The 288,358-nt window shown below is 37.5% G+C and overlaps 4 protein-coding genes, 2 long non-coding RNA genes and 1 other non-coding gene across 32 annotated transcripts in view, besides 8 other annotated features; 1 reads left to right on the forward strand and 6 right to left on the reverse strand.

Moving 5' to 3' along the window:
* Window positions 1-22,823: 22,823 nt before the first annotated feature.
* LOC105373823 (uncharacterized) lies at window positions 22,824-24,081 on the reverse strand. Its single transcript, XR_923747.3, has 2 exons — window positions 23,792-24,081; window positions 22,824-22,963 (listed from the first exon to the last, which is right to left on the reverse strand). It is a non-coding gene; the product is annotated as an uncharacterized LOC105373823 (long non-coding RNA).
* Window positions 23,623-23,842: an enhancer, noted in NCBI's record as "active region_16910". NCBI's record gives its function as "activates an Ori minimal core promoter by ATAC-STARR-seq in GM12878 lymphoblastoid cells {active_cell/tissue: GM12878}" and the evidence as "EXISTENCE:reporter gene assay evidence [ECO:0000049][PMID:35858748]".
* Window positions 23,863-23,912: an enhancer, noted in NCBI's record as "active region_16911". NCBI's record gives its function as "activates an Ori minimal core promoter by ATAC-STARR-seq in GM12878 lymphoblastoid cells {active_cell/tissue: GM12878}" and the evidence as "EXISTENCE:reporter gene assay evidence [ECO:0000049][PMID:35858748]".
* Window positions 23,897-24,434: an enhancer, noted in NCBI's record as "H3K27ac hESC enhancer chr2:197504225-197504762 (GRCh37/hg19 assembly coordinates)". NCBI's record gives its function as "activates a minimal SCP1, AML or CMV promoter by ChIP-STARR-seq in naive H9 embryonic stem cells {active_cell/tissue: H9 hESC(naive)}" and the evidence as "EXISTENCE:reporter gene assay evidence [ECO:0000049][PMID:30033119]".
* Window positions 24,111-117,202, forward strand: CCDC150 (coiled-coil domain containing 150). Of its 15 annotated transcripts, NM_001080539.2 has the most exons (28): window positions 24,111-24,174; window positions 30,737-30,900; window positions 41,029-41,249; window positions 41,354-41,532; window positions 43,188-43,256; window positions 49,963-50,079; window positions 51,115-51,244; window positions 54,229-54,272; window positions 56,741-56,833; window positions 58,637-58,744; window positions 60,539-60,663; window positions 60,950-61,127; window positions 61,689-61,757; window positions 79,442-79,555; window positions 85,505-85,576; window positions 96,541-96,648; window positions 97,073-97,135; window positions 102,899-103,027; window positions 103,893-104,062; window positions 104,971-105,064; window positions 105,918-106,087; window positions 110,369-110,495; window positions 113,589-113,783; window positions 114,189-114,257; window positions 114,353-114,514; window positions 115,255-115,341; window positions 116,429-116,548; window positions 116,842-117,197. In NM_001080539.2, the coding sequence occupies exons 1-28, from the start codon at window positions 24,163-24,165 to the stop codon at window positions 116,956-116,958; spliced, it is 3,306 nt and encodes a 1,101-aa protein (NP_001074008.1). In that variant the 5' UTR covers window positions 24,111-24,162; the 3' UTR covers window positions 116,959-117,197. The 15 variants fall into 15 exon arrangements, with proteins under 15 accessions (NP_001074008.1, XP_006712501.1, XP_016859352.1 ...); XM_006712438.4 differs by lacking the exon at window positions 97,073-97,135 and having other exon boundaries at window positions 116,842-117,202; XM_017003863.2 differs by lacking the exons at window positions 97,073-97,135; window positions 113,589-113,783 and having other exon boundaries at window positions 116,842-117,202.
* Window positions 24,435-24,972: an enhancer, noted in NCBI's record as "H3K27ac hESC enhancer chr2:197504763-197505300 (GRCh37/hg19 assembly coordinates)". NCBI's record gives its function as "activates a minimal SCP1, AML or CMV promoter by ChIP-STARR-seq in naive H9 embryonic stem cells {active_cell/tissue: H9 hESC(naive)}" and the evidence as "EXISTENCE:reporter gene assay evidence [ECO:0000049][PMID:30033119]".
* Window positions 37,188-37,836: an enhancer, noted in NCBI's record as "OCT4-NANOG-H3K27ac hESC enhancer chr2:197517516-197518164 (GRCh37/hg19 assembly coordinates)". NCBI's record gives its function as "activates a minimal SCP1, AML or CMV promoter by ChIP-STARR-seq in primed H9 embryonic stem cells {active_cell/tissue: H9 hESC(primed)}" and the evidence as "EXISTENCE:reporter gene assay evidence [ECO:0000049][PMID:30033119]".
* LOC124900529 (small Cajal body-specific RNA 16) lies at window positions 70,542-70,726 on the reverse strand. The gene has a single exon (XR_007088722.1).
* LOC100130452 (uncharacterized) lies at window positions 85,030-97,408 on the reverse strand. The gene is made up of 4 exons (NR_034036.1): window positions 97,272-97,408; window positions 97,127-97,190; window positions 94,943-95,040; window positions 85,030-85,237 (listed from the first exon to the last, which is right to left on the reverse strand). It is a non-coding gene; the product is annotated as an uncharacterized LOC100130452 (long non-coding RNA).
* Window positions 110,343-110,392: an enhancer, noted in NCBI's record as "active region_16912". NCBI's record gives its function as "activates an Ori minimal core promoter by ATAC-STARR-seq in GM12878 lymphoblastoid cells {active_cell/tissue: GM12878}" and the evidence as "EXISTENCE:reporter gene assay evidence [ECO:0000049][PMID:35858748]".
* Window positions 147,431-184,079, reverse strand: GTF3C3 (general transcription factor IIIC subunit 3). Of its 3 annotated transcripts, NM_012086.5 has the most exons (18): window positions 183,906-184,079; window positions 182,193-182,304; window positions 177,352-177,548; window positions 175,733-175,856; window positions 174,275-174,466; window positions 173,600-173,765; window positions 169,837-169,984; window positions 169,253-169,325; window positions 164,955-165,058; window positions 163,292-163,463; window positions 160,823-161,025; window positions 160,406-160,507; window positions 159,512-159,647; window positions 157,312-157,549; window positions 156,144-156,334; window positions 154,311-154,435; window positions 150,961-151,113; window positions 147,431-149,081 (listed from the first exon to the last, which is right to left on the reverse strand). In NM_012086.5, the coding sequence occupies exons 1-18, from the start codon at window positions 184,005-184,007 to the stop codon at window positions 148,959-148,961; spliced, it is 2,661 nt and encodes an 886-aa protein (NP_036218.1). In that variant the 5' UTR covers window positions 184,008-184,079; the 3' UTR covers window positions 147,431-148,958. The 3 variants fall into 3 exon arrangements, with proteins under 3 accessions (NP_036218.1, XP_005247022.1, NP_001193703.1); XM_005246965.5 differs by lacking the exons at window positions 169,253-169,325; window positions 169,837-169,984; window positions 173,600-173,765; ... (3 more) ...; window positions 182,193-182,304; window positions 183,906-184,079 and adding an exon at window positions 169,164-169,252; NM_001206774.2 differs by lacking the exons at window positions 147,431-149,081; window positions 150,961-151,113; window positions 154,311-154,435; ... (4 more) ...; window positions 160,823-161,025; window positions 163,292-163,463 and having other exon boundaries at window positions 164,478-165,058.
* Window positions 184,048-184,097: an enhancer, noted in NCBI's record as "active region_16913". NCBI's record gives its function as "activates an Ori minimal core promoter by ATAC-STARR-seq in GM12878 lymphoblastoid cells {active_cell/tissue: GM12878}" and the evidence as "EXISTENCE:reporter gene assay evidence [ECO:0000049][PMID:35858748]".
* Window positions 184,158-184,217: an enhancer, noted in NCBI's record as "active region_16914". NCBI's record gives its function as "activates an Ori minimal core promoter by ATAC-STARR-seq in GM12878 lymphoblastoid cells {active_cell/tissue: GM12878}" and the evidence as "EXISTENCE:reporter gene assay evidence [ECO:0000049][PMID:35858748]".
* Window positions 188,813-216,535, reverse strand: C2orf66 (chromosome 2 open reading frame 66). Of its 3 annotated transcripts, none has more exons than XM_047444338.1 (4): window positions 215,752-216,535; window positions 193,610-193,744; window positions 191,820-192,018; window positions 188,813-189,804 (listed from the first exon to the last, which is right to left on the reverse strand). In XM_047444338.1, the coding sequence occupies exons 2-3, from the start codon at window positions 193,730-193,732 to the stop codon at window positions 191,839-191,841; spliced, it is 303 nt and encodes a 100-aa protein (XP_047300294.1). In that variant the 5' UTR covers window positions 193,733-193,744; window positions 215,752-216,535; the 3' UTR covers window positions 188,813-189,804; window positions 191,820-191,838. The 3 variants fall into 3 exon arrangements, with proteins under 3 accessions (XP_047300294.1, XP_047300293.1, NP_998773.2); XM_047444337.1 differs by having other exon boundaries at window positions 203,208-216,535; NM_213608.3 differs by lacking the exon at window positions 215,752-216,535 and having other exon boundaries at window positions 193,610-193,751.
* PGAP1 (post-GPI attachment to proteins inositol deacylase 1) overlaps window positions 217,400-288,358 on the reverse strand; it is a 93,704-nt gene continuing 22,745 nt past the window's right edge. For 4 of the 8 annotated variants that reach the window (NM_024989.4, NM_001321099.2, XM_017004993.2 and 1 more), the window contains 23 exons: window positions 286,981-287,138; window positions 282,713-282,765; window positions 281,527-281,593; window positions 277,536-277,641; window positions 276,742-276,797; window positions 275,224-275,307; window positions 270,230-270,276; window positions 269,820-269,871; window positions 264,472-264,549; window positions 260,142-260,217; window positions 258,081-258,154; window positions 257,924-257,975; window positions 257,356-257,422; window positions 256,837-256,945; window positions 255,337-255,375; window positions 249,383-249,476; window positions 232,343-232,433; window positions 231,399-231,596; window positions 230,278-230,413; window positions 228,920-228,970; window positions 228,284-228,471; window positions 227,117-227,221; window positions 217,400-225,768 (listed from right to left, as the gene is read on the reverse strand). In NM_024989.4, the coding sequence (NP_079265.2) occupies window positions 225,630-225,768; window positions 227,117-227,221; window positions 228,284-228,471; window positions 228,920-228,970; window positions 230,278-230,413; window positions 231,399-231,596; window positions 232,343-232,433; window positions 249,383-249,476; window positions 255,337-255,375; window positions 256,837-256,945; window positions 257,356-257,422; window positions 257,924-257,975; window positions 258,081-258,154; window positions 260,142-260,217; window positions 264,472-264,549; window positions 269,820-269,871; window positions 270,230-270,276; window positions 275,224-275,307; window positions 276,742-276,797; window positions 277,536-277,641; window positions 281,527-281,593; window positions 282,713-282,765; window positions 286,981-287,138 (2,120 nt within the window). In that variant the 3' untranslated portion in view covers window positions 217,400-225,629. Of the gene's footprint in view, window positions 225,769-227,116; window positions 227,222-228,283; window positions 228,472-228,919; window positions 228,971-230,277; window positions 230,414-231,398; window positions 231,597-232,342; window positions 232,434-249,382; window positions 249,477-255,336; window positions 255,376-256,836; window positions 256,946-257,355; window positions 257,423-257,923; window positions 257,976-258,080; window positions 258,155-260,141; window positions 262,033-264,471; window positions 264,550-269,819; window positions 269,872-270,229; window positions 270,277-275,223; window positions 275,308-276,741; window positions 276,798-277,535; window positions 277,642-281,526; window positions 281,594-282,712; window positions 282,766-286,980; window positions 287,139-288,358 lie in introns of those variants that run through there. The other 4 variants (NM_001321100.2, XR_007082522.1, XR_001738960.2 and 1 more) reach the window with 4 other exon arrangements.

Consider the following 288,358-nt stretch of genomic DNA (forward strand, 5'->3'; position numbering starts at 1 on the left):
CAGAAGTATACTTTGAAGATATTTTCTTCCAATCTGTGGATTGTGTCTTTACTTTGTTGATTTTTTTTTTTTTTGCTGTGCAGAAGCATTTTAGCTTGATATAATCCTATTTGTCCATTTTTGCTTTGATTGCCTATGCTTTTAAGGTCTTATACAAAAAAAATTTGCCTAGACCAATGTACTGGAGCATTTCTCCAATGTTTTTTCCTGGTAGTTTCCTAGTTTCAGGCCTTAGATTTAAGCCTTTAATCCATTTTTATTGATTTCTGGATATGGCAAGAAACAGTGATCTAGTTTCATTCTTCTTCATATGGAATATTCAGTTTTCCCAGCACCATTTATTGCATCATTTGTTGAAGACACTGTTCTTTCCCCATTGTATGTTCTTGATGTCTTTTTTGTAAATGAGTTGGCTATAAATGTTTGGATTTATTTCTGCGTTCTCTATTTTGTTCCATGATCTATGTGTCTGTTCTTATGCCAGTGTCAAGCTGATTTGGCTACTATAGCTTTGCCTCTAATTTTAATTCCTTCATTTAAGTGTAATATAGGGAAACAAGAGACAATCCAGAGGGGAGGGAACAAAATAAAGGATTTTAAAAGGGAATAAGTGTAGAGAAAACAGAAGTGGATCTTGTTTCACTCTGAAAATGAGAAGGCCAAGGAATAAATTGGCTGTCCTCCAGTTTAGAGAAAGTATAGTTCATCTACATCTGCACAGATGCCTGTATTATTCTCACTATATACACTCTCCCTGGGCAATCTCATCTACTTCTACTGCTTCACCTATCGGTTGTGGATCTACAAGTGGATTCTGAACTTACAGCTCCATCTCTAAGCCTCTTTTTTGGTCCTGGACCCACATATCCCACTGGATATCTGTATTTGAATGTTACAAGAAACTCAAAATGTCCAAACTTAACTCATCTTTCCCCTTGAGGTAGACAGATTCTAAGGTAGCCCCTTGATCCCTGCCTCACTGTGTTCACACCTCGGTGTCGTCCCCCCTCCTTTGAGTGTGGCCAGGACCTGTGACTTGCTTCTAACCAGTAGAATATGGCAAAGGTAGTGGATGTCACTCCTGTGGTCATACTATGTTATACAACATTCCATTTTACCAGCAGAATCACTTTAGAGACTCTCTCTGCTGACTTAATAACATAAGTAGTCATGTTGGGAGAGCCCAGGTGGCAAGAAACTGTGACCAATCTTCAGAAACTGCACATGGCCTCAAGGAACTAAAGTAAGAAGCAGGGACCCTCAGTTCTACAACCACAGGACATGAACTCTGCCAACAACCAATGAGAATTCAACTTGGCCGACACTTTGATTCAACCTTGTAAGATGCTAAGCAGAGGACCCAGCTCAGTCATGCCCAGATCCCTGACCACCCCCCAAAAAAACCTGTGAGGTAACAAATGTGCTGTTTAAACTGCTAAGTTTGTGAAAATGTATTACACAGCAACAGACAACAAATATACCCCCAAATCTCATCCTCTTCCTCTTTTCTTTGTCTCCTTAAATGGCTCCATACTCTACCCTGTTGACCAAGTCATTCTGAATTCTTCCCTCTTCACTACTACATTTAATCAGTCTCTGTGGACCATCATTTCTGTCTCCTGAATAGCTTCCTCATTCAGCAATTCCCAAACTAGATACCATAGACTTCAAATAGGTGTTCTACACATACACACACAAAAATTCAGTGTCAATTAAGTACGCCATATGAAAATTCAGGCCTTTAGAATTATTTGCCTGCCATATCACTGCCTTAGCCTTTTAATTTGTCTCTCTGCCTCTATCCTTTACTATTTCCAATTCAATCTCATAGGACTACCAAATTTATCTCTCTAAAGCACAAATCTAACCATTTCATTCTGTAAGTAAATGACATCAGTAGCTTACTGACAAAATTCAGACAGCTTCAAGACAAAGTTCAGACTCCTTATCATAACTTCGATCTAAGTAGTGCCTACTTTCATTCCTCAGCATTTCTGCTCTAGTCACACTGCACTTTCAGTTTCCCACATGGACCTTGCTTTCTCACTACCAAACACACTTGCACAGGTTGTTCCTCCCACCTGGGGCTCCCTTTCTGCCCTTGTTCAACTGGATAACTCCTGTTCATCGCTTTTCACTTAACTCTGACACCATTTCCTCCAGAAAACTTTCTCAGACCCCTATCCAAATAAGATGCCCCTCCTGAGCCTACTCGACTTTCTTCCATCACAGGAGGTGGCTTACTTGTTTGGATTTCAGTCTTTCTTACAAGACAGCGAGGCCCTTGTCTTCTGGAACTTTGCCTTATTAATTTGCTACCCCACAGTTAGCATAGTGTCTGATCCAAGCAATAAGTGGTCAGTTAATGAATTAAGTCAGCTCACACCTCATATAGAGTTTGGCAGAAAATGCAGTTATTAACTGCACAGGGAGAAGGCAGAGACTGTTGCAGGAGCAAGATGTAAAATAGGAAAGCAGCCTTTCCTCTGCCCCCAGCTCAGGACCAAGCTCCCATTTCTAGGGCATGTTTTTCAAATGTGCTTCTTCTTTCTAGAAAAAGCTGGTGGGAGGTTGAACATGGTTTTTTGAGCTTGAGTCTTGACTCAATACAGGCCTAAGATCTCCTAAGCATTGGTGGAAATAGTAGAAAGTTGAGGATAGGGCTCAGTGACATCTCAGAGCTGCAATCAGTCTTTGTGTGTTAGAAGGAAGGCACTGCCATCGTGGCTAACATGGTGAAACCCCGTCTCTACTAAAAATACAAAAAAAATTAGCCAGGCGTGGTGGCGGGCGCCTGCAGTCCCAGCTACTCGGGAGGCTGAGGCAGGAGAATGGCGTGAACCCGGGAGGCGGAGCTTGCAGTGAGCCGAGATGGCGCCACTGCACTCCAGCCTGGGCGACAGAGCAAGACTCCGTCTCAAAAAAAAAAAAAAAAAAAAAAAGAAAAAAAAAAGGAAGGCACTGAGAATTGAATGCAGCTCTGATGTGGGTTATAGTTTTAATTTGAAAAAACTCAAATAAAACATTTAATTGCACAAAAGAAAACCAGAACCCATATAAGACAGTGTAGATATTGGAGTTCTTAGTGATTGGGTTTTTCCAATACCTGAATCTGAGAAAGGACTTGGGTGCAGATTGATTATTTAGGAGGTGATCCCAGGCAGCTGAAATAAGTGGGTGGAGAAAGTAAAACAGAGAAGGGAAAAGAGCCAACAAAGAGTGCCTCACTGAGCTGTGGGCAACTGGAGTTGGTTAAGGGTTGGCCCGGGAGCAACTGCCGCCTCCTCCTATGCTCTTCCCTGAACTTTTCAGCTGAATCTGCTTGGGTTGGGCTGAGTGGCCTTCTGTTTTTCAAAGAAAGCCTTGAAGCAGAAAGGCAGAGAGATGCCACTGCCCACATTTGAGGTCGAATGTGGCACTGTGCTTGGAATTGTCCGCCATAGCTGTGCTGGAATCACCTGGGCTAAGAGTGTTGTTTGGGACACCCAAGTGTCTGTTGTGAATTCTAAGAAGCTAAACTGCATTTGTGATCATGAATTTTTTTCTATGCTATAGCCAGAGCTGAATATCTGCAAACCATGTCCTCTTCGGAGAAATGTTTTCTGTAAGTAGATTTAAACTGCCTTGTGCCTGCAAATGTTGCTGGGTTTTGTTGAGATTATTGTGTTCTCATTTGAACAGTTATTACAGATAAGGCCCTGTAATCCTCAAAACTGCAGGAAGCATGTTCAGACACTTTATTCATCTCACACGGGAGAAGAAGTCATAAAAGGAACCAGGCTGGGTTTAGCAAAGCTCACCTTGGACTGAATTGCTGCTGTCAAGGATATGATATTATTGAAAATATAACAACACAGGTTTGAGAAATGTTTAAGAAATGTTTTTTGTCTCTTTGCTATTTGGAAGTGGGACATTTAAGATTGTAATCCTACTGCTATGGGTGTGCATCTCCTGTATTGATATTGGATGCTGTGCTCTGAGGTGTCATGTTGAGGAGGATATGTGAGCTGTTATGAAGGGCATGGTTATTTTCACTGCCAATCATCTTGGGAAGAGGAGGATCCTAAATCAGATGAGAAGGGATTTTTTTCACCATCCTAGACCTGGGCTCCAAGAACATACATGAAGCTACTCATAAGGGGTAAAGGAAACTGTCATCTGCCACAGGGAAATATGTGGTAACCAGGCAAAAGAGCATCCCTATGGATGAACCATGGTTACAAAAAGAACCATACCTGGTAGCCAGTTGTCTCCTGTGCTTCCATCTGCCCTGAGACTCATTAAGTTTTGTTAGAGTGGAGAACCTAGCTTCAGCTCAGTTTTGAGGTTGGGAGTCTATCTGTGTTTGATGTAGAGTACTCTATCTTAAAACTGAAGTAAACACAGTGTGCCCAGAAGAACAAGGATGGTCAATGGTGTTACATGCTACAGAAAGTTCAGAAAGAATGAAGACAAGAATTTTTAAAGCCACCAGGACCCTGCAAGATGGAGGTCAACAGTACCATCCCCGATGGCCACTGCAGGGAAAGTACTGAAGATCACCATCCAATTACAGTGCCTAAAAATAGACAGATAAAAGAAGTGGAAACAGTTTAGAAAATTATTTATATTGCAAATTAAAGGAAATCTTGAGTTTTTCTTAGTTATTATTTGAACTATTACACCTTTATATTGCAAATAAAGAAACTAAGTCTCAGATTGTGACTTCCCAAAGTCACACAGCTAGAAAGTTGACAGAGCCAGATTGTTTTTCCCTCTAGTTCAGTTATTTTCCCCACTCATTTTCAGGCTGGTGGCTTGATAACCAGTGTCAAATAATTGTTTTTGTTTTATTTTTATGTGCTCTTTTCTACCCACTCCCTCCTCCCCCAACAAATGGCTGTCTGGGCATATCTATACACAGAAGATCAAAAGCCAGGGGAATATTCTAAATAGAAGATAATAATTAAAGATGTAAGGTGGGCATGGTGGTATGTATCTGTAGCCCTAACTACGTGGGAGGTTGAGGCAGGAGGATCACCGGAGCCCTGGAGTTGAAGGCTGCGGTGAGCTAAGATCACTCCACTGCCCTCCAGCCTTGGCAACAGAATGAGAACCTATTGCAAAAATAAAATAAAATAAAATAATAAGGAGGCAAAATTCTCCCAGTCAGTCATTTATTGAAGCTATTACCCAGAGCCAATAACATGTGAGAAAGTGTTTTCTGGGCCTTCTGGGAGAGAAAATCATGTACTTTTCACAAAAGTTATTAGCGCTGTCTCCCTCCCTGGACCTACTGGAGGCATTGAAGGAAGAGGAGGGTGATGAGGTGAGGATGGTTTAAAACCAGAGTTTGAAGACAACACTGTGGGAGGCAAAAAAGGGTTAGCAGACATACAAAGACAACAGAATCCTTGGAAATAGATATTTACTTTGAGTCCTTACATTTTTATAGCTGTCTATCTCACACGAATTAATAACCACAAAACACAATATGGTAGAAATCGGGCATAGATGGAGAGAGGGGAGAGCTAGCAATCCAAGTTTAGGCCTGACACACCCAGCAGTGTGTCTAAATGTTCATGATGACAACATCAGAAACAACAGATTATGGAGTCCAGGAGAAGATGTTTATATGTGACCAGAAGTAAACTGACTGATTAGGTAAATTGTAGAGGCAATCATGATTCAATGTCCTAAAGAATCTAGGAGGTGAAGTGACCAACACCACTGGGCTGTTCCCAATATGTATTTCCCCTTTCTTTCTTGGTAACAGAAGCTGATTTTGGGCACACTGTCACTAACGTACCTCCATTTTCTGTCCTGTCTCACAGCTACATGTGGCTATGTGGTTATATTCTGATAAGTGGAATCTATTCAACTTTCAGGAAATATCTTTAGGAAAGAGATAGGTTCTTATTTATTCCTTCTTTTTTGCATTCTCGAATACAGACATGATGGGTAGAGCCTGAGGAGCCATCTTGGACCCTGAGGTTGAAATAACTTGTTAAGGATGGCAAACAACAAGATAGAAAATGCCCAGGGCCCTGGCACTGCAGAGCATCTGCCAGCCCTGAACTATCTACCTCCAGATTTCATTTATGTAGAGAAATGCAATTTGTTTATTTAGGGGATGATCCCAGGCAGCTGAAATAAGGGGGCAGAGAAAGTGAAACAGAGAAGGGAGAAGATCCAACAAAGAGTGCCTCACTGAGTTTTCCCCCTCTCATCATAAACACACACCTCAAGTTATCATTATTTTGCATTTACTGTCACTCAAAGCAAAATCTAATATTAAATGATGCAGCAGGTAAGCCGGACAAGTGAGTGCAGACATGCTGATAGAAGAGGAGACAGATTATGGTGTTAGAAATGGTATGATAAATTGGTAATCTCAATGGAAATTTGGGGATATGTGTTGACGTTGTCATTGCTATGGCCTTGCTGGGTCTCATCAGTGAAAGGACCAACTATGGCGAAGACTTCTTCTCTTTGGCTGATCAGCACCCTTCTCTCCTTTGGAAAATTTGTTACTTTTTCCACGTGTTTCTAGTGTAACTGCAACTACATTACCTTCTCCCTAGTCAAGGGGGACTGCAAGTAACTCAGGTGGTTCTGGCTTATAATTATGTTCTTTCCCATTTATTCAGATGATTGTTTCAATGGTTGGGCAGTTGACCGGAGCCAAAGTCCTCCTCTGAGGTTGTCCTAAATGGCTCCAAAGGGTAAAGCCCCATTTAACTCTGGGGACACAGGGCTGAAGAGAGGTGAAAGTTGTTAGCAGGGCTTGGTCCTTCTGGAGATTCTAGAGGAGAATTTGGCTCCTTACGTTTTATAGATTCTAGAGACATCTACATTATTTGGCTCCTTGCCCCTTCCTCTATCTTCAAAGCCAGCAGTACAACACCTCCAAATTTCTCTCTCTCTCTCCATCTCCCTGACCTCTGCTTCCATCATCACATCTCCTTCTATGATTCTGACACTCCTGCCTCCCTCTTTCTGTTTCTTTCTGCTATAAAGACCCTTTAATTATATTTGGACATGGTAACGGAGGATAATCTCTGCATCTCAAGATTTTTATTTTAATGAGCAAATCCCCTTTGGCCATGAAAAACACATATTCACAGATTCTGAGGATTAGGATATGGATATCTTTGGGGAGCCATTAGTCTTTCTACCACCCTAACCCCACCTCTGGTCTTGCAAAAAATTATTTTCTTATTTTCTTCTTGTCACTTGCAAACAAGAGTCCTGGCCTCATTTACCATTCAACTTCTTGCATTAAATCTAACAGAATAAATACTTTGAGTATACTTACATTTTCTGATAGGCTGTAAACCTCTTTACTCAGGTCAACTTGGTTTTATCATAGGAATTGATCCACCTACTCTATTCTAGTAAAGAACCTCAGGAGTCAACGGAATTGTTGGTCCTTGTAAATCCACCATGATATTGCCTTTTGCATATGCTTAATCCCAAGAAGACCATGATTTTAGAGCTAAATTATTGCCAAATAGTGATATAAGGATTATCAAGACATTGTTTAGGATGTGCTTATTTTCTGGAAATTTCAACCCCTTAATTATTGGCAGGAGTCAAAACCTTATGTAAATAAAAACTCTGGACAATACACAAAAAGTAGCTACCTCAAGATGCTGGAAAACAATAGCAGGTGGATTGTGGAAAGGAGTCAAAGCTTAGTGAATGACTCGTACTGGGTAAGTTTTCCTTCTCTGCCCCTCTTCTCTCTGCTGGTGTTGATTTAAGAGCAACTCTAATTGTGTGTAAGCTGTGCATCAGCATGGGTAGCTGTAATTATGAGAGAAATCCCATCCTTCTAACCAGAGGACTGGAAGGAGGGGCCCTCAGGAGTTGTAGAGAAGGAGGAAGATATCATAGAGAAGGGAACTGGAGAAGAAAATCCCTTATTCTGAGTATAAACCAACACATGTTCCAAGCTCACCCCGAGCTGAGCATACATGAAAAAGATGTAAAGCAGTATAGTGAAGTCTTTGAAAACTAAAATGACATTGGAACCATTTCCCACAGAGATTGAAATAGAGCTTGAGGTATGATCTAACTGGGTTGATTGTCTGTTAAAACAATAAGTAATCCACATTCTAGAGGAATATAACAGGCCCTGAAGTCATTAAATAATATTCAAAATGTCCAGGATACAATCCAAAATTACTCAACATACAAAGAACCAGGAAAATGTGACCAATTATCAAGGGACAGGACAATCAACAGATGCAAAACCTGAGCTAACTCAGATCAGGAGCAAGCTTTTTCTGTAAACAGCTGGATGGAAGGAATATTTTAGGGCATGGGGGCCAAATGGTTTCCATCACAATAACTCAACTCTGTCATTTAGGACAAAAAAGTCACAGACAATATGTAAATAAATAAGCATGGCTATGTTCCAAAAAAATTATATTTATGGAAACCAAAATTTGATTTTCATGTAATTTTTAGTTTCATGAAATATTAGTCTTTCTTTGATTTCCCCCCAAACCATTTAAAACTGAAAACAAAACAATTCTTTGCTCGTGGGCCATGCATAAACAGGCAGCAGTTTGGATTTGGCACATAGGCTGTAGTTTGCCAACTCCTGATCTAGATGTTGGAAACATCATACAAAGACTCCAAAGCAGCTATTATAAACATACTCCACAAGGTAAAGGTAAACACTCTCTAAATGAATTGAAAGACAGACATTCTCAACTAAGAAATAGAAACTATTAAAAAGAAAGAAATGGAATTTTTAAAACAGAAAAATACCATATTTGAAATAACTATCAAGAAACTCAGAAAATCTTCAAATACTCTTAGGAATGCTCTGTTTCTGATGATACCCAATAGAATTAAGATGTACCCCACAATTCTAAGGGTGATTATGAGGAATAAAGTAGATCATTTTTTAAGCAGAATGAAGTTTTGCAGGGGCAGAAGCTCAAATTTAAAACTTCTAGATATTAGATTTGTTACTTTATTATTTCATGTGCTGGGAAAAGGGAATGGAAAATGTATCATCAACTAGAAAATACATGGAAAAGAAAAATATTGCTGTCAGTCATTTTCTTTTATTATTTGTTTGTTTGTTCTGTTTATATTCGTTTTTTCATCACAAAAGTAATACATATATGGTTGGGCGCGGTGGCTCACGCCGGTATTCCCAACACTTTGGGAGGCCGAGGCAGGTGGATCACAAGGTCTGGAGATCGAGACCATCCTGGCTAACGTGGTGAAACCCCATCGCTACTAAAAATACAAAAAAATTAGCCAGGCGTGGTGGTGGGTGCCTGTAGTTCCATCTACTTGGGAGGCTGAGGCAGGAGAATGGTGTGAACCCAGGAGGCAGAGCTTGCTGTGAGCAGAGATTGCACCACTGCACTCTGGCCTGGGTGACAGAGCAAGACTCCATCTCAAAAAAAAAAAAAAAAAGTAATACATATATATGAAAAATTTTTCCAATAATACAAAAGTACATAAAAGTATAAAATCGAAGTTATTTCTTCATCTCCCAACTCTAATACTGAGAGATAAATGCTGTTAACAGTTTGTGTATTTATCTCTTTACTATGCATATAAAATAAATATGTGTATGTGCATTTTTTAAAATAAAAAAGGATCATATTATAGATATTTTAAACTTGTTTCTTTCATTCAGTGATGTATTGTGAATATTTTCCATTTTAGAACATTCATATATACTCATTCTTTCTGACAGCTGTTTAGTATGGATATACTATTATTACTTAACCACTTTCCTGTTAATGAGTATGGTAGATTGAATTATTCATTCTAATTCTTCAGTATTCTATAGTATATCAAACACCCTTGCCATGGGTGGCCTCAATGTGATTTTCTCTGCCTTGACTTTGGGCTCAGTTATGCTGCTTGTTTCAGCCATTAGGATGTTATTATGTGACACAAGCAGAGGCTTGAAATGTGTCTGTGCAGTTACGTTTGTCATCTTATTCTTCTGTCATGGCCAAGAAAAGCATGCCCCAGGTAGTGAGGTCCCATTTGCCTGGGCCCCGGAAAGGGACACATGGAGCAGAGCTGTCCCAGGTAACTTGTAGGTAGTATATGAGAATAAATGTTTATTTGTGTGTGACACTGAGTTTTAGAGTGGTTTCGTTAGGCAGTATTACTGAGGCAATATAAGAATTACAGAATGTTCTATAAGAATGTAATACAGGGCATTATAGAATGTTCATTTAGGTTGGTTCTAATTTTTTTGTTGTTATAAACAATTTTGTAATTAATACCCATCTTTTTAAAGATATCTTGTGTCCAGACACAGTGGCTCATGCCTGTAGTTTTAGCGACTCAGGAGGTTGAGGTGGGAGGATCGCTTGAGCCTGGAAAGTTAGGCTGCAGTGAGCTGTGATTGCACCACTGCACTGCAGCCTGGGTGACAGAGCAAAACCCCATCTCAAAAAAAAAAAAAAAAAAAAAAAGGAAAAAGAAAGAAAATAACTTGTAACTCTAAGCCAGATAAGTTCCCAGAACTATAATTGCTAGATGAGAGCTTAGTATTTTTGAAGCCACACAATATTGATAGTAATAAATATTAATAACATTACTATTTGTTGAGCATTTCCTATATTCTAGATTCTATTTATTTATTTTTTTGAGACGGAGTCTCACTCTGTTGCCCAGGCTGGAGTGCAGTGGTGTGATCTTGGCTCACTGCAACCTCTGCCTCCTGGGTTCAAGTGATTCTCCTGCCTTAGCCTCCTGAGTCATTGGGACTACAGGCACGCACCACCACACCCGGCTAATTTTTGTATTTTTTTAGTAGAGACAGGGTTTCACTATATTGGCCAGGCTGGCCTTGAACTCCTGACCTCAGGTGATCCGCCCACCTCAGCCTCCCAAAGTGCTGGAATTATAGGCATGAGCCACCATGCCCAGCCATATTCTAGACTCTTAGTCTTTTATGTGTCAAGAACTGTAAAGGGTCTGAGAGTTGACCTTACTTGCAAACTAAGAAGTTATCTTGCCACAGTTTCATGGATGCTGGCAGAGACCTGAAACTCCTAGGTCAGAGATAAAGGACTTTGTTATTCATGACACAGCAAGCAGCATGATCATCAGCATGTTTGCATTAGTTGCTCTTGACCCAAAGTACCAGAGGGACATCACATATCAGTCCAGATGGGTACTTGTACATGTAGCAGGTTGTGTTTCAGTAGGTGATCTCTGAGTTTAGGGAATCCAAATTTTTTATAATTGGTGGTAAGCAAGACTGCTCTTTGCTTCAGAGGAAGACATTATTTCCATTTTCCACTGCTGTTCGCTATGCAAATATTCTTGAAAAGATAGTCTGAAATAAAGGGCATTCAGTGCCTTTTCTAATAAGTCATGTAGAAATGGGAAAGACCTATAGACAATTGTCTCCTAATGGTATTTATTAACTTAATACTCTCTACTTTACAAATATGGAAACTAAAACACAGAGAGTGTAAGGAACTTACCCAAGATCACACAGCAAATGAATAGTAGAGCCAGGCATATTGGTTAATTTTTTCATTATCATTTAAACCAGTAGCCTTTTTGAATTTATTAAGCTGTTCCATTTATATAAGAAAAAAATTGTGTTTTGGTAGCACTGTAGCTAGAAGGAATGTTTTCCATGAACAGTTATTTAAAGAAGTTGGGATGCTTTCCAGGAAGAGAATGTTTGGGGATAGAAAATGAAAGCAGCCAAGCTGTCAAAAGTCTTGAAAGACAATATGCACTTCAGGGCTAATGTAGAAACTTGATTTTTTTGTCAATATGTTTGATTGATGTACTACCTCAAGAAGTCTTCTCTACTGATCGTTATGAGGAAGCAACAAAGAAACCAACGTGAATATGGATCTTTCTATTTGTTGAGGGCCAGAGGAGAAACAATTCTACTGCTTTGTAATATAATTATATCAAAGAAGGTTTTATGAAGATTTAGCCTTTTACCATCGGATAATTGTCTCACTAAGATATCCAAGTGATACCTTGAGCTCAATTTTAATGATTTTAGTGGAATATATATTTTTGTATTCTGTAAGGGGTTACCACTATTGTAACAATAAGGTGTCATCTGTATCTGAATATAATTAATATCTAGAAAGGAATCAGAGAGACTTTCCAATAAAGGAAAAAAATCCCGAGAAATAAGATTTATAAACCAATTGTTTTGAATTCAATGTTTTGGTAAAACATTATTTTGATTTCCACTTTTGTCACCCACTGAATTTTCCTACATCTTTGATGAGACATTTTGTTGTTGTAATAATGACTTTTAGAGACAGGTCTCACTCTGTCACCCAGGCTGGAGTGCAATGGCATGATCATAGCTCACTGTGCCCTCAAACTCTTGGCCTCAAGCGATCCTCCCTCCTCAGCCTCCCAAAGCTCTGGGATTATAGGCATGAGCCACTAGGCTGGCTGTCTTTTGTTTTTTGAAGGGCTGGATTAATCATGAGCATTCTTATTCTTTTCAGGAATACAGTCAGCCCTCCATATCCATGGGTTCGCCCTCCATATCCATGTGTTCCCCATCCATGGATTCAACCAACCATGGATCAAAAATATTAGGAGAAAAAAAACTTGCAAAAAGTTCCACAAAGCCCAGTGCAGTGGCTCATGCCTGTAATCCCAGCACTTTGGGAAGCCAAGGTGGGTGGATCGCTTGAGCTCAGGAGTTCGAGGCCAGCCTGGGCAATATGGTGAAACCCTGTTTCTAAAAATTAGCCAGACATAGTGGTGTGCGCCTGTAGTCCTAGCTACTTGAGAGGCTGAGGTGGGAAGATTGCTTGAGCCCAGGAGGTTGTTGAGGCTGCAGGGACCCATGACTGAGCCACTGCAGTAGAGAGAGATCCTGTCTCAAAAAAAAAAAAAAAAAGTTCCATAAAAACAAAACTTGAATTTGTGGAGCACCACCTACTACATTGAATCCACATAAATGAGGTGATGTGTAGGCATAGTACTAGGTATTAAAAACAACCTAAAGATAATTTAAAGTATAGGAAAGGATTGCATAGGTTACATGCAAATACTGTGCCATTTTATGTAGGGGATTTGAGCATTCCCAGATTTTCTTATCTACAGGGTCCTGGAATGAATCCCCCCATGGATACCAAGAAACAAATGTACTTATCTGAATGTATTACTTGGATTTAATTTATCAAATCAGTTCTTTAGGACATATATGTATGTACACATGTTTTTCATATGTTTTTTAAGAAAGACATAATTTTCCCACAAATCTACAGAAAGAATAGTGTTATATAGTTCATTCCAGAAATAAAACAACTCCATTCTATTCATCTGATTTATTGGCTTCTGGAATTCAAAGACATACTAAATATCCAAAATGCAGCTGGGTCTCAGGAACAAATGAACCGAAGTTATGACTGCAGTTATAACACCACTCAGACATTGAATTCTAAATAACCATATTATATATTTTATTTCCAATCAGTTTTCCTATTATTGTATAGGTTTTCTTGTGCAAAAATTGTGTGGAAGAGGCACTAGCTGTGCTGGGGACATACATTTAGAACATATATGAAAATGACAATTCTCACAGTCACCATGTAGATGGAGCAGATTTTGAGGAGAAGGATCGGACATAGGGAGACCCTCAATGACAACCTCTACAGAAAATCTGTAGTCTCCTTTTCTTTCATCCTGCTTTTTTACAGCAAGTTGCAGTTTACTCTTTCTTTGTATGCATGATGCCTCAAATGAATTGGAAAATAGGCAGAGAAGGATATAAATAATAAAAACAAAATAACAAAATCTGTGTTGATAATACTTTATGTTACCAAACCCAAAGGTTAGGAATGCAGAACAAATCAATCATTCAGTTCTGCTACATATGTTATAGACTTTCAGATGTGGATGTATAATGATTACCTCAATTTTCTTCAATGAAGCCCAGGTAATCACAATGCTAACAGATTGATTGATTCATTCATTTATTCAACAAACTTACATTGAGATCTTATTACATGTGAGAAACTATGCCAGATATTTGAATAATGCATTTATTTTATTTTTAAATAGGTTATACATTCAAATGATTAACACAGATGCAAAAATCCTCAATAAAATACTAGCAAACAAAAGTCAACAGCACACTAAAAGGATCATATGCCATAGTCAAGTAGATTTGTTCCTGCTGTGCAAGGATGGTTTAACATACACAAATGTATCAATGTGACATAACACATTAACAGAATGAAGGATAAAAACCATATATGATCATCTCAATAGATGCAGAAAAAACATTTGACAAAATTGAACATCCTTTTATAACAAAAACTCTCACCAATTAGCTATAGCAAAAACATCCCTTAACATAATAAAGGCCATGTATGACAAGCCTACAGCTAACATCATACTCAAAACTGAAAAGTTGAAAGTTTTTCCTCTAAGATTACAAAGAAGACAAGAATGCCCCTTCTCACCACTTCTATTCAACAAAGTGTTGCAAGTTCTAGCCAAAGCAGTTAGGAAAGAAAAATAAATAAAAGGCATCTAAATCAGAAAGAAAAATGTGAAATTGCTTCTGTTTTCAGATGGTATGATCTTATATATGTAGAAAATTCTAAAGACTTCATTAAACAAATGATAAGGCTAATAAATTCGGTAAATTGTGAGATACAAAATCAGCCTACAAAAATCAGTTATGTTTTTCTACACTAACAGTGAACTATCTGAAAAAGAAACTAAGAAAATGATCCATTTTACAATAGCATAAAAAATAAAATAATTAGGAATCAATTTAACCAAGGAGGTGAAAGATCTATACAACAAAAACTCTAAAATATTGATGTAAGAAATTGAAGAAGACACAAAGAAATAGATATCCTGTGTTCATCTATTGGAAGAGTTAACATTATTAAAATGTCCATACTGCCCAATGTGATCTCTAGATTCAATGTAATCTCTACTAAAATTACAGCGGCATTTTTCACAGAAATAGAAAAAAAAAAACAACAATCCTAAAATTTATATGAAACCACAAAAGACCCCAAACAGAGAAAACCATCTTGAATAAGAAGAACAAAGCTGAAGACATCTTTCAAACTATGTTGCAAAGCTGTAGTAATCAAAACAGTATGGTACTGGCATTAAAAACAAACACATAGACCAGTGGAAGAGAATAGACAGCCAAGAAATAAACCCATACATATTTGGTCTACTAATTTTCAACAAAGGTGACAAGAATACGCAAAGGGAAAAAAATAGATTCTTCAATAAATGGTTCTGGTAAACTGGATATCCACATGCAGAAAGAAAGAAAGAAAAGCAAACAAATAGATAAATAATTAAATTGAACTCTTCTCTTATGCCATACACAAAAATCAATTTAAAAGGGATTAATGACCGAAACATAAGACCTGAAACTATAAAAGTCCTAGAAAAAAACATAAAGGAAAACTTCACAACATTGATCTCAGCAATAGTTTTTCAGATTTGATACCAAAAGGACAGGCAACAAAAACAGAAATGAGCAATGTACAGTAATAAAACTAAATGTACCTACTGTACAGTATCAAACTGAAAAGTTTTTGCATAACAAAGAAAACAACCAACAAAATTAAAAGGCAGCTTATGAACTGGTGGCAAATATTTGTAAACCACATATCCAACAATGAGTTGATATTCAAAATATGTAAGGAACTCATAAAACTCGATAGCAAAAAAAAAAAAAAACCCTAAATAACCCAATTTAAAAATGGGCAAAGGACCTGAATAGACACTTTCCCCTAAGAAGACATACAATGTCCAACAACTATATGAAAAGATGCTCAACCTCACTAATCATCAAAAAAATGCAAATTAAACTGAGATATCCCCTCACACTGAGCTATCACCTCACACTTGTTAGGATGGTTATTACCAAAACGTCAAAAGATAACAAGTGTTGGCAAGGATGTGGAGAAAAGGGAACTTTTAGACATTTTTTGTGAGAATGTAAATTGGTACAGTTGTTATGGAAAACAGCATAGAAGTTTCTCAACTAAATTAAAAATAGAATCACCATGTGATCCAGAAATCTCACTTCTGGGTATGTATCTAAAGAAATTGAAATCAGTATGTCAAAGAGGTATCTGCACTCCCATGTTCATTGCAGCATTATTCACAACAGCCAAGATGTGGAAACAACCTAAGTGTCTGTCAACAGATGAATGGATAAAGAAAATGTGGTATACATATATAATGGAATATTATCAAGCCTTAAAAACTAAGTAAATCTTGCCATTTTCAACAACGTGAATTAAACTTGGAGACATTATGCTAAGTGACAGAAACCAAACACAGAAAGACAAAACTGCATGATCTAATGTATATGTGGAATTTAAAGAAAATGGAACTCACAGAGCAGAGAATAGAATGGTTGTTACCAGAGACTGTGGAGAAGGGGACAAAAGAAGATATTGGGGATACAAACCTTCAGCCATAAGGTAAATAAGTACTGGAGACCCAATGTACAGCATGATGGTATATGAGTCCATTCTCACATTGCTATAAGAAACCACATGAGACTGGGTAATTTATGAAGAAAAGAGGTTTAATTGATTCACAGTTCCACAGGCTGTACAGGAAGCATGGCTGGGGAGACCTCAGGAAACTTACAATCATGGCAGAAGTTGAAGGGGAAGCAGGCACATCTTCACCTGGCAGAGCAGGAGAGACAGCAAAGGGAAAGGTGCCATACACTTTGAACAACCAGATGTCCTAAGAACTGTATCATGAGGCAGCATTAAGGGGATAGTCTAAACCATTAGAAACCACCCGCATGATCCAATCACCTCCCACCAGGCTCCACCTCCAACACTGGGGACTACAGTTCAACATGAGATTTGTGTGGGGACACAGAGCCAAACCATATCAGATAGCTGTAGTTAATAATAATGTACACTTGAAAGTTGCTAAAAGAGTAGATCTCAAGTATTGTCATTAAAAAAATAAAAGGTAGGCCGGGTGCAGTGGCTCACATCTGTAATCCCAGCACTTTGGGAGGCTGAGGCGGGCGGATCACGAGGTCAGGAGATGGAGAACATCCTGGCTAACAGGGTGAAACTCCATCTCTACTAAAAATACAAAAAAAAATTAGCTGGGCGTGGTGGCAGGCCCCTGTAGTCCCAGCTACTCGGGAGGCTGAGGCAGGAGAATGGCGTGAACCTGGGATGTGGAGCTTTCAGTGAGCCAAGATGGCGCCACTGCACTCCAGCCTGAGCGACAGAGCGAGACTCCGTCTCAAAATAAATAAATAAATAAATTAAATAAAATAAAGGTAATTATGTTAGATGATTGATATGTTAATTAGTTTGATTGTGGTAATCATTTCACTATGTATACATATATCATACATATAGCAAAACATCATGTTGTATATTTAAAATATATCCAATTTTTATTTGTCAACCATGTCTCAATAAAGCTGGGGAAAAACTCCAAGTGATTTTAAATCAAAGTAATCCTAAAAGGTATACACTGTAAAGTTTTATTCCCACAAAGGTTCCCATCTGCTTCTCTTCTCCCCGTCACATATCCTATAGGCGGAGTGATCATACATTGTGGTTTCCCAAGAACATTTCCAGTTTATGCCTTTTTTCTTGGTTTAATTATTAATAGTGCCCCCATTTACTCTCAAAAGTTTAACTAATAAACATGAGAGGAAAAAAATCAATGAACTTGAAAACAAAAGTAATAGAAAAAAATTAATGAAACCAAAACAGATTCTTCTAAAACATCAATAAAATTGATAAACTTCTAGCCAGACTGACAAAGAAAAAAAGGGAGAAGACAAAAATTACCAATATTGGAAATAAAAGAGGGGCTATCATGACAGACCCCCACAGAAATTAAAATGATAAAACGAATACAGGAAGTCCTCAAAGTGTGTCATTTCATTCAACTTTGATGAGGTTAACAAAAAAATTGATTAATGGCACACTGCGTAGAGTTTGCATGTCCTCCCCGTGTCTGCGGGTTTTCTCTGGTTACTGCAGTTTCCTCCCAAATCCCAAAGATGTGCATGTGACGTAAACTGCTGAGCTAAATGGTCCCCGTGTAACTGATTGTGTATGTGTGTGCATGTTTGTGTGTGTGTGTGTGTGTGCCCTGAGATAGGGTGGCATCCTGCCTCGGGCTGGTTCCTGCCCTGTGTCCTGAGCTGCGGGGATAGACTCTGGCCACCCACAACCCTGAACTAGGATAACTGGGTAAAAGCTCTGGCCACCCACAACCTTGAACTGGGATAACTGGGTAAATAATTATCCTACTTGTTTTTATTAATCTTTTTTTTTTTTTTCTGAGACCGCGTCTCACTCTATCGTCCAGACTGGAGTGTAGTGGCTCAATCTTGGCTCACTGCAACCTCCGCCTACCAGGTTCAAGCAGTTCTCATGCTTCAGCCTCCCCAGTCGCTGGGACTTCAGGCACGTGCCACCACGCCCGGCATTTTTGTATTTTCAATAGAGACGGGGTTTCACCATGTTGGCCAGGCTGGTCTTGGACTCCTGACCTCGGGTGATCCACCCACCTTGACCTCCCAAAGTGCTGGGATTACAGGCGTGAGCCACCGTGCCTGGCCTATTAATCTGTCTTAAATGTATGTATAGCTCTCATTTATTTCAATATTTAATATTAGAAGTGTTTTGGTCTTTATTTAGAAATTTGGTGATGTTTTTGTGACCAGAAGTATGTCATAGGCACCTAACTGTCATTTATATCAATTAGGCTATAATAAAAGTGGTTTCCTTAAACTTTCAATTAAGGTTGCCATTTCCAAGAACGTACTGAGGATGTTAAGGACTTACTGTCCTAAAAACAACTGTATGCCCATAAATCCAACAACTTAGATAAAACAGACCAATTATTAAAATACACAAGCTACCTACACTCACTAAAAAAAAAAAAAAAAAATAGTTCTACAACTATTAAATAAATTGAATTTGTGGTTAAAAACTTTTCAAAAAAGAAAATTCCCTGCCCATATATTTTACTGCAAAATTCTAGAAAACATTTAAGGAAGAAACAATAACAATTCTATACAATCTTTTTCTGAATTTATAAGAGAAGGAAACACTTCCCCATGCATCTTATGAAGCTAGCATTACCCTAATAGCAAAACCAGTATAATGAAAGAAAAATAAAGACCAGGCCAGGTGCGGTGGCTCATGCCTATAATCCCAGCACTTTGGGAGGCTGAGGCGGGCAGATCACTTGAGGCCCAGAGTTTGAAACAAGACTGGCCAACATGGTGAAACCCTTTCTCTTCTAAAAATACAAAAATTAGCTAGGTGTGGTGGTGAGTGCCTGTAGTCCAAGCTACTTGGGAGGCTGAGGCCCAGTAATTGCTTGAGTCTAGGAGGTAGAGGTTGCAGTGAGCTGAGAGCACACCATTGCACTCCAGCCTGGGTGACAGAGTGAGACTCTGTTTCCAAAAAAAAGAAAAAGAAAGACCAATATCCCCCACAAACACAGACACAAGAATACTCAACAAATTATTATTAAATTGGGTCTAGAAATATATAAAAAAGGAAAATACAGAATGATTAAGTGGGATTTATCCAAAGAATGCAAGATTGTTTCAATGTGGGAAAACTCAACCAATGTAATTTACCAGATTACCAAACTAAAGAAAAAAACCATGATTATCTAAATGGCATTTGACAAATTCAAATTTCTTTCCAAAAAAACTCTCAGCAGACTAGAAATGAAAGGAAATTGCCTGGATATGATTAAGGACAACTGTAAAAACCGATGACTAACATCATACTTAATGGGAACAAGATAAGGACATCCTTCTTTCACCACTGCTATTCAATATCATAGTAAAAGTTTTAGCCAGTGCAACAAGGCAAGAAAAACAAAGTCATTCAGATTGAAAGGGAAAGAAAAAACTCTATTTGCAGATGTCAGAATTGTTTATGTAAAAAAATCCCAAATAACACACGAAAAAAATTCTAAAGCTAGTCCTAAAACTAGTAAGAGAGTTTAGCAAGGTCATAGGATAAGAGCTCAAAATACAAAAGTCAATTATATTTCTATGTACTAGCAACAAACAATGGATTTGAAATTTAAAAAAAAAACTAGTAACAAAAAGTGGAAAACTTAAACACAAATCTAAAAAAAATATAGTATCTATATATTGAAAACTATAAGATACTAATTAAAGAAACCAAAGAAGACCTTAGATATGTGGAGAGATACATTATCTTGGTTTGGATGAAAAATTATATGGTCACACTATCTACACAGGTAATAAAAGGTACTTTTATTTCTTTTGTATATTCCCAGTGCTTATTTATACAAATATAAAATTCTTATCCCCCCTGGCATTACACAATACCTCACTTGTTCAACTTAAAATATATCCTATAGAATTTTCCATATAAGTACATAGACATTTTCCTCATAAAAAAATTTTTATTGTGAAAATAATTTTAGACACACAGAAAATTTGTAAGAATGGCATAGTAAATACTCACATACCACCACCTGGATTTCCTTATTTTCTTTGATAAACATGGTATTTGATTGTGTGAAGTTAATTCATATATTTCTCATTGAATAGTTAGATGCTGAAAATTCTGTCTTACCCCACTGCTGTCAGATGGGGTGGAGAATGGTAGGAGATGGAGTCTAACCAAAATGCATAAGCTTTGAAGCGAGATAGAGCCAACTCCAAATAACCATTCTGTCACTTATTGGCTGTATGGCCTTTAGGCAAGTTACTTAACTTCCCCCGGTGTCAGTTACTTCATAAGTAAAATGAGAATATAACTACTACACCAAAGGTTACAGTCAGAATCATGTGGTGATATGATAAAGTACAAAAGAGTACTTTAATCTTAGGAAAGGTAAAATAGAGCTGCAGCAGTGTCATCATAGCCTTGACCTTATTCATAAGTTTGGTTAATGGAACAAGGTGAAAATCTACCTGACTATAAAATTTAGTTGGTGGAGCTAAGTGACAGAGACCGTATAAGAAGCACTGTTATCCTTGGCCATTTCAATTAATAGAATTATCTTCTCAGCCGTGGCCGGGCGCGGTGGCTCACGCCTGTAATCCCAGCACTTTGGGAGACGCGAAGTGGGCGGATCACGAGGTCCAGAGATCGAGACCATCCTGGCTAACGTGATGAAACCCCGTCTCTACTAAAAATACAAAAAAATTAGTGGGGCGTGGTGGCGGGCACCTGTGGTCCCAGCTGAGGCAGGAGAATGGTGTGAACCCAGGAGGCAGAGCTTGCAGTGAGCAGAGATCAAGCCACTGCACTCCAGCCTGGGCGACAGAGTGAGACTCCGTCTCAAAAAAAAAAAAGAATTATCTTCTCAGCCTTGGGCTGATTCACCAGTTCATTAAAAAGCCAAAGACTCTTTCAAATCCTAATCTCTATACCCAGAGCCAATACTTTACCAAAATATCTGGATTGCCCACATAAGGTGAGGAGCCAGTTAGTGAATTTGCCATTTTTATTCTTTTATTTTACCAACAAGATATGAAAACTTTGGGTGTTCTGTTTGCATTTCTTTGTCCACGGAATACATTTCCAACTCCAAGGGGAAGTAGTTGCAGGGAACTTTACTGCCATTCGTGTAACTACAATGTCAAATCATCTGCAGCGTATATTCTATTTGGAGGCCTTTTCCTGGCTTACAAGTAGAGAGTGAAACACAGCCTCTATTAGTAGAGCCGTTTCAAAATTTATTCATTCACTCACCTAACAAAAACTTTCCAAACCCCTACTGTGTGCCGGGCATTGTACTTGGTGTTGAAAAGAAAAAAACAAATTCCTGTCCTTAAGTAGCTTACAGCTCAAATAAGGGGAAATAAGATACATTGACAATTATGAAGTGCTTTGGGAGAGAATAGAATGGCTTCACAGAAGAGGCTAAGTTTCTGTTGAGCTGGTGAGACTGACAAGAGGAAGGCCGTGCGCAGCAGAGTGAGCATAACCTGCAAGCACAAAGACATTCTATGGTAGCAGGCTTGACTTCAGAGTTCCACTGGGGCACTAGGTGCAGAGTAGGCTGGAGGGTTTGGCTGAAGCTATTACCAGTTTGGTCTTCATCCTGCTCAATGGAAAACTTTTCGTTCAATGGGGGAACGATTAAATGTTTTTAAGCAAAGACCTGAGATAATCAGATTTACTTTTTTAAAAGATCTGGTAGCCATATGAAGGATACTTTGGAAGGGGTAATAGGAAAACCAGTTAGGAGGTTATCGCAGTGAAACAGAATGTGGTCTTCATGGAATATCTAGGATTTCCGTGAATGAAATGATCTTGTTTGATAAATGGGGTAATGTCTGAGAACTATTTATCAACTGAAAATCAAGAGGGAAATCAGCAAGAAAATCGGTATGTTTGGCATTATTTCAATCAAAATCCTGGCAGAATTTTTGTAGGTATCAACAAGTTGATTCAAAAAATTTGGGAGAAAGGTAAAGGAACTAGAAAGTTAAAGGAACAGCCAAAACAAATTTGAAAAAGGACAAAGTTGGAGGACTATACTCCCTGATTTCAAGTTTATTGAAGACTTCAGGTCCTTTTCTCTAACTCTGTAATTGCTTAAGTTCTTATACGGTTTGCCAGACAGTGAATAAGGGAAAACAAATGAAAAACACGAATTTAATCAGTTTGGTTCCCTGACTGCTGCTTAATATGGAGATTTGAGGAGAAGGTGAAAACTCTCATTACACAAAAACACGTGGATACATGTATCACTCATCTCTTAATTCCACTGATAAACCAGAGGTCATTGCAAGATAAAACATACATAATGAAAATAATTGGCTGTTTGCACTGACGCTTTAAAATACATTTTCATTTCCTATTAAAAGCTTTATTTGGTCCCTTTCTCTGAATAATGTATGCAGTGCTCATTTCTCTTCACCGGATCGGCTCAAAGCTTGATGAATATGGCTGTGGTTTGATGGGCAGTCTCTGCATCTCACATTGAGGCTCCGCTATGAAAAGAATTAGAATAGCAAGATCAATTGTCAGGCTAAGTAAATGAGCTCTCATCTCGGATCTGATTGCTTATATGAGAGGGCTGAAGTGATTCTTGGCTGCACTCTCAGGGAGAAGAGAGAAATGCATTTTAATTGCCCTGGCAGGGATAACAGGTGTTCTGTCCAGCTACCAAAACGCAAAGCCGCGTCTTTGCACTATAGAAGGCTTTCCCTTAAGTGAGAATACATATTCTTAAAGCAAAACAACTCAGAAACGCTGGTGTGGTGATGCACGCCTGTAATCCCAGGACTTTGGGAGGCCGAGGTGGGCGGATGGCTCGAGCCCAAAGAGACCAGCCTGAGCAATATGGTGATGACCCCGCCTCCACGAAAAAATACAAAAATTAGCCAGACGTGGTGGCGCGCGCCTGTGGTCCCAGATACTGGGGAGGCTGAGATGGGAGGATCGCTTGAGCTCGGGAGGTCGAGGCTGCAGTGAGTCGAGATCGCACCACCGTAATCCACCCTTGGCGACAGAGGAAGACCCTATCTCAAAAAAGCAAACCACCAAAAAAACCAGGGACAGCTCAATGCTCTTTTCCGTTTCATAGCTACTTACACTCAGATTTACAAATACCTATTAACTTGTAGACAGGGCAAGAAATAATTTATGCTGAAGAGACGAAAGACCTGAAAACAGATTTCTGTGTTTTACTCTCCATGTGGCCATCATGGACGAGGACGAAGAGGGACTTGATTTTTCCTTTAACGAGAAGAATGTTTAAGCTCTGAATTTTTAACCAATTTTTATGCTCGTTACTCTGCTGTAGGGTATGTATTTACCAAGATTAGCAGAACACCGCGAGTTCACCAGGCGGAGACAAGTCACTGTGAAGTGGGCAGCACAGGACCCCCCGGAGGGCAGGCGCCGGAAACTACATATCCCGGCGTGCCCCGCTCGCGAGCACAGTGGAGCCTGCCGCCATTCGGTTCACGGCGCTACGCATTCCCTGAGCGCCGCCGGATGCCGGCCTGGGTCCCGCCCAGGGCTGAGGGCCCTCCTGGGCCGGGAAAACTACAGTTCCCGACATGCCCTGCCACGGGTGCGCCTGCGTACCGGAGCTACTGCGCCGGGGAGCGGGTTGGTTTAAAATGCTGTGTTAGTTCCACGGAAACCCGCTCGCCTGCTGCAGTACGGAGCCTCAGGCGGACAGATGGACTGTAAGGTGAGGCTGCCGGGCCCCGGGCTGGTGAGGGGTGGTCGGAGGCTCGCGAGGCTTCGGCTCAGATAAGGACAGTCACCACTCCCTGGCGCCCTCTCCCTGTCCTGACGGAGTCCAGTCTCACTCCCTGGACCTCAGGGCCCTGATTTAAGGCGCTTTGGCGTTGGCTGCCGGTGAAAGCCATTTAGGAGCGAAGTTTGCATTGGCCTGGCTCCAGCTGAGGGATGGGAGATAGCCACCGAAGCCTCCAGATAAGCCCAATACCACCTTTATTTATGTGTTAAGTTGGAGTTTAATAGGTTCCTGGGAAGGCTATTTCGGCGTTAATGTTTGATTTTTGCCACCAGTTAATCCTCCCTGGCTTGCTTACCAGAATATAGGTGTCAGGAATTTGCACTTGTTCTTTACGGTTTCCGCAGTACCTGGCGCTCTTGCTAGAACGGAATAGACATTCGTTAAATTCCTGTCGAAGTATTCTCCTGTTTATTTACCACCTATAATTTCCCAGGCACTGTATTAGGCTCTAAAGATAGAAAAATGTCTATTTTTAACCCCACTTTAGAGAAGTTCGTATTAGTCCGTCTTAAATGCCCCCCAACACATGCTTCTAATTTGTTAATCTTGGCGTGCTCAGGACTAGGTCCTTTAATCCTTTGTGTTCTCTGTTATCCCGCCTTATGGTTTTCTTGAGCTCTTCAGAAATTAGTCTCCAGTCCACACCTCACCCCCAAACTTCAGATCCACAAATTCAATAATGTATTTGGTATCTTTCATGTTTTAAATTTGACATTTTAAAAACTACTCTTTATCTTTTCCACAAAACGGATTCTTCCTTAATAAGTTTGCATTGTCTCAGTGATAGCACCATCCAGGCCAAAAACCCTGTAGTAATCTTGGCTTCTTCCTTTCCCTCATATCTCATATCTAATGCATCAGCAAAAGCTATCTTTCAAGTATATCTAACCACTAACCACTTCTTACAGTAGGAATACCGCTGCTGTCACCTTGGTTCTGGCCAGCAGCATCTCTACTTCTGCTTTTGTTCTTCCACCATTTGGAGTGGGAGGGAGTCAAAATGATCCAGTTAAAAGGAAAGTTGGATAGCATTCCTCAGCTATAGACCTCCAGTGACTCTGAGAATCACTGACAGCAAAAGCCAGACTTCTACAATGGCCTTCAAGGCTCTGTGTATTCTGTTTTTTGTTTTTTTGAAACGGAGTCTCGCTCTGTCGCCCAGGCTGGAGTGCAGCAGTCTCAGCTCACTGCAAGCTCCGCCTCCTGGGTTCACACCATTCTCCTGCCTCAGCCATCCGAGTAGCTGAAACTACAGGAGCACGCCACCACGCCCGGCTAATTTTTTTTTTATTTTTATTTTTGTATTTTTAGTGAGACGGGGTTTCGCCGTGTTAGCCAGGATGGTCTCGATCTCCTGACCTCTTGATCTGCCCGCCTCGGCCTTCCAAAGTGCTGGGATTACAGGCGTGAGCCACCGCGCCCAGCCGTATTCTGGTTTTATTATTACCGTCTGACCTCATCTCTCAATGTTCTCTGTGTTACTCCTTCCTCTCCAGCCAAACCCACCTCTTTATTATGTGCGGACTCATCAGACCTTCTAACTTCAGGCCTTTGCACTTGCTGTTTCCGTCTTCTGGGCCTTTCTGCCCTCTGATATCTATATAACAGGTCTTTGCTCAAATGTTATGAGGCCTTCTTTGACCACCCTGTTTAAAATGAAAATCTGCCCTGTAGCCTCCATACCATGTTCTTTCCTATTTCATTTTCCTCCTTTGCACTTATCACCAATAAACAAACTATGTATTTTACTTAGTGTCTGTCTTCTTCAGCTGGAATATAAGCTCCACGAAGGCAGGGAGTTTTGTTCGTACTGTTCTACCCAACCCCTGCCCCCCGCCTCATTGCCTATAACAGTGTGTGGCTCATGGTAAATGTTCAGGAAATATTTGTTAGATGTGTGAGTGAATGAAGACAGTGTTACCATATTATTTTCTAGTGGTTGTGATAAACAACATTGACTCCCTGGACTGTTATTTTGGAACCAACAGCATGTACTTGTATACGCTTTTGCCAGTGTACACCTATTGCCAGGTGTAGGAATGGAGCCTGTGTCCACAGAAGCATGTGTTCTCTTTTCAAAGTCATCTGGTTTTTACTAGTATATTACTTGTGACATTGGTCTTTTTCTTGCCATGCTTTCCATAAGGTTACCTGCCTAGAAGCTCTTTGGAAATATTCTCCCTAAACATCAAGACAGAATTCTGTTAGTTTGATAATAATATATGCATAGAAATTAGTTATGAATGAACTTTTTTAAAAATAAAAGTTTATATCTCAGTATTTTTATTATTGTTACTATCAAGCGTTAGGACTTAGGTTCAAGGCAGCAATCAATATTTGCTCCTTTTCAAACACAACAAAGCACAGATATGTTAAAGCTGTTGTCTCTTTGCTAGAATGTCAGCCATTAGAGGTAGATTGTTTTCATGTAAGACTGTGCTTCTTAGACTATGAGCCATAGAACTATGACTTATGAGGATCTGCCAAGTGGCCATTGGAGAGTGTGCGTGTATTTATGTATGTAGGGGTGTGGGTGGCATTTCTGCTACCACTGCTTTGGGCCTACCAGATGGGGAGGACAGGCAAGGGTATGAGCAACTGCAGTGAAAATGAGAATCTCTCTCTAACTTTAAGCCCCAACTTGGTAGATTAATTTACTGGATTGAAAGTTCTTATCTCATACTTTAACAGCCTCCCAGATACTCGGGGACTCTGCCTGGTGGCTTTAAGGCTGTCCTCTTGCTACTCAGCCATTACCGCCCCCTCCCTTGCTTCCAAGGACTCTCCTGACCTTGGCATTGTTTGGTTTTTGTTTTTGTTTTCCCATGGCGGGAAGTGGAGGTGGTGGTTGGGAGGGAAGGTTTTTAACTAACCCTGAGACTTGTTTTCATTTTTTATTTTTTTTTAGAGACAAGGTCTTGCTTTGTCACCCAGGCTGGGGTGCAGTGGCACAATCATAGCTCACTGCAGCCTCTACCTCCTGGGCTCAAGTGATCCTCCTGCGTCAGCCTCCCAAGTAGCTAGGGCTACAGGCACAGGCCACCATGCCCAGCTCATTTTTAAAAATTTTTGGAAGAGAATAGGGTCCTGCCATGTGGGCCAGGCTGGTCTGGAACTCCTGGCCTCAAGTGATCCTCCCACATAGGCCTTTCAAAAATGCTGGGACTACAGGCATGAGCCACTGTGCCTGGCCATGAGATCTGTTTTTAGTAAATCCCCAAAGGCTAGATTGGCTTATTTAATTTTTGTTTCAGCAACTTTGATGACCTGAACAGGATTCTCAGCGATTGACTAAGAGGATATTTTAAGGACAACACCATGTATTTCACTCAAAAGCTTTGTGCCCTGCCAACCATCAATCAGTGTCCGAGTCACCTCAATCTCCCCCTTCTTAGGGTGAATTTTCTATAAACCTCCTTCCCCTCAGAGGCTGGGCCAAGTTGGTTGCTCCTTTTTGAAAGTATATTTTCTCTATGGAAGCCTGAGAAGCTTCAGTGTAGAGCAGGGTCGGGTGGCACTCAGTGTGGATGCAAACCAAATTCCTACCGCGACATGTTGGACCTTCTTTTTTTTAAAACAAGTGAAGCAATTTAAATGATTTGCTGTTTTGTTTTCATGGCTGAATGTACACATGTCCTGGAGAGCCAATGTAAGCATTTAATACAGATCATAGGTTCCTTAGGGAAATATCAACAAAACTAAACATTTGAACAATTACATGAAAAAATTTTAGTTGGGAATCTGCATCCTATTCAAAATATGTGGGGGAGCTTCTCCATTTCCATTTTTTTCCAAAGACAGACTTTTGCAATATGAGTATTAGTATTATGTGCTTGGCTTCTGATATAAATGAACATAGACAAGACTCTATATTATAACCAGCTACCTGGGTCTAATAAATTGCCACAGAAATTGTTCTCCCTTCCCCTCTCCAGCACTGCTTGTCATTTTTACTTCTTCCTTCTACTTGTTTTTCCACCAGCTAATGCCTGGGCCTACTATATGTAGAAGAAAGTGACTAAAACAAACAAAAAAAAGTTTTTTATCTCACATAAGCAGAGTTTGAAGATTACTGGTTTTGCCCAAGTGTCAACATAGTCTGAGGTTCTCTGTCTTTTCCTTGTGTTTATCAGACACTGGTGATCCTTGGCTCTTCGTTTATATTTGAGAGTGAGCTGCTGCATACCTGACTGATGGAACGCTCTGGGAATTGTAAGGGGGTAGGAAAAGACAGGTGCCATCATTACTCTTTTTTTAATCTAGAAAAACAAAAGTCTGCCTAGGAGCCCTTTTGCAAACTTCTGCCCAAAGTCTCTTTGGCCAGAATATATCACATGAGTGTGCCTGCTGAGGCGAGGCTGGGGTCATGAGCTTTTCTGCTTCTTTTGGAGAGAGGACAAAGGAGCTGTGTCTGCGCACACCCTATTAGCCACCCTTTCCCTAGGTTTTCTCCCCATCTTTGGCATGATTTATCTCTAGGTCAGTAGCTGGACAGCAGGTGACAGAAAATAGAATGGAGGTGTTTCTCCATTGTTACCCCTCCATTTTTTCCCCACCCAGTGCTGTTGGTGGCTCCACCAACTGCAGCCCTGGTTTATGGCAGCTGATCCAGCCCGACGGGCTTACTCAGAGGCTCTTTCGTTTACTACTTGAGGAATACTATACTGGCTCATGTGGTAACATTACCAGGAGTCTCCACATCAGTTTTTTTTTTCCCAGAAATGTAGAGGAGCCCCACTTCGAATATTTTGCGTGTCCAGAGACTGCATCAATATCTGCATGTCTTTGTCTTTCCTTCAGGAATGAACTGAAAAAAATGAAAGTTAATTAATAGAAGGGAGCTTCTTTCACCCCATGTCCTTAAGCTGACTTAACAACAAATCTAAAGAATGCAAAAAGCTTGTGTCAAAAAAAGTTTCACAGTAGGGCATGAAAGAAAAATTCTGGTCAGAAACACCATAGTAAGAGTAAAAAGAAAAATAGGCTGGGCGTGATGGCTCATGCCTGTAATGCCAGCACTTTGGGAGACTGAGGCTGGCAGATCACTTGAGGTCAGGAGTTTGAGACCAGCCTGGCCAACATGGTGAAACCCCGTCTCTACTAAAAATACAAAAAAAAAAAAAATTAGCCGGGCATGGTGGCACATAACTGTAATCTCAGCTACCCGAGAGGCTGAGGTGGGAGGATTGCTTGAACTTAGGAGGTGGAGGTTGCAGTGAGCCAAGATCGCTCCATTTCAGTCCAGCTTAGGTGACAGAGCAAGACTCTGCCTCGAAAAAGAAAAAAATAGGCCATTTTCTGGAACCTGTGGGAAGAAGATACAAAGTGAATTGGAGAGCTATTTCAGGATGAAGAAACATCCTCAGCGGGTATAGCAAGCTCAGCCCCACCATGATTCTTGCTCCCTTAAATCCTGCCACCAGTCCTCCCACTTCATGAATTCTTGCCCTGGGTCCCAGGACCACCTTCAGCAACTTGAACATGAGGTGGACCCCCCTTTCACTTCCAGGAAGGTAAGGGTCAGGGAGATACCTGATGACATAGGAAGTGGGTACAAAGGTGTATTCCTGATATCCCAAGTTGGACCCTTGTGAACACATTCCCATACGAACACTATCGCTAGAAATGGCTAAGGCTTACAGCATGATTAGTAGAGAAATGTCTGCAGAGAACGGAGTTGCAGGACAATGTTTTTAAAGTTTTCACCAATTACCTTGTCATTGAACGTGATTCATTTACACGTTGTGACCACATATAAGCTAATTCTGCTTCTGTCACTAATATCTTGAAAGTATTCTCACTATTCTTATTTATTTTCATTGCGTTTTGGGGGAGGAGTCTGTGGAAAGTTGATGTCAATAGCTGTAGAAAGGTCTTTGCTCTTGCCTGAAGTTAAGGTTGCATGTTATTTTTTAAAATGCTGCTTCAATGCAGGATACATAGTTGGTAAGTCATTTATTTTATGGCAACTGTACAGAGGTCCAAGTATAGAATGTTTTTCAAGAAGGTTGAATGGTAATAATGTTATGATGAAAATGGCTAGTAATAAAAGCCATTCCCTCAGCAAGTCATAGGTCCTTGTGTGTGACTAATAGTGGCAAATAGAATAGACTAAATTATGATGAAATAAAGTACTCAACAATCTTAATGGCTTACAACAACATAGGTTTATTGTATGTCATGACATCCACACTGTATATCATGAATGGGTTGTGGGTCTGTTTGATGTCATTGTCACCGTGGGATCCTAGTGCCTGGAGAAAGTCCTACCTGGGATGTTGCTCATCTCATAGGGGAGGGAAAAGAGAGAGATGGTGAAGAACAAGCTGGCTCTTATAACTTCCACCTACATTTAATTGGCCAAAGCAGAACACATCACCATTCCTGAGTTCAACAGGACAGTGATGCCTAATCCTGGCACAGGAATGGCAGTGACTATTTTTGAACAATAATAGGACCTACCACACTAAGATTGTGACTGTATTCTTAGGTACATATGGAAACTACAGTGTCCAGACCGGTCCTTTCTCCAACCCACATCAACGCTACAGCTTCTGAAACATTCACAGTACTTCAGCAAAGGATGAGAATAGTTGAGGAACAGACCAGTTCACTGAGGGATGACCTAATAATGTTGGATTTTGGTGAAAAAAGGTAACAAAAATGAACTACATCTCTGTAGGTTGAAGAATTTTGCTTCACTGCTTATTAAGTCACAGTAGTTTGGCAGATGAGATGGATATTTGCAAAAGAACTGAGAAATAATTTTCATTTGAGCATCACTTAGAAAACATTTGCAAAATGAAGAGTTGTCGTTCTGTGATAGAGCTAGAGCTACTATCACTTTTTTCCTAAACAGATATTTAAAATGTGTTAATTAGGTATACAAACTTTGGTATTCTGTTCACTTGATTAAAAACAAACATGTAATTTTTCATGTAATAAAAAAAGATTTGTTCTCATTTTAAAATAAAAAGAGACATATTAAGGTTAAAAGCTAAAATGTTGCTTCATGCCATTAATTTGGTCATTTTCTTCTCCCATATTTATTATAAATTAAAAGGGGTTTTTGAAGTCTTTAAAAATTTTATAATTTAGAATGAGATACTAAAAAACAATTTTTTTCCCCTAGTGCTTCTAAAGAAGTTATTAAAAGTTGGATTATCAATGGCCTGCAGAATCTGTGGGCTTAAGCAGCCAATTGAGAATTTACTGGTGTGATTTTTTAAAAATTACATATATATTTCCTGAGTGTCTCTCAGGAAAGATATCAAAATTAGTATAGTTGGTATAATACCCATGGAATAAATAACCCTTTAGCAGTTAAAGATTAAATTTGGTTCAAATGTTGAGCATGTTGGTAACACAATAGGAATATTTATTATGACTTTAAAAATTTTCTAAAAACATGAATATATTGCCTCCATGCTGACTTTAATAATTAGTTCACTATAATAGAATTAACATTTAACATTTTTATGCATATAAAATATGCATATAAACATATATGCATACATATTTTATATGCATGTATATATTATGTACCTAATTATCACACTTTAAATATTTAACATATTTTATCACTTGTTTCTACATAACAAGAAAAGGTTTATGAAAAATCCATATTAAAATAAACAACAATTAAAAAGTCAGTGGTCCTCACTTATCACACATTGGCCTCATCTTTACCTAATAACAAGAAATATATTTAAAATTGGAGTGGTTAATAAATGCTTGTTAACTAGTCTATTCTTTTTCCTTTTTTTATATTTTATTTTTAATTGACAAATAATTGTATATATTTATGGGGTAAATGTGACGCTATGATGCATGCATACATTGTAGAATTATTGTATCAGGCTAATTAACATATCCGTCACCTCACATACTTATTTCCTTGTGGCAAAAAGATTTAAAATTAGTCTTTTAAGAATTTTGAAATATACAATACGTTATTATTAATTATAGTCAAGGTACTTTGCAGTGGATGGCTAGAACTTATACCTCTTCTTAAACTGGAGCTTTGTACTCTGACGAACAATCTCTTCTTTCCCTGTCCACCTCCTCACCTTTACCCAGCCTTTGTTAACTACTGTTCTACATTCCACTTCTATGAGTTTGACTTTTTAAGATTTACATATAAGTAAAATCATGCTATTTGTTTTTCCATGCCTGGCTTATTTCCCTATTGATGGGCATTTAGGTTGTTTCTATATCTTGGCTATTGTGAATAGTGCTACAGTGAACACAGGAGTGCATATATCCCTTTAACATACTGATTTCAATTCCTTGGGATATGTACCCAGAAGTGGGATTGCTGGATCCTATGGCAGTTCTACTTTTAGTGTTTTGCAGAACCTCCATGCTGTTCTCCAAAATGGCTATACTAATTTGCATTCCCATCAACTATGTACGGGGGTTCCCTTTTCTCAATACCCTTGCCAGCTTGTTATCTTTCATCTTTTTGATAGTAGCCATTCTAACAGGTGTGAGGTTTTCTCACCGTGGTTTTAATTTGTATTTCCCTGATGATTTGTGATGTTGAGTATTTTTTTAATGTATCAAGTTGGCCATTTGTATGTCTTCATTTGAGGAATGTCTATTCCGGTTTTTGTCCATGTTTAAAAAATAAGGTTGTTTTCTTGTTATTGAGTAGTTTGAGTTTCTTGTATATTTTGAATATTAGTCCTTTATCAGATGTATGATTTGCAAATATCTTTTGCCAGTCTGTGAGTTGTCTCTTCATTCTGTTGATTGTTTTGATTGCTGTGCAGAAGACTTTTAGTTTGATGCATTTCTATTTGTCTATTTTTGCTTTTGTTGCCTGTGCTTTGGGAGTCATATCCAAGAAATCATTGCTGAGACCAATGTCAAAGAGGTTTTCCCTCGTGTTTTCTTCTAGTAGTTTTAGTTTCAGGTCTTATGTTTTACATCTGTCTTTAATCCATTCTGAGTTGATTCTAGTATATGGGGTGAAATAAGGGCCCAATTTCATTCTTCTGTATGTGGATAGTCAGTTTTCCTAATACTTGGTTAAAGAGACTGTCCTTTCCCCATTGTGTATTCTTGGCACCTTTGTGGAAAATCAATTGACCATAAATGCATGGGTTTATTTCTGGGCTATCTATTCTATTTCATTGGACAATGTGTCTTTTTGTGCTGCTACTATGCTCTCTTTATTACTATAGCTTTGTAATATATTTGAAATTAGCTAATGCAATGCCTCCACCTTTGTTATTTTTGCTCAAGATTGATTTGGCTATTTTGGGGGTCTTTTGTGGTTCCATATGAATTTTCAGGTTTTTCTATTTCTATGAAGAATGACATTGGGATTTTAATAGGGATTGCCCTGAATCTGTAGATGGCTTTGGGTAGTATAGACATTTTAACAGTATTAATTCTTCTAATCCATAAACCTGGGATATCTTTCAGTTTACAGTCATGTGGCACATAAGGACATTTCAGTCAGTGACAGAGTGTATATTAGTGGTGGTCCCATAAGATTGTAATGGAGCTGAAAAATTCCTATCATCTGGTGATGTCATAGCTATGGTAATGTTGCAGTGCAAGGCATCACTTTTTCTATGTTTAGATATACAAATACCATTGTTTTACAGTTGCCCGCAGTATGCAATATGGTAACATGGTATACCGGTTTATAGCCCAGGAGATATAGCCTAGGTACGGAGAGGGCTATACCATCTATGTTTGTGTAAATATACTCTATGATGTTCGTACAGTGACAAAATCACCTAACAACACATATCTCAGAATGTATCCCTGTCATTACATAACTCATTACTGTATTTGTGTCATCCTCAATTTGTTTCATCAGCCTTTTAGAGTTTTTATTGTACAGATCTTTCACCTCCTTGGTTAAACTTATTCCTGAGTCCTTTTTTGGTGCTATTGTAAATGGGATTATTTTCTTAATTTCTTTTTCAGATAGTTCATTGTTAGTGAATAGAAATGCTACTGATTTTTGTATGTTGATTTTGTATCCTGCAACTTTACTGAATTCATTTATTGTAATCGTTTTTTGGTAGAGTCTTTAGGGTTTTCTGTACATGAGATTTTGTATGTCTTCAACAAAAAGAGACAATTTCACTTCCTCCTTTCCTGTTTGGATTTCTTTTATTTCTTTTTCTTTTCTAATTGCTTTGGCTAGGACTTACAACAGTACATTGAATAGAATTGGTGAGAGTGGGCATCCTTATTTCAGTCCTGATCAGAAGCTTTCAGCTTCTCACCGTTGAGCATGATGTTAGCTGTAGGCTTATCATATATGGCGTTTATTATGTTGAGGTACGTTCCTTCTATACCTGATTTGTTGAGAGTTTTTATTATGAAACATTGTTGAATTTTGTTAAATGCTTTCTCTACATCTATTGAGATGATTATATAATTTTTATCCTTCATTCTGTTAATACAGTGGATCACATTTATTGATTTGTGCGTGTTGAACTGTTGTTGCATCTCAAGGATGAATCTCACTTGATCATGGTGAATGATCCTTTTACTGTACTGTGGAAGATGGTTTGCTAGTGTTTTGTTTGTTTTTGAGACTGAGTCTTGCTCTGTCTCCCAGGTTGGAGTGCAGTGGCGTAATCTTGGCTCACTGCAGCCTCTGCCTCCCGGGTTCAAGTGATTCTCCTGCCGCAGCCTCCTGAGGATCTGGGATTACAGGCAAGTGCCACCACGCCTGGCTAATTTTTGTATTTTCAATAAAGACAGGGTTTCACCATGTTGGTCAGGCTGATCTCAAACTCCTGACCTCGTGATCTGCGTGCCTCGGCCTCCCAAAGTGCTGGGATTACAGGCATGAGCCACCATACCAGCTGCTAGTGTTTTTATTGATAATTTTTGCATCTGTGTTCAGGAATATTGAACTGTAATTTTCTTTTCTTTTAGTGTGTTTGTCTGCCTTTAATTTCAGGGTAATGCTGGCCTTGTAAAACGAATTTGATGTATTCCCTCCTCTTCAATTTTTGACAGTTTGAAAAGAATGGGTATTCTGCATTAAATGTTTGGTTGAAATTCACAGTGATGCCATCTGGTACTGGGTTTTTATTTGATAGGAGGAAACTTTTTGTTTATTACTGATTCAATCTTCTTACTCTTTATTGGCCTATTCAGATTTTCAGTTTCTTCATTATTCAGTCTTGGTAGGTTACATATTTCTAGGAATTTGTCCATTTCTTCTAGGTTATCCAATGTGTTCTCATTTTGCTGTGTGGTTATTCTGAGGATTACAAAAAACACAGTAGGCTATTTTAAGGTGATAACAATTTAATTTTTACTGCATGGCTGAACTCCACACTTTTACTCTCCCTGCTCCCACTATTTATGTTCTTAATGTGATAAATTACATGTTTTTATAATGTGTATCCCTTAGCAAATTATTGTAGCTATAGTTGTTTTTATTAGTTTCGTCTTTTAACCTGTATACTAGAGATATAATTGATTAATAACCTGCTATTACAGCATTAGAGTGATTTGAATTTGACAGTACTTTTATTAGTGATTTTTATGCTTTCTGATATTTTCTTTTATTAATTAGTATCCTTTACCTTCAGCTTGAAGAACTTTCTTTAGTTTTTCTTGTAAAGTAGTGGCAATAAACTCTTTCACCTTTTGTTTGTCTGAGAAAGTCTTCATTGCCTCTTTGTTTTTGAAAGATAGCATTGCTGAGATAGTATTCTTGGTTGACAGTTTTATTTTTCTTTTGGGATTTTGACTATATATTCTACTTTCTTCTTGCCTACTAGGTTTCTGTTGAAAACTTCATCGATAGTCTAGTATGGGTTCTCTTTTATGTAACAAGCTACTTTTCCCTTGATGCTTTTAAAACTCTTTGTCTTTAACTTTTGACAATTTGATGATAATGTGTCTGTGTTAGTCCATTGTGCATTGCTATAAAGGAATACTTGAGACTGGGTAATTTATAAAGAAAAGAGATATATTTGGTTCATAGTTCTGCAGGCTGTAAAAACATGGTGCCAGCAACTACTCGACTTCTGTTGAGGCCTCAGGACGCTTACAATCATGGTGGAAGGCAAAGGGGGAGTAGGTGAGTCACATGGTGAGAGAGGGAGCAAGAGAGAGGAGGAGGTACCAGGCCCCTTTAAACAACCAGTGTGAACTAACAGAGTGAGAACTCACTCATTACCATGGGGAGGGCACCAAGCCGTTCATGAGGGATCTGCCCCTATGACCTAACAGCTCCCACCAGGCCTTACCTCCAACAATGGAGATCACATTTCAACATGAAATTTGGAGGGGACAAACATCCAAACTATATCATTCCACCCTTGGACCCCAAATCTTGTTCTTCTCGCACTGCAAAATATAATTATCACTTCTCAATAGTACACTAAAGGCTTATTCCAGCGTTAATTCAGAAGTCCCAAGTCTCAATTCCAAAGTCTCATCTGAGACTCAAGGCAAGTTCTTTCTACCTGTGAACCTGTAAGACAAAAAGAAAGTTATTTACTTCCAAGATACAATGTGGTACAAACATTGGGTAAATATTCCCATTCCTAAAGGAAGAAATTGGCTAAAAGAAAGGAGCAATGGGTCCCACACTTTAAAGCTCCAAAACAATCTTTGACTCTCTGTCCCATATCCTGGGCACACTGGTATGCCAGATGGGCCCCCAAGGCTTTGAACAGCTCTGTCCCTCTGGCTTTGCATGTTGCAGCCTCCATGGCTGCTCTCAAGGGCTGGAGTTGAGTGCCTGTGGCTTTTATAGGCTCAGGGTGAAAGCTGCCAGTGGCTGTGTCCTTCTGGGGTCTGGAGAGTGGGTTCATTCCCACAGCTCCCCTGAGCAGTGCCTCCAGGTGGACTGTTTGTGGGGACTCCAGTCCCACATTTCCCTTCAGTGCTGCCCTAGCAGAAGCCTGTTGCAGGAGGAGAGCCTTTGCAGAGAGCTTCTGCATGGGTACCCAGGCTTTCTCATGCATCCTCTGAAATCCAGGTGGAAGCTGCCAGGCCTCCTTCATTCTTGCATTCTGCATGCCTGCAAGCTTAGCACCACATGGAAACTACAAAGGCTTATGGCCTATGTCCTCTGAAGCAGTGACCTGAGCTGTATCTGGGGCCCTTTGAGCCATGGTGAGAGCTAAAGCAGCCAGGATGTGGGGAGCATTCCTGAGGTGGTGCAGGGTGGTGACACCAAGTCCCCAAAACCATTCTTTCATCCTAGGCCTCTGGGCCTGTGATAAGAGGGGCTGCTTCAAATATTTCTGAAATGCCTTCAGAGCCTTTTTCCCATTGCGTTGGCTATTAGCATTTGGCTTCCTTTTAGTCATGCTAATCTCTCTAGCAAATGGTTGCTCCACAGGCCACTTGAATTCCTTTCCTGAAAATGTTCTTTCATTCTCTACCACATGGCTAGGCTGTAAATTTTCCAAATTTTTATACTGTACTTCTCTTTTCAATATACGTTTCAACCTTAAGTCATTTCTTTGCTCCTATATCTTATTGTAGACTGTTAAGAGCAGCTACATCACTTCTGGAACATTTTACTGCTTACAGATTTCTTCTGCTGGATACCCTAGGACATCACTCTTAAATCCAGATTTCCACAGATCCTTAAGGGCACGGACACAGTGCAGCCAAGTTCTTTGCTAGGGTGTCACGTGAGTGACCTTTACTCTTATTTTCCAATAACTTCCTCATTTTCATCTGAGACCTCATCAGCCTGTCCTCTGTCTATATTTCTGTCATCTAAGACCTCATCAGTATGTCCTCTGTCTATATTTCTGTCAGCATTTTCATCACAAGCACTTAAGTCTCTAAGAAGTTCCACTTTCCCTCGTTTTCCTGTTTTCTTCTGAGCCCTCCAAACTCTTCCAATCTCTGCCCATTACCCAGTTCCAAAGCTGCTTTTACATTTTCAATTACCTTTTTAGCAATGCCTCACTCTTTGTTACCAACATTCTGTGTTGCTTATTTTGTGTTGCTTATAAGGGAATACTTGAGGCTGGGTAATTTATAAAGAAAAGACAAATATTTGGCTCATAGTTTTCTGCAGGCTAAAAAGCATGGCACCAGCATCGGTTTACCTTCTGATGAGGGCCTCAGGAAGCTTACAATCCTGGTGGAAGGCAAAGGGGGAGCAGGTGAAGAAGAAGAAGTGAGAGAGGAAGTGAGAGAAAGAGGAGGAGATGCCAGGCTCCTTTAGATAGCCAGCTCTTGTGTGAACAAAAAGTGAGAACTCACTCATTGCCAAGACATTCATGAGTGAGCTGCCCCATGACCCAAACAGCTCCCACCAGGCCTTACCTCCAACAATGGGTGTCACATTTCAACATGAGACTTGGAGGGAACAAACATCCACACTATGTAAGTGTCTAAGTATGGGACTATGGAACTCTTGAGTTCATCTTATTTGTTGTCCTTTGGGTTTCTTGGATCTGGATTTCTATGTCCTTCCCCAGGCTTGGGAAGTTTTTTTTTTATTATTATTATTTCTTTGAATATGTTTTCTGTTCCTTTCACTTTTCTTTCTGCAATTTTGATGATGGCATATTGTTCTGTTGATGGTATCTCATAAGTTCCATAAGCTATCTTCACTCCTTTTCATTTTTTTTTTCTTTCTGCTCCTCACATTGGATGATTTTCAGTTACCTGTCATCAGGTTTACTTATTCACTTCCACTTCATATAGTCTGCCATTGAACCCCTCTATTGAATTTTTTCATTTCTCTTATTGTATTCTTTGGCTATATGATTTTTTAGGTACTTTTTTATACTTTCTTACTCTCTTTTGTTGAAATTCTGTTTGTTCTTGCATTATTCTCCTGACCTTGGGAGCATCTTTATGACCATTATTTTGAATTCCCTCTTGGAAAAACCATATATCTCCATTTCAGTAGGATCAGTTTCTTGAGATTTATCTTATTCTTTTATTTGGAACATATTTTCCTATTTCTTCATTTTTCTTTTAACTCGCCGTGTTGGTTTCTGTACATTAAGACAGTAACCTCTCCCAGTCTTGTCAAACTGGCCCTCATGTAGGAGATCTTACCAATTCGTACAGCCAGAAATTATAATGTATCTCTCAAATCTCTGTGTACAATCTGATATCTCTGTTTTTGGTGGCCCCAGAAGGTTAAGATGTGCCAAGTCTTGTTAGTACCATGAGAGCAGTAAGACAGTAGCCACGCTCTCTAGATGCAGCTGAAAATATTAGGGTGTTAGATGCATGTTCCAGTTCCTTCTATCCTCAGGGTGAAGCTGAGAGCAGGTATTTATCCCTTACTGCGCTAAAGCAGGCATTATTTATCTGCACTAAGGCAGGCATTTATCTCTCTCTACTCTAAGCCAGGGAGAAGCTCTGTGGCAAATACCTATACTACTGTCATTCAGACTACATCCTCTGAGGGTATGGCCACTGGGAGTGGGCCCGTTTTATATCTACCTCTTTGTTTTCTGTGGTCTAGAGAGACTTGGAAATGCAGAGCCAAATCAGCTCCCAGAGCTGGGTGGCTAAGGAGGTAGTCCTTATATGAGAGCTGTAGAAGTTATGTCACTAGATAAGTGGACAAACTACTTTTAGGAAGCTTCTGTAGACTTGGAGTTATCGCTGGGGCAAGCTAGGGGAGAAGTCTTGGCAAGTACCAAGCTCTCATTTAGGCTGCCAGAGGTGTATTGTTTGGCTGCCCCATTAACTCCCTGATGCAAGTTAGTTAGAAGCCAGACCATCGAGTATTCACTGGAAGAATGTACAAAGAAATCCTTTTTAGTGAAAAATAGAACTGTGTGTTTCAGCACTTTCTCTGCACTGCTTCCAAGAGGTGTAGTCCCTGGAACTGCTTGCACTCCTGTTTAAAACCACCTCTTAGGATTGTGATCTGGGGAGATTCTTATATGAGACTCTTGTATTCCTAATCCTTTCTATTCCTAGAGCTAGGAGGTTTAAGATGCAGTCCCTCAAGTAGAAGTTATAAAAGTTGGGGTGCTTGATGCATGGAAAAACTTTTTCCAGGAGGAATTGGTAGACTGGAGTTATTGATGGAGTGAGCCAGGGGAATAGGCTTGGGGGCTGCCAAGCTCCCGTTCAGGCTGCCAAAGGTTATGTTTGTCAGCCCAGTTAATTCCCTGATGCAGGCTTGTATGAAGCTCAACTGGTAACAGCAGCAGTTGACAGAGTACATTGGCAACCCCTTCCAGGCAGAAACTGGGAGCTTTGAGTTGTAGGCCCTTCTCTACCCTGATCCTGGGGTATGAAGCCTCTGTAAGTGCTTACACACCCATATATAATCACCTCTTTGTTCTGTGGTCTGGGGAGACTTGTGTATGCCTCTAATCCCTTCTGCTTCTAGAGGCAGGTGAATTAAAAGCCACACTGTGGGGAATCTTAGAGTTAGGGTGGTAAATATGAGGTCCAAACCCTTCTCTCCTCAGGGAGAGGATAGGTGTTGGGGATACCTTCTTAATTGGATGGCACAGTGCCTGGGGTGGGGTTTGGACCTGAGTGTGCCTCAGCTTTTCCTACCTAGTCAATGTGGATATTTTCTCAGTTGCCGGATACAGAAAAGTCTCTCAACTTGTTTCTGACTTTCTCTCAGAGGGAATTGATCTGTGTGTCAATTAATCAATTCTCAGAGGGAATTGATTAGTGTGTCCCTATGTGGAGGGAGAGTCAGAAGCCTGCCATGTTGGTGATGTCACTCTCCAATTATTATTCTTATTGGAAATGTTACATTGACTCAGTTTTTGGGATTACCATAGTAGAAATTGCATTGCATAATATTGTTATATTGGGATCTTTGTCCAGAGGCTATTTGGAAGCTCCAGACTGTTTAGAAGACCTGGACAGCCAGAAAGTCATTAGTCCTATCCAAAATGAAGCAATTTGTGCAGGAAAAACAGATATTTTATGGAAGAACTGTGAGTTTCTGGTAAATCGAATGTGCCGTCTTGAAAGCCTCATGCAGTCCTTGAAGATGAACATCTTTCGGCTGCAAACTGAAAAGGATTTGAATCCTCAGAAAACAGGTATAGAGATAAGAATCATCAGAAATGTGGTCCTGTATAGGTGCTTGATTTTCTTTACTGACCTTCTTTCTGCTGCTTGATGCCCCTCCTGTGCGGTCTGGTAGCTTTTCTGAAAGATCGACTGAATGCAATACAGGAAGAGCATTCTAAGGACCTGAAGCTGTTGCATCTCGAAGTTATGAATTTGCGCCAGCAACTGAGAGCTGTAAAAGAGGAAGAAGACAAGGCACAAGATGAGGTGCAAAGGTTGACTGCCACTCTGAAGATTGCCTCGCAGACAAAGGTTTGAGTCTAAGAGTTCTGAAGTATAAACACACTGTTATGTGTTAGCTGGAGGAGGTAACAGACCTATGACGCGACTTTTAAAAATAGGTGATGTTGATATGAGGATTCTTGGCATTTGACATTTGGCATGTTGATTTGAGGATTCTTGGCCTATGACATTTGCACTGATAACCTAAACCACTGTGTGCTATCTGTGATTGATTATTTGTACAACCCTTACCCCATACAAGTGATGGTGTGGGTCCAGAGGTATGAGATAGAGCCTGTGCTCTTCAGGAACTCATATGCTAGTTGGGAGAACAAGCTACAGCATGAGAAATTAAATAAGGAAAAAATAAGAGTATAGGAAATGTTACAGAATAGGATAGGACAAAAAGTGAATATTGCCGAGTAAGGGCTTTGTGTTCAGACATGTTTGAGAGGGTGAGGATGCTCTATCTAGAATAGATTAGGCAGGCTTCAGGGAAGGGATAGGACCTTTAGAAGCAAGGTGTAGGGGTGAAGACATTTCAAGGAGCACACGCAGAGGCAGCAAAGAATAAGGACTACTTGGAAAAGAAACTAACAATGTTGTTCTCCCTTCATGTCTAGGCAATGTAATGGATGTTCAATGTGTTATTTTGTTTAATCTTTGCAAAATCTTGTGAAGTAGGATATTATTATCCCCATTTTTTAACAATGATAGTACTGGGTCCCTGGGATAAATCAGTTGTCCAAGATCAGACATACCTGTTGTCTTGTTGTTACCCGGGTTTGAACCTGGATCTTTCTACTCGGTACAGCTAGGAGAAATATATAAACTAGCCTTACAAGAGTGAGGATTTGTTTGTGGGAAATAAGTTGGATATTAGCTAGCAATGACATTATAGAGTATCTGAAAATCAGAAATAATTAGTAGTTGGGGTTGATCCTGTGGGGAGCGATTGAGATTTTTGATATGGAAGTGACATAATGAAAACGGGAAAACAACTTTAGCAGTATTATAGGGTATTGAAAATAGGGAGAGAAATTGGAGGCAGGGAAACCAATTAGGAATCCATTGCATTATTTGAGGCATGAGCCAAATTAGGTCTGATCTAGGGTTGTGGCATTTTGAAAGGAAAGAGGAATGTTCTGTAAAAAAAAGGTATGCTCGAATATGGTACTGGGAGGGACTAAAGGCAGTAAAGAAGGCAAAGATGGCTCTGAGGTTTTACATCTGAGATTGTGGTGCCATTTATCTTAATAAGAAAGAGAATAAGTAGGGAAAGCTGTGTTTTTCATCCTCAACTTGTAAGCACGAATAATATTTGAAGCTGGAAAAATAGAGTTCTTTAAAAAATTAAGAATATACCGTGTAAGTAAAATGTCTGTCAATTACCAGATTGACCTCTAATTATTGAATTTTATATAGGAGGTGGGTGCGATTAATCACTGTTTATGATATAAAAGAGGAAATTATAGAAATCATGTATCAAAGTAATAAAATAACTTTCCTGTTAAGTAACTCCTGGTAATAATTACTTCAGACTTATAACAAGGAGTATTTATAACCATATTAAAAATAGCATTTATAGGTTGCCAGAAAAAAACCTGATTTGATCTGATATACCTATAGACAATTTCTTCCTGTCATTTCAGATTATTTAGAATCTTTTCTCCTTCTACTTTTAGAAGAATGCAGCCATTATTGAAGAGGAACTGAAGACCACAAAACGTAAAATGAACCTTAAAATTCAAGAGGTAAGACAAAAAGATGGAGGGTGGAGGAGGTGTTGGAATTGCAGAGGGGAAATCAAGAAAGCAGAGAGAATGAAAAGAAACCTTTGAAGAAGAAAATATGTGACTATGTAGTAGGAAGACTTTAAAAATATGCCACATTGAATTCAAGTGAAAGTGCCTGCCCTTACATGACATTAAGACTTCCTTTTACCTCAATACTGGCATAAAACTAGAAATAAAAAATAAATGCTTTGTGAACCAGGAAGGAATAGTTACCACTCGTGGCTGCCCGTACACCATAGTTAAGTGGACACTTTCTTGCAAAGTCCTTTTAATCTAAAGTTGTATTTAAAATAAAAAGCTATTAATAAGTCTGTTCATCTAATTTTACCTTAAACTTTCATTTCAGCTTGTTTTAGTAGATAGCAGATTGGGAAATATGAAGTAGGTGGCTGCTAAAAGCTGTTGGACTAAAAATTTGCAACTGAAAACAGTGGAAGAATCAGTAGAATTACTAACTCAATATACTCTGGCAGTGGCCTGAAACCTCAATATTCCCTGACATAATAGTATTAATAATTGATGTTAGTTCAAATCTAATGGGTCAAATTATATTTAAAAGATTCTGTTAATACAAAATAGAGAAGTAGACATACTTTTTAGGAAAATTCTTATGCAAAACTATTTTTAAGGTTATAAATTTTAGTGCTTAGGTGGTAAGCATAGGTATTTGGAAAATTGTCTTATACTGAGTACTTTATTTGCCAGTAATTACTGATAAAAGCTTGATGCTCATAGTTAGAATGTATTCAGTTTATTTCTAAGATATTGTACTAGACTATTTTTAGGGCAGTTTTAGGTTTACAGAAAAATTATGCAGAAAACACAGAGTCCTGTATACCCCTCTCTCCACTCCTGCAGTTTCACTATTATTAATATCTTGCATTAGTATGATACTTTTGTAACATTTGATGAGCCAATATTGAGCCATCATTTAGTGAAATATGTTAAGATTCACTATTCATCATGCTGTAAAGTGCTATGGGTTTGACAAATGCATAATGCCATGTATTTATCATTACAGGATCACACAGAATAGTTGCCCTGCCCTAAAAATGCCCTGTGTTCCACCTACCCATCCTTCCTCATGTCTTCCCCTGAGCCCCTGACAACCACTGATCTTTTTATTGTCTCTCTAGTCCTGTTATTGTTGGAATCATAGAGTATGTATGTAGTCTTTTTTGTACTGGCTTCTTTTATGCATATGCGCTTAAAGTTCCTTCATGTTTTTTCATGGCTCAGTAACTCATTTCTTTATATAGCTGAACAATATTCTATTGTATGTACCACAATTTGTTTATCCATTCACCTATTGAAGGACATATTGGTTGCTTCCAATTTTTGGCAATTATGAATAAAGCTGCTATAAACATTGTGTGCAGGTTCTTACATAGACATACGTTTCCAACTCATTTGGGTAAATGTAATACCTAGGAGTGCAATTGCTGGTTCATCTGGTAAGCCTATGTTTAGCTTTGTATGAAGCTGCCAACCTGTCTTGCAGAATGACTGTATCGTTTGCATGCCCATCAGCAAGGAATAAGAGTTATGGTTGCTGCATATCCTCACCGGCATTTGGTCTTGTCAGTGTTTTGAATTTTTGCCATTCCAATGGGTATGTAGTGGCATCCTGTTTTGATTTGCAATCCCTAATGATATAATGACACTGAGAATCTTCTCATGTGTTTATTTGCCATCTGTATATCTCCTTTGGTGAGTTATCTGTTAGACTTTTACCCCATTTTGTAACTGGGTTATTTCTTATTGTTATGTTTTAAGACTTCTTTGTATATTTTGGATACCAGTCCTTTATCAAAGATGTGTTATGCAATTATTTTCCCCTGCTCTATAGCTTATCTTTTTATGCTCTTAGCTGTCTTTCACAGAGAAGGAACTTTTAATGAAGTCCAATATATCAATTTTTTTCTTTCATGGATTGTACTGTTAGAATTGTATCTAAAAAGTCGACAAACCCAAGTCACTAAGATTTTCTCTTGTATCATCTTCTAAGAGATTTTATAGGTTTTCATTTTACATTTAGGTCTTTGATCTATTTTGAGCTAATTTTCATGAAAGGTATGAGATCTGTATCCAGATGAATTTCTTCTTGGCATGTGGATGTCCAGTGTTTCCAGCACCATTTGTTGAAAAGACAATCCTTTCTCCTTTGGATTGCCATTTAACATTATTTTTTACTGGGGAAGTCTTATTCTTAATTCTTGGTTCTATGATAAAGTCTTGAATTTTGATTAAGCTCTGTCAAAGACTTGCAGAAGTACTATGCTAGTCAAACATGGGCATTCTGAGGGTATGTGAAATAGAAAGGGTGTATTAGTTTGCTGGGCTGCCATAACAAAATCCTAAAGACTTGGTGGTATAAACAGAAATTTATTTGTTGAAGTTCTGGAGGCTTGAAGTCCAAGATCAAGTTGTTAGCAGATTTGGTTTCTTCTGAGGCCTTTCTCCTTGGCTTGCAGGTGTCCGCCTTCTAACTGGGTCCTCACATGCTCTTTTATTTGTGTGTACCCATCCCTGGTGTCTCTGTGTGTCCAAATCTCTTCTAATCAGGATATGGTCAGATTGCATTAGGGTCCACCCCAATGGCTTCATTTTAATTTAATCACCTGTTGAAAGGCCCTGTCTCCAAATAGAGTCTCATTGTGAGGTAGCAGATGTTGGGCTTCAACATAAGAATTTTGGAAGACACAATTCAGCCTATGACAGAGGGTTATATACAGATAGGAGAAGTGTGGTATTTATCTTCCTAAGAGATAATAAATATATATAAAATAGATACAAAATCTGGATGTGATAAACATTAAATAGATTAACTTATTGCCCTTAATAGTACTTCAGAAACAAATACTTCATTAGTAAATGATTCTCTTTGTAATGTACTTTTGTACGGCACATTGTAGGTATATCACGTATAAAAGAGGAAAATGTCTCTTTTTAAAAGTGGCCGTTCTTTAAAAAGGTGGCCAGCTGAATGCTTTCAAGCCTACATAATGGGGGTGATTAAAACAATTTAAAAGAGTGAAATATTTAATTCTGAATGAACTAGAGATTGAATCACATTTGACAGTAATGCAACTAAAATTTAAATGAGTTGATGTCCTGGGTATTTTGAAACTTTCAAGGAATAAATTATATCTTGAACAAATTATAGTACCTAATTTGATATAAAGTTTAGGAAAGTATATTAAGCTACTCTATATGATAAAGTAATTATAATCTGATACTAAAATCTGAAAAAATATAACCACAAATAAAATGGCTCATTCTTACATAAGATTGTAATATTTAACTTATCATTGGATAAGTAAGCAATTTCTAAGCTTAAAAAGAATAAAATTATAAAATGGTCAATAGATTTGACCACATAAGAATACTTCTATATATAAAAAGCAAAACTAATAAAGCAGCAGTCCCTAACCTTTTTGGCACTAGGGACCAGTTTCTTGGAAGACAGTTTTTCCATGGGGTTGTGGGGGTTGAGGGGAATGGTTTTGGGATGAAACTGTTCCACCTCAAATCATCAGGCATTAGTTAGATTCTCATAAGAAGCGTGCAACCTAGATCCCTTGCATGCACAGTTCACAATAGGGTTCACAGTCCTATGAGAATCTAATGCTGCCACTAATCTGACAGGAGGCGGAGCCCAGGTGGTAGAGCTGGTACACCCACTGCCCACCTGCTGCTGGGTGGCCTGGTTCCTAACAAGCCATGGAGTAGTACCAGTCTGTGGCCCCAGGGGTTGGCGACCCCTGTAATAAGGTATTATAACACAAATAGGCAAAGTGTTAATAGTTTTCCCTTTTAAAGAATTTAACAGCCTGGGCAACATGGCAAAACCCCATTTCTGGAAAAAAAAAGAAAAAAGAAAAAAAGCCAGGCACAGTGGTGTACACCTGTGGTCCCAGCTACTTAGGAGGCTGAGGTGGGAGGATCACTTGAGCCTGGGAGGTCGAGGCTGCAGCGATCATGCCACTGCACTCCAGCCTGGGCCACAGAGTGAGATCCTGTCTCCAAAACCCACCCACAAAAACTTAAAACTGCCAGGCATGGTGGCTCATACCTGTAATCTCAGCACTTTAGGAGGCTGAGGCAGGAGGATTGCCTGAGCCCAGGAGTTTGAGACCAGCCTTGGTAACAAAGTGAGACCCTGGCTCAACAACAAATTTTTTAAATTAGCTGGGCATGGTGGCACACTCCTTTAGTACCAGGTACTCAGGAGGCTGAGGCGGGAGGATCACTTGAGTTGGGGGAGGTCAAGACTGCAGTGAGCCATGGTTGCACCATTGCACTCAGCCTGGCTGACACAGTGAGACCCAGTCTCAAAAACAAAAACAAAAACAGTAAAATTGTCTAAAAGTGCCCAAAAAACAATGGACAAAAGATAAGTATGACAGTTTATTACATAAATATATATAAAGAGTTGATAACTATATTAGAAGATATTTAATCTCACAGTAACCAAAGAAATCCAAAATTATTAAGATGTTAGTTTTCATTTATTGGATCAGAAGAGATTTAAGAAAATTTTAATACATAGTACTGATGAGATTTATTCAAATACTATTGATAAGAAGGTAATAATTGGAAAATTATGAAGGTAATAATTGAAAAAAGAATCTTATAGGAATTTATCTTAATGAAATAATCAGAAATGTAAGGAAAGATCTACTCACAAGTATGTTCAGGAGAGCAGTATTTACAGTAGTGAAAAATTGGAAAAACCCTCATGTCAAAGATCAAGGATATGATTTAAAAAGTTATGCATTTCCAAAATGAGCAATCTTGTAACAGTCATATCCCAACACATTTTTTACCTCTTTTAACCTTTAAAAAATGTTTTAAAAATTATAAAATATATTATCCATAGAGAAAAAAATGTGTACAATTTAGAAAACAGGTATAGTATACTCTTAATGTCATCTACGCTGGGGTTTTAAAATAGGATTTCTTTCAGTTTCACATCACTTCTTAAAAGGAATAGCATTCTCTGCAATTCCCATTTCAATTGGAAAGGATCTCTTTACCTAATAATAAAAGAGACTCTTATTAATGGAAAGGATCTCTTTACCTAATAATAAAAGAGACTCTTAACCTTCTTTATATTTTATGTGATTCTTTTTATAGTCACTTATTGACAGAAATAAGGTCAGTGTGCCTCCAAAACAGGGAAGAAAAAAAAAAAGTGTGTTTTTCTACTCTCACATACCTCGCAGCAGAACACTTCTGACACCTGAAGACACACCAAGAAATTCTGTTCTTCAGTGGACACCAGTTGAGTGTCCTGTAATTCAATTCAGTCCTGACACTGACACTATCTACCTGAAGACAGGTGAGGACTCAGTCTCACAAGATTGCCCCCCACTTTAGATGCCAATTGCAAGCCCCAAGTTGTCCTTCTGACTGACTTGCAAAAAATCGATGTTCCCATGATGCCCCTCTGCAAGTTGAAATAATTTGCTGGAACAGCTCAGAGAATTCAGAGAAACGCTTCACTTGCATTTACCCATTTGTTATAGAGGATATTACAAAAGATACAGTTGAGCAGCCAGATGGAAGCGATGCATAGAGCAAGGCATGTGGGAAGGGACGCAGGCCCTTTCTGGGGCTAACCACCTTCCAAGCACCTCCATGTGTTCAGCTGTCCAGAAGCACTCTGAACCCAGTTCTTTTGAATTTTTATGGCGGCCTCATTACATAGGCATGATTGATTAAATCATTGGCCATTGATGATCAACTTACCTTTCAGCCCTTCTCCCCTCGTTAGAGGTTGAGAGGAGGGGCTAGAAGTCCCAGTCCTCTAGTCATGCCTTGATCTTTCTGGGGACCAGCCCCCATCCACAGCTACCTACCTTCCCCCACCCCCCAGCCAATCAGTCATTAGCACACAAAAGACACTCTTATGAGGTGATTCCAAGTTTTTTATGAGCTGTGTGCCAGGAACGAGGGTCAGAAATGAAATATATATTTCTTATTATATCACAATAGCACAGTACCCAAATTCTTTGAGTGTCGGTTTGGTCTGCTACTTAATGGTTACTTCATTATTTGTTTAGACCTCTAAATTCCAGAATAGAATGAAAACAGTTTTCAGAGCGATGTGTATAATACTGCAGGATAAAAAATATGTAGATAAATCAAAATACAGGAAAATAAGAGTTGAAAATAAAGTCAGAAAATATAGAAATACAGAAAATACACACTAAGGTAAGATACTAGTGTTTTTCAAACTTTTTTTGACAATCCATTGTTGGACATATATTTTACACTGCAACACACATACATATACACAAACATTTCCCAAAGCAGCACTTACCCTTACTACTTGCATGCACTCTGATATTTTCTTTCTACTCTTTTATTTTTTCCTTTTTCTGAGTGCTTCTTTCAATTTACTAATGGATTTTGACCTCCAGTTTAGAAAACAGACCTAAATTATAGGAGGATGGGTGCAATAAGTTTGATCTACATTCCTTAGGAGGTAATCCTAGGCAATCTAGGGAGAAACAAAAGCTTGTTTCTGAGTAGTCATAAATGAATTAAGACTGTTTGGGGGTGAGATGGCATGTCTGATAAACTTCTCAGGTAACTTTGATCTTTGTTAAACTAGTATGATCAATTGGTCTTGCCTAACTGCAGTGTTGCTTTGTAGCTAAGGAGACAACTGGCTCAGGAGAAGTACCTTAGGGAATCTTTAGAGAAATCAGCATCAGCCATGCTCCTCAAAATACAAGAAATGGGATCAACAGTGGAGGTAGAACGAAAACAGGTAGAAAGATTTCTTCTCCTTATGTGGTTTGGGAAATGAAACCAAACAAAAACTGATATTTTACCTATAAACTTAAAATTTTACTAATTGCCTCTAGATTTATTAAAATATTTACTTTTTGTTAGCAATATGTTAACAATCTTACTACAGTTTTTTTTAAGTTAGTGCAAAATAAGAAAGACCCTAATGTCATTATTCAACACTCTTAATTTATGAATCAGAGAGCTAAGGACTAGAGAGGTTAATTTACCTCAGGCTTTATAGAGGTGAACTCTTAGCTCCTAAGAGAAAGATAAAGTATTTTTCCCTTATACCATACAATCTCTGTTATAGACATTGATTTTGGAAGGCATTGCCCTGGTCTCATGCTGTATATGTCTGACATGGATAGAAAATAAAGTCTAAAGCGATCTAACACTGGAAGCATATCAATAAGTAAAACAATCAGGACTATATTTACACTGCTGTTTTCAATTATCATTATTTATTTTAACATGATATTTTGCCTTCATATTTGTTATTTGAAGTACCTACAAATAATTTAGAATACTTTAAATTCTAACCAAGTCAGTTCATATTTTCATATTTTAATATAATTGGATGACATAATCTTTATTATTTTAACCAATGGAAAAAGTTTCCCTTCATAACTGAATTATAACAAGGATTCTACTTTAGGAATTGCAAATGATCCTTTGTTGCTGTAACTTGCAATGCCAATATGGTAGCCATTAGCCACATATGGCTATTCAAATTAGTTAAATAAAAGATTTATTTTTTCACACTAGCCATATTCAAGTGCTCAGTAGCCACTTGTGGCTAGTGGATTATTGCATTGGAGAGTGCACAGAAGGTTCTATTGGATGGCACTGCTCCAAGACCGCATTCTGTTGAGATTTTAACTGTAACATAGACTAACTTCTTGTTGCTTCTCAGTGACATTAAGGTTGGAATGTTGCCTTATACATGTGCTATAAGGCAGCTTATTTGAAATCTTTATCTCACAGAAAAAGAGTTTTTCTTATACAATTTCAGGTGCACATTTTGCAGCAAAACTGCATTGCTCTACGTGATTCTATACAGAGCGCTCAAGAACTACTGGCCCAGGAACAAAAAAAAAAAGAAGAGTTGGAGATTGCTACTTCACAGCTCAAATCTGATCTAAGTATGAAAATAGATGCTAGAAATCACCCTCTTGTTAGTTTTTGGAGATTTCATGGAAAAACTCTTAAGATCCCAAATTCTTAAAGTGGCCAGTGTTATTGGTATTTCCCACAGTGCTGTATGTAAAACATTGCAGATTTCCCTTCTACCTGCAGTACTGAGATACAGAAGGATTGTTGTTAATAATATATTTGACCCTGTTAATTGTAAACTATTCCTTATTTGTTTTTTTCCAGCTTGTTTGTGGACCTGGGAATATTTGGTTTCTAGACATCTGGCTTGAATATTGGGCAAAAAAAGTAAAACAATAGATTGAATATTTGATAATAGAATATTAGTAAGGTAGTAAGGCCATGAATCCTTGATGACTTATGGATTCTGTCAGTTCATCATGTCAGATTCTCCATTCTTCATGTTATCAATCTATTTTGGTTAACCTATATTTGTAGAGATGGATAGTTGTAAGGTACCTTTAAGAGAGCTTAGATTAATCTCCTCTTTTTATAGATGAGTCCTCAAAGATGACAGAGCTAGGAAAGGAAGGAGCCTAGACTTGATCCCAAGGTGTTCGGTCATATTTCTTCTAACCCATCAGCCTTTTATCATACTACTGTTGCTAGTACTTCATTATAAAGCAGTTTCCAGGTAGTCTCAATGACAGAGGTCACAGAGTTACAGGGCAGTGCTTCATGTGATTAATACATCATGGTTTACACTGAACTTTCACATAAACTATTTCATTCAGTACTCAAAGCTATCCTTCCAGAGTTACAAAAGGAAAAAATGGCAAAGTAAGACCTAGACCTGGATCTTCTAACTCCAAGCCGAGTGTACTCTCCAGTTCACCTTCTGTGCTCTATGGCTGCTGTAATGGGGGCAGAGAATACCAAAAAGGAAATGGAAATTATAAAAAATATAGAGCAAGAGTAATCTATTCAATGTTTTGACTTACTGCTTTTAGCAGAAAGTATTCCCTTTTCTTATAGTAGTGAATTACTGTGTGAAGTTCTCACCGACAATGCCCCTGGATAATTTTCTGTCTTTCTGTAATTGTGTGCCTACAAAAATACATGTATATTTTATGGTGCTGCCACATTGTCTCATTTGAGCACTGCAACAACCTGTCAGAAAGATAAGAAAATACACACATTCTATAGAAGATACAAAAGGGGTTGAGCGTGGTGGCTCAGCCTGTAATCCCAGCACTTGGGGAGGCCCAGGCAGGCGGATCATGAGGTCAGGAGATTGAGACCATCCTGGCTAACACGGTGAAACCCCATCTCTACTGAAAATACAAAAAATTAGCCAAGTGTGGTGGCACGCGCCTGTAGTCCCAGCTACTTGGGAGGCTGAAACAGAGAATCGCTTGAACCCAGGAGGCTGAGGTTGCAGTGAGCCGAGATCGTGCCATTGCACTCCAGCCTGGGCGACAGAGCAAAACTCCATCTAAAAAAAAAAAAAAAAAAAAAAAAGAAGATATAAAAGGATCCACACTGACTGTACCCAAAGACCCACAGCAAGTAGAATAGCTGGGCCTAAAACAGGTATCTATTATATTAGTTGGCCCTCTGAATTTTTATGTTACTTTCTTGTTGGATTAATGCTTTATTTTTGAATTTTGTAAAGAGTTTGTGCAACACCATTAAAAAATGAAGATTAAAACAACAATAATTCAAACTGACATGAGGAAAAGGAAGCCTGTCTGAATGCCAGCTAGGTGCATAATATTGAATTATAGACTTGACATATATGCAATTTTATTACTTTAAGGTACAAGTAGTTGTTTGAGCTACATTAATAAAAGGAATGCCTTTAAATATTTGCTTCAATGAATTAAAACATGTAATTGTTTATCAACAATAAGCATTTATATACAGATTTATAGTACTTAAGATGAATAAATTGTTCTTCAAAGTAAGATAAACACTCCCCTTTCATTCTTAACTTTGGTTAGTAGAATTTTCCCGAAGTCATATAGTTCATCTTTTTTACCCTTCATGTATTTTAAATTCGAGTTTATTCTGATGAATTGTGGATTCATGTGTTCAAAAAGTACAGTTTTTCTAAGGTATATCCTATATAAAATATCAGTTTTTATGTGTTTTATGATTTCTGGCTTTAGAATATTTAAGTGAAACAAGACTGATATGAATTTTTCTGTGAAGGCAAAACATTACTCTCAGATAAGTTTACACTTTTTGGCTACTAGTATATAATACCAAACTGTTCCACAATTTTCTGTCTTTGGTTTTCTTTTCACTGTACATGCTCTGAGTGGTTTCAAATCTTTTTTTCTGTACAAAATCATCCTCCTGAGTTCTAGACCAGTATCTTACTGCCAACTAAATATCTACATTTGGATGCCTTGCAGATATGTCAAAACACATAGAAAACTTGTGTTTCACTCATTCTATCCCCGAAACCTGCTCCATGCTGTGTATTCCCTATTTAGCTGAAGAGTCCACTGTTTACCCTGCTGCCCAAGTCTGAATGCCAGATGTTCTCCTTGTCTCATCTGTTGTTTTACCCCACCAGTAAGCCATCAAGTCCAAAAGTGCTCTCTGTTTACTGTTTCACAGATCTGTTTTTCCTCTGTGTCTCTGTTGTCATGACCAGAGTCGGTCCTCATCGTCATTACTTTATTGAATTGTCATTTACTCATATGTCAGTTACTTTAACAGCTACTAAATTCATCTCCTTGCCTTTATTGTACCTTTGTTACAGTGATCTTTCTAACAAAAATCTTTTGATCATGCCCCTCCTCAGCTTAAAATCCTTCAGAGACCTCATTTACCATTGCAAATGACTGTGGACTAGTTTCTTGGTAATTCCATAACAGTTTCTAGTCTATAAAAATATTATAGAAATAGTTGGGTTCTCCTTATCTCTACAAAAAATAGACATAAAATATTTAAAGCTTCTCACTATGTGATTTTAATGTAGCAAGTTACTATTATCATAGTTATGTGGAATTTTTGTTTTTAGCTTCTAGAGATGACCTCATTTCCAAGTTGGTTGAAGAAAATAAGGTGAGTTTTGAAGTTGTGGAGTACAGAGGTGGTCTTTCCTCTCTTCACTAAGTCCTATTTCCTCTTCCATGTTGGCTTACAGTGCTTCTTACTCTCATCAAAGTTTTATTTAAAAAGTTTCATGTAAATGAGTAGTATATTTAGGATAATAGTATTAGGAACTAAGAAATCATTTCATGAAGGTTATTAGAGTTTGAAAAATGTAATTTGGCAAAAATAAGACTTATTTGTGTTTTTTGCCTATTGTAAACTAATTGTTATAAAATAAACTTAATGAAATGTAAGAAATATAACTACTTTTTGGTGTTGGTGGTTGCACAACAGTATGAATGTGTTTAATGACACTACACACTTACAGTGATTTGAATGATAAATTTTGTCATGTATATTTTGCCATAATTTTTAAAATTAAAAACATAATGATTTTATATCTTACTACATTTGTAAGTCTGTTGATGTGTCGATTCTACTTCTTTTGGATGCTATCTCATCCTGTGTTATATGTTGTCTGTTTTTCTTGAGATGCTTCTCCTGGGAAAATAGAAGGGTAGTTCTTCCTCTGTAGGAAGAAGATTTATACTTTGTCCTTCCCCATTCTGCTAAGTACCTTTTAGGGAAAGCCCCACCTACAATGCACATCTGTATCACTTCTCTCATCTCAAAGAAAACTAGCTTTTTTTTTTTTTTTCTATAACCACAGAACAAAGGTGTTTTCTTCTGCTCCACTCTCAGGTCCTTGTTTTTGAAAATATCTTCACTTATAACTTTAAAAGATCCTTGAATGTGTTCCTTTGAAGTCATAAGATCTTACTGCTAATAGGAAAAAATGTGTATGTATAATAATATAACAAATATTTAATCTTAGGGAGTAGAACTGTGATATAAAGATACTAGGTATATTTAGGCTATGGTTTTAGGCAAATTCTAACTGGAATCTCAATATAAGAATGGATTTAATAAACAGTTTTCAAAAAATAGGCTTTATTTTTAAGAGCAGTTTTAAGTTCACAACAAAATTGAACAGAAGATAAAGAGATTTCCCAAATACCTTCTGCCCCTATTCATGCATAGCCTTCCTCATTAGCCGTTTGATGGATGTCCATTTAAAAAATGGATGCACCATTTTACATCCCCCACCAGAGTGGTACCATATTACAGTTGATGAACCTATATTGACACATTATCACCCAGAGTCCATAGTTTACATTAGGGTTCACTCTTGGTGTTGTGCATTCTATGGATTTAAAGAAATGTATAATGACATATATCTACCATTATAGTAGATATGTTTTATAGTATCATTCAGAGTAGTTTCATTGCTCTAAAAATCTTCTGTGCTTTGCCTATTCATCCCTCCCTCCCCTTCTAATCCCTGGCAATCATTGATCTTTTTACTGTCTCCATAGATTTGCCTTTTCCAGAATGCCATATAGTTGGAATCATATAGTCTATAGCCTTTCAGACTGGCTTCTTTCACTTAGTAATAAGTATTTATGTTTCCTCCATGTCTTTTCATGGCTTGATAGCACATTTTTCTTTCTTTTCTCTCTCTTTTTTTTTTTTTTTTTTTTGAGACGGAGTCTCACTCTGTCACTCAGGCTGGAGTGCATTGGCACTATCAGCTCACTGCAACCTCCACCTCCTGGGTTCAAGCGATTCTCCTGTCTCAGCCTCCCGAGTAGTTGGGATTACAAGTGCCCTCCACCACGCCTGGCTAATTTTTGTATTTTTTAGTAGAGATGGGGTTTCAGCATGTTAGCCAGCTGGTCTCAAACTCCTGACCTCAGGTGATCTGCCTGCCTCAGCCTCCCAAAGTGCTGGGATTACAGGGATGAGCCATCGTGCCTGGCTGAAAGCTCATTTATTTTTAGTGCTGAATAATATTCCTTTGTCTGGATATACCACAAGTTATCCATTAACTTACTCATGGACATCTTGATTGCTCCAACCTTTGGCAATTATGATTAAAGCTGCTATAAGTATCTGTGTGCAGGTTTTTTGTCTGGGCATAGGTATTCAGCTCCTTTGGGTAAATCCCAAGGAGCATGATTACTGGATCATATGGTAAGAATATGTTTAGTTTTGTAAGAAATCACCAAACTGTCTTCCAAAGTAGCTGTACCATTTTACATTCCCACCAGCAGTGAATGAGAGTCCCTGTTGCTCCACATCCTTGACACCAGTTGGTGTTGTCAGTGTTCTAGATTTTGGCCATTGTAATAGGTGTGTAGTGGTATCTCATTATTGTTTTAAATAAACAGTTTTGATAAATAGTTTTGAAATAAACAGAAGTTTAGGAGTTGAAGATACCAAGATTTTTATACATTCTTTATAAGACATTTATAAAGTTCCAGTGTATGTCATTGGAACTTGAACTTGTACTGGCCGAAATACAAAACAGTTATTTTTATAGGGGTGCACATAGTATCTCTTATATGTGAAAAAGAGAGTAATTTTTTTTCTTATAGAACCTGCAGATATCTTTCAACAAGGAACATGAAGAAAATGCATATTTGAGGTCCGAAATAATGTCTCTTCATGAAGCATCAGAAAAAGCACAAGTAAATGCTCATGATTTTGTTAGTTTTTAGATGTTATTTAATTTTGTTCAATTAAATAACCAAGAAACAAAATTAGTCTTGATTATATAAATTCATACCATCTCCATCACCCAACTTTTCATTTCCATAAGATTTATTTCATCTTTGAAACATTATCAAATTAACTACGTTTCTCATTTCGCTCTCCAAATTCCTATGATATATAAGTATACAAGATGTACCACTATAATTATGCACTAGTTTACACTTTGCCTTTGCTTGCTTTCTAATTTGCTCATTAAATATATGTATTTCCCCCTCCAAAGTGAACTTCTGAATAATTCCATGGCAAGGGCTATGTCTTATACTTTCTTTGTATCTTCTATAGTAAATAATTATACAGTAGGAACCTAACAAATGCTTGCTGGATTTTGAAGTTAGATGTAATCATTTCTGGGATGGTGATTCCCAAATTTAGCTGATGTTTTATATATATGTGCATCTGCAACAAAAAGTCACCAGATATGCAGTCAAATTGGAGTTACTTATCACAGAGCCAAAAGAAGTGTTTATCATTTAAAATAACTTTTCTCTTGGTACAATTTGATTGTCTCAATATTAGGATCATAGTGTTGCTGGGCTCTGTGTATAATAAAAATAATGAAGTATAAAATGAATGTGTTTTTAAATATAATAACATCAACTACTATTACTCTTTCTATACTAATAGTAGGTAACATTTTTACTGAGCCCCTTCTACATTCCAGGCACAATTCCAGGCACCTTATATTAGTAACAAATTGTAATCCTCACAATAGCCCTATGAAATGGAAACTTATTCACATTTTAAAGATAAGGAAGCTGATGTACAGAGAAGTTCAGGAACATAGATAATAGGTGGCAGAGTTGGAATTTGAACTCAGGTAACCTGGCTCCAAAGAAAAGTAGCTATTTCTTTTCAAGGAGCAAGGGTTCTCTGTTTCGTCCCCAGGTATTCTTTGATGAATAGCTTGTACATCTGCATCTGGTGTGACTTTAAGCCCCTGAATTTGTTTCTAACTACTGTACTGCCTGCCCATACCACTTGTGATGTTTGCCAGATAATCTTTTATTTATCTTTTCTTTTACTCCATTTTATTTTTTGTGTGTTTTCTTCCTAGTGCTCTTTCAAAGTTGCTTGTTCTTGAAGAACTTGTTTAAAACATAAGATCTTTGCCAAATCTACCTTGCAAAAATAACTGATAATTGAGATAAATGTTTCTCTCAATAATACAAATTTCAAATTATGAAAAGAGAATTATTAACTACCTACATATATGATATATCTGTGTAGCTCAAACAATTTTTGTTTTATTTTGAAAGATTAATCTCGTGATGGTAAAATCATCTATATTTTGCTTTTATGAATATTGTCAGCTGGTGGTGAAGGAGCTTAGGTATTTTGTGTTACCAGCTAAATAATTCTGAATGCTCATGGATTTCTATAATATTGGCTAGGTACTGACATTGTAAATTCCATTTTGCAGATGTCTTGCTCTAATGAACCAGTGTTCAAATTTGTGAAGAACAGAAGATCAGTAAAATGCCATATGCTTCAGTTGCTCTACCAAATCAACAAATCTCTTAATTTAGAATTATTTATGGTGTAGACTTTTAATATTTGGAAGTATTTTTTAAACTAATGACATGTGAATTGAGGATAGGTTAAATAGATTAGTTTCATATATACAGTGAGATACTATGCAATCATTAAAAATAATAATACATAAGTAAAAATAATTCTTTATTGGAGAGACCAATGACTTGCTGTGTGTGTTTTCTTAGGTTTTGAATGACCAATTGACTAAAAAGTGTTCAGAGTTGAGCTGCATGCTTCAGACTGTTACTATGGAAAAAGCCAGAATCATTGCTGACCATCAGGCCATTCTGCAGGTATTCGTTTAACATGAAAGCCAACCAGAAAGCCAGCCTGGTTGATAGATCAGGAAATGTTTATGGCCAACTGGAGAAATAAAATATTTTAACAATAAATTTCAAAAAATCTACTGAATTATCTTAATTCTATTAGTGCTTTTCAATTTTCATCAGAGGGGTGATTTGGCCTTACACTCAGGGCTTTTCATGATTTCTTCTCAAATATCATCACTTGAGGAAAAATAATTATTTGTCCCATTGTTTATAGAATCATGGAGAACACGTATGACTAACCTTAAAGTACTTAACCTTTTCCTCAAACACCTTGCCGATTTCTCCTTTTGCTTATGCCATTTTCTCTGCTGAGAATGCTTTTTACTTCATCTTCAATATCTGAAATTCTGTTTATTCTTTAAGAGTCACTTTCATCAGGCAGCTTGATCATCCCAACAGGAAGGGATAAGTTTTCCCTTTCAACTTCTATTCCTGGGACACTAAACAGACCACCATAGTAATAGATCACTTTCTCTTTTTGTAAGCATACTTACTATATATACTAAGCATTGTGCTAAGGATTTTACACATATTACCTCCTTTAATTGTAGCAGCCATTATGTAAAAGGATATTTATTATCCTCATTTTACAGATAAGAAAATGAGGGTTAGAGAAGTTCACTTGCCCAAATTCACCTAACTAGTAAGAGGTAGAGTTGTGTTTTAACCTAGGGTGACTCCAGAGTCAATGTATATAATCATTATGCTGCATCCCTATTCTGCATTCTCTAGTAGTAATTTATGTGCTGGTTCATTTCCTGGATTACACTGTGAGCTCTCTAGAGGCAAGGACATTACCTTATATATCTTTATTTCTCATAGTGCTAAGCATGCTTTGCACATAACATATACTCAATAAATACTTAGTTTTTAACTCTGTGCAAGTATAATGCTATATCTAGATAGGATTATAGTGGTGAACAAGACAAAATTCCTACTTTCATGGACTTATAATTCAGTGGACTGAATATATAGTGAAATATTTATTACAAATATTTCAAAATTTTGGAATATAACAATTGGGATCCCATTTTACCAGTGTGAAGACTTGCTTTGCAATCAAATATTGTTAAAATAGAAGTTTTTTAAAAAGTATTTATAAAACTAATTGTTGATATGTACTGTATTTGCAAAAACTTTATGGATTATGTGTAGGGGTATATGGTACATAAAAATGTCATGTTTTGATAATTCCAAAATGGTGAGCCAAAGAAAATAAACTATGTAAAACAGTTATAGTGCTTCTGCTGTAACATTATCTGAGTGCAATTTAAGATAGTCTTAAAAGAATTCACAGCAAACTGTTAAACATGATAATCCTTAGAATGTGGGATTATTTGGAGGGGAAGTGCAGATAGAGAGGAAAGGATCTTTTCACTTTATATACATTTATATTGTTTTACTTTTAAAAATAAAGTACCATATTGAAATTTTAAAATACCAAAATTACTTGTAATATAATTTTCTATATTTAAAAATTTGTTGGTATTAGGAGTTTTATAATTTTTCAGCAGGCTGGGTAAATAATGCATCTTGACTATTGGCTAGTAGAGCTATAAAATGATAGAACTAGTCAACTCAGAGGAGGACAAAGAGAAACTGGGCATTGAAATAAATTGTTTTAAAAAGAGGTTTTATTTATGTAAATGAAACTTGTTTTTTTAAGTTAGTTCAGTGTTTTTGATCAGTTACTCCAAATGACACCCTATCAAAAGACTTTGTGGAGCTTCAACTTCTAATATTGCTTTTAACACTCAGGTAGAGCAGAAAATGATGACGCAGACATTTCAAGAACAAAACTTATTGCTGGATGCAGCCCATGCCAGTATCACAAATGAACTACAGACTGTTCAGAATGAGAAAACCCAACTCCAGGCACATCTGTAAGTAAATTATGGGCAACTTCTTATACATCTTTTGTTCTTGCATGTGTGTTTCTTATCATGTGTCCGTCTCAGTCTTATCGTCAATGAAAACATTTGATTCTGCATTTTTTGGGCCAGCCACAGAGCTAAAATAAAGACTCTGCCCTCAAGAAACTAGTTTTGTTAGAACATTTTGGTAACTACTCTCAGTCAGGAAATATGTTCTATAAGAACATTTAATTGCTCTTTCTGTTAAATTAGAACTCTAATTTAGCTTTCATATGTTCTTGATCTCTTCCTGCAGGGATCATTTAATCCTTGAGCATAACCAGTGTATCCAGAAAGCACAGGATGCTGAAAAGAGAACAGCTGTGCAAAAAGAGCTGCTAGAATCAACTATTGCAAGATTGCGAGGTGAATTGGAAGCATCAATGCAAGAGAAGAAGTCTCTGCTAGAGGAGAAAGAAAGATTTCAGAGGGAGGTAGGTAGAAGCAAATTTACATTATCTTCTCATTGTGGTGTGATGATGTTTTAAAATTGCATTCTAAATGCAAAAGACAAGAAAAGAAATAAAACCCAGATGCAGTTTGTCTGAGTTGCCCAGTAAAGAATCTTTAGGTGGCTAACCTATGCCTTTTAGCATGTGAAGTAGTCTGTGCCAAATAGAACAGTATATACTTATCCGGCGTTAGTGAATGTTAACTAGTAATTCACACATCCTGGTGTTAGTTAAGGGGTCAGATTTTAAAAATTGATTTCCCCTGAAGGAGTGGGACAGCGAAGGTTAAGGGGGAACAGCCCTGTCTTCCTACTTAGGAAGGAACCAGCAGAGTCTGACATGCAGACGTGTCTTTCTAATTTCAGGGCTATTTGTGAAGTCTGCTCTGCCTCAGAGACTCCCTGATTGGCCCCTTTTCTGAGAGGATGTGCTATCTCTGCAGTGTAGGTATTAATTGACATGCAGGATATGTGTGCTATAGTGGAGCCTGTCAGCTGCTATAAAATTGACCTATTCCTTTTTTTTCCCATCCTCCTTGGGCAGGTTAATAAAACAGAAAAAGAAATAGTGCAAGAAAGATGCAATTTGGAAAAGGAATTAGCTAAAAACAAGGTATTCTTCATTTTACTTACTGATATTTCACTATATTTCCTTCTGTATTGCTGACTACCGTATCAGCTTATCTTAATGAGGAGATGGCTGATGAATACCAAGCTGCAGGGAAAGGAGAGCTATGAAGCTGGATGCCACTCAGAGCACACCAGTCACTGCAGCAGAAGGTTGTTTCTGGGGAACATTTTCTTGTTGAGCATCTGATGTTTGCCAGTGAGTCATCACTGCCTCTGGCCCTAGTGTTAACTGAGGATTCTAGCCAAGAAGTCACCTGAGAGTTAGCTAATGGGCCTGTGAGAGGCAAAGAGATGATTGCTGACTAGGCTGTTTTTAAATAAAAAACTAACGGCTGGGTGAGGTGGCTTGCGCCTGTAATCCCAGCACTTTGGGAGGCCAAGGCAGGTGGATCATTTGAGGTCAGGAGTTCGAGACCAGCTCGACCTACATAGTGAAACCCCATCTCTACTAAAATACAAAAATTAGCTGGGCATGGTGGTGGGCGCCTGTAATCCCAGCTACTCGGGAGGCTGAGGCAGGAGAATCGCCTGAACCCAGGAGGCAGAGGTTGCAGTGAGCAGAGATTGCACCACTGCACTCCATCCTGGGCGACAGAGCAAGACTCCCTGTCAAAAAGAAAAAAAAAATACAAAAAACTAAGGCTGCCTAAGTACCTATCAGCACCTGCCACTGTATCTTCGAGGTACCATTTTCTGGGTTCTAAAACAGTAGAATGTCCAGAGAAACAAATGAAATCCTTATTAAAATTAAACAAGAACCAATCTTTAAAACATTGCTGTTTGCGTTTCAAATTTTGAAGAGAGTAAAGATTATGTATCACTGTCATCTGGAGAATATATCTGGAGCAGCAAGGAGTTATTAGCTTACTTAGACAAGAAATCCAGCAATAGGTATTGGGTATAGTCATCAAACCTTGACTGTTTCTTTGCTTCTGGTTTGCCCAAGTAGCATTTGTATTACCATATATACATGTAAACTTTTAATTTAAGGATTGGAGAGAGGAGAAATGCTAGAGTTTGAGCCTGAGCTCAAATGCAGTTACCACCAAGCTAGCAGGTGCTTTCTCTGGTTCTAGTGATATGAAAATAGTCCACCCTAAAAATCCTCAAATGAGGCTGACTTCCTGTGGCAAGGACTTTGGTGGTATCAATTTGACCTCAACCATGCTTTCTAAAATTGGGAAAATTGGTGACTACTATTAAATTCAGTAATGCTTTTTGCTTAAAAATGTTAGTGAATGAGAGTGGGCGTGGTGGCTCACACCTGTAATCCCAGCACGTTGGGAGGCTGAGGCAGGCAGATCACTTGAGGCCAGGAGTTTGAGACCAGCCTGGCCAACAAGGCAAAACCCTGTCTCTACTAAAAATACAAAAAAAATTAACCAGGTGCGGTGGCGCACACCTGTAATCCCAGCTACTCGGGTGACTGAGGCATGAGAATTGCTTGAACCTCGTAGGTGGAGGTTGCCAAGATTGCACCACTGCATTTCAGCCTGGGTGACAGAGTGAGACTCTGTCTCATAAAAAAGTTAGTGAATGTTACATGGCCAAGGCAAATGCTGTGAATATGTTTGAGATAAAAACATAGCATTATTATTTTGCTTGTCTGATTTCATTCGTCTTAATGTAGACTAAGTGTAAGTTCATGGTGCTGAAAGATACTTGTTCATTAGAGACTTTCTATGAAGCCAAATGATAGTGCTTATAGAGAATCTCATTTTGTGGTATAAATTGATTTTTAAAATATGTGTTCTTTTAACAGTATGCTTTTTTAAAAAGTCAGGTTAATTGTTATAATTTACATACAGTGAAATTCACCCTTTTTTAGTGTATAGTTCTATGAATTTTGACACATAAAATCATGTAACCACCACCACAATCAAAATATAGAACATTTTTGTCACCCTGAGGAAGTTCCCTTGTGCCCTTTTGTAATCAATGCCTTCTTCCACCTCCTTCCCCTGGCAACCACAGATCTGTGTTTTTGTCCCTGTAGTTATAAATTATCCAGAGTGTCATATAAATAGAATCATACAGTATGTAGCATTTTAAATTTAATTTTTTTCATTTAGCATAAGGCATTTGAGATTCATCCATGTTGTGTGTCAGTAATCTGCTCCATTGCCTGGATGTATCAGTTTCTTTATCCATTCACCAACTGAAGGACATTTGGTTTGTTTCCTGATTTTGGCAGTTAATAAAGCCTATATAAATATTCAGATATGCACATATGTATTTCTGTTGGGTAAATATCAAGAGTTGGATTTCTGGTTCCTGTGATAAATGTATGTTTAGCATAATAACAAACTGCTCAGCTGTTTTTCAAACAATCTGTACCATCTTACATTTCTGTTAGTAATTCATGAGTTCCAGTTTCTCTACATTCTCACTAGCACTTGGTTGTCAGTTTTTTAGTTTTATCTATTAGAATTTGTGTGTAGCAGCGTGTCACTGTGGTTGTAATTTGCATTTCTCCAATGACTAATAATATTGAGCTTCTTTTCATGCACTTATTTGCCATTACAAATTGAAGTATCTCATCAAATCTTTTAACCATTTTAAATTCAGTTGTTTTTCTGGAGTTTTCAGAGGTTTTAAAACATATTCTTATAATCTTAAAAATATTTTTACTGTTTGTATATATACAAGTCTTTTGTCAGATATGTGTTTTATAGATCTCTTCTTCCATTTTATGACTTTTTTCATTTTCTTTCAAAGAGCAGAAGTTTTAAATTTTAATGAAGACTAATGATCAATTTAAAAAATTTTGTGGATCATACTTTTTGAATTTTTGCCTAACCTAGGATCACCACAATTTTCATTTTTGTTGTCCTCTAGAAGTCTTATAGTTTTAGGTTTTATAGTAAGTCTGTGATCCATTTCAAGTTAATTTTTATGTATCATGCAAGGTATTGTTCAGGGTTCATTTCATTTTTTTTTCAGGGTCTCACTCTGTCACTCAGGCTGCAGGGCGGTGACACAATCACAGCTCACTGCAGCCTCCACCCCCCCAGGCTCAGGTGATCCTCCCACCCACCTCAGCCTCCTGAGTAGCTGGGACTGCAGATGCATGCCACCACACTCAGCTAATTTTTTTATTTTTTGTAGAGACGGAGTTTTGTTATGTTGCCTGGCCAGTCTCGAACTCCTGGGCTCAAGCAATCTGCCCAGATATCTCAGCCTCCCAAATTGCTGGGATTACAGGCGTGAGCCACCATGCCCAGCCTAGTACCTTTTTAAATTTCTCCATTGGTGGGCTTTCAGGTTGTTTCAACTTTTTGGGTATTAATGATTCTGTGAGCATTCGTATACAATTTTTTTGTGTAAACATATGTTTTCAGTTGTCCGAGGTATAACCTAGGAGTGGAACTACTGGGTCATGTGATTACTCCATGTTTATCATTTTGAGAAACTGCCAAACTCTTTTCCAAAGTGGCTACACCATTTTACAATCCCACCAGCAATGTTTGAGAGTTCCAGTGTCTCCACATCCTTACTAACACTTGTTATTGTTCACATTTTTAAAATACCCATCCTAGTGGGTGTGAAATATCTCACTGTGGTTTTTTAATTGAGGTGAAATTCACATAATATAAAATTAGCCATTTTAAAGTGAACAATTCAGTGGTATTCAGTACATTTGCAGTGTGGTGCCACCACTGCCTCTGTCTAGATTCAAAATATTTTCATCACCCCAAAAGGAAACCCTGTACTAGTTAAGCAGTCACTCCCCATTCCCTCCTTCTCCCAGCCCCTGACAACAACTAGTTGACATTCTGTCTCTATGGATTTACCTATTCTGGATATTTTATATAAATATAATCATACAATATTTGATTTTTTGTGTGTGGCTTCTTTTACTTAGCATGATGCTTTTGGGGTTCTTCAACATTGTAGTATGTATCAGTACTTCATTTTATGGCTGAGTAATGGTGATTGTATGTATGTATGTGCACGCACACACACATACACACACACCAAATTTGTTTATCTGTCCATCTGTCAAAGAACATTTACACTGTTTTTACCTTTTAGCTATTGTGACTAGTGCTGCTGTGAACCTGTATATACATATATTTCAGTACCTCTTTTCAATTCTTTGTGATATATATATCTAACAGTGGAATTTCTGGGTCACATGGTAATTTTATGCTTAACTCTGAGGAATCACCAGTTTTCCACAGCACTAAACCATTTTACATTCTCACCAGCGATGTACAAAAGTTCCAGTTTCTCCACATCCTCACAAACACTTATTTTGTGTTTGATTATAGCCATCCTAATGGGTGTGAAGTGGTACCTCATTGTGGTTTTGATTTGTATTTCCATAGTAACTAATGACGTTAAGCAGCTTCTTGTGTGCTTACTGGCCATTTATATATCTTCTTTGGAGAAATGTCTATTCAGATCCTTTGTCTATTTTTAAAAGGGATTATCTTTTAATTATCAACTTGTATGAGTTTTTTACATATTTTAGATACTACAACCTTATCAGATATGATTTGCAGGTATTTTCTCCCATTCTGTGGGTTGTATTTTTACATTGATAATGTCCTTTGATGCATAAAAGTTTTAAAAATTTTAAGTTTGGTTTATCTGTGTTTCCTTGGATTGTTTGTGTTTGAGTATTATAGTTGAGAAACTCTTGCCTAACTCAAGATCATATAGATTTATACCTATTTTATATTTTAAAATTTTTTTAATAGTTTTATGTATTAATTTAGGTCTTTGATCCACTTTGAGTTTATTTTATATGTGCTATGAGGTAAGGGTTTGACTTCATTATTTTGGCTACAGATATACAATTGTCCGAGTACTGTTCGTTGAAAAGATCATTCATTCTTTCTATGGAATAGTTTTCACTCCCCTGTCAAAAATCAATTAATCATAGATATGTAAGTTTATTTCTAGACTCTTAATTATCTTGCATTGATCTATATGTCTGTCGTTATGCTAATACCACACAGTCTTGATTACTATTGTTTTGTAGGAAGTTTTGACGTCTAAATGTGAATCTTCCAACTTTTTTTTTTGTTGTTATTTTTTAAAGATTGTTTTAGCCATTCTGGGTCATTGCATTTCTATATGAATTTTAGGACCAGACTCTCCATTTCTGTAAAAAAGAACAGCTGGAATTTTGGTAAGGTTTACATTGAATCTGTAGATCAATTTGAAGAGTATTACAATCTCAATAATACAATTTGTTGTATATTTTCTGTATAAAGTATGTCCTCACTTAATGTCATCAGTAGGTTCTTAGGTTTCAATTTCAAGTGAAACGACATACAGCAGGTCCTTGAATAACATCATTTCATTCAGTGTTGTGTTATGATGTTGATAAGAAAAAAATGGATTTTGTTATGCATTATCATTTCACTTGAAGTTGCAGTCTCCAAGAACCTATCAATGACAGTGAGGACTACTGTATAAGATAGTGTCATCACTATAACTATCTCTATAAACTATATCTCTATAAATTATCTCTATTTGTAATAGAGATAGTTATTTTTTGTAGAGATGGAGTTTTGTTCTGTTGCCTGGCTGGTCTCGAACTCCTGGGCTCTCTATTTGCTATGTCTATTTGTAATACAGATAGTTTCACTTCTTCCTTTCCAATTTGGCTGCCTTTTATTTCATTTTCGTATATAATTGCCTGATAGAATCTCCAGTGCAGTATTGAATAGAATTGGTGAGAGCAGACATCTCTGTCTTGTTTCTGATCTTCGGGGGAAAGCTTTTAGTTTGTCACCATTAAGTATGATGTCAACTGTGGGGTTTTTTCAATGCTGTTCATCAGGATTAGAAAATTCCCCTCTATTCTCAGTTTGTTGGGAATTTTTGTCATGAAAATATGTTGAATTTTGTTAAATGCTTTTGCTGTGTCTATTGAGATGATCTTGTGGGTTTTGTTCTTTGTTCTATTACTATGGTGTATTACAGTGATTGACTTGAAATGGAAAACTAAGCTTGCATTCCTTGGATAAATTTTATTTGGTCATGTTGTCCTTTTTATATGTTGTTGCATTAGGCTTGCTAGTATTTTGTTAAGATTTTTTGCATCTATATTCATAAGGGATACTGTTCTGTAGTTTTATTTTCTTGTAATCTTTTTGGTTTTGGTATCAAGATAATATTGGTCTCTTAAAACCATTTGGTAAGTATTCCCTCCATTTCTATTGTTGGGAAGAGTTTGTGAGGGATTGGGGTTAATTCTTCTTTAAATATTTTGTAGCATTTACCAGTGAAGCCATCTGGTTCTGGGCTTTCTTGTATGTAGAAGGTTTTGTTTCTTTGTTTGGTTTATTATTTTTATTCTTATAGGTCTATGCAGATTTTCTACCTTTATTTGAGTCAGTTTCAGTAGTTTGGTTCTTTCTAGGAATTTGTCCATTTCATCTAGGCTATCTAATTTGTTAGCATACTATTTTCAGAGTAGCCCCTTGTCTTTCTTTCTGTAAGGTCAGTAGCAGAGTTCTCTCTCTGACTGCTAATTTTAATAATTTGTGTCTCCTGTATTTTGTTCTTGGTTAGTCCAGCTAAAGGTTTGTCAATTTTGTTGATCTTTCTAGAGAACCAACTTGTGGAAGTTTTTATAGATTTTTCTCTATCTTATTTCTGCGTTAATCTTGTTACCTTCTTTATGTTTGCTTGGGGTTTAATTTGCTTTTCTTTGTCTAGTTTCTAAAAAAAAGCTTAGGTTATTGATTGAGAAATATTTCATTTTTTAAATGTAAGTGCCTATAGGAGTCACTCTGAACCTATTCTGGTTCAGGGGAGTGCCCATAAAAAAATAAAAAATAAGTTTCTGCAGCTATAAATTTCCCTCTCTGCACTGCTTTAGCTGCATATGAGATGTTTTGTTATTTTGTGTTTTCATTTTTGTTTATCTCAAACTGTTCTTTAATTTCCCTTGAGATTTCTTTTTTGACCCATTGGTTGTTTAGAAGTGACATGTTTAGTTTATTCACATATGTGAATTCCCCAAATATTCTTTTATTGATTTCTAATTTTATTCCATTGTGGTTGGAGAACATACTTTGCATGATATCAGTCCTTTCAGATTTATTGAGAGTTGTTTTGTGGTATAACAGGGTTATACCCTGAAGAATGTTCCATGTGCATTTGAGAAAAATGTGTATTTTGCTATTATTGGGAGGATTGTTCTATAGGTGTCCGTTAGGTCTACTTGGTTTATAGTGTTGTTCATGTCTTCTGTTTCCGCATTAATCTTCTGTCCAGTTGTTCTGCTGATTAATGAAAATGGGGTATTGAAGTCTCCAACTATTACTGTTAAATTATTTATTTGTTCCTTCAATACTGTCATTTTTTGCTTCATATACTTGTGGCCTCTGTTAGGTGCATATATATTTATAAATGATACATCTTCTTGATGAGTAAACACTTTTTCAGTGTATAATGCCCTTTATCTCACCAGTTTTTTCTTAATGTCTATTTTGTCTAATATTAGTACAATCATTCTAGCTCTTTTTAGATTACTGTTTAATTTATATGGTATATATTTTTCATCCTTTTGCTTTCAACCCCATTTGGGTATTTGGATCTAAAGTGTATATTTTATAAACAGCATATAGTTGTTTTTTTAAAAACTAATTTTGCCTATCTCTGTGCTTTGTAATTGCAGTGGTTTAATCCATTTGTATTTAATATAATTACTGTTAAGGTAGGATTTATATCTGCCATTTTGCTTTTTTTGTTTCGTTTTTTGCTTTTTGTTCCTCTATTTCTCAATTAGTGCCATCTTTTATGTTAAATATATATTTCTAGTTCACCATTTTAACTCCCTTATCATTTCTTTTATTCTGTATTTTGGTTTATAGGTAACAAAAAGAATTACAAACAAAAATATATACTACCTTTTATATACACCTATGTTGCTACCTTTACTGTTACCTTTTATTTCTTATGTGGATTCCAGATATTGTCTAGTGCCCTTTTATTTTAGCCTAAAGAACTTCCTTTAGTATTTCTTACAGCGTATGCTTTCTAGCTTCACAATCCAAACCCCATCAAAAATGGGGACCTGGAGAAATTACTCCACGTTTTAGGTGAAGTCTGAAGAACCACATTCTCAAGAGTGTGTTTAAACTAGAAGAAAAGCTCTTGTATGAATTATTTCCATTTTTATTTATCTGGGAATGTCTTAATTTCTCTGTTGTTTTTGAGGATAGGTTTGCTGAATTTAGAATTCATGGTTGAATGTTTTTCTTTTTCTTTTCTTTTTTTTTTTTCTGAGACAGTGTCTCGCTCTGTCACCCAGGCTGGAGTGCAGCGGTGCCATCTCGGCTCACTGCAAGCTCCACCTCCCGGGTTCATGCCATTCTCCTGCCTCAGCCTCCCAAGTAGCTGGGACTACAGGCGCCTACCACCACGCCTGGCTAATTTTTTTTGTATTTTTAGTAGAGACGAGGTTTCACCTTGTTATCCAGGGATGGTCTTGATCTCCTGACCTCGTGATCCGCCCGCCTCAGCCACCCAAAGTGCTGGGATTATAGGTGTGAGCCACCGCGCCCAGCCGGTTGAATGTTTTTCTTTCAGCATTTTGAATATGTCATCCCACTGCCTTCTGGCCTCAACTTTCTGATGAGAAATCAGCTGTTAATCTTACTGAGATTATCTTGTACATCAGGAGCCACTCCTCTCTTGATACTTTCAAGATTTTGTGTCTCTTGCTTTCAACAGTTTACTTATGTTTGTTTTGGGGCATGTCTTTTACACTCATTCCCACAGTTGGCAACTGTCCTTTAGCTTGCATTTCTGATATCACATGATCAACAAACTGCTGCTGGAATGCTTACACCTGTTACTGCAAATTCAAAACCCAGGAAAGACTTCTCCTGGGAATTTACTTTATGTCAGGCTTGGGCTGCCTGGTACATGGCTGCACCCACAGCTGGGCAAGTTCAACAACACAGTAGCCTTTCCACAGACTATGATTATTGTAGCTTTATAATAAATCGTGAAATTAGGTAGAGTCCTCCAACGGTGTTATTTTCCTAAAGTGTTTTAGCTATTTTAGTTCATTTGCTTTTTCATGTATGTTTTAGAATGACCTTAATGATGTTTTGTGGGGATTTCAACTGAAATTAGAGTTAACATCTCAGCAATATTGAATCTTCTAATACAGTTAGGTTGTCACTTGATGGAGATACATTCTCAGAAATGCATCTCTGGGCAGTTTTGTTGTCGTGCAATAGAGAGTACTTACACAAACCTCAGTGGTCACACCTAGGTTTTTTTTTTTAACTTTTAAGTTCAGTGTACATGTGCAGGTTTGTTACATAGGTAAATGTGTGTTACGGGGATTTGTTATGCAGATTATTTCATCACCCAGATATTATTATTTTTCCTGATTCTCTCCCTCCACCCACCCTCCACCCTCTGACACACCCAGTACTTGTTGTTCTCCTCTGTGTATCCATATATTCTCATCATTTAGCTCCCACTTATAAGAGAACATGCAACATTTGGTTTTCTGTTCCAGTGTTAGTTTGCTAAGGATAATGGCCCCCAGCTCCATCCATGATCACGAGGACGTGATCTCATTCTTTTTTATGGCTGCATAGTATTCCATGGTGTATATGTACCACATTTGCTTTATCCAGTCTATCATTGATGAGCATTTAGGTTGATTCCATGTATTTGCTGTTGTGAATAGTGCTCCAGTGAACATACACACATGCATGTATCTTTATAATAGAATGATGTATATTCCTTTGGGTATATACCCAGTAATGAGATTGCTGGGTCAAATGGTATTTCTGTCTTCAGGAATTTGAGGAATCGCCACACTGTCTTCCACAATGGTTGAACTAATTTACACTCCCACCAACAGTGTGCAAGTGTTCCTTTTTCTCCACAACCTCACCAGCATCTGTTATTATTTGATTTTTTGACTTTTTAATAGTAGTCATTCTGACTGGTGTGAGATGGTATCTCATTGTGGTTTTGATTTACATTTCTCTGATGTTCAGTGATGTTGAGCTTTCTTCATATGATTCTTGGCCACATTTATGTCTTCTTTTAAGAAGTATCTGTTTATGCTTTTTGCCCACTGTTTAATGAGGTTGTCTTTTTCTTGCAAATTTAAGTTCCTTATAGATGCTGGATATTAGACCTTTGTCAGATGTATAGTCTTTCATTCTGTAGACTGTCTGTTTACTCTGGTGATAGTTTCTTTTGCTATGCAGAAGCTCTTTAGTTTAATTAGATCCCATTTGTCAATTTTTGCTTTCGTTGCGATTGCTTTTGACGTCTTTGTCATGAAATCTTTGCTCGTGCCTATGTTCTGAATAGTATTACCTAGGTTGTCTTCCAGGGTTTTTATAGTTCTGGGTTTTATATTTAAGTCCTTAAGCTATTTTGAGTTAATTTTTGTATATGGCATAGGGAAGGGGTCCAGTTTCCATCTTCTGCATATAGCTAGCCAGTTATCCCAGTCCCATTTATTTAACAGGGAATCCTTTCCCCATTGCTTGTTTTTGTCAGGTTTGTCAAAGGTCAGATAGCTGAAGGTGTGTGGTCTTATTTCTGGGTTCTCTATTCTGTTCCATTGGTCTATGTGTCTGTTCTTGTACCAGTACCATGCATGCTGTTTTGGTTACTGTAGCCCTGTAGCATAATTTGAAGTTGAGTAGCATGGTACCTCCAGCTTTGTTCTTTTTGCTTAGGATTTTCTTAGCTGTTCAGGCTCTTTTTTGGTTCCATATAAATTTTAAAATAGTATTTTCGAGTTCTGTGAAGAATGTCAATGGTAGTTTAATGGGAATAGCATTGAATCTGTAAATTGCTTTGGGCAGTATGGCCATTTTAATGACATGATTCTTCTTATCCATGAGCATGGAATGTTTTTCCATTTGTTAATGTCATCTCTCATTTCTTTGAGCAGTGTTTTGTAGTTCTTGTAGAGACCTTTCACCTACCTAGTAGCTGTATTCCTAGGTATTTTATTCTTTTTGTGGCAACTGTGAATGGGAGTTCATTCATGATTTGGCTGTCAGCTTTACTGTTGTTGATGTATGGGAATGCTAACGATCTTTGCACATTGATTTTGTATCCTGAGACTGCTGAAGTTGCTTATCAGCTTAAGAAGCTTTGGGGCTGAGGCAATAGGGTTTTTGAGATATAGGATCGCATAAATGTCTTCCTTTGAGAAGTGTCTGTTCATGTCCTTCGCCCACTTTTTGATGGGGTTGTTTGTTTTTTTCTTGTAAATTTGTTTGAGTTCACTGTAGATTCTGGATATTAGCCCTTTGTCAGATGAGTAGGTTGCGAAAATTTTCTCCCATTTTGTAGGTTGCCTGTTCACTCTGATGGTAGTTTCTTTTGATGTGCAGAAGCTCTTTAGTTTAATTAGATCCCATTTGTCAATTTTGGCTTTTGTTGCCATTGCTTTTGGTGTTTTAGACATGAAGTCCTTGCCCATGCCTATGTCCTGAATGGTAATGCCTAGGTTTTCTTCTAGGGTTTTTATGGTTTTAGGTCTAACATTTAAGTCTTTAATCCATCTTGAATTAATTTTTGTATAAGGTATAAGGAAGGGATCCAGTTTCAGCTTTCTACATATGGCTAGCCAGTTTTCCCAGCACCATTTATTAAATAGGGAATTCTTTCCCCATTGCTTGTTTTTCTCAGGTTTGTCAAAGATCAGATAGTTGTAGATATGCGGCGTTATTTCTGAGGGCTCTGTTCTGTTCCATTGATCTATATCTGTGTTTTGGTACCAGTACCATGCTGTTTTGGTTACTGTAGCCTTGTAGTATAATTTGAAGTCAGGTAGTGTGATGCCTCCAGCTTTGTTCTTTTGGCTTAGGATTGACTTGGCGATGTGGGCTCTTTTTTGGTTCCATATGAACTTTAAAGTAGTTTTTTCCAATTCTGTGAGGAAAGTCATTGGTAGCTTGATGGGGATGGCATTGAATCTGTAAATTACCTTGGGCAGTATGGCCATTTTCATGATATTGATTCTTCCTACCCATGAGCATGGAATGTTCTTCCATTTGTTTGTATCCTCTTTTATTTCATTGAGCAGTGGTTTGTAGTTCTCCTTGAAGAGGTCCTTCACATCCCTTGTAAGTTGGATTCCTAGGTATTTTATTCTCTTTGAAGCAATTGTGAATGGGAGTTCAGTCATGATTTGGCTCTCTGTTTGTCTGTTATTGGTGTATAAGAATGCTTGTGATTTTTGTACATTGATTTTGTATCCTGAGACTTTTCTGAAGTTGCTTATCAGCTTAAGGAGATTTTGGGCTGAGACAACGGGGTTTTCTAGATATACAATCATGTCATCTGCAAACAGGGACAATTTGACTTCCTCTTTTCCTAATTGAATACCCTTTATTTCCTTCTCCTGCCTAATTGCCCTGGCCAGAACTTCCAACACTATGTTGAATAGGAATGGTGAGAGAGGGCATCCCTGTCTTGTGCCAGTTTTCAAAGGGAATGCTTTCAGTTTTTGCCCATTCAGTATGATATTGGCTGTGGGTTTGTCATAGATAGCTCTTATTATTTTGAGATACATCCCATCAATACCTAATTTATTGAGAGTTTTTAGCATGAAGGGTTGTTGAATTTTGTCAAAGGCCTTTTCTGCCTCTATTGAAATAATCATGTGGTTTTTGTCTTTGGTTCTGTTTATACTATGCAGCCATAAAAAATGATGAGTTCATGTCCTTTGTAGGGACATGGATGAAATTGGAAATCATCATTCTCAGTAAACTATCGCAAGAACAAAAAACCAAACACCGCATATTCTCACTCATAGGTGGGAATTGAACAATGAGAACACATGGACACAGGAAGGGGAACATCACACTCTGGGGACTGTTGTGGGGAGGCGGGAGGGAGGAGGGGGGAGGGATAGCTTTAGGAGATATACCTAATGCTAAATGATGAGTTAATGGGTGCAGCACACCAGCATGGCACATGTATACATATGTAACTAACCTGCACATTGTGCACATGTACCCTAAAACTTAAAGTATAATAATAATAAAATAAAAAACCTACCTAAAACGTTTTAATTGTACATATACTTGAAGTTAATATGTAAATTCATATATGTAATTTAAAATAGGTAAATTCATATAAATACATATACATATAAATTCATTTGCCAGTTTTTCATGGAAAGCTAAGACCTGTGCTTTGGTTCTAGATAAGCTGATAAGAGTTCTGTATGATCTCTCTGGAATAAATCATATCCATAGTGAATATTAAAAAAAAAAAGAGTTACAGGATCATGTCATCTGCAAACAGGGATAGTTTGACTTCCTCTTTTTCTATTTGAATGCCCTTTATTTCTTTCTCTTTCCTGATTGCCTTGGCCAGAACTTCCAATATTGTGTTGCATAGGAGTAGTGAGAGAGGGCATGCTTGTCTTGTGCCAGTTTTCAAGGGAAATGGCTCTACCTTTTGTCAATTCAGTATGATATTGGCTGTGGGTTTGTCATAGATGGCTCTTATTATTTTGTGGTATGTTCCTTCAATACCTAGTTTATTGAGAGTTTTTAACGTGAAGGGATGTTGAATTTTATTGAAGGCCTTTTCTGCATCTATTGAGATAATCATGTGGTTTTTCTCTTTAGTTCTGTTTATGTGATGAATCACATTTATTGATTTGCATATGTTGAACTACCTTGCATCCCAGGGATGTAGCCTACTTGATCATGGCAGATAAGCTTTTCGATATGCTGCTGGATTCAGTTTGCCAGTATTTCACTGAGGATTTTTGCATCAATGTTCATCAAGGATATTGGCCTGAAGTTTTCTTTTTTTGTCATTGTATCTCTGCCAGGTTTTGGTATCAGGATGCTGCTGGCCTCATAGAATAAGTTACAGAGTAGTCACTCCTTTTCAATTTTTTGGAATCATTTCAGTAGAAATGGTACCAGCTCTTCTTTGTACCTGTGATAGAATTCAGCTGTGAATCTGTCTGATGCTGGCTTTTTCTGGTTGCTAGGCTATTTGTTACTGCCTCAATTTCTGAACTCGTTATTAGTCTGTTCAGGGATTCAATTTCTTCTTCCTGGTTAAGTCTTGGGAGGGTGTATATATCTAGGAATTTATCTGTTTCTTCTATATTTTCTAGTTTATGTACATAGAGGTGTTTTTAATATTCTCTGATGGTTGTTTGTATTTCTGTGGGGTCAGTGGTAATATCTCCTTTATCATTTCTGATTGTGTTTATTTGAAACTACTCTCTTTTCTTATTTATTAGTCTAGCTAGAAGTCTATCTATTTTTTTTTTTTTAAAACAGCTCCCGGGCTGGACACGGTGGCTCACGCCTGTAATCCCAGCACTTTGGGAGGCCGAGGCAGGTGGATCACGAGGTCAGGAGTTTGAGATCAGCCTGGCCAAAATGGTGAAACCTCGTCTCTACTAAAAATACAAAAATTAGCCAGGCGTGGTGGCATGGGCCTGTAGTCCCAGCTACTCGGGAGACTGAGGAAGAAGAATTGCTTGAACCTGGGAGTCGGAGGTTGTAGTGAGCTGAGATTGCGCCACTGCACTCCAGCCTGGGCAACAGAGCAAGACTCCATCTCAAAAACAAAACAAAAACAGCTCCTGGATTTGTTGATCTCTTGAATGGTTTTTGTGTCTCTATCTCCTTCAGTTCACCTCTGATTTTGATTATTTCTTGTCTTCTGCTAGCTTTGAGATTTGTTTGCTCTTTGTTCTCTAGTTCCTTTAGTTGTGAAGTTAGGTTGTAAACTTGAGATCTAATTTTTTTTTTTTTTTTTTTTTTTTGAGACGGAGTCTCGCTCTGTCGCCCAGGCCGGACTGCGGACTGCAGTGGCGCAATCTCGGCTCACTGCAAGCTCCGCTTCCCGGGTTCACGCCATTCTCCTGCCTCAGCCTCCCCAGTAGCTGGGACTACAGGCGCCCGCCACCGCGCCCGGCTAATTTTTTGTATTTTTAGTAGAGACGGGGTTTCACCTTGTTAGCCAGGATGGTCTCGATCTCCTGACCTCATGATCCACCCGCCTCAGCCTCCCAAAGTGCTGGGATTACAGGCGTGAGCCACCGCGCCCGGCCGAGATCTAATTTTTTGATGTGGGAATTTAGTGCTATACATTTTCCTCTTCATAGTGCCTTAGCAGTGTCCCAGAGATTCAGGTATGTTATCTCTTTTTTCTCATTAGTTTTAAATAACCTATTGAATTTTGCCTTAATTTCATTACTTACCCAGGAGTCATTCAGGAGCAGGTTGTTCAATTTCCATGTAGTTGTGTGGTTTTGAATGGATTTCTTAGTCTTGAATTCTAATTTGATCGTGTTGTGGTCCAAGAGACTGTTATAATTTCCGTTCTTTCACATTTGCTGAGGAGTGTTTTGCTTCCAATTATGTGATCAATTTTAGAGTAAGTGCCAAGTGGCAATGAGAAGAATGTATATTTGTTGTTTTGGGGTGGGGAGATCTGTAAATACCTGTCACTTCCATTTGATCTAGTGCTGAGTTCAGATCCTGAATATCTTTGTTCATTTTGTGTCTCCATGATCTAATATTGTCAGTGGAATGCTAAAATCTCCCACTGTTATTGTGTGGGAGTCTGTCTCTTTGAAGGTCTCTAAGAACTTGCTTTGTGAATCTGGGTGCTCCTGTGTTGGATGCATATATATTTAAGATATAATTCTTGTTGAATTGAACTCTCTACCATTATGTAATGCCCTTCTTTGTCTTTTTTTGTCTTTATTGGTTCAAAGTCTGGTTTTTCAGAAACTAGGATTGCAACCCCTGCTTTTTTCTGTTTTCCATTTGCTTGGTAGATTCTCCTCCATTATTTTGAGCCCCTGACATGTCTAGGTTATATAGTGTAGCTTGTTGCTCCAACCATTGTTGTGTATGTGGTCCGTCATTGACTGAAACATTGTTATGCAACACATGTCGGTAAATGAACATGATTATCTCTCTGTTTTATTTTGGTTTTTTATTTCACTCAGTATTTCATAATTTTCAGCACATCATATCTTAGACATATTTTGTTAGATTTGTACTTAAAGAATTTCATAGTATTAGTACTGTTTTAAATGGCATTTTAATGAAACGTGAATTTCCAATTGTACATTGTTAATATATAGAAATACAATAGATTTGCCCTTATATCCTTCAGCCTTGACACACTCACTTACTCTAGCATCTTTTTTGGAGGTTCTTCGGGATTTCCTTTTTAGACAATCATATGTCTCGAGTAGAGACAGTTTTATTTCTCCTTTTCCAATCTTAATGCCTTTTATTATGTTTTCTTGCCTTATCGCACCAGCTATGGCCTCCTGTATGATGTGGAATAGGAGCGGTGAAAGTGGATACCTTTGCCTTTTCCCAGTTTTAGGGGGAAAGTTTTTCACTATTAATATTGATATTAGCTGTAGGATTTTTATGGATACATTTTTTAATCAACTAGAGGTGGTTCCCTTTCATTTCTGGTTTGCTGAGTTTTTATAATGAATTGATGTTGAATTTTATGAAATTCTTTTACTGCGAGTATTAAGATGGTTATATGGGTTTTCTTCTATAGTCTATTGAAACGGTGTATTATACTGATTTATTTTGAATGTTCAACAAGCTTTGCATTACTGAGTTAAGCTTCACTTATTCCTAATTTATTATCTTTTTATATATTGCTGGGTTCATTTTGCTAATATTTTGTGGAAGATTTTTTTTTTTTTTTTTTTTTGAGATGGAGTTTCGCTCTTGTTACCCAGGCTGGAGTGCAATGGCGTGATCTCAGCTCACCGCAACCTCTGCCTCCCTGGTTCGAGCAGTTCTCCTGCCTCAGCCTCCCAAGTAGCTGGGATTATAGGCATGTGCCACCACGCCTGGCTAATTTTGCATTTTTAGTAGCAATGAGGTTTCTCCATGTTGGTCAGGCTGGTCTCGAACTCTTGACCTCAGGTGATCCACCTGCCTCAGCCTCCCAAAGACCTGGGATTACAGGCGTGAGCCACCGCTCCTGGCTGGAAGATTTTTGCATCTATATTCATAAGCTTGAATTGATTTTAAGTAAATACCAGAAGGACTTTAACTTATAGTAAAGGGGAACTATATAATTTACGATATCCCTTTTGCTGAGGGCAACTAGAAAAACTCAGAAAATGGAAAAGAGAGAAAAAGGGTTCTTTTTAGAAAAAATGTTAGACCCACAAACCACACAGAGAAAAGGGTTCTTAAAAACATTATAGAGTGGCTGGACTCTGTGGCTTATGTCTGTAATCCCGGCACTTTGTGGGGCTGAGGCGGGCAGATCACAAGGTCAGGAGTTCGAGACCAGCCTGAACAACATGATGAAACCCCGTTTCTACTAAAAATACAAAAATTAGCTGGGCATGGTGGTGCGTGCCTGTAATCCTAGCTACTCAGGAGGCTGAGGCAGGAGAATTGCTTGAACCCGGGAGGCAGAGCTTGCAGTGAGCCAAGATCACACAACTGCACTCCAGCCTGGGTGACAGAGTGAGACTACGTCTCAAAAAAGTAAAAAATAAAAAATCATAGAGCTATCAGACTGACTGGTCATATTTCCACATTTAGAGGCAAGGAAACATATGGACAATACTGTCCATTTTACAGTTGTAATTGTCATTTTAAAAATAAGATAATACTTTTTGCATCTGGCGTAAATAGTTTCTTTTTTACTTTTGTTTCTTTAAAGGTAGACATAAATACATTAACTCATAACCTGCAGACTCTTGAAGAAGAGAATAAGCACCTGGCAGATCAAATGGCTTCCCTAGAACTTCAGCAAGTCACTTCTGATTACCATGGGGTGGGTATAAAAAGATCAGTCTAAATAGCAATTAATGACTAATGAGTTCAGAAATAACAACAACCAGAGGTCAGGAGATGGGTTTTCTTTGTGTTTTCATAATTATTAAAAATCTAAGCAGAGATTCTTACAGTATTCAAACAATAGTGATTTGAGAAACCAAGAATTTAAGGGATTTATTAAACATTTGCCTTCACAATCTGTGTTACTGAAAAATACAAATATATCTGATGTTTTAAAATAGTTCCTCTTCCATAAATTATGAGCAAGAAACTTGTATTTTTTTTCTCATCAGACAGTTTCCTCCATTAGGCAATCAGTAATAAGTCTGATTTCTGAAAGCTATTTGACAAGGTCAGTGCATTACAAATAAGTGGTACAGTTCTTAAAATACCTTCTCCAGGTGGGGCGCGGTGGCTCACACCTGTAATCCCAGCACTTTGGGAGGCCGAGGCAGGTGGATCACGAGGAAAGGAGATTGAGACCATCCTGGCTAACACGGTGAAACCCTGTCACTACTAAAAATAGAAAAAATTAGCCGGGCGTGGTGGCGGATGCCTGTAGTTCCAGCTACTCGGGAGGCGGAGCTTGCAGTGAGCCAAGATCAGGCCACTGCACTCCAACCTGGGCGACAGAGCGAGATTCCGTCTCAAAAAAAAAAAAAAAAATCTTCTCCAAGTAAAGGGGATTTGAAGATATGGTCATTCTGTTAAGTAGCTAATAATTTTCTTGTGTGCTTTCGAATACATGAAAAAGTATTACTTACTTGCTTTTAAGCATGCAAATAATCTTTGAAAATTCCTAGAAGACCCCGATGTGACTCTGTTTTAACCTGAGCTAAAGTCTTTCAAACTGTTATAAGCTGCTCATTACTTCAACTATGAAAAATTATACAGACTAAGTCTAAATCTTCTTATATGGTCATGGTTTTCAAGCCAGATTTCCTACTTTTGAGTTTTGGCTGTGACCTCGGGTATGATCCTTAACTTGTCTGAGCCTCAGTTTCTTAATCTGTCAAAATGAGGATAATAATGCTATAACTGTGGATGTTTGAGCTTAAGTAAATTAATACACACAGAACATGTAGCAGATAGCTAACATTTATTGAATTCTTAGTATCTGAACTGTCTCAGAGAAAAAAAAAAAGCCTGTAAGTGCCTATTGGAATGACAAGATCCATTAGCTGTAATCCCTGGTATTATTTCAGACCAACCCTCTCTCTCTGCAGAATTAAAGATTCAGCCATGTCCTTTGCTGGTTGGCCAGCCTCAGCTGGGTTCCTTTGGGAGACCACATTCTCAGTCTGACTGATTCTTTCCTGAATCCATTGCCAGTGAGCAGGCCTAGCCTTACCCTATTAATGACTTTGACAGATCTTGCCAGTGATTTGGTCAGTGTTGATTTTTGCCTGCCTACCATGTCTTGATTACAGGTTCCCAATGATGACTCATAGATAACGCAATTCTAGCTTGCAGCTCTGTCTCCACCCAGAAGCGTCTCTGACCATGCCTGCCTGGAAATGCTTCGGTTGGCTATATGAGTTTGAGGAATGAGCTAGGGATTTCAGGATTTGTTTTTAAATCTTAGCAATATCATTAAATCTATTGTCATTCAATGCTGGCAGTGTATTTTTGTTCTTTGAGAGTAAAAACTTGAAATTCTTTATAAAGAGTACCATCTGGTCTAACCCATTGATTTTTGGAGATACACATGACTGTGTGTTGTGTGTGTAACATCACAAACTTGAATTCAGATAGACCTGGTTTCAACCTCCATTTACTGTGTGACCTGGGCAGGTTCTTAACCTCTCATGGCCTGCAATGCCAAGAGGATCTCTTCTAGTGTAGGTATCCCACAGTATACTCTGCACATCCATATCAGAATAATTACTACATTGATTAGAAATTGGCCTGTTTATGCATCTGCATTCACTCTCTTCTAATGCAGGAACAGTAGTTACTCATCTTTATATTCCCTTGCCTAGCATAATGCCTAATACATAATAGGTGCTTTAAAAACATTGATTGACTAGAATACAAAGAAGGTCATGTCTGTTTTGCCAGGCAGTAAGGATTAATATCATATTGCAATAATAAATATTATTCTCTGCTATTTCTTTCATATTTCCTAATTTCAGGGGTTTTTTTTGTTGTTGTTGTTTTTTGCCATTTTAGCCTGTAGTGATAGTGCAATTTAATTCCATTACCACTGGCAGTCACGCAGGGAACCACAGTGAGAAAAGATCCAAATGTAGGAAGGTTACCATGCCTGAGTTCAGTTTGAATGATTTTCCTCCCCACTTCTCTTTTGGGGTTTAAACATATATTTTAAAATTGTAGCACCAGACAGGAATATAATTCCCTGTACAACTGGGACTTTAATGACTTGAAATTTAAAAATGAACTAAAATGTATTATTTCTTAAAACCAGGATGACATTGTCAGTGTACACTCATGCAGATGTCTAAGTTGGTTTGATTTGCTGGGGCTCATGTCATACTGTTGTTAAATATTTTGAATAAAAAATTCAAAATAATAAAAAACTTTAAAAAATGCTTACAATCTGCTTATAAAGTAGCTTTACCAAGATGCCAGTATCCTACTGGTTTTGTGTATTCTTCTAACAGCTTCTGCTAACTTGTACAGCTCACCTAGATTTAAAAAATGATTTTAGAAATAATTTTGTGGCTTACTGTTGATCTTTGGCAACCTGTCTTTCATATCTTAAGATAATTCTTCCTATTTTTACTTCCTGCTTTTCTAAAGAATGGTATCTTTGTGTTTCTGAGTTAAAATGGATATTCTAATGTTTGGTATCTTTCTCTGTATGATGTTTCTCAAGTGATTCCCCAGTTTCTGTTTTGCTCTGTGTACTAATAATGTTTATAGTATATTACCAAGAGTATTTAAGCAAAAGTTAATTTCAGTTCACTCTTCTGTAACTCAAAACCTGAGATATTCACTCATTTAAGTGGTTTCTAATTTCTTGTCTCCTGTTGATGAAAGTACAGGGCCTATTTAAATCTGTAAACAGTAATTTAAGTAACTGCCTTAACATCCACTTTCCCTTAGCAACTTGGAACAATTATTTTGTGTGTGTGTCATAATATTTAAATAAGTGAGCCTTTGTCAAATATTATCACATTTTGATTTTGCTCAATTTTCGTTTGTACATTAGCATTCTCTTTAGTGGCAAAATAGGAAAATTATTGTTTTAAAAGTATATTTAAAAGATTAATGGAATTTCTTTATGCCTTTGCCTGAAAGAGGGAATTGTATTGATAGGGAAAAAGCTCCATTATTTTTTAAATTTCTGGTCACCTTTTATAGAAGACTCAGATAATTTAAGTTATTCTTTAAAAAAAACTTTCCCCATTTCAAGAAGATAGTTATATTTGAGTGTTTAGCATTTGTTAGAGCTAGCATATTTTAGGTTAACTCTAGTTCTTGGTTTTTTATATGTTCTTACCTATGCTTTACAGCACACTGAGACATCTTAATTTGTAGAAGTTTGAATCGAATTTTAAATAAGCTTTTTTTTAAAATTATACTTTAAGTTTTAGGGTACATGTGCACAACGTGCAAGTTTGTTATATATGTATACATGTGCCACGTTGGTGTGCTGCACCCATTAACTCGTCGTTTAACATTAGGTATATCTCCTAATGCTATCCCTCCCCCCTCTCCCCACCCGGCAACAGGCCCCAGTGTGTGATGTTCCCCTTCCTGTGTCCATGTGTTCTCATTGTTCAATTCTTGTAGCTTTGCTTTTGTGGTATTATTGACCATCCTTACAATTTATTTGCTGCTGAAGACTTGGTCAACATAATCCTAAACTGTAATGTTACATTCATGGAATGATTTTGTATCATAGTTCCCAAAACAGATAACATTTTGGCAAAGAGCACTGTGTTTTCCGCAAAAATTAATCAATGATGAACTAACTTTGTGATAATATATTTATCATCATGAGTTTCCTATTTATTGATAGCAGTCTACATTTTGCTCAGGTTATTTTGAAACCAATACTCTACTGGTCTAAATGCTTTTTAAAACATATTTTCCTTTGCCTTAGTGGGAGCAACACAGTGATTTTAAAAACTTTTAAAAACTGAATTATGAATATGTATAATAATGTATGAAATAAATATTAATTCTGACAGGACAAATACTTGGTCTAATAGTTAATAATCCACCAAAGCCTAATATTGGGTATAAGTTTTTATATTAAAGGTGTATGATTTTACGGTAGGTGGTATACAAGGGCTTTTCCATAGATTTTTATCAAGTGTTGAACGTCAAAAATGAAAATTCTTCTAGCCAAGGCAACTGCTAAGGAGAAAACAATGCTCTAGACTACTGTGCCTTTTTTTTTTTTGAAATGGGGGTCTTGCTCTGTCTTCCAGGCTGGAGTGCAATGGCACCATCACGGCTCAGTGTAGCCTCGACCAGCTGGTTTCAAGCAATTCTCCTGCCTCAACCTCTCAAGTAACTAGGACTACAGGCATGCACCACTATGCCCAGCTAATTTTTTAATTTTTTGTAGAGACAGGGTTTTGCTATGTTGACCAGACTGGTCTTGAATTCCTGGCCTCAAGTGATTCTCCCACCTCAGCCACCTAAAGTGCTGGGATTACAAGTGTGAGCCACTGTGCCCAGCTTAGTGTGCCTTCTCATAGAAAATATCTTGAACAGAGGAAAATATGAGTTACAGATTATAGTAATCTAGTTTGGAATGTGTTTTTGCTTTTATTTAGAAGCAGGTGTGGTAGGTTCACACACTTAAAATAAAGGATATTACAAAGTGGTGACTAAAGAATAGCTGTAATCATGTTGGAGATAGTGAGGAATATCTCTTATGTAAATTAATATATGGGTTTTATCTTATCAGCTTACCTAAAATTGAACATAAAACAAAAGTCTAAAATTCTTTGGCTTAAAATGCCTAAAAGGCACTCTGTTCTGTTATTCACAGAATAAGCAAATATAAACCAGAAATAGTGAATAATGTCAATATGAGATACTTACCAACATTAATAAGACTTTGAACTTAAGATTTACTGCAAATGATCCATAGTGCAGCTAGTTAGCTTATGAGTGATTAAGAGTTTGTGTCTTCAGTCACATTTGCTTTGTGTGCATTATCTCCACATTTGGTTTATGAAGATGATTTTGACATATGGCAATATTTCCTGTTATTAAGATATAACACTGGCATTGATTGTGGAGAGTGAAAAGTCCATGTTCAATCACTTAATGGTGCCCCTCATATAAAGAAAGTACCAATATGGCCCAAAATTTAAATTTTGTACTTATTTTTTTCTGATGTAGTCTGAGAACAACAGGATATGAAAAAATAACTGTCATTATTAAAGGCTGTTTGAATAATGAAAATATGTAATTTCGTGAAATATGAAAGCTTTGGTAACGTTTGCCCCAGATAATACTGTGTTGAGTATTTGATCAAACAATGAGTTTGAGTCTCCAATAAACATTTATTTTGTTTTTGAGATTTTTCTAAACTGCTTTTTACCATGGTAAGTGAGGTGCCTTCTGCTGTCAGTGGTCCTGGTCACTTGCAGCTGCTATTTCCGTAAAGAACTGTGTAATGCTCCACAGACTACCTGCAGTCACTGATACAACCACACCACATCCATGCTGGATCACAACTACAAAGGAATAACTGACATAACAAAAAAAGTTAATATACAAAACCAACAAACTCTGGTACTCTTAAAGCTTCATGCTTTTATTAGCAGTCTCTGTACATGTTGCATATTAGCCCTGTGATCAACTATGTAGGAAAAGACTAAAAGCAGCAGTAGCAAATAAATAGGAATCTTGATCTTATGATGATAGAAATGGTAAGGATGTAAATACTTGTTTAAAAATGAAAATGGTTATTCCTTTCTATGCCTAGAGGTTCTGATGCCTTTGTTTGCCTTATCAGCTTGCCCAACAGAAGGTGGAAAAAATCACTGAAAGTAAAAATAAACTGGCCTATGAAAACGGAAAACTCCAGGTATGAGATTTATTTTCTGATTTTTCTTGTTTGAATTTTAAAAATACCAATTATCAAATTAAATATTGCTAGATTTTGAGAATACCTAGCTCTGTCATTTACTAAGTCTATAGTCTCTGAACATCCTTAAGTTTGTGGCCTCATTAATAGCCAGGTGACTTCTGTTTACATACTGTAGTTGCTGAAACCTAAAATTGTGAAGCCAAAACCCATTCTGTGACTATTTGAAACTTTATTATAATCATTTTATGCATGGTCATTCACTGAGAATGTAGAAAGCCTATACCTCTTTTTGCTGAATTTTTATAACACATTTCTAAAAAGAAATAAATCTGGAAACAGACTCAGAGGCAATTGAGTGAATGTGATGATACTGTTCTTTTGCTGCCTGTGGGTTTTGTCCCTATGGTACCCCAGAGCAGGAAGCCTGCAACTGATATAGGTAAGCCTGACTTAAACTAACTCCAATGGAAACACTGCAATCCAAATCAGTGGTGCTAAGTCTTAGCTACACATTAGAATCACTAGGCAGTTTTTAAAATTCCTCATGCTGGGAAGTGTATGATATCTGCCATTTACTTTGAAATGCAGCATAGAAAAAATAGGTTGATGGATGGATAGAGGAAATGATAAATGGATAGATACGTGATAAGCAAATAAAAGAATATTAATGGTAGAATTTGGATGGGATGGTTGGTGTATGCATGTTCACAGTAAAATTCTTTCCATTTTTCTATATATTTAAAACATTTTATAAAATGTTGGGGGAGGCTGTGCGTGGTGGTTCATACCTGATCCCAACACTTTGGGTGGCTGAGGCAGGAGAATGGCTTGAGGCCAGGAGTTTGAGACTAGCCTGGGCAATATAGCAAGACCCTGACTCTACAAAAATTAAATAAATAAAAATTAGGCAAGTGTGATGGCAAGCGCCTGTAATCCTAGCTACTTGGGAGGCTCAGGTGGGAGCCCCAAGTGGGAGGATCACTTGAGTCCAGGAGTTGGAGGCTATGGTGAGTTATGATCATGCCATTGCATTCCTGCCTGGGTGATAGAGTGAGACCCTGTCTCTAGAAAAAAATGAAGGGGGAAAATTCCCATGACTAGAAAGGCATTCCAGAGCAATTAAATCAAAATCTCAGGGGATAGTTCCTTGACTGAAGTGCTGTGTGTGTGTGTGTGTGTGTGTGTGTGTGTGTGAGATGAGGTCTCACTCTCTCATCCAGGCTGGAGTGCAATGGTGCAATATCTGGGCTTGCTGCAGCCTCTGCCTTCCGGGCTCAAATGTTCCTCCCACCTCAGTCACCCAAGTAGCTGGGATTCAGGTGTGCAGCACCATACCCAGCCAAGTTTTTTCATATTTTTGGTTTTTCCATGGAGATAGGGTTTCTCCATGTAGCCCAGGCTGGTCTCGAACTCCTGAGCTCAAGCAATCTGCCTGCCTTGGCCACCCAAAGTGCTGGGATTACAAGAGACTTCAGTACTTTTTAAAGCTACTCAGATGATTCCAATGTTACAACCATAGTTGAGGCCCACTAGATTAAATAGTATGAAGTGAAGCCCAGTTAGGCTTGGCAACCGTCCTAGTCTGTTTTCTGTTGCTATAACAGAATGTCTGAGACTGAGTAATTTGTAAATTAAAGAAGTTTATTTGGCTCATGATTCTGGAGGCTGGGAAGTCCAGGATCATACACCCTATCTGTGAACACCTCATGCTGACTCATGTCATGGCAGAAAGCAGATGGGAGAGTGGGTGTTTGCAAAGAGACCAAACATAAGAGGCAGCCTCACTTTATAACAACTCAAGAGCGAGAACTTATTCACCCATGTGAGACTGCATTAACCCTTCATGAGAGCAGATCCCTCATTACCCAAATACCTCTTAAAGGTCCCACTACCTCTCAACATTTAATTACATCAGCAGTTAAATTGCAGCATGAGTTTTGGCAGGGTCAAACCACATCCAAACCATAGCAGCAACTATGGAGCTGATTTGATAAGTAATCTCACTAGAAGCTTGCCGAACACATCAGCATTAACCTCATCCTCATCTACTCAAAGGGTTTACCATAGGGTTAGCAGACAGGATAGGGCCCAGAAATAGCAGGCCATCTAAAAGGTAGTCGATAAGCCATGCTTGCGGAACAATACATTACTAGAACAATAAAAAGAACTACAATAAAAAGAATTACTAGAACACCTATTAATATTAATATTTTGCAGAGGTAGTGATGCATTTAAATATTATCTACATTTATGTGACCGTGGAAAGATCTTAATTTTCTTGAGTTTCATCTTAATCATCTATAAAATGATGAGGATAAGCACACCTCTCTTATCTACTTCTCATTGGGAAAAATAGGCTACATTACAGGCTGGGTATATACATCTTTACAGGCATAAAATAACTTTCCCCTTTCTGAAATGAATGATCTTATAAGAGGCTATGACCCATGACTTTAACCTTTTTTTAGTTTTTCCAAGAAAAATGAAATATATTATGAAATATATAAGACAAATCCCAGGCTCTCATGACAGACTTAAAGCCAAATTTTGACTGGGAATGAAATATATTTTATAATTTATGGATGGGTCTGATGTTCTGTCTGACCTTTTAAACCTCAACTATGCAATCTTAGAAATTATCCAGATTCTGTGTAATCATAAAGGAAATACATGCCTGTTTGCTGTTCATATTCCTATAATAAGAGTTTAAGATTTTTGATAGTCTTTGAAGAAACACTTTTTGAACTATTGTGAACTATTGATTCATTGGTGCTTTTATGTCAGGTCTTGGGCTGCCACATTCCAAAAGCACTGACTTCATCAGCTCTAGGGAAAGTGCTCTTGGAGCACATAACTCTTACAAGACAATTTAAAGGAAGAGCTGTATACTAAACATAGTCAAAACAGTAGTCTGCTGTGTGTTCTCAACTGGATTAGAATGGATTAAAAATATACATATGAATTGTATTTGGTAAAAGACTACATTTTCAGAATCAACTTGTTAATGAATGATATAAATACTGGATTTTGTGTGTTAATGTAAACTTTATTGGAAACTGCTGCCTCATGTTCAAACATGGTTTGAACTTCCTTTTCAGTGCTGTACAGTATTCCATTATGTAAATATGCCACAATGTATTTATTCCTCTGTTGATGGATAATCGGCTAGTTCTTAATTGCTTGCAAATAATAACAATGATGATATGATGAATTTTTGTACCTGTCTCCTTATATACAGAAGATTCTCTCAGCTAAATATAAAATTCTTAGGAGTAGAATTACTGGGTTTTAGGATGTGCATATCCTAAGTTTTACTAGATTTTGTTATATTTCCCCTTACTAAAAGTAGTTATGCCAGTTTTAAAATCAGTATTTTTTTAATTATACTTTAAGTTCTAGGGTACATGTGCACAACATGCAGGTTTGTTACATAGATATACATGTGCCATGTTGGTTTGCTGCACCCATTAACTCATCATTTACATTAGGTATATCTCCTAATGCTATCCCTTCCGCTGCTCCCCACCCCACGACAGGCCCCGGGGTGTGATGTTCCCTGCCCTGTGTCCAGGTGTTGATGTTGTTCAATTCCCACCTATGAGTGAGAACATGGGGTGTTTGTTTTTCTGTCCTTGAGATAGTTTGCTGATAATGATGGTTTCCAGCTGCATCCATGTCCCTGCAAAGGACATGAACTCATCATTTTTTTATGGCTGCATAGTATTGAATGGTGTATATGTGCCACATTTTCTTAATCCAGTCTATCATCTATGAACATTTTGGGTTGGTTCCAAGTCTTTGCTATTGTGAATAGTGCCGCAATAAACATACATGTGCATGTGTCTTTATAGTAGCATGATTTATAATCCTTTGGGTATATACCCAGTAATGGGATGGCTGGGTCAAATGGTATTTTCTAGTTCTAGATCCTTGAGGAATCACCACACTGTCTTCCACAATGGTTGAACTAGTTTACACTTCCACCAACAGTGTAAAAGCATTTCTGTTTCTCCACATCCTCTCCAGCATCTGCTGTTTCCTGACTTTTTAGTGATCCCCCTTCTAACTGGTGTGAGATGGTATCTCATTGTGGTTTTGATTTGCATTTCTCTGATGGCCAGTGATGATGAGCATTTTTTCATGTGTCTGTTGGCTGCATAAATGCCTTCTTTTGAAAACTGTCTGTTCATATCCTTCGCCAACTTTTTGATGGGGTTGTTTTCTTGTAAATTTGTTTAAGTTCTTTGTAGATTCAGGATATTAGCTCTTTGTCAGATGGGTAGATTGCAAAAATTTTCTCCCATTCTGTAGGTTGCCTGTTCACTCTCATGGTAGTTAGTTTATTTTGCTATGCAGAAGCTCTTTAGTTTAATTAGATCCCATTTGTCAATTTTGGCTTTTGTTGCCATTGCTTTTGGTGTTTTAGTCATGAAGTCTTTGCCGAGGCCTATGTCCTGAATGGTATTGCTTAGGTTTTCTTCTAGGGTTTTTATGGTTTTAGGTCTAACATTTAAGTCTTTAATCCATCTTGAATTAATTTTTGTATAAGGTGTAAGGAAGGGATCCAGTTTCAGCTTTCTACATATGGCTAGCCAGTTTTCCCAGCACCATTTATTAAATAGGAAATCCTTTCCCCATTTCTTGTTTTTGTCAGATTTGTCAAAGATCAGATGGTTGTAGATGTGTGGTGTTATTTCTGAGGGCTCTGTTCTGTTCCATTGGTCTATATATCTGTTTTGGTGCCAGTACCATGCTGTTTTGGTTACTGCAGCCTTATAGTATAGTTGGAAGTCAGGTAGCATGATGCCTCCAGCTTTGTTCTTTTGGCTTAAGACTGCCTTGGCAATGCGGGCTCCTTTTTGGTTCCATATGAACTTTAAAGTAGTGAAGAAAGTCATTGGTAGCTTGATGGGGATGGCCTTGAATCTATAAATTACCTTGGGCAGTATGGCCATACGGCATTATGGAAGAACAAATATTCTTCCATTTGTTTGTGTCCTCTTTTATTTTGTTGAGCAGTGGTTTGTAGTTCTCCTTGAAGAGGTCCTCCACATCCCTTGTAAGTTGGATTCCTAGGTATTTTATTCTCTTTGAAGCAATTGTGAATGGGAGTTCACTCATGATTTGGCTGTTTGTTATTGGTGTATAGGAATGCTTGTGATTTTTGCACATTGATTTTGTATCCTGAGACTTTTCTGAAGTAGCTTATCAGCTTAAGGAGATTTTGGGCTGAGACAATGGGGTTTTCTAAATATACAGTCATGTCATCTGCAAACAGGGACAATTTGACTTCCTCTTTTCCTAATTGAATACCCTTTATTTCTTTCTCTTGCCTGATTGCCCTGGCTAGAACTTACAATACTATGTTGAATAGGAGTGGTGAGAGAGGGCATCCCTGTCTTGTGCCAGTTTTCAAAGGAAATGCTTTCAGTTTTTGCCCATTCAGTATGATATTGGCTGTCAGTTTTTCATAAATAGCTCTTATTATTTTGAGACAATGTTCCATCAATACCTAGCTTATTGAGAGTTTTTAGCAGGAAGAGTTGTTGAATTTTGTCAAAGGCCTTTTCTGCATCTATTGAGATAATCGTGGTTTTTTCATTGGTTCTGTTTATGTGATGGATTATGTTTATTGGTTTGTGTATGTTGAACCAGTCTTGCATCCCAGAGATGAAGCTGACTTGATTGTGGTGGATAAGCTTTTTGATGTGCTGCTGGATTTGTTTTGCCAGTATTTTATTGAGGATTTTCACATCAATGTTCATCAGGGATATTGGTCTAAAATTCTCTTTTTTTGTTGTGTCTCTGCCAGGCTTTGGTATCAGGATGATGCTGGCCTCATAAAATGTGTTAGGGAGGATTCCCTCTTTTTCTATTGATTGGGATAGTTTCAGAAGGAATGGTATCAGCTCCTCTTTGTACCTCTAGTAGAATTTGCCTGTGAATCCGTCTGGTCCTGGACATTTTTTGGTTGGTAGGCTATTATTGCCTCAATTTCAGAGACTGCTATTGGTCTATTTAGAAGTTCAATTTCTTCCTGGTTTAGTCTTGGGAGAGTGTATGTGTCCAGGAATTTATCCATTTCTTCTAGATTTTCTGGTTTATTTGTGTAGAGGTGTTTATAGTATTCTCTGATGGTAGTTTGTATTTCTGTGGGATAGGTAGTGATATCCCCTTTATCATTTTTTTATTGTGTCTATTTGATTCTTCTCTATTTTTTTCTTTATTAGTCTTGCTAGCAGTCTATCAATTTTGCTGATCTTTTCAAAAAACCGTCTCCTGGATTCCTTGATTTTTTTGAAGGGTTTTTTGTGTCTCTGTCTCCTTCAGTTCTGCTCTGATCTTAGTTATTTCTTGCCTGCTGCTAGCTTTTGAATTTGTTTGCTCTTGCTTCTCTAGTTCTTTTAATTGTGATGTTAGGGTGTTGATTTTAGATCTTTCCTGCTTTCTCTTGTGGGTATTTAGTGCTGTAAATTTCCCTCTACACACTGCTTTAAATGTGTCCCAGAGATTCTGGTACATTGTGTCTTTGCTCTCATTGGTTTCAAAGAACATCTTTATTTCTGCCTTAATTTTGTTATTTACCCAGTAGTCATTCAGGAGCACCAGGTTGTTCAGTTTCCATGTAGTTGTGCGGTTTTGAGTGAGTTTCTTAATGCTAATTTGATTGTACTGTCATCTGAGAGACAGTTTGTTGTGATTTCTGTTCTTTTACATTTGCTGAGGAGTGCTTTACTTCCAACTATATGGTCAATTTTGGAATAAGTGTGATGTGGTGCTGAGAAGAATGTATATTCTGTTGATTTGGGGTGGAGAGTTCTGTAGATGTCTATTAGGTCTGCGTGGTGCAAAGCTGAGTTCAAGTCCTGGATATCCTTGTTAACCTTCTGTCTCATTGATCTGTCGAACATTGACAGTAGGGTGTTAAAGTCTCCCACTATTATTGTGTGGGAGTCTAAGTCTCTTTAAAGGTCTCTAAGAACTTCCTTTATGAATCTGGGTGCTCTTGTATTGGGTGTATATATATTTAGGATAGTTACCTCTTCTTGTTGAATTGATCCCTTTACCGTTATGTAATGGCCTTCTTTGTCTCTTTTGATCTTTGTTGGCTTAAAGTCTGTTTTATCAGAGACTAGGATTGCAACCCCTGCTTTTTCTTGGTTTCCATTTGCTTGGTAGATCTTCCTCCATCCCTTTATTTTGAGTCTATTTGTGTCTCTAAACGTGAGATGGGTCTCCTGAATACAGCACAGTGATGGGTCTTGACTCTTTATCCAATTTGCTAGTCTGTGTCTTTTAATTGGGGCATTTAGTCCATTTACATTTAAGGTTAATATTTTTATGTGTGAATTTGATCCTGTCATCATGATGTTAGCTGGTTATTTTGCCCATTAGTTGATGCAGTTTCTTCATAGCATCAGTGATCTTTGCAATTTGGCATGTTTTTGCAGTGGCTGGTACCGGTTGTTCCTTTCCATGTTTAGTGCTTCCTTCAGGAGCTCTTGTAAGGCAGACCTGGTGGTGACAAAATATCTCAGCATTTGCTTGTCTGTAAAGGTTTTTATTTCTCCTTCACTTATGAAGCTTAATTTAGCTGGATATTAAATTCTGGGTTGAAAATTCTTTTCTTTAAGAATGTTGAATATTGGCCCCCACTCTCTGGCTTGTAGAGTTTCTCTGAGAGATCTGCTCTTAGTCTGATGGGCTTTCCTTTGTGGGTAACCCGACCTTTCTCTCTGGCTGCCGTTAACATTTTTTCCTTCATTTCAACCTTAGTGAATCTGACAATTATGTGTCTTGGGATTGCTCTTCTTGAGGAGTATCTTTGCGGTGTTCTCTGTATATCCTGAATTTGAATGTTGTCCTGTCTTGCTAGGTTGGGGAAGTTCTCCTGGATAATATCCTGAAGAGTGTTTTCCATCTTGGTTCCATGCTCCCTGTCACTTTCAGGTACACCAATCAAACGTAGATTTGGTCATTTTACATAGTCCCATATTTCTTGGAGGCTTTGTTGATTTCTTTTTACTCTTTTTTCTCTAAACTTCTCTTCTCGCTTTATTTCACTGATTTGATCTTCAATCACTGATACCCTTTCTTCCACTTGATCGAATTGGCTATTGAAGCTTGTGTATGCATCACGTAGTTCTCGTGCCATGGTTTTCAGCTCCATCAGGTCATTTATGGTCTTCTCTACACTGTTTTTTCTAGTTAGCCATTCGTCTAATGTTTTTTCAAGGTTTTTAGCTTCCTTGCAATGGGTTCGAACATCCTCCTTTGGCTCGGAGAAATTTGTTATTACCGACCTTCTGAAGTCTACTTCTGTCAGGTAGTCAAAGTCATTCTCTGTCCAGCTTTGTTCCGTTGCTGGTGAGGAGCTGTGATCCTTTGGGGGAGAAGAGGCACTCTGGTTTTTAGAATTTTCAGCTTTTCTGCTCTGGTTTCTCCCCATCTTTGTGCTTTTATCTACCTTTGGTCTTTGACATTGGTGACCTACAGATGGAGTTTTCATGTGGATGCCCTTTTTGTTGATGTTGATGCTATTCCTTTTTGTTTGTTAGTTTTCCTTCTAACAGTCAGGTCCCTCAGCTGCAGGTCTGTTGGAGTTTGTTGGAGGTCCACTCCAGACCCTGTTTGCCTGGGTATCACCACCGGAGGCTGCAGAACAGCAAATATGGCTGCCTGATCCTTCCTCTGGAAGTTTTGTCCTGGTGGGGCACCCGGCTGTATGAGGTGTCAGTTGGCCCCTACTGGGAGGTGTCTCCCAGTTAGACTACATGGGGGTCAGGGACCCACTTGAGGAGGCAGTCTGTCTGTTCTCCGAGCTCAAACACTGTGCTGCGAGAACCACTGCTCTCTTCAGAGCTGTCAGACAGGGACGTTTAAGTCTGCAGAAGTTTCTGCTGCCTTTTGTTCAGCTATGCCCTGCCCCCAGAGGTGGAGTCTACAGAAGCAGGAGGTCTTGCTGAGCTGTGGTGGGCTCTGCCCAGTTCGAGCTTCCCTGACTGCTTTGTTTACCTACTCAAGCCTCAGCAATGGCGGACGCCCCTCCCCATGCCAGGCTGCTGCCTCAGACTTCTGCGTTAGCAGTGAGCAAGGCTCCGTGGGCATAGGACCCGCCAAGCCAGGCGCAGGATATAATCTCCTGGTGTGCTGTTTGCTAAGACTGTTGGAAAAGCACAGTATTTGGGCAGGAGTGTCCTGTTTTTCCAGGTACCATCTGTTACGGCTTCCCTTGGCTAGGAAAGGGAAATCCCCTGACCCCCCTTGCGCTTCCCGGGTGAGGCGATGCCCTGCCCTGCTTTGGCTCACCCTCTGTGGGCTGCACCCACTGTCCAACCAGTCCCAATGAGATGAACCAGGTACCTCTGTGAAAATGCAGAAATCACCCGTCTTCTGTGTCGGGCACGCTGGGAGCTCCAGACCAGAGCTGTTCCTATTTGGTCATCTTGGAATGGAATAGCCTAAAATCAGTATATTTAAGAGGGCATATTAAATAGGTACATTAGAGTTACATGTGTTAACATGGATGAATCTCATAAAACAATACTATATACTGTTTAGGGATACATATAAAGTTATTTTTTAAAGAATAGGAATGATAGATTCAGCAAAATAGTTAACTGTAGGATAGAAGGAGATTTGGTTGGGATAGGCTACACAGAAGCTTTCAATTTTAACGGTAGTTTTTTTTTTTAAGTTCAGTGGTGGATAGATGGGATGATGGCATATATGTCTGAAAGATTTCCAGCATTTTTAAAGTTGTTTTTAAACATATGTCAGTTTGAGTTATTTGGCCTCACTCTAATCTACCATTGGCCCCATCACTTAACCACTAGGATTTCAACATTGTGTTAGCTGCCTGGCCCCTATAAGCAACTGCATTTGTGACCTTAATTTAGAAGTTAGGTAAGTGCTTGGTTTACCTTGTTTTTTACAGTTAATTTCTTGTTGAACTATAGCATATATACTGAAAAGTACACAGGGCACAGCCTGATGAACTTTTTATAAAGTAAATATAGCTATGTGATCAGCACTCAGATCAAGAAACAGAACATCCCTAACACCCAGTACCCTCTTCCAGTAACTGTCACCCACAAGGCTAATTAACCATCCTGATTTCTAACACCCCATTCAAATGTTAACAGTTGCTGAAAATGTCCAGTAGCTAGTGAAAGAGATGTTTGCACTCTACAGATAGGAAACAAGATATTGAGAGATGGAACTGTTGATTTAAATAAAATTTTGGATGAAAATTTTCCTGATTTAGGGGTAGGTTCGGTAACGTTAATTGTTGTGTGTGAATGGTTTGGGGATAAGAGGAAGCAAATATGGAAAAACGTATAATTTGGAGATTTATAAGTATATATTAAATGATTTTGTCCTCCAAAATGATAATTTTCTTTGAAGAGAGACTTGTGAGTATCATCTTTATGAATTAGTTTTAAAATATAATTCAACATATAAGAATTCCATTTATTCAACTTTTATAATATTGTGTCAGTGAAACACAAGACTCTGCCTGTTCTCCACCCCATTCCATTCTTCTGGTCTGATATGTCTGCTTCTTGCACATTGACAGTTCTAATTATACACATTCAAAAGGGTTTTGAATGCCAGGTACCACAATTCAAATATATTAGCCACAAATTTTTGAATTACATTAGCCACAAAATCTCACTGTTATATTCATGAGTCATGTCCATTTGGAGGCCTATAAGCACTAGAAACCAAATGAGTTATCTCAGTACATTTAAATGGCTACAGAGTGTATATCATTTTTTGCATGATTAAACTTAGGATTGCTTTTTGCAAGTTTTAAAGATTCTCTGTAATTTTTTTTTTTTTTTTTTTACAACTCATGACCCTTTTTCCCCCTTCTGGAGTATATAAATATGTGTAAATATATATGTTTAAATGTTTTATTTTTTAAAATTTTTTTTGTATTTTTGTTTTTCCTCTAGATAAAAGTTAAACAGCTAGAAGAACAAGTACAGTCTTTTACTGACACCAGCTTACAGAATGATCATCTACGCAAGATGAATAAGTATTTACAGACTAAATATGCTCAGGTGTGATTAATATCTACAAAAGCGGATTGCTGCTATATTTCGTTTTTAAGAAATTGTTTGATGTCTTTTTCCCCACTTTACCACACAATCCCAGAAAGATAAATATGCTGTCACTTGACTCAGTTTAACAAACTTTTTTTCAAGCACCTAGTACATACAAGGTTCTGCTAAAGCCTCAGAAATTGTAAAGATACCTGAAGCAGGATTGAGACATTCAACTTGCTTATTATAGTTAGGAAATGTACTCCATAAACTTTATTAGAGAATAGAAAGTTATGCTTTTCAGAAAAATAGATTGTATTACTGAACATTCATAGGGAGCATTATTATGAGTAGAAGCAGTGAGAAATGCTTTCATAAAGGCAGTGCTTTTTAAAATTTTGGCAGTTGTGAGGAACAAGTATCTTTGTTTTTTGAATTAAAGGCAAACTCAGAACTCAGTGCCAAGAGGGTACACCTGCAGCAGGCAGATGCTCACCTGAAAGAAGTATTGGTAATGAAAGTGCTTACTTGTCAGCATGGTGGCTCTTGAAGCTAAAAACCTTTCATAGTTCACATAATATTTTAACGAATGAATAGAAAAAGTTAAGCAAGATAACAAAAACATTTAGTGAAGAACATACCCCAGGAAGGTGTTACCAGAAGAAAGTGACTCATTTCAATTATTTACAAATTTAGCACTCATATCATTAGGTTATTTTTTAAATCATTAACTCTTAATAAAAGCATATGTAACTTCTGTGTCTATGATATTTGTGTATCTATACCCCTGGTAACCAAGGAACTAAAATATGTTTTCAAATGGAATACTCATAGAGTTCTAACCACTTGACTCTGCTGATGAGTGATGAGGTCACAGAGTTGTTAAAGGAGGCCTCATTAGATGCGCTCTCTGACAGGGAAGTTGGCATAAGGTCTGTTTCTTTGCTGGGTCATATTTTACAGTGTGATCTCTTCACTCTGAAAGCAGAGAAACACATTTTCAATATATTTTCCATTACGGCTCCTTCTAGAACACTGTGTTGTTTCTCCTAGTAAAGGGGCTATTCCTTGAAAAATAACTCTAGGTTTAGCTGATTTTATTGTTTTTATTAATAATTGACGATGCCTCTAAGAAAAAGGAAATCCCCAGAGAGGACTGCATCTTCAAAATCCCCCGAAATCTCTAGGTCCCATGTAAACAGTATAAAGGAAAGAACGTCATCAGTTGGTTTGCCTAGTGTTATTCCAAACTCTACACGCCGTGTGAGCTTTGCACCTAACCTGCCTTCTATGAAAACATCTCAGGATATTGGAGACTCTAGGATCTCTCTAAAGACTCTTTTGAATGCTATTAAAACCATGGAGGGAAGACTGGAAGGCAAAATAGAGATTCTAGCCTCAAGACCTTTAATAAATGATGAATCACCAAATTTTCTTAAACAGGACTCGGTAAGTGAAGACCACAAATTAAATCTTAAGGAAGTTTTAAATTTATACAAGAATGAAATATTAATCCAGAAATATAATGCTTGAAGATATGACTAACAAGGAAATAAGGTTCTTCACAAATAGAAAAAAGACTAATATAGATTGAAACCATTATCCTAGCCATCACATAATTAGTTTTAGACATAGAACATTTGGCGTAACAGTAACTACTGAGTTTTTTATATAATTTTGATTTTTTAAAAAATTCAAAATTTCTACCTAATCTTAACATTTGAGCTAAAATGCTTGGATAAAGCCTCATTTTCAAATAGAAAATTAATTCAAGAAACCCCAAGAAATTTAACATTGGAAAATATTTTCTTGAGAAAACTTATTAGAGCATTCATCTTTATCTGATATTTAGAAATAGAAAATACTATAGCTTATCTTCTAGAGTGGGCTACTATTACCGGAAGGAGGGCTGTGAGTGTTAGTTGTCCAGGTCCTTGGTGTTTTGAACAAAGAATTGAAAAAATCGCGCAAAGTAATGAAGGAAGCAGCGAAAGCAGGGATTTATTAAAACGATGAAAGAACTCCATAGGGTGTGGAGTTTTCTGGGTTTTAAGTACTCCTTTTGAGGTCCCTATGGCTACCTCTTATCTGGATGAAGGATTTGGCCTGTGGCTAATTAAAGGCTCAGGTGAATTGATGCCCTATGCTGATGAAGGGATGGCCCATGCTTGGCTCCGGGCCAATCCAAGACACTCTCCCTTTCCATCTGAGACATGGTGGAAGCGGGAGGAGTGTAGGGAGAGTAGTAGCCTTTGATCCTTTGCTACTTGCTGGGGAGATGGGGTTTTTCCTTTTGGTGTAGCTTTTGTAAGTTGGTGTTAATTGGACTTAGCTTCCCGGTCGCAAGACCCAGGTGTTTTCCTTTTGATCCAGCTTTGGGAAGTCAGCAAAAATTGGCCTCACTTTTCCTGTCCCCAGACCTTGGTGTTTTTCCTTGATCCAGCTTTAGGAAATCAGCATGAATTGGCCTTAGGTTCCCTGCCTCCAGACCCTATTCTCCTGCCTCACTACTATTTAGATGTCTTCTGTAAACATCTAGTGGCATTTTTGCATTTATATGTGTGTATATACATACTGATATATACATACACTTAAAAAACTGGTAGAATTTTTAAAATGATATTCTTGTATACTTTTCTAGAACAAAATTCAGTAGATTATCAGGACCTGTAAGTTGCCGTCTTTTGCACTTTTCTGGGATCCTTTTCTGTAGAAAAAGTTAAATATTTTAAATGTTACAGGTTCAAGTTTAAGGATGTTTTATAACGTTGAGGTAGATGTGGGGAAAAGACATCCTCCTTTGTTACCGTTGGGATTATGAAACAGTACAACTTCCTATGGAGTTCCTATGCCTTCCTATGGAGGGCAATTTAGCAATATTTATCACAACTTTGACCCTACAATTGTCCTTCTAGGACTTTTTCCTACTGATATACTGGCTTGTACACATGACATGTATACAAGGTCACTTACTGAAGTATTGCTGGCTAATAGCAACAGAGGAAGCAACCAAAATCTTATCAATAAGAGACTGGCTAAATAATAGTTTGTATCCATAGTTTTGCAATACTGCTTCAAGATATATATATATTATTAGGTTTAAACAGTAAAAGTTCAGAAGAGTATATGTAATATTTTACTATTTGGATGTAAAAAGGGTGGGGAGATAAAGAATATATACGTATGTATTCACTTGTATAAGCATAGACTGTCTAAAATGACCCATAATAAACTGGCAACATTATTTTTGAGGAAGGAGACTGGGCAGCTGGGATGTTTTTCACTTAATCTTTTTGTACTTTAAAAATAATGTGAATGTACTACCCATCCAAAATAGTTTGATGAACGTTTTCTTTTCAACAAAACTGAAAGCAGAGAAAGGACAGTCTTTTCAACAAACGGTGCCGGGATAATTGGATATCCATATGCAAAAACAAAATATCTTTGCTCCATACCTCACAAAATGTATAAAAATTAAAATGGATCATAGATCTAAATGTAAACCCTGAAACTGTAAAACTTTTAGAAGAAAACATAGGAAGAAATCTTTATGATCTTGGATTACACAAAGATTTCTTAGATTTGATATCAAAAGCATGATCCATAAAGGGACAAAAATGATAAATTGGAGTTTATCAAAATTGACAACTTATGCTCTTCAGAAACATTAAGGGAATGAAGAGACAAGCTACAGACTGGGAGGAATTATTTGCAAATCACATATCTGATTAAGGCCTTGTTTCCAGAAGGTACTACAAATAATTTTTAAGATTTAAATACTAAGAAGAAAACCTAAGAAAAAGAATAGGCAAAAATTTAAACAGTTTCTTCAGCAAAGTTATGTGGCTGGTAAATAAGTGCTTGAAAAGGGGTTAAGCATCAGTCATTAGGGAAATGCAAATAAAATCACAGTGAGATACTACCACACACCTATTATGGGTACAGCCACTTTAGAAAATAGTTTGGGAATTTCTTTAAAAGCGAAACATACTACCACCATATGACCCAGTCAGTGCACTACTAAGTATTCACCAAAGACAAATGAAAGTATGTCTCCACACAGACTTGTACACAGGTGTTCACATCAGCTGTATTTGTAATAACTTAAAACTGGAAACAACTTAAGTGTCCACCAGGTGAATGGATAACTAAATTGTGATGTCCCTACAATAGAATACTAAGCAACAGAAAGAACTATTGATACATGCAGCAGATTGAATAACTCTCAAAATAATTACACTGAGTGAAAGAAGTTATTCAAAAAAGAGTGCATACAATACAATTCCATATAAAATTCTAGAAAATACAAACTCATATATTGTAACAGAAAACAGATCAGTGGTTACCTGTGAGAATCACCAGAAGTGTGGGAATAGAGAGAGACAGAAGGGGAAGATTACAAAGGAGCTTAAGGAAACTTTTGGAGATGATGGAAATGTTCAATATCTTAATTATTGTTTCAAAGTCTTATACGTATGTGAAAACTTATCAAAATGTACACTTTAAGTATGTGTAGCTTATTGTATATCAGTTATACCTCAGAAAAGCTGTTAAAAAAGAAAAATCATATATTACCTATTCAAAAATGTATTAAATGTTTAAAATAACATTCTTTTTTTTTTTTTTTTTTTTTTTTTTGAGACAGAGAGTCTCGCTGTGTCGCCAGGCTGGAGTACAGTGGCGCCATCTTGGCTTGGCTCACTGCAACCTCTGCCTCCTGGGTTCAAGCGATTCTCGTGCCTCAGCCTCCCAAGTGGCTGGAATTACAGGCGCCCGCCACCACGCCCAGCTAATTTATTTTTTATTTTTATTTTTATTTTATTTTTTTGTATTTTTAGTAGAGACAGGGTTTCACCACGTTGGCTAGGATGGTCTCCATCTCCTGACCTCATGATCCACCTGCCTTGGCCTCCCAAAGTGCTGGGATTACAGGGGTGAGCCACCACGCCCAGCCTAAAGTAACATTCTTGACAGAACTGTAGAAATAGAGAACAAATTACTGTACATCAGTGTAGTATGGGAAAGAAAAGAACAAATTAGTGGTTGCCAGAGGACAGGATGAGTTTTTGGAGGGAAGAGTGAATACAGAGATAGCACAAGGGAATTCTTTTCTGGTGATGGAAATTTTGTGTCTTGACTGTGGCAGTGGCAGTCATGTGAATATGTAAATAGGATAAAATTGCATGGAACTGTGTGCATGCACATATACACATGCATCCACACATAGATGAATGAAGGTTGAAAAAAATGGCAAAAATTGAATAAATTATGTGATCTAGTTAGTCAAGTTAACAATAATGTATGCATGTCAATTTCCTGGTTTTGATGTTGAACTACAGAGATATGAGATGTCAGCAAAAGAAGCAGGATAAAGGGGCGGGGCGTGGTTTCTCGCGCCTGTAACCCCATCACTTTGGGAGGCCGAGGTGAGCAGATCACCTGAGGTTAGGAGTTCGAGACCAGCCTGACAAACATGGTGAAACCCCTTCTCTACTAACTACAAAATTTAGCTTGGTATGATAGTGCACACCTGTAATTCCAGCTACTTGGGGAGGCTGAGTCAGGAGAATCGCTTGATCCCGGAAGGTGGAGGTTGCAGTGAGCCCAGATCATGCCATTGCACTCCAGCCTAGATGACAGAGCGAAATTCAGTCTCAAAAAAAAAAAAGCAGGATGAAGGGTACATCGGACTCTGCACTATTTTTGCAACATCCTGTGAGCCTAAAATTATGAAGTAAAAAGTTTAAAAGGGGTAATATTTAAAATAGTATGATTATCTGAACTGATGGTGTGGCTCTACCAAAACTGTTTCAAGGATATGAGGTTCTAATACTATACTTCTAATTAGGATTCATTCTGCTGTAACACTGTTTTCTTGAATTTTCTTGTATTTCTTTCTAAATACACTATTTAGTATTTATACATCTTTGCTTTTATAATATCAATTTGTGCTTTTTTTAATATTTTCAAAAGGAAGCTAGTCTCATAATAATTTCTCTCCCATTTTACATCTCAGCTTCATAGATAGTCTTATTCTCCCTATTCTTGTGTTTTCATGGAGATTAATGTATTGGATTTGTCTATGTTTATTCACACAGATATTTTTGTTGTAGTTTCCTTTAAAGGAATAAGCAGCTAATAAAGATGGGTTCTATTTATAGTAGTGAATAAATATATTTAAACATTTAAAATTTGGTTTCTAAATTTCTATGTCTTATTCTAATCACTGATTTGTAATGTTATTTATTGTTTCTTTTTTCCTACTTAGGTGAAATCTATTCTTGAAAGAAGTAAAGAGGAGCTGTCCCGAACAGTGAAGTGTCGTAATGCGGCCCTGAAAGAGAGTCAGAAGTTGAAAGAAGACCTCGAGGCTGTGGAGGACAGGGAAAACAAGAAGGCAAGGAATCAGTCCCTTCTGACCGTCTGTCACTGAGAAGAAGCACTTATGAAATCTTTCATGAGCCATATGTTTCGCTTTCTTGCTTCCATTAGAATAAGGATTGATCAGGGGAGGATTTCTTTTTCTGGAGAAAAGATAATTTTAGAATAGTTTAAAATTTTTCCCTTAAAAATACATTATATGTATCTAACTCCCAATGTTTTTTTTTTAACTTTCTGTCTTAAATACTCAAAAGAGAAAGTTCTAATTTTTTCTTTTGAAACACATCTGATCTTGGTAATAATAACCTTTATAGTTATGTTTTATTAATGTGGTGTAAGATTTCTATGATGCTTTCTCCTTAACAGTGTGTGTATGCTTAGTGGGAATAGAGGTCACATCCCAAACTTCTCTTTGTCAGCAAGTGCTGGATTTTGTCTCTCTGAGGAGGGCTGTGAGTTACCTCATTCTTCAGCAGCTTCCACTTTCTCTTACAGTCTTTTTTTCTCAGATAATTCTAATGCGTTTCAGATGTATTATTCTCATCTGACCCCGTCAGAAGACAGCTGAGAGGCCAGCCTGGCGCCACCTCTGGACGCAGGTTGTGCTGAGTCAGGCCTCTCTGGTTAATGTGTATGCTGTAACATGACCACAGTTGGGAAGCTGCAGAGTTCACCAACTTTTCTGGGGATCAGCTTTTCTTTTTCTCAACAATAACTTAAGAAACCACCTAAAAATAAAATATACTTTAATTATTCCCACTAGCATCCTACTGTGTCTGCTTGTCTGCTTTCCATGCTCTTTCCTGGGAGTAATGAGATCCACAAGCAGAAGAGTAACCAGAAAGGATCAAATGTCTTTGTGTTGTTTCATTTTCTGTTAGGTGGGAAACTTTCAGCGACAATTGGCAGAAGCTAAAGAAGACAACTGCAAAGTCACAATCATGTTGGAGAATGTGCTGGCTTCTCACAGTAAGATGCAAGGTGCTCTGGAGAAAGTACAAATAGAGCTTGGGCGGAGGGATTCAGAGATTGCAGGCCTCAAGAAAGAAAGGTACCTGTGGTTTTTTTTCCCTGTCATTGGTATTGCTGGATTGTACTAAGGAGCAGTGTCAAGTCAATAAATGAAGTCACTTTATGTAGCTTCCTTTACAAAAAAAAAAATTGCAAAATGATATGTTGAAAGAATTCCTAAGTTAGAGAAAATTTAGAATTAGAAATAAATATTATTTCCAAAAATTCAAAATGCCCCTATTGTGTAGTGATGTGAAGGAATTTCTAGACTATATATCCTAGAAATTCACTAGCTGTACTGTTGTTTTACCCTTGCTTTCTGCACCATGTAAACCTAATTCTTTCCTTGCTTCTACAGAATAGTAACTGTCAAGATAATTGAAACTAAGTACATACTTTAGTTTGAATTAATTATCCATTTATTACTATCCTGTTTCAAGATTAATAATTATTTTAGGTGAATCATTCTGAGAACCACTTCTAGCCATGTTTTATAAGTAAATTCCTTTATAGAATGTTTCAAAAATTAAATAAAATTTCCTTTTAGGTTAAAGAATAAATGGTCTGAGTTTAATAGGGCATATTGCCTCTATGTTATGAGAGAACAAGTGAGTTTTCTTTTCTCTTTTTTTACATTACATATTGTTTATCTTTTTTACATAGTATGAAAGTATATTGCCTTTGCATTTTTAAAAGGTCAAGGGAATGGTATTAAAAATACTATTCACAATAAATTTATAAGTGGCTGTTATATGTAGATGCAAAAATCTCAACAGCAAGTCAATCTTTGTAAAGGCAATATATTTTGTACTAGTGATATTTACTAGTGATATATAAGTATGATGCTATTTGAGCTTCTTAGAAGAAAAGTGTTCTGTAACTCCCAAATGGTATCATTCCTACACGATTCTTTTCTGTAGTCACTCTTTTTGTGCTTTTTATTTTTAGGGATCTCAATCAACAGAGGGTGCAGAAGCTGGAAGCTGAAGTGGACCAGTGGCAGGCCAGGATGCTTGTCATGGAGGACCAGCACAACAGTGAGGTTGGAGCCAGGCTTTAAAAAATGATAACATTGATATTTTTAGTTTTATTGGGATATTACTGTTTTTGGGAAAATGAAGTGAAACTATCAGGTAAATGTTTTTTTCAATCAAGTCTGAGTTTTGGACAGTGACATATCTACAAATGGGAAATTGACCTGTCTTACAATGAGTCACTTATTGGCAAACCAGTACCACAATAATGACTAAACTCTTTGTCTTATATGGTCTTATATGGTCTACATTTTTATTCATTTATTAATGCACAAAAAATGTCAGAAGTTAATAGGCTTAGAAAATATAGTCTGTCAGAAACACCTGGAGTGATCCCACTATTAATAAGGAGTCACCTACACACACATGTGCTCACAGGTATATATTTACTTACATGCATACATATCTATATGCACATATATAAAATACACATGAATATTTCATAAATAAGGTTTTTTTTCTGTAAGAATCTATAAGAAACAGTGGACAGGTTTTTTTCTTCAAGGGAGTGAGACCAGAAGGTCATAGGATCAGGAAGGGTAATTTAGTTTAAAATTTAAAAAATTAGGATAAATTAAGCTGGGTCTGTTTTCCAAAGTTCTCTGGTGACCAATGGAGCATGGCCTTCCCATTGCCTTCTAAGTGTTTCCTGAGCAATGTCTCTAATGAGTTCTCATTCATATATGTGTGTGCATATATATATATATATTTTCCAGGCAGCTGGAATCTTTGCTTCTGGTTCCAACTAATTATTGTTTCAATGGTACTTGATGATAGAATGTGAGGAGTGATTACACAGTGTTATGGACTTCTTGCATCTGTCCATTACAGTGGAATTGAAAACATGCTTCTCTCTTTCAGATTGAATCTCTACAAAAAGCTCTAGGTGTAGCTAGAGAAGACAACAGGAAACTTGCTATGAGTCTGGAACAAGCTCTCCAGACAAATAATCATCTGCAAACAAAGCTAGATCACATTCAAGAGCAATTGGAAAGCAAAGAACTTGAGCGACAGAATTTGGAAACCTTCAAGTAAGAGCATTATAGTTGCAGTAAAATTAGGGAAGCACCTCTGGAGGAGTAAGTCACATTCCCATAAATGGCTCATTCGCATAAATCAGTTAAACTCTTTTCTCCTACTTTGCCCTAGTACTTCCAGCAGAGCCATGTTAAGAACCAGGCATACCTGAGCACCAGCAGGTAATAGCTGGCTAGAGCATGATCATTTGACTCTCCTTCTCAGCTCTTCCTTCATCCACTATCTAGCTGCTGCTTTACTCAAAGGTTAAATCAAAACTTAAAGAATATTGATTAGAAGGGACGTTCACATGTTTCTATGAAGGCTTTTCTATTAACAGCTTATATGTCCTTTAAAGGCAGATTTAGACAAGAAAAAACATCAGCCTGGGTGGAATGACTCCATCTAAGCAGATGTTAAGCCATTAAATGTTTTCAGTTTTGACCTGAGATTACTTAGATCAGACTTATCCAGTTCAGGTCAAATGACTAAAGTTTTGCCTTAAATTATACCTCGGTAAATATTTAGATAATAATAGCATCCCATGAAAATTTATACTTAAGGGAAATGCAGTGTGCACGTACATCTTTATTCCTTTTTATTTATTTATTTATCTGAGACTGGGTCTCGCCCTGTTGCCCAGGCTGGAGTTCAGTGGTGTGATCATGGCTCACTGCAGCCTCTACTTCCTGGGCTCATGCAGTTCTCCCACCTGAGCCTCCTGAGTAGCTGGAACTACAGGCATGCATCACCACACCTGGCTAATTTTTTTTTTTTTTTAAGAGATAGGGTTTCTCCATGTTGCCCAGGGTGGTCTCAAAACTCCTGGGCTCAAACAATCCACCTGCCTGGCCTCCCAAAGTGCTGGGATTACAGGCATGAGCCACTGTTCTCAGCCTAGATATTTATTATTTTCAATTAGTGAGCATGTTGATACAGGAAAGAGGTACAAGCTAAAGCAGAGATGGTATTTTCCAGATATATGATCTCTGCAAATTTTATATTCAGCTGAAATGTTACTGCCTTAAGACTGTTCCATATTGTGTTTATGTAGTCGTTGGCAGCATCATTTAAAACTCTCCAATGTCAGTTTAGGTAATTATGATTTAGAGAGCTAGTAATTGTTTCAAAGCCTGAAAATTATTTAGGTGACTATAAAATGTAGTCCCTGCCACTACTGCTTAAAACAAGCAAAACCAAAGGAAAAAAAAAATGATTAGGTCATTTACAGGAAAAGGATGAGGTGAGAGTTAGAGGTCTCCTTGCAGCATTTGCTTCAGGATTTACCCTTATGCCACTGCTTATGATAATAGTTTGTATTTTCATCAAAGGTGAATCAACCTTCTTTACTTGAGATCTTTGAACCTCCTGAAATCATATGCAGAACTGTATTTATCAGTGCACATGGTTAGGAAGACAGAGCAGGTTTTGGAGAACTTGCTGGGTTTCAGGTACAGTTACTTAATTTAGACTTAGAAATGCAGGCTTAGTTCTAAGAAGAGGCTACTAGTTGGAATTCATCTCCATAAAGATAAAAGCTAAACGCCGGGTGCGGTGGCTCACACCTGTAATCCCAGTACTTTGGGAGGCCAAGGTGGGCGGATCACGAGGTCAGGAGATCGAGACCATCCTGGCCAACATGGTGAAACCCCATCTCTACTAAAAATACATACCTGGGTGTGGTGGTGTATGCCTGTAGTCCCAGCTACTCGGGAGGCTAAGGCAGGAGAATCGCTTGAACCTGGGAGGCAGAGGTTGCAGTGAGGTTGCAGTGAGATCAGGCCACTGCACTCCAGCCTGGGTGACAGAGCAAGACTCCATCTCAAAAAAATAAAAAGATAAACGCTAAAGCTTTGGTGTGGGTTAGACTGCCATGGGAAAAGTATAGAGAGAGAACCAAGGTCAGAACTTGGAGATGTGTTGCATTTCAGGTAGAAGTTGAACAGAGGCCACAGAAGGATCCAGAGAAGGAGCATTTAGTGGAGGTAAGGAAAGAGTTGGTAGAATGTAGTATCACCAGAGTCAAACACAAGTGAGTCAGATGCTGCAGAGTCAAAGAGACCAGAGAGGAAGCCACTGGGTTTTGCAACAGGTATCTACCAATCATCCTCCAGATGGCCAGTTTCTGTAGATATAGAAGATCACAAAGAGTAAGTGATTGATGAGGAAAGGCAGGCAAAGAGGACAATGGTGAAGATAAAGAAGATCAGATAGCAGCTCAAGAGCATAACATGAAGAAAAGTTATTCTGCTGCTGCCCTGTTTTTAGAATGGGAGGAACTGGACCATGATTAAAGATTATGGAAAAGAACTCAATCGAACTGGAGAAAAGAGAGAGTATAAGAGGAAGGGTTATCTTTAAAGATGAGGTTGGACATTTCTTCCTTTGGGACTAGCGGGAAGCAGAAGCTGAGTGAGTCTTCAGAAGACTGTTAAGGAGGCTGATTGGTAGATGGTCTGCGATTTTCCTTAGAAGAAAAAAGAGCAAGATGAATACATTCTAGAGATCTGCTATATAACATAGGGCTATAATGAACAACAGTATATTGTATGCTTAAAATTTGTTAAGAGGGTAGATCTCATGTTAAATGTTCTTACCTCAGTAAAAAGAAGAAGAAAGTAAGAGTTGAAGTTGAAGTGCTATGTAGGGGCTCAGGGCAGAGGTAGAGACTTGAGAGAAATTTTAAAATTAAAAATTAAAGTTAATACAAAATTTAATTTAAAAATCTAAAATTTAGAATTTAAATTTTTAGAGCTAGATGATGATGATGACAGTAGCTAACATTTGTTACATGCTCATGATATGTTGGGTAATATGCTAAGGACTTCACATGCATTATTTCCTTTAGTACAAACTATTACCCTATGATGGTGGTTACTGTTGTTATTCCCATTTTGAAGATAAGGAAACAAGCAGGGGAAGGTGGTGTACCATACTCAAGGTCAGACATCATCTTACTAGAGCTGGGATTAGATCCAGGCAGCAGCAGGCTGACTCCAAAACTTATAGTCTTAATCATTTTGATATAATCACAATAAATTTAAAGGCAATTTAGAAAGTTTCTTATAATTTTCAAAATACAGCACTGTAAAAATGATGGTTTTCTCTTTCTATATCTCCATGAATTTTTTGCTCATTTTTCAGATTGAGGTGTGGGCATGGGGAGGAGTGTGGGAATATAAGAAATAACCATAATTATATCCAATGACTTCAGGATCTCCATCCCTTTATGCTGTGCCTTGAGGACAGGTGTCAGCAACTTTTTAGATGTGATGTACCAAAGTATATTGATACATTCCTGCCTGGGGTACTGGAGGGACAGTTGCAGTTACCACCTGCAAGTCTCATGTATAGACCAAGCCACTGAATGCTGCCAAGTGGAGAAACTGAATCCATTAGTAGATGTGCTTTTAGAGACACGTGGAGAACATGGATATATTATACAAATAAGAGCAAGAGATGGTCAGGAGGAGAGAGAGGGAAAATGAAGGTGATTTCATGGCAGGGCAGGCTTCTCCTATCCTTTGAGAAAGAACCAATAACTCAAGAGTAATCATACAGTAAGTCATTATCAGCTAGATCAGAGAATGTTAAAGCTGGAATAAGCCTAGTAATTGTTTAAATCCGTTTAGTCCTTTTTGGAGTCACTTATCCTTTTAAAAGTCAGAAGCTACGGACTCAGCTACACTCCCTCACACACACACATTTTGCATATTATTTCAGGCAATTCCAGCATCCTCAGAAGATTAATCATGGGTCTTGAACAAGGAGTTCAAGTTAGGAATGCTGATCTAATTTAAGGCTCTCAGTTTAAAGATAAGGAAACAATATTATTACAAGTTAAAACTTAAGTAGTAAATAGCTGCTAGCAAAAAGACATCATCTTACTAGAGCGGAGATTACAATCCAGGCAGCAGCAGGCTGACTCCAAAACCCATAGTCTTAATCACTTTGCTATAATGTTTTGTTTGAAAAGACAAAGGCAAAAGAAAAGACAAAAGCAAGTATCTCTTAAAGTGTTTCTTCTTCCTCCAGTATTTTTCTTCGATGTGAGTTTTTTACTCGTTTGGTTGGATCTCTTTATGTAGAATTAATGTTTTTTAATGCTACAGGTAAATTCACTTCTTTTTTCTTCTGTTAATGAGCTCCAAATTAGTGAGGTTCACCAGGCTACTGATAGGCTGCTTGTTTATAAATCACACACCTTTTGGAGAGTTGCACACTCCCCTCCAAAACTTTCTTACCTCCTAAAATGATTTCTAAAGGTGACTTATCACCTCTCTTCTTCAAAACAGAGACCGGATGACTGAAGAGTCCAAAGTGGAAGCAGAATTGCATGCTGAACGCATAGAAGCTCTAAGAAAGCAGTTTCAAACCGAGAGAGAAACTACAAAGAAAGTGGCACAACGGGAAGTGGCTGAGGTATAGTCATGAGAAAAGTTTCTCTTTTGGTGAATGCCTCTTAGGATAAGCAGCTCAAGGATTTCAGAGAATGGCTACAGTTGTTCTTTGACTCCTCTCATCCCCCTTTGATCAGCAGGCCAGATGTAATTAAGACCTCTCTGTAAAGCAACACACAAGAAAAAAGTTTCTGACATAATTCTCTGCCCGACAAAGGTGTGCCTTGATGGGAGATTTTCCATCAGAGAGTGATAAGCAAGAGGGATAGAGGAATAAGGAGACTGCCATTTGATAGACAGAAGAGAAATCATCTGTCTTCTCAGTTCATTTAACTGGCATCTATTCTGCATCTACCATTTCCTGAGAGGCACAGAGAAAACAGTAGAAGATATGGTCCATGCCCCAGTGTGTGCCAAATGACCCTTGTTTGGGATCTCCACTCCGGAAATGAGATATATAGGGAAAACATCAGAGAACTTTCTTGGGTAGCAGAGGCTGTGTACAACTTTGAAGGAATTCAAAGTAAGAGAAAGTTTATTTTAGGCCATTTGGTTGATAGAAGAAGAGAGGCTTAATGAGAGTACAGGATTGAGACTAGCAGAAATGGCAGGGCTGGACACCTTATGAAACAGCACAGGCCATGCTTACTTACAAAAATGAACAGGACATGTGAGCAGATGAAAAGTAGCCTTTCTTGATTAGAGCAGAGACTTTGGAAAATGTTAGAGAGAGAGTGTTAGCTTAAATGGGACCACCTGATGGATGGCCTTAGTTATAGAAATGTTGGATGTGTGCTCTTAGGTAGAAACGGAGCACTATGGGTTTCTGAGCAGGGGGTGGTATGATAGAAGCATGAGTTTAGGAAGGTTAATGTAACAGCAGAGGACAGTAGAGGATAATGAAGAGAAACTGGAGGCATGGAGGCTCGAGAAAACTATAACAGTTAATTCGAGTATTAGATGATTAGGGCCAAGCAAAGTAGTTCAGTTGAAAATAGAAAACAATTAAGTCAGAAAGCCCATTTTAATAGAAAAAAAATCAAACAGGCCAGGCGAGGCGGCTCATGCCTGTAATCCCTGCACTTTGGGAGGCTGAGGCAGGTGGATTACCTGAGGTCAGAAGTTTGAGACCAGCCTGGCCAACATGGTGAAACTCCATCTCTACTAAAAATACAAAAATTAGCTGGGTGTGGTGGCAGGCGCCTGTAATCCCAGCTATTCAGGAGGCTGAGGCACAAAAATCGCTTGAACCCGGGAGGCAGAGCTTGCAGTGAGCCGAGATGGTGCCACTGCACTCCAGCCTGGGCGACAGAGTGAGACTCCGTCTCAAAAAAAAAGAAAAAGAAAAAAATTATCAACCAGACATTAAATGTTGTATCCTGGAGAGGGAGGGATTAAAATAATTCCTTGGTTGGCATGGCTGGTCTGTGTTTCACCAAATTTGTTACGTTTAGTAGTTGCAATTGACAGACCATTCACAAAATCAAACTCAAATAATGGTATATAAAACAATTTTGTGAATTGCAAAGCACTATATAAATACAAATGTTATAAAAAGCAAATTCTGCTTTTTATAGAAGAATTAGGGAACATAAAGGTGTGCTAAATGTAGAAATGTACCTTTAGTCGGAGATCATTGTTAAGAATACTTACAGCCGGGCACAGTGGCTCATGCCTGTAATCCCAGCACTTTGGGAGGCTGAGGCAGGGGGATCACGAGGTCAGGAGATCAAGACCATCCTGGCTAACATGGTGAAACCCTGTCTCTACTAAAAATACAAAAAATTATCCAGGCATAGTGGTGGGTGCCTGTAGTCCCAGCTACTCGGGAGGCTGAGGCAGGAGAGTGGCATGAACCTGGGAGGCGGAGCTTGCAGTGAGCTGAGATCGCACCACTGCACTCTAGCCTGGGCTCCAGAGCACGACTCTGTCTCAAAAAAAAAAAAAAAAAAAAAAAGAATACTTACAAAATGAAATCATTTGAAGAAGGATCAGTGACAGTGGAGAACAGTGAGAGAGTGACAGCAGTGAGAAGTTGGCAGCAGCAATGGGCTCAGGGAGCACTGCCTGAGTCAAGTTTGTCTTGAGTATTAAATTGGAAAGCATTTGTAAAGTAATTATCACAGTGCCTGAACATAATACTCAGTACAAAGTAAATGATAGTTGTTAGTGCTTATCCAGTTTTAGAAAGGCTGTGATTGAGGTAACTGGAATATCTAACAGGAAGTTAGTTGGGTAGTAATAAAAGACTGTAGTGTAAAGTTAGGATCTAAAAGAAGGAACTAGTATAGAGAGAAAAGGTACAGATATCCTTGACTTCACTCTTTGCTGTGTTAAATGCTACCATCCATAGAGAATACCACCTTCCTGTCTTCTCCCTTCTCAACTACCTCCTCTTCCTAAAGTTTTCAAGTGGCAATGGTTTAAGGGCATATTAGAAGGCGTGAACGCTGTAAAATTATTTAAGTAACTACTATGCAGTTTTTTTTTCACGAGAGAAGTTTATTAAAATCCTTAAGAACAAAAAGCAAAATTATAAAAATATATGCCATGGCAGTCAGTACCTGACAGATATTTATATAAACTGCCATATAATTCATTTTCATTTCTTCAGACATGAGGTTGCAAGTGACAGAGAAGAGCTTATAGCATGATAATCACAGAGTAATTGTGTGTGCCAGCCTCTACTTCTTTCTTTATATGATCTTATTTAATTTAATTGTTATTTGTATTCTATGAAGTAGGCTATACACACACTGTTCAGATGATGAACCTGAGGCTTAAGGTAGTTAATTGCTCCAGATCACTCAGCTAGTAAGTACTGAAGCTGATATTTGGACAGATGCCTGACTCCAAAGTCATGCTCTTAAAATGCAAATGATGAATATACATTTGCATTCTTTATTCCAAAAAAGATTTTGTTCTTTAGTGATAAAAATCATGAAAACCACTTGGTCTATTGCTCCATAAATCTGCTTAATCAGACATTATTATTGCCTCACTAACTCTCCTTTTTAAAAGAAGATCCAAAGATGATAAAATATAAGGACAAAACTAAGTAAGCTTCTCTTAATGGAAAGTAAAAATGTTTCAATTTTCTCCCTTGTGTTTTAAGCTGAAGAAAGCCCTTGATGAAGCTAACTTCAGATCAGTGGAAGTGTCCCGGACCAACCGAGAGCTGCGACAGAAACTTGCAGAGCTAGAAAAAATACTAGAAAGTAACAAGGAGAAAATAAAGAATCAAAAGACCCAAATTAAGCTCCACTTGTCAGCTAAGGCGAATAATGCTCAGAATATAGAAAGGATGAAGGTTGTATGGGAAACCTCTTCTCACTTCCTGGATACCCTGTGAGGATGTAGTCAGTCAATGGTGTCTAGGGAAGACAGGTTTTAGAACCCTAGCAGCCCCATGTATTCTCTGGGAATTATAGCCAGTTGTCTTTGGGGAGACTTTTTCAGTGGAGTCACTGCTGTGTAAATGTTTGATTTCTCATTTGCTGCCAGTGTCACATTCCGGCTCCCTATCTGTCCCTTCCGTGTTGATTGTACTGGACTTTGCTCTTTTGGGATCAGTGGGCTAGATGGGAAAGAAAGCTCAGCAGGAACTGGTAACTTTGGGTCTCATATTGGATTCTTTCTGTCATCCTATAGGCAAAAAGAGCAAGCCAGTTTTTCCACTGATCATCTTTTTATGTTATTTTCCAATTACTTTTAGCAAATAGAAAAAGAATTGAAGCAAATGGAGCTAATTAAGGATCAATATCAGAAAAAGAACTATGAACAGGTAGATGATTTCCATATACTCTGTGTTTACCTTTCATGCAAAATCTCAAACTTGGAGGGTGTTCACCAAATGTCTCTGTCTTTGTATCCTTCCAGTCTTTGAGTATCCAGAGATTTGTGTGTGAAATGACTAACCTGCAGAAAGAGATGCAGATGTTGGCTAAGAGCCAATATGATGCCTCAGTGCGGAATAAACAGCAAGAGCTGCACCTAGAAGCAGAGCGGAAAATAAGGCAGGAGCTAGAGAATCGGTGCCAGGTAAAAGGTTTCCTAAGATTCATCTTAAAGATGGTCAGCAAATGACATGTGCCAAAGCCCAGTAGTTTTGCACCTAGACTTTCTAGAGTCTACAGAAGACAACACACATTTACAAATTGTTTATCTTAGCTAAGTCCTTAGAATAATAGTATCTAGGAAGAAGGCTGTAGTTTGAATATGGCAAATGTTCTCCATTTTCAGTTTAATAAAAGTAATGTCAATTTTTAAAGAACAGCTAGAGCTTACATATGCAAAGTATCAGTTACTAAGTAAGACTTCTGAACTGAATTTCATAGCCTTTCAGGAACTTTGTACACCTCGTTTCTTCTAGCACAGATACACCTGTTGCTATTACAGGACTCTTAGGTATTCCTAAATGAATAAAAAGCATAACGTCTTATCACTGAAAAGGGACTTCAAGAGATCACTGAGCTCTTGTCTTTCAGTAGGGTTTGTCATGAGAAGTATCTCTCCAGTTCTGAAAAGAGATATTAATCACTGTCCTCAACAGACTCCATAAATAAAAAATCAAAATGTGTAATCATATCCACATATGTAGATATGCAGACTATAGGTTAAGCTGAAAATAACAGTTTTTATCTCATATGTCAGTAGCACCTGAAGTTAGAAGGCACTCCATCCTATTTTCATATTTAGTTGCCCATTTATTATAACAGTGAAGCATTTGGTTTCTTATGGTATGTTGGAAGTTTATAAAAATCTTTGTATCACATTTTCAGGAATTGGAAGAAACTGTCAGACACCTGAAGAAATGTAAAGAGGCAACAGAGAATACGCTGAAAGAAGCCAGTGTGGAATCAGAACAGGTGAGCCAGACCCACGGACATAAAGACTTAGACGTTTCCTTCAACACAGCAACCCTGAAGCAACCCAAGTCAATGTGAAATCCTTCATTAACGTAGTTGTCAGGAATGCAACAGGGAAGAACGAGTAACTTCCTAAGTGTAGTCTCTATTGTAGAGAAGAAGTGATTTTTAGATTAAGAGTCTGTGTCCAGATGACAGATGATATATAACAGAATGCTAAAATATTAAACCTGAAGTCCAAATCTCCCTATTAAATATAAGGAAAGACCAGCATGTGTGTGGATTTTAATGCATTATTATTTGACATGACCCTACTGAAAGTGGATGCTCTTTGTTCAATCAATCAATAACTAAAAAAGTAAAGTAGACCCTATTTAACTAATTGTGAATTTTCTTTCTCTATTCTAAACTTAAATTAGCCTTTTGGGGGGTATTTCAAATCATACTTTTTTTTTTTTTTTTTCCAAGACAGGGTCTCACTCTGTCACCAGGCTGGAGTGCATGGCATAATCTTGGCTCACTGCAATCTCCGCCTCCCAGGCTCAAATGATCCTCCCACTTGAGCCTCCCAAGTAGCCAAGTAGCTGGGCATGGTGGTGCACCATGCCCAGCTAATTTTTGGTAGAGATGAGGTTCCACTGTGTTGCCAGGCTGGTCTCAAACTCCTGGACTCAAGTGATCCACCAGCCTTGGCCTCCCAAAGTGCTGTGATTCCAGGTGTGAACCACCACACCTGGCCCATGAACTACTACATTCTTAAGAGTCTTTTGTGCATTTTTTTCATTTTCAAAGCCATCTTTTACCTTCATTCTTAATTTTCTCCTGGGTCCTCTCTTACATTACTTCACATCCAAGAAACATTAACAAATGCATGAAAAGCAGCAAGTCTGCATGCATTCTTTAACCCCTCACTCAGAAATTACTCGCATGTATAGGATGTTAAGTATATTATGCAAATAGGTTGTGAAGAACAAGCAGTCAGAATTTGGGTCTTTTAATTTCTAAGTAAAAAATCTCTGCAACTAATACACAAAAAAACTTGTAACTCTTTCTTTGTGTCTTTTAATGGTGATATTTATATGTTCAGATAACAGCTAATCTGGAAGAAGCTCATCGCTGGTTTAAGCACAGGTTTGATGGTCTACAACTTGAGCTGACAAAAAACCGGTTGCAGAGGCCTTCTGGGGAAGACAGGTGGCAGGAAAAGGTAAGATTAAGACATGGATGTCTTAAGCAATTTTCTACTTGTTGCTTCTCAGATTTCTAATTACCGAAGTTCTCTCATCATCTCGATACTCTCTCTTTTAATCTTTAGTTTCTTTAGACTAATGCTAGGAAACCAATTAATTTCTTTTTTTTACAAAGTTCCACCTGTCACAAACTTTTTAGATTAGAATCACTTGTCTTCATGAATAGATGACATGTGTAGAGGCAAAACAGGTGCAGATTGCTGCAGTTAGCTCTGAACAGTCAGTGTTAGGTGTGTTTTCTTTCCAACAGGACCAAGATGTAAAACATGATGTCATGTCCAACCAATCTGTTCTGCATCGATGGGAGAGAAAACAGAATCTTAGGCCCATGCCCAAGAAGTATCATTCTGAGGTACAGAGGAAGTGATGTCCTTGACAAGGGAGCTTCTTTATGTGTAGCTACACTCCATGATTCCAAGAGCCCAGCAGCCGGGGCTGGCCTGTTTCTAGAGTCATAAGAACATGAAGTCTTTGATGTGGGCTGAAGATTTTGGACCTGAGTTTATCACTTTATGAACTCTTATATCAGTACAAAACTACCCCTTTTTTTGTCCCTTTTCACATTTTCCACCCAATAAATTTGTGTTAATTTGTTGTATGATAGGAGATGGTGTTGCATAATTCTTGTCTGTTTTTCTAATAAGTATATTTTATGAAAAGGCTTTTAGCAAGTTCTAAATGATATTGCTACTAAACGATATATTTTGTTTCAATGAAATGTGCCACTCTAACATGCAGTAGATAATCCCTGGTAATAGAATTGTGTGAAAAATGGTAAAGACTCCTCTACTGTCTTGTAAATTTATGCACTTCTATGTTGGGTAATTACCAGCATATCTTTTAAAGACTAATATCTCTATTCTCAAATAAGGCATTTCAGAGATTATATTTACAGCTTCCTTGGTCATTAAAAAAGTTATAGAATGCAGCAGTCTGTTCTTCTCAGGGAGACTATGCCTGACCAACATAGCTCTTCCTTACTATAGTTAAGCAATAAGCTCATCTTCATCTTTTTATTTCAGATGTTGAGTGGTGGATTAGGTAATCCAGATTTAACATATGTAAATGGCTGGCATAAGACCTGACTTAATTAATACTCAAGTAATCATAGCTGCTGCTGATATTATCAGGACCTAAATCAAGTAAGCAATCATGAAATTGGAAATAATATCAATTATAAGACTGTCAAAGGTTGATGAGCCTACTACTCAATATCTGATAGAAAAAAACACAGCTGAATTTATCACTTACTATATAGTAAGGGAGAAGTGTTGTTCAGGCATAGTCCTCCTTGAGCAGAGCAGACTGTTAATCTCGTAGGTTTTTTGGGAATATGAAATTCATATTGACACCTATAGGACTGTAGTTACTGGAGTGAGACTGTTGTTCATTGATTCACATTCAGAAGCATGTTAATTGGAGTGGGTCCATTTCTGTTTGTTTGACTTTAGGAATAAAGGACTCTTGCTAGTTTTCAGGCCTGTAAAAGCATGTACAAAAAGGCAAGTTGGCCGGGTGAGGTGGCTCATGCCTGTAATCCCAGCACTTTGGGAGGCCAAGGCAAGCAGATCACTTGAGGCCAGGAGTTCGAGATCAGCCTGGCCAACATGGGGAAACCCTATCTCTATCAAAAATACAAAAGTTAGCCAGGTGTGGTGGTGCACACCTGTAGTCCTAGCTACTTGGGAGGCTGAGGCACAAGAATCGCTTGAACCCAGGAGGTGGAGGTAGTAGTGAGCCAAGATCATGCCACTGCACTCCAGCCTGGGCAACAGAGTGAAACTGTCTCAAAAAAAAAAAAAAAAAAAGAAAGTTGTCACTGAGCTAATGGACAAGTTAAAAACTGGTAGTTAAAAACTAGCCGCTTGTTCTTGTGGCTTCCAAACAATCAATCTCAATCTGTTTTTGGGAGGATGTAAACATTTTATTCTTTGTGCCCCCTTTTGGTCCTCTATCATATGTTAGGACAGTGGCTCTGTAGAAGCATTTGAGACTGAACAATAGACATCAACTATTTTGTTAACCTAGGTACAATATGAAGTGTTAGCACTGGTGCACACACCTCTCTGGTTGGGAAAAGAAAATAATTCATGGCTATTTTATTACCTATAACTACCTTGGTTCTATGGTTTGAATGTGTCCCCTCCAAAATTCATGTTGAAACTTAATTCTTACTGTGGTAGTATTAAGTGGAGGGCCTTTAGGGCCTCTGGGGAAGTGGTATTAAGTGGGGGGCCTTTGGGGCTCTGCCCTCATGAATGGAGTAGTGCCTCATTAAAGGGCTGGAGGGAACTAGCTTGGGCCATTTTGCCCTTCTGCCTTCCACCATGTGAGGACACAGCATTCAGCCCCTCTGGAGGAAACAGCAACAAGGTGCCATCTTAGAAATAGGGAACGGGATCCTCACTTGACATGAAATTTGCAAGCACCTTGATCTTGGACTTCCCAGCCTCCCAAACTGTAAGAAGTAAATGTCTGTTCTTTATAAATTACTCAGTCTCAACTGTTTTGTTATAGCAGCAGAGACAGACTAAGAAGACGCCTGGTTATGAAAAATTTAAGTTGTTTGCTGTGTCTCCAAGGGTTGGGCTGTGTTATTTACTGGGTCAGCTAAAGTGAAAGAACACATTTTTTATGGTCTCCTCAAGTTGTCAAACTCCTATGGGATAGGTCACTATCCATAGGAGTTGATATGGTTTGGCTCTGTGTCCCCACCCAAATCTCATGTTGAATTGTAATTCCCAGTGTTGGAGGAGGAGGGGCCTGGTGGAAGGTGATTGGATTATGGGGGCAGTTTTCTCCCTTGCTGTTCTTGTGATAGTGGGTGACTTCTCACAAGATCTGGTTGTTTAAAAGTGTGTAGAATCTCCCTGTTCACTTGTTCTCTCCTACTGCCATGTGAAGATGTGCTTGCTTCCCCTTTGCCCTTCTGCCATGATTATAAGTTTCCTGAGGCCTCCCCAGCCAATGCCTACTGTACAGCCTGTGGAACTGTGAGTCAATTAAGCCTCTTTATAAATTACCCAGTCTCAGGTAGTTCTGTATAGCAGTGTGAGAATGGACTAACACAGGAGTCTCCCCAAAAAGGGATTTATCCCTTTGGGCTCTTTATAAAGATATATAGTCAATTGAGGGTATTGGGGAATTATAACCTTAAAACAGCCTAACCAGGAGCCCCCCAGAATAATTAACCTTGGTCCAGGGTTGGCACTGAAAACCTCGGTGCTGAATTCCACAAAGGAAAAGGATCCCAGTTACTACACAAGGGAGATGATCAACCTTAATGGATTGTAAATGTATTACCGCTTATGTTGTCATGACAGTCACAGTTATATGCCAAGAATATTTATATCCTCCTTTTCCAGAACAAGGACTTTTTTCTTCACTTATGTATTGTCCTCAAAGGGTATCATTATTGATAAAGTTAATCTAACATACCTTTATGTTATTTTTAGATTGGCTATACTAGATTGGGGGAAAGACATAATTAGATTGATGATCATTTCTAGTAAAGCTTGTATTTGTTATGAGGCATATGATAGCTAAATCACAACTATATAAGCTTAAACCAGTAAAGAGAGGAGTATGACCAACAGAATAACAGACAAAGGTATGTTAAGAGAATGTGACAGAAGAATCTTGTTTGGATGGTCTTAGGCCAAAGCTGCCTGTTTTGTGTGGTTATCTGCTTGTTCTGAGGCTTTTGGGTTGGCAGTCAATTTCTGCAGATCATTTGCTTCTGAAAGCCCTTCACAGAACTTTGGAATCTCTAATGGGTATAACTTTCTGATTCTATTAAGACCTTTTCTGTTTTTCCAGAGGATTGAAGTGATATGAGCAATAAGGGTTCATTTAAAAAGCAAAGCTTGTATAATTCAAATCATGAAAAACCATTCCAGCTTAATGTGTCCCTGTATTATTAGATAGATGTAATATCCTTGGTGGGAAACACAAACTCGAATCCTTTTTTAGCCATTTTAAGTGCTAGCTTTTTGACAAGGGAATGTTTCCATTCATCCAGAAAATAAATATACCATTATTACTGTATATAACACACACAGAATCAAGTAGTTATATACAATCCATTTGGATGTACTCAAAGAGTCTTTTAGGGTATGGTTCTAGTTCATACCCCACCTTTATAATTTTTCCAAATTAATTTCATTACAGATGAAACATTATCTGGCCACATCCTTTGCCATGCTAAAAAAGTTTCTATCAGTGATTAATATTGTGGCAAATTTTTTCGTTCTGTGATAGGTTGTTTTATAGAGGATTTTAGCAAGTGTCTATTTGAAGGTGTTTTTTTTTTTCTCTTATTTTAAGTTCAGGGGTACATGTGCAGAGTGTGCAGGTTTGTTACATAGGTAAACATGTGCCATGGTGGTTTGCTGCACAGATCATCCCATCACCTAGGTATTAAGCCCAGCATCCATGAGCTATTCTTCCTGATGCTGTTTCTCCCCCTACCCTGCCCCCTATAGGTCCCAGTGTGTGTTGTTGCCACTCATGTGTCTATGTGTTCTTATCATTCAGCTCCCACTTATAAGTGAGAACACATGGTGTTTGGTTTTCTGTTTCTGTGTCAGTTTGCAGAGGATAATGGCTTCCAACTTCATGTCCCTGCAAAGGACATGATCTTATTCCTTTTCATGGCTGCATAGTATTCCATGGTATATATGTACCACATTTTCTTTATAGTATAGATTGGCTATACTAGATTGGGAGAAAGACATAATTAGATTGATGATCATTTCTAGTAAAGCTTATATTTGTTATAAGAGGCATATGATAGCTAAATCACAACTATATAAGCTTAAACCAGTAAAGAGAGTTTACTCCTCTCTTTGATGGGCATTTAGGGTTAATTCCATGTATTTGCTATTGTGAATAGTGTTGCAGTGAACATACACGTGCATGAATCTTTATAACAGAATGATTTATATTCCTTTAGGTATGTTTCCAGTAATGGGATTGCTGGGTCAAATGGTATTTCTGCCTCTAGGTCTTTAAGGAATTGCCACACTCTCTTCCACAGTGGTTGAACTATTTACATTCCCACCAACAGTGTAAATGCTTTCCTTTTTCTCCACCACCTTGCCAGCATCTGTTTTTTTTTTGTTTTTGTTTTTTTTTTTTTTTTTTTGACTGTTTCATAATAGCCATTCTGACTGGCATGAGATGATATCTCATTGTGGTTTGGATTTTCATTTCTTTTTTTTTTTTTTTGAGACGGAGTCTCACTCTGTGGCCCAGGCTGGAGTGCAGTGGCACAAACTCGGCTCACTGCAAGCTCCGCCTCCCGGGTTCATGCCATTCTCCTGCCTCAGCCTCCTGAGTAGCTGGGACTACAGGCGCCCACCACCACGCCCGGCTAATTTTTTTGTATTTTTTAGTAGAGATGGGGTTTCACTGTGTTAGCCAGGATGGTCTCGATCTCCTGACCTCATGGTCTGCCCGCCTCGGCCTCCCAATTCATTTCTTTAATGATCAGTGATGTTGACCTTTTTTCATATATTTGTTGGCCACATGTATGTCTTCTTTTGTGAAGTGTCTGTTCATGTCCTTTGCCCACTTTTTAATGAGGTTTTTTTTTCTTGTAAATTTAAGTTCCTTGTAGACTATGGATATTAGACCTTTGTTAGAAAGATTAGACAGCAAAAATTTTCTCCCATTCTGTAGGTTGTCTGTTCACTCTGATGATAGTTTCTTTTTCTGTGCAGAAGCTCTTTGGTTTAATTAGATCCCATTTGTTAATTTTTGCTTTTGTTGCAATTGCTTTTGGTGTTTTTGTTATGAAATCTTTGCCCGTGCCTGTGTCCTAAATGATATTGCCCAGATTTTCTGCTAGCATTTTTATAGTTTTGGGCTTTACATTTTAGTCTTTAATCCATTATGAGTTAATTTTGGTATATGGCTTAAGGAAGGGGTCCAGTTTCCATTTTTTACATATGGCTAGCCAGTTATCCCAGCACCATTTATTGAATAGGGAATCCTTTCCCCCATTGCTTGTTTTTGTCAGGTTTGTCAAAGATCAAATGGTTATAGGTGTGCGGTCTTATTTCTGAGTTCCCTATTCTATTCTGTTGGTCTATGTGTCTGTTCTGGTACCAGTACCATGCTGTTTTGGTTACTGTAACTTTGTAGTATAGGTGGAAGTTAGGTAGTGTGATGGTCCAGCATTGTTGTTGTTGCTTAGGATTGTCTTGGCTATTCAGGCTCTTTTTTGGTCCCATATGAATTTTAAAGTAGTTTTTTCTAATTCTGTGAAGACCATCAATGGTAGTTTAATGAGCATAGCATTGAATCTATAAATTACTTTGGGCAGTATGGCCATTTTCACAATGTTGATTCTTCCTATCCATGAGCATGGAATGTTTTTCCGTTTGTGTCTTCTCTGATTTCTTTGAGCAGTGGTTTGTAGTTCTGCTTGAAGAGGTCCTTCACTTCCCTTGTCAGCAGTATTCCTAGGTATTTTATTCCTTTTATAGCAATTGTGAATGGGAGTTTATTTGTGATTTGGCTCTCTGCCTGCCTGTTGGGGTATAGGAATGCTAGTGATTTTTGCACATTAATTTTGTATCCTGAGACTGCTGATGTTGCTTATCAACTTAAAAAGCTTTTGGGCTGAGACGATGGGGTTTTCTAGATATAGAATCATGTCATCTTCAAAGATAATTTGACTTCCTCTCTTCGTATTTCTTCCTCTTGCCTGATTGCCCTGGCCACAACTTCCAACATTGTGTGGAATGGGGTGGTGAGAGAGGGCATTCCTGTCTTGTGGCAGTTTTCAAGGGGAATTCTTCCAGCTTCTGCCCATTCAGTATGATGTTGGCTGTGGGTTTGTCATAGACGGCTCTTATTATTTCAAGATATGTTCCTTCAATACCTTGTTTATTGAGCATTTTTAACATGAAGGGATGTTGAATTTAATTGAAGGCCTTTTCTGCGTCTATTGAGATAATGTGATTTTTGTCTTTAGTTCTGTTTATGTGGTGAGTCACATTTACTGATTTGCATGTGTTGAACCAACCTTGCATCCCGGGGATGAAGCCAACTTGATCGTGGTAGATAAGCTTTTCGATGTGCTACTGGATTTGGTTTGCCAGTGTTTTCTTCAGGATTTTTGCATTGATGTTCATCAAGGATATTGGCTTGGAGTTTTCTTTTTTTGTTGTATCTCTGCCAGGTTTTGGTTTCAGAATAATGCTGGCCTCATTTGATGAGTTAGGGAGGAGTCCCTCCTTTTCAATTTTCGGGAATCATTTCAGTAGAAATCGTAGCAGCTCTTCTTTGTACCTTTGGTAGAATTCACTGTGAATCTATCTGGTCCTGGGCTTTTTTTGGTTGGTAGGCTATTTATTACTGCCTCAATTTCAGAACTTGTTATTGGTCTGTTCAAGAATTCAATTTCTTCCTGGTTCAATCTTGGGAAGGTGTATATGTCCAGGAATTTATCTGTTTCTTCTAGATTTTCTAGTTTATATGCATAGAAATGTTTATAGTATTCTCTGATGGTTGTTGGTATTTCTGTGGGGTCAGTGGTAATATCCTCCTTACCATTTCTGATTGTATTTATTTGATTCTTCTCTCTTTTCTTCTTTAGTCTAACCAGCAGTCTATTTTTTCAAAAAACCAGCTCCTGGATTAATTGATTTTTTTTTGAAGGGTTTTTCATGTCTCTTTTCTCATTCAGTTCAGCTCTGATCTTAGTTATTTCTTATCTTCTGCTAGCTTTTGGGTTTGTTTGCTCTTGGTTCTCCAGTTCTTTTAGTTGTGATGTTAGGCTATTAACTTGAGATCTTTTTAATTTTTTTGATGTGGACATTTTAGTGCTATAAATTTCCCTCTTAACCTTGCTTTAGCTGAATCCCAGAGATTCTAGTATGTTGTATCTTTGTTCTCATTAGTTTCAAAGAACTTCTTGATTTCTGCCTTAATTTCATTATTTACCCATAGTCATTCAGGAGCAGGTTGTTCAATATCCATATTGTTGTGTGGTTTTAGGGGAATTTCTTAACCTTGAGTTCTAATTTGATTGTGCTGGGGTCAGAGATTTTGTTATGATTTCAGTTCTTTTGCATTTGCTGAGGAGTGTTTTACTTCCAATTATGTGTTCAATTTTAGAGTAAGTACCATGTGGCGATGAGTAGAATGTGTATTCTGTTGGTTTTGGGTGGAGAGTTCTGTAGATATCTTTCAGGTCCATTTGATCCAGAGCTGAGTTCAGGTCTCGAATATCTGTGTTAATTTTGTGTCTCAGTGATCTACTATTGTCAGTGGGGTGTTAAAGTCTCCCACTATTATTTTGTGGGAGTCTAAGTCTCTTTGTAGGTCCCTAGGAACTTGTTTTATGAATCTGGGTGCTCCTGGATTGGGTGCATATATGTTTTGGATAGTTGGCTCTTCTTATTGAATTGAACCCTTTACTATTATATAATGCCCCTCTTTATCTTTTTTGATGTTTGTTGGTTTAAAGTCTGTTTTGTCAGAAACTAGGGTTACGACCCCTGCTGTTTTCCATTTGCTTGGTAAATGTTCCTCTATCCCCTTATTTTGAACCTATGTCTCTTTTCTCATTCAGTTCAGCTCTGATCTTAGTTATTTCTTATCTTCTGCTAGCTTTTGGGTTTGTTTGCTCTTGGTTCTCCAGTTCTTTTAGTTGTGATGTTAGGCTATTAACTTGAGATCTTTTAAATTTTTTTGATGTGGACATTTTGTTTGTTTTTGGTTTTGGTTTTTGGTTTTTTGAGATGGTGTCTTGCTCTGTTGTCCAGGCTAGAGTGCAGTGGTGCCATCTTAGCTCACTGCAACCTCCACCACCTGGCTTCAAGCAATTCTCCTGCCTCAGCCTCCCGAGTAGCTGGGATTACAAGCACCTGCCACCATGCCCAGCTAAGTTTTTTGTATTTTTAGTAGAGATGAGGTTTCACCATATTGGCCAGGCTGGTTTCAAACTCCTGACCTCAACCTATTTGTGTTTTTGAATGTGAGATGGGTCTGTTGAAGACAGCATACTAATGAGTCTTGGCTGATTATCTGGCTTGCCATTCTATGTCTTTAATTGGGGCATTTAGTCCATTTACATTTAAGATTATTATTGTTATGTGTGAATTTGATCCTGTCATCATGATGCTAGCTGGTTATTTTACAGACTTGTTTATGTTGTTGCTTCATAGTGTCACTGGTCTGTGCACTTCAGTGTGCTTTTTTACTGGCTGGTAATGATTCCTTTCCATATTTAATGCTTCCTTATGGAGCTTTTGCAAGACAGGCCTGGTGGTGATGAATTCCCTCAGCATTTGCTTGTCTGAAAAGGATCTTATTTCTCCTTCACTTATAAAGCTTACTTTCGCAGGATATGAAATTCTGAGTTGGAAATTCTAAACCCATTTATGCTGGAGGTTGCAAAATTTTTTGTGAAAAATCAAACCTTGGCAATGACCTTGGCAATGAGCAGTAGGATATAAGTAACTCCAACAAGCTTAGTGTTCCAGTAATGGAACACTAGGCATAAATGGGTTAAGAATGTTTAGTATTGGCCCCCAATCTCTTCTGGCCTGTAAGGCTTCCACTGAGAGGTCTGCTGTTAGTCTGATGGGCTTCCCTTTGTAGGTGACCTGGCCTTTCTCTCTGGCTGCCCTTAACTTTTTTTCCTTCATTTCAACCTTGGAGAATCTGATGATTAGGTGTCTTGGGGTTAATCTCATGAAGTATCTTACTGGGGTCCTCTACAGTTCCCGAATTTGAATGTTGGCCTGTTTTGTTCATTCCCTTTAACGATTTTTGTTTATTCTTGTCTGCCTGTCTCATTTCAGAAAGATAGTCTTCAAGCTCTGAGATTCTTTCCTCCACTTGGTCTGTTCTGCTGTTGATACTTGTGATTGCATTGTGAAGTTCTTCTGTTGTGTTTTTCAGCTCCATCAGGTCAGTTACGCTCCCCTCTAAACTGGCTATTCTGGCTGTCAGCTCTTATATTGTTTTATCATGATTCTTAGCTTCTTTGCATTGTATTAGAACAAGCTCCTTTAGCTCAGCGAACTTTGTTATTGCTCACCTTCTGACGACTACTTCTGTCAATTCAACCATTTCATCCTTAGCCCAGTTCTGTGCCCTTGCTGGAGAGGTGTTGCAGCCATCTGGGGGAGACAAGGCACTCTGGCTTTTTGAGTTTTCAGCGTTTTTGTGTTGATTCTTTCTCATCTTTGTGGGCTTATCTACCTTTGATCTTTGAGGTTGCTGAACTTTGAATTGGGTTTTTGTGGGGTCTTTTGTTGTCATTGTTGTTTTCTGTTCTTTTTTTCTTTTAACAGTCAGTCTACTGTTCCATAGGGCTGCTGTGGTTTGCTGGGGATCCACTCCAGATCCTAGTTGCCTCAGTTTTTCCCATACCTGGAGGTATCACCAATGAAGGCTATGAAATAGCAAAGATGGCAGCCTGTTCCTTCCTCTGGAAGCTTTGTCCCAGGGGGGTACTGACCTGTTGCCAGCTTGAACTGCACCTGTAGGAGGTGTTTGGAGATCCCTTTTGTGAAGAGTCACCCAGTCAAGAGGAACAGGATCACAGACCCACTTCTTAAAGAAGCAATCTGGCTGTTTTTTGGTAGTGCAGCTGTGCTCTGTTGTGGGGGACCCTTCCTCATTCAGACCATCTGGACTCTCCAGAGTCAGCAGACTGGAGCTGCTGAGTCGACTGGAGCTGCTGAGTCGACTGAATTGCAGAGATAGCAGCTGTCCCTGCCCCCAGCAACTCGGTCCTTCTCAGACCAACTTCAGCCTCTCACTGCTGGCTGGCTGGCTGGAATTCCAAGCCAGTGTGTCTTCACTTGTGAGGTGCCATGGAAGTGGGGCCCACAGAACAATGCTGTTTGGCTCCCTGGATTCAGACCCCTTCCTAGGGATATGTACTGACGGATCATCCCCCTTGCCGGGATCCTGGGGCCAGAGTATGCAGAACTCCTGGGTCTCTGTGTGTGCCCAAGTGACTGCTCTGCCAGGACACCACACAGCTCTGTATTGGTCACAAGGCCCTGTTGGCTTAGGGTTACAAGGGGATCTCCTGATCTGCTGGTTGCAGAGATCTATGGATGGTTTCCCAGACGGGATCGCACACTCACTCACTGCTTCCCTTGGCTGGGGGTGGGGTTTCCTTTGGCTCCCTGCTGCTCCTGGGTGAGCCGTCACCCTACCCTGCTTTTCTTCATTCTCCAAGGGTCGAGCTGGTTGCCTAGTCAGTCCCAGTGCAAGAACCTGGATATTTCAGTTGAAGGGGCTGAATTCACTCACTGCCTTCATTCCTTTCCATGAGCGCCGCAGACCGCAGCTGCTTCTAACTGGCTATCTTGCCCCCACCCCCACCCCCTCCCACCCCCCACCCCCACCCCCACTCCATCCTCTGCCATTTGAAGTTTTATCTTGTGCTACGGAGTGGCCATTCTAGTTTCACTAGATCTTATCAAGGATCTTACAAACCAATCATTCTTAGTGTTTCTTTACAGAATTTGGCAGTGGGGAAAATTTAGTGTATTTAAGAGGGATTCCTTGAATTCTTCCATAGATTGGTTATTTGGGGTTTTTCTTTTTGTATAAGGTGTCTTTATGTAAGGACTTTTGTTAGACAGCCTGTTTAGTATGTTGATTTGCTAATGTATTTCTATGATATATTTAAAGTGTTTCTGTGTTATGTTTATAGTGTCTATAATATGATATACTCACTTCCATTGTGGGCTTCTACTTTTATGACAGCAGTAGGTTCAAAGCATTATCAAGGCATCAACTAATTCATGTTTGTTGTTCATTTTTAAAGGATAGTTGAAGCTAAGAAATGTCTTTGTTTCTTTTTTTTTTTTTTGAAAAATTAAGAACTGACTTTAATTCCATCTTAGCAATAACTGATAGTTAAATACATTTAATAACTGAGTATGTTTCTGGGAAGAAAGTCACTGGTAGCTTGATGGGGATGGCATTGAATCTATAAGTTACCTTGGGCAGTATGGCCATTCTCACGATATTGATTCTTCCTATCCATGAGCATGGAATGTTCTTCCATTTGTTTGTGTCCTCTTTTATTTCGTTGAGCAGTGGTTTGTAGTTCTCCTTGAAGAGGTCCTTCACATCCCTTGTAAGTTGGATTCCTAGGTATTTTATTCTCTTTGAAGCAATTGTGAATGGGAGTTCACTATGATTTGGCTCTCTGTCTGTTATTGGTGTATAAGAATGCTTGTGATTTTTGCACATTGATTTTGTATCCTGAGACTTTGCTGAAATTGCTTATCAGCTAAAGGAGATTTTGGGCTGAGACGGTGGGGTTTTCTAGATATACAATCATGTCATCTGCAAACAGGGACAATTTGACTTCCTCTTTTCCTTTTTAAATGTCTTTGTTTCTCTAGCATTTCAAAGGAGTGAATTATTCTAAAAGTATTGTAGATACTAGAACATATATTCATTCTTTATTTTCACAATTTTTCATGCCTTACGAAGGCCACAGTTTAGTCATTGAAACAATTTGGGTCCTGGTAAGGAATTAAATTCCTTAATAGACATTTGTTGACATTATATAAGCAGCCTGATTTGTCCCTTTTTTTAAAAAATATAAGATTCATCAACAAACAATAAGAAGTCAGAATTTGGTATTGAAGTGTGCATATGTTCTGTTCAGGACATGAATACGCACTTGAATTACTGAAACGCTGTAATGAAATTCTCTTCCATTGAGTAAGAAATATAAAATTGCTGTGTTAAGGCTATTAAGCCAGGACTTCTGCTTCTGACCACGATAGGGTTTCAGGGACCAGATTATCCTCCCACCTAAAGCAACCAAAAAACAGACAAATATAGAGACGTTGGTTTTTAAGAACACTGGAAGTCATGCAGTAAGAAACAGTGATCCTTGAGAGAAAGGGAGCAAATGAGGTGAGCCCTAAAACTGCCCCAGTGTATTGAGAAGGAATCAAGGTAGAGCCCAGCAGGTCCCCTGAGTTAAGAGCCAGAGCTGAGATTCCAAAGAGACAGAAGTAGCTAGAGTACCAGGACAGAGACCAGAAAGGAGAGCTGGACAGAGGGGACATATTCAGACATCTGCAGAGGTTCTCTTAGAGTATTCAGAGGCTTTCTTGTCAGCACACACATGTGAGGAAACCATCTAAGGCTGGAGAAAGAATTATCCACAAGGGTTAGCGGTAATGAAACCTGGTACAAAAATATAGTGCCAGTTCCCACCTGCCAGAATTGGAAACCTCATTGGGTAGAGTATACAAAAGGATCTTATCTCAGTGGCAGAGAACTGTTAGCCGTCAGTGTACACTACTGTGGTCTCACCTAATGAATCTTAACCCCAAATGATCTGTTTCCAATTAACTGTGTCCAGGACAAGGCTTAAGAATATTTACAGGAACACTAAAATATATGGCATTCGTCAAGGTAAAATCACAATGTCTGGCATCCAATCCATAACTATCAGGCATGCGAAGAAGCAGGAAAATATGGCCCATAAAGAGAAATCAATCAAAATTGACCCAGTACTAACACAGATGTTAGAATTAGTAAACACAGACATTATCATTATAACTGTATTCTGTATGTTCAAAGTATTATGCCAGTGGATGGTATTATGAGAAAGATACAGTCATATGTTGCTTAATGGCAGGGATATGTTCTGAGAAATGTGTCCTTAGGTAATTTTGTCATTGGGCACATACCACAGTATGTACTCACACAAACTAGATGGTGTAGCCTACTACACACCTAGCTGTATAGCATATTCTATTGCTCTTAGGCTACAAAGCTGTTACTGTACTGAGTACTGTAGGCAGTTGTTATGCAATGGTATTTGTGTATCTAAACATGTAAAAGGTACAGTAGAAATACAGTATTGTATCTAATGGGACCACAGTCATATATGCAGTCTGTCATTGAATGAAATGTCATCATGCAGCACATGTCTGTAGTGACAATAATTCATAATTATGTAATTAGTAGAAAAATGATGAGTGGCTTTTTTTTTTAGCAATACAGATTTATTTACCACATGGTAACAACAGATTTCTTAAAAATCTTAATTAGGATATTGATCCTAATACAAGATTTGTAGATGCTTTGACTAATTTTTTGAGTGAACTCATTGTTCTGAGGAAAGGAGGCTAAGCCATGGCCACTGAATTAAGGGATAGGCAGTGCTTCTTCTAAGTGTGTTCAATTAACACCCCTAGAGCATGGCCTAACATTTTCATGTTTGTACAAAAAGAGATTTATGAAAATCTAGGAAGAATCCATCTGTACTGTAATTGACTTTGCTCCAGTTAATCTGTCTGTGGAGTCTTTTGCCCTTGTACCATAGCTATTTCTCTGGTAGTTGCTTGAGGTATTTAGTGAGATTAGTGGTATATTCTAATGTCAGCTATACTCTGATCATATGTAAGAGCTGGAGTATATATTATGAAATCTATAGGTGTCACAGAGAATATAAGGGTATTGTCCTGACAGTGATCCCAAAGTATCAGCTACAGATTGGGACTTAGTATTGTAATTTCTCATTTTTTTATTGTTTCTAGGAAACCAAAGCAAATAAAGTTCATTTCCCCTCAAGCTTCTATAATCATTATGCATTCTAAAATTCACCTTTTATCTTTTTCTATTATCTATTATCTGTCATAAACAGTTGAGTTTAAGACAAAATCTCTCATAAGTCAGTTTGCCTTTTTGCATTTTGGACAACTTTAAAATTCCTCTCTGAAGGATCCGATGTTCCATAGTGGTGGGATTAATTGTAGAGGACACTAAGATCAACAAGAATGCTATATTGTTCTACTTGGGAGTGTAGAGAAAGGAGAAGGAGTTGTTGTGAACTAATGTCTCCCTTGGAGTGGCATCATTAGGCAGGTTTTGGATAGGTATCCTTCAATTTCTGACCCAGTATTAGACCATTGTTCTTTCAGTGATCCTTTTACTTACACTATCTTCTCGTTTCTTCAATAGTCTTTCCATTCTTAACAGGAGACTTTCTGGTCTAGTTTTATGTCAGAGATCAGTTTTATATAAAGAACCATAAGTCCTATTGATTTCTAGATTGTATACTTTTTAAGGCTACCCAAAAACATTTGTTCACATATTAGATGTTTTCTAAAATAGTTTAATGTTTCAATTTACTTTTTTTCTTATGACACTCTGAAATTTAGATTTAGGCCCATTAATAAAAAGAGAGGATAAGGCTTTCTTTACTTAATCTGTTGGTTCTACCCCAGAATACTATATGAAAGAAGGGCAAAACTGCTAAGACATTTGCCAACTATTTAACATTTGGCATCGCTCTTCTCAAGAGCATTTATTCTGGCTCTTATCTGGTGATCAGTCATGTCATTGAGCAAAAGGGGCTTAAGTTGGCACTATACCATGTGATCCTGTGTTCCCTGCCTTGGACTTCTTTAGACAATAGAGACTTTATAAATCACTTTCTAATTGTAAGCCCTTTTATAAATGGTCAGAAACAATGTACAGTGTAGAGCAGACTAAAATAGACTATGGAATATTTTCTGTTTACCAACCTCAACAGAAAGACAGCTTTGCTTTTTTTTTTTTTTTTTTTTTTTTTGTAGTTCTAATAATATTGAGTCTCATTGGACTGGTCATATGCCTACTGTCAACCAATCACTGTGACTTGAAAGATGGATTATGCACTGATGCTGGGTCTGGGTGCCATGTTCCATCTCTGAAACTGAGGATGGTTTCCCAAAGCAAATCAAGGTGATGTTCTCATAAGAAAGGGTAAATGGTGTTAGGTCAGACCAAAACCACAGATGTCCAACAGTCAAAAGATTGTAAGTAGAGAAAATACACCAAGGTGGTCACTATTGAATTTTATTAATGCTGCAGCCAGAGAGCTCTGAGCTTGTGCTGGGTTATTCTTTTATACTGACACCCCTTTTTCTTTAGAGCATTTATATAAGATACCCACAAGCTGTCAAGTTCTTCCTGAAGTTTTTAAAAACTGATTCTTTAATAACCTAAATATAGGAACCTCCAGGTAGCTAGACAATGGCAGCTGCATAGCTACCTACCTCTCAGTATTTCCTCCACCAGCAATATGCAACAAGACAGGAAAAGTCAGTTCTACATAAAAAACACACCCTCAGCATAATTTGAAGATGGACAATGCCAAATCTTCAAAATATCCAAGTAAAAAGAGAAAAATCACCAAACCCCTCTCCACACTCTGTCATATGAGTATTTCTGCGCAACCCTCACCTCACCACAAAGTAGCAAACAAAGGCAGAGCAAGAAAAACTGTAGGGACTACAGAAAAAGGAAGCTAGTGCGGGGGTCCAAGGTTGATCTGAAACTACCACCACAAAGACTAAATGGACCCTAAGTCTGGAAATACTCAAAAAAAAAAAAAAAGTGTCCAGGCAGATGACAGCATGAACTACAGGGAAGGAACTTTAGGATACATAGGATTTAAAGATGCAGGCATGTTTAAAGGCAAAGGGCATAGCTTCTGAAAAGGCAAAAAGAAAGGGAGAAAGCCCCTTTTGGCAATTGGATTGTTAAAAAGAAAGGAAAAAAAGGAAAGGAAAAGAGGGCTTAGCAAGAAAAAAGAGAAGCATAAAATCAAAGGACTCAGAACCCTTCCCACAATCATCAACACACACACACACACACACACACACACACACACACACACACACACTCTCTCTCTCTCTCTCTCTCACCTGGAAAAACACCTGGACTTTGCACACACCTGGACTTTGCTACATTCACAGAAGAGGACATGACAAACTAGAAATATTGATAAACAGCCCAATACCACAAACAGGAGCAAGAGGAAAGTTCATACAGAGCTACTGCCAGAAATCAAGAAATGAAATTCCCTTATATCAAATTAGGAAAAAATTCCCCAATAAACAATTACAAAGGAGAAGAAACTGAAAGTGAACACTTCAAACAAATATATTCAGACAAACTTTGAGGATATGAAAAAACATTGTGAAACAAATTCAAAAACAGGATGTGGACAGAAGTGGACAGAAATCAGAGATAAAAGCAAGAGTCATTGAAAAAGCCAGGAAAACAACCAAGAAAATGAAAATGACAAAAGAAGAAATAAAAAAGATTAGAGAAAAAGTAATGGAATGGAAAACTGTAATATTTATGTTATTGAGGAAGAAAATTAAGTTAACAGAGGTTATTTTTAAAACTATAATCCAAGAGCACTTTCAAAAATACAAGAAAAAAATCAATCTATAAACTTAAAGTGTTTAACAAGTATTAGGTTGGGGTGCAAAAGTAGTTGCAGTTTTGCAATTAAAAGTAATGGCAGGCTGGCACGGTGGCTCACGCCTGTAATCCCAGCATTTTGGGAGGCCGAGGCGGGTGGATCATCTGAGGTCGGGAGTTTGAGACCAGCCTAACCAATATGGTGAAACCCTGTCTCTACTAAAAATACAAAAAAGTAGCCGGGCGTGGTGGCAGGCACCTGTAGTCCCAGCTACTCAGGAGGCTGAGACAGGAGAACTGCTTGAACCTGGGAGGCGGAGGTTGCAGTGAGCCGAGATCATGCCACTGCACTCCAGCCTGGGTGACAAAGAGGGACTCCGTCTCAAAAAAAAAAAAAAGAAAAATAATGGCAAAAACTGCAATTACTTTTGCACCAACCTAATACTTGGGAAAAATTGAATGATCAACTTTGAGACACATTCTAATAAAAGTATTAAATTTCTTTTTTTTTTTTTTTTTTTTTTTTTTTTGAGACGGAGTCTCGCTCTGTCGCCCAGGTCGGACTGCGGACTGCAGTGGCGCAATCTCGGCTCACTGCAAGCTCCGCTTCCCGGGTTCACGCCATTCTCCTGCCTCAGCCTCCCGAGTAGCTGGGACTACAGGCGCCCGCCACCGCGCCCGGCTAATTTTTTGTATTTTTAGTAGAGACGGGGTTTCACCTTGTTAGCCAGGATGGTCTCGATCTCCTGACCTCATGATCCACCCGCCTCGGCCTCCCAAAGTGCTGGGATTACAGGCGTGAGCCACCGCGCCCGGCCAAAAGTATTAAATTTCAAAGACAAAATATCCTCAAGGTCAGAAGACCAAAAGATCAAAAGAATTTACAAAGGCAAAAGACTGTCAGACATTGAGAAACCAATACAGTTAGCAAGGTGACAAGGAAGTGGTGTGGTTGGCAGGATTCTAAGAGAGGCCCCAGGATTCTGTGCCCACTGGTGAACATGCCTGCATCATCCCTAGACTGTGAAAGTGATGGATTTTACTCCCGTAATTAGATCGTATGTCACAGTTAATTTTAAGAAAGGGAGATTATCCTGGCGGGCCTGACCTAATCACATAATCCCTTTAACAGCAATTTTCTCCAGATGCTTGAAGAAGAGAAAGAGATTTAAAGCACAAGAAGGGTTTCATGTGCCCTTGCTGGCTTGAAGAGGAAGAAGCCACGTATGCAGGTGGCCTCTAGCAGCTGAGAGTGGCCCCTGACTGAAAGTCAGCAAGAAAGCAGAGACCTCAGTCCCAAAACTGCACCCACCTGAAGGAGCTTGGCAGCACATTCCTTCCCTGAAGTTGCTTTAGGGCTTGGAGCCAAGTGGAGATGGAGCTGAATGTTGAGTAGAGTTGACCTGGCTCAGTCTGGGCCACCAGTCCATTTCCTGACAGCCCCTCAGCACTTCTGTACCTTTTCCAGCACCCAAAAAGGGTGCCTTGGGGCAGGTAGAATCTACCACCAATAATAATGATTCCTGTCAAAGGAAACCCAAATAGGATTTCTCTCCCAGCCTAGGTGAGGCTTGTAAGTTTCTGATTTCTACTGCCTTTAATGTAGGTGCCAGCACCTCTTCCCACACCTTTAAAATCACTGCTGCCTCTACTGCTCCGAGGCATTGGAGTAGCTGAACAGAGCTATCCTATGTTGTTTCCTCTGATTCTCTAAAGTCTCAGCTTTGCCTCCTTCCATCAGAATCAAGAATCATCGTTTCTTTTGCCTCTTGAGCTGCCTGAAATGGCCTGCAGATGGCAGCACTCTTGACTCTTCTCCGCCTTCAGGGCTTTTGTAAACAGAAGTAAGTTCTTGACAAGCCCTAGCGGACAGACACCAAGTGAGAAGACTTCTGGCTTCCTGAGGAGACTAGGTTCATTTTTGTTTAAGGGAAAGCCGAAAGCTTGCTATAAAGCTTAGCCAAGCCCACAGGCCATGTACTCTTTTTGTACTTCTAATCCTGAAGTAATCTCAGAGAGCTTTGTAAATCCTTCACAATCCACCTCTGTCTCTTAGCCTCTGAGGCGCCCCCAGCTCCCACTTTCCCTGTTAGCTTTCCACATCCGCTATTTCAGTGGTCCTGTTTGTTCTCTATTTTGTTGGTCAGATGTAGATGGGGCTGGTCTGCTTTCTTCTGGGATCCTCCTAAGAACTCCACTCGACTTCCCTAGATCTTCCTTATTTTTCTAAACACAATCCAACTTTATTTTGAAGTTTCATGTTGGCCATAAAAGGGGAAAAAAATTGATAAACTTGATGATACTAAAATCTAAAACTTGAGTCTTAAAGACACCACAAATAAAGTGAAAAGTGACAAAGGCTTAATACTAGAATAAGAATGCCTATGATTCAATAAGAAATATGATCCAATTTTTTAAAAATTGGCAGAGAATCTCAAAAGCGATCCAGAGAAGAAAGAAAAATCCAAAAGGTTTATAAATATATGAAAAGATAGATTTCAACTTAACCAGTATGCAAATGAAACAATTATTTTTCACATATCTGTTGGGACAAAAATATGAAGTTTGAAGCAAGCGTGGGGAAACAGGTATCCTCACACAACTGATACAGCCATTTGGGAGGGCATCGTGGCAGCATGTACTGTGTTCAAATGCATGTACCCTACAATCCAGGAATTATGGCTATGTACACAAGGAGGCACGCAGTTTTTTTCTTTCTCCCCTGGAGAGGCTAACTTGGTTCCTACAGGTCCTGTGCATCCTAGGAGGAAAACTTTAGGCCTTTCCATGTAAATTATCTGCAAGACAAACAGACCTTTATATTGTTAACATTGACACTTGCAGCAGAACTTCAGTGTGTTAGCGCCTTACCATCTCTTTTCTCTCGGGCTTACCAGAGAGACCCTCTAGGAAAACAATGGGAATAGGAAGAGAAAAGATATTGAGGAGAGGGGGAAAAAACCTATCCTGTTACTTAGCAGCTGAAATTATCAAGATATTTTTGGCCTTTAAAAATTTCCTAGAGTTAATGTGAATTGTTTTTCACTCATTCCAAAGCTGGCTTTAGTCTGCAACTCGAAGGTAAACTTTTTCGTTTCGTGGCACACAGAATACACAGCACTATATGTAAGGTATGCTGAGATGAATGGTAAAGGCTGCTCTGGGATTTGCTGGCTTCCCCAAGGCCTGACAGGTGATCACACTTGCTCCCAGCACAAAGTTGGAGCACTGTCTTTTTTTTTAAAATACTTTAAGTTCTGGGGTACATGTGCAGAACATGCAGGTTTGTTACATAGGTATACATGTGCCATGGTGGTTTGCTGCACCCAGCAACCCATCATCTACATTATGTATTTCTCCTAATACTATCCCTCCCCTAGCCCCCTACTCCACAACAGGCCCAGGTGTGTGATGTTTCCCTCCATGTGTCCATATGTTATCATTGTTCAACTCCCACCTATGAGTGAGAACATGCAGTGTTTGGTTTTCTGTCCCTGTGATAGTTTGCTGAGAATGAAGGTTTCCAGCTTCATCCATGTCCCTGCAAAGGACATGAACTCATTTTTTTACGGCTGCATAGTATTCCATGGTGTATATGTGCCACATTTTCTTTATCCAGTCTATCATTGATGGGCATTTGGGTTGGTTCCAAGTCTTTGCTATTGCGAACAGTGCCACAGTAAACATACGTGTGCATATGTCTTTATAGTAGAATGATTTATAATCCTTTGGGTATCTACCCAGTAATGGGATTGCTGGGTCAAATGGTATTTCTGGTTCTAGATCCTTGAAGGAATCACCACACTGTCTTCCACAATGGTTGAACTAATTTACACTCCTACCAACAGCGTAAAAGTGTTACTATTTCTCCACATCCTCTCCAGCATCTGTTCTTTCCTGACTTTTTATTGATCGCTATTCTAACTGGCATGAGATGGTATCTCATTGTGGTTTTGATTTGCATTTCTCTAATAATGGTGATGATGAGCATTTTTTCATATGTTTGTTGGCTGCATAAATGCCTTCTTTTGAGAAGTGTCTGCTCATATCCTTCACCCAGGTTTTGATAGGGCTCTTTTTTTCTTGTAAATTTGTTTAAGTTCTTTGTAGATATTAGTGCTTTGTCAGATGGGTAGATTGCAAAAATTTTCTCCATTCTGTAGGTTGCCTGTTCACTCTGATGATAGTTTCTCTTGCTGTGCAGAAGCTCTTTAGTTTAATTAGATCCCATTTGTCTATTTTGGCTTTTGTTGCCATTGCTTTTGGTGTTTTAGCATGAAGTGTTTGCCCATGCCTGTGTCCTGAATGGTATTGCCTAGGTTTTCTTCTAGGGTTTTTATGGTTGTATGTCTTATGTTTAAGTCTTTAATCCATCTTCAGTTAATTTTTGTATAAGATGTAAGGATGTAAGGAAGGGATCCAGTTTCAGCTTTCTGCATATGGCTGGCCAGTTTTCCCGAAACCATTATATTAAATAGGGAATCCTCTCCCCATTGCTTGTTTTTGTCATGTTTGTCAAAGATCATATGGTTGTAGATGTGTGATGTTATTTCTGAGGTCTCTGTTCTGTTCCATTGGTCTATATATTTGTTTTGGTACCAGTACCATGCTGTTTTGGTTACTGTAGCCTTGTAGTATAGTTTGAAGTCAGGTAGCATGATGCCTTCAGCTTTGTTCATTTTGCTTAGGATTATCTTGGCAATGTGGGCTCTTTTTTGGTTCCATATGAAATTTAAAGTAGTTGTTTCCAATTCTGTGAAAAGTCAATGGTAGCTTGATGGGGATAGCATTGAATCTGTAAATTACTTTGGGAAGTATGACCATTTTCATGATATTGACTCTTCCTGTCCATGAGCATGGAATGTTTTTCTATTTGTTTGTGTTCTCTCTTATTTCCTTGAGCAGTGGCTGGTAGTTCTCCTTGAAGAGGTCCTTCATATCCCTTATAAGTTGTATTCCTAGGTATTCTATTCTCTTTGTAGCACTTGTGAATGGGAGTTCACTCATGATTTGGCTCTCTGTTTGTCTGTTATTGTGTATAGGAATGCTTGTGATTTTTACACATTGATTTTGAATCCTAAGACTTTGCTGAAGTTGCTTATCAGCTTAAGGAGATTTTGGGCTGAGATGATAGGGTTTTCTAAATATACAATCTTGTCATCTGCAAACAGAGACAATTTGACTTCCTCTTTTCCTAATTGAATATCCTTTATTTCTTTCTCTTGCCTGATTGCCCTGGCCAGAACTTCCAATACTATGTTGAATAGGAGTGGTGAGAGAGGGCATCTTTGTTTTTTGCTGGTTTTCAAATGGAATGCTTCCAGTTTTTGCCAATTCAGCATGATATTGGCTGTGGGTTTTTCATAAATAGCTCTTATTATTTTGAGATATGTTCCATCAATACCTAGTTTATTTAGAGTTTTTAGCATGAAGTGTTGTTGAATTTTGTCAAAGGCCTTTTCTGCATCTATTGAGATAATCATGTTGTGGTTTTTGTCATTGGTTCTGTTTATGTGATGGATTACGTTTATTGAATTGCATATGTTGATCCAGCCTTGCATCCCAGGGATGAAGCCCACTTGATCATGGTGGATAAGCTTTTTGATGTGCTGCTGGATTCGGTTTGCCAGTATTTTATTGAGGATTTTCACATCGATGTTCATCAGGGATATTGGCCTAAAATTTTCTTTTTTTGTTGTGTCTCTGCCAGGTTTTGGTATCAGGATGATGCTGGCCTCATAAAATGAGTTAGGGAAGATTCCCTCTTTTTCTATTGATTGGGACAGTTTCAGAAGGAATGGTACCAGCTCTTCTTTGTACCTCTGGTAGAATTCAGCTGTGAATCTGTCTGGTCCTGGACTTCTTTTTATTGGTAGGCTCTTAATTACTGCCTCAATTTCAGAACTTGTTATTGGTCTATTCAGGGATTCGACATCTTCCTGGTTTAGTCTTGGGAGGGTGTGTGCGTCCAGGAATTTATCCATTTCTTCTAGATTTTCTAGTTTATTTGCATAGGGATGTTTATAGTATTCTCTGATGGTAGTTTGTATTTCTGTGGGATCAGTGGTGATATCCCCTTTACCATTTTTTATTGTGTCTATTTGATTCTTCTCTCTTTTCTTCTTTATTAGTCTGGCTAGTGGTCTATTTTGTTAATCTTTTCAAAAAAACAGCTCCTGGATTCATTGATTTTTTTGAAGGGTTTTTTATGCCTATCTCCTTCAGTTCTGCTCTGATCTTAGTTATTTCTTGTCTTCTGCTAGCTTTTGAATTTGTTTGCTCTCGCTTCTCTAGTTCTTTTAATTGTGATGTTAGGGTGTTGATCTAGATCTTTCCTACTTTCTCTTGTGGACATTTTGTGCTATAAATTTCCCTCTACAGACTGCTTTAAATGTGTCCCAGAGATTCTGCTATGTTGTGTCTTTGTTCTTGTTGGTTTCAAAGAACATCTTTATTTCTGCCTTAATTTTGTTTAATTTACCCAGTAGTCATTCAGGAGCAGCAGGTTGTTCAGTTTCCATGTAGTTGTGCAGTTTTGAGTGAGTTTCTTAATCCTGAGTTCTAATTTGATTGCGCTGTGGTCTGAGAGACTGTTACGATTTCCATTCTTTTGCATTTGCTGAGGAGTGTCTTCCAATTATGTAGTCAATTTTAGAATAAGTGTGATGTGGTGCTGAGAAGAATGTATATTCTGTTGATTTGGAGCGGAGAGTACTGTAGATGTCTATTTAGGTCTGCTTGGTCCAGAGCTGAGTTCAAGTCCTGGATATCCTTGTTAATTTTCTGTCTCGTCAGTCTGTCTAATATTCACAGGGAGGTGTTAAAGTCTCCCACTATTATTATGTGGGAGTCTAAGTCTCTTTATAGGTCTCTAAGAACTTGCTTTATGAATCTGGGTGCTCCTGTATTGGGTACGTATATATTTAGGATAGTTAGCTCTTCTTGTTACATTGATTCCTTTACCATTATGTAATGACCTTCTTTGTCTCTTTTGATCTTTGTTGATTTAAGGTCTATTTTTTCAGAGACTGGGACTGCAACCTCTGCTTTTTTTGCTTTCCATTTGCTTGGTAAATATTCCTCCATCCCTTTATTTTGAGCCTATTTGTGTCTTTGCACATGAGATGGGTCTCCTGAATACAACACACTGATGGGTCTTGACTCTTTATCCAATTTGCCAGTCTGTGTTTTTTAATTGGAGCATTTGGCCTGTTTACATTTAAGGTTAATATTGTTATGTGTGAATTTGATCCTGTCATTATGATGCTAGCTGGTTATTTTGCCTGTTAGTTTATGCAGTTTCTTCATAGTGTCGATGGTCTTTACAATTTGGTATGTTTTTGCAGTGGCTGGTACCGGTTGTTCTTTTCCATATTTAGTGCTTCCTTCAGGAGCTCTTGTAGGGCAGGCCTGGTGGTGACAAAATCTCTCAGCATTTGCTTGTTTGTAAAGGATTTTATTTCTCCTTCGCTTATGAAGCTTAGTTTGGCTGGATATGAAATTCTGGGTTGAAAATTCTTTTCTTTACAAATGCTGAATATTGGCCCCCACTCTTTTCTGGTTTCTGCCGAGAGATCCACTGTTAGTCTGATGGGCTTTCCTTTGTGGGTAACCCGACTTTTCTCTCTGGCTGCCCTTAACATTTTTTCCTTCATTCCAACCTTGGTGAATCTGATAATTATGTGTCTTGGGGTTGTTCTTCTCGAGGAGTATCTTTGTGGTGTTCTCTGTATTTCCTGAATTTGAATGTTGGCCTGCTTTGCTAGGTTGGAGAAGTTCTCCTGGATAATATCCTGCAGAGTGTTTTCCAACTTGGTTCCATTCTCCCCATCACTTTCAGGTACACCAATCAGACGTAGATTTGGTCTTTTCACATAGTCCCATATTTCTTGGAGGCTTTGTTCGTTTCTTTTCACTCTTTTTTCTCTAATCTTGTCTTCTCACTTTATTTCATTGAGTTGATCTTCAATCTCTGATATCTTTTCTTCTGCTTGATCGATTTGGGTATTGATACTTGTGTATGCTTCATGAAGTTCTTGTGCTGTGTTTTTCAGCTCCATCAGGTCATTTATGTTCTTCTCTACACTGGTTATTCTAGGTAGCAATTTGTCTAACCTTTTATCAAGGTTCTTAGCTTCCTTGCATTGGGTTAGAACATGCTCCTTTAGCTCGGAGGAGTTTGTTATTACCCACCTTCTGAAGCCTACTTCTGTCAATTCGTCAAACTCATTCTCCATCCAGTTTTGTTCCCTTGCTGGCGAGGAGTTGTGATCCTTGGAGGAGAGGAGGCATTCTGGTTTTTGGAATTTTCAGCCTTTTTGTGATGGTTTCTCCTCATCTTCATGGATTTATGTACCTTTGGTCTTTGACGTTGGTGACCTTCGGATGGGGTCTCTGAGGGGACGTCCTTTTTGTTAATGTTAATGCTATTCCTTTCTGTTAGTTTTCCTACTAATAGTCCCCTCTGCTGCAGGTCTGCTGGAGTTTGCTAGAGGTCCACTCTAGACCCTGTTTGCCTGGGTATCACCAGCAGGGGCTGCAGAACAGCAAACATTGCTGCCTGTTCCTTCCTCTGGATGCTTAGTCCCAGAGGGGTACACACCAGATGCCAGCCAGAGCTCTCCTGTATGAGGTGTCTGTCAGTCCCTACTGGGCGGTGTCTCCCAGTCAGGATACAGTGGAGTCAGAAACCCACTTGAGGGGGCAGTCTGTCCCTTATCAGAGCTTGAACGCTGTGCTGGGAGATCTGCTGGCTCTCTTCAGAGCTGTCAGGCAGGGACATTTAAGTTTGCTGAAGCTGTGCCCACAGCCACCCCTTCCCCCAGGTGTTCTGTCCCAGGGAGATGGTGGTTTGTATCTATAAGTCCTTGACTGGGGCTGCTTTTTTTTTTTTTTTTTCCAGAGATGCCCTGCCCAGAGAGGAGGAATCTTGTGCTTGGTTTTTTGGCATGGTGGTGCATGCCTGTAATACTAGCTACTTAGGAGGCTGAGGTGGGAGGATGACCTGAGCTAGGGAGGACTAGGTTGCATTGAGCTGTGATTGCACCACTGCATTCCAGCCTGGGCAACAAAGCAAAACCCCATCTCTTAAAAAAAAAAAAAAAAAAAAAAAAAAAAAAAGAGGCTTGGCATCCTTGGAACTAGTTATAACAGAATTGAATACTGCTTGTCCTCTTTTATGCAGTTGCAGGTCACTGGGCCAGAGGTTTCTGTTTATTGGCTTTCTCTTTCTCCTCTACACTTGTCTGAACTCCCTGAATAGAAACACCTGACTGTCTACTAAAATGCCAAGTGGTCCTGCTAACTCTCACTCTTCACATTAGCATACTTACCCTGAACTGCAAACAGGATAAATTTGGGGTATGATCTTCAGGGTTATGATTAGACTTTTCATGCTTCATCTGGTTGCCCTGATACCTGCTAGACTTGTTTAGGTTAAGGCTGAAAAACGGGCAGCAAGAAACACATACTAGGGTCCAGCTGCCCTTCTTTCAATGCTGATGGGAGCCGCACAAACAGAGCTTATGGATCTGATTGCTCAAATGTGGAGGGCGAGACTGAGATTTTTTTCTATTGAAATGTTGAAAGTTAGACAAAACATATTAAGACAATTAAATTTTATGAAATACAGTCCTAAATTTATAGAAATGCACTGCCATCTACTGCATATAAAAAATCATTGCAGGGTATGTTCCTCCCACTGGAATTATTTATAATCAAGCAGTCACACACACTGAAATGTACATGAATTTATAAGATGTGGCAACTGCCACAAAGAACTCATTTAGACTTTTATAACCTTTAATTTTCTTATCTGAAATGTTCTCAGTTTTCCATTTTGTCTCTTTAAATTCTATTTTCATATTTTCATTGAATTAATTCTTGCAATTACATTTTAAATCTTATAATGTTCTCATTCTTTGAATTCCTTCCTTTTAATAGCATCCTCTTATTTCATGTGTATGGTATTGTCTTATCTGGGGATATGAACTGCGTTTTGTTTTTCTACTTCCTGCACCAATTCTGTTCCCTTTGCGTTCCTTCCTCCCCTCCCATTGCTTATATGGATCTCTCCCAGTCCTGAAGCGTTCCTCAGTAGTCTGATGATCGTGAGCTGTCCACTAATGCTGCTAGCAAGGTGCCAGCAAGCTGACAGCAGTGCGAGGGATTTGTTCACAGGCAGGCTTCTCTGGCCAGGATGGGCTGTTTCATTGAGAACCCTCAAACTGCCAGTATATATATGAGCATTTTTTTCTTGGACAGGATTTCTCAGAAAGGAACCCTTTAACTTCCTGCTTAAAGGATGTTAAATAGATGCCAGTTTTCTAGGAGCTTAGGAGGAGAAGGCAGCTGGGCATCTCGCTGCTCAGTGTGTAGACGTCCACTTAATCCTCTGCTTTCAGTATAACACTCTGGCCTTCATCTCTGCCTGGTATTCCCGAATCCAGAGGTCCTGATTCCACAACTCCAGAAAATAAGACCACCAGTGTTCCATGCGGGAGTGGGACAGTTTCCATAGGTGAAAAGGGTTAACTAGGAGGGTCTCACTGTGGCTTAACAGACTTTCCACTGCTCCCATTTTTGACCACACTTCACCTGTCTTTGGAGGAACCTAGTGGACAAGCTTTAAGGTCTTGAATCAGCTTGCTTCTGCCCCTCTCCCCACCACCTCCTGTGGGCACTCAGCTTTCATTTTTCTGTAGTTTATTTAGTTACCAATTGCCCATTTGCTTCCTAGTTTCTAAAAATTATTTTGTCGTCTCTCTGTTATCTCTTATTCTTTTTGGCCTGGAGTTTATATTGTCTTTTTTGTTTGCTGTGTTTTGTTGGTTTTTGGATTTTGGAGGTAAAAGTAACTGTGTTACTTTTGAGATGGAACAGGGACCCCTCTTAGGGGCCTGCAGCCTGTCCCCGCACCAAACAAAATTTTTTTAAAATCTTGAATTCCTTAAAAAAAAATTCCAGATACCTAGCTAGCCCTAAAAAATAACATAATGAACAAAAAGATAATAACTTAAAACAATAGCCAAAAAAATTAGTCACTGGATGGTTTGGGTCTCTATAAAAACTAAAAAGAGCATCTTATAACATACGTCCCTAAGTTGTTTTTCAAAAAACCAGACCCGCCACCAAGTGGATCCACTGACACATAAACCTCTAGTAAGGGGGAAATGAAGATTAAATGCTGCCACTCCTTGCTCTGAATTTCTTCCTGAAGGGTCTAAAAGAAGTCATACCCAAGAGCCAGGGCCAACATTCTTTTCTGATGACCCCAAAATTTTAAATAAAGCTTCTCTTCCTTAACCAATTACAAATCAAAAAAATCTTTAAATCTGTTACCTATAAGCCCCCACTTCAAGATATCCCACCCTTTTAGGCCAAACCAATGTATTATAGAACCTCCATGTATTAATTTACAATTTTGCCTATAACTCTTGCTTAAAATGTACCCCTGCATTTAAAAACCCTTCCTTATGAGCCATTGAAGAGGTCAGGTCCTAAGCATAAACTGCCCAATTCTCCTTGCTTCAAGGTGCCTACAAATAAATGCCCCCCTTTCTCCTGCTGAAAACCTTGGTATGGATGTTTGGCCTTACCATGCTGGGCAAGCAGACCCCAGTTCAGTTTAATAACATTGTTGAGATTTTTCATTAATTCATTAGTATTGGTATTTATTATAACTTCTAGTTTCCCTCCATGCAAATTTGACCATGCCTTATATTGTCACCTAAGTCGTTAATGAACATGGTGGCATGTCATTTGCAGTTTCTCTCCAGTCTACATCAGTCTGTCAACATGCATTCTTTGAGTTCGGTCATTCTACCGGCTGAAGAACCAGCCACACTTTCCCATTCAATCCATAAGCATATCACAGCAGTCTTCCTCACAGACTCTGCTAAAACCCAGATACATAAAATGTAAGATAGTCCTCAGAACCACCAGTCTAGTACCAAGCAAAAAGAGTGTATCTCCTAAAAGATTGAAGTGGAAGTTATTATAGAATCAAGGATATCCTGATCAAAGAATCAAAGAATCTATCTGGATTCTAGAATGAATCCAAGGGTGAGAAGGCAGCTGGCCTTTTTGCTTGGAAAAAAAGAGTAAGTATCCTAAGGAACATCACTTCAAAGAACACACAGATGGCTGGAATCATGCCAGCACTAACATGCCCAAGTGGTTTCCAGAATCCACCTTTTGCCCACTTAAAAAATTCAGTTCATTTGGTCATTTTCTTCTGAGAATGCCTCAAAATTCTAATTTGCAGTTTCATAGCATAGCCATTAGTATAGGGACTATGGGCCTGGAGATGCAGTTCATTTCTAGTCCCCCCTTACTCATATCCTCACCCAATATCTTGGCCATTAACTCCTTTCCTACCCTGTTCAGTATTATGTTGGAGTATATATTCTTTCAATATGAACTATAGTATTATAATACTATTAGCTTTACAACACCACAGCAGGAACATTCCTCCTGTTCTTGCTCTGAATGATTTTGAAAAGCCTGTTTATTGTGGATTAGACTTCGTGACACTACTTGTAATTCAGCAACAAATTTTTATATTCATTTCTGTTTGCTTTATACTTTCTTCCTATGAAAATGGCTAGAAAGCAGTAATGCTAAATTAAAAGAAAGATGGAATGGTGGTCGATCAGGTCAAAATTTTTTGTATGTGCATTTAACAGAAAAACCCAAGCTGGTGTAAATATTAAAGTGGAAACTATAACAGAATCAAGGCTATCTCCTAGAACGAATCCAAGGGTAAGAAGGCAGCTGGCCTGAGGATAGAACTGAAAACTGGAAATCTCTGGGACTTCAGAGAGAACTCTCCTTCGCTCATCTTTACTTCTCTTAATGCAGACACCTCACTTTTTTTTTTTTTTTCAACAGAACGGGTTAACTGCTAGTTGGCCTCATTGTTCTGAAGTTCTGGCCCTACATGAACTATTTCAAGTCTGAAATTCCCAGGGAAGGCGGGAGGAAACTCCTGATTGGCCCAGGTTGGTTCAGGAGCAGACTCCCTCCTCGATCAACTGTGATCATGCAGGAGCAGCAGAGTCTCAGTGCATAAAACAGGTACCAGGACCCCACTGCTAAGGTGAGGATGGGAGGTAAGAGAATAGGAGCTTTTAAAAAGAGACCCCAAAAGATGTTTTTATACAGGGGCTTTGATGGGCTGAAGGCCTGGAAGACAGAAACACTGCCAATGTCTTTTTTCTTTCTAAAATAAACTTATGCTTGGCTGGGTGCAGTGGCTCACACCTGTAATCCCAGCACTTTGGGAGGCCGAGGCGGGCGAATTACGAGGTCAAGAGATCGAGACCATCTTGGCCAACATGGTGAAACCCTGTCTCTACTAAAAATACAAAAATTAGCTGGAGGTGGTGGCAGGCACCTGTAGTCCCAGCTACTCGGGAGGCTGAGGCAGGAGAATCGCTTGAACCTGGGAGGTGGAGGTAGCAGTGAGCAGAGATCATGCCACTGGACTCCAGCCTGGAGACAGAGTGAGACTCCGTCTCAAAAGAAAAAAAAAAAACAAACCTTATGCTTAATGTTTGTTGTTACTCTGAACTACAGCAACTGTGTTCTTCTGAAGGAAAATCTCTGAGCAAGGAGCAGCTTACTAGTGATCTTGAACATGCTATTTAATCTCTAGATACAAAGTGGTGATGACAATATCAATAATAACTACCTTGCAGTTCCCTGAGAGAATCAGAGATAACATATCCAAAGTGTTTAGCACCATACTTAGCATACAGTAGCAGAGTAAAAACTCAGCAAATGGAAGCTATGATTTTAAAAGCTAAACAAAACTATACAATATCAGCTGGTTTTTTTTTCCCTTAGGGAGACTTATTTCCTCCACGGCTATTTAGTAGACACTGGAGCCACAGTCCAGTGAGCTAATTTAAGAGAGAAACTCGGAGCACAGAATGCTCAGTTCCACAGAATTCCAACACACAAGTCTAACTTATTACTGTATCTCAGTTACCTCTACCATTACCTATAAATGGCATAAAGTAAAAATTAAGCATGTGAAACAGTTAACCTCAATTATAAAAATAAAATGCATTTAAATTATACACATGGAGTATACAATATATTTACTTATTGCATACAAATTCTGCTCAACTAGAAAGTTTTGTGTACAGTAGAAACAGTGGTAAGAATTTCTAATAAGTCCCAATTTTATTTCTTTGATCCTAAGCCTCTACTTGTTTCCCTCCCACAATTGGGCTGGGTGTTACTAACCCATGTGCACATTAATTACAGCATTTATTTTTCCCTAAAAAGTTGTTATTAAGCTAACAGTATATCATCTAAAAAGTACTGTTAACTTAAATTCAAGAACATATAATAAATAGTGGAGATGAGTAAACAAACAAAAAAAAAGTTTTTTACTTTATCAATCAGCAGTATGTCCTTTATTCCATACGTACTACTTGCCCAGTCTTATATTACTTGTGATCTTGAAATGGAAACCATGTCCTGTTATTGAACAAGCTCTTCTCTATTTTTTCATCAGAAAGCCACAAATATAGATAAAGCATTTTTTTATTTGCCTTGGAGCAATATATTTTGAATTAAGCCCAGCCTCCCATGTTTCAGTTTAGGTAGCTAAGATACATGCTGGTGAAAAGTAAAAAACTAAATTATTTGTCTTTCTGCCTACCACATAACTATTTTAAATAATTTTCTTAGGTGCTTAGTTATCATGGTCATGACATCATAAAGAGTCCCACTTTGTCTTTCCTTTAATAATAAGCAACCTCTGTTTATACGTATTTGAAAAACTGCCTCATGTGATATTGACAGAGCTATAGTATTAAATACAAAGATGAATAAATGGTGTGAGTGAAAAATAGTGTATTCGACTCCAAGCTAGCTCAAAGGCTTACACGTCCATTTCAACATTGGGAACAATTCACTATAGAATGTGAAAGGAAAATGACAGACCAATATACAAATTTTTGTAGGAATAATTTTGCATATATACCACAAGATCATTATCACATATTAAAAATAAATACACTGTTTGTTAGGTAATTCTGAAATTGTCATTTCTATTTTGGAGTTACAAATAATAAGCCCTGAGACAGAAGACACTGGTCCTCACACAGCAGCTGCCATTGCTCTGTTCTCAGTTGCGGTGCTTTATATAGAACAATAGGTATACAAAAGCGTTTGAGCCATTCCGGTATTCCCACTGCTCTGATAGATGAGAGACAAGTTGTAGGCAATATCTCTTCGTAAGTCTAACTGGTCAAGTTCTATACCCTAGGGAGAAAAAGATACCTTTATGTTTAATATTTCCAACTGTCAACCGGGACAATTTTATGGCAAATTAATAGTTTTATAAGTGTAAGTAAGTTTTCAAAAGGTATTAAAGCTCATGTACTAAAAAAAAATTATAAAACTATGCATATACCTTGGATCAATGCTGATTCAGTTAACAGCATCATCAAATATTTTAACAGTAATTTAAAGTCTCACCCACAAGCTACGGCAGAATAAACGCCAGATGAATTTTGGATTTTAGAGTTAAAAAAGAAACCATAAAAGAAAAAATACAATGGGATAATATAATCTTGGATAGGAAAGGTCCTTTTTATGATAGCAAAAGTAGCAACTATAAAGGGAAAGATTGGTATGACTTCATAAAAAACTTCTCTGTGTAAAAATAACATAGTATTAAATGAACACCAATGAGCCAATGGGAAAACAATTCCTATGCTATCACGGAAAGGCATATAAAGTGTAGGTTTAGGAGGGATACAACAAATTGACTCCAATATTACCTCAGGGGTATTATAGTTTTTCCCACATACATAACAATGCAATGAATTCAATGGACTAGATTAGACCTATGTTTCTAATCTTCCCCAATACAAAAACTTTGGGTCAACTGAAAAAAAAATCTGCAACAATTAAAAATGATACCTATAAAGCTCAATTAACAAGATGTAACAATATTTATGAAATAACACTGTATAAACAACCTTTAATAAACAATCTCTTAGGTGTATTTGAAAACTGCCTCCAGTAATATTGACAGGACTATAGTATTAAATGCAAAGATTAATAAATGGTGTGAGTAAACAATAGTGTTTTTATACATATAAAAATATATATAAATATGTATATATGAATATGCGTATACACCTATTTTTATATATACATATGCATATATAAATAATATGTATGAAATACATATATAAATATGTATAAAATATTCAAATAGTAAATTTATATATAAAAACAGCATCACTATAAAATATATATTCATTTGTTTAAACTGAACAGTAATAGAAAAACAATTGTGCCGGGCGCAGTGGCTCACGCCTGTAATCCCAGCACTTTGGGAGGCTGAGGCGGGCGGATCACAAGGTCAGGAGATCGAGACCATCCTGGTTAACATGGTGAAACCCCGTCTCTACTAAAAATACAAAAAATTAGCTGGGCGTGGTGGCAGGCACCTGTAGTCCCAGCTACTCAGGAGGCTGAGGCAGGAGAATGGCGTGAACCCGGGAGGCGGAGCTTGCAGTGAGCCAAGATCGTGCCACTGCACTCCAGCCTGGGCCACAGAGCAAGACTCTGTCTCCAAAAAAAAAAAAAAAAAAAAAAATTGTGAGGGAGTACAGGAGGGATTATGAGTTTTAAAAGTTTGTTTCTAATACAGTGCTATGTTAAAATACATTTAAAAATTAACATATTTCAGGATTTAAAATAAAAATCAGACTTTAAACACAGATCATCATAGTATTGGCAACACTTTACCCTATCTTAAAAAAAAGCTACATTAATACTGGTCTTTCATCTTTATAAAGAAACATGTGAATTACACTTGGAAACAGTCACAATATTCTTCACTATTCAGAGGTTACGTCTACCAGTTCCTGTCTGTAAAGCACAGGAACTACCCTGGAAACTAAAATGCTCACAGCCACAAGCTGTATATGTTCATATGGTTGCTGGTCAAGTCATAAGGCTCAGATGTCGAAGTGGTACCTGTTCCTGAACATAATTACGTAAACATACTGAATAAGAGAAAATACATTTTAATATACGAGCTATAATTTACTGGCTGGACTTAGCTAACTGCCCTTATCTACAGACAGATGAAATGAAGTGTCTCAGTTTTAAAAATGCACAATACCTCTACCACAAGTGGAGGGAGCTCCAGGGCCTTCTGATAATAGTGGATTGCAAGATGAATCAGCCCCAACTGATGAAGGCCACGGCCCAAATTGTAGAATGATTCCTGGCAGGGCCCACGTAAACTGAGGTATCGATTAAGAAAGGAAAAGCCCTAACCAAAAAGAAAAAGATAATTCAATATTTCACTGATTTGACAATTATGTACTAGACCACTGTATTACCAGGTGCTGAAAATACAAATATTTTTTAAAAACCTATCTATCTGCTTAGTGTCCTATTACTGTGTAGTATTACAGTGTAGTTAGGTGTCAACATTATAGCTCTTCTGAAGATGTAAGAATTTTTTTTAGCTAGGGATAAATATTCACAGAAAACAGAGCCAAATGTTACAAGTAGTTACCAGAGATTCATAATCTACAAATACACAAAACTTTTAAAAAATAATTTGAAGTTGGCTTGTGCCGTTATAGGCCAATAAACTTTTTGATGTGAGATTGACGCCTAAAAGATTGAGCAAGATATAAAATAATGATAATGTACAAAGGTTTCCTCTCAGGAGCAAATTCACTTGAGTATACTTAACCTTTTAGGGTAAATTTTACCTTTTATAAGTTACTTCTCAGGACCTTGATAACCTCTTAACCCAAAAAAACTGGATTTTTTTCTCCTGAAAGCTTCTGACTCAAAGACTATGGAGAAACTATTTCAGAGCACAGCTACAATGACGCTGGCTCCCTGTGGGTCACACAGTCCAAAAAGCAACTTGTTTCTTTACCTCTTCCCATATTCACTTTCCCTTTTAATAGAGCTTCAGCTTTTATCATTCACTGAAATTACAAATTGCAAAGGTCTGAGTCCTAATTAAGTAATCAAATATATTACCAGATAATTAAGAATAAATCAATTTATGAATATAGAATATAAAATGTAATTATTCTCTAGATGATCTGCTATATAATAAGTGGTCACAAATTTTCCTTTATAAATAGGTAAATAATAAAAATGAATTATTTTAAATGAATGCATTTTAGGGGTAGTAATACTCGTGTTCAGTATACAAATCATACTTTCTGCATAATAAAATAACCTATTTGTGTGACTATGACCTCTATTCCACTGAAAGACACAGCTCTCTTAAGTACCAGCAGACTATTCGACTGCAAAGAAATATCAAGTATTCATAGTTAAAAATGACAAATTTAAAGATAAAAATATGAGGAAAAAGGAATAGTAATCTCAGATGAATTGTTGTAATGCAAATGAACCTGTAGGTCCCCTAATACAATAATGGAATAACTTGCTGCCCTTTAAGAAATGTTTAACAAATTTAAGAGGATAACCTGAAAGACTATTCAAATAATATTTAGTGATTTAAAAACTAGCCAATGTGGGTAGCCACTTTGTAGGTACTGTGAATTATCAAATTTAAAAACTGCAAAACAAATTCTATTGTTCTATTCTGTTCTGTTCTCCCAAATGGAGTCTTGCTCTATCACACAGGAGTGCAGTGGTGTGATCTCAGCTCATTGCAACCTCCACCTCCTGGGTTCAAGCGACTCTCCTGCCTCAGCCTCCCGAGTAGCTGGGATTACAGGCACACGCCACCACACCTGGCTCATTTTTGTATTTTTATTAAGACCATGTTTCACCATATTGGCCAGGCTGGTCTCAAACTCCTGACACCTCAAGTGATCCACCCGCCTCGGCCACCCAAAGTGCAGGGATTACAGGTGTAAGCCACTGTGCCTCGCCAAAAACACACAGTTTAAATTGAAAAGAAAAGAGTTCTTTTGACATTATGTTACATTTCAAACATTTAAATCAAATTAATCACTAAAGGGCCCAATGTACTCACTGTCTATACAATATTAAATAAAAGTAGAAGTAATGAAACATTGACGATTTTACTTTTAATACAATATAAAGGTAAGAAAGATAATAAACCATAAAAAAAATTTTTTTAGGTAGTATAATAGAAAACTATAGTCTTGTAGCAAGAAGAAAGAAAAATAAGAGAAATTAAAAGTTTCAGAAATGATGCTATTTACAATAAAACCTGCTTCTCAGAAACTTTTTTTATGGAAAATGTTTAACATACACAAAAGAGATTAGTCCAATGAACTTCCATATTCTCATTACCTCTTGTTTCATCTCTACCTCCAACCACTTGAAACCTCCTATTTAACTATAAAAGTAATTTGAAATTTAGCTTCCATATTACTTTGAAGTACATGAATTTTTGTCCTACCAAGCCCAAAAACTACATATTTTACATATTTAATGAGTTAATCCATAAAATTTTCCTATCAATTTTTACCAGAATTTTATGAGGGCAAGAAATTCCATCTGTGTACTTACTCACTGCTACGTCCCCGATTCCTGGCACACAATGAGCACTACGTTTAATTTATACACAATCCTACATTACTTAGTACAGCAAATAGTATCCATTAAGGAAGAAAAAGAAGCTTTGAGGAAAAGGTAGATAAGAATATAAAAAAGGAAAAATTTAGAAGTTTTTGTTTTTCAGGATTTTTAAAAAACTTATTATAGAAATTTTCAAATATACAACAGTAAAGAGACCACCTTAATGAACTCATACCTAGTTTCAACTGTTATCACCATTTTAATGCAGGCTTTATTTTAACCATTTTACTTTAAAAGAAACAAAAAGCCCCTTACTAGACCCTGCAACTCCATTCAAGTCAACATTTTCTTTCTTTTCTCACCTACTACTTAATAAAAGACATGTCTATACCATATCATATTTTGGAAACATCAAACATACAAAAATGAAGTCACAGAAATGAAAATGCTGAAGGCAAAGTAGTGAACAATATTTCTGATCTGCTGGACTTTATACTTTTATTAGAAGAGACAAGCCATTAAGGTAGACAACAAGAAACATAATTTCAAATTATTATAAGAACCACAAAGAAAATTTTAAAAGGACAGTTTGTTGGTGATGGTGTAAGGAAACAGGCACAATCATATTATTGTATAATTTTTTTTTTCAACTACTTTAAGTGAATCTTCAGTACCTCAGATGGTTAGAGACCTTGAGGACCAGACTATAAGGAAGCCTGCCAGTGCATTCCTCCAGATTCTGCCTGTGTCTTTGTCCCTAAAGATCTGGCTGTGTACCTTTACTATATCGCTGTAATAAGTCTTAATCATGAGTATAATTATATGCTGAGTGCTGAACACTGGGGTAAGTGTTGGGGACCCCCGTCATGTGTACTGAGAGCATTGTGTATTACTTTTGAAGCAGGATTTTTAAAAAAAGTATTAAGTATATTCATTTTTAAGAAACATAAAATCAAGTAACGAGAAATTTGAATGAATTACCTGTACAATAAGAGCATGTCTCCGTAACACATACTTCTGAGATGCCATATGAATAAAGGTTAGGCCTATACAGAAGCTATAGAGAGGTTCGTCAGGGTGAGTGCGAAAGGCTTGCACATACTGTCCTGGAAAATAAGCAGTGGTGTCAGACGGTGTGACAAGAACAGAGTTATTTATTTCTTCAACACTTTTAAGGCCAAACATTACTGATTTTAACATACATAAGGTGGACATTCTATCTTAAATAGCAACCAGAGACCTATTAATTTGAATTTTAAAACAATGTATAAAATAAAACAAGTTCCCCATGAATGTATGCTGACCATGAAGATTCATATGAGGAACTAAATTAACTTTTTCTAGGCACAGCTAGACATTTCCATGTAAAGTAATACTTCCAAAATAAACAATTTATCAGCTGCAATCATTAAATCTATTTTATGACCTTAAATCTAGTTTGAAAAGAATGGAGGAGGTGTGTTTTGGTGAACATTTTTATAGAATCAACTGATCTGTTTTATAAATTCAAATGTGGTGGATCATGGAGGTGAGAAGAGGAAAGCTTTGTTTTGTTTTTTAGACTACAGGTGTTGTTTTCCCAAATGTAGCAATTATTTGTTTTTTCTGAGAAAGCTAAATGTATCCAATAACAGAATAAGAATTTGGAGTTTTATGAATTACATGTATTCCATATATACAATCATCTCTTGTCAAAAGCCTAATCATATGCAGTAGGGGTATTTAAGCAAGTTTTTCTCATAAAGGAATAACATATAATGTATCACATATAGATGAAAATTTCTCTTCCTTCTGGCTTCTATTTTGGAAGGAATGGCACCACAGAATCTCTTAGGCAGCAAAGATGGTAGACTGCCATTTGTCTATCATTTTAACCTTTTGTAAAAGTTTCTAATATAGGAAAATAAAATATTTTTATTTTCTTAATATAAAACAATTCCACAAAGCACACACAAAAGAGGAATGTTTCAACATCTGATGTTTGAGGTTACTGGATGAACGATGATAAAAATACGGGCCATATACAAGGAATCATGAACGTATCAAATAGCCAAAAACCATAGTTTACTCATAAGAAGTAAATCTGGCAACACCACCTTTTAGGTAGTAAGACATGCATGCCTAATTTTAAGTTTAAACATTTAGTTAGTTAGATGTTTTTCTACTTGTTTGCTTCTTCTTTAATTTTTTTTTAAAAGGAGACTCTGCAAGTAATACTTGTTTACTTCTGATTCCTTATTACAGAAATTCCTTATTATAAATGATTAATGAAGTTTCCTTGAGTTTAATTAGAATTAGTAACCACCACATAAATAAATCTTAATATAGATTTAGCTCCTGAAGGAATGAACTTTCAGCAAATCTTGAATGTTTTGCATTATGGCAAATTAAAATCAGGTGGCAAAAGCATCCATAATTAATGAAAATCATTTTAAAAATAAATAGGCCTAAGCAGGGAGAATTGTTGACCGTTAAAATGAATTTTATAAGACCTGTGTCAGCCTTTTACAACCAAAGCTTAGTAAGAATAACAAATATTAATATTAGTAATTATCATTTTTGCTATTATATCCACTTACTATATGTGCCAGGCACTGTTTTAAGTTCTTTATATTGATTCATTTAATTTTCACAATTATCTACAAAGTAGGTCCAATTATTATCTCCATTTTAGAGATCAAGAAACTGAGGCAGGAGGAGGTAGAATAATTTGTCACAGTGAGGCTGATAATTAACCCAGACAGTTCCAATCCAGAGGCTAGGCTCTTCACCACACTATTTATGCTTGACAAAGTCACGTGCCAGGACACTTACCAAGCGCATGCTTAAAACTACCAGATACAAATGCATTGTGTCCATTTAAGACACATAGGGCATGATTTTCTGGGTTTTTCAGCATCAAACGGAGACAGAAGCGATGATGTCGTACATCTTGGGAGTGCATGGTAACTTGATTGAAAATGTTCCAGAGCTGGGGTTTATTGACATTTTCCATTACCATTATCCTAAAATTGCAGGAAGAGGGTGAGGGAGAAAATAATGTAAAAATCTTCCTGATTTCTAAAAATGAAACCCTTCAGTGCTGTCCTACCAGCACTGAAATGTACCATCCTCCAACAAGGAAAAGCAGATAGTTTCAATCTATTTAAAGCAAAACTCTCCTACGCAATAAAAGATTTTTCCCAGAAAATGTTGCTTAAGTTAGTGTTTCTATATCTTATTTCTACTTTCAACAAAACTTTTAAACTAAAACAGGAGCAAGTGGTTTAGGTTTCACTTTTTCTCTCCTTGCCCACTATAGCTGCAGTACCGAATAACAATTCATAATATTTGCCAGGCATTGGCCGGGCACCGTGGCTCACGCCTGTAATCCCAGCAATTTGGGAGGCTGAGGCACCTGAGGTCGGGAGTTGGAGACCAGCCTGACCAACATGGAGAAACCCCGTCTCTACTAAAAATACAAAATGAGCTGGGCCTGGTGGCACACGCCTGTAATCCCAGCTACTTGGGAGGCTGAGGCAGGAGAATCGCTTGAACCTGGGAGGCGGAGGTTGCGGTGAGCCGAGACTGTGTCATTGCACTCCAGCCTGGGCAATAGGAGCAAAACTCCATCTCAAATAATAATAATAATTATAATAATAATAATTGCCAGGCATTATTAAAAAGGCATAACAACTCCTTTAACCTTCATCATAACCCTATGAGATGGCAGTATTATGATATCCTTTTATAAGTGGGAAGACTGTGGCACTAGAGATTACCTAACTAGCCTAAGGTCACGCAGCCAGTAGGCGTCAGGGCTGGGATTTGAACCCAGAAAGTCTGGTCCTAGAGTGCATCTTCTTATATACTGCCTCTGGGAATCACCAATTAACCAGTTTATTGTTTAATGGGAGAGCCAAAAGTAAAGTAGCTTCTAAATCAAAGTACATGTACTTACTCTATTAAAGAATCTAATTAAAATAAATAACTGGGAAATCACCTGATATAGTTGTATGCCTTTCTGAAATTTTTGTCCAGAATTGCAGCAGACAGACCAAAGTATTCTAGTTCTTTGCGTTTTTGCCTGTCATCATAAAATGAGTAATATTCCAATGAGGAATCTACAAGCAACTCAGCCTCTTGAAATCGGGATAGGTCACATAAGGAGTATATGGCCTTCAACAGAAGATTCCACCAGTCATCCTTTGTCAAGACGCTTGTGAGCACAGCAAATATTGCTAAAATGAGACCAATGAAAACCAGTTAGGACACTGTATTTCCAGAAATAGCAGTATTAGAAAAATTCACATCATCAATTTTAAGACAAGTTTAATAACCATGAGCCTAAATTGTTGCCAGTGCTCTCCGGACAAAGATGAGAAGGGGTAGTTGCTTGCTTACACTCCTTCAATACTATCCGCTTCTTCTCTGCCAGTTTAACAATCTGCATTCCCAGGCACCTGATTCGGACTTGGTCTCTACAAGTTCCAGCTAGTTCCATCTGCATTTCTCCTTGCTAGCTAAGATATATCTCCTCCAGGGTAGAACAAGTATACTTTCTATGACTGTAATCCCATAGGGAAGCAGTCCCCAACCTTTTTGGCACCAAGGACCAGTTTCATGCAAGGCAATTTTTCCATGGGCCAGGGCTAAGAAGGATGGTTTCAGGATAATTCAAGCACATTACATTTATTGTGCACTTTATTTCCATTATTATTGTTGTAATATATAATGAAATAATTGTACAACTCACCATAATGTAGAATCAGTGGGAGCCCTGAGCTTGTTTTCCTGCAACTAGACAGTACCATCTGGGGGTGATGGGAGACAGTGACAGATCATCAGGCATTCAATTCTCATAAGGAGCGTGCAACCTAGATCCCTCGCATGGGCAGTTTACAATAGGGTTTGCACTCCTATGAGAATCTAACGCTGCTGCTGATCTGACAGGAGGGGAAGCTCAGGTGGGAATGGTCGCTTGCCCACCCACTGCTCACCTCCTGCTGTGCGGCCCAGTCCCTAGCAGGCCACGGGCTGGTACCGGGGTTGGGGACCCCAGTGATAGAGGATTACGTACATACAGGCATTCAAATGTTTGCTCAGCAAAATACTTCAAATTCATACTTTGAGATTCAAGTTGTTCTTGATCTTTTTCTGATCTCAAGTCTCTTTAACAACCTCCTTCTCTTCCTTAGTTCTCTGTAAAAAGCCTCCCTTTGATAGCCCTTAAGGAATATCAAAAGCCATAAAAAATTTTACTGTCTTTGATCCAATAATTTTCCTTCTGAGAATCTATCCTAAACAAAATATGGACAAATCTGTATGTATGAAAATGCTTACTACATTACTGCTTATAAAACTGCCAAAAGTGACCATATGCCAAAAAATAAGAAAATGATTAAATTATGGAACCACTATCCAATGGAATACTACACATTCCTTAAATATAACTATGAAGAGAACAGAGCAACATGATAAAATGTCTATGAGAAAATGTAAAGTGAAAAGATCACAGTACAAAGTTGCATGTAACATAAAAAGGCTTAGTTCATCCTATCCTGGTACACCAGTGTAATGTGATCCTCACCATGATAAAATTTACAAAACAAAACAACAAAACCTTATGAGCCTAAGAAAAACTAACCATGGACCTCCAGTGAGGAATCACTGAAAGAAAACAGGCAGATCACACAGGGAGAAAAATACAACATAAGGAAACATGGTTAAAAACACAAGCTGCAGAGGTAGAATCTGTAGTCTTTTAAAGTTATATTACTTGAGACTAGGTCACAGCAACTTATTTTCAAAGAGTTTCTATGACTATTGCTACATTTGTTAAAAATTATTTCATAGAGAATGGAATATATATAAGTGAAGTCTGGACAAATCATCTATACTGTCATCTAATCTTCACAAATTTCTTAAAATATATTTTCTTTTTAAAAAGTCAAAGTTTTGTTTTACTTCTTTCACAGATCCAAGCAGATGCTTTCCTTTTAATTTTTTTTAATTTAAAGTATTTACATTTAGCCTTTCCTTTTTAACATCGAATGAGTTTATTACACTTGAGAGATTTAGATTGGAAAATTTCATTTTATTTGAAAAGTATATTTTCAATTAGATTGCTGTCCAGTGTTACTTCATGAGTCTTTTTCAATTCAGCCAAATTTTATATAACATAATGCAAATGAAGTTATTACCTTTTGCATCACAATTTGCTGACTCTTGGTCATTGCTGTCTGATATTTTGTCTCTCGATACTTTAATAAGATAAAGATGCCTCTCTCCAGACTTGGAACTGGATATCAAACAAACTTGGGCTCGATTCATTGCTACCTGAATTAAAGATGAAGATTTCAGATTCTTTAAACAATAACTGTTTTGTTTAGAGACAAAGTCTTGTTATGTTGGCTCAGGCTGGATTTGAACTCCTAAGCTCAAGTGATCCTCTCACCTTAGCCTCGCAAGTAGCTGGGACCACAGGCACATGCCACCATACCCAGCTCTAAACAATAATTTTTTAAAGAAAACCTATGGGTCACAGGTGCCACAAGACTGAAAGCTCCCTTAGTAAGAAAAAAGGAAACCAAATTACTATATTAAAAAACTAAAATTAGAATGAACTGACTTATTTTTCTCTTACCAAAGGAATTTTGGGTCACATTCCTCACCTCAGAAAGAAAAAAGGCAATTCACGTTAACATTATAACATGCATATACACACATCCCCAGAGATACACCCACAGAGCTACCTCCCTGCAAATAAGCTGGACTCGGAAAGAATATTAGATCTGGAAAATACTTTTGCAAAGTGAGTAATTTTGGCACATAGTACTGTCCACAGGGCCAATATCTGATAGACCATGGTGCTCACTTTTCTAAATATGTACTAGGGAAGATTTTCACTTAAGCTACTGTCAAGAACTTTCAGTCATATACCAATAACCTCTAGCTTTTTTGTTTTTATCTTTCATTTTTAAAAGTTTGAGTTTAATGAAGAAAAACAATTATAAAGTAGTATAATCTATGTTTAAATGAAATACTAAACATTTAAAAAGTCAACAAGGCTAACATAAAGAAAGATCATTACCCACCTTTAAAAGCATGGCTAACATAGTAAGTAAGGTATCCACATAACCATACATTTTGCCTTGTGAAAACAACAGAGTAGAACGATGAAGCAATAACTTCAGTTCCTAAACAAATAAGCACATGATGATGAGCCTAACAAGATTCCTTTTCTACAAATTGTTTTATTTGCATAGAAACATTTTTAAAAAAACAAACCATATTGCTTTATGGTCTTTCACAATAATTAAGAGCCAATATTTTAAAACTATAATTTGTAACCCAACCAGTGGCTGAAATCCAATACTTAAAATCATTTTTCAAAAACTTGAATACACTAAAATAAAATTTTGGATATAAGCTATAGAGACATCCTTAATGGAGGAGAAAGTTCTAAAATATAATATACCAAGAAAAACTTCCCTCTATGTGACATGGCCCACCTGCTGTGCAGCATTTGCATCCTGTGCTAAAGTATCTGGATCATACATTGGTTCCAGAGCTTCCAGAGCTTTCTCAGGCTGGCCCAGCTGCTGCTGAAGGGTAGAAAGTGAAATCCTTGCATCCAAATGGAGTGGGGCCAGATCAACCACCTTGCCATAGCTTTCAGCAGCTCGCTCCATATAGCCTAAGGCCTTTAAACATTCTAAGATGATGTTAAAATAAAGCAAAAGTATGAACTACAGATTTGTAAACTGGCCACAATTACTCTTCCATTTTAAAAGAAATATAGCAATATAAAAAATTATAACAAGAAATGAATGCGTATTTCTAGTACTTTAAAACTATCCCTAATCTCTATTAATCAATCGATCTAATAAATTTAAATTGCTAAGGAGTAATCAGTGTATACATATAATTTAGGGTTCTGCTTTATTCATTGAGCATTACATTTTAAACACTGTCTTCATTGGCATTTTGAATGGTTACATAATCAAACTGATTATGTAATTATATCATTTGCCATTTAGGTTGCTTTCAAATTTTTACTCTAATAAATAATACTGCAGTAAACATCTTCACATATATAAACCAGAGCACACAATCGGCAGACCAGTGTAACCCACAGGTATGTTTTATTAGCTCACAGTGCTTTTAAAAACTATTAACATCCTACATTTCTTAAAATTAGGATTTTAATAAAATCCAGGGTATTGGATTCTTTTGAAAGTTCTGTATTTGGCCACAGTGGGTGCCCCATTCCCACATGACACATCAGTCCATGCAGAGAAAGTGCCCTTTAGAAAGGCCTCCTCAGTTTCCACCTCTCCCTAGTATTCTCTCTCTCTCACTTCACTCATTTTTGTTACCTGCCAGGCTCCCAAGTTTTGTGATCCCCAATAGAAACTACCTCCTCTCATCCCACTCAATTAGTTCCTGAGTATAAGTTCTCAGAGTGAGGTTACTGGGCCCTATTTCTCAAACTTTACACCCAATCAGTCAATCAATCAATCAATACATGCGATCATTTGAACGTGAAAACAAGTCTCTGTGAGCATTTCTTCTTTCCATCCTTTTCGCTGCACTGTATCTCCTAAGTATTTTTACCTCCAGTTGCTTTTTCAAATCTCTCCTGACCATCATCTTTAGGTTAAATTTTGATAATAAAGGAAGAACATTAATATGGATGGATCATCACAGTGACATTTCTTACATTTTCTCATTTTTCACTTTAAAAACATTTTGTTATTTTGTTACTGAAATAACTGAATTCCTCTAATTATCTTTCTTATATACTGATCCCAAATTTCTTTATCATTTTTAGATGACTCTGAGATTTTATCTTTCATTCATCTCAAGCCACATGGGCTCAAAATGGAAACAGCATTGATCAGAATCATGATTAAATAGGATTTTTAAAGTATACACTATTAGTAACACAGGAGCAGTTTCAATATCACAGCCCTAAGTAGAAAGGCAATACAAACTAAGATATCCTGCTCATATCTTTAAAATTCAAATCTCACAAATAATGCAGCTTTTTACGATGGTATTACATTTGTATTCATATTTATTCATCTAAACAGAAAAGTGTTATCTTAATCATTAAGTGCTCTCTTTCCTAGCTCATATCTGTGATGTGAGTGCACTACTGCCCCAAAATGCCAATCAATGCTTCTCTAATTATAGAGTTCTGTCATCATATAATACTTAAGAGCCATTAGTTTTCTGCCATCACATAGTATTTGAAACCAAGACTATTCGATCTTTAATGCGTCTTTTATGTTGACTCAATAAGAAACCCTATTAGAATACTTTTTGCTTTCATGTAAGAGCCACTAGAGTTTTCTGCCATCACACAGTATTTGAAACCAAGACTATTCGATTTTTAATGCATCTTTTATGTTGACTCTATAAGAAATCCTATTAGAATACTTTTTGCTTTCATGTATTTCTTCAAAAGATTTAGTCATGTTTCTTAAGCTATTTTTTCCAGTCTAAATGATTCACTGCAGATTACTATGGACTTAGGCACAGTGTAATAAACGGCTGATAAAACCCAATTTTGAGTATGTGTGGCTCAAAGAGCATTGAAAAATATATTAATTTTTCCCAATATAACATATTAAATATAAATCTATAAAAACTCTTCAAAATTAGATTTTGCCCCAAGTCTGACAATCCTTTGCTAGAAACCAGACCCTATGGTTAAGAGAGGTTCAAGACAGGCATCTAAGGGAAATGTGAGTCCTTCAACTTCACTCTGGCATCATTAAGTAAATCATTCCTCCAAAGCATTAGTGATGGGGAAATCACTTAGTAGCCTAGCAAGACAATTTAAAATACTGACTTTCAAAAAACTCCCCTGAAACCAGAAACACTTGCACTATAATAATTATTACCATCTTGGGAAAGTAAGTTCTTGGCTGCTTATATGATTAAAACTTCTTCCTCCCACAAAAAAGTGTTACCTGCATGACGAAGCCAAACTACTGCAAGGTTGTATCTTTCAGAGCAAACAAGAGCACTGAGGAGGGGAAGTGCAGAATTATATTCACCAACATCCAGAAAAGCTTCAGCAACATCTAGGTATAGGTCTCCCATATCTTCAGGATTCTGTTCTACTAGTGTTGTCAAGAGAGGCTAGACCACAAATAAAAGCCCCAAGTTAAACATTCATTACAAACGTGCACATCTATCTATAGCTTTTTTTTTTTTTTTGAGATGAAGTCTCTCCCTGTCACCCACGCTGGAGTGCAGTGGCACAATCTTGGCTCACTGCAACCTCTGCTTGCTGGGTTCAAGTGATTCTCGTGCCTTAGCTTCCTGAGTAGCTGGGATTACAGGTGCATACCACCAGGCCCAGCTAATTTTTGTATGTTTAGTAGAGACAAGGTTTCACCATGTTGGCCAGGCTAGTCTCAAACTCCTGGCCTCAAGTGATCTACCCTCCTCGGCCTCCCAAAGTCTATAGCTCTCTTTTTAACCTACATATCAGTTATAAGAGGCAAGCTGAAAAGGAGCAAGGCTTAATAAAAACAGCGTTATATGGTCATTTTTCTGTTCACTTCTGCCATCTTTATTTTAAATAACTCATACCCAGTGAACACATTTTGTGGATCTGTTTAAAGACAGGCATTGCAGGAACTAAGACACAGCTCATCTGTTTTGCTCTTCGTCTAACCAGCACAACGTCTTGTGCCTCAGGGCTTCTGTGTTTGCTAATGTTTTTGGAAAGTTGTTTCCTTAGATATCCCCATGGTTTACTTCCTCACCTCCTTCAGGTCATTATTCAAATGTCACCTTGTTTGTTTGTTTTTGAGACAGGGTCTGCAGTCTCTACCTCCTGGGCTCAAGCAATCCTCCCACCTTACCTCCCAAGTAGCTGGCACTACAGGTGTGCGCCACCACACCCAGCTAAATTTTTTGTATTTTTTGTAGGCGTAGGGTTTCACCATGTTGCCCAGGCTGGTCTTGAACTCCTGAGCTCAAGAGATCTGCCCGCCTCAGCCTCCCAAAGTGCTGGGATTATAAGTGTGCACCATGGTGCCCAGCCAAATGTCACCTGATCCCCTATTGAAAACTGCAACTTTCCCCTGCCCCCAATATTCCTTATTTTCCTCCTTTTTTTTCCAGAACACTTATCACCAGCCAATGTCCCGTATATGTTATGTATTTATTTTATTATCTAATCCCATTAAAACAAAAAAGCATCCCAACCCATGAGGGTATGGATTTGTATATTTTACTCAATATCTTATCCTAAGGTTTACAAAGTAGATGCTAAGTACTTTTTTTTTTTCAATAATATACTTGGTCCAAAGTCCGCAAAAAAGAATAGCTGTCAGAATTATTACCAATTATCTAATGACAATCTCAAATGGTCTAAAGACAATCTCAAATTATGATCTTTAGATTGTTATTTTAAAAGAAAAATAAATTACTGTAAGCCCAATTGCAAAACAATTTTAGTTTTTATAAGATATTCATACAAAATTATTTGATGCTTATTGTTACCTCCTTGGTTATTAAGAAATGTGAAACTCTAGGGTCAAGTTATAATTTCTTGACATCTAAAGAAAAGAGATGGTGCATTTGATCTGAAGTATCTCAAGTGCAGATCTTGTTACATACATTAAGTGGTTCAAGAATGTTGAGATGTACAAGGCAGACCATCAACTTCACTGTGATATCTATTGGCACGCCATCAGGTATAGTGCAGGTAACATTCTCAGGAGCTGGAGAATACACAGACAAGAAGCAGTTACTATATGCAAGCTTGAGATGTGTATCTTCTATGTAAGATCTCATTTATTTCATTCAAAGCAAATGATTCCACAGTCAATTCTTAGTGTGGCCAACTCTATTAATAAGTTCTTATATCTCTCTCAGTCTGTCCTTTGGTAGCAAGTATGCTTCCTATTCGATTTCTAATACCTTATGTACTTATCCAAAACTTACTTTCACACCTTCTACTAAACTACGGAGAACTAAAAAGACAAAAATAATGAGGATATATGAACCCTCTCTCTTTTTTTTCTTGAATTGAAAAGTCTCTTTTTAGTGTTCACTAGAAACAGGCTAAGAAAAGGATAAAATAATACTGTGTTATTTTCTAAAACCTCATTACAACAAAATAATTTTTAAAGCCCTGGGAAATTACAGGAATTTTTATCCACATTTAAAGTAGTTTGCAAAGTCTAATAAATTCCAAATAAGTTTACATGTTTTCGTTTCAGAAAAACCTGAAGTATAGAGGACATCACAGATGTATCCTAAGTGGTGAAATAAAAAATTATTCAAGAATTAAATAACTATCTGTTTTACAGAACTTGTCATATAAATTATGACAGTCTTCCATACCTTCAGGTTCCACATATGCAGATTCAATGAACTGCAGATCAAAAATGTTAAGGGGAAAAAAAAAAAAAAAATATATATATATATATATATATATATATATAAAATTAAATAATACAAACTTAAGAAGCAATACAGTTTAACAGCTATTTACATAGCATTTACATTGTATTATTAGGTTGGTGCAGAAGTAATTGTGGTTTTACCATTAATATTATAAGTAATCTAGAGATGATTTAAAGTATACAGGAGAAGGTACATAAGTTATATGCAAATAATACACTATTTTATATAAGGGATTTGAGTATCCAAGGATTTTGGTATGAGGGGTGTCCTGGAGCCAATCTCTCATGAACACTGAGGGGAGACTATATTGCCTAAAATTACCAAGTTATAGGAGGATTCGGACAAGTTTAATTAAGAGACTGTTTTTATCACTGAGCTCTAAGCCAATAACTGGTATCAGAAATCCAATTAATATATTTAGTCTGCTCAACGAGAGAGCAGAATTTACCTACCATGTAAATTTACTCACACTAAGCCCTGAGCTCCATGAGGACAAGAACCATGTCTGACTCAAGGCTGTATCCACAGCACATTTCTTCTGTAGACAGTAGCTAAAGTCACCTGTCTGAGTAAGGACTAAACACAATGCAGTCATTTTAATGAGCCTTTTTCTTTACTAAAATCTGATTCTATCTTTATCATGTATGGGTTCTACATTCCAACTGTATCACTTTGATTTTCATTCTAGAAATGCTGTTTGCTAACAGTCTGAAATGTTGGTGTCCCACCAAAATACCTGTGTTGATACCTAATGCCCAAGGTTATTAAGAGGTGGGTCTTGGGAGGTGCCTATGTGGGTGGGATTTGTGCCCTTGTAAAAGAGGTCTGAAGAAGCTTGTTTGTCCCTTTTGCCACGTGAGGACACAGCAAGAAGGCACCATCTATGAGAAAAGGGCCCTCACCAGACACCAAATCTGCTGGTGCCCTGGACTTCCTAATCTCCAGAACTGTGAGCAATAAATTTCTGTTGTTTATACATTACCCAGTCTAAGGTCTTTTGTTAGAGAGTCCAAACGGACTAAGACACTGTTCAATAAAATATATCTACGTGTTTTAACTTTCAGCAAGAAAATTATAGTATATGAAATACTTTATATCTCGGCATAGGCCTTAAAAATATAGTGTGTATAGATGCATAGGTCAAAAACCCTGCTTTCATATCAAATCACAAAGTAAAACTCAACCTTATGTTGAATGCAAGATGTATACCTAAAATCAAGTGATTCAGGAAAGCTGAAAATAAAAGGACAAAGGTATAGCAGGCAGGTGCAAACAAAAAAAAAAAATAGGTGTCACAATCTCAATATGAGACAATGTAGAATTCAGACCAACTATATTTAAAAAGGTAAGGAGGTCACTTCATAATGCTACAGGGCAGTGCTACTCAAACTAGTCTGGGACCTGTGCAGGTAAACAAACTGTTACCAGTTCAATCAGGTAAGTATGGAGATTGAGAGTAAGTATTTAGATACTTTAATGGCAACTTGACAATGCTAAGGAAAGCAGTATATATATTTATAGCCCCTACAGCTTATATATTATTAACTAACATTTAACATACACTATCTTTTAAAAAGCTTGTCTTTGTGTCACTGATACTTTATTCTCCTGAACTCCCATTAGGTCTTTCACATTCAGAAGAATTTAAAAATGTGACTGTCAATAGACAATACATAATCTACCATAAATGGTCTCATTTTTTAAAATGCATACTAAAAAACTACCTTTGCTCACTTTGTATCTGTTTTAATCTCCTAGTCTTCTGGACATATCTTTTTCTTTAAAGTTATTTCATCAACACTAAGCTGCCAGATTTCAGATGCACCGTTATTTTACATGCTAAAAAATAAAGAAGCCACTACTTAAACTCTAACCTGTTGTTGATTTATGTTAATATGTGCCAGGAAGGAAGGGAAGGAGGGAAGGAGGGAGGGAGGGAGGGAGGGAAGTAAAATATATTAAACAACAAAATGATTATATCTACAATTAAAACTTGAACAGAACTTGGTATTTCTCTACCAAGTTTTCCAAACAAAGGACAGATTTTCAACACAATTAAGAAGAAAAATCTTAAGCAGAAATTATGACAGTAAAATAATAACTTCATTGGGCCTTGGCTCGTGCCTAAGCCAGGTCCTAGTAAAGTATCAAAACTGGCAAAGCCTCCTTCACATGCCCTAATCCATGCTTTCATCCACAATTTCTACTCCTTATTCTACTCATTCACACCACCCTGATGACTCAACAGCCCCAACCACAGCCTGTGATCTGGTCCTGCTCTTCCAAGCAGTGCTCCTACACCCTGTGACTCAATCTGGATCACACTCCCCATGGGTGTCTGCTTAAATTGGGCCTCTATAAACATCTTCTGATCCTTGTATACTGCTCTCCTCTATTTTCCCATAACATCAACTTTGCTACAGAAATTATCACACAACTCTTAAAACTGTATGCACCTCATTTGAACGCCTCTTCCCGCCTCCACTTCCTTGAGAGCAGGAAATATCATACTCATCTGCGTAGTCTCCACACACCTAGCAGTCCCTTACAAGAAACTTACTGAACTGGGTTTCCCTTCCCCAAAAACTTTCCACTTCAACATTTATCTGTCCCACATCTCACCTTGGGCCTTACTCTCTATGAATTAGCACAGATTGGCTTGTGTAAGTGAATTACTGCTCACCATTAGGATGGATCATGTTTTAAGTAACAGTTTTTGTTTTTGAATAATGATGCCTTAGCCCAAAGGATTACATAATGATGGAATTTTTAGGCATCATGACAGGCCACGGAAGGAGCTGTTATGAACCAGGCAGGACTCAGTACCAACTCACTTGGTCCTTCCACAAATTCCATCAAAATCCTCACAGTGTAGGGGTTGAAGGTACTATACAGGAATTCTCTTACAAGAGCCGGGTTATATACTCTGCTCATAAAGATCAATTTTGCTACAACTTGATGTAGGGTCTTGAATGTTAATATTTTTACAGAATAGGTTAATGAGTATGGTACAAAGAGACTGCAAGCCACACTTAGGTATAACTTTCTAACCAGATCACTAATTATATATTTGAGTTTTCAAACAATGTAGGGTAATCATATTAGTTTCTACTTATTATGTGAATGCTTAAGCTTAAAGTCAAATGTTTTAAGTAAGAGCATTTTAGGTCCTATTTGAAAAGTAAATTGCTTCAGTGCTAAAAGTTTTTGATAAACTTCAGTAATTCGTTTTTTTTCCTAAAAAAAGGAATGAAAAAGACTGTCAATGAAAAATGCCATGTTCAAATGGACATACAGGGACTCAAAACAAATTTTTTTAAAGATTACTTGTAAGTCAATACTCACAAGATATGAAATCTCTGAGAAAAAAATGCTTCTTGGGAAAACTTATTATGAGAACATTAACTATCAACTCACCACAGTATGAAATAAATTTTCACCATAAAACGCCACCTTATGACCAAGAGAGGATTATATACACTTTCCTAAGCAGAGGAAACTACAACCTTTATTCTCTTCTGAGGTGCCTTCTTCTGAAGTTTTTTTTTCCAGCACAATTCCAGAAAAATCTGTAATTATCTAAAAGAATGGGAAAGAAGAAAGGAAATAAAATATGTGTGAAAAACCATTTCATAATGCAAAGATTTGTACAGTTATTTCAAATAATCCCTAATATAAAGTTGGGCTATAAAAAGAAAGAGTCTTTTAAAAATGAGAAACCCTGTGACACATTAACATTTTAATATCCTATTAACTAATGCAAACTCAATGTATATAACTTCTTTATATCAAACCAACCTACTTTCCCCCAACCAGCTTAAGAACTAAATCACAGCAATTCATCTGACTGTTGAGTCCTACTACCCTGAAGTACATACTTAGCACCTGTGACAATGGCAATATTTTTTATTATGTAACTACACTTCATATTTCATACTGAATTGCTACAGAATCTAGAAATCACTTGTTTCCATATAGACTTTAAATATATACATAATTTAACTAAAACGAAGAACTGCCAATTTTTAAGAATTTCCAGAACACAGAAACACATGCAAAACTTAACAGAGAAACACATAAGCATTCCTACCTCCAAAGCTTTGTCATACTGTTTGTTAGAAATATATAGTTCAGCTGCTATGTTAACATCTTCCATGGAGACTAGGCCCTGGTGTTTTGAGAAAGCTTCATCAATTATGTTAATAGCAGAAGTAACATCATTGGCTTCATAGTAACTCCTAAAAAAAAGTGGCAAAATGGATGAATATTTACTTAATTCCAATTATAAAACTCATTTCCTTGCTTAGGCTATCTAACAATGAACAGTGATTTTCATTTTCTTAGAATTTGAGAGGAATGTGTATTTCCTTAAAATCGTAATCAGAACTGATCCAGAAAAAATGTGCAAAGTCAGTAAAACAGTGTCATAATTTCAAGCATCTCACTCTCCAAATGCTACCTCCTATCATTCCAGCTCATTCCCTATGTAATCCAATACCAACTCTTCTACCTCAACAGATCTACAAAGCATAGGTCCTACCACTTTTTCACTATTGCCTACACCCCGCCTGGGCTCACTTTCTTCCTTCTCCATGGCCCAACGTTATAGCTATTCCTTTGCATACATCCTCAGTTCTCTTGCCCTGCACTCTCTTGATCAAAATCACTCAATAAAACTCCAAGCCTGGTTAAAATCCAACTATATCTACTCTTCACCACCACCTGCCCAGCTGACCATGTTGACTGGTCTCACTCTAAACTGATGACCAATAGCCTCAAGCAGGTCCATGGTACTGATGAGCAGTATTACTACAGTTACCTATTTCAGTACTTCTCAAACCTAAATAAGCCTATGGACCAACTGGCTATCTTGTAAAAACGCATATTCGGATCCAGTAGAGCTGGGGCAGGCCTGAGATCCTGCATTTCTGACAAGCTTCCAGGTGATACAAATACTGCCAGTCTGTGGGGCAGTAATGTCCTAGACAACTATTGACATCTCTCTCTTTTCAAACCTCCAGCAGTCTCCCAGTCCCCACTCTCAGTTGATGGCCTTGCTTGACATTTTTACCAAGAAAAGAGAATTAAATCAGAACATCCCACATATTTCCAGCACATCTACCTACTTACCAGTATCTTTGGCCATATCATCTGCCTTCCCCTTTATCAAGGATAAATAATTGTATACATGAAAATAACCCCTAGTTTGATCCCATTCCCTATGATCTACTTAAGGATATTGCTCAGGCAATTGTCTCTTCCCTCACAAATCTTCAACGTGTCCCTCAATTTTTGATTACTCCCATCTAAATAAAGATAAATGGTAATTTTTCCCAACTTAAAAAATTCTCCCACCCCTACAACCCATTCCTCTGCTCCCCTTGCAAATTCCCCCAAAGTTGTCCATCCCCCATACCGTCTCCAATGCCTCTTTCCATTCTCTTTTTAACCTAATCCAATCAACTTTTCCTCTCCCCATTCTGCCAATATTTCCAATCTCCTTGTTACTAAATCTGTCAATTCTCAGTGCTCATTTTACGTGATCTATCTGCAATATCTCACACAGATGATCATCCCTCCTACTTGAAGTTCTTTCTTCAATTAAATTCTAGAACATCATGCTGTTCTCAGTTTCCTGCTACTTCACTGGCCATTTTCTTTTAGTCTCCCAGCTGTTTCTTCTTCTTTCTGATTTCTAAACATTGAAGTGCCTTAGGGTTCAGTCCTCTATACCCTGTCCACCTCCCCAACCCACCCCTCATATTCAATACATCAGAAAATCTTGAGAGCTCAGCCTTCAAAATACATACATAATCTGATTACTTCGTACCAGTTCCTGCTGCTTCCATCCTGGTCCACGTTACCATTTTCCCTTCTATGTATCACTACAGTAATTTCCTAACTGGTCTCCATGCTTCTGCCCTTCCACTGTTCAATCTATTCTCAAAAGAGCAGCCAGAATTGATGCACTTAAAATTTAAGTCAGACCATGTCACTTTTCTACTCAAAATCTTCCAGTGACTTCCATACTCATTCAGAATAAAAGCCAAAGCCCTTACAATAGCCCAAAAGGGCTAAATGATCTATTCCTGATACCTCTCTGCACTGCTCCCCTTAATTCTTCAGCTTCCCTAACCATACTTTGCACTTCCTGTTTCCTTTACCTGTGATACTCTTCCCTGAATATCTGTTCTCGTACCTACTTCAGTTCACCTTTAGTCAGTATGACCATAATACAGAGAATTATGTCCTTCTCTAACCAGTCTATCTTAAAATAACACACCCCCACCACATACCTCAAATTCCTATCCCTTTTTCCTGCTTTGTTTTTCTTCATATCACTTATCAACATCTGATGTACTATATATTTAGCTGTTTATTTATTGCCTATGTCTCCCACTGAAATGTAAGCTTTACAAGAGTAGGGGATTTTTAAAACTTGTTCAATAGTGGATACCCTGGTCTCCTGTATAGTACCTAGTGCCAAAGATATATTCAATAATATTTCTGGAGGGAAAGCAGGGACCAAAGGGAAAGCCTAAACAGAAGTTACAGTGATAGAATTCCACATAGGAAAGACCTCAATGGCAGTGGCAGAACTGACAATCATCACTCTTTCCCAAAAAAGTATTATATCTAATAGAAGTGGAAAACCAATTTACTATCATAGGCCACCTAACATTTCACAAAGTCAAAGGCTACTGGACTAACCACTGTGACAGCTATAGATTTAACTAACAGCAAATAACCTGGGAAGACCCTCAGTGCTCATTGTATTCCATCAGAGATCAACTTAGGGTTGCCTTGCCTCAACAAATTTCCTAGAAATGTTTTCTAGTAGTCCTATGTAACCCACCCCTGGGAGGGTAAGGGACAGTTTCACAGCTAAGCATCATTGTGATAAAGGCCATGGAATTAATAGGGTCACCCCTAATGTACCCTGATGGAGATGGTTACTCCTAGAACAAAATATCATATGGTATCTCTAGAATGGAAAGCATATCACAAGGCATTACTCAGCAAAAATGTTTCCTACTTTGTTTTGCTGCGCAGCATACCAGAGAAGTAAATGCAGTAGGGCATATTTTAGAATAAAATATATACCACAGTCAATAATGTGCCAACTGTAAAAGAGAATTTTTATAGTCTTAAAATATTATATACTGGCTCAAGATAAAATAATAGAAGATCCCAAATCATTAACATTTCACTGGCACATCTGCAATAAAAAATAATTTTTTAATTATTGCAAATATACACACTTTTGACTAAGTTTGGAAACCTGAGAACCTACTCTTCCTTTTAGGACATGTCCCATTTTTAAGCCTCTGAGCACTTGAAATGTAACCTTATATACACAATTTTCTAAGCAATGACACAGTTGACTTGGAAACAGAAAAGTACTGAAAATTCGGTACAATCTAAAATACAGGGCTGGGCACGGTGGCTCATATGTGTAATCCTAGCATTTTGGGAGGCCAAAGCAAAAGAAATGCTTGAGGTCAGGAGTTCGAGACCAGCCTGAACAACACAGCAAGACCCTGTCTCTACAAAAAAAAATTAAAAATTAGCCGGGTGTGGTGGCGTGCACCTACAATCCCAGCTATTTGGGAGGCTGGGTGAGAGGATCACTTGAGCTCAGAAGTTCACGGCTGCAGTGAACTATAAACATGCCATTATACTCCAGCCTGGGTGACAGAGCAAGACCCTGTCTCAATAAACAAAACAATAAAACACATAAGGCAAAACACTTCTTGAACTTCAATGAAAAGTACATTCTATTCCAAATATATGCTTTGATTTGCAAAACAAGATTAACAGGAGCAAGTAGATCTGTTTCACTCCAAACTTACTTTGCCATATCTCTAGCCAGCTGCATAAAACGTTCGCCATCAGATGGAGACAAAAGGTTTAAAATACGCCTATAACCATCCATGGCCATTTTATGATCACCCATCTGTTCATAAAGGCTTGATCGCTCCCACAGATAACGGACATTAGTAGGTTCATATTTAAGAGCTAAAAAGAAAGAAATACAAATTATTTACCACAAAAAGGGGTGCATGGTACCTGGGTGTGATCCATCATCTCAGAAAATTTAATAAGCAAACTAATCCATCAAATGGAACCAAGGGAGTTATTCTGAATAAATCTATATTCACAGGAACTCTTGACTAGGTTTGATGTAAGAGCAGATAGAATCTGAATCTCAACAGTAATCTTCTTAATGTGGTCAATCTAGTCTGATGTTAATCCTCAAGGAACAGCTTAGAACCAACACTGATCTTAGTGAGAAACTGAAGGTACTGTTCATCTACCAACTTTCGTGTTGTATTATCTCACAACATTCAAAAAGTCCCTGATAAACATGAGAACAGAGGAACCCCAAATACTTACCTCTAGAGCAACACACAATAGAAACAAATTTATCTCAGCCAATATCACACCCCAGAATAGCAAATACAATGATCAAAAAACCTATTATGTAACAGCTTGTAAAAGTGAAAAAAAAAAAAAATTTTAATTACCTTTTGTATAGCAAAAAATAGCCTGCTTAATATTGTCTTGTTCCAGAGACATTTCTGCCAGTCTAACCCATTCTTCTGTGTCACTGGGATTTAAATGCGCAGCAATCAACTCAAACTGCAATGATTTTTCCATGTCACCTTGGTCCTCATATATCATGGCTAGAGTAGAGAATGGCTCATAAGCCAGAGGAGCTATAACAAATTAAAAAAATAAATTCCATTGGCTGAGAGAAGAGGCTTGAGTTGATGTCCATCCCATGGTTCAAACTGTATGTCTTTTTTTTAAATACCTAAACTCTTCAAATCACTCTAGCAGAATTATACAAACTGCTTAAGGCAAGTTGAAATAAATGCTAGATTATATCTGCTTTATTTTCATACATTTTTAGCATTTTTAAAGCAGTTTTCTCTAAGCAAGGTATAATTTCATGAAAAATCCTAATCTCTACCACTTCTTCCTCATGAAAATCCCCCTTTGCTCAGGATAAACATGGCTCAATATCAGCAAGTTCATCCTAATAAACACCAGCCACATCAGTGGGGTTGAATCTTCATGATTTAGCTCCCACACCAAGGAGTATGGTATGAATGAACAGATGATACCTAAGCAGCAGCTAAACGGATATCAAAGTGACTGGCTAATCTACATTTCTGAAATACTGTTTCTGAAACAAAATTCAAAGATTATGAAGTATTAAAGTCAAAGATTTTTGTCAAGAACAATTATAAACTAAAATAAAGGAACAAATAATATTGGAAAGTAGGAACCAAATGAAATATACTAAAGGAAAAAGTCTGTTTAATCTTAAGCAGTAGCCTCAAATTACCCTAATGAATAATCCAGGAAATTATAATAAGACTTCTAAAAGGACCCTAGTCTAACCAAAAAGAAATGCCAAACTATTGAAAAGATAAAAGTTCACTGTATTACAGCTATCCAAACCACTCTGCAGAGCATAATTTGGCAAAACATCAAGGAAACAAAACAATAAATATAAGTAATTAGTTAAAAAAAAATCACACTGAAGATATCATTTAATATGTCCAAGATACACCATTTAACTGAGAGATAAGATGACAAGTTTAAACTGTCTTTTACCAAAAAAATAGAGTAACATAATCTAGTACTGCATGATCTAGAAAAGAAAAGGAAAAAAGAAAGCTCTTCAAGTGGCTTTAACATAATATATTTGCCATACTGACAATTCAAAAGTCTAAATCTCTCAACTGAAACATTAGAAAAAAAAAGTAACAGTGAAATTCAACAAATATTAATGACATCTCATTGACTCATACTCTGAGATTTTCATTTTCTTGTGAAAAGTGGCAATTACCATTACCACAATCACCCTTAAGCTTCTGAACATATTTTCCAAATAGTACTGTGAAGTGCTCCCCCATTTGTTTTAAGTCAGACTATTAAACTGCTATTATTAACAAAGTCCCCACAGAAAACACCTTGTCTTATGATTTCCATGCACATCAATATCGCCTCTTCACGTTCTCCTCGAGCAAAACGAATGTTGGCTTCACCCATGAGACCTCTCAGAGCTCTGGGAAGTTTACTCCGAGGCCTTTTCTCCTGTATGGAAGAAAAATGACATTTAGATTAAAATATAGTGAAGTCTTAGATTTCAATTCCAGCCATATTAATAAATATAGCATATAATGAAACTGAAATTTTCCTTTAAAAATTTTCAGTTTTTGCAACCCAGAACTAAATAGTTGCAATTCTAATTGACTCTTTAACATTAAAGTTTATCGAGTCTAAAATTGGCCATACATGGTGACTCATTCTTGTAATCCCAGCACTTTGGGAGGCTGAAGCAGGCGGATCACCTGAGGCCAGGAGTTGGAGACCAGCCTGGCCAACAGAGTGAAACCCGTCTATACTGAAAATACAAAAAAATTAGCCAGGCATGATGGTGCACACCCACAATCTCAGCTACTTGGTAGGCTGAGGCATGAGAATCACTTGAACCTGGGAGGCGGAGGTTACAGTGAGCCAAGATCACGCCACTGCACTCTAGCCTGGGTGACAGATCAAGACTGTCTCATTTAAAAAAAAAAAAAAAGTCTAAAACTCAATTGCAGGAAAAAAAAAAAGTGGTCAGAAGTTACTAAATTACTAATTAGAATAATAACAAATGTAGAGCTGGATGCTGCAAAATGCATTTATATTCCAGAATTATGATGTAATTTACTGAAGATCCCCCTTCTTTCAAATTTATCCACTCAAAATGAACTTGTTTAAAAAAGTATCAAAGGGTTATAGTATGGACACAGACATATTTTTTAAGACAGGGTCTCACTCTGTTGCCCAGGCTGCAGTGCAGTGGAGTGATCTCAGCTCACTGCAGCCTCGACTTCCCGTGCTCAAGCATCCTCCCACCTCAGCCTCCAGAGTAGCTAGGACAACAGGAGTGCACTACCACACCTCGCTAGTTTTTTAAAAAGTTTTTTGTAGAGACAGAGCCTCACTATGTTGCTCAGGCTGGTCTCCAACTCCTGAGCACAAGCAATCCTCCTGCCTCAGCCTCCCGAACTGCTGCCATTACAGACATGAGCCACTGTGCCTCACCAGTATGGACCTTTTAATAGCAAAAGCGCAGTCCATTTTGACATAAGCAATAATTAAGGTTTTGTCTGTGTGTCTGTGTGTGTGTTAGATTCTACCTTTCTAGCATTTTTTAAAAAATAAATGGCCCAATTGGTTTAAATGAGCCACTTTGCTTTGACTTTATTTATTTATTGTGTTGTACTGTATTTAATTTTTTGAGACAGGGTCTTGTTCTGACACCTAGGCTGAAGTGCTGCAGCCTTGACTTCCCCAGGCTCAGCTGATCCTACCTCAGCCTCCGGAGCAGCTGGGCTACAGGCACACCACCATGCCCGGCTATAATTAAGGTTTTACATAAACATTATCTAATAGGAAACATAATAAACAAATAACAATAGTTGTGTCATAGTATTTCCTTTCGTACAGTTTGAATTGTTTCCCAGGTATAACTTACAGACTTCAATTACTATGTCACTTTCTTCATTGTTTATAAATACCAAAATAAGTAAAAATTTACTTTCATCATTTTCTTGGTTTCACGATTGAGAACCATCTCCAATACAAATACATCGCCCGCAGTGGGTTGCTCAGGTGTTTCTTCCTCCTCCTCCTCCTCCTCCTCTTCTTCCTCTTCCTCCTCATCATCTTCATTCTCTCCAAGCATGGAAGCAAAGACCTTGTGAACTGACTTCCTCACTCCATCTGATGTTTCTCCTGAGAAAAGAGACATTGATGGGGGAGGGGTGGGGAAGCTGCAGAATTCTCAGTGAAAAACAAGTATTTTCTAAGTATAAATTTTTACCCCAGTAACACCAAATTTGAAAGTAAAAAATAGCAAATGAACACCCTCAAAAACCAAACCAAAGAAGAAAGTTATCACAAAGCCATGTATTTTATTATATAGGAACAGCTGACTCATCCTTTAGGCCTCATCCAGATTTACAGGCAAAATTAACTGAAAAATCAGAAGCACACACAATAATACAGAAGAAAAAAAATAGAAGAATTATAAGACATAGACCTAAGAACTAAACAAGCCTAGCAGTACGGAGCCCTGGTGGTATACGATAGTGGTTAAAAGTGAGGGCTCTAGAGCCAAGCTGCCTGGTTCCAAACTTCATCTCCATCTATCACTAGCTGTGCAACCTAGGGGAAATTACTAAAGCTGCTCTATACATCAGTTTCTTTTTGCAAAAAGGGTTAATAATAATTTATAGGGCTACTCTGAGGACAAAATGAGTGTGAGTGTGTGTGTGTATATATACACTTAGAATGCCTAGCATATAGTAAACGCCTATTAAATGCTATTATTAGTATTAAAATAGCTTTATTATTTCAGGAAAAAAATAACATGACATAGTTCATTTGTATCTCAGGATACCACCATAGTATAATATAATGATTTTTGAATGTCAATAATTATGACTTTGAATTATCAAGAAAATGTGAAGTGCAGAAGCCAATTTTCTGTTAAAGCAGAGACATTGCTATGGTTTGAATATCTGTCCCCTCCAAGTCTCATATGGAAATTTAATCCCCAATGTGCGAATATTGAGAGGTCTTTAAGAGGGGACCTTTAAGAGGGACTGGGTCATGGGGCTGTGCTCTCATGAATAGATTAATCCATTCATGATTTAATGGGTTATCATGGGAGTGGGACTGGTGGCTTTACAAGAAGAGGAAGACAGACCTGAGCTAGCATGCTCAGCTCCCTCACCATGTGATACCCTACATCGTCTTGGGACTCTGGAGAGTCTCCACAAAGGTCCTCAACAGATGCGGTTCCTCTGCCTGGGACTTCTCAGCCTCCCTAACTATAAGAAATAAATTATTTTTCCTTATAAATTACCGAGTTTCAAGTATTCTGTTATAAGCAACGGAAAACACAAAGATAGACATGTAACATATTTCTAGAAAAGTTCCAACAAAATAGTTAAAATTTTAAGTATATATAGAGAGATATATTTATGTTTATATCTCTCTATATATGTGTTCAAAATATATATGTATTTTTTGAGATGAAGTTTTCCTCGTTTCCCAGGCTGGAGTGCAATGGCGCAATCTCAGCTCACCGCAACCTCCACCTCCCAGATTCAAGCAATTCTCCTGCCTCAGCCTCATGGGGTAGCTGGGATTACAGGCATGTGCCACCACGCCCAGCTAATTTTGTATTTTTAGTAGAGACGGGATTTCTCCATGTTGGTCAGGCTGCTCTCAAACTCCCGACCTCAGGTGATCCACCCACCTCGGCCTCCCAAAGTGCTGGGATTACAGGCGTGAGCCACTGAGCCCAGCCAAAAACTCTTTTTTTTTTGAGAGGGAGTCTCACTCTGTCGCCCAGGCTGGAGTGCAGTGGCACGATCTCAGCTCACTGCAGCCTCCACCTCCCAGGTGATTCTCATGCCTCAGCCTCCCGAATAGCTGGGATTACAGGCATGAGCCACCACACCTGGCTAATTTTTGTATTTTTAGTAGAGATGGGGTTTTGCCATGTTGGCCAGGTTGGTCTCGAACTCCTGACCTCAGGTGATCCACCCACCTTGGCCTCCCAAAGTACTGGGATTACATGCGTAAGCTATCATGCCCAGCATTTTTTTTGTTTTGTTTTGTTTTGTTTTTTTTAGACAGAGTCTTGCTCTGTCGCCCAGGCTGGATTGCAGTGGTGCGATCTCAGGTCACTGCAGCCTCTGCCTTCTGTCTTCAAGCAGTCCATCTCAGCCTCCCTAGTAGCTGGGACTACAGGCTTGTGCCAACACACCCAGCTAATTTTTCTATTTTTAGTAAAGATGGGGTTTCACCATGTTGGCCAGGCTGGTCTTAAACTCCTGGCCTCAAGTGACCCACCCACCTCAGCCTCCCAAAGTGCTGGGATTAGAAGCTTGAACAACTGCACCTGGCCTGTGTTCAAAAACTCTTACGCATACTCACTTATGTGAAATACTTCAAATGAGATAATCAGTGTTTAATGAAGAATAGATTTTAAAAGCTACATGTTCTGAGCAATAAATATTATTTTGAAGTCATAAGGATCATATTCAAGAATTCTGAACATTCAAAATAAAGATGAAAAGAAATGTGTAAAATTTATCAGAGGAACAAAAGAACAAAGGAACAAAAGAAGAAAAATCGTATGATCCATCCTGATAGAACGAAGCATTTGATAAAATTCAATACCCATTCCTAATAACAATTCTTAGTCAACTAAAAATGAAAGGGAGTATCTTTTATTTCATGAAGAGTATCTACAAAAATTTTCCACAAACACAGTTGATGGTGAATTACTGAATGTTACTAAGAATGAGACAAAGTTGCCTACTGCCACCACTTCTGTTCAACATTTTACTGGAGGTCCTAGCCAATGTAATAAGAAACAAAAGGCATAAAGATGGCAAGGAAAAAATAAAATTATTAAGTCACAGATGACATGATTATATACATAGAAGACCCAAAATAAATCTACATACAAACTATAAGAATAATTTAGCAAGGTTGCTGAACACAAAGTCAATATATAAAAATTATAGTTTAATATATCAGCAAATGAATTGAAAATGAAATTAAAAGATGATCCTATCTTCAGTGTGTAAGAACGGTGTGAACAGCAAGAATTTAGTGGTGTATTTAGTACTGTCCAGAGGAAAAGGACAACTAGTGACCATATATTTCAATTAGCTGACTGCCAAAGCTTGTTCAAAACTGACCCCTTCTGCTCTGAATACATGCTCATACTCACCAAGAGTCTTGGTAGAGTTCTGGGACAATTCCTTACTAGGAAATTAGGAGCTTCACATCTTAAAAGGATGTATGACATTATCTGAGCTGAAGCCAGCCAGTCCTTGTGGGCCTGACTGCTCATCATGAGCCTGAATTGGACTCAGCTCACTCCTTTTTTAGGGCCTGATGGCTAGCTTTTGGGAGCAGCTTTAGGTAACAGGACTGACAGGCACCCACTTGTGCCTGCTGCTATAGTAGCAACTTAAACACCTGAGGAAAAAAGAGCAGCTCCTCCCTTCAGCAGATAAGGAAGGACACACAAATTGTGAGAACAACTTCAGTCAGCTGCCTTTTTTTCTTCATCTTTTAAGTTCAGGAGTACATGTGCAGGATGTCCAGGTTTGTTACATAGGTCAACATGTACCATGGTGGTTTGCTGCACAGATCATCCCATCACCTAGATATTAAGCCCAGCATCTATCAGCTGTTCTTCCTGATGCTCTCCCTCCCGCAACACCCCTAATCCAAAAGGCCCCAGTGTCTGTTGTTTCCTCACCCCCTTTTGTCCCTGTGTTCTCATCATTCAGCTCCCACTTATAAGTGAGAACATGCGGTGTTTGGTCTTCTGTTCCTGTGTTGGTTTGCTGAGGATAACGGCTTCCAACTCCATCCATGTCCCTGCAAAGGACATGATCTCATTCCTTTTTATCAGCTGCCTTTTCCACCCCACTTTCCTGGCAGAATAAGAAACTGTAACCCCCAGTTTTCCCTCCTCTTTGCCCTTTTTTCCTCACTTGGTCCAGGGAGGTAGGAACAAATCTTGTTTGTTTTCTGCCCATGCTATGACTGTCTGTTCTCTGTGTAAACACTTACTTGTTTTGAGGGAAAAGAACCAGACTGTACTTCTAACCCCTAGAACTAGACAGTTGTTATCAGACCCTATACATGAAGCTACATTCTAACTGACAGTTTAGCATCCCAGTTAACTTGATATGGTAGTAAATGGATACCCTGAGATATTATCAGCATTCTGATCCCTGGAAAAGGGTATCAATCACTGAACATTAATAAATTTGCTTACTAATTAATTAGGCTACGATGAGTTTAAATAGTCTGGGTGCACTAACCAAATTTAATATCTGGACATGCAAAGCTGAGGACTGGATGCTAGAATGAGGTAGCCTACCAAGACACCTGTGCTGTGTGTGAAGTTCCATGAGGGCAACCAACTTGCCTTCCACGCTAACATTTCTATCTTTTCTCCCTGTAACTAAAGCAGTGGTTTGGAAGCCACTTTATATCGAAGTGTAATTCATTACAATTTGAGGAAGTATAGTCTGGAAGTGATTAGTTACCAACTGAGAGGGCCAATTTAAAAAATAATCTTAAAAAGCTCCCAAACAAATACTGATGTCAATTTAAAACACTTTTCCAACACCAGAGCTCACAAAAAATAACCATCAGGGTATTCAATAACTCAACAAATATTTATTGGGCACCTACTATATAACCAAGCATTCTGTTCCTGAAAAACCAGGTAATCAACAACAGAGTATCACTGCCATGAAAATACAATGTTTCACTAAATTACTTTGCTTACATACTCTAAACATTCATTGCAGGAAGCACATAATTTTAACATACCTTCATTGACATCTTTGTCTTGGGATTTGGTAGAGTTAATTCCTGATGATGATGGAACTTCAGAGTCATCGGGATTTTCTTCAGCTGATAACTTGCCTTTTTCCTGAAGACTCTGTGATTGCAAATTAATTAATGATTCCAAAAAATAATGCAGACTTAGCTCTCCCCAGCCACAGAGTATCTGGTTCTAGTCCTAGCTTTGCCACTCGGGCATTTTGTGACCATGGGTTGGCAGTTTATAGAATAGGGCATTTGCCTAATTTTCTATTCCTACAAAACTTGAGCTGTGAACACATACACAGTAGATGGAATCTAAATTTGAATACTGTCAAAGCATTTCAAAGTACTTATATCTTACCCTTCAATCTGTCATTTGTAAAAAAAAATAAATAAAATATCTTAATAATTTCATTAATGAACATATTGTATCCTAATATTTTAAATAAAAAATGACTTGGTGGCTCACATCTGTAATCCAACCACTTTGGGAGGCCGAGACAGGCGGATCCCTTGAGCTCAGGAGTTTGAGACCGGCCTGGGCAACATGAAGAAACCCTGTCTCTACAAAAAATACAAAAATTAGCAGAGTGTGATGGCTCACACCTGTGGTCTCAGCTACTTGGAGGCTGAGGTAGGAGGACTGCTTGAGTCCGGGAGGCGGAAGTTACAGTGAGCTGAGATCGCGTCACTGCACTCCAGCATGGGTGACAGAGCCAGACTCTGTCTGAAAATAAAATAAAATAAAATAAATAAAAAGATAAGTCCCTACTACTCGCATGAATTATTAAAGAATCTGCCGGCCGGGCAAAGTAATCCCAGTACTTTGGGAAGCCGAGGCAGGCGGATCACGAGGTCAGGAGTTTGAGACCATCCTGGCCAACATGGTGAAACCCCGTCTCTACTAAACATACAAAAATTAGCCGGGCATGGTGGCAGGCGCCTGTAGTCCCAGCTACTCGGGAGGCTGAGGCAGGAGAATCGCTTGAAACCAGAAGGCCGAGGTTGCAGTGAGCCGAGATCGTGCCACTGCACTCCAGCCTGGGCAACAAGAGCGAAACTCCGTCTCAAAAAAAAAAAAAAAAAAAGAATCTGCCTTCGAACTTAAAAATTTAAAAAGGTTGCATTACTTTTATTTTCTCTTGCACTTGAAGTAAGCAAGAAGATACAGTAAGTTCAGATATTTCTAAGTATGGGGAAAAAAAAGGTATGGGTGAAGATTATCTTCTTATCGGACAATACTTTTTTATGGACTATTACTTCACACCAGTGGGAGACTCCTCAAAAACAGGAGCTCAATCGTTCCAGTTCAGAAAAGGAGACATTGGGGCCTAAAGAAGAGAAGTGAGCTGTCCACCCACCGTCACAAAACGACTTAGTGGCAAAGCTAGGACTAGAACCTGAAACTGACTCCAAACTCTTCTCCCCACCTCCCATTTAACTTACCAGCGTTAAGCTACCCTGAAATAAAAACGTAGTATTGGGGGAAAAAGAAGAGGTTACCACCAAGACGAAAGCTTTTCGGTGGGGGAAAACGTTTTAAGGAGCTTAGCACAGGGATGAGGGGTGAAAACCGGAGTTTCTGTAAGATAAGGAAGAAGCTGCTGAAAGTTCCCAGCCCGCCCCATCACAGTGAAAGCGGTCGTCTGGGTCCCCCACACCTAAGGGTATGAAGGCAACAAGAGTGAAGGGCACCGTGGCCTAGCATCGCCTCACTTTCTTCTCGCGGGTTTTTCTCTCTTCTCTCCGCCGTTCGAACTCCTCAAAGGAGATTTTCCCTTCCAAGTAGTCGATGAGTTCCGGACTGAACCCTGACATGTTTACAGGGTCTGTCTGTGCAACCCCAGGAACCGGGACAGAGAACCGGAAGAGCAGCGCCTTCCAGAAGCTACCTCGCCGGGGCCAGCAAGAGCAAGGAACCGGCGTCCTTCTGGGAAACTCGCCCGGTCTGCGCCGCAGCTGCAGCACTCAGGTTCCGCGTGCGCGCCAGACCGGGACGTATAAATGGGAGGCGCGACCCATGCTGACTCCCTAGGCCGCGTCTTTCAGCCCTCGTTGAAGGTTATTAGATAGCTCAAAAAAAAAAGTGCTTTAAATATATTTTCTTTAACCTAGGTAATTTCCCTCAATTCTTCACTAAGTGTTAGTTTCATTCTCCCAATCCATTTTTTTTTTTTTTGGAAGGAGTCTCGCTTTGTCGCCCAGGCTGGAGTGCAGTGGCGCGATCTCGGCTCACTGCAACCTTCGTCTCCCGGGTTCAAGCGATTTTCCTGCCTCAGCTTCCCGAGAAGCTGGGACTACAGGCGCCCGCCACCACGCCCGGCTAATTTTTTGTATTTTTAGTAGAGACGGGGTTTCACCATGTTAGCCAGGATGGTCCCTATCTCCTGACCTCGTGATCCTCCCGCCTCGGCCTCCCAAAGTGCTGGGATTACAGGCGTGAGCCACCGCGCCCGGCCTCTCCCAATCCATTTTCTTTTCTGAAGGTTCTTTAAATTAATTTGGTCGCTGCTGTGTGATATTTTTTTCTTAATTTAACCATTTGCTCTGCCATGTGCATGTTTCACTTTCCAGTTCTCTCCTGCTACAGAAAGCTAAAATCCTCCCCCAATGTATGCTTTAAATTTCACTCCCGCCAGTTTTTCCTCCCCGCTCCCACCGCCCCGCGCCCTGCTCCCACCCGGAATCCTCAAACTCTCCCTTTCCTCAAGCACCGTCTCAGTCTGTAAATACGTTCACCTGGGCTTCCTGTTCCACCTCTCCCACCCAAGTTTTCTTCCTTTCCTAACAGCAAACTTTCAGAAAGAACCAAATACTTGATATGGTTACTACACATTGTTGCCCATTTACTATATAATAAATACATAGGCCATCTACTGTTTTATACATATTACATACATATCTCAAAATAACCCTTCCTTCTAAGTGGATGTTATTCCTAACGCTATTGTCTCTATCTAATAAGTAGTAGAGCCAGGATTTGAACCCTGGTTTCTGACTCCAGGTCCTATGCTTGGAACTATAATATACTGCCTCCTCTGAATGGTACGGTTTTTCAACTTCTACACACTCCTGTGATTTATATTTTCCCTTGTATTATAATTATCTATTTGTCCAATTCTAGAGACACTAGCTGTAAATATCTTGGCAACAGCCCTAACTGATGCATCATTGTAAACCCTACTGTATGGCCTAATAATTTGTGCTGAAAACACATTTGTGAATTATATTGGATGGAATTGAAAGTGCCTTTGGAACCTTGGGCAAGGGAGCTGGAGTAGGGGAATGAAGCTCAATATGAAGCTAAGGTTAAAGACAAGTTACAGGGAGAGTATCACCTAGCCATCTTTATGACAATCCTGGTGAGAATAAACAGCAAAAGGATGGGAGAATGAGGGGCCAGGACCTGCAAGGGCAGGACTGCCAAGTGAGAAAAAAAAATATCTCGCAGCTAGAAGTCTTCCCCTTTCTCATGAGGAAGGATCCTCAGAGTCCTACCTGGGTATAAAATATGGAAGGTGAGCAGGGTAGAGTGTGTTAAAGTAATCCACTTAAACCACTTATAGGGAAATTCTCCCCTAAGTTTTTCCAGACAGTGGAGCAATTGTGTCTAAGAGGAATTTAGGAATCTTCAGTCCTAACTCTCCTAGGGGAAAAGAAAAGAAATCAAGTGAGAAGGGATGGTTACCTGTAAGGAGAATACTCTCCTAAGACCCAAATGACTTAGACTATCTTGTCTTATTGCTGGCTATCTGGAATATGGGAATAACAATTCTGGAGATATAGATTCATGTTATGAAGAACAGGAAGCAGTGAACAAGGGGTAGGAGGGTAGTTTTTTGTTGTTTGTTTGTTTTGTGTGTGTGTTTTGGTTTTTTGTTTTTTTTTGGGGGGGGCTATGGAACACCTTAATGACATGAAAGTTATTTTAGAGGTCAGACTGTTGCAACATATCTTGAAATTTCAATCTTTCTGTTTTTCTTTCCCCCACTTCTTTGGAAGAGATTTGTCACCTGATGAGTCAGAGGTATCCACATTACCTTGAGATGAAGTGGAATGGTTACAGCCATAATAAAAATACATTCAGGCTTGTTTGGAAAATCAGAATGGAAAGTCTGAAGGAAGAAGAACATTGAATTTTTACCACGACCATATAATTAAAAGCATACATTCTTTCTTCTTGCCAGGGAAAAGAGCCAGGATGGGCTGTGACCCTATGTGGGAGACTGTTTTTCCATGGCTTTTTCATTGTTCTGAAAAAGCTTTTGATAGCTTTGTTCTAGGCTAGCTTTTCAAGGCTGTTTTCAAATCAAACAGCCTTGAAAGGTGGAGCTATTGTCTCCTTCTGGGGCAGGGAGCAAATTTGTTTTCCAAACAGTGTAATAAATGTTTCCCTCTGGGCAGAGTTTGGGCGTGTTTGCTAGCAGTCCCATTAGAAGAGTGGGGATTTCCTAAGTTTGGAGTTCCTCAGCTTTGGCACAAACCCAGTTGTGCACTGCATACCCCTGGACCCACATTCACATGGCTCCCTTGATACTTGGGGAGTCAGGAAAACTGATGTGAATGTAAAACTTATGTCACTACCTGCCATGCCATCAGTAAGAAAGTCAGTTGTCTCAGACATAAGGTGTCTCATGTATCTGCCAAGTTTGATGAAAGGGTAGAAAGCTAGTGTGTAGCTTGCAAGTAGGATAAAAGCTCACACTCTTAACAGTTCTTGGCCACCCTAGATCTGGGACAGAGGACAATAGGCCAAGTGCCGGGGAATGGGGTGCTCACTGAAGAGGAGCAGAAGCTCCTCTCAGTGTTGAGAGATTGCCAAGGACCTATATAGAGAAGTACCAGAGACTTCTCCAGAACATAAAACACCTGCAGAACATTTATTTGCATTGGCGCAAACACTACATACACTTCATCTATGTTCTGGCATTAGTTCTCAGCCAAGAGCAAAATCATTTCACTAGTGAATTTTAGAAATGTGTGTAGGGAGGTTTTGGGGGTTTTGTTTGTTTGAGACGGAGTCTCGCTCTGTCGCCAAGCTGGAGTGCAAGTGGCGTGATCTAGGCTCACTGCAGCCTCCGCCTCCGGGGTTCAGGTGATTCTCCTGCCTCAGCCTCCTGAGTAGCTGGGACTACAGGCACGAGCCACCACGCCCGGCTCATTTTTGTATTTTTACAGGAGACAGGGTTTCACCATGTTGGCCAGGCTGGTCTCGAACTCCTGACCTCAGGCCCACCTCAGCCTCCCAAAGTGCTGGGATTACAGGCGTGAGCCACCACGCCAGGCCCCCGGGAGGTTTTGATTGTCGAAATGATAGGGCAGGCCTGGCACGTGGCTCACGCCTGTAATCCCAGCACTTTGGGAGGCCAAGGTGGGCGGATCACGAGGTCAAGGGATCAAGGGTGACAGAGGGAGACTCCATCTCAAAAAAAAAAATTTCCAGCTGAAGGATGAATGCCCCTGCCCCAAAACTTTGCAAGCTCATAGCTAAATGTCCTATGTGGATGCCCTTCCTTTTCAAAGCCACTGCACTGCACTCCAGCCTGGTGCCACTGCACTCCAGCCTGGCGACAGAGCAAGACTCCATCTCAAAAAAAAATAAAAAATAAAAATAAAAAAATAGGGCAGAGATGGGGAATCTACTAACATAGAGTATCTGGGGACCAGGTGTACTAAATGATCACGCACAGTGATAATTTGGCTTCCCCCAACTGCCAATAGCACTACCATTAAGAAACTCTAGTCAGTGTGAGGTATGGGCTTCCATCCATAAAAATGTTCCAGCTGGGCTGGGCACAGTGGCTCATGCCTGTAATCCCAGCACTTTAGGAGGCCGAGGTGGGCGGATCACGAGGTCAGGAGTTCGAGACCAGCCTGGCCAACACGGTGAAACCCTGTCTCTACTAAAAATACAAAAATTAGCCAGGCGTGGTGGCGGGCGCCTGTAATCCCAGCTACTAGGGAGGCTGAGGCACGAGAATTGCTTGAACCCAGGAGGCAGAGGTTGCAGTGAACCGAGATTGTGCCACTACACTCCAGCCTGGGCGACAGAGTGAGACTCCGTGTCAAAACAAAAAATAATAATAATCCAGTTGAAGGATGAATGCCCGTGCCCCAAAACTTTGCAAGCTCATAGCTAAATGCCCCATGTGGACGCCCTTCCTTTTCAATGCCCTGAAACTGATGAGCATTCCCTTTGTGGAGGTCTTAACACCGAGAGCAGGGATAGTAGTAAGAAAGTGAAAACCAGCCACTAGTACTTGGAACTCGACAGAGGTGAAAAACTCCCTACCACTCTACCATTTATATGAATAAGCTATGCTTTTCTGAAGAATAGCTCATCAAGAATTACTTACACTTTTTAAATGGCAAGAAAAAAAGTTTTGACATTAACTAAAAGCAGATTCCATTACTGTGTGAAAACTGGATGAATAGCACGTGTTTATTTCAATTCAACAAGTATCTATTGAACACTTGCTCCATGCTAGGCATTGTACTAGGTGCTGGGGAAATAAAGGTGAATTAGATATGGTCTCTGCTCACAAAGACCTCACGACTCTTCAGGGGAAACAGACACATATACGACTAATTACAATAGAACATCTTAAACCAGACACAAAATCTGTTCTTGCACAAATATTTTATTCTTCATATACAATATCAATAATCCACCCAAAAAAGCCACATTAAAATATTTTGAAATGCACAGACTAATGTTAGGACAATGTTGCATTTTAGTGCAACATTCCTTTTGCAGGAATCACAGAGAAGATGATGCAGCTATCTATAAAGATACAGGAAAAGCAGCTATTCCAAATGTGAGTATGGGAATCAGAATAACTCAGCATGAGCTAGAGTAAGGAGAGCAGGGGCTGGTTGGAAAGAGAGGAAATCACCTGTTTCTACTTTTCCTTCCTGAGGAGGTTGTGTATGAGAGCAAGGGCTCGGGCATTGCTAGAATATTTGATGTGGCACAATGTCCACCTCTGAATACTCTGGCAAAGAGCATCTTTGGAGGCGTTGACAACTTCTAGAATCCCATGTTTGTTGTTGTTGTTTGCTTCCATTTTAACTTAATTGTGGCTGTTTATCACTTGCCCTCATTTCTTATGAAACTAAAACTGTGAAGTATTTTGGTAGTGTATGCTGAACATGGGAATGCATCTTCTTTTTAGGAAAGGAAGACAAATTTTAAACCCAACCCTCTATCACATATAATGAATTTTACTATACTAAAAGTGAGCATGTCCCTTTAAAAAAATATATTGGTCGATAAAAGATAATAAACATAAAAGACAAGTTTTAAAAACAAGCTTAAAGAAACATCTAATTTAGATTATAATCTTTTTTCAGTTTGTGATGTTTTTGTAACTCCTACAAATACATGCGGTGCTCTACATCAATATTTATGGTTTCATAGGAAAAAAACTCCATAAATATGCATAGAAATCATAGTTCCAGCGATTTATATGTAAATATGGAAATGTGGAATAAAATCATTACAAACTGAAAAATAAAAGTGAGGGGGAAAGAAACTCCATGAAAGTTTAGCTATGACAATGGTTGAATTTTTCTAATGAGAAGCTTCATCTGTAGTTTTAAAATAGCCAGACACCTGAAAGAACAAGACAATGTTATAATTAAATAGAAATTGAAGACTATACAATCAACACAAAGACCCCCAAATCAACATATTTTACTGAAAACTCTTTTTGTCTTCATTTTCTCACCAGAGATGTAAGGAACATAGAGTTCATAATTATGAAATATACTCCAAATCAGAAGCTTTGTTTTTTTTTTCATAAAAGTAAATAATTCCTGTTCTTTTATGATACCACCAACTGGGTGCTTTATCAGTTTCCTGCCCTTTTATATTACCTCATTCCATGCTCACATGAAAGTATTTATTTGATATTTTCTATGATACTTTCTGTAAGGTAGAAACTAGTATCTGCAATTTACAGATGAAGAAGCCGAGGCTTACAAGCAATTTATCTGCCTTTTACTAAGAGAGATAGTATGGTATTAATAACTATTCTCTGATACCCTAAGGCCTAAGTGTAAATAATAGTCAAGAGAAAACTTCATTAACATCTTACTGTTTCTTCTATTTTATTTTCTCATTTTAGAACAATATCCAAGGGCATATTCCACATGGTAAGTTATACGTTCTTTTTAGAGTAGCAATCATTATTTTTTAATCATCACATTTAAAAGAACTAATAATGAAAACCCTTTCACAAACACCATGAAGCACAAGACAGGCATGCTTCCTCAGAATTTCAAAATTACACTTGTGGGAGAATGGGAAAAGATTTTAATTATGATTCCATTCCCTTTATTATTCAGCTAAACAAAAAGCTAATGGATTGAAATCATAATGTATTTGCTTGGAATGCACCATACTTGTTCTTATTTTTTTGAGATGGAGTCTCGCTCTGTCACCCAGGCTGGAGTGCAGTGGCGTGCTCTCAGCTCACTGCAAGCTCCACCTCCCAGGTTCACGCCATTCTCCTGCCTCAGCCTCCCAAGTAGCTGGGACTACAGGCACTGGCCACCACGCCCATCTGATTTTTTGTATTTTTAGTAGAGATGGGGTTTCACCGTGTTAGCCAGGACGGTCTCGATTTCCTGATCTCTTGATCCTCCCGCCTCAGCCTCCCAAAGTGCTGGGATTACAGGTGTGAGCCACTGCGCCCGGCCAATCATGCTTGTTCTTTTTAAATGGTAGGTGTTGGTTTGATAGGAATGCTAAATAATAAGAGTAATGAAATTCGCTGGGTGTGGTGGCTCATGCCTGTAATCCCAGCACTTTGGGAGGCTGAGGCAGGTGGATCACGAGGTCAGGAGTTCGAGACCAGCCTGGCCAATATGGTGAAACCCTGTCTCTACTAAAAAAAAAAAATACAAAAATTATCTGAGTGTGGTGGCAGGCACCTGTAATCCCAGCTACTCAGGAGGCTGAGGCAGAAGAATCCTTTGAACCCAGGAGGTGGAGGGTGCAGTGAGCCAAGATCACACCATTGCACTCCAGCCTGGGCGACACAGTGAGACTCTACCTCAACAACAACAAAAAAAGTAATGAAATTCAAATCTTAATAAATTTTTAATTTTTTTCTATGAGAAAAATGCCATCCTTACTAATAGTCAACCTTTTCTTCCTATAGGTGAGGAAGTTCAAGCTCAAATATATGCATAATACTTTATCCCCCAAAGAACCATACTTTCAACTTTTAATTCCCATCTAATCCAACAGCTCAATTTGACATATTTCTTTATGTAGATTTTCCACATAACTTAGCTATATCAGTTGGTCTGGAAAAAGATACAGGTAAGAGTGTGGCCATGTTATTAATTTAATAATCCTATTAAGAGATAATTCTATTATTTTAATATGTCTCTGCCTGGATAACTATGCTTAAAAAATAAAAACTGTCATTTCTTTTTAAAACAAGACTGTAAAATACCTGAACCAAATCCAAATACTTAATAGTAATGAGTATAAGCAGAACTGAGCATTTATTTCTATGAGGAAATAAAATTATGTTTTCAAATAAATACTTTCAAAATATCTACTTTATGGCTGACTTGTATGTTTGGACAGATCCAGAATAAAGGGCCAACTTTTACCTGAGCTCAGAAGAAACTTTCAGCCTTTGAGATAATTGTGAAAGGAGTTTTTCTGCTCTTCATAATCTGCAGATGCAGAAGCAGTAAGTTCTGACTGGAAAGAGAGAGGTCTAGGATTTTCATTCGTGGGGAAAGGATTTGGAAATGTTCCAAGATCAAGACCTCTGCCCTTAAAATATGCCTGAAGCCTTCTGAAAAACTAAAGAGAGAAAGAAAATGGTCAATGCCAGATATAAATGAAACACCAAAAATAAAGGTGTTTTTCTTCCCTCTATTTTTCCCCTGAATTGACTTTAAGGCTAATCTAAGAGGCAGGAAATACAAAATCTAGAAATACAAGTACATGCTTCAGCTACTTCTCCTCCCCTCCTCTGTACCTTCTTTCTGACATTTCAACCCTAACCAAAATAATTCACCATTCTTACTGAAAATTGAAGGAAGACTATGGAGCGGCACCACAGTGGAAAGATTCATTGTGAACTATCTCTGAGTACTAAGGTCAAAGGTGAAAATGAACTCCATAATAAGCAGCTCAGTATCTCCTCTTCCTTAATATGAGATCTCTGTTGTTGCCTTCTGCAATAGTTTCTTTTCAGATTTCCATTAGGAAATGAACACAGAAGATGTGCGAAGTGCTACTTGCTTTGATGCAGGACAGGCAAATCCCAAAACTGGAGCTTAGCACAGGAGGGTTCTTGGCTTTGCCCAGAAAAGAATTTAAGGGCAGGCTGGTTGTGGTAACAATCTTTTATTGAAAGGTACTGCTCCTGCCAGAACAAGGCTAATTCATAGGTAGTGCACCTAGGGCTGACAACATATGGGCTCTTATCAACTGTGTTTTTATCCACTTTTGAATATATGCAAATTAAGGGATGGGTTAATGCAAACAGAAGGGAGTTATTTAGAGCTTTCTAGGAAAGAGGTGGTAACTTTTGGGTCATTGCCATGGAAAGGAGTGGTAGCTTCCAGGTAATTGCCATGACATTTGTAAACTGTCATGGCACTGAGGGGAGGATCATATCCTAAGAGCAATGAGAGCAGGTCGGGACCACTTTTGTTGCCATCTGCTGGTTTCACCCAGTGTTTTCACTTTATCCTGTCTGGACCAGATCCTGTTTTCGTCAGCAGCTGTGACCAGAAAACAAATCCTGCTGGTCTCTTATCTCAGTTTATTTTAATCCTATGTTGTTATATTTCCCATCATTCACTTTAGAAAAACCATATTTCAAAATAGTCATGTCAACATGTTTATTGTATTTGGCATTTTTTTTAAAGAGAATGTTTACTGATCTTTTGAATTCTATTTTATAGATAACTATATGTTGAAAATATGTCCAGTAAATTGATACCCATGCAGGGTCAACTTTCAATTTTTGCAGCTGAGCTTGGCAATCTCTAGTTATATGATAACTTGTTTTATCATCAGTTCAATCTAAGCTATGCACGAGCAATTCCCTGTTACACTCTTTATTTTTTATATGTATTAGAAATCAAGGCTACAAAGTCAATGTGTATATAAGATCAGTTACAAATGAATTGTACTATGTGTGTATAAGATTGTTTCTAAATATAAATTTGTTTCTCTTTACAGAAACAAATGTAAACTGGCCAGAGAAACAATAGGTTGCCAACCACTAGGGTAGTAAAACTCTGGTCCAATCCTGTTGGAGAATTTTCTCAACCCTTGGTAGCCCCCTTTCCACTACGTTCTGGAAAACAGAATGCTGTGTGCGTAAATCCAAAGAGGCATTAGTTCTATCCTGAAACCCAGGCCCCAAGTGTGTTCTTACCAGATCTCTGTTTCTGGGGTTGTTGAGTGGCTTCCATTTGTCCTCATTTCTTACTGTGGCTCCATTCACATGCCCAAGCAGCACCAGGGCAACACATAGTAGCAGGAGAGGTGCTCTGGTCATGGTGGAGTGAAGCTGAGTGAAAGAGGGGATGCGGGAGCTGTCAATGATCATTGAGAGAGATAGTCAGGGAAGAGAGAGAGAAAGAGGAAACATCTGTAAAGGCAGACAAGGAAGGAGAAATAGCATACTGGTTTATCTAAGTTTTACAGCCATCTTTTTTCCAGATTGACTTCTAAATGAGGACCCCAAAATGCAACTGATTAGCTTAAAGTAGCCCATGATAATGAGAATGTTATACAGTGATAAGCAAAACAATTATGGAACATAACATAGAAAGTCTGAATATGCCTTTTTCATCTTTGGAAAAAAAGTACTTTGTTGTCTCCAAAGAAACTGCAACTCTTAAAATAACAAAAAACAAAACCTTAAATTACTTTTAAGCCTTAAGACAGCAGTCTTTAAAAAAAAGAAAAGAAAAAGAAATTACTTCAGATACCGAGCTGAGAAATACACCTTATACACACATCTGAGACAGACAGACACATACCACAACAGTGTGAGTAGAGATTGTCTTCCACTCCAAGGTGTGAAAGAGAAACTGAGACACATTGTAGAAAAGGCTAATAAAGCTTACCAGGAGTTTGGTTTTGGTTGGTCCTCCTAGGTTATCCTGCCTATAATTGGCAAGGCAATTCATGGGTACTTATAACCAATGGATTGGGTGCCAGTGGAAGTCACTGACTTGAGCAGGGGAGTTAAAAAATAATGATTCCTTTTTCATCCAGAACACAAAGATTCTTGAGAGTCAGATCTTCAAGCTTCTTCAGGGATAAGCTTATTTGCCTTAGAAATGCGGCAGCCACTCCTTGAACCACGAACATTTTATGTGGATTTTATAAAACACACAAAGCACTTCCACACAGCAAAGTGATTTTCTCCTTTTTTACTTTTAAGGGAAGGGATACACCTGGAAATATGATGGATTATAGCTGGAAATATGATGATGATTATCCCACCTATTAGAACGTTCTTTTGGAGATATGACTTTTTCAAGTTAACAGCATTTTTTGAACAGAAAATTCTTTTGTGAGAGACAAAATTACTCTTTTTGACCTATACCTTGTACTTTTTTCTGAGAACCTCAAGAAGCTTTACAAGTTTTAAATAGTGGCATCATTTATCATAATATCTCTTCAAAATAGAGCAAGAAGATAACACATGTTTCATGGAAAAAAGATAAATTACTATACCTACAACATTCCCTTGCTGAATAAATGCCATCTGTAGAAAATGGTAGGCCGAGAAATTGGACTTGAGTTGTGACGTTGCTTTGGTTCCAATGATTTAGAACAAAATTTAGGACAAGATATTTATTCAGAAGGCTGGTGATCTCGACTGGAAATTAGCAAACCTGGCTATAGTCTCAGTCTTGCCATCTTGACCCTGGGCAAGTTACTATGACCTCTGCCCTTCAGTTGTTCATTTCCTCTGTTTATTCATTCAGCAGACTTTTACAAAGTGCCTACTATGTGCCAGGTACTGCAACAGGATTTGAGGATGAAATGGTAAGAATAATAAATACAGTCCTTGCCCTCATTAAAATAGAGTAGTGGGCAAGACAAACATTAATCAAATCGTACAACCAAATGTGTACATATAAGTGAACAATCATTTCTATGAAATAGCGAGTGCTATGAAAGTATAGAAAAAGGGAATTTGATTCAGTCTGAGAGCCAAGGAAGTCTTCTGTGAAGAAATGACCTTACATCCAGTCAACTGAATAGGAGTTACCCAGGCAACCTGAGGAAGACAGAGGGAGAAGTGTGTCTAAAAAGGTGAACAGCTGTGCTAGGAATGGGGCACTTTAAAGGTACTGAAATTATGCCAGGCGTAGAGGGAGCAGGTGGGATGCCTGACGCAAGATGGGGCCGGAGAGGTAGTCAGATTATGATCTTTAGGCTACAAGTAATGCTAACTGATTAAAGGGTTTTAGGCATCAAAGAAGCTTGATCATACTTGCATTTTTAAAAGGTTATTCTGGTTGCAGTGGGGAGGAGAGACTGAGCTAGAAAAGAGGGCTGCGCAAAGCCAGTTAGGTGGTTACACAGTAGTCCAGGCAGGAAAAGATGTTAACTTGGATTAGGGCGATGTTAGCACAGATGCACAGATTATGGGTAGATCTGAGAGAGATTTATAAGGGATTGTTAATGTACTGGGTACTACGGGGAGGGGGGCTAAGGAGATGGGAGTTTCAAAACCAATTGCTAGGTCCGTGGGTTATGCAGGTGAGTGGGTTACAGTGCCATTCACCAAGATATCAAACCGAGGCATGGAGGAGTGAAGATCATCATTCTGTTTGGAATGTGTTGAGTTAGAGGAGGCTTTGAGATTTCCTCGTGGGGTTGGAGAGTATGCAATAGGATACACAGATCTGGAGCTCAAAGGAGAAATCTGGGAAGGAAATGTAAATTTGGGAGTTGTTGGCATAGAAGTGAATGAGATTACCTCAGTAAAGTTTAGAATATGAGGAAAAAAGGGGGCCAAAAACTTGAGCTTTGAGAAATTTTAACATGTAACAGCCACATACAGGAATCTACAAAAGAGACCCTGAAGGTGAGGGAAAATCAGCAAAGTATGGAAGCAACAGAAGAAAGTGTTTCAAGAAGGGACACATTGGATAAAATTAGGTCTATAGAGCATTTGAACTGTTTTAGTAGAAAGTCAGATTAGAAGGGACTGGATGGAGAGGAAAATGAGTGAGTATAGCAAGCTCTTGGAAACGCAGCTATGAAAAGAAAGAAGGTAGTTACTAGAGTTAAAAGTAGAGTCAAGGAAAAGTGTTGTAGTTGTTAAAATATGAGAGACTTGTTTGTTTAAATGTCAACGGTTAGGTGAGTAAATGAATACCCTGGAATTGTATTACATCACTCTCTTTAAAACCCCAGGACTTTAAAGTATATAATAATATTGAAATATTAAATTTTTACTGAGGTTCAACATATGCAAATCAATATATGTAATCCATCACATAAACAGAACCAATGACAAAAACCACAACATGATTTGTCTCAATAGATGCAGAAAAGGCCTTCGGCAAAATTCAACAACCTTCATGCTAAAAACTTTCAATAAACCAGGTATTGATGGAACGTATCTCAAAATAATAAGAGCTATTTATCACAAACCCGCAGTCAATAACATATTGAATGGGCAAAAACTGGAAGCATTCCCTTTAAAAACTGGCACAAGACAAGGATGCCCTCTTTCACCACTCCTATTCAACATAGTATTGGAAGTTCTGGCCAGGACAATCAGGCAAGAGAAAGAAATAAAGTGTATTCAATTAGGAAAAGAGGAAGTCAAATTGTCTATGTTTGCAGATGACATGATTGTATATTTAGAAAACCCCATTGTCTCAGCCCAAAATCTCCTTAAGCTGATAAGCAACTTCAGCAAAGTCTCAGGATACAAAAATCAATGTGCAAAAATCACAAGCATTCTTATACACCAGTAACAGACAAACAGCCAAATCATGAGTGAACTCCCATTCACAATTGCTACAAAGAGAATAAAATATATTGGAATACAACTTATAAGGGATATGAAGGATCTCTTCAAGGAGAACTACCAACCACTGCTCAAGGAAATAAGAGAGGACACAAACAAATGGAAAAACATTCCATGCTCATGGATAGGAAGAATCAATATAGTGAAAATGGCCATACTGCCCAAAGTAATTTATAGATTCAATGCTATTCCCATCAAGCTACCATTGACTTTCTTCACAGAACTGGAAACAACTACTGTAAATTTCATATGGAACCAAAAAAGAGCCCACATAGCCAAAAAGAAGAAAAAAAAGAACAAAGCTGAAGGCACCATGCTACCTAACTTCAAACTGTCCTACAAGGCTACAGTAACCAAAACAGCATGGTACTGGTACCAAAACAAATATATAGACCAATGGAACAGAACAGAGCCCTCAGAAATAACACCACACATCTACAACCATCTGATCTTTGACCAACTCAGCAAAAACAAGCAATGGGGAAAGGATCCCCTATTTAATAAACGGTGCTGGGAAAACTGGCTAGCCATATGTAGAAAGCTGAAACTGGATCCTTTCCTTACAGCTTATATGAATATTAACTCAAGATGGATAAAAGACTTAAACGTAAGACCTAAAACTATAAAAACCCTAGAAGAAAACCTAGGCAATACCATTCAGGACATAGGCATGGGCAAAGACTTCAGGACTAAAACACCAAAAGCAATGGCAACAAAAGCCAAAATTGGCAAATGGGATCTAATTACACTAAAGAGCTTCTGCACAGCAAAAGAAACTGTCAACACAGTGAACAGGCAACCTACAGAATGGTAGAAAATTTTTGCAATCTATCTATCTGACAAAGGGCTAATATCCAGAATCTACAAAGAACTTAAACAAATTCACAAGAAAAAAACAACCCCATCAAAAAGTGGCGAAGGATATGAACAGACACTTCTCAGAAGAAGACGTTTATGCAGCCTACAAACACGAAAAAAAGCTCATCATCACTGGTCACTAGAGAAATGCAAATCAAAACCACAATGAGATACCATCTCACACCGGTTAGAATGGCAATCATTAAAAAGTCAGGAAACAACATATGCTGGAGAGGATGTGGAGAAATAGGAGCGCTTTTACACTGTTGGTGAGAGTGTATATTAGTTCAACCATTGTGGCAGACAGTGTGGAAATTCCTCAAGGATCTAGAACTAGAAATACCATTTGACCCAGCAATCCCATTACTGGGTATACACCCAAAGGATTACAAATCATGCTACTATAAAGACACATGCACACATATGTCTATTGCAGCACTATTCACAATAGCAAAGACTTGGAACCAACCCAAATGTCCATCAATGATAGATTGGATAAAGAAAACATGGCACATATACACCATGGAATACTATGCAGCCATAAAAAAGGATGAGTTCATGTCCTTTGCAGGGACATGGATGAAACTGGAAACCATCATTCTCAGCAAACTAACACAGGAACAGAAAACCAAACACTGCATGTTCTCACTCAATAGTGGGAGTTGAACAATGAGAACACATGGACACAGGGAGGGGAACATCACACACTGGGGCCTATAGGGGGTTGAGAGGCTGGGGGAGAGATAGCACTAGGAGAAATACCTAATGTAGATGACGAGTTGATGAGTGCAACAAACCAACATGGCATGCGTATACCTGTATAACAAACCTGCATGTTCTGCACATGTACCCCAGAACTTACAGTATAATAAAAAACAAATCAAAAAAAAAATTTTTACTGAGATTATAGTAAAAAGTCACAACACTATAAACTCCTTAGACAATGCCCACCCTCACATTCCCAGTGCCCAATGTTGAGCCCAATATGCAAGCACTTTTAAAACAGGAAATACTGGCTGAATAAATTACAACAGATTTTCATAGCCATTTATCTATGAATAATTGATAGTTCCATTTGTATAAAAACATAGTTCATCTGTTCTTTTAAGAGCTTCTTAAATTTTTAAGAAATATTTATAGTTTCTCAAAGGAACCGATGGACCAAAGGTAACATACATACTATAGTCTTGTTCCTTAACACTGGAGTTTCCCTGATGATTAATAGAACATAGAACTATATGTTTAAGTTAAAAAAATTAATTCCTTTGTTTCTTTTTTTAAGAGACAGGGCCGTACTCTGCCACCCAGGCTGGAGTGCAGTGGTACAATCACAGCTCACTGCAGCCTCCACCTCCTAGGCTCAAGTGATCCTTCCACCCTAGCCTCCCGAGTAGCTAGGACTACAGGCACACATCAACATGGCTGGCTCTCTTTTTTTTTTCTTTTTTTGTAGAACCATGTTTCACTATGTTGCCCAGGCTGGTCTCAAACTCCTGGTCTCAAGTCATTCTCCTGCCTGAGCCTCCCAAAGTTCTGGGATTTCAGGCATGAGCCACCATGCCTGGCCAGTTTCTTGATTTTAAATTTCTTTTTTAAAGAGCAGAAGGTACTACTGATAAAGTTGATTATGACATTTCCTTCAAAATGTATCAACACAGCACTAAGTAGATATTTTATAATTATTTGGTTAATAGGTTCAATCGAGAGAAAGAGAAAAAAACCCACAATATTTTAGGTTCTCAAACCATTAGTTTTTGGTCCAAATTATCTAATTTGGTCTCTTCATTAAGTAGTGCATTTGTAACAGTAGCAGTTGGGACAAAAGGGTGTGGTAGCAGGCAAAAAGGTGCTTCTGCACCCAGAGGCATCTGAATGAAATTCTTTGCTAGCATTTCTCAAGTGGAATTTGAAAAGAAAATAGAGTACTCAGCACAGAACCACACACATGAAAGAAATCCAACAAATATGTGTTGATTGAATTACAAATTGAAGTATAATATAAATGCAAACATAGGCTAATTGTGGGGAAATCATGCTAATTAAACAAGGTAGGGAGGAATTTTTAAACCATCTATTGGACTATATAACCTTTTCAAACCCTTCTTGTCTCTTTTAAGGAAAAAAACCCAGAGCTGATACAGCTCGTTAGCTGTATCATGAATGAGGACATAAAATTTAATCTCTTTTTTCTTCCCCTTGGCCTAAGTGAATAGGAAAATTATTATTTATAGAGTGCCTCCTCAGTGATGATGAGGACTTCAAAAATAAGGGAAAGGTTGCTCATATGATTAATAGAGCAGGCCGGGCAGCTTTCTGCTCATAGCAATAACTGCTTTTTTTGTGTGTGACAGCAACAGATTTCAGTTTGAAGGTGGAATAAAGAGAAGGAGGAAGAAATAAACCTCTTGTGATAAACAGAACAGAAGCAAAGAGCTGTGGGTCAAGGGAGCCATAGTGACTATGACAGACAGGAGAGTAGGGGCTCACCCCTCATATTCTGGGGGCACAAAAATCTCCCAGATTCTATGAGACCCAGAGGAGGTGAGGGTAGGTGCAGAAACCATTGAAGTTGAATTTCCCTCCTCCCCCATTGGTATAGGGGCTTAGAGTCAAACGACGTTGGTTAAAAACACACATGACATTCTCAAAAACCTCCACAGTAGGGTGAACCATTTGTCCTTTTCAGCAGCATCTATATTAAGTGTAAGTATAAAGTTGACCCTCAGAATTCTGTAGTTATTCACTATGGAGAAATCTGTCGTATTCTTTGCTATCATCAGTTTTGTTTTCTAAAAAATGGCAAAGTAAAGATGGCAGTAATAGAAACTGGGGACTATTAGAAGGAAGGAGAGAGGGAGGAGGGCAAGGGTTGAAAAACTAACTGCCGGGTACTGTGCTTAGTACCTGAGTGATGGGATCATTCATATCCCAAACCTCTGCATCACGCAATATACCCAGGTAACAAACCAGCATGTGTACCCCCCGAATCTAAAATAAAAGTTGGAAAAAAATGTTAGAGGGGTATATTAAAAAGGATAAAAGATCTTCCTCTGTTTAAAATATGTTACAACCGTTTTTATGTAATAGGGCTAGAGTGTAAGCCAATTCTAAAAGCCTGAGTATTGGGGGAACCCACCCCCATATTTCAATGTGGGTTCTTTCTATTTTGCATAAGTGTTGGCCGGCTGAGAAATAAAGAGAAAGAGTACCAAGAGAGGAATTTTACAGCTGGGCTGCTGGGGGTGACATCACATATCAGTAGGACCATGATGCCCACCTGAGCCTTAAAGCCAGCAAGTTTTATTAAGGATTTCAAAAGGGGAGGGGGTGCAAGAACAGGGAGTAGGTCGCAAAGATTACATGCTTCAAAGGGTAAAAAGGAGAACAAAGATCACATGCTTCTGAGGAAATAGGACAAGGGCAAAATCAGAAACTCCTGCTAAGGGTCCAGCAAAGATCACAAAGCAAAGGGCAAAAGCAGAATTACTGACAAGGGTCTATGTTCAGCAGTGCAAGTGCAAGTATTGTCTTTTTTTTTTTTTTTTTTTTTTGAGACAGAGTCTTGTTCTTTCGCCCAGGCTGGAGTGCAGTGGCGAGATCTTGGCTCACTTCAAGCTCCGCCTCCTGGGTTCATGCCATTCTCCTGCCTCAGCCTCCCAAGTAGCTGGGACCACAGGCGCCTGCCACCATTCCTGGCTAATTTTTTTGTATTTTTAGTAGAGACAGGGTTTCACCGTGTTAGCCAGGATGGTCTCGATCTCCTGACCTTGTGATCTGCCCACCTTGGCCTCCCAAAGTGCTGGGATTACAGGCTTGTGCCACCGCACCTGGCCGCACGTATTGTCTTGATAAACATCTTAAACAACAGAAAACAGGGTTTGAGAGCAGAGAACCGGTCTGACCTCAAATTTACCAGGGTGGGGTTTTTCCCCACACTAGTAAGCCTGAGAGTACTGCAGGAGACCAGGGGGTATTTCAGTCCTTATCTCAACTGCATAAGACAGACACTCCCAGAGCGGCCATTTATAGACCTCCCCCCAGGAATGCATTCCTTTCCCAGAGTATTAATCCTTGCTAGGAAAAGAATTTAGTGATATCTTCCCTACTTGCACGTCCATTTATAGGCTCTCTGCAAGAAGGAAAATATGGCTCGTTTTGCCCAACCCACAGGCAGTCAGACCTTATGGTTGTCTTCCCTTGTTCCCTAAAATCGCTGTTATTCTGTTCTTTTTCAAGGTGCATTGATTTCATATTCTTCAAACACTCATGTTTTACAGTCAATTTGTACAGTTAACACAATTATCGTAGTGGTCCTGAGGTGACGTACATCCTCAGCTTACGAAGATAACAGGATTAAGAGATTAAAGTAAGACAGGTGTAAGAAATTATGAAAGTATTATTTGGGAACTAGTAAATGTCCATGAAATCTTCACAATTTATGTTCCTCTGCTGCGGCTCCAGCCAGTCCCTCCATTCGGGGTCCCTGACTTCCTGCGACACCTGAGACCACAGAGCAAGGAGGCCCCGTGCCAACTAGGTTGGCCATGCTTCCTCCAGAGTGTGAGGCAATTCTGGAAGCCTGAACCCATAGAGAAAGGAGGCCCCAGGCCAAGCAAGGTTGCCATGCTTCCTGGAGAGCACTGGCTCTCAAGTCCAGGCTGACCTCACAGCTGCTGCTTCCATCAGGTGTTCATGATCAATTTCTGGGACTTGGGCAGCAGCCTCCCTGTCTCCTGCCCCTGGTCTGTCTTCCTCACAGCCACCAGCCTTTCCAAAACACAAATGCCACAATTTGGGCTAGTAAGAGAGAGCCAGCCAATGCATCCCTTTAAATCCTGCCCTAAGTTCAAGCCATTTCTCCTACAGCTAAGATGGAGGAGTAGAGTCAACAGAGGATAAAAATCATGATAATCATGCTTGAGCAAAAGCCAGCTGGGAGAAACACAGTGAAAAACTAGACATCCGGATTCACACACTGACTGAGACATAAACTGAACTGAGAACCAGGTTCCCAACCCCTTCTCTCATCTCAGGCCCTACTGATATCTCCAAATTCATCAGAGGAGTAAAATATTTTTCCTAAAATATAGAAGGCAGAATCATTGCTTACAGTTTTGCAAACAGGTCTTTGGCAGGCAGGCTGCTTTTGTAGCAGAGAGCCTGAGGGCAGACAAGGTCTCACAGCTGAGGTAAAGCTCACATGCATCACATCTCCTTCTCATGGTATCTGGATGCCCATAAAATAGAGTCTAAACTCTTGATTGTGATGTAAAGGCTCTCAATATGATCCAGTCCTACCATTCCATCCACTTGACCTCCAGTGACCACCATTGCACTTATGCCTGAGTGCCATTGAAATTGCTGTTGCTTCTGTCTGGAATACCTTCTCCAACCCTTGTATGCCCTCATAATTTCTCTCTGTTTGCTTCTTCAAAGCTCAGATCAAATATCACTTCTTTTGAGAAAAAGATACCACTGCGTCATTTCAACCGTTCTTGCCAGGTGAAATTAATGTAATTGACTGAATGATTGTGTCCCCCTGACCCCAAATTCATATCTTGAAAACCTAACCCTAAATGTGATGCTATCAGGAGGTGGAGCCTCTCGGAGGTGATTGGTTCATCAGAATAGAGCCCTAATGAATGGGATTGGTGCCCTTCTAAAAGAGACCTCAAAGAACTCTCCTGCCCTTTTTCTGCCACGTAAGGATACAGGGAGAAGATGACAGTCTGCAATCCAGAGGATGGCTTCGCCAGAACCCAATCTGTGCTGGCACCCTGATCTTAGATTTCCAGTCTCCAGAACTGTGAGAAATGAATGTCTGTTGTTCACAAGCCACCCAGTCTATGGTACTTTGTTACAGCAGCCCAAACTAAGACAATCAGGATGACTGCATTTGTTTCCACTTGGCTCATGGTTCACAAGGTGCTCTCTTGAAGGAGGCACCATGTCTTTTTTATCATTGATTCTTCAGAGCTTGGTCTTGTCTTCAGAGGTTGGTATAATGCCTGGCACAGTGTAGTTATATCACAAATGTTTATGGAATTAAAAATTCTGTAGGTAAAATTTGAACTTAGATTCTTACGATATTTCAGCCTTGTTACATTTCTATTTTGTATCATTCACCAGAGATTTACATAATGTCATATTTTAATAAGGAGGGGAGAGATAATTGTAGTTGACCAGTATTTGTCAATTTTACTTGAATAGTCAATAGACCAGTAAAGTGTAAATTAATATTTGATCTATCTCTTGCACACAAACCAATAGAGACTGGGGAAACTGTGGCGTATTCATGACCACACACACTTTTCTATTTGAATTGTTCTGGATTTGAGGGGGTGGGGCAGAGCTGTTTTGTCCAAGTCCTGAGATAACTCAGATGGGGAAGCCCAGTCAATAAGAAATAATTCATATTCAATATGGTAGTCCTCAAATCACAACATAGGCCTGCTAAAGGAGTTAAAGGACATTAGAACCATCCAGAATAATTATTATTAGTACAGCTTTCTCCCCTCCATTCAGAAGCAAAGCAGTTCTTATTTATTTATTTATTTGTTTTTCCCCTCCAGGGATATGGAAACTTCGGGCCCTATTTGGTGCATCCTGCCCTGAAGCTATTTAAGAGCCTAAAGGCCCATACGTCATAGGAGATATCTCCCATTAGTCATCCATGAAGAGCACCTTGGGATTTCTCTCCTCTCCCTTTGTTCCTTTTAACTAATTATTTAGATTTCTGGCTTACTATCAAACTTTAAGGATGGCTTGCCCTTCTGATGTAGGATAATAAGCATGGTATTTATTGAATACATACTATGTGTCAGGGCCTCTGCTTTGTCACTACTCATTGTTAATTTTCACAACCCAATGTATAGACCATACTCTTCTCAATTTATACATTGGAAGTGGAGGTTATAAGAGAGATTGAGTTTTCAAGACTGAGTTCCTAGCATGTTACTTAGTATAAATCTAGATGTGTTTTCTTAGGAGTTTAGGGTTAAGACATACTTATGAATAAGAATTCTGTGAAAGGATTCTGAGATGATCCTGGGTTGCAGCAAAGCTGGCAGTGCAGATTGAAACCTTAAATTCTATCTGAGAATTTGGGCTTCCTAAGATCTATATGGCCCAAAGTAGTATGAGACCTTAGAAGATATGGTAGGGTGAAAATGCCCACCCCAAAGACATCAAGCCCTAATGCTTGTAAATGTTACCTTATTTGGAAGAAAGGTCTTTGTATATGTGATTAAGTTAAGGCTCTTGAGATGAGACTATCCTGATTTATCAGGGTATGCCCTCAAAGCAATCAATTTGATTGCTTGTCTTTAAGAGAGGCAGGGGGAGATTTCACAGGCACACAGAGGGGAAGGCAATGTGAGCACAGAGCAGAGAGAGATTTGACAATGCTGGCCTTGAGGGCTGGTATGATGTGGCCACAAGCCAAGGAATGCCAGCAGCCAACAGAAGCTGGAAGAGGAAGGGAACAAGTCCTTCCATAGGGTGTCCAGAGGTGGCATGGCCCTACCCATGCCTGGATTTTGGCTCAGAGGTACTGAATTCAGACTTTCTGGCCTTCAAAACTGTGAGAGAATATATTTCTGTTGTTTTAAGCCATCCAGTTTTTGGTAATTTGTTACAGCAGTCAAAGGAAAAGACTACAGGGGATGTTGAGACATCAGGCCAATCACGGAGGAAGACTCATGACTCACCACAACTGCTTTAGGTTCTACTAAACACACTAAGCTGCAGTAGACTTAGAACCTGGATTCAAATTTTTATTCCCTTTTGAGGAAGGCTGAGCTTCTTCTGTCATCCAGATCACAACACAAAATGGATTTGGATTGAAATATCTATTATGAACCTGGGATTTTACATAAGTCAAACTATAATTGAATATCTTTTTGATACAAAAGGGATGAGAAAAGAGGCCACATCAGAATATTAAACTAGATAAGACCCTTTCCATGAGTCACATAATTTTGTATTGAACCACATTTTAGCCTATTAATAAAGTTATATAAGTATTTGAAAGAAATACCATTCTTAAAATATAACTTAAATTTCCAGGTACATATTTTGTATGATAAAAGGAGTAGTTTTAGAGAAGAGAAAAAAATAAGGACAATTCAGATGGGTAATTCTTTAGATATTTTGGGACATAATTGGGGAAATGATTTTCTTTTAGTGCTATTAATCAATTGTGAGCTCTGAAATAGAACCAGTGAGCTTTTTTTTTTTTTTTTTTTTTTTTTTTTTTTTGAGACAGAGTCTTGGCACGATCTTGTCTCACTGCAACCTCCGCTCCTGGATCCAAGCGATTCTCCTGCCTCAGCTTCCCGAGTGGCTGGGACTACAGGCATGTGCCACCATGCCCAGCTAATTTTTGTATTTTTAGTAGAGATGGGGTTTCACCATGTTGGCCAGGATGGTCTCGATCTCCTGACCTCAAAATCTGCCCGCCTTGGCCTCCCAAAGTGCTGGGATTACAGGCATGAGCCACTGCGCCCGGCCACAACCAGTGAGCTTTTATCCTAAGGGGAAAAAAATTAACAAAGAACAAAAACAAAAATATTACCCCACCTCCAAAATGATAGTTCATTCCCAGCATGCTGAGAGCACTGTAGGTACATAAAATGTTATCCAATTATTTTAAACAAAATTGAATAAATAAGCAAACGTTTATACTCCCCCTTCAAAAGTGCATTCTGTAAGTCTGGCTCTGGAAAAATACATGAGAAATCTCAGAACCTGCTTCTTTACGCCAGAACTCTGTTCTTTAAAGACCAAGATTACATTCTCAATTAGAAAACTGCAATTTGGTTCCACCACATCCTGACTAAAACTGTATAGTTTTCTCTATTCTTTCATTTTCCCCTTCCCCATTCCTTTATTGTACATAAAGTAACTGGTGTATGTGCACAAGCATATTGCATTTTTTTTTCAACTAAACAGCCAATGGTATGTTTTGATTGACATCAAGTGGAGACGGGATGGGGAAAAATACTGATTCTGTGAAAATACCCCCTTTCTCCATTAGCGGCATGCTCATTCAGCTCTTATCTTTATATTCCAGTAAGTTATTTTGCTCTGTTTTAACAACAACAAAAATCCTTGCATACCTTTTTCAGTTGGAGAATTTTAATGTTTTTCATTTATCATTGTAAAACCAAGGACAGTTTTATAACTTTTTTGTATGTAGCTGTTATATGTAGGGCAATCTGTCTTTAAGTAGGGATAAATTACCCTAAAACAAAAAAGAATCTTAGATAGTTTTCCCTTCAAGTCAAGTGTCTTGTTGTTTAAATAAACTTCTTGTTAAAAAAAAAAAAAAAGACTAACGGGGATTATAATATGCAGGATAGAAGGGAAGTGAGTGAGCAAAGAGGGGAGACCATTTATGAAGCTGCTATAAAATTTGGAATAATAGTAATGATGGTCTAAACTAGGGTGGGAGCTAGAAAGGGTGGCCGTAAAGAGCTAGACTCTTTAAGGCTTAACAACTACGTAGATGTAGTAGGCAAGTAAGAAGTTGCCAAAATGAATGTTAAATAGACTTTAAACTTGTGTAATTGGGAGGATTTAATAGAAATTTGGAAACTAAAACGAGCTGCTGATTAGGGAGGGAGAGAAATTACTAGGGGCTGGGCATAGTGGCTCATGTCTGTAATCCTAGCACTTTGGGAGGCTGAGGCAGGTGGATGACTTGAGCTCAGGAGTTCAAGACCAGCTTGGGCAACATGGCCAAATCCTGCCTCTGCAAAAAAATAGAAAAATTAGCCAGGTGTGGGGGTGCATGCCCATAGTTCCAGTTACTTGGGGGGGCTGAGGCAGGAGGATCACTTGAACCTGGGAGGTAGAGAGGCTGCAGTGAGCTGAGATCACGCCACTGCACTCCAGCCTGTATGACAAAGTGAGACCCTGTCTCAAACAAAACAAAACAAAACAAAACAAGAAAACCAAACCAAAGAAAGAAATTATTATGTTAAATTTCAACAGTAATTTGATACTTTGTTTGTCTAGTTTGGTGAAGACTAGAGTTTAGGGGGCTGGAAAGAAAGCACCTATCATTCTTGAGAACCTACTATGTGTCAGGTACATTATCTCATTTAATCCTCATCCAAATTTTGTAAGATGGATATTACTAGCTACAATTTATGAATGAAGACACAGACTCAGAGAGGCTAAATGTACTGCCATTGACTCAGAGATACTTAGATATGGAATTCAGGAAGCAAATCTGTCTGACTTGGTGAATCATCCACCAAGAATATAACACTGAAGTCACAGAGTTGCATGAAATATCTAAATGGTAACAAGGAAGGTTGTGGACATACCATTAGAAACAATTTTTTTTCAAGTTAAGAGTAATAATTAGTATGGTCAGAAAAGATTTTGAGAGTAGGAAGTGAACTAATATAATTACATATTTCAGGTCTTCATTTAAGAACACTATTTCTTAGACAGGCAATCTGGCTTGAATTCTACTACAGGCAAATTACTTAATTTCTCTGAGCCTACATCCTTTCTTATGGTATGGGGATAATAATCCTCTTTGTAAGGGTTTTTTTTTTCTTTTTTTGAGAATGAAATGAGAAGCTGAATGTGAATGTGTCTGGCACAGATTTTGTTGTGACAGGTACTCAATCCATCTGCTGAAAGGACAAAGTATGCATGAAAAGGAAGTGTACAAACCCCAAAATACAGTCTGGAAGATTTTATGAAAAGAACTGCTTACCTCTTTTAGTTTTCTTCTGATTTTTTTTCTTCAAAGTTGAATTATAGCATATATTTCTGATTAAGGTTTTCAGTTAGTTGTATTTGGTACTTAAATGTCTTACTGCACTATACAGTCTCACTGGAACAATAAACTTTCTAAATTTAAAACTGTAAGGTCCAGCAACAAGATGAAGAAAGAATACAATGGAGATTCATAATACTCATTCTCCATACCCTTTGCTGTCGTGAAGTAATAATAGACAGGTTCTGATCTGGAAACTTCATTTTTGCTTTCAGGATAATACAAGTATACACAGATATTAGAAACCTCACTTTGTATCACTATACATAGATATAAAGGCAACCTCACTTCTGCACAGCAAAAGAAACAATCAACAAAGTGAAGAGACAACCTACAGAATGGGAGAATGTATTTTCAAACCATAGACCTGATAAGGAGTTATATCCAAAATATACAAGGAATCCAAGCAACTCAATAGCAAGAAAATAACCTGATTAAAACATGGGTAAAGGGGCTGAGCATGGTGGCTCATGTCTGTAATCCCAGCACTTTGGGAGGCTGAGGAGGGCGGATCACCTGAGGTCAGGAGTTCAAGACTAGCCTGGCTAACACAGTGAAACCACATCTCTACTAAAAATACAAAAATTAGCCAGGCATGGCAGCATGTGCCTGTAGTCCCAGCTACTCAGGAGGCTGAGGCAAAAGAAGTGCTCGAACCCAGGATGGGGAGGTTGTAGTGAGCCACTGCACTCCAGCCTGGGCAACAGAGTGAGACTCTGTCTCAAAAAAAAAAAAAAAAAAAAAGGTAAAGGACTTCAATGGATATTTCTCAAAAAAAGACATACACATGGCCAACAGGTATATGAAAAAATTATCAACATCACTAATAATCAGGAAAATGCAAATCAAAACCACAATGAGATAACACCTCACATGTTAGAATGACTATAGTTAATAATACTATATTGCAAACTTGAAATTTGCTAAGAAAGTAGATCTTAAATATTCTCAACACACACAAGGTTACTGGATATTACCTTGCATATGCTAATTAGCTTGATTGTGGTAATCATCTCATGGTGTATACATATATCAAAACATCATGTTGTACAGCTTAAAACTACATTTTTTACTTGTCAATTAGTATCTCAGTAAAGCTATTGGAGGGGGAGACAATCTCAAAGGGTTACAAGATACATCCTAAACTAAGTTTCTCCAGAGGAGGGTGTGTACATTCTAAGTAGTGTGCAAGACAGCACATCGGGATGTAGGAGGAAGACATAATTCACTTTCATGTTTTTAATCTAACAAATGAAGTTACCAACAATTTATAAATGGATTGACACTAATGCTCTCACACATTCAGCCTTTATCACAGATGGCTGCACACAGTCCATAGGAGATACCCGAAGAGAACAGGGAGAATTCTACAGCATACAGGAAGACAGGGCCCCTAATTTGTACATGGGCTTGTTCACTTTAAGAATAATGTGATGCAGTATATGATTCATGTATTATATTATTAAATATTTATTATGTTATTTAGTTCTAACCAGTGTAACTACCACAAATGAATAAGCAGCTTAAAAACACTCCTCCCAAGAAACCATAGGTTGAATATAATACCAGTAATGGAAGCACAAACCAACAAAAGAAAATAATAAGCACTGACACTTCTACTCCTTTGCCAGCTTCATTAGGAATTGAAAATTATAATTTAATCAGATCTGGTAATGTCACTCCTCCCCATTAAAAATTATCAAGATTATTTGAAAAATCAATGACATCCACTATTGCCCTAAATATATTTTTGTGTCTTGAGATATCAGTTGTTGATCATGGCACTATTATAATTAGCAAAATACTTAAAAATATATTGTCTTCATTACAACCTTCTAAATTTTTTAATTTACATATTAGTATTGTAGTAGTATGTTTATGGGGGAACATTTAAACTTCTTTAACAATAAGAGTTTGCAATCAAAAAAGTCTGAGATGATTTTCCAAAACACATTTCCCTTTATGGTATTCTATAGATTTGTAATTTATGAATGTAACAAAAGGTTTTTACATTAATATCACAGAAATAGAAATGAGAATGATAGTTGCCAGGCAATCAGGAGAGAGGGAAATGAGGAGTTCTTGTTTAATGGATATAGTTGCAGTTTTCAGAGAAAAAGAAAAAGAGTTATTCAGATGGGTGGTGGTGGTGGCTGCACAACACTGAATTTAATACCACTGAACTATATACTTTAAAATGGTTAAGATGATAAACTGTGTTATGTGTATTTTATCACAATACAACAATTGAGGCCAGGCGCAGTGGCTCACACCTGTAACCCCAGCACTTTGGGAGACCGAGGTGGGCAGATCACGAGGTCAGGAGATCGAGACCATCCTGGCTAACATGGTGAAGCCCCATCTCTAATAAAAATACAAAAAATTAGCTGGCGTGGTGGCGGGCACCTGTAGTCCCAGCTACTCAGGAGGCTAAGGCAGGGGAATCGCTTGAACCCGGTAGACGGAGGTTGCAGTGAGCAGAGATCGCACCACTGCACTCTAGCCTTGACGACAGAGGGAGGACTCTGTCTCAAAAACAAAACAAAACAAAACAAAACAAAACAAAGCAATTGAGCCTGGGCAACAAAGGAGGACCCTTTCTCTACAAAAAATTTTAGAAGTCCAGCTACTTGGGAGGCTGATGTAGGAGGATCACTTGAGCCCAGGAGGCCAAGGCTGTAGTGAGCCATGATCGTGCCACTGTACCCCAGCCTGGGTGACAGAGGGAGATTCTGTCTCAAAAAAAAAAAAAAAAAAAAAGGACAAATCAGAACAAAAAAACCCCGACAACATTGGGGGAAAAAACTTGTTGGAACAAAGAATTTAAAATACAGTAAATGTTACACATTCCTAACTAAAATGCAACTATATGACAAACTTTTTCTAAAAAGGGTAATCTACTTCCTTTCTTAACATAAATTCTTTTTTTTCTCCAGTAGGTCAAAATCTTTTCCAGAAAATAAATTTCCTCCTCTTCCCTCCACCCCAATCCTGTACACCACCTTCTTCAGGCAGCAATCTCTGTACTGCCTACCATGTACAATGCTGTATTTCCTGCAAGCCAGGAAACGAAGAGAAAGGCTGAATCATAAAGTTTCTTCTTCAAACACCTTCTCACTGAACTTATGTAGTTGCAGAGTGAAGAGGTCTTTAATATTTCAGTCAAATCTTCTACTCTAATCCCTAGATCATTCTAGCTGGATTTATTTTCCTCCAAACTTTCTAAAGTTCTTTCTTAATCAGAATCGTGCAAAATATTAAATGTAAAAAGCATGGTGATTGTCTTTTGTGTTGAGCATGTGTTAATATGAACATACCTCACAGAACTATTCCATACTGAAGGATGATTTACAAATATGAATACTCAAATGGGCATGTAGCTCTGCAAAACCTGAAGCTTTCATTTACACAATATACTGTGACTTAGGCACAACTAGAAAGTCCATCTAACTTAATTCTTTCTCCAAACATAGTCAAAAGAGAATTTCTAGAAACATTTTTCAAAGGTCAATTTGACCTTATATAATTTTGTTTGAGTTAGTCATTACTCTTGACTGATACCCAATATGAAATTACATCTATTAAGCACAGTAAAATGATTCAGCTCATTTGATAAGGCAAGCTGGTCCACTCTTTCTTACTTTCAGGCTATATCCAAATTCTGACTGTTCAAAACAAGCAGAGCAAATCCATTTCTAGACGAATCAAAATCTCTCTCTCTCTCTCTCTCTCACACACACACACACACACACACACACACACACACACACACACACACAAAGCAACCTAGCAACCTAGGGGTGGGAGACTTCTTTAAAAGCTGTTTAAAATTCATCAAGGGACTTTTCTCTCACTGAAACATTTTATGTTTAATTCATCAGCTCCTTGAGTTAAAACTATGGAATATTAAGTATAGCAATTATGAAAAAAGACTTTAGTTCCATGTCACGTGTAGCATGCGGACTTCTAAAATGGTCCCCAAGGTTTTCACCCTCTGGTGTATACCTTGTATAATCCCCTCCTCTTGACTGTGGATGAAATTCTGTGAATATGATTGTTTACCTTACATAATACAAATGATTTTGCAGATATAATTAAGGTTGACTTTGAGTTAATCAACTCAAAGGGAAATTATGTCAGTGGACCTAAGATATTCACTTGAGCCCTCTAAATCTGGGTCTAAAGGTCAGTGACAGAGGAAGTCAAAGAGATTCAAATGTGAAACTCTCTTGCTGGTTTTGAAGGAGCAAACTGCCATGATGTCAAAAGGCTATGTGGTAGGGCATGGCACCAGAGTTCAAGAGTCCCCGGTTGACAGCCAGAAAACAGGGACCTCAGCCCTAGGACCACATAAAAGTGAATTCTGACAACAAACGGAATGAGCCTCAGATGGGACAGCAACCTGGTCAAATTCATTGCTCATTGTGAGACTCTGAGCAGAGAACAAACACACTAGGGCTATGCCTAGAATTCTGACCTACGGAGCAAATAAATGGGTGTTGTTCTAAGCAGTTAAAATTGTAGTCTTTTGTTATGCAGCAATTAACATACATATGTTAACATATATATGTATATATACATACACACACGCACATTTTTTTTCACACAATCTTTTTTCACTTCCTTCTTCATCTTCACCCCCTTTTCCAGAAAAAATGAAAAAGAGAAAAACTAGTGAGGAAGGCCCACGAGGTTTCCATGCTGTATATTCAGTGGATTCCAAATTGATGTGGTCTCATTCAAAGTAATCCCCTAGGTATCCAAAGAAATATTAAAGTTTCTAGTTAAGTATTTTCATCCTTAAAAATGTACTTCTTTGGGTATATTTAATAACATACACAATGCTTTGGGAGCCGAGGCAGGTGGATCACCTGAGGTCAGGAGTTTGAGACCAGTCTGGACAACATGGTGAAACCCCATCTCTACTAAAAATACAAAAAATAACCGGGCATGGTGGCAGACGCCTGTAATCCCAGCTACTCGGGAGGCTGAGGCAGGAGAATCACTTGAACCCCAGGGGCAAAGGTTGCAGTGAGCTAACATCCTGCCACTTCATTCCAGCCTGGGCGAAAGAGCCAGACTCTGTCTCAAAAACAAAAAAAAACAAAAAAACAGGGGCCGGGTGCAGTGGCTCACACCTGTAATCCCAGCACTTTGGGGTGCCGAGGCGGGCGGATCACGAGGTCTGGAGATAAAGACCATCCTGGCTAACACAGTGAAACCCCGTCTCTACTAAAAATACAAAAAATTAGACGGGCGTGGTGGCGGGCGCCTGTAGTCCCAGCTACTCGGGAGGCTGAGGCAGGAGAATGGTTTGAACCCGGGAAGCGGAGCTTTCAGTGAGCCGAGATCACGCCACTGCACTCCAGCCTGGGCAACAGAGCGAGACTCCATCTCAAAACAAAACAAACAAAACAAAAACGACAACAACAACAACAAAAAGCCAAAACCATACACAACATTAGGACAGGCAGATAATTCGTAAACGTTCATATATTTAGGGATGCTGGTTAAAAGTTTAGAAGGTACTCTTCCCTCAAAATATATCCTCCCCCATTTTACTCCTCCCATATGTTCTATAATAAAATCGGAACCTGTACTAAAACTCTCAAATTATTGTTTCTTTTGGCACTTTGTAATGCTCAGGACAGCATTTCTAGTTGTTTCTAGGAGGCCTAGCAAGTTAACTCTATTGACTAAGGGAATGTTCACCAAACTTGATTGAGAATTACTTTTGGGGCACCTGTTAAAAAAATTCCAGGCCCCTCCCCTAAAGATCAAATTTCTGGAGTGACCTGAAAATCTGTTTACAAACAGTTTAAATCATTCTCATTCCTACTAAGTTGAGAAACTAGGCGCTCAGTGTGAGAAACATGCTCAGCCGTCCAAACCCAAAGAATGGACTTAGAGGCATGAAGAACAGCTCTCCTAATCATTCCCCGCTTCTCCTGTGAACAGGATATTCATGACAGACATCATTTCAGCCCAGGTATAAAAGCTGGGTTCCAGGAATTGGTCTGCTAAATGGCTGGGATCTTGTAGGAGTGGTTTCATTTGCTTCTTGAAATTCCTAACTTCAGTTCTTGTAAGAGGAGCATTTACAAAGCCAATTTTTCCTTGTCCCATGGGAACTTGCGTAAGCGTGAACATGCTAGATGCCTGCTGTGTGGAAGGGATAGGTAAGTTTTCGATCTCTCTCTTACACTGTTTTAATTCTTTTCTTTAATTTGGATAAGGATTTAAAGGAGCAGTTGGTTTGGCTTCCCCATGGTCTCCGGGTCTTTCTTCCTCTAACCCTCCTGCTGCCCCTTGATCTTCCTGTCCCCTATCTTGAGAGGCTTATGGAGGGGTGAGCATGATAGGGGGTCCCAGGGCTTTTCACTAGGCTTTCTTCTTTGAGGGGGAACAAGGGGGCTAATTCCTTAATCCAGCAGAGAGTGTAACCTATCTCTCTAATTCACATAGAGAATTAAAGCTTGGCACACCCAATCCTCATCTGAGCCAAACTTAGGCCAAAAGACCAAAGGCTTACAAATCAGGTCTTTGGGCCAGATAAAACAGCAATACTCTAAATGTTTTGCTTTTCCTTGTCTCTGGTTCAAGGGTTGTTCCTCCAAACCTGCAACATTTTCCCCAAAGGACTATCTGGGGGAATGTCAGAGGGAGTCTCTTTGGCTCCCTCTTCCCTTTGTCCCCTAGGCCTAGAATTTCTGTCTCCCATTTTCGGCCAGCCTCTGTGTCTGAGTTTTTCCCTGTTTACTCAGCCCCCCTTACTGGAGGTTTCTTGCACACCCCAGAACCTTCGAAAAGGCCCAACCACCAAGGCAGTACTCTACTCATAGTCCAATTTTCCTACCTTGGCTCATGCATGAGGTGGGCTGGTTCCCACGGTGCCTGCTTTTCTCCCTGGGTCACCTCTGCTGCCTCCTGAATAACAGTCTCAGATTTCTCTATGGCTTCTGTGGGGAGCCAGGACGCCTGGACAGAGTGGGCCACCTAAATCAGGTGGGATGTATCTCCTCTCTTGGCCGGAATACCACTCCATGCAGGCATAGAGACCCCGGATGGGTCCCCAGGTTGTGAGAGACATGCTCACCTGTCCAAACCCAAAGAATGGACTTAGAGGGACAAAGAACAGCGAAAGTGAGACTTTTAATAATGGTCTTGCAAGATTGGGCGTCCGGTGGGCAGGCACACCTGGGGCAGTCACAAGAGATAATTTATCTCCTAGCACACAAGTCCCTTCCCCAGTTCCTCACTGGCGGAGTACTATGGGGTTACAATCTTCCCAGACATCGCCTGAGTTTCATTATCCCCCTTATAAGGTTATAACCCGTCCCCTTCCCCACTTAACTTTTGATTTCCCAATAACAAAACTTTCTTCCCTTTTATGGGCTGACCCCTCCTCTACATTCTGTTCACTTATCGTGGCCTTTTGGTGCATGAGCCATGTGGTTTGTTACATTTGCAGGCTGGCTGCCAGTACTTAGATTTATCATGCCTTGAAAATGGACCATTTAAAATTTTTTCTCACGTCAGAAATATATCAAGTTAGCATAAGAAATGTGAAAAGCGCCAGGCGCAGTGGCTCATGCCTGTAATCCCAGCACTCTGGGAGGCCGAGGCAGGCGGATCACAAGGTCAGGAGATCGAGACCATCCTGGCTAACACAGTGAAACCCCGTCTCTACTAAAAAAAAAAAATACAAAAAATTAGCTGGGCCTGGTGGCGGGCACCTGTAGTCCCAGCTACTTGGGAGGCTGAGGCAGGAGAATGGCGTGAACCCGGGAGGCGGAGCTTGCAGTGAGCTGAGATCGCGCCACTACACTCCAGCACTCCAGCCTGGGAGACAGAGCCAGACTCCGTCTCCAAAAAAAAAAAAAAAGAAAAAAGAAATGTGAAAAGCATAGTCTCTGGGAGAAAAATATCTACAATTCTTTAAAACAGAATGTGAACCATGAAATGTTCATACAAATGCATGTGTGTGGAAAACTACAAAATACAAAGTGGGAAAATACAAGAATTTGTCTTGCTTCAATGTTTACCTGTGATGTGTCATGTCCCAGGCTTATGCATTCTAATTTCTGAAATGGTAGATATGTAAATAAATCCTTTTTTTTTTTTTTTTTTGAGGAGTCTCGCTCTGTTGCCCAGGCTGGAGTGCAGTGGCATGATCTTGGCTCACTGCAAGCTCTGCCTCCCAGGTTCACGCCATTACCCCGCCTCAGCCTCCTGTGTAGCTGGGACTACAGGCACCCGCTACCATGCCTGGCTAATTTTTTTTTTTTTTTTTTTTTTTTTTTTTTTAGTAGAGACGGGGTTTCACCGTGTTAGCCGGGATGGTCTCAATCTCCTGACCTCGTGATCTGCCCGCCTTGGCCTCCCAAAGTGCTGGGATTACAGGCATAAACCACCACGCCCGGCCAATAAATCCTTTTTAAAGAGTTTTTACCAAGATGGTATTATAGAGAGTATGTCAATTGGTAAGCAATCTTTTTACCATGTGCGTATTCAACCAAATTTATTTTTGAACATTCAGAACACCAGATTATCACAGATTAAAAAGAAAGCACCAAAAATTACTACACATTAATACCTGAGCAGAGACTGAAGGCAAATATTCATCTATTAAACCTACACCATAATGCTCAAACACAGGTAAAAACATTCACAACACACTCTACAGAATATAGTAAGTAGTACTTTTTGTGAATTACAATCACATAAATGTAATAATTTTAATTATACCATATAAAAATACACACAAAATTACACATAAATGTATTTAATATACTATACATTGTACAAAGTACTGGAGATCATGCATGTTTAAATGGAAAGATCAGCAAGGTGACAATCATTTTTTATTATATACTACAGGACAGGTTCCTCTGCACTTGTTAAGTGTTGTTGTTATGCACTGTACTTTCTGGATGGATGAGAAAAAAATAATCAATTTGCAAACAAATGATTACTGAGTCTATCTCAGCATAACACATAGGTTGTCCTCTATAAATTTTTTAACTATAGTATAAAAATTGATGCAGGTTGAGAGCCATTTATTTTATTACATACCCTTGCTCAAACTACCTTCATGTCAATAAGATCATGTTTTAAGGAAAGACATTTTCTTTGTATGTGTTTTTAGAGAAATCTATATTTTTGTCTGGCGAGTAGGTAGTGGAGGTAAAATGGGAAAACAATGTGTTGAGTTTACTTTCAAAATTGAAATTGAAAAATATACAACAACTGTGAGTACACAGAAATGTGGGCATCTTTTATCAGAGACCATGATTATCCTGTGAATAAAATAATTTGGACCTTAATATAAATTATATCCATTATTTTAAATAAGCACAGTAAAAATGCAAGTCTACATTTTTTTAAAAACTGAAGCCCGTTTTCTCTTGAAGCCTTAAAAATATATAGGAAGAAAAAAGAGAAGGAAAAATGAGAGGAAATAATGTTTTAAAATATACTACATGAATGAGTTTATTAATTATTAAAAATAATTATTGTGTAAATTAACCTTATTTGATATATATAAGCCTCAATAAGTTCAGAAAGAATGAGCACAAGTCAAAGAATTCATGTCTTTGACAGATTACTCATTAATAAGACAAAAAATTACATTTGAAGATTAGTTTTTCCAAGTGTGGTAAGTTCAGAACAATGCTACCACCTTCTCCTAGAATATTTTTTCAGAAACCTAAGCCAAACCTAATTTTCTACATCTATGTAGCGTAAGTCTACTTTAATTCAAAATGAGAACTCTGAAAATTAAGGGAGGCCTCTACAGCAATAGTTCTGGAAATACTAAAGGAAATACCAGTCAACTTTTATTTTAAACTTTTATTTCACCAACCTCGAAGACAAGGATTTGGGGCCAATTTGAGAGGACCACCCATAATAAAATGTACAGTTATAAAATTGCAGGGCACTCTTTATCATTTCAAGGCACACTCTGTTTTATCCCAAATGACTATAAGTTCAAGGTCACAGTGATGATATATATTCAATTTTGGTCTGGTTTCTCATGGGTATGTTGTTATATTTATAGCCAGTCATAAGCTTCAGAAACTATAATACAATCACTTCAAAATAATATGTCATTTTTATATTTTTAAAAATGTAAATATGTAACATAATTTCCTAATTTATATACAGTATAAATCGGGAGTTTTTTTTCCACTGCACAGTGGAGGAAGGGAAGGTTATTTCTACCAGTATTCCAACAAATACATATTTGATTATATAGAAAGCATGATTATGTTAAATACAGGCATCTCCTACTTAGAATACAATTATTCAACACAAAAGATGAACTCATTTCAAAGAACAATGTAAACTGAACTTAGGCCTTGTACACTATCTTTTTACTAATAACACCTATGGTCCCCATTAGAATAAACTGTCACTAAATCAAGGCCAGAGATTTCGATATTTGGCTTTCTGTCCTGCCTCCTTACTTCCAAGGCTATTTATGCAAACTGCATCAACATTACTGGGCAGAGAAATACTTAGTAATATTAAATTATGGGGAAAACTATAATATGAGGAACTGAAATTTCCTTAGAATCTTTATGGGGAGAAATTGAAGCACTTAATGCTGATAAAAAATAATTTCTAAGCCTATCACATTTTCTACTTTTCTTCCATGAGAACAACATATTAATGTTAACACTTTAGTATTAATATCTTGTTTTATAATATTTTCCTTTAAGATACGCATATTAAAAGGTTGTACTATGTTAGGTTCCAGTGGACAAGTTCCCCTGTGAAACATGTGACTATATAAAGAGACTGAATGGAAATACATAAAAAACAAAAGAAATTCCACAGTCACCTTTCAACTACATAAATGAGACACCTGTACTAAAATGGCTTGTACAACAATGTACATCACAAATTAAATCTGAAGCAAGATTACTTCAAATAATTATTTCAATGAATTGCTGAAAGATCATTACTAGGCAAACTTTTACCCAATAAAATCAGAAAACATTCAAGCAATCACACAAAATAGAACACACTAGGCTACAAATCTTGAATATTTTCAAAGAAAAATTAGGGTATGAAATATAAGTTTTCATGGTTTAAACATTTATTGTAAGTCCTAGATGAAACATACTGAAAAGATTATTTTTGCTTTAATCCTAATATGCTAAGAAAAGTTCATTGGCACAAATATCCAGAGGTATTTTACAGTTTCATTTACCTTTGGTGGCAAAGAGTATTTTGCTAACCGTATGGATACAGTCACATAGTTTCCAATGCACAGCTTTATGCTAAAGAGAATTCAAATGTGTCTCTTTTTTTTGCTAAAAAAGGGATGTAAAAAGTCCAATATGAAACAGAACGAGTGCAACACGAAATACAAAATATGCCTATCATGTAGGCTTTTGAACAGTTAATAGCTCTACGTGTTATCTATAAACATTTTTTACTAGTAACATCACTATTGTATAAATATTAAAAACAAAAATGACATTAAAAAATAGCATATGAACTTTACAAAAATGGCTACTTTTAGTCTTCCTAAACTAAAATCGGAATTCAAATACGCAAACAAATCTACACTAACTAATCAAAACACACCAACAGATACAGTTTTTCATAAGTGTTCAAAGTTACAATGTACAGAATGAGTACAGACAGATTCTGACTCATATATCAAGTCCTATACAAAGTCTTCAGAAATTAACTGATTAATTGGTATTTCAAAACACAGATTGTTTTTGGCAGCATAACATGCCAAACACTTTCAGAAAGTCCTGTACTTTATTTAAAAGTTATCAACCGTAGACAATTAAGACAGCTTAGAATATCACCTTTTGAAGGACATGTTATGAATTTACACTGTTAATGGAAAAACAGCTTGATTATTCTCACAATTTCCAAATGTTATTCTGTTGTCAAAACTAAGTTATTAACAGATAATAAATTCATATAAGTTCTTCTGTACTCAATACAATTTATCAAAAAATGTGACTTCTTGAGCATTTGCAGTATACATATTTGGATTTGGATTACTGACCTGACTTTTCTTTCCTATTATTCTTATTAAAAGTAAAGAATGGTAGTAGCTTCACAGCTTTCCTATTTCCTCAGGCTATTAAACATATTGTGAAAGAATGCATGAGTAATGGGTAAACATAAAAGTTCATTACAGAATTTAAAACATTCTTAGTTCAAAAAAAAACTGGAATAAAATTTTGGCTCCTAATCAACTTACTATGCTGTAAAAGTCCCTTCTACATTTACCTTACTAGGAAAGAAAGTTTTCTGGCAGGGTGTAATTTTATAATACAAACATATTACTGCTTTCTTATCCTGGCAAATGTCATGCACTCCAAATGGATTTTCCCCAGTAAATTTTACAAAGTATCTTGTTTCCTGTAATATACAAGTTCACAAATCCTACACAATGAGAAAACAAAAAGCAATCATGAAAAATAATCAACAAATGCCTAGTCATAGAAAGTCCCAACACATTTTCATTTTTCCCAAATGATTAATAATAACCAGTTACTAAACTTCAAATGCAGCACTGTAAAGTTTCACACTGAACCTAATAATAATGCAAGACATTATGCTAATTTGGACCTAACACCTAAAATGAAAATGTGGGTCAACTGATTTATCTGGGGGTTCAGAAATCAACAGCCCTAGTTTAATTCATAGTTTTGTGTTTCCTCCATTTCCCAGAGCTTTCAAGAACTAAACTGAAAACTGAATTTTACCACCTTTTATTTCCCTTGGCCACAAAGGGTGCTAATAAACAGCAAGATGAAATGAATGCACTATACTAAATGTGAGAAGTCTGAAGAATTAAGAAAAGTATAGGAACTAGGCCAGGTGGTCATGCCTGAAATCCCACTACTTTGGGAGGCCGAGGTGGGAGGATCGCTTGAAACCAGGAGTTCAAGATCAGCTTGGGCAACAAACTGAAACCTCGTCTCTACAAAAAAATTAAAAAGTCAGGCACAGTGGCATGTACCTGTAGTCTCACCTGCTGTGGGAGGCTGAGATGGGAGGATCACATGAGCCAAAGAGTTCAAGGCTGCAGTGAACTATGACCGCCCCATTGGACTCCAGCCTGGGTGACAGAATGAGACTCTGTTTCTAAAGAAAAAACATATAGGAACTAAATAATGAACAAAACAAATAATCCACCTCATGTAAGTTTGTGTGAATTTTGGAAATGAGTAGTATCACATGAATGACAAGACAACCAACAACAAACACTATGCCTATTACAGTTATTTCTTCTTTTTTCCTTACTATATAATCATGTAGATTAGTAGTATAGTTCACTCAAGAAGGGGTATTCCATTATATAGATCTGAATTTGTCTAGCCAAAATATGAAAAAATAAAGATTAATCAATACATGATCAATATATATTGAAGAGACTCAAACTCAATGTTAACCAGGCACAGATGGCTTTTCTAGAGTCATCACTTTAAATATTTTCATTCTGGTGATAACCAAGAGAAAAAAAAGAGTTAGCAGAACCTGTTTAATTTCTGGCATAAAAAAGATCCAGGAAAAAAAACAGTGTTAGCAATCTCTACCTATTATCAGTTCCAAATTACAATCAGTAGTAACTCCAAAGGAGGCTTTAGAAATACTAAATGTTCCCAGTGTTTTCCTCTGTACAGACTATATTTGATCTGGTTATCAACAATAGGGTCTAGGAGTTAAGCACAAAACTTACTCATAACTCAATTGCTAAATTAGAAGGCATAACAGTTGCTGTAAAAGTTGAGCTCAGAAATTTCCTGAATTAGATAATCTATAACCGCCAATAAATAATTTCATTTTTGTTAACATTGCTAATAGGGCAGTGCTGTTTAACCAGCCAATAATATAGATTGTGGGCATGATGAAAACTGTGTAATTTAAAGGCAAAGAACTTTCCTTTTCTCAAGTGACAGAAACGTCCATTTTGCTAATCTTCAAAGAGCCCACCTTCGCATCTCTGGTAGCCAGCTGGGTTTAAAGTGCATCAAGACTCAATGAAGACCCTGTCAAAATGTAAGTGTATACATATGTGTCTGTATATATACACATATAATGGCTAAAGACCCAACCTACTATTGATTATAAAATGTTTAATTAGAATCATTTTTGTAGTCCTTAAAATGAAATTTTTTTTGGCATAAATAATACTTTAGGACTTGGTGATAACTACATTCCCATGAAAATATTTGAGTGAGAATTAGTGTACCTAGTCTGCTGCTTTAAAAAGTAAATGTACGGCTGGGCGTGGTGGCTCACGCCTGTAATCCCAGCACTTTGGGGAGGCAGAGGCGGGCAAATCACGAGGTCAAGAGTTTGAGACCAGCCTAGCCAACATGGTGAAACCCCGTCTCTACTAAAAATACAAAAATTAGCCAGGTGTGGTGGCGGGTGTCTGTAGTCCCAGCTACTCGGGAGGCTGAGGCAGGGGCATCACTTGCACCTGGGAGGTGGAGGTTGCAGTGAGCTGAAATCGCGCCACTGCACTCCAGCCTGGTGACAGCGTGAGACTCCATCTCAAAAACAAACAAACAAACAAACAAAAAGCAAATGTACTACTCACAAATGAGAAATTGAAGCTTGTTACATTCATGAACAGTACTAACTAAACAAAGAGGTTTTAGAATACATAAACATAATATTTATGGCTATCAATAGAAGATCCAAATTAATGAATTTTCTAAAGTTCTTTCTGTATATGGAACTAAGTCCAAATTCAGAAATAGTTTAAGGACACATGTAATCTGTAACTTGAGATACACTAAAATATCAGGTGACAGAATAAAAGACGCAATGTGTATCAAAGTTGTTTATAAGTATAGTTAAACATAGGGAGATGTGTCCCTATTTAAACATATACGTGGTATGCCATGGGACAAGTATATAATCTAATAAATTCTCTCTCTTTCCTCTCCAGCTGAAACATATAGCACTTTGTATTTTATCTCTTCTGCTACTTCTCTCAAACAAACAAGCACCTGTCTGCCATATCCCCACCACGAGTTTATCATTTCCCTTTAATGTTCTCAGTAAGTTAAAATATGAATACTGAAAAACATGCTCAAAGCTAGAAAAGACAACAATGGGATCAAACAAACTTAAAACCCTCAGAGATGAGAGCAAGACTCCCTTCAACTGAGGCCAAAATAGCCAGGACCTGAGGAAGAACTGAGAAGAGAAGTTAGGTAACTCTCTACAGGCAGTAAGCAGAAGTAACTGTCCACAGGCAGTAACAGCTGAGAGGCTGTAATGGAATCCAGATGCAATGGCAGATAAAATAAAACTGGTGCTCGAGGACATCCCTGGGTACTAACAAGGATACATATTCACAAGTGCAATGGTGGAATCACTGGAAATTTACATGAGAGGCTTTGTGGAATCACTAAAACTTTAGTTGAGAGGATTTGGGCATTTACAGTCTACACATCTAGAAGAACTCTATAAGCCGGGTATGTCTCAGCCTGAGTTTACGCTATCCTAAGGCAAAGAGTATACTCTTCTGCCTTGCCGATTACCTTCTTCCTACTCTTGTAGCTAAAAGTGACGTAAATTCTGAAATGAAATAAAATGTTACTCTTATTTGTCAAACAGTAATCCCAGAAGTCACCTAGGCAAATCAAGATTCCACTGTTAAACCTAGTGGCTAATGTCTCCAATTTATTCAGGTGTACTGTTTATACTCATGCTACTAATGGGTTAACAGTTGTCTACTGATATTCCATTAATAGTATAATATTATACATCAAATGTGATGTTACCTTGATCATGTTGTTGTTGTTGTTTTTTCCCACAGCAGAAAAAATGGTACAAACCTAGAGTTTCCAACCACTGGAATTTAGTTATTTTAACAATCCATTATGACCTCAGGCACTTTTGGCAACCATGGTGCAATGAATTGAATCCAATGGTATAAACTAAACAACTGAACTGCTCCAATACCAGGAAGCAAATAGCTACGAGCATTTTTTCTTTACATTTAACAGCAGACCTCTTTAATAGTCTCCTGATGTTCACCGAGAATATATAGTAAGATTCATATTTGAAAAATAGCAAGAAAAATTGTGTAAGTTTGAATCATGTTTCCACCCATCAATCTTGCATTGGTTACCAAGAAAACATATCTCCTTACCATTCAAAGCTCTATTTTCATAGATGTAAGAAGACAAGATCCACTTTGTTCATGGTGGCTGCCAAAAACTAACCAAAGGCTTTCTGTGGCTATTTAACCTTTGAGAAACCAAACAGCTATAAATTTCATCAGTTATTTAAAGACTTATTTCTTAATAGGTAAACTATAGCAAATTCAAAATAACCTACTTTTGTGAAAAAAAGTTTGATGAAATGAGCAGAATGCTTGCAGTGAGACTGCAAATAATGCTGCATCTACTAAATCTCTCATATCAGACTTCTCGTACAGTTGATAAAACAGACTATTTTATATGCACAGGAGTCCTCAATGATAGTGATCACCATATATCCCTTCATGAATTTTTCAAAAATGATTACTACATGGATTCCACACCACAAAACAAAACCATGCTTCAACTACTTCCCTCAAACATTACAAAACTAATTTCCTATTTTCAATATTGTAAAAATAGACTTGTCTTCTCCAAAGGATCTTGCTGTCCATACTGATGGATCTGTGTGTTCCCTCTTATCACTGGCCCTAAACACATAAATTATCTTCATCATTCCTTAAGTCCAATCTTACATAAAGTTGCATAATGCATGGAGTAAAAGAGGAATGAAGACAAAGCATGGAAGCCTATATAAATGTGCTGACCCAAAAGCAATCACACCAACAGCCAGAGGAAGTGGAAATTGTGAAGTAGTCTTCAACAATTTACTGTAAAGAGACAGAGAAATATACATTACTTATGTGAACTACATTGTGAGCCAAAATTATATCAATCTTTTATACAGTTTTGGAAAGATAAATATTCTAAGTGAATTTAAATGAATTTTTAATGATATGAATTTACCTATTCATAATTTCTTTTTTTATTTTTGAGATGGAGTCTCACTCTGTTGCCCAGGCTGGAGTGCAGTGGCGCAATCTCGGCTCACTGCAAGCTCCGCCTCCCGGGTTCATGCCATTCTCCTGCCTCAGCCTCCCGAGTAGCTGGGACTACAGGCGCCCGCCACCACACCTGGCTAATTTTTTGTATTTTTAGTAGAGACGGGGTTTCACTGTGTTAGCCAGGATGGTCTCGATCTCCTGACCTCGTGATCCACCCGCCTTGGCCTCCCAAAATGCTGGGATTACAGGCGTGAGCCACCACGCCTGGCCTACCTATTCATAATTTTTAAAAAGGTCAATACAAGCCATACTTGGCTAGAAAAGAAAAATATTTCTATTTAAAAAATAGCCAGTTTTATTTAGTCTTTCTAATTTTAAAAACAGAAAAATACTAGTTGGACTTTTATTCAGTAGTTCCACTTCTAGAAATTTATCCTAACAAAATAATCAATAATGTTCAATAAGACATAGCTACAGAAATGTTTATTTTAACCCTACTTATAAAAAAAAAAAACAAAAAACCAAAGAACCATCTTACATTCCCAAAACAAGGAGTATAAAGAGAAAAATACTATCAGAAAAGACAATTACCTTTTTACTCTGAAAATAGAGAAACTGAGAATAAGAGGGGTTAAGAAATGTAACTAAAGACAGAGCTATTAAATATTTGGCAGAACCAGGATTTAAACTCCAGGTCGGCCTGATTCTAAAATATCTGCAAATATCTGGCAGAATCAACTGAAAAGACTCCCAGAGCAAACAACAAGTGAATGAAAAATCAGGTTTTATTATGGAAAATTTGAAACTACAAAAGTAGACTAACAGTATAATGAACCCTCATGTAAGCATTACTCAGCCTCAAAAATTATCAAATCATGGCCAATTTTATCTCACCAATATCTCCATCCACTTCTCTTGTTTGCTTTTTGGGAAGCAAATCTTAGATCATGTCTTTATAGGGTTAACTTCATAAAGAAAAAAAAACTGCATTATATTCTATCAAATAAAACCTATAATTAAGAAAACAAGTATACTTGCATATAAACCATAATACTATTATGGCTTTACTTTTAGGAATATTTAAATTAATTAGAAATAAAGAGTATATTTTAGATATAAAGGGGGAAAAAGGCCAAGAACAGATATAAGAAAAAGAAAGATTAAACTACTGTACCTTGATTTTATTGAAACAGTGTAAGTATTTCCAAGAATTGCCATAGTCGGAATAAGGATAAATGCCAAAGGTTTACATGGATCAGGATTAAGTTTAAAATAATACCTATAATATTAAAAAAAGAAACCCACAAATCAACAATGACCTGATCATTTTAAATTATCAGAATCAAGAGGATAAATATTGTTAAAGACATTCCAGTAGCAATATGGATATAAGAGAGCTCTAAATAGTTCATGAAATATCTGATAAATAATTTTTGTTCTACATCATCTTTGTATTCAAGGTTTTAGAAAGAGAATTATGATCAGAAACTACTAAAGGAAATGAAAATAACCGGTATGAAAGCACTTTCTTTTTATAAGCAGTGTATGTTTAAAACGGCATAAAGTTTAAAAAAAAACAAATTACTTAAAATACATGAGTACTACTCTATAACAAAAAAGATAAAATGAAGGTTCATGAAGTTAATTGTCCCTTATCTTTTTAAAAATCCAATTCATTTCTTGCATTTACTGACAGTAAAATGTCTATAGCCTTTCAGAACCAAAAATTTGTGCTCCTCAAATAATTCTGACAGCAAATCTGTGAACAAACATCTGGATATTGACTAAAATAAGGAACAGATATAAAAGAAGGATATTAAAATCTAGCAACCTTTGATTTAATTTGAACTTATTTTGGTTCTGCCAACTTAAAAAAATTCCCAGTATTTAGATAACTTGAAAGTTTTATATCATTTTTGAAAACTACATTGAATAGGGGTTCAACTACTACTTGGATGAAGTGGCCTTTTATTTAGCAATTGACCAATTAATAAAAATACAGTTCACCCTTTTGGGCTGATTTTTTGAAAAGTTTATATTCCCGAAGTTTATATACACATAGTAAGGGAGAAAATGTGAATGTATTAAAAATAAATTGCTTGAACCCAGAAGGCGGAAGTTGCAGTGAGCTGAGATCGCGCCACTGCACTCCACCTGGGCAACAAAGCGGGACTCCATCTCAAAAAATTAAAAATAAATAAATAAATAAATAAATTTCAGGTAATGTATAGCTTCCTGTTCCTGAGGAATTTTCATTAACCATTAGGAATCTAGCAAGTCTCTACTTAGGGATATTTATTGTTTGAACCACATAAACAATAATTATATCAATAAAACGCACCTAAGATTCTTTAGCCAATAAATTAGAGAAGGCATGCTGAGTAATACAATCCATGTTAGTAAGTTAATCACAGTACTGTGCATGCGAAGGCTATCTTCAGCATCGTTGGCAGATAAACGAAGATGGTGTATTGAGGAGTCTTTATGATGATTGGATTTCTTTTCACTTCTTCTAGAGTGTTTGGGATTCTATAAAACAATAAAGTAGAAATATCAAGACACTAAACAAAAGTATATTACTTTATTTAGAATCATACTCATTACTTATCAACTAAATAAGTACATCTTTCCATTACCAAACTGACATAAAATCCTGAAATTACTTTGCTTAAAAATACTTTAAAATTGTTATAAAACCTTTATTCTTTTGACTTGCTAGTTCTACTGCTAAGAATATATCTAAGTAATTATTCAAAATAAAATTTAATAGACAATAAACTTGTAAAAAAATGACATGGGTACTGACAAAAGATGAACTTATAAGTCTTTTAAAATATTCATTAGGTTCACTTTACTTAAATTCATAATACTGTATCTTTTAAGCACTATGAAATACTAACCTTAAAAAAAAAAACTCTTATATTTCCCCATGTTCTTTCATTTTAAATTTATGTAGAGTTTTGAAAATAAAACTTACCACAGGCTGGCTATTCTTAAAAGTTGTTAAGCTGGCTTGCAGATGAACAACCTAAGAAAAATAAATTGCTCTTTAATTTTACTTTTATTTTGAAACAAAACATATAAGCCTTTTGGTATTAAAAATGAGAAGCACTGTAATCTGAAATGTTTAAAATGTAAACCAAAAAGTCATTTAAACATTTAAAAACATTCTTATACAAAACAACAACTACACATGCTGGCTATCATGGATTAAAAAACAAACAAAAGCAACAAACAAATGAACAAAAAAACGGAAACAGAAACAAAACAATACAAACTTCTGGAGTATGGTGGGGCCAGGATATACCGCTATACCTTTTATAACCTGTAAAAGCCTATGTTTGAATGATGCTTTGTTATAGCAACTTAAAGTGTCTTGTAAGTCAAAGATTTCATTACATTCAATATAGTAAAAGGATATAACACATTTCACATATTTTAAGTCTTTGAAAACCAGAACCCAATTATATACAGTGGTGAAATGTTTATAAGAACTGAAAAAAATCTTTAAATTTAATTTATTAGGGTTACTTAAGTATTTAAGAAAACTTTGCTTAGTGGGTCAGTGGTTTGAATTACCTAATTTAAAAAATACTAAAATTATTATTTATAAATCAAAGTAGCTGTAAATAATTTTTTAAGAAGCATATAAATTTCCTTTGGAAAACTGAAAATAATATATGATATGCATGTATTTACACTTTTAAAAATTTCATTTTTAAGGAAAAAAAGAATTATCCACTCTGATGTCAACTGTCTGTTCCTAAGAATAACATGGAGAGAATACACTTGTATTACCTCCTGGATTTTTTTTTTTTTCTTTGCAAAGCTGTCAGCTTTATCAGACACGTTTTTCACTTCTTCAGTAAAAATATTAGCCTAATTATTTTTATTGTCATCTTCTGATCCTTCAGCAACATTTGTAACATTTTATATTATCTTAGTATGATTAATAGCTTGATCCTACTGACATCACTTTTTGTTTCGTCTCTTACCCATGTTCAAAAAGAGGTGTGAATATAAACTGCCCTAGTGAAATGTTAAAAAAAAAAAAAAATTTAACACTTGTAAAGACTAAGAAGCAAGCAGAAACAGATTATATCTTCTCCTTTCCCTTTCCTTTTTAACAACAAAAAAACCCCAACTTAGATCAATAATTTCCCTTTTCCAGTTAATTGTATGTAATTTAAATAACTAATTACATTCAAACCCGTTATGTAACAGAGGGTTACTACAGTGTTTATGAGAATTTTTGTTAACAATGCCTACGGAACATCCTACATGTATGTGCCTAATACAAAGCTCAATCATTTTGGCTTTACTGATTTGACATACCTTAAACACATAGTAAAGATAAGAAAGAAGTATGGCTAGTGCTCCACAAGTTGTCCAACTAACTATGATCAAGACAATTGTCAAAAAGGGCAAGTCTGGTGATATCATCTTGATATCTTTAGGAAGTTCAGAGGGTCTGGAATTATAAGAATAAAGTTTAAAATATATATTAACAAATATTTATATAGTCACATATAAGAAGAAAACAATATAGTACCCTCCCAGTCTCTCTTGCTTATATGCAAATACATAAGGTAAACAACAAGGTATTTTTTAAATAAAGGCAAGTGGTCCCAAATATTTGATTTTAAGTTCTGTAATGTATTGTGATAACTCCTCTACCATTTTGATAATACTATAGCTGATACTTGTACTACAGGTGAAAAAATGTTACCAAAGATAATCATTAATTATACACTCTGTGCCATACATCTCCAGTCTTGACAGGAGGAGAAACTATGTTCTATTTCTTAAAGCCTAGAGACCACTCAGACCCTTGATGGTGTTACTATCAGAACCCCTATCTGAAGCATCTCAGAAGGGTGGAGGAAGAAGCATCACACCCACCATAATCCCCTCTGTGACAGGAAATCACATGACATGTCTGGTAAGGAGGAGTGGCAATGGGCACTAGATTGATGATTTACCAGGAAAGCCTACCAGTAACTTCAGATTCAAACTGTGTCATTGGGCCCATAATAAAACTCTAGGCAATGTTTTTGGAGCTTTTATATATCTCATCTAATCTGATCCTAATATCTGGTTTACAGTCTCTTGCCCCCTGGTTTCAATATAGAAGTCAGCATATAAAAGCAATATTATGGGAGAAACAATCCCTCCTGGGAAAGATTCACAACCACGAAATGTAAAACTATCTGCGTAATTTGTCAAACTTTTCTTATTAACTCTTGAGCGCTAAGGTCAAAATCAAATGTAACATTTAACTCTTAATAAATGATTAGCTTTCACAGACATAACTTTGAACACTAACCCATACTTTCGCTAGTTATATATTTTTCCTTAGAAAATAGTTTAGTAAAAATAATTAATTTCAGGTTCCTTATCAGAATATATATTTCTTCTTAAAGCAATAAGAAAGCTGTTAATCATTCATTCTTTACCTTTTCAAAGCTAGCCACAATGAAGAAAGAAGTCTCACAGATGCAGAAGACAGTAGGCCACTCCAGTAGGCAGTACACGTTCCAAACAGAAAGAGAATCAAGGATATCAGGGGGAAACACATACTCTGACAAGTTAAAATGACGGCATCTAATTCTGGTAACAATAATACATCCCACAATTCTTTAAACCATTTATACCTGTGGAGAAAAGAAAATATAAAAGCAAAAAACCCAACAACTGAAATTTAAGGACTTAATATTTGAGGTGTCTGACTATTCAAGAGAGTCTCTAAAGTTCCATGATACTTAATTTATAATTATACTGAAAAACAAATTTTTAATTCTTTGTATGGAACAAGTCATTTATTTTCCAAGTGAGCCTACTGATCTTTGAAGATCTGCATTTCAGTATAGCTTTACTAATCTATATTGATACTAGTAGAAAGTAATATGTTCTTTTTTTTTTTTTTTTTAGAAAGCCAAGTTAGTTGTAATGATGGAAAAAAAGATCTACATATTGATGCTTAACCAAAAATCTGAAAATGTGACTAAATTAAGAATGGAATGTTAACTAGGGTAGAGAGGTCTAAAATATACTTTTAAAAGTGATCAGAGAGGCACTGTTTCATCAATACCCTGTAATGATTTGCGTTTGAATCTAGGATACTCACAGATCATGGACCATATACACCTATTTACAAACATTAAAGGCAGTCTAAGTTTAGACTGATATACATAAAGTGAATAATTACTTTTGAAATGATACTATTGAAGTAGACATTGATATACTTATTAGACCTTTGCCTAAGAGAAAAAAAAAACCTCATTTAATGAAACAAGTCAACTGCCAAATCTGTATGAAAATTTATATTGCATTATGGAACCAAATATAATGTTACATGTAAAACACAATTAAAATCATTATCACAGATAATAAAACTTACCCCAACAGAAACTTAATGATAATTACAAAAGGATCAACTTTGTATGGTTTGGCTTCTTTATCCAACATGGTAGCATATTCTAAGCAACAACCTGGTGATTTAAAAAAAGTTACATGCAATTTACAGTAATTAAGTATGAGATATACTATATCCCACGTTCTCTAAAACAGCAACATATTTTATGTCAGAGAAAGTAAGGGTCTTCATTACTATCACAGAGACTCTTCTTGAAAGATTAAAAATAGCTGTAATTCAATGGTTCTTATATTAGAGTACACATTCAATCACTTGTAAAAACAAATTCAGGAAGTCAAAGCTGGGGTTTCACCAGCTGTATTTTCACAAAGCTCCACAAGTGATTTAAAAAATTAGCTTTATGGGACAAAATTCTGATATAATTCTTCTATTTAAACATATACAATTTAGTGGTTTTTAGTATATTCAGAATTGTACATCTATCACCACAGTCTTAGAACACTTTCATTACCCACAAAAGAAAGTTTTCTTTTAACTATTACCCCCCAAATTCCCATCCTTTGGCAACCAGTAATCTACTTTCCTTCTCTAAAGATAGGCCTATTCTGAACACTTCACATACATGGAATCATAATATGTGGTCTTTTGTGATGGTCTCCTTCCACTTTTTTCAAGATTCATCCATGTTGTAACATATACCAGTATTTCATTTAATTTCTTTTTAATCAAATTCCTTTTATTCCATTGTATGATTATACTACATTTTATTTTTCCATTCATCAATTGACAGACATTTGGGTTGTTTCTGCTTTTTGGCTGTTATGAATAATACTCCTATGAACATTTGCATATAAGTTTTTGTATGAATATATGCTTTCATTTTTCTTGGTTATATTCCTAGGAATGCAGATGCTGAGTTATGCAATAACTCTGTATTTAGCCATTTGAGGAATTGTCAGACTGTTTTTCACAGTAGCGACACTATTTTACACTCCTACCAGCAGTGTATGAGGGTTCCAGGTTTTCCACATCCTCATTAAAACTTATTATTTGTCTTTTTAAAATTATAGTCGTTCTAGTGGGTATAATCCACAGGTGATTTTTGATAAGCATCCTTGGTTCAGAACTACATATTTAATTGGCTGGATACATAATCCAGTACTTAAAGCCTCTAGATTAACCAGCATCAAATATCCCCTAGATGTACATTCTATATGTCTGAGAATCAATTATCAAGTCAGTTGAAACCAAGAAAAACGAGACCTTTTTCAGACTTTCAAAACAAGATAGACATTTATACTTAAGTCTGGTTCTGGTTGATGTCATAGTGTCAGAATAATTTTTTTTTTTTTTTTTTTTTTATAAAGAGTCTCATTCTGTCACCAGGCTGGAGTGCAGTGGCACGATCTTGGCTCACGGCAACCTCTGCCTCCCGGGTTCATGCCATTCTCCTGCCTCAGCCTTCCGAGTAGCTGGGACTACAGGCACGTGCCACCACGCCTGGCTAATTTTTTTGTATTTTTTTTTTTTTTTAGTAGAGACGGGGTTTCACCGTGTTAGCTAGGATGGTCTGGATCTCCCGACCTCGTGATCCACCCGCCTCAGTCTCCCAAAGTGTTGGGATTACAGGTGTGAGCCACCACACCCAGCCAGAATAATCTCTTAATTAAAAGGCTGGGTCTGGCACAGATCAACTGAATATTGCTTACCACTTCCTGGAATATAGGTTAAATCAGGTTAAAATTAACACTAAAGGCAGACTTGAAATTGTATAAAAGTAACTGAAGGGCACTAAGTAGCTGTAGAAAGATTTGAGTGGAGGGGATTTATGGACTGCTGCTTTAATATATTCAGGCCAAATTCTTTTTTCCCTGCTCCTGCATCCCTTAATCACTGTCCAAGCCCAACGAAACAAAGTTTTAGCCTCCTGGGAAACTAATAACTGCTATACTCCAGGGAAGGTTTTGTCCATTGTACTACAGTTTCTACATCTGCTTCTCCAGATCCATTCTCCACCCCTCACTTTTTCCTGAATTCTGGGAGGCTGACTTTTATAGACTGGCTTCTAGGTAAGTTCAGGAATTAAGAGGTATCAGCAGATAGGAGGGTAGGAGAAAATAAGGTTAGTGTATGTATTTCCTCATCTTTTTCCTGCTGAGCCACAGGGTGGCAGTGGTTGTAGTGTTCCTGCACCCAAGGCTACAGCTCCAGGAATGTTATCCACTCCTAGAGCCCTCTAGGTTTGTTCCTTCTCTTGTCCTGGTACCTTGGAGTACCAGCTGGCTCTGTTACTAGTTTAGCATCTTATCATTTCTTGTTGGTTTCTCTTAACCCTGCACATATACCTTTGAAATAGTCCATTATAATCTCAATTATTCCATTCAGTATGCCAGGATCTAACTGACACAGTTGATGCAGCTCAAATATTACAGTAAATGCCTACTGTGTGCTTGGCACTATCTTAGGCACTAGGAATAGAATGGAGAACAAGATCAGGCTCTACATTTTAAGAAGTCTTCAGACTATAGGAAGAAAACTTCAAGTGCCAGGGTATAAAATGGAGAAAACAAGTGAGGAATTTTCTTGGGGATGTCTTAAAACTTAAGAGGATCCCAAACTCTTGCAAATTTGGGAGAGAGGGACGATAAATTTAAGAAATCATCTGTCTTGTTTAGCCACATGTAGGATGACAAGGCAGCAAGGAAGCATTGGCTCTTGGAAGGAAGGAGGGAAGGAGGAAGGAACAACAGATGGACGGTCAGAAGGAAGGAAGGAAAAATGGAAGGAAGGGAGGAAGGGAGGGAAAGAGGAAGATGAAAAAAAGAGATGGGAGGGGAAGGAAGGGAAGAAAGAAAAGGAAACAAACTAGGATGACAAGGAAGGAAATTAGGGAGTGAGTGTCTCTTATTAGAAGTATACATATTATGAACGATTCTTGCAGCAGCAGCAGCAAAAAAAGAACAGGGATGGGGATTGGTGGGAAATAACCTGAATCTGATCACACCTATAGCTCTAATTATCAATTTATAGAAAATAGAAAAACATGTTCAACTCCAGCAAGGGGATGGAATCAGTAAACTCCAAACATAGAAAATGCAAAAGTATAAAAAAGTTTTATTTGATAAATTATAAGGGGAGAAAAAGAGATGGAGAACAGACCTTACAGATAAAGAAACAATTCAGTTCTGACAATGAAAGTTGTCAGAATCAAAATGGAGTCACTGTTTTTTTGTTTTTTTTAAAAAAAACAAAAAAATAAAAAAACCCTGACAAATAGAGCCAGGGAAGGCTGTGAAGGGAGGGTTCTCATGCTTGTATACATAATAGCAAAACTGTCACAGAAGACTCTGCAAAAACCACAACTCTGCACAAAGGCCACTGCAACCTTACACACACACAAAAATACTTCTCTGAGGACATCTGCCCAGCAACTACTTGTCCAACCTCGGGCTGCCACCACCCTTGTTATGGATCCTTATAGGCAAGGATAATTATTTCAAAACAATTATGTAATCCTCCTCATTTTTTCTTTAACACCCATTGTCTTCCTTTACCTTCCTGAATATGCAAACAATTTACTATGACCTGTGGACTCCTGTTCCAATACCCTATTCCCAAATAAACATTATTTTCTTTTAGAGAGCCCCTCTCTGTTTGTTATTTAGGTTGACATGAAGAGTGTCCAGAGGTAGGACCTTGAATAGGATTACTTTTGGACACAGTTTGTGATGCTTAGAACTGGTGTGCAGTACTCATATGAGCCCCTGGAGCTCTCTGCTTCCACGGCACACCTTTTGTCAGGCCAAGACTCTCTCTCCCTCTAAAATCAAGGTAGAACCTCTTGACTTTATTCTGGATCTGGTAAATAAAGGACCTTACATCTCTCCTGGGATGACAGAAGACCTTTTGTCTTTTCTGGCAAGTCTTTCCTGGTTTAAAGACAAATGTCTTTGTGGTTTGAGGACCCGAGTTTCTACGGAATTTACATTCTGTTCGTTAGACATGTCTTTTCTAGGGAATTTACTTTTGGTTTTCTGTGTGTCAAATTTAATATTTTACGTGATCTGCATTCTACAGGCTACTTTACCCCAAATTTTGTTCCACAGCCTTAATTACATATAGGGGCCCAATTTTGTCAGAAATGTAATTTGGATCTAATTATCTTTCATAAACCAGTGAGTTTGTATTACTACTTTATAATTAAAATCTAATTATCTTTCACAAACCAGTGAGTTTGTATTACTACTTTATAATTAAAATTCCAAAATGAAATCTATAAGGCTTTTGAGTATGTCTATATATGTTCAGGTACATTTATACATATGTACATGTATTGGCATAGTTGGCCAAAAATCCCCTAAGAAATTCTATTCAGATTGGCTTCAATAAATGAGTACTCATACAAATTATATACTAATTAACCCAAGTGTCTTTTAGCTCAGTGACTTAAGTAAATCTTTAATAAATAAGCTGGTTCTCATCTATTAAATACTAATAAGTGACAGTTCAAATTACTTGTTAAATTTAAGGTTACTAAGAGTTAAATTTCTAGTTAAAAATAGAAATTAATTTATAATAACAATTCTAATTAATGTATATAAAATATATCAAAAATAATGTATTATTGATGAGAAAAATTATAAGAAAGGCATACAAATGTGTTCTTTATTGACAAAAAATAATTTTGTCTAATTTGGATGTACTTAAAGGTGTTTCAAAATATAGATTTAGAAAAAAATAGAAACAAGATAGAAAGGAACCAGTAAGTAAGAGAGAGATGTGAATAAAGTTATGGGTTGAGAATGTGTTTTTGGTAAGGAAGGTTAAAAACAAAACAGAATAGTTTTTATAAGAACAACTTATGTGATCCATTTTTGTCCTAAAGTAAAATGACTGGTTATTTAAGAAATAGGAAATACTTGGACAAGACAGAAAGGCTAAGCATGTTATCAAAGGTCTGAGTAAGTCATGAAAAAAGTTGATGAAGAGTGACTTTATGAAAGAAAATTCTGCATGTGATCAAATTGGCTATAAAAGAGATTTGTGTCTTTCTAAAGATTAAGATTCGATATTAAAGATATACTAATGCAAAACTAAAAATTTGGTCCCCTATGTAGAAGCAGCAAGGCTTTCTTGAAATATTCATTTACTCTTAGAAAATTGGAAAGGGTTTTGATTTTTAACTCTGAAATCTGTTTCATTAACAGCCATCCTCTACACTGTCCAGAGTTTCTGTTTCTGCCACATTTCCTCCTGAGATCTGTTCTTCCTCTCTCCCTTTGAGAAGGCCTCAGGGGATAACCTCTCTTTCAACCTTTTTGTCACCTCCTGTAACTTTTTTCTTCAGTTCTAACTGTACTGTTATGGCCTGAGGCCGAAATCTTCATCTAGAAAAACAATGTTTTCCTCTTGGATAACTTGATTCTATATTCTTGGCTTTTCTTGATACATCTCAATTGTTCCATGTAATCAGGAAACTATGTCACATGTTTTTACTTTTTCTAAGAGCCACTTATTCCTCTGTTCCCAATACTAGCTTTCTTGTTTATATTCCTCTATAATATGGGCTTACACTTATAACCTTAGACACATTTTTCCTGTATCTGATTAAATTCAAGTACCCATTCATCAGGTTCGTTCAAGTTCTGGGTTATCTAAATGAGTTTCCCATAAAAAAATGCAGTCACACTGCAACAGACTTTTCTTTATCTTTTGGTAATAAAAAACCTAATAAAGATAACACAGGGAATTACACAGTACTGATGTTTTATAGGATAATTTCCTGTGTTAATCTTTATTAATCTTAAAGCTTAGGATAACTGAGCTTTAAGAAGATTAAGATTTTTACATCCATACAACTTTCTGTATTGCTTTTGAAGTCTTTTACTACTTTAACCGAAATACTATTATTTCACAATGACCTGTGATCCTCTTTTGATCAAGCGTTTTGAACCTTTTGACATATTTGGCAAGCTTCCCAAAGATGAATTTTTTTTTTTTTTTTTTTTTTGGTGGAGGAGTGCAATGGTACAATCATGGTCCACTGTAGCCTCAACCTTCCAAGCTTAAGTAATCCTCCCTTCTCAGACTCCCAAGTGGCTGGGACTACAGGTGTATGTACGCCACCACATATGGCTAATTATTTTTTATTTTTTGTACAGAGAGGGTTTCACCATGTTGCCCAGGATAGTCTTGAATTCCTAGGCTCAAGTGATCCACCCTCCTATGCCTCCTAAAGTGCTCAGAGAACAGGCATGAGCCACCACACACCCGGCCGAAAATTCTAAACTAAGTCTTTTTTACCTAGAATTAATTTTCAGATTTTCTAGTTGGGCCCCTGAAAAGCCTCCAAGAATATATCTCTCATCTTGTAGAGATATTAAATGATTAGGCTTATTTGGTAAATTATATGGAAAACATTGTCAAATGATAAGTGATACTAGATCTTCTTTCAGTTATATTCATGTTATTGATATACTACAAAATTACATAAATTCATAGAAATCAAATATGTTATCAGTCATAATTTTGGCTATGTTAAATCTTCTTTAAAGTTATATTTGTATGGATATGTTATTGATGTCAGCATTTCTAAAAATTACATAAAATTGATAAAAGTCTGATGGTCCTGATATGATGCTGTCAGTCATGATTCTAGGTGATATCTTAAAATGCTGCATGTAACAGAAATAACTAAAATTTCCTTATCACTTTGGGGCTTTCATCAGATTTTAACCATGACTATGATAAGTTTCTGTCATCCACAGTTATTGTTTTAAATTCTTCTCCAAAAGCATTTGCAATCAGCTGTATTGCAATCAAGTTTTTCATGAAAAAACCTTAACAAGAACTCTTTCTTTTTTTTCTCCTTTGAAGACAGGGTCTCACTCTGTTGCCCAGGCTGGAGAGCAGTGTTGCAACTGTAGTTCATTGCAACCTTGAACACCTGGGCTCAAGTGATCCTCCCACCTCAACCTGCTGAATAGCTAAGACTGCAGGCATGTGCCACCATACCCAGCTAATGTATTCTTTTTAAACTTTTTTTTTTTTTTGTAGAAACGGGGCCTCCTTGCCCAGGCTGGTCTCAAACTCCAGACCTCAAAAGTCATCTTCATATCAGCAGGGCACGGTGGCTCACGCCTGTAATCCTAGCACTTTGTGAGGCCAAGGCAGGTGGATTGCCTGAGCTCAGGAGTTTGAGACCAGCCTGGGCAACATGATGAAACCCCTGTCTCTACTAAAATACAAAAAAAATTAGCTGGGTGTAGTGGTGGGCACCTGTAGTCCCAGCTACTGGGGAGGCTGAGGCAGGAGAATCACTTGAACCTGGGAGGCAGAAGTTGCAGTGAGCCTAGATCGAGCCACTGCACTCTAGCCTGGCGACAGAGCGAGACTCTGTCACCAAAAAAAAAAAAAAAAAAAAATGATCCTCATATCTCAGCCTCCCAAAGCATTGATATTACAGGTATAAGCCACCACACCTGTCCAATAAGCACTCTTAAACACAGATTTCTGATAACTTTAAGATTAATTAACTAAATAAAAATTTCCAAAACCCTGATAAAAAACTGATGGGCTCAGGAAACTGCTAATCGAAATCAAGCAGAACAAAAATTAATTACATGAGATTGACCAACTGATAGTGTTTTTATGACTTCTATTTGAAATGTTGGTTCTTCACTTAAAGGTTTTATTTTCCAGATTTAAGGAAAATTTATCTCTTAAGCAGGCAATTTGGTAAAGTATACTTTTCTGAACAAAGATGGAATCATATGCTTTTTCTCTCTACTTGGCTCCTACAAAATTTGGAAACTACCTGAGTATTCTTATGGCCGTATGATTTTTTTTTATAAGTCCAATAAAAATCTGTCCTCTCTTTATAACAGGACACAACTGGAAATATTGTATTGAATGTTAGTTATATTACCACGGCTTTATCAAAAATGTTATATTTGAGAAGATGCACAGAATATCTGACTTTAAGGGTTCCCAGCCTGATAGTGAGTAAATAAAAACTGTCAACTGCTGGCAGGCCTAGGAACCTTAAGACCTTAAAAACCTCAAGAGGTTTTTATTGTTTTTGTTTTTTGTGTGTGTGTGTTTTGTTTTGAGACAGAGTCTCGCTCTGTTGCCCAGGCTGGAGTGCAGCGGCATGATCTCGGCTCACTGAAACTTCTGCCTCCTGGGGTCAAGTGATTCTCGTGCCTCAGTATCCTGAGTGGCTGGGATTACAGGCATACAACACCATGCCTGGCTAATTTTTTTGTATTTTTAGTAGAGATGGGGTTTTTGCCATGCTGGCCAAGCTGGTCTCAAACTCCTGACCTCAGGTCATCAACCTGCCTCAGCCTCCCCAAAGTGCTGGGATTACAGGCATGAGCCACCATGCCCAGCCCTCAAGGTTTTTAAATCTGAGATTGCTATGTGATCAATGTAGAGAGAAAAAAATTATGTTTCTAAATAAAAGCTATAATACACCTGTTATTAGAATGTAGCTCTGTTCATTGTTTTCAAGTTCTTGATAGACTATACTACTTGATAAACTAGACTAGATCCTGCATTCTTCTAGATTCTTCCAATCCAACTTTCTTCCATGGAATTACTAAAAATGAGAAGTGCTTTATTCTGAGAGCCCTGTAAGCTGAAACTAGATGCATTTTAAGAAATAAGCCTCATGTTTGATGTATGGGCCACATAAAAAGTTCACCAAGGCACCTGATGTCATAATCAGAGTCATTCAAACTACAAACCAGGATGAGAAGTTGACACTTCCACTCTTCAGATAGCTTTTCCCAAGATGTCAGAACAAGACTTCATATCATGAGACCCTTACCCTTCTTAGTGACCTTTTTTACTTGAAGGATAATGGTCATTTGATGTATTCAACTGGTTGTGTTTAAGCCTAGGTTCATGGTTCAAAACTATTATGCAAACTGATCATTTTACTTTGTATTTCCCCTTTTTAAACTTTGTTTTTCTTTGTGTCTTCTCTGATTTATTTGAGCTGTGTTTTGTAATTCTCATTGTGGAGATCTTTTGCCTCCCTGGTTAGCTATATTCCTAGGTATTTTATTCTTTTTGTGGCAGTTGTGAATGGGATTGCCTTTCTGAAGTCCTTGCCAGAGCAATCAGGCAAGAGACAGAAATAAAGGGCATCGAAATAGGAAGAGAGGAAGTCAAACTATCTCTGTTTGCAGATGACATGACTCTATACCTAGAAAACCCCATAGTCTCGGCTCAAAAGCTCCTTCAGTTGATAAACGACTTCAGCAAAATTTCAGGATATAAAATCAATGTACGAAAATCACTAGCATTCCTCTATCTGTTAACTTGTTTAAATTTTTGTAGAAATACAACTCCTAACAGTTTAATGCTGGCCCAGCACTTTGAAATGATGGCAAAAGACTATGGAACAAACTAAGCTGAACTTAATAATGGACTCCAGGTAGACTTAGCTTCAGAGCCACTCCCTTCAAACATCCCTCAGTGCTCAAATGTGGCTAAAAGGTTTTTGACACTGACTCCTAGTCACCAATCATTACAATGTGGTATTAGACCAACAACCTGGGACAGGTCTATTCCAGCACCAAGGGATATCAAAATCTAACTATGGGGTGATTGATCAGTGATGCTTTTGGAGAAATATCTTAATCAAAAGGGGAAAATGTGAAACTGGCCAGAATCAACATGGTCATTTGTGTTAAAAACAAACAAACAAACAAACCCTGACAAATAGAGCTGAGGAAGGCTAAGAAGAGAGAGTTCTCACACTTGTATGCTTGATAATAAAACTAACACAAAAGACTGCAACCTGGAACAAAGGCCATATCAACCTTATACAGAAAAAAATTTCTCTGAGAACATCTGCCCAGCAACTGCCTGCTCAACCTCAAACTGGCATCGCCCTTGTTATTCATCCTGGTAGCCAAGAATAATCATTTCAAAACAATTGTAATCCTTTTTATTTTTCCTTCAGCATCCTTTGTCTTCCTTTACCTCCCTGAATATGCATAAGTTTACTGTAGCACACATATTCCCACTGCAGTGCCCTATTACAAATAAACATCATTTTCCTTTAGAGAGCCTCTTTCTGTTTGTTATTTAAGTTGACAAAACTTAAAGAAACGAATGACCAACTGGACTGTGTGGATCTTCTTTGAAAACTCTTTAAAATTTTTTTTAAAAAATTTGACTCCTGGCTGGGTGTGGTGGCTCACGCCTGTAATCCCAGCACTTTGGGAGGCCGAGGTGGGCAGATCACGAGGTCAGGAGATCGAGACCATCCTGGCTAACAAGGTGAAACCCTGTCTCTACTAAAAATACAAAAAAATTAGCTGGGCATGGTGGTGGGTACCTGTAGTCCCAGTTACTCAGGAGACTGAGGCAGGAGAATGGCGTAAACCAGGGAGACAGAGCTTGCAGTTAGCTGAGATCGTACCACCACACTCCAGCCTGGGCGACAGAGCAAGACTCCGTCTCAAAAAAAAAAAATTGACTCCTAAACAATGAATGGGTTAATGAAGAATATTTTTAAAAATTAAAATATTCCTTGAGACAAATAAAAATGGAAACACAATATACCAAAAGCTATGGAATATAGCAAAGAAAGTTCTAAGAGGAGAGTTCATAGCAATACATGCCTAAATCCAAAAAGTAGAAAGACTTCAAATAAAAAACCTAATGATGCATCTCAAGGAACTAGAAAAGCAAGAACAAATGAAAACCAAAATTAGTAGAAGGAATAAAATAATAAAGATCAGAGCAGAAATAAAAGAAATTGAGACTGAAAAAAATACATCAGCTATGAACCAGCTTCAGGGAAAAACAAAAAGATCAACAAAATAAAAAGTTGCTTTTTTGAAAAGTTAACCAAAATCTACAAACTTTTAGCTAGACTAAGAAAAAAAGAGAGAAGATGCAAATAAAATCAGAGACAAAGAAAGAGTTATTACAACTGATACCACAGAAATAGAAAGGATCATTAGAGAATATTATAAACAAATTTAACCCAACAACTTGAAAATCTAGAAGAGACGGATAAATTCTTGGACACATCCAGCCTACCAAGGTTGAATCAAGAAAAAAAAATAGGAAACCTGAACAGACCAATAACAAATAATGAGGCTGGGCATGGTGACTCACACCTGTAATCCCAGCACTTTGGGAGGCTGAGGCAGGCAGATCACCTGAGGTCAGGAGTTCAAGACCAGCCTGGTCAACATGGTGAAACACTGCCTCTACTAAAAATACAAAAATTAGCCAGGTGTGGTGGCACACACCTGTAATCCCAGCTACTTGGGAGACTGAAGCACAAGAATCACTTGAACCTGGGAGAAGGAGGTTGCAGTGAGCCGAGATTGCACTACTGCACTCCAACTTGGGCAACAGAGTGAGACTCTGTCTAAAAACAAACAAACAAAAACCAAGTAATGAGGTTGAAGCAGTAATAAAAAGTCTCCCATCAAAAACAAGCATGGGACCTGATGGCTATGCTGCTGAAATCTATCAAACATTTAAAGAACTAATATCAATACTAGTCAATATTCCAAAAAAAAACACTGAAGAGAAAGAAGTAACTCCAAACTCATTCTATGAGGCCAGCATAACCCTGACACCAAAACCATAAAATAATACAACAAAAAAAGAAAAGTACAGGCCAATATCTCTAATGAACATAAAGGCAAAAATCCTCTACAAAATACTAGCAAACTGACTTCAACAACATATTAAAAATATCATTCACCACGATGAAGTGGGATTCATCCTAGGAATGCAAGGATAGTTCAATATATACAAATCAATCAATATGATAAATAACACAAATGGAATCGAGAAGTATAAAATCATTTCAATAGATGCTGAGAAAGCATTTGATAAAATTCAAAATCCCTTTATGATAAAAACTATTAACAAATTGAATATAAAAAGAACATACCTCAAAACAATAAAGGCCAAATATGACAAACCCACAGCTAACATTATACAAAATGGGAAAAAAAAATTGAAAGCTTTTCCTCCAAGATCTAAATAAGACGAGAATGTCTGTTTTCACTACTTATTCAATAGAGTACTAGAAGTCCTAGCCAGAGCAACTAGGCAAGAGAAAGAAAAAAAGTACATCCAAATTGGAAAAGAAATGGTCAAGTTATCCTTGTTCACAGATGACATGATCCTAGATTTAAAAAATACCTGAAAACTCCACCAAAAAAAACTGTTAGAATTGTTTTTTTTTGAACTCAGTAAAAGTTTCAAGATACAAAATCAACATATAAAAATCAGTAACTTTCTATACACTAATAATGAAAAATCTGAAAAAGAAATCAAGAGGGCTGGGCGCAGTGGCTCATGCCTGTAATCCCAGCACTTTGGGAGGCTGCAGCAGGTGGATCATTTGAGGTCAGGAGTTTGAGACCAGCCTGGCCAACATGGTGAAACCCCATCTCTACTAGAAATACAAAAAAATTAGCTGGGCGTGGTGCCACACGGCTGTAATCCCAGCTATTCAGGAGGCTGAGACAGAAGAATCACTTCAACCTGGGAGGCAGAGTTCGCAATGGGCCGAGATCATGCCATTGCACTCCTGTCTGGGCAACAGAACGAGACTCCATCTCAAAAAAACAAATAAACAAACAAAAAACAAAAAAAATAAATCAAGAGAGTGATCCCATTTACAATTAAATTATATCTAGGAATAAATGTAACCAAAGTAAAATATCTCCACAGTGAAAAATTATAAAACACCAATGAGAGAAACTGAAAAAGACACACGAAAAAATAGAAAGCAATTCCATCTATGTTCATGGATTGAATGATTTAGCATTGTTAAACTGTCTATACTACCTCAAGCAATGTCTAGATTCAATGAAATCCCCATCAAAATACCAATGAGAGTCTTCACTGGTATAGGAAAAACAATCATAAAATCATATGGTACCACAAATGACTGCAAATAGCAAAAAAAGTCCTGAGCAAAAAGAACAAAGCTGGAGGCAATCACATTACCTGACTTCAAAATACACTACAAAGATATGGCAACCAAAACAGTTTAGTACTGGCATAAAACAGATACATAAGCCAATAGAACATAATAGAGAACCCAGAAATCCACTCATTTACAGCCAGCTAATTTTCACTAAAGGCAACCAAAACATACATTGGAGAAAGGATAGTCTTTTCAATAAATGGTGCTGGGAAAACTGGATATTTATATGCAGAAGAAAGAAACTAGATCCCTATCTTTCATCATATGCAAAAATTAAATCAAAATAAAGACTTAAATTTAAAACCCGAAACGACGAAACTACCACAAGAATATATTGGAGAAATGCTTTGGGACACTGGTCTGGGCAAAAATTTTTTGGGTAAGACCTCAAAAGCACATACAATAAAAGCAAAATGAGATAATATCAGGCTAAAAGGCTACTGCACAGCAAAGGCAACAAACAACAAAGTGAAGAGATAAGCCAAAGACTGGGAAAAAATTTTGCAAACTATCCATCTGATAAAGGATTAATAACCAGAATATATAAGGAACTCAAACAACTCAACAGCAAAACAAACAAATACTCTAATTTTAAAAGTGGCCAAAAGATCTGAACAGACATTTCTCAACAGAAGAAATACCAATGGATGGTCAGATGTGGTGGCTCACGCCTGTAATCCCAGCACTTTGGGAGGACAAGGCAGGCAGATCGCCTGAGGTCAGGAGTTTGAGACCAGCCTGAACAACATGGAGAAACCCTGTCTGTTGTGGGAAGTCAGGGACCCCAAATGGAGGGACCGGCTGAAGCCATGGCAGAAGAATGTGGATTGTGAAGATTTCATGGACATTTATTAGTTCCCCAAATTAATACTTTTATAATTTCTTATGCCTGTCTTTACTGCAATCTCTAAACATAAATTGTAAAGATTTCATGGACACTTATCACTCCCCTAATCAATACCCTTGTGATTTCCTAGGCCTGTCTTTACCTTAATCTCTTAATCCTGTCATCTCGTAAGCCGAGGAGGATGTATGTCGCCTCAGGACCATGTGATAATCGTATTAACTGCACAAATTGTACAGCATGTGTGTTTGAACAATATGAAATCTGGGCACCTTGAAAAAAGAACAGGATAACAGCAATGTTTAGGGAACAAGAGAGATAACCTTAAACTGACTGCTAGTGAGCAGGGCAGAACAGAGCCATATTTCTCTTCTTTCAAAAGCAAATGGGAGAAATATCACTGAATTCTTTTTCTCAGCAAGGAACATCCTTAGGAAAGAGAATACGCGCCTGAGGGTAGGTCTATAGACGGGCTCCCTGGGTGTGGCCGTCTTTTATGGTCTGTAGACTGTAGGGGTGAAATAGACCCCAGTCTCTCATAGTGCTCCCAGGCTTATTAGGAAGAGGAAATTCCCGCCTAATAAATTTTGATCAGACCAGTTGCTCTCAAAACCCTGTCTCCTGATAAGATGTTATCAATGACAATGGTGCCCAAAACTTCATTAGCAATTTTAATTTCGCCCCGGTCCTGTGGTCCTGTGATCTCACCCTGCCTCCATTTGCCTTGTGATATTCTATTACCTTGTAAAGTACATGATCTTTGTGACCGACACCCTATTCGTACACTCCCTCCCCTTCTGAAAATCTCTAATAAAAACTTGCTGGTTTTTGCAGCTTGTGGGGCATCACGGAACCTACCAACATGTGATGTCTCTCCCAGACACCCAGCTTTAAAATTTCTCTCTTTTGTACTCTGTCCCCTTATTTCTCAAGCCAGCCAACGCTTAGGGAAAATAGAAAAGAACCTACGTGACTATCGGGGCAGGTTCCCTGATACCTGTCTCTACTAAAAATACAAAATTAGCTGGGCATGGTGGCCCATGCCTGTAATCCCAGCTACTTGGGAGGCTGAGGCAGGAGAATCTCTTGAACCCGGGAGGTGGAGGTTGTGGTGAGCTGAGATCAAGCCATTGCACTCCAGCCTGGGCAACAAGAGCAAAACTCCATCTCAAAAAGAAAAAAGACATACCAATGGCCAACAGATGTATTTTTTTAAATGTTCAACATCACTAATCACCAGTGAAATGTACGTCAAAACCACAATGAGATATTACCTCACCCTAGTTAAAATGGCTTGTTAACAAAAAGACAAAAAATAACAAGTGATAATGAGGATACGGAAAAAGGGGAATGCTAGCACACAATTGGTACAAATGTAAATTAGTACAGCCATTATGAAAAACAGACTGGAGGTCCTTCAAAAAACTACAAATAGATCTGCCATATGACCCAGCAATCTTACTGCTGTATATATTATCCAAAAGAAAGGAAATCAGTCTATCAAAAAGATGTCTGCATCCCCATGTTTACTGTAGCACTCACTATTCACAATGGCCAAAATATGGAATCAACCTAAAGTCCATCAACAAGTGAATGGATAAAGAAAATGGTAATATATACATAATGGAATATTATGTAGACATAAAAAGAATGAAATTCTATCATCTGCAGCAACATGGATATAACTGAAGTACATTATGCTAAAGTGATAAGTCAGGCATAGAAAGACAAATATTATACGCCCTCATTCATATCTGGGAATTTGAAAAGTTGATCTCATGGAGCTAGAGAATAGATGGTTACCAGAGGGTGGGAAAGGTAAAGAGGAGTGGAGGGATGAAGAAAGAATGGTTAATGGGTATAAAAATACAGTTAGAAGAAATAAGGTCTAGCATTTGATAGCACTGCAACCTCTGCCTCCCGGATTCAAGCGATTCTCCTGCCTCAGTCTCCTGGACAGCTAGGATTACAGGCGCCCACCACCAAGCCTGGATAATTTTTTGTGTTTTTAGCAAAGACGGGGTTTCACCATATTGGCCAGGGTGGTCTTGAATTCCTGACCTCAGGTGATCCGCCCGCCTCGGCCTCCCAAAGTGCTGGGATTACAGGCATGAGCCAGTGCCCTGCCAGGATGACTATAGTTAATAATTTATTGTATATTTTAAAATAGCTAGAAGATTTGGAATGTTCCCAACACAAAGAAATGGTAAGTGCTTGAGTTGATGGATATCCTAATTATCCTGATTTGATCTTAACACATTATATGAATGTGTCAAAATATCACATGTACCCCATAAATAGGTACAATTATGTATCAACCAAATAAATTAAAAATAAAATACTTCTTAAAAAGTAATTTGAGGCCGGGTCCGGTGGCTCACGCCTGTAGTCCCAGCACTTTGGGAGGCTGAGGCGGGCAGATCATGAAGTCAGGAGTTCAAGACCAGCCTGGCCAACATGGTGAAACCCCATCTCTACTAAAAATACAAAAATTAGCCGGACATGGTTGCGGGTGCCTGTAATCCCAGCTACTTGGGAGGTTGAGGCAGTAGAATCACATGAACCAGGGAGGTGGAGGTTACAGTGAACCGAGATTGCACCATTGCACTCCAGCCTGGGCAACAAGAGCAAAACTACGTCTCAAAAAAAAAAAAAAAAAAAAAAAAAGGCATTTGATAATATTAGGGCACTATTGTTAATTTTTTGATGTGTATTATGGGGTTAAATGTTTTGCCCCTTTTTACGTCATAAATACTAGCAAATTATTATATGAAGATAATTACACTGCTTGATTCCTATATGTATTTTAAAAAATGACTTAATCTGGTTAGACTCAAAGTTATTCTTTCCATTAAAAATGACACTGATACAAAAGTGACAAGCTAAGAGAATGTTAATAATTTGCAGGTCTTAAGACCACAAATTTAAGGTCTCTGGACTAGCTTCCTCAAACTATTTGGGATTGGTGGTTGATAGTGGAAACGTAATAAAGATGCAGAGAAGGCTCATCATAAAATCACATGCTATTTTGGAATTTTCAAGAACAGAATAGTAGCTACTATTACGTGGCATAATTATAAAAAAATAAATAATAAAAAGGGAGTTCTAAGAACTCTCTTAATTATGTCTCCTGATTCAATATAACAGAATTATATATATAAACACATATGTGGAACTAATAGTCATTCTACTTTAATATTCATAACAAAAGTAACTTAAAAATTAGAAGCATTCTTACCTGTTGAGAAAAGAGAATATAACTGTCCTCTATAAGCAAGAAGGATATTAGATACGACATAAGCAGGAAGAGCTCCACCATGAAATCTAACTACCTAAAAAACAGGTAAGTCAATGGGCAACTCCTGAATATTCATGTTAATAAGTGTACTTTCACATAAAATTTAAAAGTTGCTCTTCAATTTATACCTGACATGGCTACAAAGATATTTCCAGTAATAAGTATCAAAAACTCTAAGTAAAATAAATGTTGAAAATACATAGCAAACTCAAAATGTATCTGAATTTTTCATCAAAGGCATAACAGAACATATAATTGAGTAGCATATATGTCCTGAAAAACTGTTTTTCAGAACACACTGATTATTTAATACGTTCCAGGCACAACAGTAAACACCTTATATGCATTATCTCATGTACTTCTCCCAATATCCTTTGAGGTAGTTCTTATCCCTATTCTATAGACAAAGAAATTCAGGCATCAGAGCCCAACTAACTTGTATAATTTAAAACATAATAGGCAAGTTACTTAGCTTCCCCTCTCTATGTCTTTATCAGTAAATGGGGACAATACTAGTATGTACCTTATAGGTAGTTATTAGGATTAGACATGCATATTTGTGTAAGGCATTCAGAATATTAACTCATATATAACAAGTTATGAGAAAATGTTAATTGCTTTATTAACTTTTTATGTCCTTCACTGTGTTTGAAAATCTTATGGAACTATAAGTTTTAAAATCAGTGCCTAAGTTCATAATCATTACGTTATAGTGCAAGTCATTCTATCAGCTCTCTATAAAATACATATAATAACAAAAACAAGCATTCCTATACACCAGTAACAGACAAACAGAGAGCCAAATCACGAGTAACTCCCATTCACAATTGCTACAAAGAGAATAAAATACCTAGGAATACAACTTACAAGGGATATGAAGGACCTCTTCAAGGAAACTACAAACCACTGCTTAGGGAAATAAGAGAGGACACAAATAAATGGAAAAACATTTCATGCTCATGGATAGGAAGAATCAATATCATAAAAATGGCCATACTGCCCAGAGTAATTTATAGATTCAATGTTATCCGCATCAAGCTACCATTGTCTTTCTTCACAGAATTAGAAAAAAACTACTTTGTTTCATATGGAACCAAAAAAGAGCCAGCATAGCCAAGACAATCCTAAGCAAAAGTAACAATGCTGGAGGCATCACTCTACCTGACTTCAAACTATACTACAAAGCTACAGTAACCAAAACAATATGGTACTGGTACCAAAACAGATATACAGACCAAAGGAACAGAACAGAGGCCTCAGAAATAACACCACACATCTACAACCATCTGATCTTTGACAAACCTGACAAAGACAAGCAATGGAGAAAGGATTCCCTATTTAATAAATGGTGTTGGGAAAACTGGCTAGCCATATGCAGAAAACTGAAACTGGACCCCTTCCTTAAAACTTATATAAAAATTAACTCAAGATGGATTAAAGACCGAAAGTAAGACCTAAAACTATAAAAACCCTAGAAGAAAACCTAGGCAATACCATTCAGGACATAGGCATGGGCAAAGACTTCATGACTAAAACACCAAAAGCAGTGGCAACAAAAGCCAAAATTGGCAAATGGGATCTAATTAAACTAAAGAGCTTCTGCACAGCAAAAGAAACTATCATCAGAGTGAACAGGCAACCTACAGAATGGGGGAAAATTTTTGCAATCTATTCATATGACAAAGGGCTAACATCCAAAATCTATAAAGAACTTAAACAAATTCACAAGAAAAAAAAACAACCTCATCAAAAAGTGGGCAAAGGATATGAACAGACACTTCTCAAAAGAAGACATTTATGTGGCCAACAAACATATGAAAAAAATCATCGTATGTTTTTTTCAACATCGTCTGGTCATTAGAGAAATGCAAATCAAAACAACAATGAGATACCATCTCACACCAGTTAGAATGGCGATCATTAAAAAGTCAGGAAACAATATGCTGGACAGGATGTGGAGAAACAGGAATTCTTTTACACTGTTGGTGGGAGTGTAAATTAGTTCAACCATTGTGGAAGACAGTGTGGCAATTCCTCAAGGATCTAGAACTAGAAATACCATTTCACCTAGCAATCCCATTACTGAGTATATACCCAAAGGATTATAAATCATTCTACTATAAAGACACATGCACACATATGTTTACTGCGGCACTGTTCACAATAGCAAAGACTTGGAATCAACCCATCAATGATAGACTGGATAAAGAAAATGTGGCACATATACACCATGGAATACTATGCAGCCATAAAAAAGGATGAGTTCATGTCCTTTGCAGGGACATGGATGAAGCTGGAAATCATCATTCTCAGCAAACTAACACAAGAACAGAAAACCAAACACTGCATGTTCTCACTAATAAGTGGGAGTTGAACAATGAGAACATATGGACACAGGGAGAAGAACATCACACACCAGGGCCTGTCCAGGGGTGGGCGGCTAAGGGAGGGATAGCTTTAGGAGAAATACCTAATGTAGATGACGGGTTGATGGGTGCAGCAAACCAACACAGCATGTGTATACCTATGGAACAAACCTGCACGTTCTGCACATGTACCCCAGAACTTAAAGTATAATTTTTAAAAAAGCCTTAAGTTCTTTTAATGTCACATTATTAAAAGTAAATTTACTTTAAAGCATGTTCTCCATTCCACAGAATTTTTTTAGAACATGTATAGACTTCTCTGGCAACCTGAGGGAAACTATGGAAGTACAAGCTTACTATAAAAGTTGCAGAAAATTTCAGAAAATTCAGGGTCTCCCTAAAGTCCCTCCATGAATTCCCAGGTAAAAAGAGAAGAGAAAAAATCAGAAAACGTACAGCCCATACTTGTGACTTATAGTTTACAGCTCTGCATGGAAGGTTGGGAAAGCTGAGTAAAAGGGAAAAGACCATTTTGCTACCTAATACCAAATCATACATGACAAGCTGGGAAATATACTCTACTTATCGAGAGTTAAGCAACATAGCAGGCTCAGGAGTCAGACTCCTGGATTTAGATTCCAGCTTTGCCTCTCACTAGCTCTGTGTCCTTGGGCAAGTTATTTTACTCCTCCATTACTTTCCCTTCTCTCTATATATATCCTCATCTGTAAAATGAGATAAACAGCACTTACCTCACAGGGATGTAAGGCTTAAATATGTTCACACTTGCATAAGGCATTTGGAATAGTAACTGGTACATGGTAACTGACTGGAAAATATTAGCTGTTATTGTTACCTTTAATGCCCTTCACTGTGTTTAGAATATTGTAAGAGGTCCCACACAGAGCATTCTGAATATAAAATTTCTTTTAATGATAGAGGATCATCGTTATGAGTATTAAATGTTATACTGGGCTACAGATACAGCTGGGTATATAAGATACTACTAAACTTAACAATCATAAACTGGCCTCCCTGTCTCATAGTCAAACTGTAGCCATACTTAGTATTTAGTGCAGTATTTCTTTAAATTTTGACTTACATGTCAACATTGAAAAATTAAAATATTTCATCTAAAAATTCAGATTTCTAGGTTCTCTTAAAAGCTGAAGATCTGGCAACACTGGACTTCATTACTGCACAGAAATGATTTACTAGCGTTTATGGAATTCTCTTGAGAAAGTAACTTTCAGTTCATGCTTTGCCCTCTTTTTCGTAAGAGCAGACTACAGAATATGTGAATATATTTTCCTCTTTCCTTTTTCAGAAAAAAATTTAACTTTATGAAAAGTTATCTATTGAAGGCTGAAGTTTCTCTTTATTTTCTCCAATCTTCTGTGACTCAATCAGCAACATTCAAAATATGTATTATTTTTTAAAACAAGTAAGATATACAACTTTCATTCATTCTCTTACTACCTACAAGCTACATTTTTAAACAAGCATGAAGGAAGAACATCTTACGTCTTTTCAATAATTTGAGAATTTAATTCAATTAATACAAATTATTTTTTTAATTTTTTTATAGAACTAAGCTTAAGCTTCAATAATATAAATTCTTTAATTGACATTTTAAAAAGAATCCACCTTTGATACTGTAACACCTGTACATCCTCAGTCTTTAGAAAGATTTCCACATCAAAACAAGAATACTAGGTCTGTCCTCTTTTGGTTTACAATTATGCTTGATTCTAGTGTATCAAGCTGACTTGACTTTTCTTGTTACTAAACTGAATTATGAGACACAGGAATTATATGGATAAGAGAATATGTTATATTCCTACCCCAAACCACTGTTTACAGTAATATGCCCTTTCACCATACTAAATATACAATAGTATGAATTTGAGAGATTTAACTGGTCCCTTAACATTTTTTTTTGAGATGGAGTCTTGCTCTGTTGCCCAGGCTGGAGTGCAGTGGCGCGATCTCTGCTCACTGCAAGCTCCACCTCTGGGTTCACGCCATTCTCCTGCCTCAGCCTCCCCAGTAGCTGGGACTACAGGTGCCCGCCACCACGTCCGGCTAATTTTTTGTATTTTTAATAGAGACGGGGTTTCACCGTGTTAGCCAGGATGGTCTTGGTCTCCTGACCTCGTGATCCATCCACCTCAGCCTCCCAAAGTGCTGGGATTACAGGCGTGAGCCACCGCACCCGGCCCAACATTTTATAATATGTACTGTAATTATCCATGATGCTATTTTCCAACTTATACTAAGATTTTAATCTTCTCTTCCTAATTTAGCACAAAATTTCTATATATTAACTTAGAATTTTATAATGTTCACAAATTAATAATGATCATAATCTAGTTCTCACCAAGTTGCTCTGAGGATTAAATGAGATAATGCATATACAAAATGTTTCTAATTTAATTTTGCCTTGTGAGTTTTATTACAGTATTAAATGACTTAGAGTTAAAACAAAATTCTACTATGCCTGCATTGCAAAATACAACAGACCAAAAAAAAGTGAAAGGAATAAAGCTATAATACAAATTTGACTGAATATTAAAACTATATAACTTCCCTAACTAATCAATTGTTATCTTATTTATGTCCAGGTTGCACAATTGTGCAAATTATAGTGATGCTAAGTAATAGCTATAGTTCTACTGCTTTATGCAGCATTTTTGTAATATTATTTGCTAATGAATTCAACACATTTATCTTTAATAGAATTTATGTTTACCTTTTACAAACTGAGCATGCACAATATAAAAAGTTATTTGAAAACATTCATTTATATGGCAGAGCCTACATATTTTATTGTACTATGAATTTATAGTATGAGCAACATGAAATCTTTTTTCTTTTTCTTTCTTTCTTTTTTTTTTTTTTTGAGATGGAGTCTCCCTTTGTTGCCAAGGTTAGAGTGCAGTGGCACAATCTCAGCTCACTGCAACCTCTGTCTCCCAGGTTCAAGTGATTCTCATGCCTCAGCCTCTTGAGTAGCCAGGACTACAGGTGTATGCCAGCACGCCTGGCTAATTTTTGTATTTTCAGTAGAGGTGGGGTTTCACCAGTTGGCCAGGCTGGTCTCGAACTCCTGACCTTAAGTGATCTGCCTGCCTTGGCCTCCCAAAGTGCTGGGATTACAGATGGGGGCCACCATGGCAAACCATGAAATTCATTTAGGCAAAAATATTAATTTGTTTGAGAATCAGGTATCAGCTCTCATTTTTTGGATGTATCAAACATGAAAGAATCACCTTAAAGCAGGGGTGGGCAAATATGGTCTGTGGGCCAAGAATAATTTTTGGATTTTATTCAAGTGTAAGAAGAATGAAAAAGAAAAAAGGAAGAAGACAGAAGCAACTACAGCAGTGGCAGTAGCAAAAGATACTGTATGTGGTCTGCAAAAAATTATTGATTATCCAGCCCCTTATGGAAAAAGTCTACAACCCTTCCTTAGAGTTATCTATTCATAAAGCAGTAAATAATCAACCAGCCAGGAATCTCTCTTACCTGTCCAAGTATTTGTGAAAAGGAAGTCTTAACTGTCACCTAGTTTAAAACAATTATTGAAAAAAAAGGTTATTTTCCTCTAAACTCCTTTACATTTTATTAAATTGAGCACTTATGCATATCTCTAAGCATAATAATTGATTTTCTATAATGGTAAACCTTAAAGGCACTCAAGATCTTAAAGAATCTTTTGAACCACCATGCAAATTGCATTAAAGTAGAGTGTTACTGTTTAGTATACTTTCCCACATATCTAATTATTTGACAGCTGAGTGAATGCTATTTTGCTCCTTTACTACCTAAAATATTTAATTAAGTAGAATATCTTATTACCATATCATGCCAGCTAAAGAAATTTAAGCCAAAATAATATTTTAAAAAGAAATTCATCCTTAATTATCTCTACCATAAATACAACTTTTTGATAATTAGGAAGTCTATTTGATATTAGAAAGGAGATAAATATTTTTAGGGAAGTTTAAAATGATTTTGTCAAAATATGGACTTCTTGAAGATATGCAGTATTTGTAAAAAAAATGGACATTTTGAGAGCATGCAGTAGTTGGAGTCAAATTTTTATCACAATTTTTTGTATTGCTTTAATATTATAAATATGAACATGCAAATTAAAAACTACTATGGCCCTGCAAAACCCTGAACTGTTAGAAACAGGATGCAAGATATCAAAGCAATAATAAATTCCATGAAATCTAAATTAATTCATAATATAAGTTCAACTGAAACTTGGCTGGAGGAACAGATTCTATTAATTTGACAAAATCAATCCTAGTTTATCCTTGAAAAGTTAGTTCTAACAAAGAATCCAAACATTTAAGCTTGGTTTAAAGCAGTTGAGCAGAAATAAAATATTTCACATAAACCAGAAGCCTATGTTGTCATAACCACTGAAATGAGTACTTTAACCACTTAAATCTGGAATCTAGGGGCTCTTCATTCATGAATCCATAAGTAACTAAAATGTTACTCTCAAGTCTATCCCCCTTAACACAAAGAGATGTACTTTGATTACAAAATAAACACAATAGGTATGAAATCACACATTTTAATGACTAGCAGAGCTTAAAATAATTAGTGAAAAGGAAAGAAGATCCTTAAGCTAACAACCAGTAGAGCTATACACCATTAAGTATCATGTCAGTTACTGCAGTAAGCCCATGTCAGCTGACCTCATGATGTTCTTCAATTTATAAAAAAGATTCTGGACTTGGGGCTTCCAAATTTAGAAGGTTAATCTACAGTCTCATTTTTTTGCTTTATCTTCTATTACTTATTAAGATGTATACATTTGCAAATGGCCCAGCTATGGAGATGCTAAGGTGGTGTTAATAGGAAAAATGAAGAATATTTAAAATATTTTAAATGCCTATTTTTTATATGCATTGGCTTCCATGCCACCATATATCTGAAGCTTATATAAAAAGAACATTTCTAGCTTATTCTACAACTAAATCTTAAAAATTAATCAAACATACAACTTACCTCGTACCGACAGTCTGATGACGTGTACATTTTAAATAATGCCACATGGGTATTGTTTTCTGGTTGAGCAATATGGAGTTTCAGAGAAATTTCTGTGGAAGATGGAGCCCTGAAGAGATAACTTAAATATCAATTCTCAAATACAAAATGCTGGTAAAGAGCCATGGCTAAGTTAATCCTCAGCACAATACAACTGAATAATGTAGAGGAAGCTAGGTGCCAGACACATAATTGTGGATGGGCACTTTTTCAATGATATCACAATTGTTTGAATGCTCCCTCTAGGACACAGGAGTTGCGAGAGGGTGGAAGGGGGTTCAGGTTCCAAGGAAGTAAAGTTTAAGTTCTCTATCATTTCATAAGAATACTATATATTAAATTATAGGAACAATGCTACATAAAGGATACATACATTTTACTGATGCATTTTAATAATTCATGATTTAAATAAATAAACTAAGCAGAATATCTATTATTCAAAAACACCAAAGTTTAAAGTAAATTCTTTCAAATACTTACTGTGCAATGGTTAGTGAATCTTCATAAGACCAAGGAATATGAAGTCTATAGATACTGGTTATTTCTTCTGTTAAAACATTTAAAAAATGTATTATTAACAACATGTTACCCTAAATGTTACATAAACTACTATAATATCTAACTAATTATACAATTGTCCATTTCATTAAAAAAATCAGTACAGGTTATATTACATGATAAAAAATTATGGCGAATTCCTAAATAATAATGCTTTAATTAGATTTATAATAGATATTACAGCAGATAGCCAGTATTAAGAAAGTGGAAAAATACTAAATAACTAAATCTGAATTACTACTATAAGACATAAAGATATATGGCATTTTTAAAATGTGGATATTTAAACTGAAACAGATAAAAATGCTTTACTGTTAAGAAAGGGTCTATGTTAAATCCCCTGGAAATATAAACAACCTGTTATAAATTTAATTTTACTTCACATAAAAATATATGGAAGAATAAGTATTATAGAAAATTTGAGTTAACACCTATTGAGTCTTCAAATGACAATATTATTTTCTATACATTTTTTAGAAAACATATTTACCTTTGACTGCTGAGCACTTGCTTACCACGTTGATTTTAAAAGCTTGGTATATCTAATAGAGTTTGACCACAAAAACAAAATATAAAGGTTTACTTGTATGTTAAAGTAAACATTAAAGTAAAATCAAATCCTTTTTCTTGTAGTCAGGATTAATTACCTGTCCAAAGTTCAGAAGCTCTAGATTGTAGTATAGGCCATTTGTATTTAACACCACTTTCCTTGAAGACAATCCTGTTGAATTCAAAGTACTGTATTACTTAGAATATCAAGGAAGTTTTTAAAAACATACTGATTATTTAATTAGCATTAAGACAATGCCAATAATTAAAAATTTATTTACAGGTTTTCACTTCTGTATGGAGTTAACTCCTAAAAATCTAATCTCCCAGCAATAAACTCTAGACAAAATAAATTTTATTACTTCCAATCACATCTATCTGCTTTTAAAAAAGTCAGGTATATAATTCCAATTTCAGAAAGGTGTACTTTCTTGGTAGATCTTTTATTTTACAAGCTTCTTATCTTCAATGATATGGGTGATTCAGAATTGTCATTTCTGTATTGTTCTGGGTAGTTTTGTACCAAAACAAAGGGTAGGGGGAAAAATAAAAATCCTAAAGTTTTGCCAAGTAACACAGATTCTTTTCATAAATAAAATGTAAAAAAAATATTTAAAGGGCACAGGAGCCAACATAAAAAAGTTCCCAATATTCAAAGCTAGAATAACTTAAGCAAAAATATATATAATGATAGAATTGGATTATAGCCCAATGAATAAAATAGATACCTCTGAGTCCATAGTGACATAAATAAAAATTGAATAAATAAATAATGGGGGAGAAGGGTCTACTTTATCTCAGGAAGAATTCCACTAAATGTAGAATACCAGAGTGATATTTGCTAAGTACTAGATGAACCAATGGATGCTAAAAATAGTGGGTTATTCTAAAGAAAAACAGGACATTTATATATTCTCAAAGTATGTCACCCCAGATATTTATTAATTACAAAAGGAAAAAGCAATAACATTATAGCAGAGAAATCTAGCAGGCACCACCTTAACCAAGAAAGGAAAATTAACATAACTAGTAATTAGAGATATCAGTATCACGTATACTCAATATGATATAGTAGGAAATCCTCATTGCTTCTGTGGTATTTTGGCAAAAATACATAACCTCAATCTAATCATAAGAAAGTATTAGGCTGGGCACGTTGGCTCATGCCTGTAATTCCGGCATTTTGGGAGGCCAAGGCATGCTGATTTCTTGAGTCCAGGAGTCTGAGACCAGCCTGGGCAATATGGTGAATCTCTGTCTCTACAAAAAATACAAAAAAATTAGCTGAGCATGGTGTCACATGCCTGTAGTCCTAGCTACTCAGGAGGCTGAGGTGGAAGGATCGCTTAAGCCCAGGAGGCAGAGGTTGCAGTGAGCTGGGATCATGCCACTGTACTCCAGCCTGGGTGACAGAGTGAGACCCTGTTCCCCACTCGCCCCACAAAAATGAAACAGACAACTCCAAATAAGGAACATTGCACAAAATAATTGAACAGTATTCTTCAAAGGTTTCAAAGTTGTGAAAGACAAGGAAAGACTGAGGAACTGTCACAGATTATAGGAGACTTAGGAGTCATGACAACTAAATGCAATGTGGAAACCTGGATAAGCAGGACATCTGTGGAAAAACTGGTGAAAAACAAATAAAGCCTGTAGTTTAATTAACAGTATTGCACCAATGCTAATTTCTTAGTTTAAAAAAATTGTATTGTGTTTATGTAGAAGGTCAACCTTAGGGAAATGTGGGTGAAGGATATACAGGAACTCTTTTGTAACTTTTCTGTAAATCTAAAATTATTTCAAAATAAAGTTTAAAAGAATATTTAGAGAAATCTTGAAACCTTCTTATACAAATAATTTATAACTCTATATTAAAATTGTATTAATAAGGGCCAATAGGATAAATTTCACATAAGAACAGACACACAGACACATAGATACACACACGCAATTACCTGCAAATGTATGTGATTATGGAAGTTCACTTCTCAGAATATGACTGCTAGCCCAATGAGAATAAAACCACTGAACCACATCATATAGTTATTCTAAGAACTATACTTGAAATATTCAACATTTGATATTACAAAGCTCTGCTTTACTGCAACTCTGTTAAAAATAAAAGCAATTCTTATGCTTTCCAAAAACAAAGTACTTACCAAAGGAAAAAAGATGAGTTACAGGAAGCTGTATGTATCTTTTCTCTTTTTTAAAGAATTCACAATCTACAACAAACTGAAATATAAAACATTGATTTATTAGAAAAAGTAAGTTAAATTTACAGTAAAGTATCTTTACTTGATGTTTGAGTGGAAAATAAAAGTCTATAAACCTCAGCTTTGGAGAAAGTATCATCTATTACACTATAATTCTGCCTATACTTAAGTGGCAAGAATTTCTCAAGGAGAGATACTATGCTGAGAAAACTTGATATACAAGCCTAACTTAATAGATAAATTATTCGAGGGCCATTTCTAGAACAACAGATTCATAGCAGTTTTTTTATAGTTAGCTTTAGGTGTTTGCATAAGAAGGACAGTAAAGGATGGATGAAAGTATTATCAGCCTAGGCTAATTCAAGATTAGTTAAAGATTTAGATACTATGTCTCTTAATACTTTCATAGTCAAAAGGAAAATGTGATTTTGTTTTATATCTTTTTGAAAAATCCTGTATTTATTAAAGATAGTCTAATTAGACTATAAAAGCCTGCTGGAGAAATACTGCCATTCATTGACACATGGCTAATGTTATTTGTGGAACACTATTTCAGGTTAAACAGTTATCACAGTAAGTGGAAAAAAGGTTTACTATGTATGAAGCCAGAAAAAGAAATGCTTTTCAAAAAAGTAAAACTATAATGTGACACTTGCATCATTATAATTTTTTGTAGTGACATTTCTTTTTAAATAACATTTCTATTAGCTGCATAAGAAACTCTGCTCTCACTTATCTGCAAGAACTGTTTCTGGTAAAGGAATAATTTCATTAAAATAATCTCTACAATGCAATCATATTATTTTGATCTACGGAAGCTAAAGAAAAATTAATCTGATGCATAACTGTAGCTAGCAAGTAGTTTGCTGTCTACAAAAGTGGAAAGCTAGTGGGGTCTATCCTAGGCTTTTCTAATAACTATACTTTGGATTTGTCTGAAGCAGTGTTACTTTGTTTGCCTCTTGGGTAGATTTTTGATTGTTTTCAAAAGTGAAAAACAGACAGGGAAATTGCTATTAGATTAATCCATACACTTGGGGGAATAAAAGAAAAAACTTTTAAGGGGTTTTGCTTTATTTCTCCCTCCTTACAAGGCAAAGAACACAGTCAGATATTTTCATTATAGAAAACAGCTGCTAAAAGATTATAGCAATCATTTATTGAACAGGATTACTCATTACATTTTTTACAAAGTACTTTTGGATAAGCCTATATCAGACAGGGAAGCAGTTTTTAAAAGCAATTTCATTACTTTGAACAAGTTTAAAATAATATAATTTTTATTATTGCTTTAAAAATTTGGCTATGCCTTTAGTTTTGCATAATGACAAAAACCCTACCCAAGAAAGAGAAAATTCAAAGGCCTGTCTCTGAAACACCCACGATAAGTAAATTTCTAATGGGTTTAATTATTTTGTTTTCTGTTACAAAAAAATGCAGATAAATTCCATATTTGCATTTCTAAAAATATACTGACAGAAGTTGACTCAAAAATGTTTTACACTATTTGAATATATGTCATGTTCTGATGATGAGCTATACATAGACATGCAAAAATTATGAAAGACTTAAGTTATAATTCTAGTGAGATGGGGTTGTACAACAGTAGAGTCAGCAGTGTTACTTTCCAAAGAGCATTAAGATGCATTACATATTTATTAGGCTGCTAAGACTGTCTATTTGCAGAAAGACTCATCAATTTCTTGGAATAACCAGAGAGGGCCTTTTCAAGTTTGAGAAAAATGTTAGATTCATTCAAAACCAGCTTACCTGCCAGAAAAACCCTTTAAGAGAGGTTTTAGTATTGCAGATGCTGAATTACCTCTTACTTGAGCTAAGCAAAACAGAACAATGAATCCATTATAAGGTACTTGTGAGATTTAGTCATTGAGATGACTCCCAACTACATCCCCCTTTTCCTTTCTCTATTTCTCCTACATTTTTCTGATTATTTTGGCTACAAATCTTATGAACCTTCTCAGTCAATAAACATTTTCTTGAGCATTTATGCAGTAGTCACTGAAGGTTGAGGATGCAAAGTAGAATAAAACCTATCTGTTCATTACTCTTAAAGAGTTCACAATGTGGTCATGGCAACTGAGACATAAATAAATTATAATTCAATATAATAAATTTTTCAAAGAAGTTATAAAGTATCATGAGAATAAGTAAAAGATTACTGGGGGACTCTGGAAAAGGGAAAAAGGGACATGGGTTGGATCTTGAAGAGTAAGTTTGCTGGGTGAAATAGGAAAAGGGGAGTCCGAAGGGCCCTTTACCTCCATTTTCTTTCTTACCCACTAATTCTATCAAAATCACCATTCTTTTCTTTCTATTCCCACTTCCCTAGTACAAGCTGAGGATCCCTCATCCAAAATGCATGGAACTAGAAGTGTTTGATTTTTTTCAGATTTTGGAATATTTGCCTATACATAATCACATATCTTGGGGATGGAACCCAAGTCTAAACACAAAACTCATTTATGTTTCATACATATCTTACACACTTAGTCTTAAGGTAATTTTTATATTTTTAATAACTTTGTGCATGAAACAAAATTTTGACTGTTTTGACTACATCTCACCACATGAGGTCAGGGGTTGAATTTTCCAATTGTGGTGTCAGGTTGGCACTCAAAAAGTTTTAGATGGCGCGTCCTCATTATTATAGCAATGAGTATCCCCACCTGTCAGAAAGTTTTTAGAGTTTGGATTTTTGGATTAAGGGTGCTCAGTCTGTACAAACCCCTTATGAGGTACCTAGTCTGTTTCTGATCTATTCTACAGCATAAGGAGATTAATCTTCCCAAATAAATGATTTCTGATACCATTACTACTATAGTTAAAAATCTTATGGCTTCCTACTGACTTCTGAATTCCATAAAGTCCTGAATCCTCCAATCAAAACTTTCACAATATGGCCATGAACTAATTTTCCAGACTTTTCCTCCACTACTATTCAAACCCATTGTGGCCATCCTTTCAAAATTATTATTTACTTATTCACTGTTTTTCAAATATACTTCATGCTTTGCTCTGTTGCTTTGTCTAAACAGTGCTGTCCATTATAACTCCTGGCAATGATGTCACTATTGAGCATCTGGAATGTGACTAGGACAATTAGGGAACAGAATTTTTTATTTTATATTAACTTAAATTGAAATAACCACATGTGCTAGTGATTCCTGTATTGACAGCATGGCTCTACAATGTTCATTCTTCCTATAAAAATCCTAACTACCCATTAAGGCCATTTTGTTTTATTTTATTTCATTTTAAAAGTGGGGTCTCATTATGTTGACCGGGCTGCAGTACAGTGGCTATTCACAGGCATAATCATAGCATACTACAACCTCTACCTCCTGGGTTCAAATGATTCTCCTGCTTCAACTTCCCAAGTAGCTGGGATTACAGGTACTTGCCACCATGCCTACTTGAAAGCCATTTTAAATATCACCTTATTATAATGCCATTCTTTTTATGTACTTGCTATATTCTGATTTGTGTTATGTGTATTTGGGTAGTTCTTTTTCCACTCTTCCCTCTGCTCCAGTTACATTTCTCTCCCCCTTCCCAATAGTATGTAGCTTTTTAAGAACAGGGTCTTGTCAGCCAGGCGCGGTGGCTCACACCTGTAATCCCAGCACTTTGGGAGGCCAAGGTGGGCGGATCACCTGAGGTCAAAAGTTCAAGACCATCCTGGCCAGCATGGCAAAATCCCATCTCTACTAAAAATACAACAATTAGCTCGGTGTGGTAGCATGCGCCTGTAGTCCCAGCTACTTGGGAGGCTGAGACAGAAGAATCACTTGAACCCAGGAGGTGGAGGTTGTAGTGAGCCAAGGTTGCGCCACTGCACTCCAGCCTGGGTGACAGAGCAAGACTCTTTCTCAAAAAAACAAAACAAAACCAGGGTCATGTCTTCATTTGTGTGCCTCCTATAATTCCTGGTACATAGCCTTATACTTAAAGGGTACCTAATAATTCATAGGTTTTGCACCTATGAATTATTATTATGTGCCTAATAATTCATAGATTTTGAAAGACTGATTGATAAACTGGAACCAGTTCTCACTTGGAACAAAGAAACTTGGGTTCATTCTGCTTAGTTCAAGTTAGAGTAGATGATCCTAATAATTTAACAGTCTTAGGTGGATCATCAAACTGGCTACTGTTTTAGATAAACTGTGCAGAAAAACTCATTGAAAAAGAACTGTAAAATTTAGCATGTGTCTCCAAAACATTCTAATAACAATCTTAACCCACTTGTTACCTTACTTCCACGAACAGATGGTACATAAACAACAAGATGAGACAAAGATGGATAGTCTTGAAGTCTTAATGTCAGATACTAAAATAAAAAAAAAAGAAACTACTTTTATTTCTTAGAGATTAATGCATGTTTAAAGAAAAATAAATAACACTTATTTCTTACTTAATTCGTTATCTTAAAAAGCAGGCTTCCAATTTATGTTCAGTACTTCATAAAATGCCCATGTTTACATTTCCAGGTCAATAATCCTGTTGAAAATCAAGTTCCTAATAATTATTATGTTAAATAGGAACTGCCAAAAATATTCTTTGGATCCCTTCATATAAAACAAATGACATTTAACATTAAATTTAATTATTATCTATAATTATTTCCAAATTTGGTGTCTTTCTTTTTATAATTTGGTTATTTGTTACATATAGTATCACAGTATTGTTTCTACATTTATTTTGGTAGTATATAACACAAAACATTCAATAGCTGATGAATGAATAAATGCTAAATATAATGAAAGAGTTACAATTTAATCTCAAATTATTTTGATCTAGCCCAAGTAGTAAAGAGTTGCTGTCTAATGGCATATCTGCACATCATCCCCTGGAATTTATTTAGCAAATGATAAAGACAAGTATGTCTAAATAATGCACCTCACCAAATAAGTAATTATTTATTTCTCAAAATTAAGACCAGTCCTATAGTCCATATTTTGAGGAATGAATTGGTAGAAGACTGCTCTATTTAATGAAAAGCCAAGGCACCAAATACAGGTTTTTTTGTTTTCTTTCTTGTTTTAATTTAACTTTTATTTTAAGTTCAGGGATAGATGTGCAAATTTGTTACACAGGTAAACTTGTGTCATGGGGGTTTGTTGTACAGATTATTTCATCACCCAGGTACTAAGCCTAGTTACCCACTAGTTATTTTTCCTGATTCTCTTCCTCCTCCTACTCTCCACCCTCCAATAGGCCCGAGTGTGTGTTGTTCCCCCTACATGTCCATGTGTTCTCATCATTCAGCTCCCACTTATAAGTGAGAAGATGCAGCATTTGGTTTTCTCTTCCTGCATTCATTTGCTAAGGATAATGGCCTCCAGTTCCATCCATGTTACTGCAAAGAACATGATCTCATTCTTTTTTATGGCTGCATAGTATTCCATGGTGTATATGTAATACATTTTCTTTATCCAGTCTACTATTGATGGGAATTTAGGTTGATTCCATGTCTTTGCTATCATGAATGGTGCTGCAATGAACACACATACATGTGTCTTTATAATAGAATGCTTTATATTCCTTTGGGTATACACCCAGTAATGGGATTACTAGGTCAAATGGTATTTCTATTTTTAGGTCTTCAAGGAATCTCCACACTGTCTTCCACAATGGTTGAACTAATTTACACTCCCACTAACAGCATGTAAGTGTTCCTTTTTCTCTGCAACCTCGCCAGCATCTGTTATTTTTTGACTTTTTAATAATAGCCATTCTGACTGGTGCGAGATAGTATCTCACCGTGGTTTTGATTTGCATTTCTCTAATGGTCAGTGATGTTGAGCTATTTTTCCATATAATTGTTGGCTGCATGTATGTCTTCTTTTGAAAAGTGTCATTTCATGTCCTTTGCCCACTTTTTAATGAATTGTTTTTATCTTGTAAATTTGTTTAACTTCCTTATAGATGCTGGATATTAGACCTTTGTCGGATGCAGAGTTTGCAAAATTTTTCTCCCATTCTGTAGGTTGTCTGTTCACTCTGTTGATAGTTTCCTTTGCTGTGCAGAAACTTTTTAGTTTAATTACATCCCATTTGTCAATTTTTGCTTTTGGTATCAACATCATGAAATCTTTGCCCATTCCTATGTCCAGAATGGTATTACCTAGGTTGTTTTCCACATTTTTTATAGTTTTGGGTTTTACACTTGTTTTTAATCCATCCTGAGTTAATTTTTGTATATGGTGTAAAGAAGAGGTCCACTTTCAACCTTCTGCATAAGGCTAGGCAGTTATCCCAGCACCATTTATTGAATAGGAAAACTTTTCCCCATTGCTTGTTTTCGTCAAGTTTGTCAAAGGTCAGAGAGTTGTAGGTGTGTGGCTTTATTTCTGGGTTCTCTATCCTGTTCCATTGCTCTATGTGTCTGTTTTTGTACCAGTACCATGCTGTTTTGGTTACTGCAGCCCTGCAGCATAGTTTGAAGTCAAGTAGTGTGATGCCTCCAGCTTTGTTCTTTTTGCTTAGGATTGGTTTGGCTTTACTGAGCTCTTTTTTGGTTCCATATGAATTTTAAAATAGTTTTTTCTAGTTATGTGAAGAATGTCCATAGTAGTTTAATAGAAATAACACTGAATCTATAAATTGCTTTGGACAGTATGGCCATTTTAATGCTATTGATTCTTCCTATCCATGGTCATGGAATGTTTATCCATTTGTTGATGTCATCTCTGATTTATTTGAACAGTGTTTTGTAATTCTCCTTGTAGAGAACTTTTATCTCTCTGATCAGTTGTATTCCTAGGTCTTTTATTCTTTTTTTGGCAATATTGGATGGAACTACATTCCTGATTTGGCTCTTGGCTTGACTGTTGTTGGTGTCAATAGGAATGTTAGTTATTTTTGCACATTGATTTTGTATCATGATAATTTGCTGAAGTTGCTTATCAGCTTAAGGAGCTTTTGGGCTGAGACGATGGAGTGTTCTAGATATAGGATCATGTCATTTGCAAACAAAGATAATTTGACTTCCTCTCTTCCTATTTGGATGCCCCTTATTTCTTTCTCTTGCCTGATTGCCCTGGCCAGGTCTTCCAGTACTATGCTGAATAGGAGCGGTGAGAGAGGGCATCCTTGTCTTGTGCTGGTTTTCAAGGGGAATGCTTCCAGCTTTTGCCCATTCAGTATGATGTTGGCTGTGGGTTTGTCATTAGATGGCTCTTATTACTTTGAGATATGTTCCTTCAATACCTAGTCTACTGAGAGTTTTTAACATGAATGGGTGTTGAATTTTATCAAAAGCCTTTTCTGCATCTATTGAGATAATGATGTGGCTTTTGTCTTTAGTTCTATTTATGTGATGAATCACCCAAATACAGTTTTTAATCGAGTTTTGTTCTGGAAGTATGTGTGGGGTGGGAGTAGTTATATGTTCTAACAATATGTTTGCACTAAACATTTCTAAAGACACTTAGCTTTCCCCAATCTTCTTGAGAAGCACCAATGTGGGCAAGGAGGACAGAGATGCTCAAGCTAAAGAACCATTAATGAGTAGCCTTCTAACAATCTGACCAGATTCATGTGGGATGTTTATCAAACATAAACTCCTGGGCTTCACCCCGACTTAGCAAAGTCCCTGTGACAGACTCATATGTTCTAATGTAAATTAAAGAGCCTTAAAAGGGCCACATAAGCCACAGCTACAGGCAGCTAAGACCCACCAGACAAATGGTAGCTAATATGAAACATTAATTAGGAAGAACTTGGATAATCTGTGCAGCTATCCACTCTAATGGCTTTTAAGTATTTATTCTCAACAATGGCCAAGTGTTGAATTTATACGTGCTTTGATGGAGGGCTCCATCTATTTATTAAAAGTTCAGTCCACAGAAATGCCTAACAATGATATAATTCTCATCTGACATTACTTTTATTGAGATATTAATATGAATAAAATTTATAAAATGTATTTGCTTTAGTCATCCCTTCAATTTCAAAGCAAAATAATTTTGTGTGCTGTTTATAAATGGCTAATACATATTACATTCAATTTTGACTTTCATTAAAATAAAAGATCTATCCTCCTAAGCTGAGAACACACAAGATTGCAGAATGCTATAATACTTGTTTTCTAACTTCTCTCTTTCAGCATTTGCCATGAAAAGTAGGCAGCTGAAATAGCTTGTTCTCCTGCTGTTCAGCCAGCTGTTTCTTACATTCAGAACAAACAACATAGGGACCTATTGTTTGATATAGAGACTGATTAATCTTTGGAGATTTAAAAGAATAATATAAAAATTTTATGATTTAAGAAATACCTTTTAAAACATAGGAAGCAAAGTACATTTTATTGGGTTTTTAATAATTTATTTCTTCTTAATCTTTATAGGCTGGATAGAACATCCAAATTAATCTATACAATTCATCCACGTAATAAAAAAATCACCTATACCCCTCAAGCTATTGAAATAAAAAAATAAGTTGAGGAAATATTTAATAACACCTTATAAATGAGTGTGCAGTAAGTATATCCTAACACTTTTGTTTGTTTTGATCCTGGTTAGGATAGTACCAGTGAGAAACCTTAAAAATGTTCAAGAGTCAATTTACTTTCCTATCATATTTGTTTGATAAACACAAGGTCACATGAATGAATATGTACAAATAAGATTGACCAAGGTGACAAAAAAATTGCAACCATTCCAAAGTGAAGTGTGACTTGCAATTATTTCTTCTGTCACCATTCCTCTCTGTTAGCATAAGTTTCTCATTCTCTGTTTGTATAGTATAGAGTTGACTATTCATACAAATAATTATAAGCATTCATGAGCAAAAATAACTAACTTAATTGGAGTTAATCGTGAAATAATTGGAAACCACCAGATGATTTCACTTTCAAGTCAATGAATGAGTCTAGGATTCATTATGAAACTATATTTTTAAAGTACAGATTTACTTGAAGACTGAAAACTATCAATCCGGATAAAATTTATCAGTTACAATAAATACAATTTGGAAATTAGAACAGATATTTTCATCACATTTTAGGATTATTTTGCTTTTTCAACAATAGATTTTGAGACTGCGCAAATAAGCCCTTTATAAAAGAACTTGCTGACCTACCAGAGTTGCTTAATCAAATCACAAACAACTATTAAATAAATCCCTGCTGTGACTTATCACCCTGGAGAGCACTAGATAAACTAGTTATTTGAGTGCTTGACCATGTATCATATCTGTTTGAGATGTCCACTTCCCAACTGCAGGCCCTTCCTCCCAAAATGAGTTCTAAGTATACTAACTCAGCTCATATTTTAAGGCAGGCCATTCAAACATATCCTCAAATTGAATGTTAGAAATCCATCCAGTTCTTTTTGTATGAAGTTATAATATACAGAGATTTAGAGGACTGTTAACTTATAGTTTTTATCTCTGAAAGTAAAAAAAATATAAATAACACTAATTGTATGTTATTCCCTATCAAATGTATTTCTAGAGAAAATATTTTTTAAATGTAGGTTAGTAAATCTCAAGTTTATTTAATACCAAGATAAGCTAATGAAAGAGAATATTTTAAAATGTGTATAGACTCAAGTATTTTTTTCAACTGAATATTAAAATTCTGAAGCCATAATTTACCTTAATTGTTGGCAGCAGTTCAGCTTTCCATGATAAATCAACCCCTTGCAGGCTTTGAAATAAATATGAAAATATAATTAAAGGACAAATATATGGAAGTATTACAAATTATAAATAAGATTCAGAGGAAAAAGAAACCATCTCTACACCTAGTAGAGATGTCTATTGAGCCTAATCCAATATACTCTGTCCACATATTTCCCTTAGCAACAAAAATGTTTTTCCCAGCTAATTTCAATGTTTGCAAAAATTACTAGTATATTCATTTCCTTTACTTTTCATTTTAAAAACAATATTATAATTTCATATAGCATCAAAATGAAAATAACAATGTATGAAACTATTCTAAAAGTGTGGTTTCCGAGTATTGTTTATGTTGAGATAAATGAACATGCATTCAAAAGACTTACCACATAGAAGTGCTGTTTATGCAAGCAAAAATCCAACTATTTGTATCCTGTTGATGAACAGCACAAAACAAAACACACTAAGTATTGTAGAAAATAATTATACAAAACAAACACCCATTTTCAACACTTTTTATTGTTATATGATATAGGGTGACTAGGAGCAAGTGAAACGTAAATAACAGCTTATTGTTGAGAAACATATCCAAGATGTTCTCAAAGTCAAATAAATCAAGGATGGGTAAAGAAGTCTAATGTCAACATTGATAGGTAAGCAGTTATCCTGGAGCCAAGAGTACGAGAAGGACTGCCCTGACTGGTTATCTCTTTTTTTTTTTTTTTTTTTTTGAGATGGAGTCTTGCTCTGTCACCCAGGCTGGAGTACAGTGGCACGACCTTGGCTCACTGCAACCTCCTCCTCCTGGGTTCAAGTTATTCTCCTGCCTCAGCCTCCCAAGTAGCTGGGATTACAGGTACCCACCACCATGCCCGGCTAATTTTTGTATTTTTAGTAGAGACGAGGTTTCACCATGTTGGCCAGGCTGGTCTTGAACTCCTGACCTCAAGTGATCTGCCCGCCTCGGCCTTCCAAAGTGCTGGGATTATAGGTGTGAGCCACCACGCCTCGCCATCTTTCTACAGCATATCACCTAAGTATTCCTAATTATTGAACCAAAATTTTCAGATTTCAGTAATGTCCATACTTTAATTAGATAGTTATATAGTAAGTAATCTACATTTTTTAAATGAAGAATGAAAAGCTGGAGGTAGACTTTTATACAAACATAAATCCAGAGTCAAGCAATTAAAAATAATTTATATACTGTGTTTTACTTTATCGTTTGAGTTTCCATTTGGTTACCAGCAAATAAGTCCCTTTTTTTTTGAGACAGAGTCTTGCTCTGTCACCAGGCTGGAGTGCAGTGGCACAATCTCGGCTCACTGCAACCTCTGCCTCCTGGGTTCAAGCGATTCTCCTGCCTCAGCCTCCAGAGTAGCTGGGACTACAGCGGTGTGACACCACACACAGCTAATTTTTGTATTTTTAGTGGAGACGGGATTTCACCATGTTGGCCAGGATGGTCTCCATCTCTTGACCTCATGATCCGCCCGCCTCAACCTCCCAAAGTGACCAGCAAATAACTTCTATACAACCAAGAATGTGTTGGACTAAAGCCCAATTCCAAGGGCTCCAGACTAAAGCTGGTTATGGTTCATCAGCACAGGATGGAAATGCTGCAGAGATGATTGTGACATTTTAACATATTCTGTATTCAGCTTTAGTCAATTAAAAGCAGTGTGACCGCACTGTGGGAGGCCAAGGCAGGCGGATCACAACATCAGGAGATCGAGACCCTCCTGGCTAACACGGTGAAACCCCGTCTCTGCTAAAAATACAAAAAATTAGCTGGGCGTGGTGGTGGGCGTCTGTAGTCCCAGCTACTCAAGAGGCTGAGGCAGGAGAATGGCATGAACCTGGGAGGCGGAGCTTGCAGTGAGCCGAGATCGCGCCACTGCACTCCAGCCTGGGCGACAGAGCGAGACTCCATCTCAAAAAACAAAACAAAACAAAACAAAAACAAACAAACAAAAACAGCAGTGTGACCTGAGATCTTAACTGCAACTTTTAAGGAAGTAAGAGCAATGTTCTGAGATATGATTATCTAACTAGTGAAATCCTACCAAGACATAAGAGGATGAGAAGCACTGCTCACATAGCTACATAAATTTGTCCTTTGAATCACAGATAGGACAACCAAGAAATCAATGCTTTTATTCAACTGATACTTATAAAGTCCATTCTATGGCCAAGGAATGATATACTAAGCCCTCAGGGAAAATGATGAATCAGGCAGACATAGTCTCTGCTCTCATTCAGCTTACATAAAATGTTAAGACATTTTTCAGGAATATATAAAAGAAAGCTGACAGGAAACAAATAAAAAAGTGTGGTGTTTCTCTGTAGGCAAAATACTTGTGTGAGTCCTGTATCAGTTACCTGTACTTCCCAGAACAATAATGTGACATTAAAGAAGCAAGACAACAGAACAGATCTGCACAGCCTGGACACAGAAAATCTAGCAGCCTATAAAGATCCAACCCATTTTTGTAAAGGGTTTTTGCCGCTACTAAGAAGGGGCCTATCCTCAAAGGTAACCCTCATTATGAAAATTGCTGATATTCCATACTACTTCGGTGTATAGGGAATTCTGACTCATTCATCAATGGATTGAATAGATAGAGTATCTAACACCATCAAAGTCCATCAAAACACCATGTTGATATAACCTAGATGTCAAAAGGTGAACTAATTACAAAAATCATACTAAAAACCTTAGAAGTTATTCAAGGATTATTGACTAACTCCTAAAGTATACAGGAAAGAAAATGCTACTGATCAAAAATTTATAGTTCTCAAAAAATTCTGTCTACTGTATTTAATGGCTACTAAAAACCATCAAGTGAAAGACTGACTGGGCACTTTATAATGGATGGATCATGCTGTCACCACTGAGCCTACCAATATCTTTTTCTCTAAAAGTGGTAAAACCAGATATTATGTACCTCCTGGTACCATAAAATAGGCGATCCACAGCTCTACTTATAAAACATTCTTACTATAAAAAATTAATCTGAATCTAATCAAGATTCTAGATCTAACTACCAGTTTACAGAAAACATAGGGGATAGAAATACATACTAAAAGACACTATGGGAATACAATCAGTTAAACCTAGATTGTGGGAAATTCTGTAAAACATGTAATACATTTCTTTGAACATTTAAGTAGCATGGGGGAAAGGGGGTGGGGCTATTTATTATAAAAGAGACATAAGATCTAGGAACTAAAGGCAATGTATACTTTGGATCCTGATTCAGATAAACTTAAAATTTAAGTGAACCAAGGAAAACTGAACATGGAGTGAATATCAGATGATACTAAGGAATTAGTATTAATTTGGTTGGATGAAATAATGGTATTATGGTAATGTATAAAATCCTTATAGGAAAACATACTTTATGGATGAACTAATAAAATGCCCAGAATTTACTTTTAAAATTTTTCAGTCAAAAAAAGTGTAAATAAATAAATGATTTAAGAATGACAGAGTATTGATAACTGTTAAAGCTGTGTGTTGATTATAAAAAAATTCATTCTTATATTTTCTTTCTGCCTTTATATAAGCTTGAAAATTTCTATAATAAAAATTGAAAAGATTTTTTTAAAATTCACATGAGTTTATGTTAATTAATACCCATGAACATTAAATACAGAAAAAAGATCCTCCCATCAGCCAAATGAATAATTTGCACTTTGACAAGCATTTTTCTTAATATAATACTGACATTCTGATTTGAAATTTAGTATTAAGTGAGAAAAGATACTTTAAGCTTTTACTCTCAAGGCCAGAATCTGCCAGGGTAAACTGCCCATCTAGATTTTAGGCTGAGAGATGCAAGTCTCTGTGAGAGATGCAAAAGTCTGGTAATTTCACTAAAATATAGTACCCATTAGCATCCAGCCCACAATGCCTATCATCTTTTTTTAAAATATTTTACTATATAATCAAATGTCAGCATCTCCAGCAAAGTAATAGATCTTGGTTCTAAATAAATACAAATAACCTAACAAAAGGGAGAAGAAGGAACAGATACAAATATAGAGTGAAGAATCGTGAGATATGCCAAAAAAAAAAAAATCAGAATAGAGGAAAAAGAATCCAAATTAAGAAACAATCCTGAGGCCGGGCGCGGTGGCTCACGCCTGTAATCCCAGCACTTTGGGAGGCCGAGGCGGGCGGATCACGAGGTCAGGAGATCGAGACCATCCTGGCTAACACGGTGAAACCCTGTCTCTACTAAAAAAAATAGAAAAAATTAGCCAGGCATGGTGGCAAGCGCCTGTAGTCCCAGCTACTCTGGAGGCTGAGGCAGGAGAATGGCGTGAACCCGGGAGGTGGAGCTTGCAGTGAGCCGAGACTGCGCCACCTCACTCCAGCCTGGGTGACAGAGCAAGACTCCGTCTCAAAAAAAAAAAAAAAAAAAAGAAAAAATCCTGAAAGTAAGAAATGTAGATAAATTATTGAAGTACTACTTAACCTTTCCCTTTTTTTTCTTCTGAGACAGGGCCTCACTTCGTCACCCAGGCTGGAGCGCTAGTGGCGTGATCTCAACTCATTGCCATCTCAACCTCTCGGTTCAAGTGATCTTCCTTCCCCAGCCCCCCAAGTAGCAGAAACTACAGGTGCTACCACCACACCCAGCTAAGTTTTTTGTATTTTTTGCAGAGACGGGGTTTGACCATGTTGCCCAGGCTGGTCTCAAACTCCTGAGCTCAAATGATCCACCCACCTCAGCCTCCCAAGGTGCTAGGATTACAGACGTGAGCCACCACACCTAGCTTCCATTCCTAATATCATAATAAATGCACGCTACAGCATTTTTAAACAACATCACATTTTTTAATAGTGCCTAACATAGTAGGTACTCATTAAAAAGAAACACAAAAATCAAAATCATTATTCTGATACAGTAAATCTAGATAACATTGTAAGTTACTCTACTATCTTAGAGAATATTTGGTATAAAAAGTACCTCAAATTTTAGTATGTAAGCCAATGGAAAACAAAATTCCCTTTATAAAATTCCTATTGAATAGCTTTGCTTAATTACATCTATTCTTTAAAGTACTAATAGAAACTTAGAATTAAAGGGGTTTTGAATTCCATTCCTTCATCACGAACAGAGTAAAATGAAGGCAGAAAGACAGGGTGGGAGACCTAAACTAGAACCAAAGTTACACCTTAATAGCATAGTATCTGTGATAAAAAAAAAATTTGATCAATACTTTTCAATCAAAACACTCGTCCAGAGAAATTATTTTTCAACTACTTAGATTTAATAGTAATATTTCATAGCTAGGTCTACCAGTAGAATTTGAAAAATGAACAACAGTTAGCCTCTTAAATTTACATAAAATGTACCAATTATCTTACCAGCATAGTGCTCTGACAATAGACATGAGTGTAGATTTTTCTATGATTTTCAAGAGGAAATGTAAAATATATCTTCTCAGATTCCTACAAAAAGAAGGAAAACACTCAATATAGCTGTAATGAGCAGATTAGTTTCATCATTCAAAAATCCAGATATAGCAAATGAGTAATTATTCTAATTCTATCATTCTTCTTGTTGTTGAGAACCAATTCTCTAGGAGTGGGAGAAGGAAGATACAGAAGGGCAAGAGAAAGATTAGGTATAAACTCTGTAGTCCCCAGTTTGTCCTGGAAGTATCAGTGTGAATGTACTTTTTTGTTGTTGTTTTATTGTGGGTTTTTTGCTCTTCTAGTTAAGATTTTATGCAGTTCTTAGCTCTGGCCATTGAAAAGGCCTAGAAATGCCAACCCAATAGTCACAAGCATTTCTAGTACCAGATTATGGTTTTGAGATACCACTTCCCAAAGAAAAGGAATAGTTCCTTAAAGAAATAGCTGATTCACGGTTTGGGGCAGGAAATGTACAAAATAAGCTAAAATATCTTGTCCTACTCAAGAGTGAGGAAACTGTTAAAGACAACTAAAGAGCTGTATCAACAAAGCTCAGGAACTTAACTTGAAATGGTTTGCACTGACCAAATATGGAACGATTTTAGTATCAACAGACTGAAAGAAAACATATTTAAATGCATGAGTGCATAATAATACTGGAGGAATAAACCCACTAATGGTCACTAATAAGAGGAAGCTTGTGAGCCAACTCACCATTCTGATAATGAGTAAATATAAGGTAAGATCCAAAGATCCACACAATTATCACTCTTTTCCCATATGATTTATTCTACTTTTGATAAATTTAGTAGATAAGCAGTTTTTCTGTAAGTATATAGAATTAACTAGAATACTATTCTAGTTAATAAATAATAAAATTAAACATCATAATTTTTGCATCCTCCTTAATCAATTAATAACTCCAGGCATTCCTCATCAACAGTGGCTAACATCACAAAAAGAGAGAAAGTCTAGCAAAAACAAAAACAAAACAAAAATCTGAATATGAAAAAGCAGCTAGATCCAGCTACTAAATCACAGGACCACAACAGGCAAAGGAACATGTTGAATGACTACAGGAATGCAATCAGTAAAATCAAGACTGTGAAACTCTAGAGGACAAATGACTTGGTATTTTTTTCAACAAATAAGTTTCAAGAAAAAAAAGGGGAGAGTGGTGGTAAGAGAAAGTCTTCCAGATTAAAAAGGAATAAGACATTAATCAATAACAACGTATAGGCCTTGTTTGGATCCTGATGTAAACAAACTGAACGTCAAAGAAAACAGCAAAAAAGATAAATTTATGATAAAACTGATTACTGACTAGATACTTATTAAGGAATTATTATTAAATTGTGGGAAAATGGCATGCAGTTATCTTGTTTAAAGAGTCTTTAACTTTTAAAGATAAATACTAAATTATTTCTGGAAAAAACATGAAAAAAAATCCATTGGTGGAATACTTACGTTGTAAGCTACATAGGTCCATTTGGACACTTTTACTAGAACCCACATAGATGTCCCTGAAGGTAAAGGAAATTAATTTATTTGCCTTGTTTTGTTTTTATACTACATAGTTTCTTTCTTCTTTGAATCCTGGTGAAATACTTCTCAATCACAATAAAGAAGTGGTTTTCTGAACACTGGCTATATTAAAACAGAAAATCTAGTAATATATTTTCTATACACTCATCACCAACTAGCATTCACATCAAGTAAAGTATAAATCTGTTTGGTGTCCTTTAACTCTAAGGAATTATCAACATAGGAAATAAATATTTCATTTCCCAAACAAGACACATAATTAAATATAACAGGTATAATTTGCTTTATATTTAAATAGACAAAGCAAGTTATTTTGTTAAAAGCAAAATTTATCAGCAAAAGATATGTTGGTAATCCAAAAGAAGAATGAAGAATAACTGATAATTGAGGAACTAAAAGGAGTCAAGAATAATATGGCACTTAGTTTATGCAATTGTTAGGAGAACAGTCATTTAACTGAAATTTTTCTATTTGTCATGTTATTTTCAAGACAAAATTTTTACCAGCAATCTCTTACATGTTGCTTCTTTTTCCCTTCCTAACCAAGAACTGCACCAGCATCATCATAGGGAAATTAATAATATATGTATATATATAATAGGATCCTAAAACTTGAAGTATCACAGTTTCAAAGATTTTGTCTGCTATAAACAAATTTACCTAAGATTAATAATGAAATACTTCATTTAAAATTAAAATATGTTATTGTCACCAACCTGTTAAGTCAGAAATTATAGCTGGATTTTCCTCAAAATGTTTTGATGGGTGTCTTATAAAGTGGTGATACAAAACTGACAGTTTCTTCTTGGAATTTTGAGTTATCTAGAAAGAACATTGATACATTCTGTATCATTTTGTATCTATTGTAATAGCTTGATGAAACATTGCTTCAGTAATGATGACAACAGCCAACATTTATTACTCTGAGCCAGGCACTGTTCTGAGCACTGTACATAAACTCACTCAATCATCACAAAAACTCTAAGAGATAATGATTTCGCCTGCATTTGAAATGTGAATAAACTAAAGCACAGAGAAATTAAGAAACTTGCCTAAGTTCACACAGCTCTTAAGTCTGGGCTGGGATTCACACCCAGGCATTCTGGCTCTAGAGTCCATGCTTTCATTATTATGCAATAGTGTCTCTCAAGTAACATTTAAGAATAAAACATTATAAAAATGTATAGAACCAGAAGAGAATTTTAGAGATTCTCTGGTCTTGTGATCCCAATGTACTGATTTCCAAATTCAGACTACTGCCAACACCATAACAAAGAATCCACTGGTCACTAGAGAAAATAAATATTGTCAACTTTCCTACCATAGAAATTACTCTCTTTTATTCTATCCTTCTACCTGTTTTTTAAATATCCTGGCACAATAAAAAGTTGGCAACTTTAAAAAAGTTGTCATCCCTTTAAAAAAGTGTACTGGGTATAAAATCCATTTGGTATTGACCATTATTCAACTCTCTAGTTTAATAATTGAGGCCCTGACAGGTAAATGACTTTCTCAACCACAGAGCGAGAACGGCAAAGAAGTAACAGTGAGGATCCAGGTCTACTAAACCTTTCCAATCCCTTTGGAAGTCACCCAGCATTTGCCTGAACATTTTTAATTCACTACTTTGTAAGATCATGCATTCCAATTTTAACAACTCTTACCAGGAGAATGCTTTATTTAGAGCAAATAACTGATTCCTTATTACACTGCTATCTTAGATTGGGAGACAGTCCTTCAAAAATTAGAAACTTGCTATGTTCTCCATTCAAATAAAACATTTCTTCTGCAGATAAAACAACTTCAAACATATCAAGTGTTTTTCATTGAACTCTTTTGGTCCCTTCACCATTCTGATTGCCTCCCCTGGATAAACTTAAGTTTGTTGATGTCCCCCTCAAAATATGATGCATGAAATAGAATACAGTTCTCTAGATACGGTGTCAGTAGAGTGGAGGACAGTGGAACTTTTATACTAATTGATGCAAACTCTCTACTTCAAATAACTCAGTCTTATACTAAATTTGTTTGATTTTCTTAAGGGGCCACATCTGTTTGCAATCAATTAAATGTTACAGCCTGTCTATCAAAACTTTAGGCCGGGCGCAGTGGCTCATGCCTGTAATTCCAGCACTTTGGGAGGCCAAGACGGGTGGATCACAAGGTCAGGAGATCGAGACCATCCTGGCTAACACGTAGAAACCCTGTCTCTACTAAAAATACAAAAAATTAGCCGGGTATGGTGGTGGGCACCTGTGGTTCCAGCTACTCGGGAGGCTGAGGCAGAAGAATGGCATGAACCCGGGAGGCGGAGCTTGCAGTGAGCCGAGATCGCGCCACTGCACTCCAGCCTGGGTGACAGAGCAAGACTCCGTCTCAAAAAACAAAAACAAAAACAAAAACAAAAAAACTTTAAGACTGGATTCCACCATTCTTACTCACTCTCAAGGTAATCCATCTACTCACAAGTTTTTAGCTATGACTTTTATGCTAATAACCACTAGAAATTACTCTGATTCCTGCCTTATCACCATGCTTAGGACTAATTATTCTTTGCATTTTAGTTTCCCTGAATATATATGTTCTGCTTTTCTCCTGGACTATATGCTTCCTGAGGGTTAGATATCATACCTTAAGTTTTTATTTTCTACTATTTAGTCCAGTCAATTACACATAGTGAGTTTTTAAAACAAAACTCAGTTTCATAAACAGTATTTTTGATTCTTAGTAATATGGTTATCAAAAATTTCTCATTTTCTCCTTAAAATGCATATTTATACATTCAGAATTATAATTTATTACATACTAGTACTATAGTTCTTTTCTCATCTTACAAGTTAATGGAAAAACATGCTTGTATTTATTGAAATTAGTTTTATGTCCAATTTTTTTAGGAATATACCTGTCTGACGTATCCTGTTCTTCACCAGTCGGAATAAGGTTTTTCTTAAGTTTACCAAACGTCAGTTGAAGTAAAAACTGGTCTAGCAATTTTAATTGACTCTATTATTGTATGTAGTTGTACTCCCTCAAGTAGGCTTAGAATTTTTACCACAGTTAAGTCTCACAGTTAAAACAATGTCAACAAACCAAAAAATGTTTGTGTTGCATGACCAAGTCACAGTGTCAACTTGGTGAAGCTTGTTTAAATCAATAAATATACTAACTTAATACCGAATCTTGTAGCTTAAAATGTGGTAAAACACAAAATGATCTGGACCTTCAGGAGAGAGCTAAGTATCTATGATTCTCTCTAAGAGTGGTTACACAGCTTTCTGAAGAGTTAAGGAAAAAAATCCCTATCCTTCTAAGACAGTACACTACAGGGTAAAGGTGCTTTCCTCATTGTTAAGAATTAAGTATTACCTGGAGACCTATTGAGAAAGAGGTCACCCATACTAGTTGCCCAAAGAATTGGAGCCTTCAGGGGAAATACTCCAAAAATATCCGGGCTGCAATGCTTTGCCATGAAAAAGACTACTTAAAAAAGAAGGAATTTTTTCTCCAAAAGAAGAAGCCAGAGCCATAGTTCTCAAAATATATTTCCATGAATAAGATGACCTGAGGTAAAAGGCTGTTTAAGATGAATAATGGCAATCTGTTCCCAACTTACAGAAAAAAAAATTAAGTTAATGGAAAGAATTCTCTGAATTTTGCTGAAATCCTGCTACCATTTATCTGCTAGCAGACAAGAAAGAGATAAAAGAGTAATGTGATAATCTGTAAAGGATACTATGATTTCCATATGTTCTGCTAATTGAACAATTTGGAAAATTACTAGTTTGAAGAGTTTACACTGTGAAATCAAATTACAGACAAGGTAAAACTTATAAAAGTACATAATTTAAGTTCTGGTGAGCTTAGGTTATTCAATAAATTACACATTTCGATCTTACCAGAAAGCTAAAGTGGTTTTTAAAAAAGCATGGTTCAAAAATGTTTAATAAACTCAGGAGGCTGAGGTGGGAGAATCACTTGAGCCCAGGAATTTGAGTCCAGACTGGGCAACATAGTGAGAACTTATCTCTCAAAAAGAAAAAATGTCTAATAAGATAGATCATGATGTTTACAATGTATTACAAAAAAAATTATAAAATAGTTTGTAAGAAGTATTTCCCCTACACTTAAAAAATAAAAGAAGGCCGGGTGTAGTAGTTCACGCCTGTAATCCCAGCACTTTGGGAGGCCAAGACAGGTGGATCACCTGAGGTCAGGAGTTTGAAACCAGCCTGGCCAACATGGTGAAACCCCATCTCTATTAAAAATACTGGTGGTGCACATACATAGTCCCAGCTCCTCAGGAGGCTAGGTGGGAGGATCGCTTGAACCTGGGAGGCAGAGGCTGCAGTGAGCCGAGATCACGCCACTGCACTCCAGCCTGTGCAACAGAGTGAGACTCCATCTTAAAAAAAAAAAAAAAAAAAAAAAGGAAGGATATATGTCAAACTTTAAGCAGTGGAAAGAACTGGGGGAAGATTTAAGGTTCTTTCACTTTTCATTTTCATTGCATTTTACAAATCATTCGCAGCAGTCAAAGTATTATGAGAAAAAAAGATATTTCCATTTTGGAACTAATTAAAATTGATATAAGGTATATGCTTCTATTTTCATCAAAGTAAAAAAATTACATTAAATCCATCATGGCTGTAAATGATATAGTAAAGTAAAAGCTTTCATTTAAATAATTTTTAGTTTAAAAATACATACTTGTTTAGTATCAGCATCAATAAGATCAAAGAATGCTCGAACTGTAGTCAACTGCAATTGTTTACACCTAAGGAATAAAGTAAGTGTTACAAATAAAACTTTCTTAAAACATATACTTTTGATCAAAATATGCACAATTCTATTGTTTAGTGGAACATTTGAGTTTCCTTTAGTGCTCTAAACTCAAAAATTATGTAACAAATCATTCTTATTAAGCATATATCTTAAATATGAAACCTATAAAAATAAAGCAAATTAAATCTTCCTGGATGTTTGCCAGAATTTTCAGGGTCCTTCTGTTTTCCCTGAATCCCCTCACCTAGCCTAGCCATAGATGTACTATCTACCCCATCTTTATATGCCTGAAGTATGTCATTCTAGCAGATACTACTGCTCGCACAGCCAGAGAAAAGTCAAAAGAGAATCTTTAAGCTGAAACACAATGAGATAAATATATCAGGGGCTGCCTATTTCTTGACCCATATGGATAAATCTAATCCCTACTTGGTTTTCCATGTGCTGCTCCCTAGAATAGTCACTGCCGGTGATTGGCCAGAAGCTCAGACAGTCCTACCAAAAGTGCAGTTGATTCCACCCAACTAGTAAAAACTCAAAAACTTTGGTATTTGATATTAGCTTCATTTGAGACTGATGCTATTGGGTTTTTGGGAGATTATTTTACATGTTGTCAAGAGAACCTTGGTCAAACTGAAACAAGAACCAAGATGAGAGTTCCAAGCTTCTAAATTAATATTTCTCCCATAGTCTTATTTATAGATGAAGTTCTAAGAAAGTTAACAAACCAGGCCAGGTGTGGTGGTTCACCCCTGCAATCCCAGCACTTTGGGAGGCCAATGTGGGTGGATCACCTGAGGTCAGGAGTTTGAGACCGGCCTGGCCAGCATGGTGAAACCTCATCCCTACTAAAACTACAAAAATTAGCCGGCATGATGGCACATGCCTGTAATGCCAGCTGCTTGGGAGGCTGAGGCATGAGGATCACTTGAAGCCAGGAGGCGAGAGGTTGCAGTGAGCTGAAATTGCACCACTGTCCTCCAGCCTGGGCAACAGAGCGAGACTCTGTCTCAAAAAAAAAAAAAAGTTAACAAGCCAATTAAATTACTGCATTGAGGAGAAAGAGGACCATGACAACTCATCAAAACAAGTTATACAAGTATTAACTTACCACACAATGGAGAGGTGGTCTGTTGAGACCCAGGTCTTAGGCACTGCTGAACTCTAAAAGAAAAGAAAAAAATAAACTTACGAAAAGCACATTTGTTATTCTCTAAAAGGTATGAAATTCTTACAAGCTAATATTTAGAAACACATAATATAGTTTCACTATATTGTGAGGCCTAGACATTTTTAAATGATATTCTTATAAAAGGTGATCCAAATATATTAGAATTTTCTGTATAAATTTCTCTGTATAAAACATAACTCTTTCTAAATATCACTCCTGGTTAGTCAAGTTTAAATTACCATTTAAAAATTACTAAAGCAACCACAGACTCCTAAAGTTTAATGTCTAACTTTTTATTACTCTAATGAGAGACAAGTTTAAGATTCTTTAATAAATCACAGTTAATGTATAAGTTACAAAAGACATTTTAGTAATTTAAATTTTGACGAAACTACCACTTGATAGATTCTAAGATGTTAACTTCTTCATCAGTGGTGTACCTAAGAAATACCTAGGCCTAAGGAGAGTTTTCAAACCAAATATGCCTAATCACAACTGCAAAACTACCAAATCTGACTTTCCCAAGCGGGGTCCAGGGTTATATATTTTGAAAAAAAAAAAAATCCCTAGCTGACTAGGATGTATACAACTAGTAAAATATACAAGGACAAAAGGCTTCTAAAAAATATAAGTATTTGCAGAGGGCTTCCTAACAATGGCACAGCACCCTTCAAGAACTAGAGACTCCTTTTCACACCAGATAATGATCTCTCTGTGAATAGCATCTCACACAGAATAGGGGCTCATTAAGTAAATCTGATTTTATTTTTCATAGCATCTCTTTATGTACCATCAAAGAGACAAGGAGCTGCTATCACCAGAACTGTCAAAACCAAATGAAAATAGAAGACTAACAGCATAGATGCAAGAAAATTTACAGAGGCCTAAAATGTCTCTTTAATAAATGAACTGAAAAAATAAATATGTATAACTTCTAAGGAATCACTAACACCCTGAACTCTATAAATAATAATGTATCTTTGGGTTCCATGTTCTGAAGTGGGAGGAATCTACAGCTTACTTGATGAACTTGTAAGTACTTGATATATTTAGAAATTACTGCTGATAGTTTACTAAAAAAAATTAGACAACCAGAGTTCACTGTCGTTCTTAAATTACATTAATGGTCAGTAGAGTAAGAACTCTTAGTAGACAGCATTTACCATTACCAAGAATATAATGCTGGTTTACTTTCATTCAGTTTAATTAATGCATGTGTGCTAGAGTTGAAAAAGGAAAGGCAACACAAATCAAAAAGTCAGTTGCTCATGATTGTTGTGTTGAAAACTGCTAAATGTCTACCAAAATCTATTCTTTTCTTGCACACTTGGCTAGACTACAGCTCTTAGCCTCTCTTGCTTTAATATGTGACTGAGATCGGGCGTAGTGGCTCACGCCTGTAATCCCAACACTGTGGGAGGCCGAGGCGGGTGGATCACCTGAGGTCAGGAGTTGGAGACCAGCCTGGCTAACATGGTGAAACCGCATCTCTACTAAAAAAATTTCAAAAAATTAGCTGGGCATGGGGGCGTGTGCCTCTAATCCCAGCTACTCAGGAGGCTGAGGCAGAAGAATCGCTTGAACCCTGGAGGCAGAGGTTGCAGTGAGCTGAGATTGTGCCATTGCACTCCAGCCTGGGCAACAAGAGCGAAACTCCGTCTCAAAACAAAACAAAACAAAACACACAAAGTGAGTTTTTTCTAATGGTATGTGAGCAGGAGTGATGTGTGCCATTTGTAGGCCTGACATTTGCCTTGTGTTCTTTCTTCCTTCTTGTGGTTGAAGATGACTGGAGCAACCCTGAAAGAAAAGCATTCAAGATGGAATGCCCACTCTCAGCCTGAGTTCCTGAATGGAACCTCTTGGAAAACCACCCACCAACCTAAATATCCACCCAGGGCAGTTACATGAATAAAACGTCAAGTTCTATTGTGCTTAAGTGTCATTATCTGTGTGGGACTATATTACAGCAGTTTAGTCAACCCTCTTGATACAATTATGGTCTCTAACTTAAAAGATTTTCCAGTCCTAATGGATGTAAACATCATTTAACTATTCTTGAGACAATCATTCAAAAATTGTTACTGTTAATAACTTTTTAAAGGGAATATACATGTAGCTATATGAAAGACTGGAATATCTGGAGGCTAAAAAATAAATCTTAGGTTATACAATGGCAAGCTTTGATAAAGTTCCATAAGTAAAATATCTTCATCAGAGATACAGAAATCAGAGATAACAAGCTCCCTTGAAAGCAACACATTATCAGCTGGGTGTGGTGGCTCACACCTGTAATCCCAGCACTTTGGGAGGCCAAGGCAGGTGAACCACGAGGTCAGGAGATCGAGACCATCCTGGCTAACATGGTGAAACCCCATCTCTACTAAAAATACAAAAAAAATTAGCTGGGCATGGTGGCGGACGCCTGTAGTCCCAGCTACTCGGGAGGCTGAGGCAGGAGAATGGTGTGAACCAGAGAGGCAGAGCTTGCAGTGAGCGGAGATCGCGCCACTGCACTCCAGCCTGGGCTACAGAGCGAGACTCCGTCTCAAAAAAAAAGAAAAAAAAAGAAAGCAACACATTATCAAATAGATTAGAAAAAATAGGGAAGTACACACACACCCATGCCTACACACACACAATTAAAGAGATCAAAGTTCTTTAAAAGATAAGCTTTAGGATGTGGTATCAATACAGCATCATTCTCCAGACAAGGTCCAGGAAATAAGTTACATCAAATTTCATATGACTAAATCGTCTGTGTTTACAAGGAGTTGACACTTAGTCTTTTGAGGACTTCCAACAAATATCTGACCAAAATATTCAACACCAAATAGCAACATTCATACCTCTAATAATGAGGTTTGATAGTTTTACTAATTTAGTTCCAAAGCTATTCTGGCTACATCCCAATTCCTCTAGTTACATGAAAATGGTGGGTAATAGCAGAATAGCTTAATAATTTTTGTTCTATGTATGGCAAGCATTCAGTAAATAACCTATTTAATGAATGAACAGTAATCTAAAGTAGGACAACAATAGGTGAGATGAAAAAAGGAGTATCTATGAAGAGGTATAACTATGAAACAGTGATTTTCTAGTGTTATCTCCTAAAAAGCAAAAGGAACAGGCAGACTACATTCTATGCATCTTCTCTTTAGGAAGTAAGTTATATTTGGAGATGATGTGTATACTGAGTTAAGAAGCTAAGATCTTAACTGAAGACTTCAAGGTTAAATACACATGAAAGAAGTCCTAAAAGGAAACTTGACTCACTTTACACAGATTATGTATCCCAGTTAAAGACCAAATACTTGATGTCCTAGCAGGGAAGAATAAGTAGCAAATTAATTAATCAGGTTCTACTTATACTACTTATACTATCAAAGCTAATCATGTTGTTATAAAATTGGTAAAGTTTCATTCAAGTTTAACATTCAGAAGTATGTGATATATTTGATATTCCACTATGATTATATCTAGTACAACACTCAGATATAACTGGATTCCCCTGGATTCCAGTCCACACATTCTTATATTCACAACTCTAATCAATGAACAGGCTCTTATTTTAGACAAGAAACCATTACTCCTCATAAATAAGGGTCATTTTCATCAAGTTTCTAAGATCCTTTGTACTTACTTTTTTTTGTTTGTTTTTGAGTCAGAGTCTTGTTCTGTCATCCAGGCTGAGGTGCAGTGATAAAATCACAGCTCACTATAACCTCGAACTCCTGGACTCAAGTGATTCTCTTGCCTCAACCTCCTGAGTAGCTCGGACTATAGGCACTTACCACCATGCCAAATTAGCCTGGCTAATTTTAAAGATTTTTTGTATTTTGTAGAGTTGGGGGTCTCCCTATGTTGCCTAGGCTGATCTTGAACTCCTGGCCTCAAGCAGTCCTCCTGCCTTGGCCTCACAAAGCACTAGAATTATAGGCATAAGCCATGGTTCCTGGCCATCCTTTTTACTCCCTATGGACATAAGCATCCACAATTCTGCCCTCCCAACACATTCATATTCATTCATTCATTCATTTTCTCTCTTTCTCTCTTTCCCTCTCTCTCTTACACACATGCATGCCCACACAGCAGTCCAACACCACTAACTCAGCAGTCATTACCATGCAGCTATATATTATTTCTTCTTTCATGCTCCACTGGGTCTATTACATTACTATTTCAATAGAATCTTAAAAAAAGATTACCACAACAGATAAGGCACTGGTATGATGGCTTAATTTTGGTAGAAAAGTCAATCCTGAACGAACTTGGTAATCCCGGAATCCTCCAGCTACAGAAAGTGTGGTTAAATTTATGTGTCGAGCATTTAGAATCCAATAGTTGTTTACAGTCGTATAAAAATCTGGTGGGGAATAAAAAAGAGACATTAAAAAACAGTAGCCATTCCCTGAAACAATAAGATATCTATACAGTAATATTAATATGTAACTGAATTTTTGCTTAAGTCATTTCATCTATAAACAGTTGAGTTATTCACATTTCCCTATTTTCAGTAAAATCAGTATCTTTACACATATTCCTACTTCCCGATTAAATAAAAGTATAAATACTAAGAGTTACTAAAGGTATCAATTAAAAAAAAACAAATTTTACTAGCTTTGGATCCATAAGCAAACACATTTCTACATTCCACAAGGATGATGCTTATTTATGAGTCACACAGTATAGCTAAAAGAGAAAATTCTAATATTCTTCGAAAGATAAGAATTTACCATGCTAGAGTTGTAGACATTTGTGGTGTTAGTTTCATGGTATATGCACATGTTCAAACTGTATACATTAAATGTATACATTACAAACTGTTATATATGTGCGGTATTTTATATATCAATTACCCTCAATAAAGTGGTTTAAAAAAAAAAAAAGAGCTGTAGATCCCTCCCTATGATGGCAGTATCCCAGCTTAAAAAGGCTTAGCTTGGGAGGCTGAGGAAGGCAGATCACGAGGTCAGGAGTTTGAGACTAGCCTGGCCAATATGGTGAAAGCCCATCTCTACTAAAAATACAAAAATTAGCTGGGCATGGTGGTGCGCACCTGTAGTCCCAGCTACTCGGGAGGCTGAGGCAGGAGAATCGCTTGAACCCGGGAGGCAGAGGTTGCAGTGAGCCGAGATTGTGCTACTGCACTCCAGCCTGGGCAACAGAGCGAGACTCTGTCTCAAAAAAAAAAAAAAAAAAAAAGAAAAGAAAAAGGCTTAGCAAATCTCTTCTGTGGCCAACCACCACCACACAAGTACTATTTAAATTCTTACAATCTATCTGGACAATACCATTGACATTAGTCTTAGGACTATGCTGCTGCTGTGGAAAACCTCAGGGTTAGGGTTCAACCCATTTATTGTAACAAGTACTTCAAAGGGAAGAACCTGCAGACAATTTTTCACTTTGTCTATTGAAGGTGAAAAAAGCCTAGTGTCAAAGATTAAATTGAGGCTAGGGCAGGGGATTTCTCAATTCTTTTTGTGATTATCAAAATTTAATGCATTTTTATCCTGACATTTGATCCCACTCAGGGCTTCAAACACTGGGTACAGCAAGCTGCCCCCATTAAAGATCTCAGCA

The sequence above is a fragment of the Homo sapiens genome, chromosome 2 (assembly GCF_000001405.40).
Source record: "Homo sapiens chromosome 2, GRCh38.p14 Primary Assembly".
In the NCBI taxonomy this organism is placed as follows: domain Eukaryota; kingdom Metazoa; phylum Chordata; class Mammalia; order Primates; family Hominidae; genus Homo; species Homo sapiens.

Excerpts from the sequence above, each read along its gene's own strand:
- C2orf66 (XM_047444337.1), bottom strand. The coding sequence starts at position 203,303 with ATGCATGTGAGCTTTACCTCAGCTGTGAGACCTTGTCTGCCCTCAGGC. Across the intron at positions 193,745-203,207 it reads AAAGACCTGTTTGCAAAACT|CTTCACTCCACCATGACCAG; the intron begins GTAAGCAATGAT and ends TCTTTCACTCAG. Across the intron at positions 192,019-193,609 it reads ACCCCAGAAACAGAGATCTG|TTTTTCAGAAGGCTTCAGGC; the intron begins GTAAGAACACAC and ends TTCTCTCTTTAG.
- CCDC150 (NM_001080539.2), top strand. Across the intron at positions 50,080-51,114 it reads TGGAGGTAGAACGAAAACAG|GTGCACATTTTGCAGCAAAA; the intron begins GTAGAAAGATTT and ends ATACAATTTCAG. Across the intron at positions 114,515-115,254 it reads AGCTAGAGAATCGGTGCCAG|GAATTGGAAGAAACTGTCAG; the intron begins GTAAAAGGTTTC and ends TCACATTTTCAG.
- GTF3C3 (NM_012086.5), bottom strand. The coding sequence starts at position 184,007 with ATGTCAGGGTTCAGTCCGGAACTCATCGACTACTTGGAAGGGAAAATC. Across the intron at positions 169,985-173,599 it reads CTGGCTAGAGATATGGCAAA|GAGTTACTATGAAGCCAATG; the intron begins GTAAGTTTGGAG and ends ACTTTTTTTTAG. Across the intron at positions 156,335-157,311 it reads AAGGCATACAACTATATCAG|GATAATGGTAATGGAAAATG; the intron begins GTGATTTCCCAG and ends CTGCAATTTTAG.